At 47.6% G+C, this 288,358-nt stretch overlaps 2 protein-coding genes across 2 annotated transcripts; both read left to right on the top strand.

Annotated features, from left to right (window-relative positions):
* The first annotated feature begins 1,855 nt into the window (after positions 1-1,855).
* On the top strand, positions 1,856-135,857 carry SLC6A11 (solute carrier family 6 member 11). Its single transcript, XM_030307407.1, has 14 exons — positions 1,856-2,114; positions 5,083-5,217; positions 5,337-5,477; positions 8,761-8,851; positions 30,080-30,212; positions 64,796-64,930; positions 101,572-101,675; positions 106,872-106,996; positions 120,092-120,204; positions 123,269-123,406; positions 127,404-127,506; positions 128,362-128,462; positions 129,248-129,418; positions 133,381-135,857. The coding sequence occupies exons 1-14, from the start codon at positions 1,856-1,858 to the stop codon at positions 133,531-133,533; spliced, it is 1,902 nt and encodes a 633-aa protein (XP_030163267.1). The 3' UTR covers positions 133,534-135,857.
* Positions 135,858-183,270: 47,413 nt separating this feature from the next.
* SLC6A1 (solute carrier family 6 member 1) lies at positions 183,271-225,768 on the top strand. The gene is made up of 16 exons (XM_030307408.1): positions 183,271-183,292; positions 205,958-206,020; positions 207,591-207,920; positions 208,327-208,458; positions 209,264-209,364; positions 210,232-210,341; positions 212,039-212,171; positions 214,996-215,130; positions 215,350-215,453; positions 215,775-215,899; positions 217,273-217,385; positions 217,801-217,932; positions 219,436-219,538; positions 221,129-221,229; positions 222,073-222,240; positions 224,137-225,768. The coding sequence occupies exons 3-16, from the start codon at positions 207,683-207,685 to the stop codon at positions 224,239-224,241; spliced, it is 1,800 nt and encodes a 599-aa protein (XP_030163268.1). The 5' UTR covers positions 183,271-183,292; positions 205,958-206,020; positions 207,591-207,682; the 3' UTR covers positions 224,242-225,768.
* Positions 225,769-288,358: the final 62,590 nt, after the last annotated feature.

Here is a 288,358-nt window from a genome sequence, read left to right on the forward strand (position 1 = left end):
CCTGGAGATCAGGCAGGATGGGGACGGACTAAGGACTGTAAGATCTGCCAAAAGAAGAGGGACTTCACAGACAGCACTTTCAGAGGAATGGTGGGAGTGGGCGCCAGATTGCTATGGGCTGAGCAATGAGTGGGAGGTGAAGACAGGGCCAGCAGCATGTAAACTTACTCTTTCAAGAAACATGGTAGTGAGGGGGAGGGGAGGAAGGAGGCCTGAAATGGGAAGATGGAGGCAGGAAGGGTTTTCTAGGGGGTTGGAGGTGGGGAGAGACTCGAGCAGTTGTAAGCCAGAATGAAAGGAGAGGCTGAGGGCTACCAGATGGGGAGGTTCTTCCTGAGAGAGCACCAGAAGGAGCTCCAAGGGATGGATGGAGAGCACAGTGGGTGGCATTAGTAACAGCTCATGTGGTTGGGCTTCTCCAGGGCTGTGAAATGACAGAGGTGGATCTATCTCTGTGGCTCCTTGCCCACTAATTTTCTTTCCCCTTTCTCCTTCCTCCCTTTCTCCCTCTTTTGCCCTAAGTATTTACTGAACACCTACTATGTGCTAGGTCTTGTGCTAAGCTCTGTGGCTATTATAATGAATATATATACAGTGTATATAATTCTTAAACTTGAGTGGTGAGATGGATAGTAAACAAGAAGATGCACACATATGTACATTGTGTAACTACACATTGTATGATAATGCTAAAAAATGCTAATGTTCATTGAGCACTTCCAACGTACTAAGTACTTTATAAGCATTTTCTCATTAAGTACACACACACATACACAAACACACACACACACCCTAAGAAAGGCATTGTTGGTATTTCCTTTTGCAGATCAGGAAATTCAGGCACAGAGGTCAGATGACTTCACACAGCTCAGACAGGTGGAGTGTGAGATTCAACTTGTGTTTGCCTGTCATCAGACAGATGCCCTTAACTGCCACACTGTCCTGCCTCCTTGTGTTTAGAACAGTGAGCACGAGGATGAACAAGACATGAAGGTGTACCCATCCTATGGGAGCTCACAAACCTTGAGAAGTGGGAAGAAATTGAGTTCATTTACTCCCTGTTACCTTCAGGTGTGGTCTCCGGACCAGCAGCATCCACAGCACTTGGGTGCTTGTTAGAAACGCAGAAGCTCCAGCCCAGCCCAACCCCCTGGATCAGGATCTGCAGGGACCTGCAGGTGCTTGGTGTGCACCTTAAAGTTGGAAATGCCTGGTCTAGAGCCCACTTCTCTTATTAGAGATGGGCAACCGAGGCCCAAGCTCTTGGAGATTACAGTGAGTGGTGGAATTTGGGGGTTTGGCGTCAGCAGCCCAACCTAGGCCTGAATGGGCGCTTCCACTCTTGCGCTGAGGCCAGTAGGAAGGAGAACAGGAAGGGCGCGCAAGGTGCTCGGCGCGCGCAAGGTGCTCGGCGCGCGCAAGGTGCTCGGCGCGCGCAAGGTGCTCGGCGCGCGCAAGGTGCTCGGCGCGCGCAAGGTGCTCGGCGCGCGCAAGGTGCTCGGCGCGCGCAAGGTGCTCGGCGCGCGCAAGGTGCTCGGCGCGCGCAAGGTGCTCGGCGCGCGCAAGGTGCTCGGCGCGCGCAAGGTGCTCGGCGCGCGCAAGGTGCTCGGCGCGCGCAAGGTGCTCGGCGCGCGCAAGGTGCTCGCGGGCTCCCGGGCCCTGCCGGGCTGAGGCGGCGTGGGCGCCCTGAGGGCCGGGCCGCCGCGCCGCGTCCCGGTCCCCGCGCTGGCCGGCCCGGCCCCTCAGCTCCACCCCCTGCCTCCCCCCTCCCGCCCGCTCGCGCCTCCTGAAAAGCCAGCCCGCCCGGGGCGGCGGCGCAGAGCCGGGCCCGGCGCACGAGGCAGCCAGCGCGGCCATGACGGCGGAGAAGGCGCTGCCTCTGGGCAATGGGAAGGCTGCCGAGGAGGCGCGGGAGTCTGAGGCGCTGGGAGGCGGCGGCGGCTGCAGCGGGGGCGCGGCGCCCGCGCGCGACCCGCGCGACAAGCGCGACAAGGCGGTCCACGAGCGCGGCCACTGGAACAACAAGGTGGAGTTCGTGCTGAGCGTGGCTGGGGAGATCATCGGGCTGGGGAACGTGTGGCGCTTCCCTTACCTGTGCTACAAGAACGGAGGAGGTGAGGCGGCGCGCGCGGCGTGAGCGGGAATGAGGAGGGGAAAGCGGCCCGGTGGGGGCGGGGAGCAAGGGGGTGAGCGAGTGACCCTTCCCGCGCCTGCGTGTAGCGGGACCCTCGTGGGGAGTGCCTGCCTTGGGCCACCTGGCGCGTGAGCTCTCCCGGGGCTAGGCTCGCCTGTCCCAGGGCGCATGTGCACGTTTCTTCGCACCTGAATGTGCCGCCTGCCAGCACGCGAGGACGTGGTCGCCAGGTGTGTTCTGAGCCAGCGTCGGGTGGAGGCCCATGCTGGGAGCCCTTCCTTGCTTTTGAGACGTGCCTTAGCGTCTGGGGCAGGAGACAGCCCCTTGGAGCCTCAGCTTTCCCAACTGGAAACCAGTGTGAAGGAAAAGGACTCTGATCAGGATCCGTGTAGGCTGGGGTTCTGAGCACTTAGTGAAATGCCAGACTCAGCTTTCCCTCCATCATCTCATTTCATCCTTAAAGTCATCTCTGCAGGCAGTGGCAAACCCATTTTGCAGATGAGGATGCAAAGGGTCAGAGAAGTAACCCCATAAAGAGATCAAGATGGGATTCTGACACCAAGGCCTTGTTTTAAACTGGGGTTGGACTGACAACAGGGAGGACTTTTGGGCGAGGTGTTGATGTTCGATTGCCCGCCCCGTCTTTCATTTGCCCTTAAGGCCTTTACTAGGTCCTCTTTTCGGGCCTATCTGGCGGAAGCACTGGCACCAAGCGGTTTCTTTCACCGGTGTCAGAGACACGGACAAAGAGCAACGACACGGATTTAATGTTTAGGAGATGCTTCGAGAGTGTGGAGTGGGGGACAGGGAGAGGAAGGTGATGAGAGAGTTGTTCCTAGTGGCTTGTCCGAGTCAGTTTGGTGGAGATTCTGCAGTGAATCCTCAAATCTTTCAGCTGAAGGACTTTAGGAGCCTCCACCTGTCCTATCAGCAGGACAGATGGTAGGTGTGTGGCAAGGGACCTTGTGAAACCTTCGTGGGTGGCACAGTTTCTCCCAGGAAAAGCTTGTGTCCGTGTATTCCTCCCTCTTTGCTGTGCCCCTGCCCCTCTAGCAGATTCCCAAGACCCCAGTGGAGGTGGCTCAGAAGTTGGCTGGCAGGGACCACACTGTTAGGCCGCTCGGAGTAGGACTTCCTGTTCGAGCAGCTGCAGGGAGAGCGAGAAGGGTACTGCTTGGCCCAGGCCCTTTCTTTGGAGACATTCATCCTGAAAACCCAGGCTGCTCCAAGCCTGCTCTGCACTGGTAATGAAGTGGCCGCCGGTGTTGGTGGCTTGGCACTGGTGACAGAGGGAGTGGACTTGGAGACCCGGAACGTGCCCTGTGGCCTCAGCTGAGTTCTGCCTTTTTGCAGATTCAGCCTTTATTAGCTGCCATGTCTTCTTAGAAACCTGTGGAAACCCTGTTTAGGGTAGTCCCAGGCAAAAATCGTTTTAGCATCTTTTTTTTTTTAATACAGGAAATTGTTATACAAAACAATGCATTCCTAAAAGGAGGCGAGAGTAAATTGGGTTAATTACAAATTCTGCACAGATTAAAAGAAAAAAAAGTTGCAGTGAGTAAAATTTAAAAATTAGTAGGTTTTTTTTTTTTTAACTCGCCAAGAGTCCCCACTGGGTGCACAAATATCCTGATTTAATTGAGGTAGTTATCTTGAGTACTAGCTTTGCGAATACATGGGTTAGAAGTCTTTCAGAAAGTGCTGTTAGGTTCTAGAGGGTTCACAGCATATTAGCGAACCTGTTGTAGCTTCTTCTAACCACTTAGATTTATATTCAGCAAACAGACCGTCTTGTTCCTTTCACACACTTTTTGCCTTCTGCTATAGCTGGGGTATCTGATTATCCACTGCTTGCCTTTAAAAAAAAATCTATACAATTCTATTCATAGATCCCAGCACTAGTTTAAAGGATTTCTTTCCCAATGTGAAACTAAGAAAACGAAAACAGCAACAACAACAAAACAGTATCTTGCCCCAAAAAGCTTTTCAAAGACGCTTTCAAAATTTGATGGATGTGGTCCTACTATCAGGTTTGATCAAAATTGTTGCTATTAGTTCTAAGGCTGAAGAGACTTCATTTAGCAAAAAGCAATTTCAGTTAAAGCCTTCATTTGTTAGATTAGATCGTGAGGAATAGCATGTGTTTCCAAGCTTTGTTATTAAACAGGTGAGAGGGAATGAGGGATTTGGAAAATCCTTTTCTGGTTATAGTAGCTCATGCTCACCTGAGTTATTTCATTTGTTTCAAAGAAAGGCCCAGGCAGTGGGTATTGTGTACCAGGATAGGAGCGCTAAAGCTTATGGCGGTCTTTCTCAGATTGATTCAGAGTCAGCCTTCTGGGGAGATAGATACTTGTTGCAAACCCCTTATAAGTCAACTCCATAGCTGGGTCTCATGTACTGGGGCGCCATATTGCTAATAGCACATCTCCTTGAGAATGCTTTTCTTAATGAAAAGTATTTTCTTTTTTTTTTTGCAGATCACTTCCAAAGTAAATAGGAGGAAGGGGTCCCCTTCACCTAGCCTGTTGAGGTTACTTTAGGATAAAAAAGAAGAATGTAATGTTCAGGGAGAGAATGGATTTAACCTAGAGAGTGCTAGAGAGTGAAATATATACATTATAGAATTAAGCAAAGAGAACACTTCCTTTTTACATTATCATCTTAGATGCACAACATTTCTGTGAGATAAGTGGTACGGATGTTAAATATTAAAAGCCCTATTTTACAGATGAACAAGTTGAGGCTGGGAGGTGTGAGGTAGATGTGCAGAGAGCACAAACCCAGGGCCATGTTTTCTGACTGTGGTCGTCAAGGTGTGAACTTGACCTCAAGCTCAGCGAACATTACGTCTTGCACGTAGTAGGTGATTATTAAAGATTTCTTGTGCTGAACTCGAAATAGTAGAGGCAATTTTAACCTCATTCCCTTACTTTGCATCCTTGTAGGGGCGTTCCTGATTCCCTATGTGGTGTTTTTTATTTGCTGTGGAATTCCTGTTTTTTTCTTGGAAACAGCTCTGGGACAGTTCACGAGTGAAGGTGGCATTACATGTTGGAGGAAAGTTTGCCCTTTGTTTGAAGGTAAGCACTGAGTTCAAGAATGAAATGGTGCCTGGGTGATGATGTCAGGCTGTGAAAGGCAGCTGAAACTGTTTTAACAAGGTGGTAAGAGACCCACATCACTCCCTTTGTTCTTTCAGGCATTGGCTATGCAACACAGGTGATCGAGGCCCATCTAAACGTGTACTACATCATTATCCTGGCATGGGCCATTTTCTACCTGAGCAACTGCTTCACCACCGAGCTCCCCTGGGCTACCTGTGGGCATGAGTGGAACACAGGTATGGTCCCCAGGGAGGGTCTCTCTGCAGGTCCTGCTGGGGGACCAGGGATTGGGGGTATGCCCTTGTCCTGGACATCAATCCTGGCCTCTTGACATGAGTCCAGATTCCACTGAAACCGGAGATCAGTTCTGCACTGGGTCTGGTTGCCCTGGCTCAGTAATTGGCATGGGTAGAAGAATGGTGATGTTCTTTCCTTGCTTTGCTGAATACAGAGACTGAGCCCTTTGTGGGCAGAGAGGGGTTCAGGCTCTAGTTCCAGCCGGGCCCCTCTGGGTGTCAGATTTTCCTCTGTAAAATGAACGGGTTAGGCTAGATCAAGGGTTGCAAACCATGGGCCTATAGACCAGTTAGGCTTTAACTCAGTGATCAGTGAATTTCAAAAATGTGTTTGGTTGCCAAAATTTAAAAACCAGAAGACCTCGCATGAAAATCCAGATTTCCCGCTTCTCTTGAAAATAAATAAATAAATAAAAGATCTGGCAATAGCAGACCCACATTCTCACAGTCTTGCTTGACAGCAGCTGGGGCTGATAAGCAGTTGTCTTTGGATAAGGCATCTGTCCACAAGTTGGCCACAGTCTCCACTCAGCTCACATTGCTTATTTACTTTCCCAATCTAACCCAGGTAGAAATTTGAATGTACCACTCTCCCACTTCCTTGAATGGATAACTCTTTAGATTACTTTGGATTCTTATGTGCTGTTTGCTTTTCAATTTGTCCATCCTATCAAGATGGTGTCTTAAAATCCAGGGAAAGCAACAACATATTTATTCCCTATCTGTGATGGCTGTGCTCAGAGCAGACATCACTAATTGACTGTAGAACTCTATCCTTTTTGAGCCTAGTCTTGGCCTCAGAACCCTTCTCAGCAGTGCTCCAGGCAGCCACTGCCTTTTGACTGGAATGAACACACATGCTTTAAGCTGTTCACCATCTGTGTTATAACCTGTGGTTAGGTTGTCCTGAAGGGTCATTCATCCTGCAGGCTGAGGTACGGTAAGATTGGGTGGGATGTTGGTTATCAGCATAAGGAACGGGGAGTAGGGAGTAGTAGGTCTAGAAAGTGCTGTGATGTCACTTCCAGTGCTGTGATGACTGCCCTGCTCCCACTGTTGGATTGTGTGGAGGTCTCACTATCTCTCTTTAGGGCACTGGTTCCTAACCTTTCTTTGGGGACTTCATAGAGATGTTTATCAAATTAAAATTCAAGGATATATCCTTGGAGGCCAGCAAGTCCTCCATGATAATTTAACTGTGTGTGTTTATTTTGAGGGCACTCTAAAAATACGCACATGTTCTAGATTATCTGCACAACCACCTTCCACTGAGGACAGTCAGGAGACTTCAGTGCCCAGTGTTGTGCGTGTTTACAGTTTAAGATGGGTTCTTGATAAGTAGGGTGATGGTGGCCAATGGAGGAGAGCACAGAGATTTAATTTGTAAATGGTGCTTTGGTATTCATCAAAGTCCAGTTAGGAATGCCACAAACTGTAAGAATGAAGATACTGCGCAAGTGTGACCAGAGGAAAATGATAGTAGAATTGCTTCTCAAGTAGCCAGTGGAAGAATAGGCAAGCTGAACTCCACAGACCCTGCCTCCTCCCTTTGGCTCCACTCTCCTGTCAGGAAATCCATTTAATGTCACAAAATGGCATTGTCCTACACATACATTTTATGCTATCAGTTTGAATTGTGTTCCGTAGTTGGTATTTAATGTATAAATTTAATTCTGGTTTTATAGTCGTATGAGTACTATAATCACAAGGACTTTATAACTCATTTATTTGTACACAGATGTCATTTTAATAAAAATACCTTGTCAATGTTGGATGTCTGAGAAATTTGTTTACTCTAGGGAAAAAAAAAAGAGATGCACTGTTTTAGAGACTGATCAAAACTAAGGGCTCCCTTCCCTGGAAAAAAGCATGAGGGTTCCTATAATCTCAGGTTTTCAGACTCCTTTCAGGATGTCATGGCCCCCACAGACGCCCCCCCCCCCCCCGCTTTCAGAATATGGTTAGTCCTTGCCAGGAGGAGCAGGAAGAAGGCAGACGATTGGGGGACTTTTCCCCAGCAGACGGCAAACCTTTCTCCCACTGGTTTGCAGCCCCCTTTCTCTCCTAGCATGTGAACACTTGTGTTGTGTAAAAACGTCATGTGTGAGAGGTGCTTCCTGCTCCAGAGGCTACAGATGTAGTTGGAGGGTTTGTACCCATGCGAGGAGAGAGCAGTGCCAGAGCGAAGCAGACCACTGACTCCGTGCTGGGTGCAGGGGCTCCAGAGTGAACAGTGCAGCTGCCCTCGGGGAGTTCACAGTCTGGCGCAGAGCTCTGTAAACAGGGGTGCTGTCAAGAGGTGCAGGTCCCGTGGTGGGAAACAGACCTGGGTGATAATCACGAGATGGGGCACTGGCTGGAGTGGACTCCCAGTTCTGTCCCTAACTGACTTTATAGAGGAGGGAGTGGGTAGGGATATGGGTCCCTTGACTGTTCCTGAACCTTAGATTCTCCTGTTCAAAATTAAAGGGAGTTGGAGAAGGTGGTTCCTTGGAGGGTCTTTACATTCTGCTTTTCTTAGAATTCAGGGGAGGGAGATAGATGAAGTCTCCCTGGAGGAGGGGGTCAATCTGGGCCTTTAAGATCGAACAGTTGGATATTTTTACTGGAAATTCAACTCCCCCTTGGTCATCAAGTTTCATGAAATGAGACATTCAATAAATCCTTTCTTGGATTGACCAATCAAGTGAGGGAATGAGGAAGAAAGCAGAAATTCTTTACACCTACAGGCTCACGCCATTTCAATCCAGTTCCCACATCTTTATGAGGCAGTTGCGATATTAGTGTCTTCCTACGTGAAGGAAAATGGAGTCTCAAATGCATTACCGTCGTAGGGACACTGTGACCGACTCACTCTTTTAGACCCTCCACCCCTGCTGGGGCCACTGGGCAGGACAGATAAATGCCATGGAGAGGGCTTCTGTAGGGAAGTGGAAAAAGGGAAAGGAAATTCGGAACCGTGCAGGAGGAGAGTTTGATAGGGCATTTGGAGTGGAAGTGAGAGAAGGTGTCGTGCCCCCAAACCTTTCCCTCCTGTTCTAATCAGACCAGACCTCTCATTTAAACTGTAAGTGATCGATTTTCCTCCTCGGTGTTCTCTGAGGCATGTTTGCTTAGAGCGGCTAGTTAAAACCACCTGGTTGCACCATCAGCTTTGAATGTTTCCCAAGGTCCAGCCCTTGCAGAGGTTAATCTTCTCTTTCTTGTCTTGTTTCCACTGTAGAGAATTGTGTGGAGTTCCAGAAACTGAACGTGAGCAACCACAGTCATGTGTCCCTGCAGAATGCCACCTCTCCCGTCATGGAGTTTTGGGAGTAAGTGGAAAGTGACTCGTGTCCCTTGGCCTGTGGGGCCTCTGTCCTGGTTCTGCTGAGTTAACATTGCCCCCACCCTTGGAAAAAGTCTGACCCTTTCTTTCTCTGGCTTCGCACTTCCTGGTTTCTGGGGACGTTTGACTGCTTTGGAAGCCAGTGCAGAGATTTTACACGTTTCCTAAAGGAGCAGCTGAGAGGAATGTTTTCTTGTTCTTTGATGGCATGTCAGCATGCCTGGTTGCTTATTAGGTTAGGAAATGCTTGCTAAAAATGATAGTTTAAAAAAAAGGGTTTTAACAAAAGAGGAGACATAGCATGTTTGCTATAAGCTAAGTCAGAAGTGTATTTAGCCTGGAAAGCAGAAGTCTCCAGGGCAGAGAGGGCAGGTTAGCTTTCCTTCAGTACCTGAAGTGTCATGTGCAAAGGAAGCAGGTGAACTTGAATGGATAGAGGTTCTAAAGAGGCAAGTTTAAATGTGCTTAAGGAGAGGTTAGTTTCATAGCACGGTCTGCAAGTACTTCTGAAGGTTGTGAATCACCCAACCCTGAAAGTGTTTACCTGGTGGAGGGTCACTAAGCATTGTTGGGGAGGTGTCTGAATCCACTGACATTACAGGCAAGTAATTATTGAATGGGCATTTCCCCAGAGGTGGGCATTCTTCCTTACATCCCAAAGGGGTCTGTGACCTGGCAGTACAGGGCTGCCACGTATGGTTATAGAAGTCGTGCACTGCACAACCCTAGGGGGACCTCATTCATATTGTGAAATGTGTGCTCCAGAATTGTACAGTGGCCAACCTGCATAAACAGTACACAGCAGCCCTGACTTGGGATCTTCTGAGGTAGAAGGATCACCGTGTTTTGGGTATGGAAGAGATGTTTCCTCTGTGGGTCAGAGGTTGGGCTAATGTTTTCTAGAGACTATTCAATCTGAAAAAAGTATGGCTTTGTTCAGAACATTGCCTACCCTAATGCTGATTATAAGTAGGGTAGAGGGGCAGTGGTTTTATGAGTCATTTTAATTCTCTTCCCAGATACCATTCATCTCCTTCCCTCTCTAGAGGTCATGATGCTGAATTTAGACTTATCATTCTCATGTTTATAGTTGGTGTGTGTGTGTCATACATATATATACACATTCTATATTAATATGTAATTATAAACTTTAATAAGCTTTTTATAAAAATTATAAGCTTCATATAAAATTATAAAATTATAAAAATTTATAAGCTTTATATAAAATTATATATAAACTATTTGTATGTTAGCTATGTATATGCTATATATACATCTCCCAAATAGTACCTAGATCTTTGTGGCATACTTAAAAGTTTTTTATTGATGGTATCCATTACTTTTCTTACAACTTTGTTCTTTGCTCAGTTTTGGTTTTGAGATGTTCCCCTGTTGATACCAGCTTTGGTTCATTTATTTTTTCCTGCTGTATAGTATTTCAATGTATAAAAAGACTACATTGTATTTAGCCAGCTCCTCTTGATGGGCATTTAGACTTTCTCTGGTTTCCCAGTGTTACTAAGAACTCTGAATAAATGTCTTGCCCATGCTTCCCTGTGTGCGTGAAGGAAGGTTTCTAGGCCTGTACCTAAGAGTGGGATTGCTAATGGTAGCGTGCATGTTTATTATCAGTTTTATCAGATAATGTCCAATTGCTTTCTGAAAGGATTGTTCTAATTTACTTTCCAAACAGTAGTGTATGAGAATTCTACTGTTCCATATTCTAGACAGCATTTGGTCTGGTTAATTTTTAAGTTTTGCATCCGACTGTTCTAAATTTGCATTCCTCTAATGACTTGCAAGGTTGAGCACATTTCATGTGTTTTTCCCTATTTGGGTTCCTCATCTGTGAACTTCCCGTTCGTATTCTTTTCTCTTTGGATTGTGTGTCTTTCCTCATGGGTAGGAATTCTTGACACATTCTAGATATTAGTATCTTGACACATTCTAGATATAAATATGCTGCAAATTGCCTTCCCTAGTGTGTGGCTTTTCTTATTTATTTATGGCATTTGGAGTTTTAACTTTATTGAAGTCAAATTTGCCAGTCTGTTCTTTTTGGTTTGCACAGTTGGTATCTTATTTAAGATGTATTTCCCTACCCAAAGTTGGGGGAAAAAATCTTTTATATGTTCTTCTAAAAGTTTTAAAGTTTTGGGGTGCCTGGGTGGCTCACTCGGTTAAGCATCTGACTTCAGCTCAGGTCATGATGTCGCAGCCCGTGAGTTTGAACCCCGCATCAGGCTCTGTGCTGACAGCTCAATGCCTGGAGCCTGCTTCAGATACTGTGTCTCCCTCTCTCTGCCCCTCCCCCGCTCACTCTGTCTCTTAAAAATGAATAAATGTTAAAAATTTTAAAGTTTTAAAGTTTTGTGTTTTCATATTTAAGAATATAATCTACTTGGAATTTTATTTTTGTACATGGCATGATGTAGGAGTTCAGGGCTGTTGTTTTTTAATACAAATTATCAAATTTTCCAGCCATATTTACTGAATTATTCATCTTTTTCCTATGATTTATAATGCTATCTTCCATACATAGTTATCTTAAAAATACAGGTCTACTTTGGGGCTCTTGTTCTGTTCCATTTGTCTCTCTAGCTAATTGTGTGTTAATACTACACCCACATTTTTATTGTAAGCCTGGAGTTGGTAAGACATGTGGGGACTTGTCTTTGTTCTTTTCCAAAATTGCCTACCAAATGAATTTTAGACCCAGTTTGTCAGGTTAAACAACAATAAAGAACAAAATAACTTCGTGGGGATTTTGGTAGGAAGTATATTGAATGATTAGGTTAATTAGAAGAAAATTGATATCTTTGTGTTTGAGCCTCTCGGTCCATGAACATGGTATAGCCCTCCTTTATTAGGTTTTTTTAAAATTCCTGATACAATAGTGTTACTTAAATGTCTACAAAGTAGTGGCATTAGAATACCTGATTAGAAATTCAGGTTCTCCATTCCTCCCCAGACCTACTGAGTCATAGTGTCAAATACAGCATACATAAGACATGTGCTAGAGAGAGGATTACTGTGGTAGGTGGACTGGTGTGGCCTTTCCCAGCCCCATTGGGCTATGATTTCCCAGAGGCATATTACAGAGACTTATTTGTGACCTGCATATTTTGAGGGTCTGTAAAACAGGGTCTCTTTGCTCCCTTAGAGAATCGATCCTGAAACCCCACAATGGAGAAGATCTCTGTGTAACTTACATTGTTTCTCACCATTTATTTCCTTTGTGTCATATATAGAAAACCTCAATCATTTTTGTGTGTGAAATGTGTTTGTTTATTGTCTGTATTCACCAAAAGGTAGTCCTAAAGGAACACCTTGTCTGGCTTTACTTACTACTGCTGGTCTGTGGAAGATCCCCAAGGAATATTTACAGAATGCATAGATGCATGCGAGGAAGACAGGCAGGCAATATTTTCTTGGAAATACTACACGAAAACTCAGAGTGGGTTCTGGCAAGAATTCATCCTGTCACTAAGGTCCCTGGCCAACAGCATCGATTGCTTCCTGGATCCCTTTGCACTATCCATATCATCAACTTATTTGGACACAAAGTGATGGGAGGAGACAGCTAATCTGCATCCTCGTGTGTAACTGAACCTTGTGGCCCTACCGTGTGGCCATTCTAGATAAAGTCCATGGGAGAGAATGAACCCATGGTTCTAGTTTTCTATTAGATTGCATCTGTATCATCTGTTCAGTGTTGAATTCTACATCCTAAAAGTACTCAGATACCTGTGTGACAATCACCTTTTCATAACATGCTTTTGTCAGACAGTTCTTTTATGTATGTATGTATTTATTTTTAATTTTTTAAATGTTCATTTATTTTTGAGAGAGATAGCATGAGCAGGGGAGGGGCAGAGAGAGAGGGAGACACAGAATCGGAAGCAGGATCCAACCTCTGAGCTGTTAGCACAGAGCCTGATGCGAGGCTTGAACTCACGAGCTGTGAGATCATGATCTGAGCCGAAATCGGACGCATAACCAACTGAGCCACCCAGGCGCCCCTGTCAGGTGGTTCTAATTCATCTCTTCCCAGAGATGAGCTTGGAAAGGAGACTCTGTGAGATGTTCATAACATCCTATGAAAAGCCACTGGGGCCACATGCATTTGAGAAGTGTTGAAAACTGTGCCCTTTGGCAAGAACATCTTTTGTCTTTGATTAACTCAAATTGCCAAATGTATTTTCCTGTGGAATCATTTGGAGTCGTTCCTTTCTACCCCCACCCTACCCCCACTCCCTGAATGCTAGCCGTCCATGCAGCACAATTTGACGCATACTTTGCTGGGAGGGAGTTCTTCCTTAAATTCAGCTGACAGTTGACTTCTGGGGCTTTGGATGGAGCATGTCTAATTCCTTGCCAGTGTGACAGCTCTTCAAGTATTGTATCAGTTTCCTCAGAAGCGTTTCTTCTTGGTTCTTTGTCCTGTTTCCCTGTGTGGCTCGCTCACGGGTGCCCCACCTCAGGGTGCTCCTGGTACCTTTCCTTACTGCCTCTGACCTCATTCAGGCCCACACACTGCTTGGTCCAAATAGACTGCCTTGGCTGCCTGCTCGTTCACTCATTCCATAAATGTGTGAGTTCCTGGTATTCATAGGAAGGACACTGCACGTTTGGAGGAGGCAGAAATGTGGGATACAACTCTAGCCCTCTAGAAGCGGAGGTGAGACAAGCCCCTAAACGGCCATAAAATCAGGTACAAGGTGTTACTTCCCTGCACATGACTGGCCATAGCTTCACTTTGACCTTGAGCACCTGGCCCAACCCACCCCCTGTCTTACAGGTTCATTTCCCTTTTCAGGGTACAAGTTATTGGCTTAGCCAGTGAGAAAAGGTTGGGCCCTGGGTCAGTCTTGGACTGTGGCTCAAGCAAGGGGCCTATGGGGCAGGGGCAATTGTCTTTCTCATGTCAGATTTCAAAATTAGGCCGTTCTGGTTTTCTTAGTAACTCATTATGCTTCTGGCATCTGAGCATTATCTAAATATGTTTGCAGTCCTAAATTTTAAGCCTGTGTCCTCTGCTGGGATTGAGTACTGCCAAGAGTGTAACCACCGTCGTGGCATTAGGTGGGCTTTGGTCTGTCTTCACATCAGGCCTTGGATTCCATTAGTCCACGTGTCTCCAGCAAGTCCATATTTGCTGTGTGTACAATTAAAATATCGCTTTTGCGTGGTGTCCATTCAACCAGCATTTGTTGAGCACATACTGTGTGCTGGGCCTGAATTAAGCTCTAAGGGTTTTTCAGTTCTGTATCTTTGTTCAGAAGGATGTGGTCTTATCTTTCTGGTTGTGTCTTCACTGGACAAGGTTTTAAAATTTCATTATTTCTAAATCATGTGGCCACTTGATTTTCCTCTGGACACAAAATTTGGGAGGCAGGGGAGCTGGAGTGAAGCCCTGATTCCTGTGGACCCACGGCCCAGCCCTGCCTCCCTCTCAGACTCCTTCCCCTCCACCATCGCCCTCCTCCACCTGGCTTTCCTTCTGTCCTTTGTATGTACTTGACCCATGCTCAGTCACAGGTCTTTGTTGTTCCCTTTGTTTGGAAGATTCCTCACCAGATCCTTATGTGTCTGACTCCTTCTTACCATGAAATCTTCATGCAGATGTCATTTGGGAAGCCCTCTCTGACCATCCCAGCTATATCAGCACTCAGCCCCTCTCAACCCCATAGCTCTGTTTTATTGTCTACGTAGCCCTTACTGAAATCCCTGCATCTTTGCTTATTTTCTCCCTCACTCCATTAGAATGTAAGCCCCATGCCAGGAAGGGCTGCCCTCGTTTGTTCCCTGTTCTGCCAGCACATTCTAGGTGCTTAACAAATATTAGTTGAGATGGGTGAGTGGAAGGGTGAATAAATGAACAGATGTTTCTTTAAAAAAAATTTTTTTTAACATTTATTGAGAGACACAGACAGAGCATGAGCGGAGGATGGGTCAGGAAGAGAAGGAGATACAGAATCCCAAGCAGGTTCCAGGCTCTGAGCTGTCAGCACAGAGCCCGACGTGGGGCTCGAACTCACAAACCGCGAGATCAAGACCTGAGCGCAAGTCGGACACTTTACCAACTGAGCCACCCAGGCGCCCCTGAACAGATGTTTCTTAACTCCTCAAAGTTCATTGTCCTCATTTGTAAATTGGAAATGATCATGACAACACTCACCTGCAGGGCTGAGATGAGGATTGAATGGGTCCTCCCCTGTCTTGAGCCCGGTGTAGTTTAGACCCTTTGGAAAGGACTGAGTGTAGAAAGAGAATGTTTGTGATTGACTTTCCTATTTGTGAGTTGGAAATTAGTCACATTCCCTGCTTTGCCAGCCTCTCTGGATTTCTGTTGAGGATTAAAGGGGAGAACACATACTAACTTTGATGGGGTGTAAGTGGGGTGCCCAAGTTAGCTCCTGGTACTGAGGCTTGGTGCCCCACTTCGCCCCTGCCTCTACAGGTGTGGATTCATGGCTGATCCTCATGCAGCGTCAGCCTGTGTGTCTGAAGCAGCCATAGTGCCTCCTACTGCAGGTTCAGAAATGCCCCCCGACCCTTCCCTAAGTCAGAACCCAGCACTGCATGGCACCGTCTACTCCTGCTAGTTTGGAGTACTCCACTCCCAGTGTATTACCTCCTTGACATGCACAGTGTAGACTTGAGCGGCAAGTTCTAGAATCCAGTTTAAGTCATCGCTTCCTCTACCAGCCCAGTGCATGACCCCGGGCAGCTTACCCTCCTAAACCTCCATCTGCTTCTCTGAAGATGGGAGGGTCATAGGACCTAACTCTCAGGGTTTTCAGGAGTGTTAGAAGAGATGAGGCCTGTATGCTTTCCGGGTGGCAGGTGTTCAATATGTGGTAGCTAATTTTTACAAGGAAGATGTCATCCACATCTTTGAAAGTCTGCGTGGATTCTTTTAAACATTCTTAGAGAAGTCTCATCAGCCAGGTCTGTATGCCCCTCATGGTGGGCCTGGAGAACTCTCAGTGCATTTTCTTCACCTGGTTGTTCTTTTGACATTTTCTGAGAACCTACTAGGTGTTGGACACCTTATCAGTAGTCAGAAACATGAGGGGGCGGTGCTATCTGTCCCCAAAGAAGCACACAGCTTGGTGGGGGAAGCTGGAAAGTAAAGATGTGATAAAATAAAAGATTTTTTGAAATATAAAGCAACGGATATGTGTAGGATGGTTGCATAGGGCCAAGATGAGGAAGCCTGGGCTTTGGGGAAAGCTTCATGGAGTTGATGAGGCTTAGCTGTGTTTTGAAGGGTAAATAGAAGTTTATGCGTTTGCCAGCGGAGTGATTGAATAGCATGCCAGGTGGAGAAATAGCGTAAGCAAGAACCGAAGCAAGACCTGAAGCTAAATGTTGAGGCTTGTAGACTTTACCTGCCATACTACTGCATGTGGAGCCTGGGGAATGGTGGGGGCGTTGCTGAGGAAGTAGGCAGGAGCCAGAGCATCTGGTCAGTCACAAGTCTTTACTGAGTACCTACTATATGTCAGATAGCATTGTAGGTTCTGGGATACGGTATAAACAGAACAACATACTCTCCTGGTGGAGCTGGCTTCGCAGACAATCAAATACGCAGAAAGTATTAGGTTAAGTCAGGATCGTTCTGCTGAAGAAAAAGCAGGCAGGGAACAAGAGTGTCACAGGACCAAGGAGGGCCTCTTTAAGGAGGTGACATTTGAGCAGGTACCTGAGAGAAGTGAGGGAGGCAACCATGTGGATGTGGGGGATGAGGCCTCGGGCCGAAGGAGTAGCGGGGGCTGTGACCCTACAGCGGGAGAATGTTTGAGGTGTTGGGGGAAGAGCCGGCAGCCAGCAAGGCTGGAGCCGAGTGTGAAGGACCTTGGTGCCTTTCCAAAGGGTTTGAAATCATCCCATGGGCTGCCTCCAAAGGCCCCATCCATGGAATAATAGGAGTAAGACAGATCACCCATGCTGCCAGGTGGACGCAGGAGGCAGGGCTGGGGGGACACTTTCCTGGTCCAAGTGCATGAAATTGAGTTTTCTGCCTGAGAGAGGGCATGTGGGTGGGAAGGGATGGGCAGAAACAGTGTTGTGAGGATGATGGTAACTCTGCTTGGCCAATCTGTGCCCTGAGAAAGTAAGAACACGTCCCTATGATCTGTTAATGCCTCCCAGCTACCCGCTGGCATGCATCCGTGGTGGGCTTTTCCTCATGGGGGCAGGGGGGAGGCTCCAAATTGGCCTGGACTCTCTCACAGCTTTTACACGGCAGTGGAAGCCAACTTAGCAAAAACTCTCAGTGCTTGGGCAGTGTGTCAGCTTTGTCCCCAAAATTCCACTTCTGGAACTTTATCCTACTTGGGTGACCATTCTAGTTATGAACAGCATGCCAATGGCAACATCGTTTGTCATCGTTGGAAAAAAAAAAAGGGACACATGTAAAATGTGATACTGATTAGATACATTGTGGTATCGTCGCAAGAACTGCTAACAAGGAATGAACAGAAAATGTGTTGATATGGAAAAAAATCTCTAAGGTCAAATTAAGTGGAAAAGGCACAGTGCAGAAAGTTGTATATAATACCATAATTGTAAAAATATATGTACATGCCTTGTTTTTGTAGAATATTTCCGGAACCTTACACAGTAAGCTGTTAAACGTGGTGACCCGAGAGTGGGATGGGGGCACACAGGCGTGGAGAAAGAGAGTTTTGTTTGCTTTTTATTTTTTTTGTACTATTTGCGTTAAAAAATTAAAACCAGGAACATGATTATTTCATAATTAAAAAAAATAGGAGCTGAGAGGTTACAGAATACATTGTCATTTATTATAATGATCCCTCCTGAGTGACAAATCTTAATCACAGCCCTGGTAATGACTTACTAGTCATTATTTATTTATCGTATAAACCGTTTTTCTTAACATTATCTCATTTAATTTTTATATCAGCCCCATGAGATAGGCAGAAGAAAAACAATTCTGTTTTCCCGTTGAACAAACATGATCTTGGAGAAGCTGAGGGATTGCCCGGCTCATACACCAGAACTCAAAACTCCTGGGTCTGGCTGTCCCCAAGGCAGCCCTGGTTTCTCCAGAAGGCGCTGCTCTCCAGTGGGGTTGGGAGGGGCTGCCTCCCCCTACAGATGTTTCCTGTGGACCAGAGGAATTCACCTCCTTCTCTGCTCAATCCTCACCACCAGGGAGGCTCCTGGGGGCCTGAGTTAAGGAGAGCAGGGAGGAGATCACCAGCCCCCTTGCAAGGGAGCAGGCCTGGGCCGCCCTTCCTAGCTCTCAGGAGATGCACCAAAGCAAACCCAAACTGGCACTTTGTGTCCTTTTCCTTCTAATTATTTAATATTTAACTGGTTGCAGAAGTAGTGAATGTTGTAAGTGATTCAAACACAACAGCTACATAAATGAGATACATCTGTGCATCAGATATACATAATTTATAAATATGTGTTTTAGTCCATTTGGGCTGCTATAACAAACATACCACAGATTGGGTGGCTTCTACAACAATTTATTTCTCACAGTTCTGGAGGCTGGAGGTCCAAGATCAAGGTGCCGGTAGATCTGGTGTGTCGTGAAAGCTCATTCCTGGTTCATAGGTGGCCATCTTCTCGCTGTGCCTTCACGTGGTGGAAGGGGCAAGAGAACTCTCTGGCCACTCGTCCCGTTGGGAGGGCTCTACCCTCATGGCCTAATCACCTCCCAAAGGCCCTACCTCCTAATACCATCACCCTGGGGGTTAGGGTTTAACATATAATTTGGGGCGACACAAATTTTGAGGCTGTTGTTAACAATTCAGAATCTCTTCCTGTCAGTATTTCCCTATGCATTTAGCTCCATTCTTACCTTTCTTTTTGCTCTGTGTGTTGAAGAAAAGAAATTCCCAGGTTCAGGAATTTAATTCTGTAAAGGTCAGCTCCCTTTTACAGAAGTGGGTTCTCCAGTGGACACTCGATTTCCTTATTGGAAAAGTAGTCCATGTTTTTTTGCAGAAGATGTAGGAAGCATGTTTAAGTAAATAAAGGAAAAAAACAGCACACACAATAGCATTCCAATGTCCACAGTGCTGAAGCTGAGAGGGGTTACGTGTCAAAGCCCACTGTTGTGGCTTCCTTGTTTCCTCTAGATCTAGCCTGGTAACCACCCTCGAAGTCAGACCCAGGCCCCCGCTTTCAAGAAGCAGCATGCAGCACCTGTCCCCCACTGACAGTGATAGAGCCCCAAGGTGACGCTCCTGCTCTGCCCCCCCCCCAGTGGTAAGCTATCTGCCCTCAGTTGTCAGCACTGGGGTGCCCGCTCACCCAGAGCCCCTGCCCCAAGAAGGAGCGGTTAACCCTTCTTCTGCTGATGCAGTCTGAATACACCACTGAGCTGAGAGTAGAAGCACTGCTTGTACGCAGAATTACTGAAATGCTCTTTAAAAGAATGGTGATGCGGTATGGGGATGCAGAGACCTGGGCTTTGGGGCCCCAGGACAAGAATTTGAACCCTGTGGCTTCCACTTATGAGCTGTGTGTTCGTTACTTACACCTCCCGGCAACTCACTTTCTTTGCCCGCAGAATGGGAGGCGGAGGAGGAGTAATTCAGCTTATTAGGAAGTGCTGAAGAGCTATGATCTATTATCTTTTGTTCATTGGTGGAGTAAAGATATTTGTATATAGAATCAGCCACGAGTGTGTTTGTATTCACACACAAAAAAATGGTGGATGACTTACACTAAATAATGAGAGGTAGCAATTTAGTGAACCACAGGGCTTTGTCTGAGGTTTCTTTTATGTCTTGATGGTGCAGCAGGGGAAGGGGAAGCCCTGGCACTGTGCCCTGGCCCGGAGCATGCCCTCCAGCCACGCTTTTTCAATTCCAACCACCCACCCAGGGGATAAATGATGTAAAATCACTGTGGGGGTCCTCATCCCACACAGGGGATTCTGAGGCAGAGAGAGGTTAAGGGACTTGTCCAAATTGCCTCTCTTGTCAAGCCAGAGCCAGAACTGGGCTGAGAGAAGGACTCTCCACCCCACCCGCGTCCCTTTGCCCCTTCGCCCTTCCATGCTCCTCTTGCCTGTGTCTGAAATGCGGGCAGCTGCCTGTTTTATCCCATGGCAGAATCTGACCAGCATGTCCCTTCTCTTTGCAGGCTGCTGGACCTAGGTCCTTGAAGGAAGAGTTTTTTAGCAGATTGGGGAGAACATAATCGATGGAAGGAAGGAGAAATGAATGGGAATGGGTGAAGAGAAGGCTCTGGTGCCCAGCAAAAACAAAACAAAAGCACCTGTTGGGTTATGTCTTTGCTGGATTTCAAGAGGTGCCTTTAGGAAAATGGTTGAATCTTGATTTTGAAAGAATATTGTTGTTTTCAGCTGAGCCAGATGGTGCTTGTGACACTCAAAGACTCTGATCCACTGTGATGACAGATGTAAATTGATGCTGGCCTCCTGGTGTATAGCTTATGGCCCTGTAGCTGGTGGCACAGGTGTTAATGAATGACTTTAATTCAGGCTCAGGCACAGAATAATGCATAAGGGGCTGTTACCAAATTTCAGTGCATTAACTCTATTCTGGGTGATTTTTTTATGTTTATTTTTTGAGAGAGAGAGCGAGCGAGCAGGGGAGGGGCAGATAGAGAGAGGGAGACGCAGAATCCAAAGCAGGCTCCAGGCTCTGAGCTGTCAGCACAGAGCCCCCTGTGGGGCTCGAACCCACAAACTGTGAGCTCATGACCTGAGCTGAAGTTGGACGTTTAACCAACTGAGCCACCCAGGCATCCCTAGTCCAGATGATATTTAATGAAACCACAAGAAAGTATATGAAACTGTCAAGATGCCTGACACACATGTATCCTCACGTCTGCTCTAGACTGATGCTGGTAGACATCTTGATGGGGAAGAAGCACCAAAGCTGGGGAACCTGACCCTCCCACTTACTGGTGGGGTCCCTGGGCATGTGACTCGGAACCTCTGTTCCCTCGTTGGTGAAATGGTGTACCTGTCCCACCCTTCAAGGTGCTGTCAGTGTGAAGGGACAGTGGTGCATTGTGAGTAGCTGACCAATGGTAGCTCCTCTCACTTCTGCGTCCAGCCTGCACCCCTTCCCGGTTGGTAAGGTGACATTCAAAGGATGGAGGTCTCCTGGTGATAGACACCAGAGCTGGGAGTAGACCCCTCCTCCCCACTCTGGAGCTCCTTGTCCAGGGCTTTTCCAAATGGCACGTGTGCCTCTCCTGCGTGCTGTCCCTCCTTGGCAGACAGTAGCTCTTTGCTAGCCTTGGCACAGAACGTCTCAGAGGCACGAGGGGTGGCAAAGATGGACAGACTTCATCAGAGCTTTTGGTGGCTGGTGATGCAGAGGTGTGGTACTGTGAGGGCCCGTGGGGTGGGACTGGAAAGGCTTGGGCAGCACTTTTGGGCCATGCTGAGTCCTGGTGAGGAGGAGAAAGGGTCAGGAATTGGAGGGTCCTGGGACCCCAGCTGTGGGTGGTGAGATCCTCTCTGCTGCGTGGGACCTAGGTAATACACATGAGGATGTGCTATGTTACAAACCAGCGGGTTCCCCAAAGCCATGGCAGCCTCTCTGTTGCTTGGCCTGCCCCTTCTGCACTTTGCCTCCTGACCTGCAGTACCTCTGTTCACGTCTCCCCATGAGGCACAAGTTTTAGGGCTCTTCCCTGAGTTTTGATGCCATAAGAGTCCCTTCTTCTAGACTCATGCTCCTCACTGCCTCTTACTTTCCTGGATCTCACCCTCCAGCCAGGGGGGCACTGGAACAGAAAACTGGGGCGCAAGCCCCGTCTGTGACCCAAGGCAAGCTCAGTAATACATGGAGCTTCAGTTTCCCCTGAACAATGGGAGCAAAACAGGACTAACAGACGCAAGAGTGCCAGTGTGCTGTTCCTAAGTGTGTGTTCTGCGTAATGCCCTCGAGGAAGTATTGCTTTGGAAAGGCAGAAACATGGCACAGTACACTTCTTACTAACAACTTTAAAAAAAATTTTCTTTAAATGTTTATTTTTGAGAGAGACAGAGAAACAGTGTGAGCAGGGGAGGGGCAGAGAGAAAGAGAGACTCAGAATCTGAAGCAGGCTCCAGGCTCTGAGCTGTCAGCACAGAGCTCGATGAGGGGCTCGAACTCATGAACCACGAGATCATGACCTGAGCCAAAGTCGGCCACTTAATTGACTGAGCCACCCAGGCGCCCCCCTTCCTGACAACTTCTTAGTAACTGGGTTACAGTTTACATTCCATAAAGTGCTCCCCTTGTAGGTGCGCAAGTCAGTGATTTTGAATCACTGCCGATCGTGACATCATCACAATACAGGTTTGGAACATCTCCAACACGTCATAAGGGCTCTCAGTACCCATTTACACTTCATCTCTCCTCCAGCCTGCAGGCAACCACTCCTCCACTTTCTGTCTCCCTAAATTTGCCTAGTTGGGACTTGGCATATAAATGGAGTCATGCAAGGTCTCACTAACTTCCTTCATTTAGCATGTTTTCAAGGCTCACCCATGTTATCACATGTATCACTTCGTCATAAATAACATTCTTTGTGGCTAAATAACATTCCGTTGTATGGATACACCACCTTTTGTTGGTCAGTTAATGGACATTTGGGTGCTTTTCCGTTTTTGGCTATTAGGAATAACCTAGGGGTGGAATCTCTGAGTTGAATGTTTTTAACAGCTTTTTAAGAAACTGTCAAACCGTTTTCCATTGTGGCTAAACCATTTTTGCATTTCCACCAAAAATATATGATGTTCCATTTCTCCACATCCTAGGGGACACTTGTTATTTTGATTACTGCCATCCTGGTAGGTGTACCCAAGTGGATATGAAACAGTATCTCATTGTGGTTTTAGTTTGGCTTTAATGGGGAATACTTCTGAATAAATTTGGGAAACATTGGGTTAATCAGAGTATAAAAGTATCTTTACTGCAGGACTCCTTAGAACCTTTAATATTCTGATGATCATTGAGATTCTCAAAGGAGGGCTACAGTGTACTTCGTTTTCTCCACTGAGGTCCTGGTGAGAACTCTTGAGTGTCTGGAAGGATTGCTGTTCTTTGGAAAGCCTAGGACAGGGTTCTAGAGACCACTGGCCAAACCCCGTCTCCTGCCTGTTTTTGTAAATAAAGTTTTGTGGAAGACAGCCACACTTGTTTATAAATTGTGTATGGCTGCTTTCACACTGCAAAGATAGATAGTTGGGACAGTGACCATATGGCTTGCAGACCCTAAAATATTTACACACTGGCCCTTTAAAGAAGGTTTGTTGACCCCTGATCTAGGAGTGCCTGGTGCACAGTAGATGCTCGCTTAACCTTTAGATGAAAGGATGGACTAACCCTTATGATATGGGTAGGGACCAAGAATACACTTTGTGAGGCTTTGTGTTGTTTGAGCTGGTGCTTAAAGGACAGGTAGAATTTTTACAGCTTGGGAGAATGAGGAAGAATGAGGAAGAATTCCTTACAGGAATGAATCCTGTAAGGTGGAGAAGTCAAGGTGTGCTTGGGGGCTGATGGGGACTTCCTCATGGCCTAGGGGGATTTCTGCAGTAACGGAAGAAATTGGAGCAGTAGCTCCTGACTCCTCGTGCCAACCTAGGTCATTCTGTAAATGACACAGTTCTGTTCCATCTTCCCCATGACCAGACAGTGGCTCCAAGCTCTGCCTCTGAAGTCGAACAGGTGAGGCTTCGGATTCTGCCTCAGCCTTCCTGGGCATATTAATTTCCCTAAGCCACACTTTTCCCACTTGTAAAATGGGAACAACTGTTGTCTTTACCTTGGGAGTGAGCATGAGGAAATCCAGGCTATCATGGTCCTTGTTATTTTCTTCATACTCCTGGGTAGTAAGCTCTCCGACAACCTGAGGGGGTGCTCTCTCAGGGCACCCCTGCTTCACTCATCGTTGTGGCTTTAGTCCTTAGAGTACGCAGCATGGAGTTAGCACCTGATAACTATCTGCTGGAAGATGGCATGATGCAGAGGCCTCAGTTGCTTGACAAGGAGGGTCCTTGCCCTGTGCCTCCAGCGGCATTTAGGATCTCTGCTGGGGCTCATAGGAGCAAGTCAGAGCTGGGGGCCTGCACTTCTTTCTTCCCAGAGAAGTGAGAGCAGAACCCCAAAGGCAGAGAAACTCTGGAGGGGGCAGGGAAGGCACATTAGTTTTGGTGATGGGCCCTTTTTTGTTTGTTTGTTGCTTGGGGAGACCAGAAAGGAAGACCAGCAAGGCTATTTATAGCCCAGCCCCTCAGCGCCAGTTTTTAGGGCGGTCTGTGCGTCCCTGGCAACACTTACTCCGTGGCAGGTTAAAGAAAGGTGATGTGTTTGCCGGCTCCGTGCTGGACATCAAGATGAGGCCTCTCCGGCCGGCCAGCCACGCTGGGAGCTGTTCCCACATGGCCTCTCCCAGGCTCTCTGCCGGTGAAGGAGAGGGGCCTGGCTGCCTGCTCCTTCTCCGCTTTCTGGGGTCAGACCATGCCTGGCTCTGCAAGCTAGGGAAGCCCCAGGTGTGAGGCTGTTTCCTCCTCTCCAGACTCAGCCTCTCTGTGTATGAGACGCTGAGATGGAAATGAGGGTGATGTCTGGAGACTGGATTTGGGAACCCAGCCATTTTCCCTCAGACTGTGAAGGATGGGGGAGAAGCCTTGAGTGAGAGGCATCCTTTTGCTGGGGTCCATTTCTGGCGGGGCAGCAGTGGGGGAAAGGGTGTGGGCACCGGAAGAACCTGGTTTCAAGTCCTAATCTGGGTAAGTTCCTTTACCTCACTTGGCCTCAGTTTCCCCACCCATAAAATGGGTCTAATAATACCCTCACAGTGAACTGAATGTAATGAGCTATACAGCTTTCATGTGGCACCTGCCATAGTCCCCTCTGCTTCCAGCTCCTTCCAATTCTCTCCTGGCAGTCTCTTAATAACGACAGTTTGTGGGCGCCTGGGTGGCTCAGTGGGTTGAGTGCCAGACTTCGGCTCAGGTCGTGATCTCATGGTTCCTGAGTTCGAGCCCTGCATCTGTTGTCAGCGCAGAGCCCACTTTGGATCCTCTGTCCCCTCTGTCTGCCCCTCCCCTGCTCACGGGCATGTGCTTGCTGTCACTCTCTCAAAAATAAAAAAATAAAAAAATAATAAGGATGGTTTCCTTCCAAACTGGCCTCTTGATTTCCCCAACACATTCACCCCATTATAAGTAAAACAGCTCTTGTGTTCTGTGTGGCCCTTCAAGCTACCACAGTCTCTGACCCATAAGAGCCAAACTCACCAGGGCCCCACCAGCATCCCACTGCATGTCTGCTCCTCACTCACAGCTGCCTGAAGTCTGCCCCACGAGGATCTGTTCTCCCTGCCTCACTCCCACCTTCTGGTCCCAAATCCCCTGACACCCTCCGTCTTGCCAGGCTGCCCTGCAGCACGTGGCAGGTGGACTGCTTCCCCTTCTGGAATGTCCTCCGCCTCCAGGGATGCCGGCTTCCCCTGTTGCTCCCTGCTTTTCTGCTCACACTTGTCTCCCTCCTGCAAGGGCTCCTCCCTTCCTCTCCTGTCCTGTAAATGTTGGGGTTCTGGAGGCTCTGTGCACGTCCTCCCCCTGCCTCCTCCTCCTCCTCCAGCTCTCCCAAGGGAGCCTCATGTGCTCCCAGAACACCCTGATGGCTCAGGTCTGAATCTCCTCCTTGTGTCTCTTTTCTGAGCTTTACACCCAGAGACCCAGTTGCCTCTGGGCATTGCAGCTTCCTAGGTGTCCCACAGGCACCTCAAAATCATCTTGTCTAAAAGATTGATTCTTCACCTCTTCCTCCTCCAACCTTCTTGACAATTCACTCCTGCTCAGCTAATGCCCGCCATCCATCCAAGTATGAAGCTGGGTGTCACTTGGAAACCCCCTCTTCCCTCCTACCTGCCACCCCCAGCAGTCACCTTGTTCCTGTGCTTTTTTCAAGCCCACTTGTTCTCCTCTAGGGCCATTCCCCTACCTTGGTCCAGACCCTCACCAATTACTATGCAAACTAAGGCAGCCCTGCCCCATTCCACCCTTACTGCCCATTCTTCCCACTGCAGCCAAAGAGAGTCTTCCAGAATATGTATCTGATAGGGTCTCAGTCCTATTTAAGATTCAATGAGGCTCCTGTTGCCCTCAGGATGAAGACCTAGCCCCTCAGCAAGGCTCATAGTCCAGCTCTGTCCTCATCCCACTTCTCACCCTGGCTTCTGCCGCGCTTACCCAACGTGCCATGCCTTTCCCTGGTCTCACTGAACTTTTGTTCCAGCCTTTTGCACCTGGTGGCCTTTCTGCCCCAAGTGCTCCCCGCCCTTCTTTGCTGACTCCCTCCTACCCTCCAGGATCTCCTGGCTCACTCTGATCTCCACATCCTGGTATTGGCCAAATCCCCGATGATGGTCCCAATGATTTCTCTGTCTTGATCCTTTCTATGTCCAGTTCTATTTTCTTGTCTGCTTTCCCCATTAGAACATGAGCTCTTTCTGGACCACCGGTGTAACACTGGCACACTAAAGACATCTTACTAAGTGCTACTTGAATAAATTAATAAATTATGAAGGACATGTGCTGCGTACTACCTTTATGTTATATGCAAAAACACGTAAGATAGCTTTGGAGCATGCGTTTAATGACAGCTTTCATTAATGAAGAAGAGAAGAAGGCAATGATTTTAGTGTTACAGGGGAATCTCAGAGCTAGCATTGAGGCTGGAAGTGCGGGCTTTGGAGCCAGGATCCCTAGGTTCAAATCCCAGCTTTGTTGCTTGCTCCTGGTATGACTTTGGGTGAGTTACTGAACCGCTCACACCTCAGTTTCCCCATCTTTGAAATGATGGTGATTCTCTTTACCTCAAGGATTGTTGGGAGGGTTAAATGATGCTTGGAAACCTGTCAAAGGGAGGTATTGTCATTCCCATTTTACAGATGAGGAAGCTGAGACTCAGAGAAGCGATGTCCCTTCCCCAAGGTCATACAGCTGGTAAGGAACAGCGCCCAGTTTGAACCCAGTCCATCTCTACAGGTGCCAGGGGCTGGAGAAGCAGAGGCACCACACTGCCAAGCTCTGGGTAGCTATCTCCAGAACTATTCTACACGTGTGGTCTGAAAAAAGATACCTCGTGAAGGACCTGCTCCCATGCCTGGCTCATAGTAGGTGTTCAGAATAACTTGAGTAAATGCCTCCAAAGAGTTCTGTTTAGTCTTCAACATTTCCCGCTCCCTGGACAGTGTCAGGAGGTCTGTTCCTTGGTCCCCTTTTTTTTTTGCCAGGGTGTTGGCAGCAAACTCTTCCTTATTCAGACCTTTCTCCTCTCCAGCACTTCATGGGGAGGGTCATTAAGAAAGCTTTTTCCCAGGAAGAGCTGTGCCTTCTCCAAGTCTCCGGAGTTGAGTGCCCCAGCCCCTGGGCTCTCAAAGGCTGCCCTTGTGGGTTTCAAAACAACCCACAGCCCTGCAGGCTGAGAACCTGGCCCCTGAGCCTTCTATCTTTAGAAACCCGAGGTCCATTGCTAGTTAGAGTCAGTGCTGGTAAAACCTAAAGAAAATAGTTTGAGGATGTTTTCAAATAGTGTCTGGTGAAACAAAAGAGCAATTCATCCTGCGTAGCTTTTAGTAATCTGCTTCCCATTCTGGGAATTAGATTGTTCAATTAAGCGAGAGGGCGCCGAAGCAGGCTGCATGACTCAAAAGTTTGCGGCATCCAAAATGTGGAAGAGAGGGGACCTGAGCCAGCTCCCTCCTGGCTGCTCTGCCCCCTCTGCCGTCCCTCTGTCCCCATGCCGTTTCCAGTTTTCAAGTCCCAGTTCAGAAAACAACTACATCAACAAGAAGGCATATGTGTATGTGCACCCCTGCTAGCTGGGGACCTCATGTAAGTGCTTCTTTAATGAAAAATTCACAGCCTGGAGTGGAATGGGAAAAGCACACCATCTGCACTGGCCCACTTTCTCTCCTGAGCGGGCTTATTTCTTCTTGAATGAGAAGGAATGCCCACCTCATGGGCATTCAGGATGCTGTTGGGGGCAGTTTGTAAGGTGGTAGATATATGTAGGCTACGAGACTCTTAATCGAGAAACAAGGTCCTTGATGAACACTCTGAGGTTCCCTGCAGAATTTTGAGAGTGAGTGGGTGCATCACGGTATTTTGGGGGAGGAGAAAGTCCAGTCCTTCAGGAGCTTCTCAAAGGATATCAGACCCCATCTCTAGGTCCTCTTCAAAAATACTATTCAGGTGGGGTTTGTAGGTTATTCCTTCGTTGTCAGGAAACTCTACTTCTGTGGTGCTGAGGCCTTCCCATGCATAAGCAATCCTTGGACGGGTGTGGCAAAATGCAGCTTCGGGGGAGTCGTTCGGCAAAGATCTGGACTCAGTAGGTCTGGGACGAGATGCAGGAATTTTTTTTATTTTTAGCAAGCACTCCACAAGGACCGTGCTCTGAGGCCCACTATTCTGTTATGATAATAGATACTCTTGAAGGTTTCATTTAATGGCCTGTAGTTTTTAACGGAATTAAAGCCAGAGACTACTAAGCATAAGAAACAAAATTTTAAAAAAAATTGCTGTTACAATGATGTGGCTATCTTCTTCCTTAAAAACTTGGACTTTTTTTTTTTTTCTTTGGTCCAACTTATACTTGTAGAGGGCAAAAGCCATACATGCTTTTGTTTTAATTCACAGTTTTAATATAGTGCCTGGTCCATAGTAGGTGCTCAGTAAATGTGTATTTAAGTGGATGTTCGCACTTCTAGCGATAGGTCTGAAAGCTGGTTTACTTTCAAATAAATCCACACAGCCCAATTTTGTTTGAGGGCCTGCCTGATTTCTCCAGCAGGGGTTGGGGCTGGAGGGAGCCTGTAGACCAGTGCTAATTGGTGTCATTGAGTAATTAATGCAGAATCAGGCCCTGAGCAGATTCCCAGGGAGACAGACACTGAGGGAGGCTTTCATGCTTGGTGGGATGGGAGCTGCTTGCTCAAAGGATGTTCCCAGAGCGCTGAGACGACTGGCGTGGTCCGACGGGGGTGGTTTGGCAGCCAGAATGGGGTTCGTGGAGCGAGTTTGGAGGGGGTTTGTGTTAGTGCCACAGTTCTGCACAATATGGAGCGTGGCGAGTTTGACTTTAAAGAAACACAAACCCCAGGCGTAGGCTCTGGGAGCCAGGCCTGTGTCAACCCTGAAGGATTGATGGGTTCGAGGCATTGACTGTGGCTCGAGGTATTGACTCAGTGTAGCCCGGGGTCCTCCCCCTCCTGTGGCCTGGGCCTTCTGGGACATCCCTACTCTTGGCCTGCTATTCAAGGCTCCCAGGGATGCATCTCTGTTTACCTTTTCTGCGATTCCCTTATGACTCCTATGTTCCAGCATTCCCCAAGTATTCCATACTCTGTTTTCTGGCTTTTGCTTGTGCTATTCCCTCCATCTAAAACAATTTTAAGTCCCTTTCTCTCCTGGCTGAATCCCATCATCCTTCATGGTTTAGCTCAAATATCACTTCTTCCAGACTGCTTTCCCTAACCCCATGTATCAGTCAGGATTGGCTGGGTTTTGCTGCAATAACAAACATCTCCAAAGATCTCAGTAGCTTAAGGCTGCAAAGTTGCTTTCTTGCTCACACAACATCTTTGACAGAGGGTAGCAGGAGGGCTCATGTGTAGTCACTCAGGAAGTCAGGCTCCTAGGGGCTCCATCTTGACACATACTCTGTCATCACAGCAATAGTAGGAGAAGGCAACATGGTGAATCACCTCACCTGGCTCTGCAAGTGACATGGGTGCTATTGGCGAAAGCAAGTTCATTCGCTGCTGTTTAGTTCAGCAAGCCAGGGTTGTATAATTGCTCCCACTGAAATTCCCCACCTGGAATGTGTATGGACAGTCCTTCAGTCTCCTGGCAGTCGTCAGGTGGGCTAGATGCTTCTCAGTCTTTCCAGAACCCCTCTACTTCTTCCATTTTAGCCCTTGCCTCACTTACTGTAAACCATTCCTAACTGGCCTGTCTTTCCCCAATGAGTGAATCCACAAAGACAGAGGGCTGGGTCTTGTTAATCGCTGGGGTCCCAGCCCTGGGTTTGGCTCGGAGGAGATGCTTGGCAAATGGTGGTAGGGGAGGCAGGTGAATGATTGGGTGGCCCATTCCTGCTTCCCTATAGCACTAGTTTTGCCCCGGGTGGGGTCAGGGTGGGTCTCCAGCCCCTGTGACTCTCCCCTCTCCCCTCCACAGGCGCCGGGTCCTGGCCATCTCAGGTGGGATCGAGCACATTGGTAACCTCCGTTGGGAGCTGGCCTTGTGTCTCCTGGCAGCCTGGACCATCTGCTACTTCTGCATCTGGAAGGGGACCAAGTCCACAGGAAAGGTAAGAGGTGCATCTTCAAGCAACTAGCCACCAGCAGGGGAGGACATGAGCTGTCCTTGGATAAGATCACAGGTGACCCGGAGAGTACCCCGAGTTTGAATTATAAAAGTTAGCTCTTATGCTGGAAGGTAGGAGGAGCACTGGACTGGGAGTCCACTCAGGAGCTCAGAGCTAGAACCCAGTGCACCACTCACATGCCACACACCTCAGGGCTGGTCAGTTCTGCCTTTTGAGCCTCAGTTTGCTTGTCTGTGAAATAGCAAAGCCTGTCCTGTCTTACTGAGAGCTCTGCAAGGAAAGGGGAGGTAAAATGCTTTGAAAACTGGAAGTGCTGAAGTACAACCATGTAGTTTTTGTAATGAAGACATGGGCTTCAGGCATGTGCCAGGGCAGGAAATGCTGGCTGCCTGCACTGATAGGCCCCAGGATCTCACCCACTAAGAGTCTGTGGATGGAGGCCAGCTGCGTCCATCTTGTTGCCTTGCCGTGCCATCCATACTGTGTGGCCTCCGGGACCTGCATCTCCTCTCGGGGTGGGGGGGGGGGGGCGGGTCGGAGAAGTGGGAGGAAGCAGCCAGGTCTCAACAGCCCTGGCCAGGAAGTTAGCACGGCTCTCCCACTCACAGGCACCTGGCTGGAGCCTGAGGCATGGCCTCAGCTGCCTGCCAGGGAGGCTCAAGATGTAGGGGAACACGGGGGGAAGTGTAGTGAGCACAGCCATCTGTGCCATAAGAATCAATGCACATGTTGTACATGTAGCTCATGGACAAGTCCCGCCCACTCATGTGCTTTAAGGAAAAAAAAAAAAGTAGAGATGCCTGGGTGGCTCAGCTGGTTGCGCGGCCTACTCTGATTTCAGCTCAGGTCATGATCCCGGGGTTGTGGGATCTAGCCCCGTGTTGGGCGCCATGCTGTCAGTGGAGCCTGCTTGGGATTCTCTCTCTCCCCCCCTCTCTGCCTCTCCCTGCTGGTGTGTGCACAGGCGCACATGTGTGTGTGCTGTCTCTCAAATACATTAAAATAAAAGCATAGTTGCCAACACTTAAAAATCAGGAGATTTCATGTTGGAAAAGGAAGTATGATTCTGGTATCCTTTGGCAAGTTGAAAGGTTTGGCAGCACTGGGCCTGCATGCCTACACAGCAGCTGGGTTGGCGGAGCTGAGCAGTAGCCACCGCCTTCTAGGGATACTCTGGTTGGCCACAGTCCTCACCATTCCCTATTGCCCTGACGCTCTAGCTGAATGTCAGTGCCAGTAGTTTGCTCATTTGTGCTATTCCATTTTTTCTTGTGGAAAAGAGGACATGCAGCTTTTCTTATTCCAGTCACCCTGACCATCTCACTCCTTGCCTGCCTGTTTCCGGTAGGCATCACCTTTATTCTAAGCTGTTGGCTGGATCAGGGACTGGAGGTCAAACGTCTAAGGAGATGGGAACGTAACCACTCTGGGTCCTTTTACAAAAGGTGGTTCCCTCATTTCCCACAGTGGTAGGTATTGACTGGTGGGCAGACCTGCTGGGGGGAAATTAGGCGAGCAGAAAAGAGATATTGACAAGTTTCCATGCTGAGGGTGGTAAGGGAGCTAAGGAGGTACTAGAAAGTAATCATAAATTTGCCTGGTGCACCAGAGAAAGAACGGAGACTCATGTTCTGTCGGCCCAGATGATTTTGCTAATCTTTGCTTTCTCTAGTTTGCATCATGAAAACAATAGAATTTTTCTGTTTTTCCAAATCTAAAAATCAGTGCATTATTGATGTACTTCTTTAGACTACATACACGCTGCTCCTGTCCCCTTTTTTGCTGCCTCTTCTGGCTAAAAAGGAGGAGAATGACTTGGAGGAGTGAAGAACCAGAGTTTGGAATCAGGATTCACATCTGAGGTCTGTCACTCACTAGCTGTGACCTTGGTACATCACTTAACTTTTCTGAGCCTCAGTTTCCTCTTCTGCAAAATGGGGATTGATCATTAAGTTTGTCTCATGGGGTGATTGCCAGGATGAGATGCAAGGATGCATATTTAATGCTTAGCGGAGTGTGTGACTAATAGTAAGTGCTAAATAATGGTGATTCTTAAAAATCTTATTATAATGATAAAATTTACTCATATGAGAAGTTGTTTCTGGGTATCTACTCTCTGCCTAGCATTAGTCAATGGATATCTAAAGGTGAATGAAACACAGCCTCTACCCTACCCAGTTAATATATGTGAGAGTGCTTTGTGAAGTGCAAAGGGAAGGGACACTGCTTCCACCATGATTACCACTTTCTTGGGAGTCAATGCCAAGGCCAGCAGGCTTGGCTGGCTAGCAGTTGTGTGTGGTGGGGGCAAGGGCCATTGGATAAGGCATTTGTGCACGCGTGTGCTTGGGTTGTCCATGTGGGCACATGTAGCCTTGAGCTCTTGGGCCCAGAACATGGGCCACAGCAAAATTTGGTTCCATTTGGCTCTTAGGAGGAAGCTGAGTCCCACTATAGGGCCACTTGCCATTGGCTGGGCTGTTGAGCCTGTGTGTTGAGAATTCTAATGCAGGGACTGGGTTTCAAGGAAGGACTAGCAGGCTGCATTCTTGGAGATTTCAAAAGAGACATATGGGGAAGCATGGGAGAGAACATTCATCCACAGCCTTCTGTTCGCTGCACACTCTGCCAGGCATTTTTCATCCACATTAGCACATGAGATCCCGCAACCTGGGGAGATACTGCCTCAAGTTCATAGGTGGAGACCCAGAGGCTGAGAGATTGAGGAGCCTGGCCTGAGTTGGATGAAGACTGTGCCTCGGCACTGACCCTGTGCTCCTCCCATCTTGCCTGTCCTTGGACTCGATCAAATTTTAGAAGATTGTGATATTTTGAGTGATGTCCTTTCAAGCATTCTGCCTGAGCCTACTTTCTCTCATCACTAGTAGGCATGGTAATGAGGGCAGTAGTACTTGGTGATAGTAACGGGTGATGGTCATTGAGCGCCTCACATGCCCACTCCGTTTAGAACTTGAAACAAGCCCAGGAGACAGGGGCAGTCATTATCTCTGTTTCAGACGAGGAAACTGAGGCCTGGACGGAGTAAGTAACTTGCTTAAGGACCCTCAGGTAGGAAGCAGACCCCAAGCCTTGGTGGCCGCATAGCCTGGGCTTTGGATGAGAGTACTATCCTGCCTGCCCTCTGTGGTGTAGCGATAATGAGTTTTCTTATGGGCTGATTATAAAGAGGCAGTTGATGAGATAACATAGCACACAGTGGGGGCTCAGTGGTTGTTGGTTGCAGCTGTAATAAGATGGTGGTTTTAAGGGAAATGCTGAAATCCGATGAGCCAATTAAACATTTTCCTGAAGGCTGGGTTTCAGGGGCTCTTCCCCTGTTCCATGCTCAAGACCAGGGTTAGCATCAGGATGGAATGTGGTTTTCCAAAGCTGTTGTGATTTCTCAGAAACCATGTGCTTTACCCCCACCCCTGACATTTTATTAGTGAAGAAATTTAGGCTCAAAGAGCACAAGGGACTTGTCCAAGGCCACGCAGGGAGTAAGTGACAAGTGTCAGGTTAGGAACTAGGGCCTGGTGGCCCAGATCCTCAGCTCTTTATATATGATGAGGTTCTGACAGTTTAAGGAGACCAGGGGTCCCCCATCAGCACATGGTGTCTTCTCAGGAGAGGGTCTGTTGCTTTTCTTACTGTTTATTGTTCGCCTCACCTTGGACATAAGCCCAGGGTCCAAAGGTTTTTCAGGTTCTGTAGAAAAACAGCTAAAAATAAACACAGGTCATATGAGTCTTCCTGAGTGGGGAGCCACCGCTCCTGTCTCTTGCCTATGACCAGAGCCACTTTCATGAGGCTGTCCAAGGAAGGAGAACCCTGTTTTTCTGCTCTTGTCCAGGCCATGACTGAGTTCCAGCCCACTTCCCATACTCAGATTTCAGCAGAAAATTCTGAAATTTCATTAGCTTGAGAAAAGTTTCCTGGCCCAGGTTTAACTTAATTCATTGAACGTGTCTCTTGCTGCTGGAGGCATGCATTACAGACTCACCTGTTAGCAGATGACTGTCTAAATGGAGGTTTGGGATCAGGTCACAAATGAGTAGATCACAGATGAGTCTGTGACAAGGCCATAGAGGAAGGCCCAGCCACCCTCTCCAGTGGCTCAACAGGCAGTGTGTGGGCTCCTGATCTGTGTTGATATTAGCATACCCCCCACAGATGGTCTCCGCAAATGTCCTTCAGTGCCCTCCCCTCCTGCTCCCTGTTTGAGTGCTTTACGGTCTTCTGACATCACAGAGGCCAGCATTCAGGATGTCCCCAGGGTCAGAGTGAGCAGCATCTCCTGTCAGAAGAAGCTGCTGTGGGTTGGAGAGACACAAACTAGATTCAAACTTCAGTACGTAGCAAGGTGCCACCTAACTGTTCTTAATAAACATTTGTGGAATGGATGAATTTCACCTGTGCCTGGGGCTCCCTGCAAGGTGCTGGGATCCAGTAGAGAGGGTGGTGGGCCATCTTGTCCCCATAGAGTGTGCCTAGCAGGGCAGGCGCAGACAGATAATTTAGACATTGCAATTTAGTGTGTTAGTGCTAGCATTCACAATAGAACAGCTAGAGAATCAGATGCTGTGAATGTGGGGATTCTAATGGCTGCATACTGGCTCTGGAATATTGGAACATAGCATGTCAGAGCTGGGAGGCATCTTGGCTTTTAAGGTCAAACCCTATTGTACAAATAAGAGAGTAGAGGCCCAGAGAGGTTGCAAGGTTTGCTCAAGGCCACCCTGTTTGGAAGGAGCAGAGCCGGGATTCAAGCCTGGGTCTGTCTGCCTTCCCTAAGCCTCATCCTCCTCTGCTCTCATGCCCTCAGCTGGGAGTTCATGTGCAAGTTCAGCGTGAGCACATTGATCATAGTTCTAAGCACACAGTAGGTGTTTATTTCCCTACCCCAGGGCAACAGCTATGGTTTATTTCTGCATAGCTTTTTTTTTTTCTCTCTTTAGGCACAATTCAAAATTCTAGAAGTCTGAATTAGAAAAATAAATAAAAACCTTTCTCAATTGTTAATTAAATTCTGCCAAGATGTAGGATTCTAAGATACTTGATTTCTTCACGAGGAAACTTCCAGGCTGTTTGTAACTTGTCATCTTCTGCATGATAAACAGTTTTACTCCAGATAATTGAAATCAAGTGTTCACAACATGGAGACATCTTTGTGATTTTCATGTGTCCTTGGTTTTTGTAGTTTGTTTTCAAAGACTTTATTTTTAAGAGCAGTTTTAGGTTCATAGCAAAATTGAGCAGAAGGTACAGAGATTTCCCATGTATCCTCCTGCCCCCACACACGTGTCACCTCCCCCTTTATCGACACCGACCACTGGAGTTGGGCATTTGTTACAGTTGATGAACCTACCTCATCATCACCCAAAGGCCCTAGTTTACACGAGGTTTCAGTCTTGTTGTACATTCTGTGCATTTGGATAAGTGTATAATGACACATACCCGCCATTATAGTATCCTACAGAATAGTTTCACCACCCTAAAAATCTTCTGTGCCCCACCTTTTCCTCTCTCCTATCCCTAACCCCTGACAACCATTCATCCTTTTTTTTTTTTTTTTTTTTTTTACTGTCTCCATAGTTTCAACTTTTCCGGAATGTCATTATCATTGTAATCATACAGTATGTGGCCTTTTCAGATTGGTTTCCTTCACTTAGTAATATACATTTAAGGTTCCTCCATGTCTTTTGATGGCTTACAAGTTCATTTCTTTTTTTTTTTTATGCTTTTTTTATTTTGAGGGGCAAGGAGGGGCAGAGAGAGAACCCCAAGGAGGCCTCCAGGCTCAGCAGGAAGCTTGACATGGGGCTGGATCTCATGAACCATGAAATCATGATCTGAGGCGAAATCAAGAGTCGGACGCTTAACTGACTAAGGCCCAAGTGCCCCCCAAAGTTAATTTCTTTTTAGCACTGAATAATAGTCCATTGTCTGGATGTATCATGGTTTATCCATTCACCTTAATTTTTTTTCTTTGATAGCTGACACACAATGTTACATTCGTTTCAGGTGTCCAACATAGTGATTGGATATCTCTATATGTTATGCTGTGCACACCACATGTGGACTTACCATCTGTCACCATACAACACTATTATGATACCACTCATATGCTCCCTATGTCTTACCTTTCATTCCTGTGACTTACTCATTCCGGCCTGTGCCTCCAACGCCTCTTCACCCATTTTGCCTGTCCTCCCACCCCCTCCCCTCTGGAAATCATCACTTTGTTCTCTGTATTTATAGGTCTAATTCTGCTTTTTGTTAGTTTACTCGTTCGTTTTGTTTTTTAGATTCCATGTATGATTGAAGTCAAATGGTATTTGTCTTTCTCTGTCAGGCTTCTTTCATGTAGCATTATACCGTCTAGATCCATCCATGTTGCTGCAAATGGCAAGATTTCATTCTTTTAATAGCTGAGTAATATTCCATTGTGTATACATACCACATCTTTATCCATTCATCTGCTGATGGATACTTAGGGTGTGTCCATATCTTATCTATTATAAATAATACTGCAATTAACATAGGGTGCGTATCTATTCACCTACTGATAGACATTTTGGGTACTTCCAAGTTTGGCGATTATGAATGAAACTGTTATAAACATTTGTGTTCAGATTTTTGTGTGGACATCAGTTTTCAACTCTGGATAAATACCAAGGAGTGTGATTGCTGGATTGTATAGTGAGCGTTTTGTTCTATAAGAAGCTGCCACTCTGTCTTCCGTTTCGCATTCCCACCGGCAGTGAATTACAGTTAGTATTGCCCCATATCCTCGCTAACATCCAAGTGTTTTGGATTTTGGCCATTGTCTCATTATTTTAATTTTCATTTCTCTGATGACACATAATACAGAGCATTTTTCATATGCCTACTTGCCATCTGAGTATCTTCTTTCGTGAGGTGTTTGTTAAGGTCTTGGGCCCATTTTTTTTTCCTTAATGTTTATTTTTATTTTTGAGTGAGAGAGGCAGAGCATGAATGGGGGAGGGGCAGAGAGAGAGGGAGACACAGAATCTGAAGCAGGCTCCAGACCCTGAGCTATCAGCACAGAGCCTGACACGGGGCTTGAACCCATGAGCTATGAGATCATGATCTAAGCCCAAGTCAGATGCTGAACCGACTGAGCCACCCAGGTGCCCAGAGCCCATTTTATAACCAGGTTGCTTTCTTATTGTTGAGTTTTAAGTGTTGTGTGTGTGTGTGTGTGTGTGTGTGTGTGTATTTTGGATAACAATCCTCTATTAGATGTGTCTCTTGCAACTATTTAAAAAAATGTTTTTTAAATGTTTATTTATTTTGAGAATGAGAGACACAGCACAAGCAAGGGAAGGGCAGAGAGGAAGACACAGAATCGGAAGCAGGCTCCAGGCTCTGAGCTGTCCTCACAGAGCCCAACATGGGTCTCAAACCCATGAGCTGTGAGATCATGACCTGAGCCAAAGTAGGACAGATGCTCAACTGACTGAACCACCCAGGTGCCCCTCTTGCAACTATTTTTTGAGCTTATTGTTCTTTAAATCTTTTTTAATGTTTATTTTTGAGAGAGAGAGAGAGAGAGAGAGACTGAGACAGAGAGACAAAGTATAAGTGGGGAAGGGGCAGAAAGAGAGTGAAACACAGATTCCAAAGCAGGCTCCAGACTCTGAGCTGTCAGCACAGAGTCCATTCCATGGCTTGAACTCATGAACTGTGAGATCATGACCTGAGCCGAAGTCAGATGCTTAAGTGACTGAGTCACCCAGGTGCCCCTAAGCTTATTTTTTTTTTAAATCTTTCAACATTTATTTGCCCTTGAGAGGCAGACAGAGTGAGAGGGGGGAGGCAGAGAAAGGGAGACACAGAATCTGAAGCAGCCTCCAGGCTGTCAGCATAGAGCCTGACATGGGGCTCGAACCCACAAACTGTGAGATCATGACCTGAGCTGAAGCTGGACACTTAACCGACTGAGCCACCCAGGTGCCCCCCTAAGCTTATTTTTTAAAATAATCTCTGCAGCCAACATGGGGCTCCAACTCACGACCCTGAGATTAAGAGTCGTAGTCTCTACCTACTGAACCAGCCAGGCACCCCTCTTGCAACTATTTTCTCCTAGTCTTTGGTTTCTCTTCTTACTCTCTTGACATTATCTTTGGCAGAACAGAAGTTTTCATTTTAATGAAGTGTATCTTATCACCTGCTTCATGGATCCTGCCTTTGGTGTTGTGTCTAAAAAGTCATTGCTGTACCCAAAGCCACTTAGGCTTTCTCCAATTATCTTCTAGGAGCTTTATAGTTTTATGTTTTATATTTAGGTCTATGATCATTTCAATTTAATTTTTGTGAAGGATGTAACGTCTGTGTCTAGATTTATTTATTTTTTGCATGTGGATGTCCATTTGTTGAAAAGACTATCTTTGCTCTGTCCTTATTTTTTTGTTTTTATTCATCAACCAAATTCATCTTGACCATCCCTGCCACCCACTCCTCCCCTGGTCTCATAAGCCTGAAACCACCAGGGCATTTTTGACAACTTCTCCCTTTATGTCTCATGCAGTTATTGACCAACTCGCCTTTTGTAATTACCCTGGCAAACATCCTGTCCTCTCCATTTATTGTCCATCCATCTACTCACCCACACATGCAACAAATATTGAGCCCTCAGTAGCTCTTCAGTACCTCCAGAGTGAAAATTGCTCTTAGAATTTCCCATTTGTACAAACATATTGCTGACACACAGAATAATACAAATGAAATGCTGTATATTCTATGAAACAGCAATTTCAAATAACTTCTGTATGCTCCTGTCTTCATTCTATTTTATCAAATGACAGCATGTGAAGCAATGTTGTGGTTTTGCAATATTTTCCTGGTACCTCTATGCATATTTGTTGAAGATGGAAAAAACTGGCCATTACTGGTTGTCCTTCCTTTGTAGCTTTGCTAAACCTTAGTCTAACTCAGGGAGTAGCCAGATCTGGCCAAAGGCCTGTTTTTGTACATAAAGTTTTATTGGAACATAGCCACATCCCTTCCTGTAGGCATTGTAGGTGGCTGCTTTTGTGCTACTGTATAGCAGCAGACTTGAATGGTTGTGACCGAGACAATGTGACCCACAAAGCCTAAAATATTCACTCTCTGCTCCTTCACAGAAAAAGTTTGTGGATCTGTAATTTTTTTAAGTTTATTTATTCATGTTGGGGGGGGGGAGGGGAGGAGTGCAGAGGGAGAGAGAGAGAATCCCAAGCAGGCTCTGCACTGTCAGCACAGAGCCTGATGCAGAGCTCGAACTCACAAACTGTGAGATCATGACCTGAGTTGACATCAAGAGTCAGCCGCTTCACTGACTGAGCCACCCAGGCGCCCCAAGTGGGTCTGTAATCTGTGAAACTAATTCACGCAGACTCTCTGCCATCTAACAAGAAACTAATATAAACTGCTGTCACCCAAAACATGGATGGTTTCAAACACTGCAAAGCGTTAGTGATAGCTGCAGTGCAGAGGTTTTCTGAAAGGTCCTTAAAATCTCACCCCAGCCTTTGTAGCCTGCAGATGTGCTATTTCTTGTGTCCAAATGCTCACTTGCTATGGATGTTACTCATTCACTCATTAATTCATCCAGTAAGTGTTGCATACTTACTGTGTGCCAGGTACCAGGCTGGGGGTTCTCAGCGGTGGGTAATCCAGACCGTGGAGTTACGGCCTGCTGGGGGAGATGTAGAATGAATAAGTAACAGAAATACTATGGATGGAAGACAAGTGGGGCTGGGAGAGAAAAGAACAAGGGCGGGGGAACCCTTCACAGGGGTCAGGGAAGTGTTCCTTCAAGAGAGGTGTCCATCTGCGATGGGAAGGACGAGCAGGGCTTGGCCGGGTGAGCAGCACATGTGAAGTTTTCAAATGGGAAGGATCTGGTGAATGTGCAGCGAAGCAACTGGGAGTCCAGATAGAATCGGTGATGGCATGAGATGGGGCAGGGGAAGTCGGCAGGGGTCGGACCTTGCAGGTCATGGGGAAAGGGCAGGATTTTATTCTAAGTGTGATGGAGAGCCCCTGAACGTTTTTAAGCAGCATGATATGATGTTCATCCTTAAAAGCTGATTCTGGCTGCTCGTTGCAAGTGGATGGGTGAGAGACAGGCTGTGGGAACCCTGTTAGCAGGTGACCAAGGCAGAGGTAGCAGCGGAATGGAGAGAAGTGGTCGCATCAGTCGACTTTTGGCATGGCATCCTTGTTCTGTGGGGCCAGAAGGTGCACAGGGGTTCGAGACCTTAAAGTCCTTTGACTGTGGAATGGGGGTGGCTGGCCCAGCCTTGGTCCCGGACACTCTGCCCTCTGCATGCAGCCGTCCTGCCCACCAGATAGTCAGGGTGTCCCCTCATGCTGCCCCCCACTCCCTCCCCATCTGGCTCCTGGTTTTTCCTCTCTCCTCTGCCCAATTTCTTCCTCTGTCCTCCTCTTGGTGGATGATTTATGGATTTTTCCCCCTCATTTCCTGGTCTCCAGGAGCAGAGGTTGGGAGGGGAGGGCACTGCAAAAACAATTCTGGTCCCTTCCCCGCCTCCTACTATTGCCACTTTAAAGGAAGCTGCAGGATTAGCTGGGATTTTAAGAAGAATCCTGCCTTTTCACTGCTTTTGGGCTCTGTTTTTATTCTTTTCAGAGCTCTAGGACACCAAGGCAGGAGAAAAGAAAACACACACGCGAGCGCGCGCGCGCACACACACACACACACACACACACACACACACAGAAACAGCTGCAAATAGCCTTGAATTGATTTTTTTTCTTCCCCTTCCTTCATTCACCAACAAGTAGAAGAATTGGAGGTGGCACAGGACTCTTAAACAGCCCGTGTCGTCTGCATGATGTTAATAGTAAAGCAAATGGTTAAGTGGCACTTTGTTCCAGGCCCTGTTCTAAGGCTCTAATTACATTAACCTACTGAGTCCTCACAACAACCCTGTGAGAAAGGCGTGACAATTACCCCATTTTGCAGATGAGAAGACCAAAGTTCGTAGGGCTTAAGCTCTGTGCCCTAAGATCCTGGGGGGACCAGAGCCTGTTGGGATGGGGGAGGAACAAGGTGGGGCCCCTGGGCAGGTGAGGGCACCCACTCCAGGCTGTCTGCCCTAGAGCTGCCTCATGGACGCACAGCCCAGAGGGGCCCTGGGAGGCTCCTCCCCAGAGTGTGTGCCTTTTATCCCCCCGCCCCCCCACCACCAAGGCGGGTTAGAGCCGCCAGCAGGGAAACCACCAGGAGCCCCACACAGAAAATTTATTCTTCAGGAGCACCCTCTAAAGTGGCTAATGGATTCAATGAGGCATAAAGCAGGAGTAAAGGGGGCAGGGGAAATAAAAGGGAAAGATGTGTGAAAGGGAAGAGAACAGGCCCAGGGAAGGAACTGGGCAGCGCTGTCTCTAGGCCCTCAAGTGGCCTTTGTTGCAGCCTGAAGCAAGTGGGGACGGCCTTGGTGGCAGGGCTCTCCCAGTGGCCCGGCTGATGTCTGCATTCAGAGAGGAAACTAGAGCGCTCATGAGCTGCATGCAGAGAGCCCAGGCGGCCGGCGCAGGGAGGTCCCTGCCCTCGGGCCCCCAGAGCCCAAGGACACCCAGAGCCTGAGCCACTGCGAGGGGGTTTTTGTGCCCAGTTGGGAGTGCTTCTCCCACAATTGTGGTTTGGGGAGAGCTGTAGATTGTCACATTAAGTCAAAGGAGTTTAGCATCTTGATTCAACCCTTTCTTTGGCCTTGAATGACAGCGCGTCACCTTTAGCGGGAACCCTGGCAGCGAGGAAGGTTGGAAAGGAGGGAAGCTTTGCGACTCAGTAATACTGTCTTTATTAAAGCACAAAGGCCCCCCAAAGTCCCAGTGGTTGCTGGATGGGAGGGGCTCTGCAGGGCTGGCCGCCTCCTGAGAAGGCCCGTTGGAGCACTGCACGGGGGACCTGGCTGGGGGCAGCGGGCGCTGTTAACCCTCATGGAGTGGAGCACCTCTGGGGACCTGGCATGCTTGGAGCCCACCCGCATGCGTGGCCTCCCTGGGAATCAGGAGCCCACCCTTCCCTATGGCAGGCACGGAAGAGTCAAAGTGGCTTTGCTGTCAATGTGAGGCCAAGAGCAGTGCTTTTGGAAAACTAAACCAGAAGCAAGTGGGTACTTATTTTGTGCCTACTGAATGTCAGCACCGTACTAGGCATTCACAAAAGAATTGTGAGCTATGTATCCTGCCCACAAGAATCTGGCAAAGGAGATGAAGAGAGATAGCAATTAAGAGGAACAGAATAAGCCAGCGTTTGGGGTCCAGAGTCCCACCCCACTACTCACCAACTGTGTGATTCAGTGCGTGCCACCATGACCTTGTATGGCTGTTCATATCACTTCATCTCTCAGGGCCTCAGTTTCCTCTTCTGTCAAGATTAGCATGACAAGTGCAGCGACAAGTTGGTAGCTGTGCTGATGTCACTAATGACAGAACAGATGAGGCAGGGGGTCCTGGCAGCCAGAGCATGCTGGAGGGGGAGGAAGACAGGGAAGGGGTCAGCGTGTCTAGGAGGTTCTGGGTAGGGGTGAACGGGAAGGGTGATGAGCATAGGCCCAAAGGGGACTTCGGGGGAGCATTGAGAGGTCATGTGAGCCTGAGCAGACTGTGGAGTGGATGGCGAAGCAGGGGGCTGGCAAGTTACAGTGCACCTGCTTGCTCTTGGCTGGCAGCAGTTGGCTAGCTCAGTGTAGTGTAGCTGGAATTGACAGGGAGCCGCTGTCTTCCTCCAGAGCCCCTGCTAGATCCCTCCTTCCTCCCTATCCCTGTGTCAGTCAGGGATATTGCCACTGTGTCAGTCAGCATTCAGCCAGAGCAGCAGAACCAGTAGGCGATGTAGAGATTTTGTTCGAGGCACTGCTGATTGTGGGTGCTTGCCGGACAAGTGTAAGGTCCGTAGGGGAGGCTGCAACTCTTGAGCAAGAGCTAATACCGCTGCCCACAGGCACCACTTCTTCCTGAGGGAAACCTTGCTTCTGTTCCTGAGGCCTTGTAGCTGATGGAATCAGACCCACCCAGATCATTTGGGATAATCTCCCTTATCATCAGTCAGCTGCTGGTGGACCTTAATCACATCTACAAAACACCTTCACAGCAACACCTACATTGGTGACTGTAGCCTAGCTACCTTGCACACTAGAGTCCTTCTCGTGCCATCATCCAGAGGTGTCCTACCCACCTGGCTGATAGCACAGGGGCTACCCTCCGTGCCCCCTGCCCAGGCCCATTGTCCACCACTGCCAGGCTCAGCTTCCTTCACCATGGCTTTCATCGAATCACTTCTCTGAGAACTCTGGAGCAGCCCCCATTACCTGTAGCACCCACTCTGGTCTCTCAAAATCAGCCAACCAATATCGTAGCACTGAGTATTTTTGGGTTTTGTACAGTTCCTTTTCCCTGCAATCTCCTTTCTCCTCTGTCGTGGGGTAAATTAATAACCATGCAGCTTGGATGTCACTGCTTCCCTGGGATCATCCCTAGCACAGGGATGTTTCATAACTGCCTGTTTACTTGCCTGCTTACACTCCAGCCTCTAAACTTGTTTGGAGTTGCTATCTGCAGTCCCAGGCACAGGGCATGCTTAATAAATATTTGCCTCTCCGAGTAAGAAGTCTCCCTGAGCTCACAAGCCTGGCAGTCATGAGACAATGACAGGCAAACTTGGGCCGGCTGCATGCTGCTGGCAGGTGGCTGCCATCAAGGGCCACCAGAGGAGTTCAGAGAAGGCCCGGAAGGATGAGAGTGGAAGGGGTCTGGAAAGCTTCCTGGAGGAACAGGAGATATCAGGGTAGGGCATAAAAACAGCAAAAAGAGGAAGCAGGAGTGGGAAGAAGGCACGGTGCTGCCCGTCACCCTGCCAATGCCTGTTACTTGCCAGTGACACAGGGAGGACTGGCGGGGTGAGAGGCATAGAGGCAGGGAGGCAGGTTTGGGGGGAAAGCTAGCTTGCAGTGAGGGAGACTTAAATCTCCTCCATCCAATGTGAACATTCCCCAAATGCCGGGGAAGGATTCAAGCTGGACTTTCAAATGTGGGCCAGAATGTCAGGGCGGGAGGGAAGGCAACCAGACACGAGGGAAGAGCTGTTGGCGGGGAGTGTCTTGCTGGGGGAGGCGGGGAGTGGACCAAGGTTTTCTGGATGGATGAGGCTGGTGATTTTGGCAGAAATTTCATACTTTTTAACCTTCCTATCAAAATCACCTCCCATGGGGATGGGAAACCATATGAATAAAGTATTTCCTTCAGCATTTTCAATGGTGTAAAGAAAAAAAAAGGGATCCTAAGAGCCCAACAGTCATGGAATAGCTTATTATGTCATGGGATATTTACTCGGTGGAATTTAAAAATAGCTTTTGGCAAAATGGGGAGAACATGCTTTGCGAAGGACTGTTAAATGGAAAAGGTACATTATACAATATTGAATTACATCATGTTATGATTAAACAAGGTATAAACTCTGGTTATACGTGTATAAGGATCAGAAGGCAGCACAGGAACATTCTGGGGAAACTAGCCTTTCACTTTGAAATACTCAGTGCTATAATATTGGTTGGCTGATTTTGAGAGACCAGAGTGGGTGCTACAGGTAATGGGGGCTGCTCCAGAGTTCTCAGAGAAGTGATGCAATGAAAGCCATGGTGAAAGAAGCTGAGCCTGGCAGTGGTGGACAATGGTCCCGGGCAGGGGGCACGGCAGGGTAGCCCCTGTGCACTCAGCCGGGCGTGGGTAGGACACCTTTGGACGAGAGTGTAGGAAAGACTCTATAACGTGCAAGGTAGCTAGGCTACAGTCACGTGATTCAAACACCTGTGTTAATGTTGCTGCGAAGGGGTTTTGTGCTTGTGATTACGGTCCACCAGCAGCTGGCTTACATCCTTCCCCCCTCCCCCCCCCCGCTTTCCTCTCTTCTTTTTTCCTTCTCTCTTTTCCTCTTTCCCTTCCTCTTCCCTCCTCATTCAGTGAGTGAGCATCCATTGCTTATTGTCAGGGGCTCTTCTGCATTTCCTTATTTCTTGTTAGTTGATTCAATCAGCTGACAAGTATGTGTTGCCTGTCATGTGTTAGGACCCATTTCATTGATTGGGGTGAAAGTTCCAAAGCAATTTCCTGACAATCACACAACCAAGCCCTCTTCCTTCCACCTCCTCCCAACACCGGTGGCTAGGAAAACAGAGGGACAACCTATCTTGGGGGAGAGGAGTGAAAAATGAGGCAGAGTCCATAGGAATTGTGTGTGATCCCAAGTGTGCAGCTGTAGGTGTGATACCCTTACCTAAGGACCAGCAGAAAATGAGGGGTGATGGTAGGTCTGGGGAGGGGGATGCAGGATGATATGGAGGGTGTCACAGAAGCTATGGAGTCAGACTGACCCAGGTTCAAAGCTCAGGTCTTTGCCCTAAGCTGAGTAAACATTTACTGAGGGCTTACTGTGTGTCTGACATTGGGCTGGGCACTCTACTTTCATTATTGAACTTAACCTTCACAACAGACCGTCAGGTGAGTATTAGCAAACTCACTTTATAAATGAAGATACTGAGGCCCAGAGGTGAGTGATGTGCAGAGGGGCCACTTAGCTGTTTGAGGAGTCAGGATTTGAACCCAGGTCTGCCAAAGTGGATCTCGAAACTGGTGTTGTTCCCACCAGTGTATGCAGAGCCCTGAATACGTGTTGGCTGCCTTCCTGGCCTAGATGAATATTCACCAGCCCAAGTGCTTAATATGTGCTTGGCACCATAGGCAGGTGACCTGGAGGTAGACAGGCAGAAGAGAGCAGAGCCTGGTGGTCCTGAGTTTGAACCGAAGCTCTGCCCTGCAGGTCTGGGCATGGGCCTTTCTTTTGCCTCTGAGCTAATTCCTCAGCCTTCACTGGGGACAGTAAGAGTGCCCATGTCAGTGGTCTGAGGCACGTTAAGGTTTAAGTGGGGTGAGGCATGCAAATACTTGCCTGGTGCTTGTCACACAGGACACACACAGATCACTGTTGTTTTTATTTAATTGCTTGTGGTTTTTTATAAACTCATTCTCTAACTTAAAAAGGTTCTCAGTCTAGTGGAGAAGTAAGACTGGACTCCCTTTCTTGGAGATAATTAACACTATTTTGTAGTACAGATTAGTTGTCAAATAATGGCACTGTCATGCTGGTACAGAGCTTGGATAAGGAAGCTACTGTGGCCCAGAGTAGTCTGGAAAAGCCTTCTGGAAGAGGTGGGACCTGAGCTTCACTTTGAAGGACAGCCCAGGGGCAGGGGCTGAGCTGGGCCTTCCAGAGGATCAGGGGTATGGAAAGGGGGAGTCAGTTGTGGTCATGGAGATTGGGAAGCCATAGGCAAGGCCAGATTTCAGGGGAGGGGGGCACAAGTGCCAGACTAAGGTCACATGGACGGTCAGGATCCACTGAGGGTCCTTGACCAGGGATGTGTTTAGGGAAAGTGGAGGGGGCACAGATAGGCCTCGCACTGTGCATTGTGCCATGGCAGTAGCTATCTTCCTTCCTATTTGACAACCCCCCATGTGTAATGAACTCGAACCCCCGGTGAGAACATTGAAGCAGAAGATAATTCACTCTGCAGAAGCCAGACATGATTTTTATCCTGAATCGCAAGTATGTTGTGTCACAGTTAGGATGGACCCAGTATACTGACAATAGCAGTATCAACACCAGGAGGCAGGTGCTCAATCCATGCCAGCCCTAACTGCCCACCACCCCCCGGTGCCGCTTAAGCCACTCACAGACCCAGCACCCCTTCTTTATGGCAAAGATTTGCAATAATGCCTTTATCGCCCTGAAATGCAATTCATAAATAATCTACCTGCACAGATAAGTTCAAGAAAATTGATATAACACCCAGCTGTCTTTTATTTTTTTTTAATTTTTTTTAAACGTTTTATTTATTTTTGAGACAGGGAGAGACAGAGCATGAACAGGGGAGGGTCAGAGAGAGGGAGACACAGAATATGAAACAGGCTCCAGGCTCTGAGCTGTCAGCACAGAGCCCGATGCGGGGCTCGAACTCATGGACCGCGAGATCATGACCTGAGCCGAAGTCAGCCGCTTAACCGACTGAGCCACCCAGGCGCCCCATCACCCAGCTCTCTTTTAAAAGAGAAACAAAAAGGAAGCAACTTCTAATAAAATAGCATGTGTTTCAATATGTAAATGTTCCAGCATGCCACAAAGGTAATAGAGTCATCAGGTGCTGGCAGCAGCCTGGCACGAAAAAATCTGGATATAAGACAAGAGAGCCAAGTTTGGGGCGCTTGGGTGGCTCCGTCGGTTGAGCATCCGACTTTGACTCAGGTCATGATCTCGCCGTTTGTGAGTTTGAGCCCCGCGTTGGGCTCTCTGCTGATAGCTTGGAGCCTGGAGCTGGAGCCTGCTTTGGATTCTGTGTCTCCCCATCTTTCGGCCCCTCCCGTGCTCATGCTCTGTCTCTCTCTGTCTCTCAATAATAAATAAATGTTAAAAAAAATTTTTTTTTTTAAAAAGAGAGCTAAGTTTTCACAGAATATTGTCAGTGCTTTTTCTCTGGTTTACATCTTGAAATAAGAGCTAACCACATCTATTATGGAATCACCATGAATGCAGCAGCTACAAATGTGGGTAGACGGGTGTTTCATTGACCACTGGGCTCTATCTGTGGCGTTACCATCGGTGATAGGATTTTCTGAAATAATGAATGACATTAACGTTTGGTAAAGAACTGAATAAGAGAGTGTACAGTGTACCCTCAATTTACATGGTAATTCCATTTCTGGAAAATTCAGTTTATATTAAAATGAGGTAAAATATACTTTGAAGTTACTTGTAAAACAGATTCTAGGCTTGATAGTCAGAAACAGCTCCCCACCCCCATGAATGTCTAGTGGCACATTGGGAAAGCGTGTGAAACAGAGCAGTTTTTGTTATGTGGGGAGTGTCCCATGCGTTGCAGAATTACCAGCCCTCCTAGCCCTCGGTCGTTAAGTGCTGGGTCTCTATCTTTGTGATGACCTCAAATGGCCCGCGTGTCTCCAGGTCACCCCTTAGGCAACAGTACTACTTCGTTGACAAGCACCAATGTACGTTAAGCTGTTTAGCCTTGACAACAATCCTCTGAGTAGATATTTTCATTCCCACATTATGGGTGTGCACGTCGAGGCTTGGAGAGGTGTTGTCACCTGCTCATGATCACAGAGCTGGGACTGGACCCACTTCATTCATCTGCCTCACCACAGCGTTTAATACTGCGTTAGTGTTTTATGGAAGTGTATGTTTAAAGATGAATTCACGGGTGCCTTGGTGGCTCAGTCAGTTAATTATCTGACTCTTGACTTTGGCTCAGGTCACGATCTCGCAGTTCTTGGGGTTCAAGTCCTCTGTTGGGCTCTGCATTGACAGTGGGGAGCCTGCTTGGGATTCTCCCTCACTCTCTGCCCCTCCCCTGCTCTCTCTCTCTCTCTCTCTCTCTCTCTCTCTCTCTCTCTCTCTCTCTCTCAAATAAATAAACTTAAAATAAAGATGAATTCATCATGCATTTATTAAACACCTATTGGATCACAGGGACCGATAAGTCCTGTAGACACACAGGCAAATAACTAAGATGTGGTCCCCGTATAACACACGGGATGGTCCAGAGAGAGAGAGAAGGAGGGAACATGGCTCAGGAAAGGAAAAGAAAGAAAGGAATAGAAGGGATAGAAAGAGGGAACATGGCTCAGGAAAGGAATAGAAGGAAATCCACACTGTGGCCAATGTGCATTCCTCAAGAGGCAACGGAGAAAGGTAGGCTGGGTTGGTAGGCAGGGACCAGCTTAGGAGGGGTTTGTAGGCCAGCCTAGTAAGAAGATGAAAGGAATGGAGAGTCACTGGAAGGCTGAAAGCAGAGGGGTGACATGACCAGGGTTTCCTTATGAAAAGGCCCCTGTGACGGTGACATGGAGAGTGGGTCAACAGGAGCCAAGGCTGGGGCCCTCTTCTGCTGGTTCACCAGCACACGGTGGCAGCTTTGCAGTGGGGACAAGAGGACAGGTTTGAGAACCAACACAGGAGTGCAAATCAGCCCCCACCCACCCCCCCCCCGTGACTGAATGTAGAGGGTGAAAGGAACAGAGACGTCTGCAAGGAAACCCAGGTTCCTGGTTCAAGTGTGTGGTGCCTGGTGGCACTGCTGGCTGAGATGGGGGACCCGGCAGGAGGATAAGGCACGGCTAGAGCTGAGGGAGATCCCTGTTGCATTTGTGATGTCTGTAGCACTGTAAGTAGAGAGTGTCTGCACAGTGGTCTAGAGCCCAGGAGGGAGGGATGTCGGCAGGGGGGCACCAGCATATATGTTAGGGGTCCACGGATGCTTCAGGGAGCCCTTAAACCTCTTGGAATTGTGTAAAACTTTTGGGACCATGTGGATAACCACATTTTTCTAGGGTGATGGTTCACAGCTGTCCTCTCATTTTCAAAGAGGCTTGTGTCCCCCAAATGATGAGGAATTTCTGATAGTGTAATTTCATCTGATGTAAGTTACACCACTATTTTATATACCAGTACAAAATACTACCAATTGAGAAGGGTGTTTACCAGAAGCAAAAATACCTCTAATTCATCTGCTCTGTGTTCCCTGAACTTCACATGTGCCACATGAAATAACCACCCAAGACTCTAATGGACTCTCACTGTTTTGAAGTTTCTTTGGTGGATTCTCTTGTCTGCTGGCATATTGTTTGGATTTTAATAGCTATTGTTTGCATGTACTGCAGTAACAATATAATACAGCTTCATGTCCTGGAAGGTATTTTCTTAGATCCATAAAGTACAGTTGATGCTTGAGCCACATGGGGGTTAGGGCTGCACAGTTGAAAATCAATATATTAAGTTTTGACTCCCCAAAGACTTAACTAATAGCCTGCTGTTGACCAATAACATAAGCAGGTGACTAACACATATTTTGTATATGTATCATATATTGTAGTCTTACAGTCAAGTAAGCTAAAGAAAATGTTATTAAGAAAATTATAAGGGGGGTGCCTCAGTGGCTCAGTCGATTGAGCATCCGACTCTTGATTTTGGCTCAGGTCATGATCCCAGGGTCATGGGATCGAGCCACCACATCGGACTCCACGCTGAGCATTGGAGCCTACTTGAGATTCTGTCTCCCTCCCTCTCTCCTTCTACCACTCACCCCACTCATGCTCTTTCTCTTCTCTATAAAATAAAAAATCATAAGAGAAAATACATTTACAGCACTCTACTGGATTTATAATACAGTCCATATAAGAGGACCTGCAGAGTTCAAACCTATATTGTTCAAAGGTTAACTGTACTTGGTTGTTTCTTCATAAGAAAAGATAAAATTATGATTATTTTTCTAACGACTTATATTTGCTTTACAGTATCAATTTTCACCTCTTTTTGTGTGCCTGTCAGTGTAATCTTTTCAAAAGACCTTTTAAACACCAGAAATTGATTGAAATTAATTTAAACTATTTTTTTCAATGTTTATTTATTATTTGAGAGAGGGAGAGAGAGAGAGAGAGAGAGAGAGAGAGAGAGAGAGAGAGCATGAGCAGAGGAGGGGCACAGAGAGACACAGAATCTGAAGCAAGTTCCAGGCTCCGAGCTGTCATTACAGAGCCCAATGTGGGGCTCGAACTCACAACCCATGAGTTCATGACCTGAGCTGAAGTCAGACACTTAACCGACTGAGCCACCCAGGGGCCCCTAAACGATTTTAACCTACAAAGCCCCTCAACTGAAGCGATGATAATAGGGACAGCTCTGACCTAGGGCCCTTATACTCAGGGAGCAGTGGTGACCCTGCAGCTGCCACCTGAGGGGGGGCATCGTGACTTCAGAGATAATAAGGTGAACAGTGCGGAAAGCATGCATCTTCGAATTGGTGGAATTGAAACTGTGGGAACAGATGGGCTACCCAGGGAGAGAATGCAAGAGAAGGGAGGAGGGGTAAAGATAAGGGGTTTGGGGAGGCTGAGAGGTGGAGAAGGAACCTGAAAAGGAAGCTGAGTTCCCTGGGAAGTCGAGAAAAGCCAGGATTGAAAGGCCTGAGGAGGGAGTGAGGGAGGAGAGCCCACCGCATCTGTCCACGCGTGGTGAGAGCGCGTCCAGCTTCAGTGCACTGAAGGGGCTCTGGGGCAGTGGAGTCCAGCTGTGCATTTCTTAATTTATTCATGAAGAGGGGGGTGAGAGACAAAGGGTGACACCATTATCCAGCAAAGGGACACACAAGGAGGAACCTGTTTGGGGGAGAAAGTCGTGGTTTCGGTTTTGAGCATGTGGAATTATAGGTCAGAAATCCGGGTGGATGTACACATAAGGAACAAAAGGAGTTGAAAATGTGGGTCTTAAATTTGAGATACGGCTGGGCTGGTGAGAGAGACTGAAGGCCATCGGCACATCGGTGATGTGCTTAACTACTGGAGTAAGTAAGGCAAGTCAGGAGGGTGGGTAGAGAGCAAATAGAGGTTGGCTGAGGCCAGATTTTTGGGAATCAGCTTTGGAATCTACAGAGAGCAAGTGTAACTGTGAAACAGAGGGCGGGGCTCGCTCCCAATCTATCTTTGTATCCTCTATGCCTCCCACGGCATCTGGCACAGGACACATGCTCATCAAAGTTGGTCAACTGGCTGATAAATTGATGGAAAGAATGAGTGAAGAAATGAGTCTGTGAAAGAGACTAAAAAAAAAAAATCATGCGGAATGGAAACAGGAAACCAGAGGCATCATCTAATGAGGGAAAGTGAAAGCTGCAAAATTGGAGGACACGTGCTAAGAAATTACTGAGTTTGACCTAATAGGTGTGCCTGGTGTCTTCCGGGGTGGCTGCTGAGTGGAGAGGTGGCAGACAGAAGGTGGGTCTCCATCAACAGAGGCAAGTGTAGATTCTTCTTTCAAGTCATAAAGCTGTTTTGGAGGGAGCATTTTGCAGCCACAGGTGGCCTAGGTGGGATCCGTGTTGTTCAGGACTCCTAAGGCAGACCCAGCAGAACAGCAGGTGATTGGCCTGTGGGCTGATGGGAAGTGGTTTGTCTTAGAGAACAGGTGATGCAGGATCCAGGCAGCTCTTTCTGACTGAGACACAGTCCCTGAATGTTGGCTTTCCTCTCCACACCTCCATTGCCAAGAGGAAGCGTGTTAAAGACTATCGTAAGAGGATGTAGTGTGGTGCTTCTCGTCTGACAGCCTCCCCACAACCCCTGCCTGGGATTTAATGGTGTGCTTTAATGGTGCTCTTGGTCTCCATGGTGACACCAGCCTTCTAGTCCGAGAGAGATGGATGGGGTTTAAATCATTATTAGCCAAGGTACCAAGTGTGTTTTCCAGGCAGTAAATAATAGCTCCTAAAGCTCTTGTAAGCTTGGCTGGGCGCTGCATGGAATATTTATGTCATTTGAGCTTGTCTGGGGATTTGTTTTCATTTTTGTGGTCTTTATGGTGGAGCTATGTAAAAATCAATAGCATTGCCTCTCTAGTTAATCTTAACTCACCATGAAATAGGCTTAAACACTAGACTCCCCCATCCAGTGATTTTTAGATATCCTGTGGACAAAGATTTGAATCGGGCTCAACCGTCTTAATGAGCATGGTTGCTATTTAAGTACCTTGTCACCTCTGGGCCCCCAGCTTTTCTACTACCATGCAAAGCTGGTTTCTTTCCCTGGAGATGATGGTCCCAGGCTGAAGCACCCCACGTGTTCCATGTCCTGACAGTTCTTTCTTGCTCTGAGGAATGTATTCACACAGTACATTCTAGATCAGGACTCTTTAGAGCAATAGGGACAGTCTGTCTCCCTTCGCAGCCCAGGCCCATGAAGAGCTCTCTAGCTACACCACTGCCACCTGAGCTGCCTGCTCCCTCATCAGAGTGATGTGTTCCTGAGCTCCCGCTGCTACTACTGAATGGGTCCACCATTATGGCTGTCCATGTCTAGGGCTGGCTTGTATGCCCTTATAGGCAGGGGTCCGACTCATTCATCAGCATGCTTTCCAAAAACAGCAGAGGGCCTGACACACAGTGGGCTCAATAAATGGCTGGTGAATTGAATTAGAAAGCTCTTAATCCTCAGATGGAGAGGCTCAAAGTGAGAACTGTTTACATTTAAGGCCTGTTGCAGACACATGGGATTATATCCTGTTTTGTTCCATTTGTTCTTTCTGGATTATTGAGGTCATAATGTGTTCATTCACCCACTATTTAGTCTGTGTAGGCCTTTGTGAAAAGCATTCAGAGCCTGCAAAGATGAATAAGGCGTTTGCCCTTCAGTGAATCCCACTTTAGGAGAGGCAGGTGTACGAGAAGGTAGAATGATATCAGAGCTAAGTGAAAGAAGGCTGGGAGGCTGTTTGCTATGAGCCAATGTGTGAAGTTTCTGTGCCTGGTATTGTGTAGGCATTGGTTCATTTAATTCTCACCCTTAACCATAAGAGGTAGGAACTGTTATCCATATTCCATAGAGTTAAGAGCCCAAGGCTCAAAGGGATTGAGTTAATTGGCTGTATGATTATCCCATTTTATAGAAGAAAATATCAAGACCTAGAAAGACAATAACTTGCCAAAAGTAGGTCATGTACACAGAAAGTGCCAGAGGCGGGATTTGAGCTTGGTTATTCTGCTGTCAAGGTTGATCCCCCTATACTGCCCCCATGTGCTGTAGGCTAAGGAAGGAGGATTTCATCCTGTAGCCTAATGCTGATTCCTGAAAGACATGGTAATTGACCAGTCTTGAAGGTTGGCAAGATTTTGTTAACTAGAAAAGGGGGAAAGGACCTTCCAGGTGAAGAGAATGACAAAAGCAAAGGCTTACACCCATGAAAGTGCAGGGTTTGTTCGGGGACCACAGGGAAATGTGTGAGATGAAGCTGGTTGGATTGTAAGGCCACTTGAATTCACTATGGGACTATGTAGTGGTTGAGTGCTGGTTTTGGAGCCAGACAGATCTGAGCTTGAATCCTGTTTTTACTGTTTAACCATGGGCTAAATACTCAGCTTCTGGGTGCCTCACTGTCCACTTCTGTGAAAGGGGAAATGATAATGGTTTTTATCTTATAGAACTGGATAACATAAGAAGGAAGCATGTAGAACCAGCAATAAGTGTTAGTCCTGTCATTATTAGGGATCTCCTGATTTTCCATTTCTCCTGAACAGAGCACTTTTCCCTCTTAATCCCTCTGTTCCAACCAGCATACCCCTGATTGGTAAATAATAAAACCATGGGATCTCCAAGTTGGACTAGTCCATGGGTGTAGATGATCTTTATGGCCCCAACCATTAACAAGAAGAAAGAGTAACACCATTCCTAAGATGTTTGGTTCTGTGCCCACCATGCCCCAACCCCTGAAGATGCCTTATTGATCTAATCTTTCCTTCATAACCTATGAGGGCTGGCAGTGGCATTTTTGGGTCAGAATCTGAGAAGTCTTAGCAAATTTCCCCCCATAAACTGTACCTGATCCCCCAACAGCCACATACCCCTCAATGGGGAGCCCCCAGGCTCCTTTCTCACTGGGTTCCTGAAGCCTCATGAGGGTTGGCAATGCTTATTGTCCTTGGCTTCCCCCTGAAAGTCTGGCTCCCCCCTTTCACAGGGCAAGCTTTGTCCCTGTGATGACACAGCTGGGACCCATCCTTCCCTTCACTGCAGCCTTTCAGTCCCTTCTATTCTTTTAATTTGGAACTTGGTCTTAGGGGGTTTTATCCTGGTATAATTTCTCCTATTACATCTAAGAACTGTTTGCACCCTGCCCCCTTCAGTGACCATAGCTGTTGGCTGGAGTCAAGACTCCAGAGGATTCTCACCCATAATGGCCTCTTTGGCTTACTCCTACCTCTCTCTCTAGCTTCATTTCAGAGTCTGGCTGCTGCACCCCCTCACAGTGGCTATGTGCACTTCCCTTCTGTTCTGATGTTTTTCTTATCTCTGGTCCTCTTCACCTAGATTGTCCCAGCCAATGATTTAGTACCTCTTTACACCAGCCTTCTGCTTTCTGCTGCCCCAACAATGCTCTTCGCTCCCATTGTTAATGAGAGGATCCCATAAGGGTTTTCAAGAGCCACTCTCCTGCCCCCCCCCACCCTTACCGCCGAGACAGAGATGACTCCAGCCTCTTTGTTTACATTCTTGAACCCCCAGATATGTTGATTTCTACTGGCCAAAGCTACTCACTTACTGGGCTGGAGGGACATTGCTTATTGACCTAGTGATGCAAAGGCAGTCACAGTTTTTCCAATTATTGAGCAGTGTCTGTGTGGCAGTTGCCTTGCATGGTGATCTCAAATTCTCACATCAACCTTTGAAATAAGTGTTATCCTCATTTCACACATGAAGAGGACAGGGGCTCAGGAAGACCTCAGAGACCTTCTAACCCATGTATGCACCTTTCTACTTGATGATGGGATCCACACCAAATTTGGCTACTCACCCTGTCAGGCTCATTCTAAACTGTGACAGAGAAGGTTAAAACAGTGGTTTGTTAGAAATGGCGATCTCTTTGACAGGTCTGTTTTAACTGCTCTTTTAATTTTATGGACTGTACCTTTCTGAAGACTTCCTGACTGTATTTGTTGCCATTCCTGGTTGATTCCAGGTGTGGAAGGATGGTGGCTCTGAAGAGTGTACCTTCAGGATTCTCAGGTCATCCTTGGAATCTTCTTTTCATTCTGAGTAGAAAGGAATAAGGTGGATCATTTGGGCTAGTGCCTTCATTTAAGAAAAAATGATACAGACTTAGAGCAGGACAGGGCCTATCCAAGATCACAGAGGCAATCCATGGTTAGATATTTAGGTTACATGTTGGACTTCTTACAACGGAGACCTCAAAGAGCAGTAGTGGAAAGAACGTGTATTTCTCTCTCCCATAACAGTCCAGGTATAAGCTGCCTGCTGTTGGGGACCCAGGCTGTTTCTGTTCTGTTGCCATGTTTTTCTTCATTTCCTATTTCTGTTAGAATGGTTGCCCTCATTTCCATGGTCTAAGATTTCTCACAACTTGGTCTTCATTCCAGCCTGTGGGATGGGCAAGAGGAGAATAGGATACAGCTCTTCCCTTTAAAGATACAACCTGGAATTTGTACATAGTGTAGTCACATGGCCACACCTAGCTGCAAGAGGGTCTGGGAAATGTTGCCTTTATTCTAGAAAGCCATGGATCCAGTCAAAAATAGGCATTTTGTTACTGCAGAAAAAGGGAATGTGAATCTTGAAAGGGGGCCCATGTTCTCTGCCACTATGGTAAAATGGGGACTAGAGCTAGCTCATCCCACTCTGCTTGCTGCCTCCAGTTCTAACCCTGTCCCTCTCAACCCAGATCTAGGACAGTACCCTGAAACATGGGTCCCAAGGCTGGCTGGTGATTTTAGGCTCCACACATGGACTAACTTTTATAGATAAAGACACACCACAAATCACTGCATAAAAATTATAACTTCAGCTTCCCAAGGAAATATTTCTGCATTGCTGAAATGCTGTTATCTCCTTGAATAGTGAATATCTTTGCTATACTCTTGTGAAGACATGGCTCCATCCACCTATTTAGAATTTGATTGCTAGAACAGAATGTTTTTTTCTTCATTTCCTATTTCTGTTAGAATGGTCTAAGAATAATGTCTCTAAAAAGGGTGAAGAGGCCAGATGTGTTCATGGTGACATCCCTCCTTCAGATCCACATTCTCCTAGAACCTTGTTTTGAGAGATCAGTAACATCCTCTGGGAGATCATACCAGACTATTTAGTGCCTGCTATGGTGTCCCTACCTAGGAATTCAGGTAGTTTTCCCTCAAAAACTGGCACTGGGGAAAATCTGTTGATATTAAAAACATTGATTCTCTAAGGATTGCAATCATATGTAATGGGCATATGTACCCTACACACAGGGGCAAGCCCAGCTAGAATGGAAGGGGTGGGGGGAAGGCTAGACTAATACAATATTTCCCACACTGGGGTGGTAGGCTACGATGAGTTGCTGGCAAAAGTCAAGAAAACTGGACCTTTGAAGTTAAGGACAGACAGAGGGAGAAACAGGAGTTGAAAATAGGAAGGCATGTCTGGCCAGGTTTATGGCATGGAGCACAGCTTGTATGGTAGAAAGAGCTGACTTCTGATTACTTACCGTTCTGTGACTTGGCACAATCCACTTCTTTCTTTAATCCTCAAGTGTTTTTGTTTTTTGTTTGTTTGTTTGTTTTTGTCTACAAAATGGGGCCAGAACCTATTCGACTGGCATGAAGATCAGTCAGAGATAGTATACGACACATCTTTGGCACCCGGTGGTGCCTCAATTACCAACAGCATCTTCCAAGGCCCTAGGTAACTGGCTCTCAGAAGGTTCAGCCTAAATTAGAGTCAGGACCTTGGATAGCTCTACAAATCCTGGTCCTTTGAAAGGGTTGTGGTTAATCCTGGACTGTTCTAGAAAACATTGTGGTTGCTGGGCAGGACCCCAGCGATCATCCATGTGATCTATCCCACAAATATGGGAAGTGTTTTTTTCTACTGGCAGTCCACAGGATGATTTTAGTGATACATGAACCTGGATTAAAGAACATCCGATTACATAATGAGATAATATTCCCTTTCCATGTTGCTTAAGGCAAAAGGTACAGTTAACTGCTTCATCTTTTAGCACCTCCTTGACACTTGCTACTCTTGGTTTTGAACAGAGAACATAGCCCAGACTCTAACTGAGCCTTTGGCTATAATTTAATCATGCTTTGTTTTCATTGCATTTATTTTTGCATTTACCTTCTATATTTGTCATTAGAGGTAATGGTTTTCTGTTTATGGCGGTAATTCAGTTTTTCCATTACATATATTTATTGAACATAAGAGAGAATATTGAATTATAGAAAATATTAAGTAAATAATACAAAAGCATACATATATATGGCAAAAAAAATTGAGAAAATGGTATAAAGATGATTGAAGCTTGGATTAGTTCATCCCTGCCTCTTGTGGATGGTAAAGTGCCAGCCCAGAGAGGCAATGGAACTTGCTCAAGCCACTTATTATATTGGATCTTCTGACCCTGTGGTTCTATGTCTTTGCCCCCACACCAGCCTACTTTCCCAAAGCCTTTTGAACAAGGCTCAACTTTCCAATTGACCCCATTATCCTGGAAAACTTAGGGAGGGGCAGCCTTTCTGTAACTTTTGTCATGTTCTCAATGATCAGACAGTCTCCCTGCTATGAAATAAATAGCTGTGTCCTGGAAGTAGGGGGAAAATGCTCCACAATTCCAGTATTGGAATGCAAATGAGCAATTAGAGTCAATTAAAACAGGATACAGTATAATTACCACCAAGTGTGCTAACCTTTATATTCAAGAGGACTTGACCTGCTGAAAGGAAATTAAACAATAGTAAAAAACAAAACAAAACCTCTTCCTTAACCAAGGGGGATGTGCTTGGGGCAGGAGCCTCACTTCAGGGGCCTCTGAGGTCTGACAGATTAGACCCTCCTTCCCCCACACCCAACTCTCTGGGTCTGAGCTACCAGCCAGACTTGATGGTACCTTGTCAGTGACTTTTATGCCCATCACCAAACACTGCATATTTTAGCTAAATGCCCAAGCCCTGCTTGGCTCTTCCAGAGACTCCTGTAGCCTCGGGCATCTTGAAAGCCATGCTGAACTTTGCTGCAAAGTACCTTGTATCTGCACTTCCTTGACCTCTGCATCTGAACTGATCTGTCTTTTAAAGCCAGATCTCTTACTTCCTTATTTATAAACACTCCTCTGAAAATCCGATTCGATTTTCTGAATCCCATTTTATGCGGACCCAGCGTTTCCTACAGAGGAAGCACACGGTAGTGTTGTGAAACCCTGCAGTCTAACCTTGGGGTCCCAGACCTCAGCCTGCTTATTTGTTCATCCATCCACCAAATGTTTATTGAGCTTGTTTTATGTACCTTGTGCTGTCCTGGGCACTGTGGACATAGCAGGGAAAGTAAAAGACAAAACTCCCTTTCCTCAAGGAGCTCATATTTTAGAAATCTTACACTTACAAGGTGATAAAACAGCAGGTGGAGAGCAGCTAGAGGGGACCAGAGAGCACTGGAGTGACAGGGATGTGTGTGTGGTGGGGGAGGGAGTCAGGGAGGAAGTGGCACTCCAGCTGTCCGTAACAGGTGGGCAGATGGCATGGCTTATAGGTTTAGAGGGTGGATCCTGAGCTGATACTGAGGTACAGTAGTCCGGCCCCCCGCCCCTTATTCATGGTTTTGATCTCTGCGGTTTCAGTTCCTCCCTGGAAGCAGATGATCCTCCTCCTGATGTCAGAAGGTCAATAGTAGCCTAATGCTATGTCACAGTAGTCTAGGTCATTCACCTTGCTTCTCCTTACACAGGCACGTTATCATCTCACAGCATCACAAGAGGGATAAGTATAGTACAGTGAGGTATTTTGGGAGAGAGAGACCACATTCACTTAACTTTTATTGCAGTATATTGTTATAATTGTTCTAGTTTATTCTTAGTTAATGTTCATTAAAGTGTTTAATCTCTTACTGTGACTAATTTATTAATTAAACTTTATCATAGGTATGTACATACAGGAAAAAACATAGTATATATAGGGTTCAGTCCTACCTATCTGGATCTTGGAACATATCCCCCATGGATAAGGGTGAGTGGGGGCTTATAGTACTTCAGAAACACCATTCTGGGCTTCAGCTGCCTGATGTATAAAGTAGGTAGGACAATGGTATCACACCTGAATGGCAGGGTCCCTGACTTTGAGGAGTCCTCAGCCTTGTGGGGATTCAAACACACCCAGGAGGAACACCTGGGGCTGGATAGTACAAATAGAAGAAGGCACAAAAAGATAAGGAGGCCTTGAAGGAGCCTGGCATGCTTTCCAAGGGTGAGGAACCTGGTACAGCAGAGGACAAAGTAGTTGGGGGAAGGATAGAGACTGATCAAGTCACACAGCAAGCCAGGGAAGCCCAAGATTTGAACACGGGGTCATCTGACTCAAAGCCTAATCCTTTGCGCTATATCCCACGGCCTTCAATGTGCGGTTGGGGAGGGCAGATTCAGAGAAGCAGGAAGACACATGCTGAATTCATAGTTTTGAAACTTGCCTGCAGTGTGGACAGAGTGGGGCTGGTGCATGACTGAGAAGAAAGATAATGAAAGGCTTTGGTGGTGGGGCTGAAGAGAGGGTGTAATTTCAGAATATAGTTGGAGATCAAGTTGGTGGGTCTTAATACCACTGATTGAATGGGGACACAGCTCAGGAAAGAGGGGAGGCAGACTCCAGCTTGAACACCTGGAGGACAACCCAGGGGACAGTATTCTCAGCCCACTTCCACATTGTTGGCTAGTTCCACATCTTCCCTGCCTGACTCAGCCTCTCCCATTCCTGCTTATCCTTGGAGACCCAGCTGCAACTCCACTGTCGGCACCCAAAGGCCGAATCCATTCACAAAGAACCTTCCGGCCTGTCTCTCTAGCCTCCTTTTCCTGTTTCACACTGCTCCTTTGGGTGTCATGACCCCAGGAACCCCATTCAGGTATGCACATTCAGCAGGTCTTTCCTTAAGCACGAGATATGGGGCTTACCACTCTGGGCACAGGGACTAAGGACCTGCAGGAGACTGTGAAGGCATAAATGAAAAGTGGGCTAGATCAAGGGTAGAAGATAGTGGGTTTCTTCCCAGCTGATTATGGAGCTGCCTGGAGTACTGTGGAGGGTTCTGAGGCTGTGTCCATGCTTAGCTGCACAGAGTATTGTGATCGATTAGTGATGTCTGCCATGAACACAGGAGGGATAGGGCAGAGTAAATGCCATTTATGTACAATTTCTTAATGACAAGATCTGTATTGTATGGACAATCTACAGCTGTTCTCAGGAAAAATCAAAGATGATATCCCAATGACTGGTATAACTGAGGGCAGAAACAAATCAGAAGGGGGCTGTTAAGAGAACCAGGACCAGTGTCAGATACAGGCTGTCCTCAGCATTGCATTTCAACTTTCATACCACTCTCCACTTGTGTCCATTACATAATGATGCCCCTAAACCACCTTTTGTTCCCTGACTTGAGGCTCTCAAACCTCAGCTCACAAAGGGATTTTTCTAGCTAATGCCTGCCAGCCAGTGGTTTCGTTTTGGCAGCCTAAGTCATTGTCTGTACTGTGGTCTTTGAGCAGTTCATCTGAATATTTTATTTCCCTTATGGTTTTATTTTAAAAAACGTAAAAATGAAGGTGTGGATACCAGTGGAGGAAGGGTAGTTCTCCTCAATGTAATGTAGAAGCAGAACATGCATTTAGAACTTTAAACAATGGAATTACTTCAAAATAATTGTTATCTATTTAATAAATCATACTACTGTGGTCATTGAGGAGTAGTCTGCTATGTATGCTGCTGAGGGCATAGTGAGGGTGCATTTGGCCAGGTTATAAGTGACCCCTTAATGTTCACTCAAAAACAGACCAGGTGGAGGGGTTCCTGGGTGCTCAGTTGGTTGAGTATCCAACTCGTCTCCTGATTTTGACTCAGGTCATGATCCCAGGGTCCTAGGATCCAGCCCCACATCAGGCTTCATGCTCAGCCTAAGATTCTCTCTCTCCCTCTGCCCCTCTACCTTGCTTGCTCGTGTGTGCGCTCTCTCGCTCTCTCTCTCAAAAAAAAAAAAAAAAAAAAAAAAAAAAAAAAAAAGACCAGGTGGAGTATAACCAACAAGTTTAGTCACATCAAGGTGGTCCCACAGAGTAAAGATAAAGTCCTATGATTTTCACTTGTTCTATTTTATAGGATAACATTCTTTTCCTTACATTTTGTGAGCATTGGGGGTTAAGATAGATATGTCATCCTTTGGGGCCTGGGCATTCTGGATAATTAATCTTCTGCCATACCATAGAGACAAAAGTGGAAATTATGCAGTTAAAAGCAATAGATTTTAGCTTCCTCCTGTCTTTTCACAGACATAAGCCAGTTGACCACGGTGTGGGGGTTCATTCTGAAGGAAGATACTCAAGAATTTATATGAAATGCTGAAGATCCACGCAAGATTGTGTCTGTAAGGCTAAGAGAAATGGGAGCTTTTATACCACGATGAGCTGTCTGGGCAGGAACCGTCGGCCCTATTGACTGCTGGCCTCTCATTTTTGACTATTGATATCAGCTGTTGGCTCTGATTCTTATACATCTGACTTGCATTCACCTGGATTACAGTATATGTTACAGCAAGAGGTTGTTTGAAATAACTGACATGTCAGTAGAGCTGACTGTTGGTTTGGAAACAGGATGCTTAACTGGCTGGGGCAGGGCTGTGAATAAGCTGAGGATGCTGCCAGCACTGTGGGCCAAGGACAGTGTCTGGATGAAACAACCCAGTCCTCCAGATGTGAGCTCCAGGACCCAATGACACCACCCTCTGCTGGTTCTTATTTCTTGTTTTTGAGGACTGGGTTTAAATCCCTGCTTTGTCACCAACTGAATGACTTACATTTGCATTTATGTAAAGTATGGACTCTTTTTTGTTTGAAGGTTAAGTGCAAAGAAGCAATACCTTTTTTTGTTACTGCTTTACAATGTTCCTGTCCCCTTTAGTCCCTCTAATGCGTATATGACCATTCTTCAATGAAGTAATAGCCCAGTTAACACAAGGATCACTGTGTGTCCTGCCATAAATAGCATCTCTATTTCAGTTTTTCGAAGATGTTAATTTATATGAAAATAAAAAATAATACAAGGAAAAATTCAAGTTACATAAATGTAACTATTTCCATTGTCATGTGTAAAGTGGCTGGCATTTAGTAAGATTTTATTCTCTTCTTCCCTCTGTCCCCATTTCCCATGTCCTGAACTCCTTTATGGTCCAATACCTGGATCACCTCCTTGGAGAAGCCCTCCCTGACTGCCTCTGTAATTAGCTACTCTTTGGTCCTCCATCCTTTATATTCCGCTGATTACATAATGCATGAATTATCTACTTACCTACATGTCTGTCTTTTCTACCAGAGCGGGGCCTCTTGAGGCAGAAACTTCCATATCAAGACTTATTTGCATATTCCAGAGTCTAGCTCAGCACTTGGTGCATAGGAGTGTTTTTGGTGAGTGAGTGAGTAAGTAGGTGGATGAGTGAGTAAATGAATGAATGCAAAAACTGAGTGAGGGACTAGACCACTGGTAAAAGAAACCCTGAGCTGGGAAGGGTTTCAACTAGAAGAATTAAGACCGTAGGTCACACAGCACAAGTACTTTAGCAGGGAAGTCTGAGTCTCTGAACCATCCAAAAGCTGGTACACATATCTGTGTCTGTGCACCTTTGGGGGAAGAGAGGAGAGTCTGTAGCTGTCCTCAGATTCTCAGAGACATCCATGGCCCCCAAATGTTGACAAGTTGCTGATGTAAACAGATGGAACAGGCAGGCCCCACCAAGAGGGCACAACGAAGTGATTACAGAAGAGATGTGACAAAGGAGGAAAAATCAGACCTGGAGGAGGAGACACCAAGTCCTGCATGGACCTCAAGGAGAGGTTGTGGCCCAAGGACAGGATAGAGTCTTGAGGGTGTTGCTATTTGCTTATAAGCAGTGCTTGTGTGAGGAAACCCAGGGAAGATTCTGTTTCTTGTGCAGAATCTGTGGGCTGAAAAGGGCTGCTCAGTTTGCTGGTTCCAATCACTGGCCTCCAGGTACACCGAGCAGAAATGATCCCAGGCAAACACTGGGTCTTTCTTGCCCCAAATAGCTTCCCTCCCCCATTTCCCTGCACTTTACTCTTCTCTCTTCTCTTCTCTTCTCTTCTCTTCTCTTCTCTTCTCTCCTCTCCTCTCCTCTCCTCTCCTCTCCTCTCCTCTCCTCTCCTCTCCTCTCCTCTCCTCAGTATGTATGTATGTATGTATGTATTTATTTATTTAGAGAGGGCATGTGAGCAGGGGAGGGGCAGAGAGAGAGAGAGAGATAGGAAATCCCAAGCAGGCTCCACACTGTCAGCACAGAGCCCAAGGTGGGGCTTGATCTCTCAAACCCTGAGATCACGACCTGAGTCAAAGTCAAGAGTCAGACACTCAACCAACTGGGCCACCCAGGTGCCCCTCCCCTGCATCTTTCTATTCTATCCTTGGCTGTGAAAACTTGATTATCATTGAGAGCAGTCTTTTTCAAAAATGTGGGTCATGGCCCATTGGTGAATCGTGACGTAAATTTAGAGGGTCATGACCAGCCTTATGAAAACATGAAATAGAATATGATAGAAAATATTGAGTGCATCACACATGTAAGAGTGAGTATCATGTGGGACGTCCTGTTTCAGCTCAATATGTATGGGATTTTGATATCATATGTATTTCCTTTTGTGGGTTGTGGTCACAAATGATTGATAAGCACCGGTCTCAAGCATCATTGTAGGCATTCATGAGATACTCGCTGAAAGGCCAGGCCCCTGAGCGGACAGTGATGAGAGATGAGGTGGGAGAAGAAGCCACGTTGGGGTTCTACACTGGAAAGTCCTCTTCTCCTGGCCAGAAGTTAGGGCCCTGCCACATTGCCCACCACCATCACCCCTTCTTGATTCTTTCCTCTCCTCCCCTGGGCAGGTTGTATACGTCACTGCAACATTTCCCTATATCATGCTTCTGATCCTCCTGATCCGAGGGGTCACCTTGCCTGGGGCCTCCGAAGGCATCAAGTTCTACCTGTATCCTGACCTCTCCCGGCTCTCCGACCCACAGGTAAAGTTGCTTGCTTCGTGTCCAGTTGCCTGTCACCACTGGGACGCCCTCTGCCAGCCTCTGCTGCCAGCCACGGGGGCTTAGCAGCTGGCTGAGCATGTAGAAGTCCATGGACCCCTTCTCACAATAATCATTTTCCATGCATAAATTAAATGCCTAGGAAATCCAGTATATTGAAATACAACCATCAAAACATCAACAAAAGACAAATTTGTGGCGTGTAATAATATATGTGCTTGTTTATCAATACATTAAAGAGCAAGATCCAGCAACAGGTCCTATGATTTTTATGGTTTCAAAGTCATGGTGAGCATAAATGATGTGTGGAGATATCTATACTGTGATATGAAAGTATCTGGGATTTCTACTGCTGACAATTCTGCAGTTTGTTGTCTATATTCATAATTGAAGAAATGCTAAATTTGTTAGAGGTAAGTGTAAACATAAAGTTTTTCCTCTGCCTAAGATCACAGATCCCCCAGCCATGCATCTCAGTGAGACCAACTGGGTCTTTGTTGGTGATTGATTTTCCTTGTGGGTGCAGCTCGCAGAAAGAAAATAATTGGTGAAAACTGGCTCACCTCTTAATTGTGTCTGGTAAGGCGTTGGTTGTGCTGAATCTTGGATAGTGACTGTTTATACCTAAGCTTCTCTAAGTGGGCAGTGATGGTGTTCCCAGGTGTATGTTAGACAAGAGGTGAAAACAGACACCTTGCAGGCCCAGAAATGCTCAACCTCACTACTTGTTAGAAGCTCCTGGGACCTTTTGAAAAATCCCAATTCCCAGAGTGTAACCCAGACCAATTAAATTAAATTTTCTGGGGGTGGTTCCCAGGTATCAGTGTTTCCTAAAGGCCATCAGGTAAATCCAGGGTGTCAGACAATGTGCTCAAAGACATCTGATGGCCGAGGAGACATCCATGTTTGTTTAATTGAAATATAGTTGATATACAATGTTATATTAGTTTCAGCTGTACAACATAGTGATTCTGGCATTTTCATACATTGCAAAGTGATCACCCTGGTAAATCTAACTACCATCTGTCAGCATACACAGTTGTTATATATTATCAACTATATTCCATGTAGTGTACGTTGTATCCCTCTGACTTATTTATTTTATAACTGGAAGTTTGTACCTTTTAATCCCCTTCTGCTATTTTGCCTACCCCCATCCCAGCAACCACTAGATTGTTCTCTGTATCTTGGAGTCTGTTTCTGTTCTGTTTTGTTAATTTTTTTTGGATTCAACATATAAGCAAAATCATACAGTATTTGTCTTTCTCTGACTTATTTCACTTAACATAATATCCCCAGGTCCATCCATGTTGTTGCAAATGGCAAGATTGCATTCTCCTTTGTGACTGAATAGTATTCTGTTGTATGTATCTGTGTACCATATTTTCTTTATCCATTTGTCAATCAGTGGACACTTGGGCTGCTTTTATAATTTGGCTATTGTAAACAATGCCATGATGAACATAGAGGCACCCATATTTCTATTAAAATGAACATAGATACATCATGCATTAGAATGTAGAATCTGCATTCATAGTAGATGAGACTGCAGGAAACTCCGAGTCTGCAGTCTGTAGCTTCCAGCCACCCCCTGTTAGGAGAACTTGGGTGGAAAGGTTTATGGAGGGCGAGTTATTGCAGCTCAGGTGTAGCTCATTACACTGATTAAGGTCAATGGTGAAGTGGCAACGTGTGCTCGTTTCTTCTCAATTTGCTGTGCCTTGAGGGGCCCCTGAGGCTCGGGGCACCACCGGGCACCTGACGCAGCATCCTGAGTTGCAGGCAGAATCCCTAGGAAGAAGGAAATTAGCTCCTGACTGTTGGCCTCACCAACTCCAACCTCCGATGGCAAAGGCTCAGTTGGAGAGTGAGTTTTGGAAAACGTATTTCCAGAATCACTGGTCTGTGCCTTTTTGTCAGATCCACAAATTCTTGACCCAGTACAGATTTCCTGTTCTTTCCTCTGCTCACAGGTTTCCTTATCCTGTTCCTCAGGGTCTGTCAGGAAAGAGATCCTGGGCATCACCCACATTTTCCAAACCTAACTGATCATCGGAACACCTTGGAACATGTTAAGAATGCAGTTTTGGGGGTATGCGATGGCACCTGCCTATTTATATGATTAGGAAGCTGCCGAGTAGATTCTGATGATCAGAAAAGTTTGGGAAAAGCCAGCCAACACTTAGGACCGTAGAGCCCTATCTACACATATACACATGTACCACAAACGCACATATCCACACACAGGACAGAGGTGAAGCCAGGTGTTCACCATTCACACTGTCTGCCTCATCATCCCAGTTTCCTGCCATCTCCCTTCCTCTCAGGCTTCGGCTCCCAGGCCAGCACTCACTTGCAAGGCTGTTCTGAGGAATGGCCACTTGGAGTCGTGGTATGAACATTGGGCCAACAGTCAGGACCTGGCTTTCCTCGGGCTCTGCTGCTGATCCTAAGTGACCTTGGACAGGTTCCTTCTCTTTTTCTCCTTCTGGGCCTTCGTTTTCCCACGAAGGCAAGAAAAGGTTGATTTCATTCAGCAGGTTCAAAGTGGATTCTGAGATGCCTGCATTTTCCATGAACATGGGTTGACTGATAGACTTACAGGCCACCTTCAGCCCTCTGCCCATTTTTGTAAATAAAGTCTTATTGGAACACAGCCATGTTACTTATTTTTCCCCATATTGTTTGGCTGCTCAAAGGCATAACTCAGAGGCAAAGATGAGTAGCTGAGACAGAAACCATATAACCCCTATGCCCCGGCCCCTGCCACATTGAGTGACTCACTAGGGCTCAAAGGACTCAGAGCAGTCATACTGTTTAATACAGCTTATTTCCAGCATCAGCGAGAGAAAAGGACACATCACATCAAGTGGGGAGGAATCCATGCCATAGGCTTCCCACAGTCACCTGCCAGGAGGAGCCACACAGAATGTGTTCCTTCTTGCAGCATCAAAATGCAGCAGCATGTGGGCAGTATTTCTCCCCAGAGGAGATTGGTCAGGACTCGGGTTTTTAATGGGGAAGTTTTATTAAGTGCGCAGGTACTTTGTGGCCATGTGATCGATCACACGGTCTCCAGAAGGAAAGCAGGTACTCACTGTAAGTTGCATTGCTTGTACAAATAGTCCAGGCAAGCTGGCACAGCAGAATTCAGTGCCCCTGGCATACAAAATGACGGTGTGACTTAGTACCAGGGGAATATCTTAGCTAAGTTCCCAGATATCAGCCAAGAGCCAATCCTGCCAGCAGGCCCTTTGGGACAAGAACATCAAGTCTGCTGTGGTAACTCTTTGCTGCACACTGGCAAAACGTAAAATATTTACTATTTGGGCTATTCTAGAAAAAAGTGCTAATTTTGAGCTGCAGAACCCTCAAATGCCTCTGATCTCTGCTTGACTCCCTCACTCTACCCATGTTGCTCTCTGCCTCGGCTGCCACCAGCCTGGTCCAGACACCACCATCTCCCCCTTGACAGTAGCCTCCTAACTGGTCTTCCAGAAATGTCCCTTAACCCCTTGGTCCTGTGGGCCACTCTCATTCAGCAGCAGAGTGATCTTTTTGAAATCTAAATCTGACAGGCATCTCTTGGCTTAAATCCCTTCTGGGGTTCCCTGTGGTCTTTGGTAGGGCCTCCAAGGGCTTCCTTGAGCTGTCTCCTTGCTGCATCCCCATCATTTCTCCCCCTCTCTCAGTTCATGCCAGATACTGGCCTTCTTTCTGCCTCAGGACCTTTGCACATGTTACTTCTCTGCTAAGAATGCTCCCTCTTTCCTCCCCAGACCCTCCTTCTGCACCTTGCCCAACATCCACTCATCCTTTAGGACTCAGTTTAAACATCACTTTTTCAGGCAAGTCTTTCCAAACTGCTAACCATGCACCCTCTAGTATTTCATACTTCTTTTCCAAAGTGCTTACCATGTTTGCAGGGAAATATTTATATATGTATATACATGTATGTATGTATTACATGTGTGATTTGTTTAATGTCCATTCATTTGCTTGACAGATACTTACTAAGTGCCTGTTCTGTATCAGAGATTATTATAGGTATCAGGGATATATAGCAGTGGACATTGAACAAAATAATGATCCCTTCCCCAAGAAGTTTATATGCCAGTCAAAGAAGAAAGCAGTGAACAGAATAAAAAATAAAATATGCAGTCCATTAAATGGCGACAAGACCCAAAGAGGCCAAGGATGGAGTGGCAAGGGGAGTGCTTAAGAGAGGGTGGATACAAAGTTCCTCCCAGAGAAGACAGCTTGGAAGCAAGGTCTGTATCTGTTTTTCCCACCATTGTATCTCCAATCCCTAGCTAGCTCAGTGCGTGGGACATAATAGGTGCTCAATAAATGTTTGCTGAATGACTGTAAGAGCCAAAGCTATTTTGAGATTTTTGAAGAAAGATTCTGTTGCTTTAGCCAAAAATTTAAAAACCTCCAGCTCACCAGATCTGTGAGTTGTAATTTTTTTTGATTCTCCTTGTGTGAGCATGCCCACCAAAAGGAACAGAGATAGTTAATTGGGATAGAGGTAAGGATAGTGACCGCAAGAGGGAAGGGTAAACAAAATTCCATGTAACTGGTATCTTTGGAAGCTGGAGTGTGTTGCGGGAAGGGCCCAACATGGCTGAGAAGAGAGGTGGGGGTAGCCCTGAGTCTGCTTTTTGTCTGCTCCGGGGGCTGAAGGGCTGGTGTTGGGGTGTATAGTAACCTGGAATCTGTGGAGGGGTCTTGATAACTCCTCGAACTTTGGAGGCTAGCACATCACACAGATTCGTTTCGGCGTGCTGAGGGAAGGCAGCCTGTGTGTGGGTCAGTAGAATCACAGTACCCCAGCTAGAATGTCCACTCAGTAGATAGATCCAGGTCAGAGAGGCTGAGCTACTTGTCTGTGGCCACACAGCAGCTCAGTGGCCCAATTAGGACTTAGAGCCCAGGGTTTCTGGGCTCTGAATGAAGGAAGGTAAGATCTAAAGAAGAAAATGACAGATCCACACCAAGAAGTTCTAAGTGTTCCCATTTGTGCACACCCCAGGCATGAACCATCGGGAAGGCCCAGGCTGGAAATCCTGCTCTCCCATTACAGTTCCTGTGGCCTCTAGCAAGGCTCCTCCCTCTGTGGGACCTGGTCATCTCTTCCCTAGAATGAGGGTCACAGGTTGTAGTCGCCTGCCCCATCAGATGGCTGTGAAGGTGAAGTGCAATGACCCAGTTTGTGGAGGAATGTTTTTTCTTTTTGCAGTTACGTGTTTTAATGTGCATTAGAAAAAAAAAAAAACCTGGGACATCCATCAACCATATCAGAACCGTGACTTCATAGTTATTGCTGGAGTGAAGCTGTATCTATATACACTTTACACACACACACACACACACACACACACTACACATTTACATACATGTATGTGGTAAGGAGCAAGGTTAATTTACAAGCAGCTATCAAATAAATACTAGAATGAACATGGACTTGGCAAAAGTAGTACAGGGTGAAGACGGTGTGCTGGGGTTTGGGACACGGTGGGGCTGGGGAATCATCCTGAAGTAGCATTAGGACTTCAGGTAGCCACATGGTCCCGCTCAAGACAACTGAGGCATGGCTCTCAGAAGTAGAGAAAGTAGGTCAGGAGAGCTGTCAGCCAGAAATACTTAATCAGGAGATCAGAAAATGGCTCAGCCTCTTGGTGGTTTTCTCCTTTTATCAAGTCCTTGTTGTGACTAATGAACCTGACTTAGTTTCCCATTTGTGCTTCAGAACGCACCAGGAAGAAAGACTCCCAGAAAGGCCTGGCCGCTTGGCTTGTCTACGAGTGTGAACACCCTTGTTTCTTTGGGGTGATCTAGAAGTTGCAGTGGTCAGGCTTCCCGCAGCTACAAGGGACTAAAAGGTTGATGCTGGACCTATCAGAGTGTCTCTTGTGTGTGAACCAATGGGAAGGATAGGTGATGGGGGTGGTGAGCCGGGGAGTCGGGCTGGTCAGAGGGGAGGCTGCTGGCCACATTCAGACCTCCAGCCTCAGAGACTCATTGGGTCCCTGCACTGCTCCAGCCATTCCCAGAGTGTGGGCATGGTCTCAGAGGGACTGGGGGCCACTAGGGGGTGAAATAAGCCCTTACTGGGAGTCCTCCCCAGGCTGCTAACTCCATGAGGAAAGGGATCGCGACTGTCCTGTGTACCACTCACCTGTCACCAGAGCCCAGCAAAGCTGTTCTGTATCTTATCCCACGGATATTTATAGCATGCCTACTTCTGCCAGGCAGTCAGTATATAAGTGAGTAAGAGCACTCTGTGACTGGGTGGGCTTCCCTCCCTGGAAGAAGGAAGAGGGTTGGAAGAGATCGGAGCTTTGCATCCTTCCTTTGGTCTGTTGAGAAGAACATGCACCTTGTTCTTGGTGATGGTCCTCATGCCAAAGCCTGTGAATAACTCCTGCCTTTTAAATACTAGGGCAGATCTAAAGGGGCTGCATCCATGCCATCACTCTCCGTCTTGTGCTTCCTGGGGGCTTATATGGGTGGGGACTTCACAGGAGGGCTGATAGCTGTTGCTCTGGGTGCTAAATGGAACCCCCAGCTTGCCTTCTCTCTCCTGCAGCTGGAAAAGCCAGCCCTGTCCCAGTGCTCCAGGAATAGCTATGGGGCTCACATGTTATCATCACAGCTTTACCTCCCTGAAGCCATGTTTGGAATTTGGTGAAGTTGGGGGCCTGGGGTGGGAGGGCTTGCCTGTACAGGTCAGCAGAGGGAGGACAGGCAATGACCCACCTGAGGAAAACAACCCTCAGGGTGCCTTCTACCCCATAGGAAACTCTTGCTTCCTGGATCCCATATCCTGGCTGGAGTGATAGCAAGGTGGGGCCTCTCCATGATCCAGGATCTCCATTAATTCCAGACCCGGGCTCCAGCCCCCCTTCCCTGCTGCTTATAAGGGGTTCAGACATGCATGTGTGCTGTGTCATTTACGTTTCTAAAGGGGCACCGGTTCCTGACTGATGCAACGCTCTGGACCCCAGCTCCCAGGGCCTTAAGGGAAAAATCCTTTTGAGGGGTGCTCCTGAGCCCTCTGGGCTTGTGTGGCATTCTGCATGAAGACTAAGTCTTGATCTGGACAAGCAGATGCATTCACAGCGGCCCCCTCCTTCTATCTCCCCAGCCAGCGAGGCAGGAGAACTCCAAAAAGCATGTAAAGAGAACTCAGTTGTAGGGAGCCTGGGAGCCAAGAACACCTTCCTCACAGGGTAACTGTGAAGTCCAGAGAGAGAGCCATGGAAGTTATTTTAAGGTCTAAAGGGCTGTGCGCCCTACTGTTGTAGTCTCCGTGAGGGCTTCCTGACCACCTTGTATAAAATCATGCTCTCCACCCTGCACATCCTGTCTACATACCCACCCCCCCAGCTTTGGTTTTCACCATGACACTTGCCAACATCTAAGACACCTTTCATTTTGTGTCACCATACTCCACTCACTAGAATGTTAGCTCCAGGAGGGCAGAGGATTGATCTGTTGCATTCACTGTTAGATGTCCTGCCCCTGGAAACAGAGCCTGCCAACATTAAGAGCTCAGTAAATACTTTTAGGCAGGCAGGCAGGAAGAGAGGGGGGAGGGAAGGAAGGAAGGAAGGAATTGAAGGAAGGAAAAAAGGAAGGACGGACAGTTTCAGGAGAAGCCTATGTGACTCTGTTACAATGACCTAGCACGGACTGCAGTTGTGGGTAAGCTCTCCAGAGACAGGATTTTTAGTGCATTGGAATCTGGTATCTAGGAAAGGAAATTTGAGTCACTCTGTTGCCATTGACCAGCTTGGTGGCCTTCAGGCTGTCTCTTTACCTCTCAGAGCTCAGGGTTCTCACCTGTCTGTTGGGGTTAGAATATCCACCACACGGAGCATTTGTGGAGCAGGTTTGCATGTGAATGCAAAAGCACTTCTATTTCTCATTTTCAGTGCCCAGCCCAGGGTCTGGCATGCTGTAGGGCTCCAGGGACACCAGTGATGTTCTTCATTTGCCTCCGTGTCACTGGGCTCTGGGCAGGATGAGTCAGAGCTCCACAGGCCTAGAGGGAGGCTTTGAACTCAGAACCGAGTGCCTTCATTGTGAATCCAGTAAATTAAGTTTCTCATCAAGAACTTGAAGCAACACAGCTCGCCTTCTTTGTCCTCTGGCAATTTGCATTCCGTGGTCTCTTATAACTTTCTAAACATCTATTTGCCTTCACTGTCAGCCCTGTGTTCTCTCCGAAGTGTGAAGTGCTTCCACTCCATTTTTCCCCCCCAAATTTTTATTTTCTGTCTTTTCAGTCTTTGGGGAATGGAGGGCCGCTTTCAGGAAATCACATTTTCCCTGCCCCAGATTCCTGCCACTCTCACTCTTCATTGTGTTTCGAGTGTGTGTGTTTCAGGGCAAGAACAGAAAGGCCTGTCACGGATCCAAATTGCGGGGTCTGCTTTCCCAGGGTGTGCACACGTTCCCCAAGTCAGCCTCTTCTATGGAGGGAACTGGAACTGGCAGCTAAGGTGTCCCAAGTCCTGGAGGTGGGGTAGAAGGATGCCCAAAGAGTGAGCACCTCAGAACACTGGAAATCTCCTCCACCTGCCCTCACCCCATAAGGACAAATCAGGGAAAACAAGATCCTCATTTAAAACCTCACCTGATGAACCTTGTGGACACGCCCATGGAATCGCTGCCACCTGGTGGCAATGTACTTTGGCTCCAGACAGGGACCCAAGGAAACATGAGTGTCTTTACTGCTGGACTTCCCGACTGAAATGGAAATAATGATACTGACTTGTAGACATTGGATATGTTTTTGAAAATATTGCAAACCTCCCTGGACACGAGGGCTACTCCCTGGGACTGAAAATCAACCAAGGTTTCCTTTTGGTATATTTAGTTTGGGGCTAGGGTCACTGTTCTACCAGCATTCATCTGTTGTCTACTCAGCACCAGGTACTGCGGATGCAGAATCAGATGATGCGTGATTCTTGTCTTCAAGGAGACGATAGTCTCTTGGGAGACACACATAATTAGGTCAGTGTTAACAGTAGTGAAGGAGGGGGTACTAGGGTTGGAGTTCACCTGACCCAGGTATGCTTCCCGTCACTGGGTGAATGCCTCCAGAATTAGAGACACATTACTGATCTAACACACACACTGAAAGGAAGGTAGTGAGCATTTCTTCTTTCTTGACTGCTTAAAATTCCTCAAGAGTTGCTGGTCTGTGGAATCAGAATTCCTGTATATTCCACTGAGATTCTGTGCGTCGCTGGGGTTCCTCATTAAATTCTTTCAGCCATAGGCTTACTCAGGGGGAAGTGTTGTGAATTTTAGTTCTCAGCTGTTTCAGTAGCCCCTTATTAATCTGCAGTCTCAGTGGTTAAAGAGCTGCTTGGGTACACATATGAGTAGTGATACTAGTTATTGTTTCTTTTTCTAATGTTTGTTTATTTTTGAGAGAGAGAGCGAGAGAGCGAGAGAGCGAGAGAGAGAGAGCGCAAACAGGGGAGGAGCAGACAGAGAGGGAGACAGAGAATCCCAAACAGGTTCTGCACCATCAGCTCAGAGCCTGATGTGGGGCTCGAACTCACACCCTGTGAGATCATGACCTGAGCAGCAATCAAGAGTCAGACACTTGGGGCACCTGGGTGGCTCAGTCGGTTGAGCCTCCGACTTCAGCTCAGGTCATGGTCTCGCAGTTTGTGAGTTCCAAGCCCGCATCAGGCTCTGTGCTAACAAACAGCTCAGAGTCTAGAATCTGCTTCGGATTCTGTATCTCTCTCTCTCTCTCTCTCTCTCTCTCTCTCTCTCTCTCTCTCCCTCCCTCCCTCCCTCCCTCCCCCTCCCTTTCCACCCCCCCCCCATGCTCTGCCTCTGTCTCTCAAAAATAAATAAATGTTAAAAAAAAAAAAAAAAGTCAGACACTCAACTGACTGAGCCACCCAGGCATCCCATTAGTTATCGTTTCTTGATGGCTGATTTTATGACAGGTATTATACTTCACCAACTTGTCATTTAATTTATCCTATTCACTCAATCAGCAAGTAGTTATTGATAATTATTATTTTCTAGACCCAGGCACTAAATGCTATGTATAAGTACCTTAAATTTTTATGACCTGTAAGACAGGACCTATGGTCCTATTACCATATGAAAGGTTCTCTCCTATGGGTCATGAGAGTTTTAAAACCTATGTCCTAAAGGTTTTTCAGATGAGGGGACTGAGACTCCAAGAGGTTAAACTACTTGCCTTGTGCTTACAGAGATAGCCCTTGAACCCAGGTGAGTCTGACTTGGGCAACTAAAGGATGCAATGCTGAAACCCTTTGTCATATCTGATTTTTCTGGCCTTGTTCTTACTCTGCAGCCCTGGGCTAGCAATTCTGGCTCTGGTGTCTTTGAGCATCCCAGACCTGCATGACTACCTTGCAAGAATCCTAGAATCTCAGCGTCAGGTGGGTTTAGTCCCCACCCAGTGCAGGAATCTCCTCTGTAGTAACCTGGTCAGTTTCTGATTGGCCCCCCTGTGACAAGGAAACCCTTCAACTCCACTTGGGAACACTCCTTGCTCACCTGGTTCCCAATGTTGACATTCATTCATTCTTTGTTTCATTTGCTTGTTCTTTCTTGATTCATCTACCCTAATTTGTACCCCACTTTGAGAGAATCTACCAGGGTTCAACATGCTAATATAAGTGCAGCTTAAACAAATGAGGTACAGACCAACCTCCTGTGGGCTAAGAGCCTCCAAGATGGGCTCCCTGCCCCTTACCACGATCTCCTTCCTCACCCAACAGACTGAGGGAGCTTTGAAAAAGGAATCCTGGATTATGTAACTTCCTAGAATTGTTCTTTAAATGTGTTTTGCTTTAATTCTTTGCGTATGTTTATTCTAACATCTTTTTTCCCCAGTTCATGGATCATATTTTCCTGTTTCTGTGCATATCTGTTAGTTTTTGATTGAATACTGTGGGTTGTAGTTAAATATTATGGATACGATATTATAGAGGCTCTGAATTCTGTTATCTTCCTCTGAAGAGTGTTGGGTTTTTTTTGAATAGGTATTTCAAATACTGATTGACACCTTAAACTTATGTAGACTCAACTTCATGTTTTCTTGCTGCAGGCATGTGGAAATCCCAAGCTGTTTCTTAAGACCCTCTAACTTAATAGGACTCAGTGGGCCTTCATTGGTTCTAAGCTCTGTCTCCTCTGTAGAGCTTGTCAGGGCTCTGTTTAGGCTTTGTTAGGATGGGTCTAGAAGAGTTCTTACTCTAGAGCATTGGTGCTCAACTAGGGAAATTTTGCATCCCAGGAGACATAAGTCAATGTCTGGAAACCGTGTTAATGTCATTAGTGACAATCTAGTGAGTAAAGGCCAGGGATGCTGCTAAACATCCTACATTGCACAGGACAGCCCCCCAAACAAAGAGCTATGGGGCCCAAAATACCCGTAATGCCATGGTGGAGAAACCTTACCTGGAGGCCTGGTTCTTGCTCCTAAGGGGAGGTCCTTCTGTGTCTCAGCCAGGTGCCAAGGGTGAATACTTGGTGTTGACCGATCTGTCATGCTTGTAGGCAGTCCCCCGGCCGTGCTCTTCCCCCAGTAGTGTCCGACCTCTAGCATATCTGTTCCACTCTCAACCCCTGGCAGCACTATCTGGCCTTGGGTGGGCTCACGCTGGACGTTTACAGCTCAGCCCTCAGCCACAGTCTCCCAGGTGACCTCCACATGGATATCTGGGGCCCTGTTCTGTATAGCTCCCCCTTTCTGGTGCCCCACACTATAGATTATAACTCTTTCAGCTGTCCTGCACTCTGGCCCTGCCTCCTTGGCCCGGTGAGACTATGTATTCTGCCCAGATTCTAGCCCTGTCTGCTGTGGTCAAGAAACTGTCCCCAGGTAGAGGGCTGGGGAAAACCCCCTTGGAGGCTGCCATCTCTCAGAGATAACAATCTTGCCCTGCATATTATCCACTGCCTGAAAGGGTCACCTCCTCTATTGTGACTGCTTTGATAGCTACTTATGGCAGGAGGGCTAGTCTGATACCACTCATTCATGACCAGAAACAGAGGTCAACCCCCCAGCAGCTTCCCCTCGCACTAGGATTAAAATCGAGACTGCTTACCATGGCCCTCTGTGGCCTGGTCCCATGTCCCACATGGCCTTGGGCATCCTAGACTCCTTCCTACCATAAACCCTGCCTGTCTAGATCACTGTTCCCTCAGATAATCCTGTGGCCTGCTCCTTCTTGTCCTGTAAGTCTTAGCTCCAAAGTCAGGTCGCCTCTGACCAGCCGAGCTCAAACCTTCACTAAACCCCGTGACTTTAATGAAACCCCTGTTTTCTTTTATTCACGGCACTGATGGCTGTCTGAAGCAATCTCATGTGTTTGTTGATTAGTCTCCCCAGTTAATGCAGCTCTATGTAAGCAAAGAACTGGTTTGTCTTGTGCACTGTAGTCTCCCTGGCACCTGTCATACAGCCTGGCACATGTTAGACTCTCAGTCAATACTGGATGGGTGGGTGGGTGGATACCATATGGTGGTTTAGATAAAGGACTGCACACAGAGGAGAACAAAACTATTTCCAGTTGCACATCCTTTGGAAAACTTTTTGAAACAGGTAGCCTTTGATTTTATCTTTGAAGGATAGGGAAAAGAAGGCTGTTTGGAGATAAGCAAACACCAGAACTAGGAAAGTCTGCATATATGAAGGGAATGGTCAGTAACTCAGTGTGGCTATAGAACAGGTTTTGTTACAGGGAGTCATAGCAAGTAAGAGTGAGACAGCAGACTGAGGCCCTGTCACTGGAAACCTTTGGTACCAGCCCAAAGAGTTTAAGACTCCAGTCAGTGGTCAGGAGGCTGCTGTTGAAAGTTTCTGGGCAAGAAGTTGATTGGCATAACAAAGCTGTAACTTCGAAGATTGCTCAGACTGGAGGGACTCAGTAGACATTGGCAGCAGAGTTTTAGAGTCAGACAGAACTGCATTTGAATGCCTGCCTCTTGCTTACCCCACTGTGTGACCTCAGGCAGGCACTCACCCTCTCTGAACCTCAGTTTCCTCTCTTACAAGCCTCAACATACCATCTTTTACTAATATGCACCCCTTGTAGACGTGGTGAGGTTAGATGAAACAGTAATGTGTAAACTTCTCTAGGGACAGAAAAAGAGAAAGAGAAGAGAGTAAGTTTGGAGGTGAGTAAAGAAGTGGACACACGTATCAAATGACCTTGATTTTGGAGCCGGGGGGCAGGGGGCGGTGGGGGAGGACAGTGTAAAGCAAGGAAGAAGTCTTCTTCCCAGGACAGTGGAGACTTTGCAATGTCATAGGGAACACGAGAAGCAGCCCCCCAGTTGTGACATTGTGGGTTTATGGGCACATGGACCTAGGGTTAGTGCCGTTGTTTGAATTCATGTGGCTACTTCTGGAAGCCCAAGAGGCTCCTCAGAGAAAAGAGACATGGGGCTCATTCTGAAAAGATGTCAGCAAACCCTGAAGATATGCCTGCTGCCTGCCAGGTCTGACCATATGTTCGTAGTATGAGGGGTGAACTGGGCAGTGCTGTTGTCCTTGAGGATTTTGTATTCTCATAGGGAGAAAGAGAGATGTCACCAAGAGTGGTCACAGTGTGGGTTGATGGGGACCATGGACAGTCGTGACTCCAGCTGTACCAGCACAGGAGACTGACCGTGAGACTTCTCTAAGAATCTCCAGGGCTTCTTAGGCTGTTTCTGTTTTGTTTTGTTTTGTTTTTAGAATTCCAGCCTTATATTTTTTCATATAGCAAGTACTATTGAACACCTACTGTGTGCCATGTGCTGGCTACGCCTTTGCCTTTTAGATGAATCAACAGACATGTACAAAGTATCTACTCTTGCTAGACATTTGCTGCTTCTCTGTGGGAGCGGGTGGAGTATGTGGATGAGTGGTGTTTTCTAGGACGGGAGTTTTTAACTGGGGAGGGGTTTTGCCCACCCCCCACCCCACAGTTAGACATAAAATTGTGTGCACTAAGCATGTTCTTTTTTTTTTTTAATTAATAGGATTTCTAAAAACAGTTTTAGCTTTACAGAAAAATTAAGCAGAGAATTCCCATACACCTCCTCACCCTGCTCTCATTTCCCCTATTATTTACATTTTATGAGTGTGGCACATTTGTTGCAATTGATGAGGCAATCTTGAGATTATTACTAGCCAGAGTTTACATTCAGTTTCACTCTTTGTGTTGTGCACTTGATGGGTTTTAACAAGTGCATAATGTCATGTATCTGCCATGACACACAGAATAGCTTCAGTGTCCTAAACATCCTGTGCTCTGCCCATTCATCCTTCCTTCCTCCCCAAGCCCCTGGCAACCACTGATCTTGTTCCTGTCTCCATAGTTTTGCCTTTTCCAGAGTGTCCTACAGCGTGTAGCCTTTTCAGATTGGCGTCCTTCACCTAGTCATAAGCATTTTAGGTTTATGCATGTCTTTCTGTGGCTTAGAAGCTCGTTTCTTTTTATCACTGAATAATTGTCTGTCCTCAAGATGTACCGTAGTTTGTTTATCCTTTCATTTATTGATGGACGTCTTGGGTACTTCCAAGTTGGGCAATTATGAATAAAGCTGCTAGGAACATTTGTGTGCAGATACCTCATTAAGCATGTTTTTCTGTAAAGGAGTCCATCCACTGCCAACAATCAAGATCCCTGGACTTGAGCTTTCCATCAGAGCTCTGGTATAGTGTGGGGTTTCCCATCAGATTGCTTGGATTTGAATCATGGCTCATCCACTTACTAACTGTAACCTCAGGCAATTACTGAGCTCTCTGGGCCTTCATTGGTTTTGTTGTTGTTGTTTTTCTTTTTTTTTTTTTTTAACGTTTATTCATTTTTGAGAGACACAGAACAGAGCCTGACATGGAGCTCAAACTCACCAACCGTGAGATCGTGACCTGAGTTGATGTCGGATGTGACGCTTAACTGACTGAGCCACCCAGGCACCCCTGGTTTTTTTTTTAATCTATAAAAAGGGTTGTTGAGAGGATCAAATGAGATCATCCTCATTCATGATGTGCGTAACATCATATCCAGTGCATAGTAAATGCTCAATGAACGTTGGCTCTTGTTTTCTTTAAGAGATGAATACGCCTTTAATTCTATGTTCTTGACTAACACTTCAGGGTTTTTTGGCAGCTCTGTTCAGCATGAGCTGATTTGACCTATCCTGTTCTCATAGAGTTTGCTTTTAAAACCCCATGGAAAACAGGTATGGCAAAAACAGAAGATACAAATATTAATGGGAGCTGATATGATGCCAGCTGTCATGGTGCCTACAGGCAGAGTGACGTGACATTTCAAGACAACTGTCCTAAAACTGTCTTGCTCAAAGTGTGGTCCCCAGACCACCAGCAGCAGCAACAGCCTCATTTGCCAGCTTGTTGAAAAATGCAGACTTGCAGGCTCCATCCCAAACATATTCATCAGAGTCTGCATTTTAACAACAGCTGTCTCTGGTTTGTGTACACAGGCAGGTTTGAGGCGTGCTGGTCTGAGAGAGCACGCAGGGCGGGCTGAGGCTGCCAGACGAGCATGAGGGTTGTGGTCAGGGGAAGGAGAGGGGTGGGGGCCGAGTGTTGGGGCCACCCACCTGCCCTCACGCACACACCAGAGCAGAGGGAGGGTGAGCTCACTTCAGAGATTCCTGTAGAGGCAGGGCACTGTCTCTCAAGAATCATTTGGGGGTAGAATGGATCCCTTCAGGGATGTCCACCCTTTAGAATTATGCAGTCAGTTAAGGTAGCCACAAGCCATAACTCACTATTAAAACTTAAGGTAATCAAAATTAAATAAAAGTTAAGGTTCAGTTTCCTCAGTTTCATTCGGCAAATACCTGGTGCTCAATAGCCACATGTGGCCAGGGGCTACCATACTGTACAGAGCAGATATAGAACATTTCTATCATTGCAGATAGAATTCTATTGGCCAGTAGTGCTCTGGAGGGAAAAGGGCCCAGGAACCAGGGATGGGGGTGTCTGTGGAAACTGAAACTCAAATTACTCCAGAAACTTGGAAATGGAGCAGTGACCCCTGACTCTTCGAAGGCATGCTATCAGTATTCTGGGGTTCCTTACTGTACACCGTAGGGCCCAGGTTATTTCCAGAAGAGTTCAGAGCATGCCCATTAAAGAATCAGCACCAGAACTGTGGCCACAGTTGTCTTGGGCAGAAAGCACGGCAACTGGAGGGCCGCCCTGTGAAGTGCTGAGAAGGAGGTGGTAGCTGCCCATGTGGCAGTTCCCAGCTGGGAAGAAAGAGTCTCTCTTGGGGTACACTGGAAAGACAAAAGATGCTGAGTTAATCAGAGTGGCTGTTAACCAGCCTTGTCCTTTTTCTGAACAAGAAAATAACAAAGATGCAAAATTCCCTCCAAATTCCACATGCACACCCTCACCCTTGTTATGGTTATTTACTACTTTTTAAAATATTGCCTTGTTACTTTCTAGAGTTGATTCTTGGATTTTATAATATGTTTACCAATTTCTTTGCTCCCCATTTCTTTCACTTCTTTCTACTGAATTAAATTTCCTTTGTATTGCAGTGCATCCTTTAATATTTCTTTAAGCAGCCCCATGGGAACTAGTCTGTTTATGTCTGAAAAGATATTTATTTCACTGTCATTCTTGAATGGTAGTTTTGCTGGGTATGGAATTCTAGGATGGTGATTTTCAAGTTGCAGTTTAAGCTTGGGTGCCTACTTTACAGGAGCCATGTGTGGTCATATCCATACCTAGAAGTTCCATGTTGAGTACTGGGCTAAGGGGCAGAATTTTCTAATACCACATTCATCATAGGACAGTCCTTTTCTAGCTCCTCACTTTTTGCAGTAAGCCCACTCAGCTTTTGGTCATGCTCAGGGGCTGTAATCTTAATTCTATCCTTGAAAAGGAACTTAAACCTCAGCCTCTTGGGCTTCTATCTGGTTGGATATCCCCATGGGTTGCTAAGTCTCTTCCTCCTCCTTCTCTTTCAGCTTTGACTTCTCTCATTCTGGCATCTGGGAGAATTTTATATCTTCCTTTCAAGCCAGGCTATGAATTTTTAAATGGTTATGATATTTTATAATTATGTGTTTTCTGTATCTCCCATAAAAATATGTTTAACCCTCAGGTATTTGCTTCTCTTCATCTACTAGTCTTGAATATGACACACTGAATGTTCAGGTAGCACATTTAAGAGAATTATCCCTTAGTCATTCATGCTTAATTCAGCAGCTCAATTTTATCCATAAAGTCATATGTTTATGGTGATTTCATATTTCATACTACCCACTGAATATATTTTCTGACAATAAGTATACTTCCAGCACATTCAGTAAAAATCATATTCATCAAGATAAAAAGCCCCATGGAGCCCATTTATTTGCTATTTTAACAAGTTTGAAAGTCAATATCTAGGCCTTCTTTCTTCTTTTGTGGATGAGTGGCTGAATCCTAGAGAGAGGACCTGACTTACCCAAGACCTCAGCTGGCAGAGAACTGGACTGGAATGCAGAACTTCCTGTTGAAACATCTGTCATCTTTCTACCCCTTTGAGCTTGTTTTCCCATCTGTGAAGTTAAGGAGTTAGGCTAGACATAGAATCAGCTCCTGACTCCCTAGCTTTGTGACCTTGGGCAGATCACTTAACCTCTCTGGGCTTCCATTTTAATAAGGCCTCCTATCTGTACCTCAGATGACTGCCGAGAGTAACAAACAGGTTGATGTGCACAACAGAGCCCTGAGAAACACAAGGGTTGCAGAGAGGTGCATGCAGTTCTTATAATTAAGATGCTGTGACTGCCTCCTGCAACCCCTCCTTAGTTAAGAAGTCTGCTTTGCAAATGCAATGTGTCCTGATGATTTCTGACCCAGCACATATTGGAACAAGGAAAGCAAGGATCTCTTCTGTCTGTAAGCAGCAAGATGACAAGGCTTTGATACATCTTAGTTTGCTGGGATTGTGACATTTGATGTTCTTCTCTGTGAAAACTCACTGGTGTGTGAATCTCATGTTCCGCTTCCCTCACTTCTCATATGCAAACCAAGCACTGGAAAGCCCTGCAGGGCAAGCACTGAGTCCTGCATAATGTTCACAAAGAGGTCAAACATAGCTCTGTCTCCTTGATTAGAGCCTTAGAGATGTTCCAAATACTAGGGGCTGGTGGGCAAAGCTCAGCCTCCGATGTTGTAAGTGCCTTGGTCCTTGCATTTCCCACCCTCCCCTGCCCCAAGGAGGCAGTGTCACATAGTGGGTAACTCCCAGACTTAGAATCAGGGTACCCAGTTCCATCACTGACCTTGAAAAGACATTGTCCTTCCTTGTGCCACACTGTTCCCTCAACCATAAAATTAGAGCATCAAGTAAAATCACTTGTTTTCAAGCTTTTCATTACCGTAGCCCTTTGCTTTTCTTTTCTCCCTTATGACCCATTCCTGTGGGCTACTTCATACCCATGGGAGGTGCTTATTAGCAGTTGTATGTGTCTGATTAATAAAAGGTGTCAGCCCAGGAATTATTCTTTAAAATGTCCTTTGTGAAAATGAGACTCAGAGATATGAGATGATATATCTGCAGTCATGTGAGTATTTTTATATTATAAATCATCCACATGCCTCCAAGATAATGGATGATAGTGCATTAAGATTTCTCAAGGCCATAAGACTGAGGGAAAGGGTCAGATGAACAGCATTCTAAGCGAGTATGTGGTTAACTTCCTTGTGGAGATAATCCAAACTACACTTGATCATTGCCCAAGACTACCCTTCCAGAACCTGGACAACATCTTATTCAACTATACCTCTCCCATGGTGGAGGCTTGCACATGGCTCAGCACATAGGAAGTACTCACTAAGTGCTTGTGTAGAATATGGTCATCATTTCAGTGTTTTGATCATGCCTGGGACAGTGGGTGCCGTGATAACTGTTTATACGTCAGAATTGGTGACAAAGTGGAGAAGAAACAGTGGAAAAGAAAGAAAGGGTTCTAAGAAAGACGGGAAGATAAATTATGGGCATGGGCTTCTTTCTGAGTGCCCAAGAACCAAATATAAAATGAATCCATACAGTCTCAAGGGCAACTGGGGACTGCTACGTTCTGGTCCATTGTTCCTCCTTCTCCCGTAAGCCCTGGAAGGCTGATCTACCTCATCCAGAAGACAATTGTGGCTGAAAATGAGCTTTAAAAACTCGGATAAAACCATGAATTTCAGTTGGATGATTTAAGGAATTCAGAAGTGTTTTTAATCAATGAGGTGATGTCAAGGATAATAAACTGCCAGGTTTTCTGGTTGGGAGCTGACACTGAGTGTGGCTTCTGACTGTCACCTGGACAGCAGAGGGATTACCTAAGTTTACCCCTCAGTGATTTGATCGTGAGTTACTGGTCACAAAGCCTAGGTATTCTCACTGATGCATCCCTGGGAAGCATTTCCCTCCCCAGTTTGCGTATATGATTCATCTCATTGAGCCCACCAGTTCCCACTGCTGGCATGGGAGCATCCTTTGTGTCATCTTGTTGGTTCTGCCTGCACAGGGAACACCCACATACCCACCACCTCGATTCTGCCATCGATGTTTTGCTGTGTCTGCTTCATCGCAGGCCTCTCCAAGCCTTCTATCCATCCATCCGTTTAATTTATTTTTTGATACATTTCAGAGTAAGTTGCAGACATCAGCACACTTTACCCGCTAAACACTTCAGCATTCATGCCTTGATTTATTTTTAAAATGATCATTCTTGGTTTTGTTCCTCAAGCCAATGCCCGCAGAACTTGCTAAGGGAGGGCATGAGGAATGAGGTCAGCCCCTCAGTCATGACCGCTTTGCCCAGAGCAGAGGCCACACCTCGGCATCATTTGGGAGGACATGTTGTGGCAACCGTCAGTGTCTCCCATTAGTCTGTCTGTGAGGTTAGCCATCCCTCCTGGGTTCTGGCCCCTCTAAGACGTTGTGGTGCTCAGGCAGCTGGTGTCAGAGTCTGCGGGTACTGCTGTGGTGGCTCACTCAGTCCATCACTTGAACCTGCTTCTGTCATCTGCCCTGCATGCTCTGGGTGCCATGATTCCCAAGGATCTGCTGGTGTTTAAAGCTGTCACCTCTCCATTCAGATGAGCAGGGGAGAGGCAGTGCGGGTCAGGTAGCCATGGGGCCATGCAGTTTGACAAGGATGCAGGGAGGTGGAAGGAAACAGTATGTGAGTGGATGTGGGCAGGCCACTACATGTTATCCAGATCCATCTGGACTTTGGGCCTATGAGGCTGGTCACCCTGGGTACTCTCTTCTTGGTTGACACAGTGGCAGTCTCCTGGCTTTGGAATCAGACACATAGGGTTTGAATCTTCCACTTACTGGTTGGGTGATCAAAGGCCACGTCCATGACCTCTCTGGGCCTCAGCTTCCTTATCCATAAATAGAGATAATAATAGTACCAGGGCGCCTCAGTGGCTCTGTTGGTTAAGTGGCTGACTTCAGCTCAGGTCACAATCTCACGGTTGGTGAGTTCGAGCCCTGTATCAGGCTCTGTGCTGACAGCTCAGAGCCTGGAGCCTGCTTCAGATTCTGTGTCTCCCTCTCTCTCTCTGCCCCTCCCCCATTCATACTCTGTCTCCCTGTTTCTCTCAAATAAGCATTAAAAAAAATAATAGTACCTAGCTCAAAGCATTTTTGGAAGGACTGAGGTAATAGCCTTTTTAGGCCTCCAGAAAAGAGAGTGAGGTGCATGAGGATTTGAGGGCCTGGGTTTCTGCTGCTGAGATGATAGAACACACTCACCTTTTTCAGGAGCAAGCTGGTGTCTGCATTCTCAGGTGGTACTCAGGTGAGCAGCATGCATAATTCCTTGAAGGCCCATATGGAGGTGGTGGGTTTCCCCTCTGTTCTCACTCCTGACGCTGCCCAAAAGTGAGGTCCCAGGGAGAGGAAGTGAAGCCTGAAGAGCTCAGCTCCCTGGGGTTTGTCTGCTGGACCTGGGAGAGGAGGCATGAGCTTCGTGGCCCTCATGGGAGCACTCACCCTGGGGTGGAGACAAGGCCAGGGCTCTGGGAATAGCTGACTGTTCTTTTGCTTCTCCTCCTGGGACACATCTGCTTGGCTTTTCAGACTCCTCAGACTCTTCCTCAAGCCAGAAGTAATGACCCCTCTGGCCACTCGGCCCTTCCCACTGGATGCAGCTTTTAACATGAGCCAGGGGCCAGTGTGTGCTCTACATGTGTTGTCTTGTGTCCAGAACAATGCCAGCACCTTGGAGCTGTTGTTATCCCCACAGTACCCCTGAAGAAACTGAGGTTCAAAAAAGTGCCCCCTCCATGTCACCCAGCAGAGCAGGCACTCAAGATCTGTCTGATACTGTGGACCGGGGAAGGTCTTGTTTGACTTCCTTTCCCCTCATTCACTTGCTAGATTACAAGCTTCTGAGCAGGGACTAGGGGTCTTATTATTTGTGTATTCTCTACACCTGGCAGATAGGTGATGCTCAGAAAGTGTTGTTGGGGGGACTTGACCCCCTGATTGTTAAGTTTGTTAACAGCAGAAAACCTCTGAGATTTCTGCCCTAACTTCCAATGCAGTGCAAGAATTTCCTCACTGCACCCCCAACTACTTAGCAAGAGGGAGCTCATCCTGGGGCTGGAGCTCTCAGCTGGGGACAAAGCTCTTTTGCTGCTGTGACTGTCCCCATACCCTCACCTCCATGGAACCCCTCAAGGAGGCTCTTCCAGGCAGGAATTTGAGTTCCCTTCCCTTTCACTCTCAGAATTCTGTTTCCCATGGAAGTGAGTAGCATCTTCCTGCCTCGTCCCTATGACTACCACAGGCGTTTTCCAACTCAAAGTAAGAGCAACTTCCAGCCAAACATATAGTGATGAATGAAATGCCAGCTCTGTAAATCCATGCAGTTCAGGAAGGCACGTTCTATCCCCACTCGACATCCTTTGCTTAGCTTGGAAGCATTTCTGCTGGGCAACTTCACATAGATCTTTCTTTCCCCTGCCTCTAGGCCTTTCTTTGCTGATACCACTTGCACCCCTAGAATATCCCTCCTCTTCCTTTCAGCCTTCCAGGCCAGGACAAGTGCTACAAACCTATTGAAAATGTATATTTCCATGAATGTTGCATCCTCCTCCTCTTCCCTTTATAAAGACTCTCTTCTCCTTGCGTTTGAGTTGAAGTTTGCTCCTGGGAAGGGGCAGGAGCTTAAACTCTGTGGTGTCACAGTGTCTTCCTGGGCTTTCAAGAGTAGAAGGTCAAAACACCTCAAGGAAAGTGAGTCTCCACTGACCCCAAAACATATCCTTGCTATATAAGCCTGGTGTCCAGGGCTAGAAGACCATCTTTCACGGGTTTCAACTCACTTACCAACTCTGACTGATGGAGGAATTCTACCATAGCTGGGCAGAGGGGAGGGCAAGAGAGTGTTGTGAATGATTAACAATATCTGCCGTGAGAGGAAAGGTAGGGAAGGGGAGGCTTGATTAACAGTGTTTACCATGGGCAGGAATATGAATGGGATTGATTAGCAATGTCTGCCATGGATGGGAAGAAATGGGGGTTAAATTCATTAGCAATGTCTTCCATGGGCAGGAATTGGAGGGGGACTGATTAACAATGTCTGCCATGGATGGGAAGAAACGGAGTGAAATTGATTAGCAATGTCTGCCATGGGCAGGAATTGGAGTGGGATTGATTAACAATGTCTGCCATGGATGGAAAGAAATGGAGTGAAATTGATTAGCAATGTCTGCCATGGGCAGGAATTGGAGTGGGATTGATTAACAATGTCTGCCATGGATGGGGAAAAAAATGGAGTGAAATTGATTAGCAATGTCTGCCATGGGCAGGAATTGGAGTGGGATTGATTAACAATGTCTGCCATGGATGGAAAGAAATGGAGTGAAATTGACTAGCAATGTCTGCCATGGGCAGGAATTGGAGGGGGATGTGCTTGCCACATATTTGTCATTGCCATTACAACCCAGTTTCCTCATTTTACAGATTAGAAAACTGAGGCCAGGAGAAAGAATTTGAGGGAGAACACCCAGGAACTATCAGGGCAACCTGGAATTGGAAACAGGGGTCCTAACCTTGTCAGTCCAGCACATTCTCCACTTAGCCTGGTAGCTAGAACTCTGCATGAGCCTTGAATGTTCCCTTCCTATGTCCTGGAGACTCCAAGCAGCTGTGGGCTTTCAGAACATGTTGTTGAGTATTTACCATGTGCTAGGCAGTGTGCGAAGTGCCAGAGATGCATCAGTGAACAAACAAATGAAAGGCCCTGCTCATTGAGTCTCTGTTCTAGGTGGAAGAGACAGACCATAAGCAATGAATATGATGATGGGATTAAATGTATTTACTCTTTTGTCTCTGGGCAAATGCAGAGGTGGCTGCCTTCACCAACTGTGGCTGCTTTCTTTTTCATTTTCCTCTCAAGGGAGTCCTTTCTGTAGACAGGACTGCATGTGGCCACTTGGCTCTCCCAGGGCATGGAGCATCCTGGCGTGCCCTCTCTTTCCTTGGCTCTCTGCCTTGAACCAGCTCAGTGATTATGAGAGGAGAGAAGTGGTTATGGCAGAAGCTGATGAGGCTTCATCTTGGCTGCTTGTTCAGCTGACGTGGGAGAATGTGCCAGTTTGGGGCTTGGTTGGGAGCTCAGGTCTCATTTGGCCAAGAAGTCCCTGGCCCTGTGCTCCCAGAGATGGGATGTGGGCTCTGCAGCCCCACCACTGATGCCAGCTCAGATTCCTCGTGCCTCAGTGGTTCTCAACCAGGGCTAGATAGGACCACTGTCCAAGGATCACTTAGAAACACATGGAAGCCTAGTTCCGGTTTCTGTGCTGACTGTGGCTACTTCTAGTATTTAGAGAGTAGAAGCCAGTGATGTTACACCCCTGCAGTGAAGAGGACATCTTGCACAGTGAATTGTCCTGTCCAGAGTGCCAGTTGTGTCCCCCCAGAGGAACACTTTTGGCCTAAAGTGCAACCCCTTGAGGGTGCATGGGCAGTCCTGGGAAAAGCTCAGGGCAGGGAACATGCTATCTGTGGGCCTTGCTCACGCTTCCTACTCTCAGAACCTCCTCTGTTTAGCCATTTGGAAAGATGGGACTCCGTTGTCTCATGTGATGGATTAGGGGGTAGGCATGCAGAGGCCTCAGGATTCCGCCACAGAAGGCACGAGGTCATTGCCATCAGCTCAGTGCCAACAACACCCATACACTCCCTCAGCTCTCTGTGACTGGGACATGGCTGTCCAGCCTCTGGGCAAAGACCCAGCCACAGTGACCCCGCTCCCTGCTCCACACAAAAGGGCCACCAGGGTTAGCCTACACGCCCAGGCTCCCCCCACCCCTGCAGAACTGAACAGCTCCTCACCGCCCGCAGTGCAACCCTTCAGCCCAATGACACTTTACTGGCAGGGCCTTTGGCAGGGCCCCAGTCCAGCCCCCAGGGCTGGCTGCCCAGGGAAGTGCTTGGCTCCAGAGCCAGAGGCTGTAGAACATATTTCCAGTGGGGCTTCCAGGCCAAGAGCTTCTGCCCCTTCCCACCACTGTTCCCACTGGCCCTGCCCGCCTGCCCAGTGCATTAGCATTTAAATATATCCAGAGTGGACTCCCCCAAAGCCCTCTCCCCACCATTGAATCCATCAGGGAGGGAGCATTTGAATCCTTCTCTCTCCCAACTCCCTTTCCTCATAATGGCCATACTGTATTCATCAGCTTCTGTATGTGGCATTAGCAGAAAGAAGGAGAGAGGGCGCCTAGCAACCCAGAGGGGGCTGAGAAAGAGGTGGGAAGGAAGTGATTTTCATGTAATTATTCACTTCTACAAAAGCCGTTGTCAGGTACACACTGGAAACACAGCTGTTGTATTATTCTCCTAACCTACTTTTAATCTTTTGAGAATCTTTACCAATATAAAAGGAGAAAAGAAAGAGCTTAACTCAGCCATTTTCTGCCGGGCCATATAAGTTATGTTTTAGCCTCAGTCGAAGGCTCCGCTTACAAAAGTTGTGTTGTGTATGTGTGTTTGTGTGTCTTTGTGTGGTGGTCTGTATAAAAGAAAATGTTAAAGAGACAAAAGCCTGTAGGTTGTGAGCCCCAGGAGGGCCACCAAGCCCTGTTCTGGCTACTTGGACCCAAAAGCCAAATGCTGCATGTGCTGTTGGGTCTGGCAGTTTTCACGCATCTTCTTGGCCAGGCATTCGGACGGCAAGGAGCCTGGGAGTGGTGAGACACTGGCTCCTTCCACCCCTCACTGGCGTACCCATGTTCCAGGCTCCAGAAGTAAGTGGGTCTGCGTTAGTGATGGGCAGCTGCAGTGTTTGGTGCTACTCAGACATCTGATTTGTTCACCTGGTCTGAAGAGGCCGTGATGGGGGAAAAGAAGCAAGAGCTTGTTTTCATGGTACAGTTGAGAAGTGTTAGCCCCCAAAAGAAAGCACATTAAGGAAATCTTACCAGGTATCCCACTGTGTACCTTACACTCGCCATATCTTTCACGGACAAAGAAGTCCAAGTTCAGAGAGGTGAAGTAACTTGCCTAGGGTTACACAGCAGGTAAGTGGACAAGCTGGGCTCCTGCCTGACCCCAAAGCTCACATCCTTCCATTAAGCCATAGCAAGGCTTGGAATCAGGCACCTGACAGAAGCCACGTGATTTAATTTAGTCCCCCTTAGCATGGTCTCCCAGAGGGCAGGCCACATGCCAAAGGGCAGTTCCAGAGGCTCATTTGTCCCTAAGGCTGATTCCTCACACAGTGGCCAGGGTGTCTGTCTGTCCAAAGCTAAAGAGACAAGTGACTTCACTCCTGTGGGCACTAGTTTTTCATCTATAAAAGGGGGATAATAATAGCACTGACTTCAACAGTGAGTCTGACGCTTGGAACACAGCCCCTGCCATGTCATAGGCACTAACAGAGGTGAGCTGGTGTCATGATCATTGGCATCACTGTCCTCACTCCCCTCCTTTCACTGAGGGCAGGATGGGCTAATGCTGCATTTGTCAGGGACCTCGAAGGGTCAGTGCCACAAATCCCACCCACTCCAGGACACAGATAGGGGCATACCGGGCCCGCCCACTGGCCTCCGCTTTGGTGATGCGCAGAGGAACTGCCCTTCTGCTCTGATGGTCAGCTCTGTTTGTGGACCTGAAAGCACGTTTCTAGGGAAGTGTCTTCCTGTCCCCCATGCTGTGCCAGACACCACAGAAAATGAGACCTTTGGCTCCAGTTCCCTCTCAGCCTCCAGAGACAGCAGCGGCACCTTCACTGCCTCGAAACCTCGTCTCCCATATAGTCCCTGCTTGCTCCTGTCCACCAGGTGTTGTATCGCCTCTTCTCTGCTTTGGTGTGTGGTCTGTCTCTTCTGCTAGAATGGAAGCTCCCTGAGGGCGGGAGATGCTGGTACTGTGCCTGGCACATGGTAGACTCCCAGTGCATGTTTACTGTAGGGAAAAGAAGGGAAGAGGTTTTTGGTTTGTTTTTTTTTCTAGATTTTTCAATACTGGCGTATCTGAGGAGGGATTGATATTGATTAAACACCTACTCTTAGAGCTCATGGCTGGGTTTCTGAGCACTTCCTCAGTGCCCTCCAAGAGCTAGCCACTGTGTCGAATATCTCTTTCACACACATTGTCTTATTGAACCTTTTGCTTGTGAGAGAAAAAGAGGGAGGTGCTAACCACCTAGGCACAATAACCCTCTCCTTGATCCCTGCTGAGTAGAAGTCTCGCTCCAAGAGGTGAGAAAAAGACACTAAGCTTTCGTTCCCAAACTTCTAAGGGATAAGACATTCTACATATATGGTCAAGGTAGAAATGTGGGGAGAGGGAAAGCATGTTTCTGCCCCTCCCCACAGCTGTCTCTAACCTGGGGATAATCATGTCCACCTCAGGGCGGCCTGTGGGTCACAGAACATAAGCAGGTGCTTTGCAAACTGTAAAGTGTTCTTCATGTGGACTGGGGCAGCAAATACTGAGCGTCTGTCATGAAAAACATAGCTTCTGAGTGTGGGTAGGGAAGAATTTGTCCTTGTCCATCCACCGTTCTTTGTTCCTCCTGGCTAATATCATCAAGGACCTACTACTCTGTGCAGCCCTGTGCTGGGCCCTGTGGGTCTCATTGGGAAGTGGGGTTACACTCTGATCCTTTGCTTTCTGTACCTACTGTGCACCAGCGCTCACTGGAACCAACTGTCCCGAAAGATGTGAGGTTACCCCAGAGCTAGAGGGCGGAACCACCTCTCTTCTAAAAGGGGCTCTGCTCCCCTGTTCCCATGCAAATCTGTTCTCCAAACCTCTGAATGTGGACCGCCTACGTTCATGCTGCCAGAACGCCCCCCATTCATTGCTGTAGAACATGGGGAGTGATCCGTTTCTCAGCTACTTACCCAGCTTCCTTAGGGTTTGTTTTGTGGAGACTATTTTCCCTTCAAATTGTGTTGAGAAATAGGAAGCCCTTTCTCCACTGAGCTTCCCCCTTTGTAGCATCCTGGGAGATGCTGGTCAATTGCCTGGTCTTCCTTTCATTAAGGTGGGGTTGCCTTTGTCCTATTTGACTGGACAGCCACAGAGCTGTTTGTATCCTAGTGGAGACTCCAGGCCTACTCAGCACACCAGGAGGCCCGAGCTTTTCTCTGAAACATGGAGCCAGAGTACTTTGGGTTCAAACCTGACTCTCTCCTTGATTAGCTGTTTGACTTTGTATGGACTCATTTCCTCTTCTATAAAAATGGAGATAGGAGTACTTGCCTTAGTGGGATGGTTATGTAAATGATGACATTGTGTCTGTGAAAACCTCTAGTACAAGGCAGGTTTTCAACAGTTAACTCATGTTTCCCACTTTTTTTAAAAAATGTATTTATTTATTTTCGAGAGACAGAGAGAGATGGAGCCCGAGCAGGGGAGGAACAGGGAGAGAGGGAGACACAGAATTTGAAGCAGGCTCCAGGCTCTGAGCTGTCAGCACAGAGCCCGACGCGGGGCTTGAACTCACAACCGCGAGTTCATGACCTGAGCTGAATTCAGACACTTAACCAACTGAGCCACCCAGGCGCTCCTGAAGTTTCCCACTTCTTAAGGCATCACCTTAAGATTGGTGGAAGGGTTCATAAATGTTATTAGTCTGTTTTATTAGCCTCTCTTTCTCTTTTTATCTTCTATAGAGTCATTCCAGGAGCCACCATAATCTTGTTTGATCTCTGGGTATTTGTGGAATTCCTAGTTGAAGTAAGAAGTAGGGGAAATAGACTTGGGATAATGCCTATAGCAGAGATAATACTGTGTGTTTACCAACCAGTTCTCACTTCCTTTTTTCTTCCTGCAAAAGTAGGAAGAGTACATTTCCCAGACTCCCTTGCTTTTAGGTTGGGGCCATGCAACCTGGTTCTGGTTAGTGATATGTGGGCAGAATTGATTTAATCAACCCCTGGGTCTAACTCTTAAAACTTCCCAAGCAGACCTCCAATTCTATGCTGCTTTGCCTCAGAGGGTGCGTTGATGTAGAAGTATGAAGATAAGATAGAAGGGCTTGTATTGCTAAGTCAATGGGTTGAAGAGAGCCCCTTCATAATCTGTGTTTGGCTTTTTGTGGGAAAACAAACGAAAAACGATAAACTTATGTTGTCCTAAGCCATTGAGATTTGGGAGTTTATTGTTTATTCTTGCGTAGCCCAGCAGTAATTATCTTAACAAATATAGCAGCTCCCTCATAAGTTAACTATTTCCTTCCCTGATGAGGAGGAAGGCTGACAACTGGGACCTTATTGCATTTTTGCAATGACAGGCAGATGTTTAAGAACATAGACACACCTCACTTAGGCAAGTCTGTTAAGGAGGCTTCATGTGAAGATATATCATGCTTCTTCATGAGATACTTTCATGAAGTCTAACCCTGAAGATTCTTGGTTCTTGAATGCCCAATGAGCATGTGTCTAAGCAGAGTTTTATCAACCTGAGTTTTACAAATGTGGAAAATGGAAAAAGCCAGTGGAGAAAGGTTTGGATCTGGAGTCAAGGGGATGTAAAGTTACTGCTAAAATTGTGATGACTCCTAAATGTGTGTCTCCAGCCCAGGCTGTGATATTTAGCCCTTGACTATCCCCCTGCCTCCTGCACATCTCAGTTCGATGTCTCAAACTTGCCTTGTCCAAAACCATACTTCCCCATTTCCCCACTTTATACTTCCACCCTCCCTTTAAAAAACTAGCTCATCTTCTGTTATCCTCTGTCTACTAAATTGCTCAACCCTGGGTATTCTGTCATCTCCAGTTGAGGCCAATCTTGTTTCATCTCCCCCCTGATCATTTCTTGGGAACCAAGGAGACAAGATGGCAGCAGAAAAAGAAAAAAAAAAAACAAAAAAAAAAACAACCTTAAAATTTTCCAGACTCTCTCCACCCAAAGAGAAAACCCAGGATAGTAAAACAAAAAAACCTACAGACAACATCTTCACAATAATTACTCCATGAACTAGAGCTCATGACTCCAAGAACCACAAAATGTGACCAAGTGGAGCGAAATGCTGATAACAGTAACATTTGCATGATGTCAACTTTGTGAGAGAAGATGAATATGAAGGCAAAGGCCAAAGGAATTCAGAAGCCTGAGAGCCAGGAAAACCAGAACTCTCTAAAACATGTTCACCCCTGGAAGGAGAGGACTCTAGGAGGGGAAGCTTGGAAAGTCTATCTTAGAAGGTCAGCCAATTTTTTCCTCTGGGACTTTGATGGCTTCCTGTCTTACATTTAGGTTTTTCATCCATTTTGAGTTTATTTTTCTGTGTGGTGTAAGAAAGTGGTCCAGGTTCATCCTTCTGCATGTCGCTGTCCAGTTTTCCCAGCACCACTTGCTGAGGGACTGTCTTTATTCCATTGGATATTCTTTCCTGCATTGTCAACAATTAGTTGGCCATACATTTGTGGTTCTACTTCTGGGTTCTCTATTTTGTTCCACTAATCAAAATCCTAGAAGAGAAAACAGGCAACAACCTCGTTGACCTTGAGTGCAGCAACTTCTTAGTTGTCTCTGGAGGCAAGGGAAACAAAAGCAAAAATGAACTATTGGGACCTCATCAACATAAAAAGCTTCTGCACAGCAAAAAAACAATCAGCAAAACTAAAAGGCAACCAATGGAGTGGGAGAAGATATTTGCAAATGATATATCAGATAAAGGGTTAATATCCAAGACCTATAAAAACTTATCAAACTCAACACCCCAAAAAACAAATAATCCAGTGAAGAAATGGGCAAAAGACATGAATAGACAACTTTTCCAAAGACATCCAGATGGCTAACAGACACATGAAAAAATGCTCAACATTACTCATCATCAGGAAAATGCAAATCAAAGCCACAACGAGATACTACCTCACACCTGTCAGAATGGCTAGAACCAACAACTCAGGCAACAACAGATATTGGCAAGGGTGCGGGGAAAGGGGAACCCTTTTGCACTGTTGGTGGGAATGCAAACTGGTGTAGCCACTCTGGAAAACAGCATGGAGGTTCTTCAAAAAAATTAAAAATAGAACTACCCTATGACTCAGCAATCGCACTACTTGGTATTATCCAAAGGATACAGGGTGCTGATTCAAAGGCACACATGCACCCCGATGTTTATGGCAATACTATTGACAGTAGCCAAAGTATGGAAAGAGCCCAAATGTCCATCAAGTGATGAATGGATAAAGAAAATGTGGTATATATATTCAATGGAATATTACTCAGCATTCAAAGAGAATGAAATCTTGCCATTTGCAACAACGTGGATGGAACTGGAGTGTATTATACTAAGAGAGGTAAGTCAGAAAAAGGCAAATATCATATGACTTCACTCATATGTGGAATTTAAGATACAAAACAGATGAACATGAGGGAAGGGAAGCAAAACTAATATAAAAACAGAGAGGGATACAAACCATAAGAGACAAAAACAGAGAACAAACTGAGGGTTGCTGGTGGGATGTTGGGTGGGGGAATGAGCTAAATGGGCAAGGGATATTAAGGAGGACACTTGTTGGAATGAGCACTGGGTATTGTATGTAAGTGATGAATCACTAAATTCTGTTCCTGAAATCATTATTACCCTATATGTTAACTAACTTGGATTTAAACTAAAAAATAAATAAAAAATAGAGAAGAAGGTCAGCCAAAACTAGAGGAATATATGTGGGCCCCAAGCTATAGGTGAATGTGGTAAGGCTTTGGGAAGCTCGAGCATGAGGTCTGGGCCCTGGGAACTCTAAGGACCAAGCAGCTGAGGCTCCATAGCCAGAGAGAACACCACCCTGGGGAGAAACCACTAGAAGCAGAATCCAAATTGAGCAGATCAGTGACACTATAGGAAACAAAAAGAGAAATTTGGGATAAGAGTAGGGGAAGGGAACAGAGAACAGTAATTTCAGAATGTACTGTCTGCACAGTCATAGTTTTCAAGACTGTTTGATAATAACAGAAGAGGTAACTATGAGGCTAGAAAATCTACCCTGGATCATCTATCCCCCCATTCCTCTACACAAGAAAATCTCCTCCTAAGAGGACAAGAAAATGTGTCTGCCCTACACATGAACAACAGAAAAGAATCATGTCAAATCCCATACAAAGCTATTATAAGAAAAAGAATTGTGAACATAATAGTATTCCTATAGATAATGTATGCATTCCACAGACAAGCCCACAAAACAGCCGAATGCTAAAACTTAATATTTCAAAACAAGCTGAAAGAAATGAAGAACCAACAGGTGTGATAAAACAACAGCATAGGTGAAATTGTGAGACAAAAAGAACATTTGAAAATAAGGCTGACAGGAAGTACTGCTTAAGAAAGGCAAAACATTTTGGGAGGAATAACTAAATAGAAGGACTAAAGAGGTGAATAGACATCATGGGTAATATCATAAGGTAAATAGGGGATGGAAAAGAGGAAAGTAAAAAAAAATAAAGTCAGAAATGAAGAGATAATTTAAAGAATAAAAGAAAAAGTGATATAAAAAAAAGATCCAACGTATACATGAGTATGCCAAGAAGAAACCCAAAGCAGTGGAAGAAAAATAAATACTAAAAACAATAATTCAGGGATTCTTTTTTCCTGAAATAAAAGAGAAGACTTGAACTTTATCTTGAAAAAGTACACCAGAAGCCTAGGAAAATCAACCCAGACTAGTCAACGTTAAGACCTATTCTAATAAAAATGACTGAACATTAAAGAGAGAGAAAAAAAAAAAAAAAAACACCTGAATGTCGGTCATTCAAACAAAAAGAGTAAGTGAGAAGAATGGATTCAGGCTTTTCTACATTTCACTCTGTGCCAGGGGAAAACTATGCAATGTATTTAAGATTCTCTGGAAAAGAAAAAGAGAACCAAGGATATTATATGCAGCCATACAGACGTTCAAGTATGAAAGCCATCAGCCAACTATTACGAATATACAAGAAGCCAGGAAATGTTACTTTTCATGAGCCTTGCCTGAGGGACTTACTAGAGAACAGGCTACCAGCAACCAAACTGACAGGAGAGGTATTATCATAAGGGCTGGAGTAAGCATTAAATTAATAGTCACCTGTAGAGCTCACACTGAATCGTGGCTGTCACGGAGACAATATAATATGTAATGGCTGTACATTGTGATCATGCTCTTACGGAACAAAATTTAAAGTTGGGAAACGGTGGAGTATGTATATGGAAGATAGGATAAGTTCACATGTTGCTTTTACCTATCAACTGGAAACCAGTGAATATTTCTTCTATTTAGTTGCTAGAGGAAAGGGAAAAAAAATAAACTGAGACTACTGGCTAATTTCAATATTTCTCATAGTTGGGAAGCAACACACAGTGTCACAAAGAGGGGGGAACTAAGGGAATTGTATAGAGGCATGAATTTGATGGTAACCACCAGAATAACAATGACAGGCATTTTACCTTGGAGATAGGGGAGCAAGAAGGAAAAGTTGTTTGAGAAAACATCCCCCTGTCACATGAACTTCCAGACCCAAAATGTCCTCCTGCATCTTTCTTGTCTTTAAAGGTGTGCCTTTAAGCACACCTTCTCTGATTGCCCTAGCACGTTAATTATCCTTCCCCCACCCTCACCACCATCAGCCACTCCTAGGTACTGGCTACCTTGTGCTCTGAATGTTTCAGCTTCTCTCATCTGCAGACAAAGATGAAATGCTATATGTAACTGTACAGTATTTCTTTCAGGTTCTGGCACAGGGTTCTGCATACAGAAGGCACTCAGTAAATGCTGGTTTACCAGTAATTCAGGATTGATTGAAGGATTTGGGCTTATATCCCCTGGGCTTTTCTAAGCACTTAATGTTGCTACTAGTCAGAATTCTTTGAGTTTGAAGTGACAGCAATCCAGTTCAAGTTGACTTAAGGAAAAGAGGAATTTGGGGCACCTAGATGGATGGCTCATTTGGTTGAACGTCTGATTTCGGCTCAGGTCATGATCTCACAGTTCGTGGGTTTGAGCCCTGTGTCAGGCTGTGTGCTGACAGCTCAGAGTCTGGAGCCTGCTTCAGATTCTGTCTCCCTCTCTCTCTCTCTCTGCCCCTCCCCTGCTTGTGTGCTCTCTCTCTTTCTTTGTCTCTCAAAAATAAATAAGTAAACATTTTTAAAAAGAGAGGAATTTATAGGCCTCTGAAAGTGCAATGTTCTAGGGTAGGCCTCCATTTCAGGCATAACTGGATCCAGGTACTCAAGTCATATCATCAATATCAGTCTTTCTTTGCTCTAAACTCTGCTTTCCTCTGCGTTGGTTTTATTCTCGGGCAGGCTGTTCCCTCATGCTCAGTGATGACCCCCAGGAATTACAAGCTTAGCATCTCTAGGAGAAAAGAAGGTATCCCATTTGCAGTAGCTTCAGTAAAAGTCCCAGGATTGAGTTTAATTGTCTTGGCTTGCATCATATGCTCATCTCTGAATCAATCACTGTGGTCAAGAGAAATGCTTTGATTGGCCAGGCCTGGGTCATGTGACCATCTCTGAAGCTACCTCCCAGTAGAGAAGAGGTGGTTTCCCAAAGGAAAACTGGGGAGCTGTTACCTGAAAGGGGGAGATGGATGCTGGGTGGGCAAAACCAGCAGATGTCTGTTTTAGTGCTGACGTGCTCAATGCACAGACTGCAAGGAAAATTCCCCATAAGTGAAAGTCATTCTTTGGGGGTTACATCTTCAGGGTGTGTGGATAGAAAGCTCTCCGGTGTTTTCAAAGTCACAGAGAGCTTGTTTACCATGTTCTGGGTGGAGAGGAACCAGTGGCCATGGAGCTCAGTCATGATGGACAAACTAGATTTCCCACAAGTCTGGCAGTTTTTCTCAAGCAGTTCTGTACAGTCTGCCAGAGGACAGGAAAGGGGCTGGGTACAGGGACATCTAATTTGCAGAGGCATTACAGGCAAGAGTGAGGTACCAGAGGAGCTGTGCTTGATAGAGTGCCAGGAGTCCCACTGGGTAGCTCCTGTGATCTGGTCTTCGGTTTCCTGGGGCAGCAGCTGTTCTGTGTTTTACCCCTCTGTATGATTTACTACTGGTCTTAGAGATTCAGAGAAAGCACCCCTGCCCTTAGACCCTAGAACTCTCCCTCCTCCAGGCAAAATACCTCTCTTTCCTTCTTGGGGATTTGATGACTCAGTAAGGTCACTACCCTGGATTTGGGTAAAGAAAATCCACTGACGTAGCAAATAGGGGAACTGAGGCAGAGCGGGAGGACTTAAAAATGCATCCATTTCTCTCCTAAATCTTTAACATTTGTGTCTGCACTGGACCCTCCCTATCAACATTTAAGCATCCTTGAGTTTCTACCATTAAAAAAAAAAATTCTCCCTCAATTCCCCTTCCACTACCTATCTCCCAACTCCCTTTGGAGGCAAAATTTCTTGAAAAAGCTCTTGTTATATTCACTCTTTCCATTTCCTCTTCCCCATGTCTCAGTCCATTCTGTTATACTGGCACCCCTGCTCTCCACACACACACACACACACACACACACACACACACACACACTTCATGAAAAGGGCTCTCCTTGAGATGCTCATTTAGCTCCAGGACACTCCAGTGAGGGAAAAAATGTATTCATTTCTTAGGTTGAGAAGCAGCCTAAGATTAAGATCTTTAATTTTAATAAGTTTTTGCTGAATGATTAACACACTCCAGCAAATCCAGGGTAGAGTGACCTGTACTGTTGTAATCAAATCCCTGAGAGGAGAAATAAGAGATTTTGCCTGGAGAAGGACGAGATCTAGGATCCAAGGGGCACTGGTGCTTTCTCCAAATCTCTAAAGTGCTACTGCATAGAAGAGGAAGGTGTGGTCTGGATGGCTCCAGAACTAGGAACCTTCAGGAAGGGGGACTTCCTCTCATTTTAAGAAATGTTCTCATGGTCATAACTCTCTAAAGAAGAAAGGGCCACGTCAGGATATAGTGAGTTTCCTGTCACTAGCAGTAATCAAACAGAGACTATTCTAATAGTCAGGAGTACTCAGAAGAGAGTCTTGGGTGGGAGATTATCCCAGAGGACTTCTGAAATTCTGGGATTGGTTAAGTATGTATCTCTAGAGGTGGGTCTCCACAGACTTGCCTCTGCCATTCCCAGCTGTGTGGTCTTGAATAAATTGCTCAACTTCTCTGTTCCTCACTTTCCTCAGCTATAAATAATAGCACTTACCACGTAGGGATGCTGTGAATATTCAAATGCCCTAATGCTCAAAGGGCTCAGCCCCGGTGCCCAGCACATAACAAGTGCTCAGTAAATGTAGCTAGTATTTGTATTTAGTGCAAAGCCTTGTTCTCTAGATGGCACCCTATTCTCAACCATCAGCATTATCGGCTGCATTTGGCTTTTAGCTCTGGATTTTCCTTGGAGCTGGGCTCACAGAGAGCCTGGGGAAACATGTTAGAAAAGCCATTGTAACTCCTGGTGTGCGTCTCATGCTGTCAACAGCAGTTTTTGGCAGAGAGGAGCCTGGAAACTAAGAAAGTAGTTTCCATTAAGTACCACAGAGGAAGCCTAAAATGCATCTGTTTTGAAAGGTGAAAGATACAGGTGGGCCTCCCCCTTCTCCTACCCCTTCCCTGCCACCTCTTATGCTCAGATCAGCTATGCAAATATTTTCTCATGGGCAGAATCCTGTGACAGTTTTCTCATGGTAATCTTAATCACAAAGATAAGAAGTCACTCAATTTGGCTTAAATATGACTTGCCTTATGAGCTGGGTCCCAGGAGCTTCCATTCCGTATCACACAAATCCTCTTGACAATCCTAAGAGGGAAGTTCATTCCCCACTTCGCGGATGAGGAGACTAAGCCTCAGAGAGGTTAAGTAGCTTTTCCAAGGTCACACAAGCTGGAGCAGGGACCTAAACATCCAAATTCTTGCTGTTCAGCGAACTGTTACCCATAACCTCTGGAAGATTCTGGAATTAATTAAGGACATGTATATTTAATGAAGCAGTCCCCAATAACAGAACTTCTAAAACACGTTCCTGAGAAGTTTAGGAAGTTCGTTTATTTCTCCGTCTAGACTTTTTGGATGATAAGGTGTGGGTGGGGGATTTCAGAGAACAGGGCCATCACTCATCTGACTTCTCTTTATGCTGACCTCTTTGTGCCTTCCTGCAGGTCTGGGTAGATGCTGGGACACAGATCTTTTTCTCCTATGCCATCTGCCTGGGTTGCCTGACTGCTCTGGGAAGTTATAACAATTATAACAACAACTGCTACAGGTGAGCATTTTGTGGCCCTGCCAAACCCCAAACCTCCACCAGACCCCAAGAGCTCCACACTGTCAGGCTAGGTCACATTCGTCTTCCCACCTTGCAGGGCCAGGACAAGACAGGCAGTCTGTTTCTCGTCCTCTCCCTGCCCCAGGATCAAAGAGCGGGCCACTTGAGGAGCTAGGAAAATAACGAATGTGATCAGAGTGTGTTGCAGACTGAATGTGAATCCACCCCAGGAGTCTTATTCAGGCCCCCATCCCACCCTGTGTGGCAAAGATTTATCCCAGGGCAGGTAAGTGACTTGCCCAAGGTCACATCTCTAGTAAGCGGCAAAACTGGGACTTTAACTCAGGTCTTCTGACAGTGAGGGCTTTGTTCTTCTGCCTTCTGTTCAGAACCCTGCTTCTTGCCCCTTCTCACTTGATTTTAGGGTCCTCTCCTATCCCATCTGGAATGACTAGTGCCCCATCTTACCCCTCGGCCTCCCTGCCTGGCCTCCTGCATGTGCCCACACCCAGAACTGGGAAGGGAATTGCCCAGGTTGGGAGGTGAGCCTGAGACTGTCTGACCCTGGCTGCCTGGCTTCTCATGCCTGCAGCCTGATTTCTACTGTGAGGCTGAGACCCACTGAGGGCCAGGAACCCACTCAAGGTCACCAAGTAGTGCATGGCAGAAGGGAAATTGGCACTCTGGATTCTAGCCAGTGGTCTGTTTGCTGAGATCTCTGTACCCCTGAATTCAACTCCTGGTCATAGTAGGTGGCTCTTCAGGAGACTTGTATTTAATAACCACGCAATTTGGTTGCTATGTGGCTCAAGGGAGATCGTGCATTTGAAAGAACTTTTGGCATGATAAAAGTCCCTCCCATGTTATCCCCATCTTTGAGATGGGGAAAGAGAGGCTCACGGAAGTGACCCCCCTCAGCTGTACACAGTAGAGCCTGGACTCTGCCTGAGGTCTCCCATTTTTCCATCCCAGGGCCCTGCCACATCTCTCTGAAAGCTAGCTTTGTGATTGCTTTATTAACCCATTCGTTAAAACCATGTGCATTGCGTGTCTGCTGAGTGCAAGACACCAGCATTGGTACCTTAGGAGATAACACACAGGAATGGCACAGCCTCGGTCTACAGATTTTGTAAGTTGGGGAAACAGAGGCACTGAGGAAGTGAAAGTGGCCAGGTCCAGCATGCTGTAAGGAAAAGCCATTGTGGAATCCAGTATGCCATTAGGCAGCAAGTTCTGTTGTTCCTGGGGGCCCTTGGGCAGAGAGGTATTGGGTATGGCTGGGCAGAAGGATGCTGGAGAGGCAGAAGACCATGCCAGGTTGTCCATATGATCCTTTCTACCTTCCAGGCGTTCGTGGGGAGGTGGGTGTTGGGGGTGAGAGGCAAAGCACTCTGTCAGCCACAATGCAAAACAGTAACCACGGACAGGAAGAGAAAGGCATGGGGCAGGGAGAACAGCATGGCAGTCCTCTGGTCGGGGTTGAGTGTGAGCCACTTGGGATGTTGAAGAATGCTGTCTGCACACAGCTGTCACCACACCAGCGTGACTGCTGACTTAAACCAGCCTTCTGTGCAGGACACTGCAGAAATCACTTGGCCACTGCCTGGCTGTCAGCTCCATGAGGACACAAGCTAGTTCTTGTTGGCCACCATCCCTTGAGCCTACTACAGTGCTGCCCAGTGTGTCAGGAAGCAGGGAAGGAGCCATCTGTTACACAGATGAGGAAACTGAGGCCCCCAAATAAGTCACTTGCTCATGTTCATTATTACCAGTGGTGGAACATGGCTTTGAACTCAGGGCTTTCTAGTTCCTGCACCGCTATTCCTCAGCAACAGGGATGGCCAGTTCTTTCCCAACATCTGTAGCTGACAAGGATTTGGCCAAGACTGCCCTGTCTTCGGGCCGTGTCCTACAACCGTCTCCCCCACGGAGCGTGTGGATAAGATATGCTGGCCACCACAGATCTCTTCTGCTGTCCCATCCAAGAGGCAGCAGAAGAAAGAAAATCCCCCAGGGGATGTTGCAACATCTGAAGGCCCATTTTATTTCCATTTCTCTGCGAACAGGTCTTCCCAACTCAGAGGGAGTAAATTAGTACCCTCCCTTCTGACAGCCTAATAGCTTCTGGAGGTCTTCAAAGCCCAGCTCAGTTCCTGCCAACTTTAAAGCGCTTGTTATATAAGCTTTTCACCTAGAAGGTGCCCTGCAGGAAGGAATTAGAGGGATGGGAAATGCAGCAAACCAGGCGGGGAAAATCCTCACTTCAGAACAGGCTGCTAAGCTCCTTCTGCTTAAAAGGTGTGAGTGCTCTGAGGGCCAAGGGGTGGGATGCAGGGCTGGAAGGGACCTCAGGTCTGCTTAGTGCTTCTCTGTCCTTCTGTGGTATGAGGAACTCACTCAAGAGGCCCCTGGGGACAGATGGGGAGTTTGCAATAAGGGATATTTGTTTTTCAACAACCACATGAGTGCCCACAGATAACTGTCCACAAGTCAGGATCTGAAAGTCTTAATTCTTAGGGGGCATTGTTTTTGTGTAGCTCCTGGAAAAAGCATGGGTTTTAGCATCTGAGACAAATGGACACACATCCCAACCTCATCCCAAGATGCCCCTGAGACCTTGAGTAGGTGATTCTCCTCCCTGAGCCTCAAGATTCAGTGACACAATGTTCAAGAAACCATAGCACAGGACTAGGTACATTGCAGATTCAAATTATACAGGAGATTTCCAGAATAGAGAGGATATAGAGAAAGTGCTTTCCTCAGGACACCCTTATTTCCCACTGTTTGATAAGGCAGGGTCAGGAAATAGGCATGAAGAGCAGCTTTACCCCAACCGTAGAGATAAATCTCCCCTTACCTTGACTGAGCTGCATTTCCTTTTAAGAGGAGAGAAATCTGGGATGCCCGGGTGGCTCAGTCAGTTGAGCATCTGACTTCAGCTCAGGTCATGATCTAACGGTTCGGTTCATGGGTTTGAGTCCCACATCAGGCTCTCTGCTGTCAGTGCAGAGCCCACTTGGAATCTTCTGTCTCCCTCTCTCTCTGCCCCTCCTTATCTCTCTGTCTCTCTCTCTGTCTCTCTCTCATAAATAAATAAACAAAAAAACAGGCATTTAAAAAAAAAGAGGAGAGATATCAGGCTTGCAGATAGTCTTCAGGTCTGCCAGCCCAGCCTACATCCACAGTGCCAGAAGAGTTATTTAAAGAGACCTGTAATCAGTCACTGACTGCTACAGTAATGCTGTGTAACAAACATCCCCATGAACTCAGTGGTTTAACATGACAAGCATTTGCTTTTATTACTCTCAAGTCTCCTGGACAACTGGGCAAGCTCTCCCGCAGGCTGTGAATTGGTTGGATTCAGCCCCAGGACCCAGGGCAGGCTCAAGTCTGCTTCATGTGTGTACATCGTGGGGTGCAGACTATGAGGACAGCAGCTCCCCTGGGGCAGTTCCTCTCATGGCAAGTCACAGAAGGCATAAAGGGAAAGTTCAATCACCTAAGTGTTACCTGAAGCCTCTGTTTGTATCACATCTGCTAATATCCTGTGACCAAAGAAAGTCATGTGGCTAAGCCCAAAGTCAGTGGGGAAGCATACTTGAACCCAGGAAGAAGGTAGGGGGAGATGACTACTTGCTGGAAAATTACATAATTTGTCATAAGGCCCAAGAAACCCTGTTCTTAAGCACTTTGTCCCATGGGGAGGTCAGGTCCAGAGAGAAGATTCTGCAGGGGGAAGTAGGGCCCACGTCTCCTGACCCCCAGGGTAATGCCTACTCCAATGTGCCCTTGATTCTCAGAGTCATTGCAAGGCAGCTGGGTGTCACAAGTCACCAACATTAGTGTAGCCCTTGGTTACATTACAAAAGGCAGGCTGTCCGGAGAAGAGGAGGTGAGAGCCCTGCTGTGTTCTTGAGTCGAGCACTCAGTCCTGGATAGGGCATTTGAAGAGGGGCTGGGTCAGCTGGAGTGGATTCCAGATCACAAGCCAGATGAACAACTGGTAAAGGAACTGGGGCAGTTAACTGAGGGAACCGAAAACCCAAAGGGGATATCGGGCCACTATCTTCAGATCTGCCAAAGCTGAAGGAGCTGCAGGCTGTTAGGGAGGGCAGAACTAAAACTCACCAGAGAAGGCTGGTTTTGGTCGAACACACACGAGGAAGTTCTTACTGCTGTAGGCAGCACTAGCTGGACGGCCATGGGAAAGCACCATGGGACGAGGGGACTAGGCCTGCTAGGGTGTGACCAGAGGAAGCCCACCAGCACCACCACAGGGACGCCCCCGGCGCATCATACCCCAGACAAATGGCTGGACAGGCCACTTGGGAGCTCCTCCCTGTAAAATGGGGCATCGCGCGTGTCGTAAGCCTAACTTCCTGGCGCATGCTGGCAGCAGCTGAGATCCAGGGAGGCCGATTCCCTGAGTTGGCCCCGTGAGAATGCAGTGCCTGAGGTAGGAGAGGCCGGGACTTGAGGGTTCTGTTTTCATCTTGACAAAACCCAGTCGTTTGTACTCCGATTTCTCCTGGTTGCAGCTTTATGCTGGTGCTTCTTTGCTGGTAAGCCCCTCCCAAGGGCAAGAGACAGTCACTGCTCCCGTAATCCCTCCATGCGGGATCCAACCTGGGAGGGGCTGCTGCCTCATAGGGACTTCAGTGAGGCCAGTGAGGCTCTGCTCCAGTAAACAGCCTGGCAAGAAGCTTGACCTTTGGGAGGGTGTTTCCTCCTGAAGCTGCTGGGAGCTGCCGGTGTAAAGTCTGTGGATGCTCCCCTGAGAAGGAGCCATTTCTCAGAGGCCTCTCCGGCCCTCCTTGGGCTCCCAGGAAATCACTCCTCTGTCATTTCCCTGGTTTTGTTTCCTTCTGGGGATTTGGAGGAGTGTTGCTTTGTCTCCAACTATCTTCTCACTAGTGCATTTTCTCACTTGCCAGCCTTTCTTCCTTCCCATCCCTCTTCCATGCGACTGGTCCATGACCCACCTTATCTTCTAAAAATGCAGGAGCAGCTGTGTGACCGTGAGCCAGCCACCTAACCTCTCTGAACCACCAGGGCTTCATCAGGCAAATGGGGCTGTCTGTGCCCACCGTGCCCTGCCTGCCCCACAGGATTGGCGGTGGTGCTCACACAGAATGTTCAAGCAGGGCACCTGTTCCGCCCACTCTGACCTCAGCCCCTCTCGCTGCTTCCCCACAGGGACTGCATCATGCTGTGTTGCCTGAACAGTGGCACCAGCTTTGTGGCTGGCTTTGCCATCTTCTCAGTCCTGGGCTTCATGGCATACGAGCAGGGGGTGCCCATTGCCGAGGTGGCAGAGTCAGGTAAGTTCGCCAAAGGCGAGGGAGGCCTCGGGTGATTGAAGGTCATAGCACAAGTGTGATCTGCCTCCTCAGCTCATTCTCCTCCTGGGTTCAGGTCTTAGGAGGTGGCCCGCCATCCATCCTCAAACCAGGATCACGGGAGAAAAACCTTGACACCTCCTCATTTCCATATCCAAGACGTCCTCAGGTTGTATAGCTTCCGCCTCCTCAGTATTGCTCCACTTCATGTACTTTCCCCCAGCTACACTGTCTCCCCACCAGCCCAGACCACCATCACCGCTCACCTGGATGATCGCAGGAACCTTCCACGGGCCTCCTAGCCTCCACTGTTGCCCCTTCTGTTCCATGTGTAGATTGATTTCTTTCAAAATGCAGATCTGAGTATGTCCATCTCTGGTGAAAAGCTCTTCTTTACTTCTCATAGTAGTGGATTCTAAGCATGACCCCAAGGCCCCGTGTTGCCCAGCCTTTGTAGCCTCACCCCCAACATCATCCCCCCCGTGCTCATGCTGCCCCACTGCAGTGATCTGCTTTTGCAACGTCACTTGCTCCCTCCCACCACAGGGTCTTTGCACATACCGTTCTCTCTGCCTAGAGAACCTCTCTCCCTTTCCCTCTTTTAGATATAAAATCACTGAGTGTGACATTCTTAAGTATAGATTGATGTGTTTGTATCAAACACACTACAGGCAGAGTTATTGTTGCTGAGGCGATGACACAAAATGGTGAATTTACATGGTTGTGATTCACAATCTACATGGTGTTTGAATTCTAGGAAAATGTGTGTTAAAAAGTATGAAAATAGTTTGTGTTCTCATGACAAATGGTTAGGTTCTAAACTCAGTTAAGTCTAAATAAGTTTTTCACCTACAAGAATGTGTAGTAGAATAGTTTGTCAAGACCAGCACAGGTTGCTTAGCCTTTCGGGCCTCCATCTACTCAGTGCAAGTCATGCCCCCATTTATTGTGACCACCCCCAAGCACTTGTGGGAGCCACACTGCCTCTGTGGAAAATGTTGGTCCACAGTATCCATATCCTTTTTTATGTGGCACACATAGATCAGGAAGCACCCCTCTAACCCACCAGGAAGCACCCCTCTAACCCACCAAGCTGGGCAAGGTGGTGGATATGGACATCAGAGCAGGAACGTGGTTGCAAAGCTTTGCTCCGTGACCACTCAGGGTCTACCTTCCTCTGGATAATGTATGTCAGAGAGAGAGAGAGAGAGAGAGAGAGAGAGAGAGAGAGAGAGACCGTCCCTGCTGAAATCAGGATGCCAGAGCTAGCCTAGAGGATATTAATCTGACCAAAACTCTCACTCATCAAGTGCTTACTCTGTAAAGAAGCTACCCCTGTTTTACAGATAAGGAAGCTGAGGCTCAGAGAGGTGAAGTCACTCAACCAAGATTACATAAGCTGGAAGGGACAGGGCTGGGATTTAATACAGGCCCTCTGGCTCCAGAGCCCATGCTCTGACCATGCCATCCTACTGCCCACTGTGGGCACCTGACACTTGACCAGACACCCATGCTCCTTCCTGGCATCAAACCACAGACAGCCCTGTAAGGAAAGAGTGTTACCTTCTATATGGGAGCACTGCCCACTCCAAGAATTCATTTCCTCCTCTATAAAATGAATGTCCTAATTTCTGCCTTAGGTGTGCAGTGGGATAAGATATCTGCAGCATTATGTTTTCTCTTTTTATCATTATTTCCATTTTATAGATGGAGTTCAGAGAGGATTCATAGAAAGGAAAAGAGCCAACTAAAAATAAATTTTATTTTTTTTTTTCTAATTTCAAATTGAAAGCATATTCATGTTAGAAAAATGTGGAAATCTTAACAAAGGAAAAACGCTGCACTCCAAATCAGACAACATTTTGGGTTTTTCCTGTCATGGCATTTTCCATGCCTACATATCCATATGTGTGTTGATGGAAATCAGATCAAATTACCCCTGGTATTCAGTAGACTACATTTCCCCCTTCACAATAAAGCATGAGGAACTTTGTGCCTCAGTAAACAGAGATCTCAATCAAGAGTTTTCATGGCTCTGTGGTATTCCACTGGATGGATGGACCATAATGGATTTACTGTGTCTCGTTTGTCAGGCTCTGGGGTGGTTGTATTTCATAGTCTACCTCACGAAATTCTCACAGCACCTCTGCAGGGTAGGCTTTGTCCGGGCTTCCACTCGTGGCTGTGCAGAATAAGCTCTGCACAACTGCAGGGGGCACTGTTCACATAAACAGCACTAGGTTTTACCATGCCCATTGAGATATGGACCCCATACCTCAGAGCCTCAAGTGGTTCACCCAAGGTCACACAGCTCATAGGTGTTACAACCTGGCTCTAGCCTTTTCTGGCTCACCTTCCTGTGTTGCTCCTGGTATCCAGCCGGTAAATCTGCTCTGTGCCCTTGGTTGGGCATATGGGTCAGGCTAAGATTCTCCTTGGGAACATCTGCCATATGGAGAAATTGCAAGTTTTAAGTGAGTGTGTGGCCACCTCACCTTGCTTGGAAGGACCTGGGCTTGCTTTCTGATGAGTGATTTTTGGAAAATACCTAATTAGATGGCAGAATGCTCAATGGGATGTCCCAGAATACCTGGAAACTGAGCCAGAAAGGCAACGTATACTTCTCACAGGACTCAGATTTTGTCATGCTATGATCCCAAGCCCTTACCCACATGTCCCTTGGTCTGTTTCTGTGATACTTTCTGTGAGATACCCTCTCCTGGAGGTTGAGATTTTAGACAGCTTATAATTGGGTCTTGCTTTTTTATTCAGTCTGATTATCTATGTCTTTTAATTAGAGTATCTGTCTCTTTTCATTTCATAATTATTGATGTGGTTAAGTCCTGAATTCTGTTTTGAGACAGAAAATGTCAGAATGATCATCAGAAGTGGAAAGAGTCAGATGTGTGGTGGCAGGATTAAGTAATATGTTGCTAACTCCAAATAGACTTTAATGAGTTATGGGTGCATATTGTTGGCTAACTGCTTAGAAAATAATAATAGGAGGTAGAGCTACAAAGCTTAGATGAAATACAATTGGACATTTCAAAATATTGATCAGCCCAAAAGAAGGCAATAAAAACACAACAGAGTAAACAAAAAAACAAAACCTCCATAATTCAGAAGGGACAAAAGTAAAACAAATATGAAATGGTAAAATTACACCCAACTATATCAATAATTATATTAAGTGCAAATGAGCCAAATACTCCAAGTAAAAGGCAGAGATTATCAGACTGAGTAAAAGAGCAAGACTCAACTATAAGCTTTCGACAAGAGATGCTTTAAATTTAAAGACACAGATAACGTGTAACACAGAGTGAAAAGATAATACCATGTAAACAACAAGCATAAGAAAAGTGGCTTTGCTATGTTAATATTAGAGTAGACTTCAAGTCAAAGAGTATTACTAGAGATAATGGGGAGCACACTTCATAATGTTTATAAAAGGAGCAGTTCATTTATAAGATAGCTAATCCTTAATGTGTTGGTACCTAATGCCAGGGATTTTAAAAACATGAAGCAGTGGTGCCTGGGTGGCTCAGTTGGTTGAGTGTATGACTCTTGATTTTGGCTCAGGTCATGATCTCACAGTTCGTGGGTCTGCACCCTGCATCAGGCTCCATGATGACATGGAGAATCCCTGCCTGGGATTCTCCCTTTCTTTGTGCCCCCCTCCCCATCTCTCAAAATAAATAAATAAACTTTTAAAAATAAAATACATGAAGCAAAAACTGAGAAACTAAAAGTAAAAATAGACAAACTCACAATCATAGTGGGAGATTTTAACACCCCTTGTTCATTAATGTTAAAACAACTATACAAAATATTAATAAAGACATAGGGATCTGAATACTGTCAAACAACTTAGCTTAATTGACATCTATAAAACACTGCAAGGAACAACCGCAAAGTACAGTTCTTTTCAAATGAACATGAAATATTCACCAAGATAGGATATAAATTGGGCCATAAATTAAATCTCAATAGGCTTCAAAAGATTGAAATTACAAGGTATATTCTCTGACTACCACTGAATTAAATTATGAATCCATAATGAAAATATACCTAGAAAATCCTTAAGTATGTGTAAATTAAGCAACATGTTTCTAAATTTCCCATGAGCTGAAGAAGACAGTATTTCAAACTGAATGGTAGTGAAAACATATCAAAACTTGTGGGATACAGTTAAAGTACTTACAGGGAAATTTATAACTTTAAAGCCTAATTAGAAAGAAGGATTTAAAGTAAAAAATTAAAGTTTCTATCTGAAGAAGCTGACAAAAAGAAGTATAAATTAAAACCAAAGTAAGTATAAACAAAGAAATAATAAAGGGAAGACATACCCACAATAAAATTCCAAAGCCAAATTCGGTATTAAACAACAAAATTTATAATCCCCTAGTAAGACTAATCAAGGAAAAAAAATGAGAGAAAACACAAATTACTAATATCAGGAATGAAAGAAGGGGGATGAAGTTCTACAGACATTAAAAATGAGAATAGGAAATATTATGAACAACTTCAAGCTAATATATTTGATAATGTAGATTAAATGGAAAATTCCTTTAAAAATATAATTTACTCAAAGTGACTCAAGAAGAAATAGAAACACTGAATAGCTCTATACTTTTTAGAAGACATTGGATTCATATCAAAAACCTTTCTACCAAGAAAACTTGAAGCCCTGATGGTTTCACTGGTGAAACATGTAAGAAAAAAGTAATATCAATCTTGGTCTTTTAAAAGTTAGAGTATGTTAGACCTCTGAGTATCTGAGGACTATGAGAGCTGTATAGCTACTTGTATCCTAATTTCCTTCCCAAACAAGAAAAAAACAAGAAGGGAAAATATATTTTGTACAAAACCATGCCCCTGCATAACTCAAAGACAGAAAATATTAAAGCTACAGATAACAGTAACAAAAAGAAAAAATACCAATCTCAGTTTATAATCCCTTCTGCTACCACCTGCACCCTCACAGCTGGTAAGGCTTTGTGATGAACAAAAGCAAACTGAGAAAAACTATGGGGGAAACAGAAGACAGGCTGGTGAAGGGACCTAAGAGTGATTTGGAGCAATCCCCAGAAAGATTAAATTCACTGTAAGTCTGAAAAACCTGGAAAAGATCCAGACAGATCCCTGAGCAGGGACAACAGAGAAGGGATTCAATGTGTAATTCAAGGAACAGGGGCCATTTAAAGGAACCAGCACAATTTAAAGGAGACACCACTTGAAACACAGAACTTCTGGGAGAGAAAAAGGCAAAAAGAAAAGGAGAAGCACCCTTTGACGATTATATGGTGAAGGGAAAACCAAAAAAAAAGGAGATAAGATAAAGTCCTGAAAAACCAAAGAGAACCATTAAATCAGGGTGTAGGAAGGGGAGATCACCCTTCCCCACCCTCAAAACAAAAAGCTGCTAGAGTACCTGGACTTTGCCATACTGACAAAAGAGGGCACTATTAAGTTGGGAATATTATAAAATACCCACAAACATAAACATGAGAAAAGTCAAGTCCATACAGAGCTACTGCAGAAAATCAGGAATAGAAACTCCCCACATATCAATGACCATGAAACCAACCATGACATAGAGGAAAATTGTAAGTCAACACTCCAGACAGAATTAAATATATCCAAAGAAGCATCTGAGGATGTGAGAAAAACAAACAAAAACCTTGAACCTGGAATTTTAAAACTACCAGATAGGAGAAGAGGGCACAGGAATGAATGAAGAGAAAGTTAATTGAACTCAGGGGGGAAGAAATGAGAAAAAAGATAAGGCCAAGTTATCTCAGAAATGAAGAATAAATTACAAATGTCCACTGGAGAATGGTCTCAATAAAGGGGCATTTTATTATTTTTTTGTTAAAAATTTTTAAATGTTTATTTATTTTTGAGAGAGAGAGAGAGACAAAGTGTGAGTGGGCGACGGGCAGAGAGGATGGGAGACACAGAATCCGAAGCAGGCTCCAGGCTCCGAGCCACCAGCACAGAACCTGACACGGGGCTCGAACTCACAAACCCGGAGATCATGACCTGAGCTGAAGTCAGATGCTTAACCGACTGAGCTACTCAGGCGAATAAAGGGACATTTTAAAAAGGAAGGAAAACAACCAGATGAATGAAAATGACATAAAGAAGTAAAAACGATCCCACCAAAAACTAGAAATGGAAGACCAGCAGAGAAGAAGATATTCACATTATAGGGTCCCTGAAGAAGAAAAATAAAACAATGGAACAGTGGTAATATTTAAAGCTATAATCCAAGAAGACTCTTCAGAAACAGAAAAAGAGCTCAATCTACACATTGAAATGACTTCTCAGGTACTAATGAAAATTAACCCAGGTTGATCAACTCCAAGACATCATGGTAAAGATATTAGCTTTCAAAGATAAAGATAAAATCCTCAAGGCTTCCAGGCAAAAAAGATTAAATAACTTAAAAGGGCAAAAGACTTAAACTGGTATCATACTTTTCAAAACCAACATACAAAGAAAGGCAACTGTGAAGCAGTATCTTTTTTTTTTTTTTTTTAATTTACAAAAAGAAGTGTGAATCAAGGCTATGGAAAATGTGGAGGTTATAGGAAAACCATATTAAGCAGAACTTTGAGACTTCTACACTCATAAGTCCTTTGGAGGAATCTACTATTGGGTGAGCTTCATCCAACCCAGGAATAACTAGGAAAACTTAGAAAAAAGACTGATGGTAAGCATTCAAAAATATGTAAGTACACATCTAAGACCAAAACGAAGGTAGGGAAGAAGATAGACGAGTAATGTAGAAATATGCTGTGTACTGTTAACAGAGTTGAAATCATCAACCTAAAAGATGGAGAGAGAAGGCAAAAGGAAAACAGAAAAGCTCATTGTTGTGTAGACCATAAATGGTGTCAAATGATATGGGGGGTGGGGTGGGGTGGGGTGGGGGCAGACCTGGAAAGCCAGGCAGTAAAGGTTTAAATAAAATATAAGGGTCTAAGGGCATTTTTAAAAGATGTAATAAGTATAAAGATAACCACTAGAACAAAAACATAAACCTTCCTAAATACCAAAAAACATTTATAAACAAAAGAACAAAGAATACATGACTCCTAGAGAAACATAACAAATATTTAAAAATACACATAACCACCAAGTATTTTGTCAAAATTAAGACTGATCATATCAATAGATGTGAGTGGGCTTAATTCATCCATTAAAAGAAAAAGACTTTCGGGGCACCTGGGTGGCTCAGTCAGTTAGGCGTCTAACTTTGGCTCAGGTCATGCTATCACAGCTTGTGGGTTCAAGCCCCATTTTGGGCTCTGTGCTGACAGCTTAGAGCCTGGAGCCTGCTTTGGATTCTGTGTCTCTCCCTCTTTTTCTGCCCCTCCCTTCTATCTCTCTCTCTCTCTCTCTCTCTCTCTCTCTCTCTCTCTCAAAAAAAAATAAATAAACATTAAAAAAGAAAAGAAAAAGATTTTCAATTTGGCTCACAAAACATGACCTATATATATGCTGTATATAAGAGATACACCTAAAACAAAGTGATTCATAAAAGCTAAAAATAAGGGAATAGACAATGACAGCAATATCAGGGAAAGTAGAATTCAAGCCCCAAAGCACTAAGCATTACAAAGGACATTTTTTAAATGGTAAAAACTATAATTCATAATAAAGATACAGCACACATAAAAATATATGCACCAAATAATACAGCAATAACCTTTATGAAGCAAAACTGCAGGAGGTACAAGGAGACACAGATAGAAATAAACTGATAATAAGAGAAAACTATACTAAAAACACATCGATAAAAGTGAAAGAATGAAAATTAATTACATTAAGAAGAACAACAGCAAAGTGAACTAAAAGAAAGCACAGGAAAGGAAATAATAAAGATAAAAGCAGGAAGGAGTGAAATAATTATAGATAATTACAAACAGTAGATCTAATTAAAATTCTGGGTTTTTAAAAATATACAAGTTACCAAACAGCCAAGAATAAAAGAACTTACCAAGAGTGAAATAAGAAATGATAAAGGGGAAATAACCATTGAAGTGGAAGACATTTATATGGTAAGCAAAATAAGTCAGAGAAAGATAAATATATGATTTCACTCATTGGTGGAATTTAAGAAGCAAAACAGATGAACATAGGGGAAAGGAAGGAAAAATAAGGTAAAAAGAGAGAGGGAGGTAAACCATAAGGGGACTCTTCAATACAGAGAACACATTTGAGTTGCTGGAGGAGAGGTGGGGGGGGGGATGGGCTAAATGGGTGATGGACATTAAGGAGGGCACTTGTTGGGATGAGCCCTATATGTAAGTGATGAATCACTAAATTCTCCTGAAATCATTATTACACTATATGTTAACTAACTTGGATTTAAATAAAATTTAAAAATTAAAAAAAAAATCACAAGAGCCTGCTTTGTAGTCTTCTCAACACATAAATTTGAAAAATTAGATAAAATGAATATTTTCCTGGGAAAAAACAGATTGCCACAATTGACCACATTTGATTTAGAAAACCTAAGCCAATTTCCATAGAAGGAAACAAGTTATTAACTACCCTACCAACAAAACAAAACAAAACAAAAAGCAACACTAGGCCCAGATGGCTTCTCAGATAATGCTATCAAACTTTCAAGTATCCAGGGCACCTGGTTGGCTCAGTTGGTTAAGTGTCCGACTGTTGATTTTGGTTCAGGTCATGATCTCACAGTTCATGAGATCAAGCCCCATGTAAGGCTCTGTGCTGACAGTGCAGGGACTGCTTGGAGTTCTCTCTCTCTCCCTTCCTTTCTTCCCCTCCCCCACTCACACTCCCCCCTCCCTCTCTGTCTCTAAATAAATAAATAAATAAACACAACAACAACAAAAACTTCAAGCACCAGATAATCCCAGTGCTCTATAAATTATTCCAGAGGGAAAGGAAAGGAACATTTATATGAAGCATGAATAACATTGATACCTACACCAAATAGACAATGCAAAGAAACAAAGTATCACTCATGCATAGTGATGTAAAAATAGTAAATACAGTATTAGCAAATCCAAATCCAAACCATTAGAATCCAAAATCACATTAAAAAGGTAATATACCTAAACAATAAAAAAAATGTAAAAAAAATAAATAAAGCGGGGGGCGCCTGGGTGGCTCAGCTGGTTGGGCAGCCGACTACAGCTCAGATCATGATCTTGCAGTTTGTGAGGTCGAGCCCTGCATCGGGCTCTGTCCTAGGAGCTCAGAGCCTGGAGCCTGCTTCCGATTCTGTGGCTCCCTCTCTCTCTGCCCCTTCCCTGCTTGTTCACTCTCTGTCTTTCTTTCTCTCAAAAATAATAATTAAAAAAAATTTAAAAAAAGAAGGTAATCCAAGTAGGATTTGCTCCAGGAATAATGCAAGGTTGGTGTAATGCTAGGAAATCCAGTAATATCATACATCCTATTAATAGCCCAAATGAAATAAATTATAAAATTATCTTCATATATACTAAAAAAGTCTTTGAAAAAATACAATAGTCATTCACAATATAAAAATAATTGAGTAAATGGAAATTTATGAGTATTTTTTAAAGGATAAATGTGTGTGTGTAAGTTTAAAAAGCAAATATCTATAGTATCCTACCCATTGTAGAAGAAAGAAGGAGATGTAAGAAAGTATGTCTGCTCATTTGTGCAAAAGAAATATGGAAAGGATAAACTAAAAAATGAAGAGAATGGTTACCTATAGGGCATGAGTGGACAAGGAATAGAAAGAAGGGTGGAATTAAGTAAAGATGAAAAGGAAAAAATACTTCTTAGTATATTTCTATTCTGATTCTTAGAGAACCACGGTAACAGTAACATTTCACATAGCACCCAAAATAAACGGTTCCTTTTTTTGAGTGGAATTAAAATGGAATACAAACAGTAAAAAATGAACCTAACTGCATTACAAATAAAAAATGTAACCATACTGAAGAGAATGGGAAAGAAAAGACCAAATCTAAGTAAATTTCTGGACACAGTATTTTGACTGGACACTATAAGGCTAAAAACAAAAATCACTGTACTGTTCTCTTGTTAGTACAGGAGTATGGGTTTGCAATTCTGTAACTATTGTATGTGTATGTGGGGACTGAACAAACAAGTCAATAGGGATCATTAGAGACAGAATTTTCACTGAGGAAGAAGTTACACATGAAGAAAATGGAGAAGCTACAGTGATCTGTATTAGAATTGGAGGTATCAGGATGGACTCGTGGGTTTAAAATATATGCAGTTAGATATAGAAACATATGTGTGTGTGTATGTGTAGATAGACGTACATATGTCTCCTAGCTTTGTGTGCTGAGAGGGCCTGCAAGAAATGATATTCCAGTAGCAACGAACATACCCAGAAGCCAGATCTTGATTTCTGAACACCATTTTTCAATTAAAGGAACTCAGGCTTTTTGGAGAAACAGTTGATTCTAGTGCTGGAGCAAGACATGATAAGCTGAAACATTTAGTAGTGCCAGAAAGTAAGGAAGTACTCAGAAAAAGGACAGAGGCATGTCATAAGGACACAGGGAACCAAACTGAAGAAGCTAATAATGATAGTATTGGATTGTAATCTGTAGAATAAACTGAATACCCGGGAGTCCACATTGAAATAAATAAAAATTGAATAAATGTGTGTGAAGGAGCAGTCTTTCTTACAGAAGAATTCTAATTGATAAATGTAGAAGGAATGAAGAAAAGAAACCCACTAGGCAAACCTCAAAGGAGTTATTGTTGCAAGCAAGATCTACCAATGGATACTAAAATCAGTGGGTAAAAGTTTTACTTGAAACAGGATAGTTTCATAATCTCAAAGTATCCTCACCAAGATATTTATCAGTTATAAAGGGAAACACAGTAACTTTACACTGGAGAAAACTGGCATTCACCAACCTAACCAAGTAATCAGTGTAAACATTACCAGTACTAAAGTTTACAGATATCATGTGCCCCTTTAACCTGATGCACTGAGAAGGACACAGCATCACTTCTGTGATGTTCTTGCCAAAAAAAAAAAAAAAATGCATAACCTTAAAAAAAATTGTGTAACCTCTGTTTAATAATGAGAAAACATCAGACAAACCCATACAGAGGAACATTCCACAAAAGAATAACCAGTACTCGTTGAAATGTCAAGGTCATGAAAGAGAAGATTGGGAAACTATTGCAAATTTGGAGGAGAGTAAAGAAATACAATCATGAAGTATGGTGTGGAATCCTGAATTGGATACTAGAATAGGAAAAAAGGACATAAGGAGAAAAACTGGTAGATAAAAAAAAAAAAAAAAAAAAAAAAAGGTCTGTGGTTAGTGCACAAATGTTAATTTCCTCGCCATTAAATATTGAATGCTTGCCCCTAAAATCAGAAATAAAGCAAGGCTGTATGCTGTTTCTTCTTTTATGCCATATGGTACTAGAATTTCTAGACAGTGCAATAAAGCAAGAAAAATAAATAAAAATAATTAAGATTGGAAAGGAAGGATCAAAATTGTATTTACTTATAAACAGCATGATTGACCACATAGAAAATTGTAAGAAAGCCACACACAAAAATTAATAAGTGAACTTAGTATTGCCATGGGATAAAAGGACAATAAACAAAAACCTATTGTATTTTTAATATGCTAGCAACAAACAAGTGGAAATTTTAAAACTTCTGTTCTTCACAAGATACCATTAAGAAAATGACAAGGCAAGCCACAGAGTAGGAGGAAATATTAATCATCCTTCTCTGATAAAGGATTTATATCCCAAATATATCAGGAATTCTCACAACTCAAGAAAAGGGAGACAACCCAGTAAAAAAAATGGGCAAAATCAACAAGGACTTCACAAAAGAAGGCGTTTGAGCAGACAACAAAGCTACGTGAAGATACTCCACATCTGATAACATCAGGTGTTGCCAAGGTTGTGGAGCCACTGGAACCCTCCAACATTACTGGTAGAAATATAAAATGACAGCTACTTTGGAAATCTGTTTGGCATTTCTTAGAAAGTTAAAGATATGTTACCATACGACCCAGCAATTCCACTCCTAAATAGGATGGGCAAAGCTAATATAAGGTGGAAAAAAAATCAGATCAATGGTTGCCTGGAGCTAAGACAGAGAATGGGGATAGACCACAGAGGGGCCCAATGGGGCAATAGAAATGTTCTCCATCTTGAATGCAGTTATCTGGGTATATACACTTCACAACTCACTGAAGTTGTACAATTAAAATGAGTGCTTATTATAGGTAAATTAGACTTTAATAATGTTGCTTTTAAGAACAAATATAATAATCAGTTAATGTTTACTGAGTATTTATTTTAAGTGCTTTCCATATTCTGCATCATCTTATTGAATTTTCAAAACCATTTCATTAGGTAGGACTTTATCATCCCCATTTTTCAGCTGAGGAGACAGATACAGATCACAATAAAGAATAAGCATTTGAACCCAGGCCATCTGCCTGTAGAACCTGTGCCCTTGACCACTGTGCTACAGGGCTAGAATATCAGGTATCTCTCCCTCGATATTAATAAAGTTCATCCTCAGGACGTGCTAACCAAGCTCTTTATTTGGAGCAGCCAAAATAAGTGAGTATAGACACAGGAAATGAAGGGAAGAAGCAAAGGAAGGGGCAGCCTGGGGTAGGCTGTTCCTGCTACCCATTTGGAATCACCTGGTGCCTGGTCCTTGCCCCACCCTAGACTGACCCAATTAGAATCTGTGAGGTGGGCCTGGGAACCCGCATTTTAATAAGCCACCATCCCCACGTCTGCCCCAGTGAGAACAGTAGAGACAGGTCTATGCAGGGGAAGTCTGTGTGTCAGACCAACCTGGGTTTGAATCCTGACCCCTTGCGTACCTTTCTATGCCTCAGCTTGCTCATCCCTGCAATGGGCATCAAAATAGTACCAACAGCTTAGGAGGGTGGCTGGGAAATTTACCTGATTTGAGGGAGAATGAGGCATAGTACCCAGCACAAAGGGGGCACTCAATATATGACGGCTTCAAATAACAACTGAATGAGGGACCAAGCTCCACCCAGCACCTTTCTCTCTCTCCTTCCTCTCTAGGCCCCGGCCTGGCCTTTATTGCTTACCCCAAGGCTGTCACCATGATGCCTCTCTCCCCACTGTGGGCTGCCTTGTTCTTCATGATGCTGATCTTCTTGGGCCTGGACAGCCAGGTAAGGGGGAAAACTCAGGCTGGGAGGGCAGGGAGGCCAGACACTGCACTTGGGAGCAGCTCAGGGGCCTGATTGCCACCTCTAGGTGCTGCTTGTCAGGGCCCTGCTTGCTGTCCCCATGTGGTCTCCTCTCAGCAACCCCTTCCAGGCGGTCTCCTCGGTCACCCCCAGATGCACCTGTATGGGTCCCTCCACGTCTTCCCAAACATACTTTTCCTTACCCAGAATTCCCACTCCCAATAAAAATTTTTTTTAAAATTGTTAAATACTTCCATTTGGTGAAAATATTTCTGCCTAGTAGCACCACTTAGCAAGCGGGAAGAAATTCTCAGAGAGAGGCTTATAGTTAATGGCATATCTGAGGGCTCTGTCCCAGTCAAATCGTGGGGGACACAGGAACACAGAAAAGTACCTTCTTCCATCCTTCTTCTCGGTGTTACGGCCCCCAAGGCACTCCAGGATGCCACAAGGGTCCTCAGTACCACCACCAGCTCCCACTCACCCCACATCCCACCCATCTGCTCTCTTCTCATTGTTGCTAATAGGGCTCCCCCCACCCACCCTGCACTTGGCAGCCTGCCTTCCTCAGTGAAGGGTGTATAGTTAGAACTAGCAATTTATCTGTGCACGTTTTCCGTTTTCTCCTCACGAAGGCATGCATTTAATCTCACCCTGTAAAACTCACCCCAGCCTGCACTCCCAGCCCTCCTCCAGTCCTCTCCTCGGCTTTCCAGCCAGACCCCCATGGCCTCCAGTCACTCTCCACTCGACGAAATCCACCCTTTTGCCTGCTGTTCCAGCACAGCGGGCTTTCCTGTGAGCCCCAGTGAACATCTTCTACCCAAGTCTGGAGGCTGTGCTGTCAGCCTCTGTGGCAAGGTGCTACGCCCCACCCATGACCTTGTGCAAGTCACTTAGCACCCTGACCTCATGGCCGGTGTGTCTGTCAACCCGGCCAAGTCCGATCTCCCCCCCCCCCCGGATGATTTCTCAGAAACTGCAAAGCTGAGCTGCTGAAGCACCGGGTGTTCCTGCTGATAATCTTCCCTTCTATTGTTGAGGGCCAAGGCCTCGGGAGGGATTGGCAGCTTGTGCGTGACAGTGACTGTCCTGCAGTGGGAGGTGGGGGATGGGGGCCTCGGCTCTGTGAGTCCCTGGGGGTGTTGAGCGGAGCCAGCACTTGGGCTGAGACACTGTGCTAGCAAGGGAGACCCGGGGGCCCAGCGGGCAGGTGATGATCTGCTCACCCCCGTGTGTGCTGTGCTATGCTAGGACCACATCCTCTGTTCTTTGTCACAATAACCACATGGACCGAGGGCCCTTGTGTCATCCCCATTTTGCAGATGAAGAAACTGAGGCCGTGTGACCAGCTGGGACATGCACCCAGGTTTTTGTGCCTCTTAGCTACCGCATGCTCTGATGTCTCTTCAGTTTGGGTCCTGGATAAACAGCCTTCCCTGAATTGCATCTCCTTCCTTCCCTGGGGACCCCGGAGAAAGGATGAGTGCAGCCAGCCTTACTGTAGAGACAGGGTAGCCTGGAGGCTAGGAGCCTGGGCTTTGGGGTCAAACAGGGCTGGGTGTGAGTCCCAGCTCCATGACTTTCACTAGCTGTGTTCCTCTGGGCTAGTCACTTCACCTCTCTGTGCTTCAGTCCCCTGCACAGTGAAGTTGGAAATACCTTTTCTGAGGGGGTAGAAATGAAAAGTAGAAAGGATATGGGTCCAACAAATGGCCCCAGGGAAGGGGGTATCTCAACATGGTGACCAGTAAAAGAATTCTTTACTCTTTTTGCTGCCCTCCCTCTTGGCAGTCCAGCACAGTGGTTAAAGCCCAGTCTGTAGAACAAGATTCCCTGCTTCCTACCCAGGCTGTATCACTGAATACCTCTGTGACCTCAGGCAGGTGGCCTACCCCCTATACTTACACGTCCTCACTTATGAAACAGGGATAATAATAGTACCATAGAGATTAAATAAATTAGTATCTGTTAAATGCTTAGAATAGAGCCTGGCTCACCATAAGTACCATGCATTTGCCATTATTTATTATTATTATGAATTTATCAACCTTTTCTGAGGCCTTTCCTCTGTGCCACTGGAAAGAGATGAAAATCCAGGGTCCCACCTTGTAAGGGACAGATATAAGCAAGCACGGGACCCATGAGGTGAAGCAGAGGTGGGGGTGCTGGGGTAGAGGAGAGGAAAGGTCTGTTCTGCCCAAGTTGGGGGCAAGAAGGAGCAGTCAGGAAAAGGCTTATGCAGGAGATCTGCCCATGGTCTGGAAGAACCCAGGGAGGAGGGTGACTGTGTGTTGGGATATTTGGGCTGGGTGTTGATGGTTGAGTAGGAATAGAAGTGACACCGTGCGTCTGGCCCTGTCTCAGCATGGTGGGATACAGACAGGGGCTCCAGCTGTGTTGTCTTGAGCCTGCCCGGTCTGGCCGGGCCCAGAGTCTCCCACAGCACAAACACAAGAGCTGGGAGTTGGCTCGCCTCTGATTGCTCTCCATGCATCAGAGGGGTGCTTGCCCAGCAGAAGCAAAGGACAGGGGAAGTGTCACAGTCCTAGAGAATGAGGAAATCAAGCTCTGCCTGCAGACACTGACCAGAGCCTGCCACTACCAGAGCACTCACTCTCAGGATAGGTACAGAGGCGCCTATCTTGCCTCCCATACAGCATCTCACTTAAGTAGTCGACCCCAGAACAGGGCCCAGCACGTAGGCTCCTGATAGGAAATATGGGGGAGAAGGAGTACTAGCTTTGGAGTCAGAGACCCCAGTTCAAGTCCTGACTCTGCCGCTTCCTTGCTGAGTGACCTTAGGCAGGTTACTTCCCCTTCTCGGAGTTTCAGGGTCTCCATCTTTTTCATGCACTTGCTGAAGTTCTATTAAGTGCTGGGATTGTTGTTATTCTCGGGTCCTCTGTCAGTGTGAGTGTGGGAAGGAAGGTAAGGCCAGCGGGTGAGAAGCCCAGGGGTTAGACGTGTTGCACTTGTCCAGAGCCAGGGCCGCTGAGAACCAGCTTTCTCCTGGACTTGACACCATCCTCTCTGCCCCGTCCAGTTTGTGTGCGTGGAAAGCCTCGTGACCGCTGTGGTGGACATGTACCCCAAGGTCTTTCGGAGGGGCTACCGGCGGGAGCTGCTCATCCTGGCTCTATCAGTCGTCTCCTATTTCCTGGGCCTTGTGATGCTAACGGAGGTGAGCCATGTGGACGCAAGTAAGCAATGTGAACACGGTAACGTGATGGTTAAGTGCCTCGGCTCTGGCTTAGGCAGGTCTGAGGTCAAAGCCCAGCTCTGGAATTGGCCCTATGACCCTGGGCAGATCTAGTACAGGTCTAGGACTCAGTTTCTCCTCTTTGTAATGGGTTGTTGTGCAAATCATTCGAAGTTCTCCTTGAGCCCCTAGCATAATGTCTTACACGTGTGAAGGCTCAGCTAAAGGTCACCGTGGTCGCTACCAGACAGGAGTGAAACTCGGAAAGGGAGATACTGGGTTTATCTGTAGTCATGAGCCTCTGGATGCCCGGACCACTCTCACTGTAACTTCTGGGTGAAAGGGACAGTGTTAGCTATGCACCCTTCAACCAGGTACTGCTCTTGGACTAACGTTCAGAGCAGGCTTTTCTGGGACATCACTGAGAATGACACACATGAGGATGTATGGCACCTTCAGGCACTGTGTGTCTGAGCCCCAGAACCCCTTATGTATCCCTCTTCTTGCCTCTGCTGGGCCTGTGGGTGAGGAGGGGTTCACCATTAACCCCTCAAATTAAGACTCTCTTGGGGCACCTGGGGGGGGCACCTCGGTTAAACATTAGACTTCAGCTCAGGTCATGATCTCACGGTTTGTGGGTTTGAGCCCCATGTCAGGCTCTGTGCTGACAGCTCAGAGCCTGGAGAGCCTGCTTTGGATTCTTTGTCCTCCTCTTTCTCTGCCCCTCCCCAACTCTGTCTCTCTCTCTGTCTCAAAAATAAATAAACATTAAAAAAAAAAAAAGACTCATAATACCATGTTTCTCCTGCAACCATCCTGTCCAATAAATACTTTCTCAAGTACCTTGAGGTGGTGACATTAGGTATCTTTACCCCCATACTCACAAAATTAGTTAGTTTAAAAAGAAAAAAAAACACAGAAAACTGTTGCTGGGAGACAAGAAGAGGTTTTGTAAGAAACGTGGAAAGAGAGGAGGGAATTCCAGATCCATCCAAGCGGCTGAAGTGATACTGAGGTCGGTCTGGGGAATCTTCCGCATCCTCTGCTTCTCAGCTCAGAGGCTGCCTCCTGGAAGCCTCCTCTGCTTTCCTTCCTCCAAGCACTTTGTTCCAGGCTCAGCCCAGCCTTTCTCCCACCTTAGAATGACCCTCCAAGCACCTGTCTCTCCCCTACCAGGCTCTGAGGTCCTTGAAAACAGGAGCTGGCCTTGCGGGAGGGGGAGGGCTCTCTTCCCTTGGGGCCTCATAGGGGGCAGGCACTCAGGGCGTGGTGGCTGGTGTTATTAGTGTTCCTAGTCATTGTCACATTAATGGAAGTGATAATCAGCTTTGTGCAAATGAATGGTGTGGCATTCTATCTCTCCTCTTCCCACTGGGGAAACCAGCCAGCAGGGCTTCATTAAGTGCTGATTCATTACACAAAGTAGAGTCTTTTGTCACCTACGTACAAATTGGGGGGTTAATGTGATGAGTTAAAGGGGGCTGGTGGGGACTGGGCTGCAAGAAGATAAGCGGGGCCGTGGGCGTGGATGTCACTGGCCTGGAGCAGGCGGACAGAGGACCTTGCTGGACCTCCGGTGCTGGGAGCCCCGGGCCTCCCAGAGCCTGCTTGCCCACCCTTCAACCTGAGGGCGTGGATCTGCCCAGGGGTGCCTCCTGGCCCCCAGGGAGGAGCTGACCATTCATCAGCAGACGCGTGGGCTTCACATGCCAACCTTCTGCCTCCCCGCAGGAAGATCCGTGAGTGAGCGCAGCAGGAAGTTCAGATGGCCAAATGGGCCATGTCCGCCCCAGCCTCCACAGTAATTGCCGGCGAGATCCTCTCCCTTAAGTATACACATTTAATGTTCGGCTCTGGGGAAGAAATAGGCCACAGATTTCTTGTCTTCCACGAAGGCAGTGTGGTGGAGGGTTAAGAGCACAGGCTGTGCGGCAGTCGGCCTAGGTTGAGTCCTCAGCCCAGTGACTGGCTAAAGCCGGATGACTCTGTGCCTTGGTTTCCCCCATGAACGCCGAGGACAGCAGTCGTGCCTGCCTCGTAATTAATTACACACACTGCAAGGACCAACCAGACTGAGACCCGGCACGCAGTTCACTCAGAGCCTGGTGCTTGGAGAGCGCTGCATACGCATGTATGGTGTTCATGGAAGGAGACGCTCAGGAGAGCCCTTGGGAGTGTGGTCTCTGCTTTTAACTCAGAAAGCCACGCCCACTGCTGGTCGCAGAGGAGCCTCTGGTTGGCTCCTTACTCTCACAGACCTGAATATCCACCACGTCCGGCACCGATGGGAGGCCCCAGACCAGATACGGCCCAGAGATCCCCTTTGTTTCACCCCCAATGTGTTTTTAAGAACGTGAAGAGGTTGCCAACTATTCAGGAGAAAAAGATTTCTCAGGAAAGCCTGGATTTCTGGCATCTTCTAGAAAATCTGCATATCTGGCCACACTCAGACCTGCCTCCCCCAGCGACTCAACCAGACTTGTGTGTGGCCAAATAGCACTAGTCCCCACCATTTCCTGCCAACTGGGCCAATGTCTCTCCCTTGTGTTACCTGTCTGGCCCTGTAGGCACTGAGATGTTGCCCCTGATGCAGCTGAAGAGATGTGTGGAAATAGTCCCAGCCTGTGTGTGGAAATAGTCCCAGCCCAGTCCAGATGTGAGGAAATAGTCCCTCAGGAGGAGGCCTTGGGGGCTGTGGGAGCACAGACCAGAAGCTTAATTCCAATTACGTCCCTGTGGCAGACACACAGGAGGCTGTCCAGGCTTTGTCCTGGCCTCTTACCCTCCTGTCCTGGCATTCACAGTGCCTCCCCCAACCAGACCCTCCTTCCCTTTTCGACTTTTATTTCTCCTGCTGTTGGTTGTGTTCCCCTAAGGGCAGTCACGTATTATAAAGATTTTCTGTAAGGATTCCAACCCTTCCCACACCTGTAGCTGGCCTCCCCGCCTCCCCCAGCCCAGATGCCATCCCTCCTTTTTAGGAACCTTCCCAGATCACCTTGGCCACCTGAGCTTATACCTCCCAGGCCTTTCCCTGAAGTCCATCATCACAGATGTATATACCACAGAGCTGGCCCACGCCAATCCTGCATTCCACAAAGATTGCACACCTAGTCTGTGCCAAGGCCTTGACCAGAAATGGACACAGCTGTGGACAAGCCATTCAGAGTCCCTCCCCCACGGGGCTCTCACTCCACACAATTCAACTTGCAACTATCGGGGACCTACTTCGAGCCAGGCCCTGCGCTGGCAGGAGACAAAACTGGTGTGGGGGCCTCCCCAGCAGAAGCCCAGAGCTAATAGAGCAGCTGATGGGAAAACTTGTTTTAAAAACTGTGAATCCAGAAAATGTGCTACAGAGGCTTTCAGGGAGGGCTTCCTAGATGAGGTAACATTTGAGCTGAGCTTTGAAAGAACTTACCAAGCAAAAGGGAACAGCACAGAGGCAGGACGATCCCTTGGTCTGTCGGGGGGAAGCGTGTTGAAGTCGGCTGGTAGGAAGGCAGACAAGGCCGAGTGAGAGGGGAGCTGTGACTGTCAGGCTGCCTGAAGCCAAGGGGTAACGTTAAGCTGTGGAGGCACATGGTTGGATTTGCGTGTTATAAAGGTCCTGGTGAAAGCTGATGTGCCCAACATCTAGAGAGAGGGAGACCTGTGGGGAGGCTGTTAGAGCCATCAGGGAGAGGGGCTGAGGCCACCTCTGGTTTTCCATGTTGTCTTTGGCATGTGGGGAACAGAGACAAGACAAACGATTGCAATCTGAGCAGCCCCAGAGGGTGGAATCTTATGGGGTGCCCAGGTGCAGAAGGGATATCGTTTGGGGAGGATAGGGAGAAGCAGTCTGCCCTGGTGGAAGTGACTCCTGGCCGATGGTAGCCCCAGGGCACAGCAGAGGCCTTTCCGAGGCCAGCTGGCCAACCCTGCTCTCCCATGTGTGTTTGCGTCCCTCTGTCCATGTATCTGTCCTCCTGCTCTGCAGGGTGGCATGTACATCTTCCAGCTCTTCGACTCCTATGCTGCCAGCGGGATGTGCCTTCTCTTTGTGGCCATCTTTGAGTGTATCTGCATCGGCTGGGTGTATGGTGAGTAGAGGCCGGGCCCACCCACACCCCAGCAGCCTGCCGTGGTGCCCAGCATATGGACGCCTGGGGCCCGGGAGGGCTCAGGTTCTCCGTGGCTTGTCTCCATCTGTGTCCACCTCTTCTTCCTTTCCTCAGGGGCTCGGCCTTTCATACTTGTCAAGAGAGTTTCTTACTCTTACACCCCTGCAGCACAGGGAGGGGTTCCAGACTCAGGCACTGTGACCTTGGGCCTGTGCTTCTCTGCCCCTGAGCCTCAATTTTCCCATCTGTAAAATGGAGTAGCCCTCACCATGTCTACAAGTAGGAGATAGTGTGGGCAAAACAACAAGCACAGTGCCTGGCCCTCAGTCAGCAGCTGCCTTGTGGTCCTCCTGTTTCCTCCTATATCCTATGAGTGGATGAGGATCTGGACTCATTGGTGATGGACACCCCCACTGGGAGCATAGCTTGGCAACAGGGCCCCCTGTGGGCTGCCCTACTCATTAACAGTCCAGCCAAGCAGTCGCCTTCAGAGCCCTGCCCCAGCCCCCACGCATGTCAGCCAGGCCCAGGGTCTGCCTCTCAAAGGGACCACCTTCTACTTTGTTCCCAGAAATGTTTCCTCTTTACTGTTTCCTGGGCCTCACTGCCCAAGGTCAGTGGTGTTCCCAGTATCAGACCAGAATTCCTCCTACTGCAGTATATTCTGAAACCTCACATACATAACATCTTGGTAGCTGTTCAGTGGTAAATAAGGTCCCTGCCATCATTTGTCTGTCTTGGGCTGGGAAAAGCAAACACTTCTAGCCTTCTGTCTGAGTCTTGTACAAAAATTCTCTGGGATGTGTGTGTGGCTGTCTGTTTTATCCTGGACAGGAAGCAATCGCTTCTACGATAACATCGAAGACATGATTGGCTACCGGCCACTGTCGCTCATTAAATGGTGCTGGAAGGTTGTGACCCCCGGGATCTGTGCGGTAAGGGCCCTGCCAGAAGCTGCCTCCAGCCCGCCCACCCGCTTTTCCACTCTAGCGCCATAAGCCTGGCCGAGGCTGAAACTGAGGAGGTGACGGCCCCCTGGGTGACCCTCTGTGAATTCAGAGTCCACGGCACCCAACAGCTTTCTAAGTTGGAGTCATGGGGTCAGTTTCTGGGCTCGGCCAGGGAGGGGCCTCCCTGGGATCCCAGCTCTGCCACCAGCTTGCTGGGTGACCACAAGTAAGTCTTCTCCCTTCTCGAAGCCTTGGATTCTATACCCACAAGCTAAGTGTCCGGGGCCTGTCTCCGTGGTGCCCAAGGATTGTACCACGGACAATGTTTAGCTGTGCAGTTAACTGAGAAAGCCACAGAATTGAGGGTAAAGTTGGAACTCATGCTCTGCCCCTCAGGCCAGACCCTGGAGGGGACTTTGTGAATGGATGTTTGATAAAAACTGCAGCCCCGCTGCTCTTTACCAGGTGCTTGGCATGTGAAGCATCTCAGAGCATCTTCACAAACCATCATGGTTTTGAAAGGCAACTTTGAAAGCAACGCCAAGAAGTAGCTAGGGAAAAATGAAAATCCCTGATTGGGCAGAGGCGGCGGATGGAGCTCCTGGGGGGGGGGGGGGAAGGAGCTCCGAGCCCCGAGGAGGCACTGGGCCCTGTGGGCATCCCTTCCCTGTGCCCGCGGTGCTGGCGATCCTGTGCAGCGCCTCCCCTGTCCAAGACCATCACACAGGCCTGCAGCCGGGCCCCCAGGGACCTCTCCTGTCTCTCCACAGGGCATCTTCATCTTCTTCCTGGTCAAGTACAAGCCTCTCAAGTACAACAACATGTATACCTACCCCACCTGGGGCTACGGAATTGGCTGGCTCATGGCACTCTCGTCCATGCTGTGCATCCCACTCTGGGTCTTCATCAAGGTGTGGAAGACAGAGGGGACGCTGCCTGAGGTGAGACAGCCCCGGGCAGGAGGCCGGCTGGCAAGGGCAGCTCTGAGGGGGGGCTGAGGCACATGCGGGGACTGGCTCTGCCTCGGGTGGGCCAAAGAGCAGGAGCAAGTCCATGGGTCTTACCTGAGCAGGGAGTGTGTTAAGAATGAGCCCTCGCATGTCTCTCAGGGAAGCCACTGCCAGCCCCTCCCTGGCAGGTGTTCATTGTTTCCATTATATGAGGTCATCTATATGAGGCCTTGAGGTTGGGCCAGGTTCTCTGAGTTTCCTCATCTGTAAAATGGGGACAACAGCAGTTCCTGACTTACAGAGGATTTTGTAAGGACTTGGTGAGTTCATACAGGGAAAAGCACTCAGACCAGGACCTGGAACAGAGACTGACCAAGTGGTAGCTTTTACTGTCCTGTTAATTCATGAAGGACCCCATACCTGGGGCGAAGGGAGGGGGAACACCTATCCCGTGTCATCACCGTGCCAGACTCTGTACGTGCTGTATCTCCTTTAGTCCTCAGAGCAAAGCAAATGCTGGCCTCATTTTCTGCATTCAATAGGTAGAGAAACTGAAGCTCGGAGAAGTTAAATCATTCAACCCAAAGTGAGCATCACACAGCCAAAGCTTAGCAAACCAATTTTTTTTGAGATATGATTGACATATAGCATTAGTTTTAGGTAACAACATAATGATCTAACATTTGTATGTGTTGTGAAGTGATCACCACAGTTAAGTCTAGTTAACATCTATCACCCCGCAGTTCCAAATGTTTTTCTTGTGATGAGAACTTTTAAGATCTATTATCTTAACAACTTTCAAATATATAGTACTGTATTATCAACCATAGTCACCATGTTGTGCATTATGTCTCTGACTTCTTTATTATGTCTCCATGAAGTTTGTACATGTGGACCCCCTTCACCCATTTCCCCACCCACCCCCACCTCTGGCAACCACCAGTCTGTTCTCTGTATCTTTGAGCTCTGTTAGGTGTTGTTTGTTTGTGTGTTAGGTTTTTGTTTGTTTTTCAGTTTTTGGGTTTTTTTAGGTTCCACATATAAGTGATGCCATCGGTATTTGTCCTTCTCTGATTCATCTCACTTAGCACGATACCCTCAACATCCATCCATGTTGTCACAAACAGGATTTCCCTTTCTATGGCTGGGTAATATTCCAGTGTGTGTGTGTGTGTGTGTATGTGTGTGTGTATACACATACACATACATACATATATATGCATGCCACATCTTCTTTATACATTCGTCCACGGATGGACAGTTAGGTTGTTTCCATGTCCTGGCTGCTGTAAATAATGCTGCAGTGATCATGGAGGCATACATACCTTTTCAAGTTAGTATTTTCCTTTCCTTCAGATAAATACCAGAAGTGAAATTGCTGGATCATATGGTAGGTTCTATTTTTAACTGTTTGAGGAAACTTCAGAATGCTTTCCATGGTGGAAAACAAATTTTTTAAAAACAATCTTGTTACAGTATGTTTTATATATCCTAAAATTCACATGTCAGGTGTACCATTCAGTGATTTTTGTAGTAATTTTCTGTGTGTGAGAATCATCACCAGGAGTCAGCTTTAAAACCTGTCCACCACCCTAAGAAGACCCCTCATGCCCTTTCACGGTTTTCCCCATTCCCACCCCAGACACCACGCATCTCCCGTCTCTGTGTATTTGCCTGCTCGGGGCACTTCCTGTCAGCGGCATCGCACCATATGTGGTCCCTTGGTGGCAGGCAGAGTTACAAACACACCGTGGTACTCCAGAGCATCCGCTGGTTCTTTACTCTACTTTCCCACCTGCTGGCACATCAGATGGTTTGAGTCACTTTCTCACTCATTTAGGGAACTGCTACGTGCCAGACGCTGTTCTGTTTACAAACACTGCACCATCGAATTCTCATAGTAGTCCCCTGCAGTGGAGGCTCTTCCTGCCCCCGCTTCGCAGAGGAGAAAGCTGAAGCACAGAGAAGTGAAGCAGCTTGTCCAAGAGCACACAGCCTCAGAGTGACAGAGCAGAAACTCTGAAGTCTGGGCTCTCATTGCCTGAGTTTTGCGGCCTCCTACATCTGCTAGCCTGGCCACACTCCACTGCCAGACTCTGTCTCTGCCCCAGTGCCACATGATAGGGATCTCAGGGGTTGACCTTTCTCTCTCCAGGACAAGGCCAAAGGGAAATGGGAGTAGTTGTGTGTGCAGACACCCAAATGCAGCTCAGAGCCGGCTTCAACCAGCCTGCCTGCCCACTGAAGGGCCTAAGCTCCAGAAAAAAGCTCCACATATCCAGCCAGAAGGAGCAAGCCGAGAGGGAAAGCCCCTTTCTCAGACCTGCTCATGCCCCCAAAGAAAGTTTCCTTGGCTCCTGCAGGGAATATAGGTCAAGGGCAGTTGGTGAATTTTGATCTGGAACCAAACCATGTCTGTGGTCCTTGCCGGCCCCTGTCCAAACTTCTGTGGCCTTTGGTATTCAGGAATGCTCTATGTCGCCTTACAAATCCTCCAGAGATCAGCTCAGGCCTGGCAAGGAGGGAGCGAGGGAGGGCTGGGGAAGGAGAGGCTAGTTTCCTGAGCTTCTTCCACGTCCCTAAGCTCCCATACCTGCCTCCACAGAGAGCAAGGTTCGTTAAAGACAGCAGAACTGGTTTCCAGGCCATCCCTGAAGGTTCTACCAGCTGACAGGAAGGATCTGGAAGGAATAATGGGGTCAATGGTACTTACCCCTCTGAGAACTGCTGTGAGGATAGATATCTGTGCTAGTCTGTGACAAGCTCAACTAAACTGGACCTCATGTTAATCCTAGGAGACAGGTGCCCTTGTTCTCCCCCTTTGACAAATGAGGACACTGAGACGCAGAGAGGTTAAGTTTCTTGCCCCAGTTCAGTGGCAGAGCTGTGATTCAAACCCAAGCGCCTGGCTCTGGAGCCAGTAGTCTTTGCCCCTGTCCTGTGTTAAGAGCTTAGTGCAGTGCCTGGCACACAGGAGGCGTTCAGCACGGGGGAATCGGGCTGCTTATCCCACCTGGACAACGTAGGTTCAGCCTCTTAGGCATGGCAGTATCTGCAAGAGAAGACGGAACCTTGATCATGAAAAAACAGGCCTCCCAAGTCTTTGCGGCTTCCCTGGGGGAAAGGGTTTATGCCCAGCAAGGACATCCCAAATCCTGGTATAGTGTCTTCTCCTGATGGAATGTGTGGGGTACATGTGAAGCTGAGGTGTGGGACCCCAGGCAGCATTGTGGCAGCAGACGTGTGTCAGGAGTCTGCCTGTGTCCTCTGCTCCCTCACTGGTACAGTCAGGATGAGAGTCATGCCATCTGTGCCCAGCCCAGTGCTGGCCACTTTCCAAGTGGAATGGGGCTGTGGCTGTGACAATGTTCCCATCTTCAAGCATGGCCAGAGGAGCACATGGCACACACCACGTGTTCCCCTGGACAGTGGCAATGTGATGACATCCCTTTTGTGGGAAATATACCCATTTATCCAGCAATCATGTAAACAGCCCTAGAGTGAGCCTTAGCTCCCTCATACAACACCCCTTGCAGGCAAGTACTATTATCCCATTTCACAGAACAGGAAAGCGCAGCTCATAGAGGTTAGGTAACTTCCCCAACACAGCTAGTGAGTGGCTGAGCAGAGATTCAAAGCCCAGCTGCTCTTCTCCACCACAGGGAGGGACGAGGTGGTCAGCCCCCGATTACACCCAGTAGGCCAGGTACAAGGCTAAGCACTTGTACAAGCCATCTCCTTACTCCTCATTGTCCCCATTTTCCAGAGGAGGAAACTGAGACCCATGAAGGTCAGTTCATCAGAACAGAGCTCTAAGTGGCAGCGCTAAGGCCCAGATCTTGGTCTGATGGCTCTGTGGCCCCGTGGTGTCCACCCATGCAGGTGGGAGAGGCCGAGGCAGGTGCCGGGACCCCGGCAATCCCTCTCAGACAGCTCTTCTCCTCTCCACGTAGAAATTCCGGAAGTTGACCATCCCCAGCGCTGATCTGAAAATGCGGGGCAAGCTTGGGGGAGGCCCACGGACGGTGATGGTTAATGACTGTGACGCCAAACTCAAGGGCGATGGGACCATTGCAGCCATCACAGAGAAGGAGACACACTTCTGAGCAACACCTCCACCTCGGATGCCTCTCCTTCCTTTCCTCCCCCCACCCCATGTGTGTAAATGAATACCTGAAACATGTATTTCACCTAATGATAGAGGCTTGCTCGTTTTGCACAGGATTTATTAACAAGTTAATTTTAAGGTGGCCGTGTACACTCTGGAAAGTCGCATTCCCCTCCTTGCCCCCAGTTATCATGTAAGTAACATTACAAAGAGATAATACTGTACAGGGACTAGCAGAATCTTCTGTGCTAGGATGGTGTTAACCAATGTTTTCTAGGGGGTAGGGAGAAGTTGTATCATATGGTCAAACTTTTATACTTGGGCTGTGGGGCAGGTGGGGTGGGAGTGATGCCTGTTCTCCGTCAGCCTTTTAGCTGACCAGACCGCATCCCACGCTCGTCCCTGATGAGCTGCCTGTCCTCCATGCCCCCAGGAAGCCTTTGCCTTCAAATCCTGCCTTTGCCATCCCCGATCCCTTAGTAGTGGGTTTGCAGACAGCAAGGCTATGTCAGAGGAGAGAAAGTCCCACCAGACTCAGGACTCCTGGGTTATAGCCCACCCCCAACCCCACCTCCGCCCTGATCCCTCTAAGTGACCTTGGGCGCTCCCATCACCTCCCTGGGCCTCAGTTTCCCCATTTCTCAAATGGGGAGGGCTGGATCCGGTGATCTCTGAGGTCCTTCCTGGCCCTGCCACATCTCTTGGGGGTTCTCTCAGTGTGCCTCACTGGCTGGCAGGCCTGACCTTGATCTCGGATTATTCTGAAGACTCACTCCCAAGCTATCATCCCTGCATTGCACCTCCTGCTTATTTAAAATCAAGTTTGTTGCGAAAATGATGTGGTGTTTCCCCGTAAAACTCTAGTTTGATGCGTCTGTGAGTGGCTCCATTCTCTGGAGTCCTTCCAGGTCCTCGGCCCCCATGACAGGGCTCCTCCTGTCCTATCCATCTGCTCTCCCCCCTCATCTCTGCCTCTCCATTCTCATGGGGCTCGCTGGCATCTCCTGGGCGCTAATATTTGGGGTCAGGAAGCAGCCGCTATTCCCTTGTGGCTGTTTGTCCTGCTGCTGCTCCAGCAGGGATCTGTGTCTAGAACCTTCCACCAGCCTCCCAGGGGAAGGAGCCATAGTAGGGCCTGAGCCCTGGTTTTCTCCTCTGACCCCTTCTCCATCTGCCTGTCACCTCTTCTCCTTCTTGCTGTCCTCTGCCCTCCTCTCTCTCCCCCTGTCCTACTTCCTCTCAGTCCTCCCCATCTTCTTTCCTATCACCAGCAGACCCTCCTCTCAGAGGCTTCTTCCCCACCCTGTTTTTGGGAGCCATCCTACCTGCCTCTCTCACCAGGTGGCTGAGAAGCCTTGGCACTTATACTGGAGGGGAGAACTTGGCTCCCACCCCTCCCTCTGTGCAGGCCTGGGGTTGCTGGGGGGTGCGGCCAGTGCTGCCTCAGACCCCTCTGCCTGACCTCTCTTCTTTAACTGGATTTCATCAACCCTCTCTCTTGGATTCTGAGTTATTTGGGGACAGGGAAGGTGCATTCTTTATCCTTTTCCTGTATGTTGCCGGTTTTATTTGATGGAAACAGGAGCTTTCTCCAAACTAAGACTTGAGTTTCCCATAGGGAACCCACCTGTTTGATTCACCCAAAACTTTCCAAACTGACAGCTTCTCTGCTCTGGCCAGCCCCCACCTGAAGCCCAAGTTTGCTAGAAGGGATGCCCAGTGCCCACCCCCGAGGCAGGTTGGGACGCCTGGTTCTGGGCCCCCTTTTGCACACACTGCCCAGGCCTGCCTGGCTCTCCCTACACTGTCTGACCTGGTGGCCCCAGAAGTGGACCGAGGAAGATTGGGCCTTGTGCTGAGCCCTCTGCTTGTGTCTGTCCTCGGCTACTCTTCTTCTCCCACCAGGTCCCGGGGAAGGAGACTCCCCCCTGCTGCTGCTACCGATTCTCCACCTACAGCTCTGAGGTCTTGCTGGGGACACACTGCATTGTACCTGTGGCACTTAACATTTCACTCACTTAACACTACTCATGGGGCAGGGCGGAGGGAGGGCTTTTGCTCTTTGTTTTTTGTAATTTCCTACTAGTATTTGGGCAACTTGGGGTGGGGCGGGGAGGGAAGTGTGGGGGCAGGGGAAATGTCATTGTGGTGACTTTTTTGATATTCATTAGAAACAATACATCCTTTCTGAGATATTTACAGAATTATTAAAAAATGAAAAAGGTTGTACTGTTTTACATAATGAACGTTTTTATTGGGTATTCAAAGGACACACGATTGTCTGCTTACTCATTTTTAAAAATTAAAGGAATGAACACACTATATGTGGCTGTTCCCAGCAGAGTGGTATTCATTGAGTTGCTCTTCCTGTACTGTATTACCTCCACAATATACCTGCAAAACCACCTTGGTTCCATACTTGGAGGTTGCCATTTTAACTCAGGATTACAAATTAGAAGCACCCGAGGGTGTTGTAGGAACCCACACTTCCTTTCCTTCCTCGCCATACATTGAACATCTCCTTGTGCTAGGTCCTCTACAAAAGTTGTCTCTTTACTCCTTCAAAATAGTCCGATAACAGAGGCTCCTCCCACGTATTACATCCCCCACTTTACAGATAGGGGAAATTGAGACACAGAGAAGTCAGGTCTGTCTGAACTCAAAACCCAGTCTTGAATCACTGTGCCTTACTGTCTCCATGCTGGCAGACCTGCATGTCTGAGGCAGACAAGGTAGGGTGGAAAGACATGATGATTTGAAACATGCAGCCCTGGTTTGGGCTCCAGGATAGTCCACAGAACAGTGAGATCATCCATATACAGTGTCTGCTCATTCCTGTGTGGTTGACTCTTCTGTTTAAAATCCCCGATCTCAGGATCCACCCAAACCTGTCTTGGCCTCTCACCCTCTCTTAGGCAGTAGCATCCACTCACAAGGAAAGCATCCCCACAGAGTTCCAGGTTCAGAAAATCTCTGATGGCCAGAGGGTCCTTGAGAACTTAATAATTTCATAGAGCCACAGGGATTGGTACAGTCACCTATCTGCCACCATTCCCTCCTCGTGTCTGAAAGTGTATTAAGCAGTTGGTGCAAAGCATTTAAGACACAAAGAGACTGGGTCACAGAAATGTGGGTCTCCCTCATCCCCAGGAAATCTGATTTGCAGACACTTAAGCTTACAGAATTGTAAACTATGGCATTATTTTACCCAGTAGACCCTGTAGCCTGCAGTGTGTGTTAGTGACCCCTGCTGGCCAAATGTGACCCTGCAGCCTAGCTCTGTTAGGCACTGCAAATAACCAGAGCACAGAGGAGGTTTGGAAGTGAAGTCAAAGTCTACTCAGACCTAGGAGATTTTCCTCTGGTTTTGGGAAAGGGGGCAGGGGAGGGAATCAGGCACTGAGGAGCTGATACTTTCTGCTGAGGGCTGCAGATTTTAGAAATTGGGTCATGTATTCAGCAGGCTTTTACTGAGTACCCGTCATGTTTCCTGCCTGGACCTAGAACTGGGGATATTAAGACAAATGGAAAAATCCCCTTTCCTTGAATGTTTCTGCTCTTTCAGGTCAAGAGGACAGGTGTCCACACTCCCCTGGACAGGGGTAAGTACATGGAGAAGCTGTTCTTGCTTCCTATCCCCAGCCTTCTCCAGCTAGTTTGAGCTCTGCACTGCATCCCTGGGCAAGTCTGCCCACTTTTCTGGACTTCAGCTTAGCCGTTGGGAGAAAGGTGAAGAAAATGAAATGCAGAGAGGAAACAGCTGGCTTAAGAGTCCCCTAGAGACCCTCTGCACCGTCTCAGACTGTTAAAAATCAAATGGATCATTGACCCAGGCAGCTTGTTAGCCATTAGGGAGCAAAGTCCATCTGTTGCCAACTCTTGGCCTTCTCTGCCTCTCAGGTTTGAATAAGATCACTTTACGGGGGGGGGGGGGGGGCGGGGGGGAATGCAAATGTACTGTTCGAGAAACTACAGGGTGGAATGTGCCAGGGACCAAGTGCTCTGGGAGTGCCAAGCATGGGGAAAGAACTCTTTACTGAGCACCTACTGTGTTCCAAGTGTCATTCCTGCATTACTTCACCAGAGCATCACAACAAATCTAAGAAGTGTTATTAATCCCATTTTCATATGGAGGAACTAAAATTATGGAGATGGTAAAAAAATTTCCCCCCCACCTACCCAAATGATACCAGATATACCTCCTGGAAGATGAAGAAGCTGGGCTGGGCCAAGGCTTGTTGGGTCTAAATAGAGCCCATGTGCCCAACCTCTTAACCAAGGATGTGGGACTTGAGCTGCACCTTGAGGGATGTGAAGATTTCACCAGCAAGAAGAACATTTGAGATGAGGGAACAGCCCAAGCCAAAGTAGAGGTAGTGTACTGTCTTTGGGGGAACATGGTGGAAAAGAAAGTCCTCCCCATCCCTGGTATACTCTTACAACTCCTTGTACAACCTCACCAGCTGTGAGGGTGGCCCCTCCTCATTCTCTCAGAGCTCCTTTGGGATGGCACTGTGCAAGTCCTGGCACAGAGTGGGTGCTCCACGGGACAGGGCCTCCAACGAACAAATGCTTGGCTTGCCATAGAGTGGGGAACCATGGGAAAGGGAATCAAAAGGCACTGAAGACCCACTCGGTGCTGAAACCATGCTGGGATCCTTCATATGTATCACCTTGCCCTCAATCCCCTTGTGGATTGCCATGGTGTTCATTTTCTACCAATGAGGAAACAGGCTCAGAGAAGTAGAGTAGGCAGCCCAAGGTCCCAGAGCTGGATAGTTGCAGGGCTGCTGTAACAGCCCCATGGGATTCTGGCTCCAAGGCTCATGCACTTTCCACAGACCACTTTTGGGAGCCATTGAGTGCCATCACAGCCATCAGCACTGAAGAATCATTAAAGGCCATGGAGAAACGGATGATGGAGGCCAGGTGGGGAAGGTTGGAAAGTCTCTAGGAGCCTTGAAATATCTTTTGGACACAAGAGACTTCTGGAAGCCTCCATAGTTTCTCAGAAATGATAGAAGGTCACTGAGGTTCAGTGAGATGGACAAAGGGATGTTTGGGGCTAATGAGAGGCACTGAGAGTGGAAGGGACCATTGGAACCCTGGAGACCTGCAGGAGAGGTTGAGAGGTACTGAATGAGGAGCTAGAATTATGTGGAATCAGTGAGAGATGGAGCCTTTAGGAGTTAAGAGGGGTTGAGCATACTGGAGGGTGGGTATGGGAGTTCTTAGGGGACCGCTGGAAAAAATGAAGGCTTTTGGGGGGCACTTCAGAGTTGCTAGGGGCCATAAGGAGCTGTAAAAAAGTATCAGAGCCCTTGGTCATTACTGGGGGACACTAGAGCCATGCAGAGTTCTGGGGCCACTTAGGGTCCCTGTGGGAAGTAAGTCTCTGAGGGGTACCCTGTAGGATGCAGCCTTGAGGGAAGTGAAGGAGGGGAGGAGGAGAGCTTGGAAATGCTCCTAGAGGCGGGGCATAGACGTTAGAGCTAAGGTGACTGAATGAGGACAGGGAGGGCCTACCTGGCAGTGATGGGGAGGCCCAGCCAGAACTGCAAACATCAGGAGGCAGTGGGCAAGTTGTGCCTGGGCCCAGGACTCCATGAACTTGACCTCAGAAGAGTGGAGCAGGCTTGATTCTTCTGGAGATCCCCCACCTGGGTGTACCAATTAGCCAACACTTGGCTTTTCTTATTCTCCACGGAATTTTCTCTGCCTGCCTTTTGAGTATCTCTCCAAAGCCAACCATTTCTGGAAGGAGCAGCCTCTGGTAGTCTGAGCAGGAGCTTGGCCCCAATAGGGAAGTCTGGGATTTTTCTGTGGGAGCCCCTGGTCAGAGGGAGAGAGGGGACAGAGGAAAGAGTAGAGCACAGGCCAGTACCATTGACCACCTGAAGTACCATTTATTCAGCACCTACCATGCACCTGGGATAGGTTCACGTATTTTCCATAAGCTGGAAAACAACCACTTCAAGTGTGATTCATTCCCATTTTACAGATATGGAAACAGGCCCAGAGAGGTAGGGGAAGAACTTACCCGATGTCACATAGACTGAGCTGGAATTCAAAGCCAGGTGTATCAAACCCGGAGTCCTTAGTTTTTTCTCTATACCAGGTGACTATTGGGTTGGCCTGAGTCTCTTGCAGAAAAGACTGGGCCTTGGGCCTCCCTCTCCTTCCTCATCACCTCTCTCCCACCCAGAGTCCTGGGCTCAGGCGGGCGCTGGTGACAGCAAATCAGCCACCAGGTGGCGCTGCTGCTAAACCCAAGCCCCCTCCCCATGGTCCAGGCTCTGACTAGTAAGGTCAGAATTGGACCTAGGGCTGCAGGGTCCAGAGGCTTCATTCTGGGTGCCCAGATGAGGGACCAAGAGGCTGCCCTTGACAAAAGGATGCAATTCACCCTTCTCACCTCGCCCTATCCCTTGCTTCTGTTGGAAGCATTACCCCAACAGCTAGACACACATGCTTTCAGCTCTCAGCTTTCCCATAATGGCTGGTGGCCTTAGGCAAGTGGCTTCACTCTGACTTCAGTTTCCTCATCTGTGCAAATGGACAGAATAGGGCTTTTCTGGCAGGGCCGTTGAGAGAATTAAATGAGATAATAGTGTGCGCCAAGTGTCTGGCAAATAGAATGTTATTCTTCTCGGTACCTGGATAGCTCAGTGAGTTAAGTGTCCAACTCGATTTTGGCTCAAGTCATGATCTCACAGTTTTGTCAGTTTGAGTCCCACATTGGGCTCTATGCACTGACTTAGTGGAGCCTACTTGGGATTCTCTCTCTCTCTCTCTCTCTCTCTCTGCCCCTTCCCTGCTCACATTCTGTCTCTCTCTAAATAAACTAAAAAAAAAAAAAGTTATTCTCACATGTCACCGTTCTCAGGATGACATTCAGAAGGGCCCCAACCCATGTCAAGAGACCCATGTCCTAGTTCTGAACTGTTTGTATGCCTTGGACAAAATCACTGTGCCTCCCTGGGCCTCAGGTCCCTCATCTGTAAAATGGGGCCAAGCACAGGAACTCTCTGATTTGGTTATTCTGTGAATTAGGTGACATAGTGGCTCTATGTCATTTATTTTATAGAGCTCCAAATAAACAGGAAAAATGATTATTGAAAATATTAAAAGTTTCCAGGAGGTTGTAGTTAGGTGAATATGCAGAAGGTGATAAGGTATGAGGAGGGCAGGCCAGCCCCTCACGGTCTGACCAGGAGTATGGGCCGGACTGTGGGTTTTGCCCTGACCATGTACCCACAATCACACAGGCCCTATCCTCCAGACCCTGCCTTGGTATCTGCCCAGCCTCCCCCTAGTCCTTACCTTCCTTTATCTTCCCTCAAGTCCTGCCCCCAACACATTTGGACACAAAAATATAGAACAGAGATGAGAAAGCTACACACTGAAATATACACGGTGGTTATCTCTCAGTGATAAGGTTTGGGCTGATTTTTATTTACTCCCTTTTTTTGGTACCGTCTAATTTTTCTTCGACAAAGAACATCTATTGCTTATATTCCAAAAAAATAAAAAACAAAATCAATAAAGCTATTTTAAAAAATCCTCTCCTCACCACTTAGAGGTTGGTTACAAATGAAGAGTCGGGGAATGAAGAATGATTCTGATATGGTTGGAAGAAATGGCGAGCGGGAAAAGGGAGGAGGGTGCTGCCACTACAAACATTCCTTCAGTCCTCAGGCTCCAGCCTCCCCTGGGGGATCCTGAGCCTCAGGATGTGGGAGAAGCAAATGGAGCAGGATCTCTCCTCTGGGCCACGTATTTGCACAGCATGTCTGGGCGGTCCCACGTTCCAACATCTTCAAGTGTTGCAGGGAGTTCACTGCAACTGTTTGAGGAGAGAAGGAAGCAGACATGCAAGGCAAGGCTGCCTTGCTTTGTTGAGGGCTGACTGTGTGCTAATTACTGCCACTCCTTTTATCTCATCAGACTCCCCCCCACCCTATCCACACATACCCAATGAGGGAGCTAGGATTATTAGCCCAATTTTCAGAGGAGGAAACCAAGGTATGAACTTGTATATCTGACTGCCTTCTGGGTATCTCCTTTTGGGTGTCTGTTGGGACATCTCCAACTCAGTTTTCCCAATTAAATTCATCTCTAACCCCCATCTCCCCCAGTCTGTCCCTCCTAGTCTCAATAAATGACACAATCATTCAACAACTTCCTTCATTCAGCAAATATGGTTTAGCACTTGCTGTGGCCCTGCCCTCATGGAGCTTTTATTCTAGTGGGAAGACAAGACAATGAGCATTTTTTTAAAAGTAAAGATATATACTATAGCAGAAGATAAGAAATAATCTGGATAAAAATAAAGTGAGGCAGAGGTATAGGGAGGACCAGGGAGTATGGGTTGGGGTTGGATTTTTAAATTGGATGGTGAGGGGTGCCTGGGTCGGTTAAGCATCCAACTCTCTTGGTTTCAGCTCAGGTCATGATCTCGCAGTTTGTGAGATCAAGCCCCCATTGGGAACCTGCTTGGGATTCTCTATCTCCCTCTCTCTCTGCCCCTCCCTGTGCTTGCTTTCCCTCTCTCTCTCTCTCTCTCTCTAATAATAAATAAGTAAACATTTTTAAAAATTTAAATAGAGGGGCACCTGGGTGGCTCAGTTGAGTGTCCAGCTTCAGCTCAGGTCATGATCTCACCGTTGGTGAGTTTGAACCCTGCATCAGGCTCTGTGCTGACAGCTCGGAGCCTGGAGCCTGCTTTGGATTCTGGTCCCCCTCTCTCTCCACCCAACCCTGCTGGTGCTCTGTCTCTCTCTGTCTTTCAAAAATGAATAAACATTTAAAAAATTAAAAAAAAAATTAGAATGGTGAGGGAATGCCTCACTGAGAAGGTGAGGGACAGAGCCTGTGGCTGTCTAGGGAAGAGCTTCCAGACCAAGCTAGCAGCATGTGCAAAGGCCCTGGGGTGAGACCTTCTCTGCAGTGTTCCCAGGGAAGCTAGGAAACCATGGTGACCGAAGCAAAGTGAGCAAGGGGAAAGTATAGAAAGTGAGATGAGAGAGTTGTTGGGAAGATCACAAAGGACCTGGGAGGCTGTCCTAGATGTGAGATGAGGGTTTTGAGCAGCAGACAGACATAATTTGATTTCTGTTCTGGTAAGTTCCCTCTGGCTGCAGTGGTGGGCTTGGGTGGAAGCAAGGAGACCAGTGAGGAGGCTGTTGTAATCCAGTAGAAAGGTGATGGTGACTGGACTGGTGGAGACAGAGAAGGGCAGACATGATCAGATTCTGGACATATTTTAAAGGTAAAGTAACAGGATTTCCTAGGGGATTAGATGTGGGGTATGAGAGGAATCAAGTGTGACTGTTGTGTAGGGCCAAATGGTCAAGTGGAAAATCCTCCCTCCTCACATTCAAGCAATTGGTGAATTTCCTTGGTTCTTTTTCCTCGAAATCTCTCAAATGCACCCGCTTTCCTCTGACTCAGCCACTGCCCTGGACCATCCGCCATCACCTGGACCACTGCTGTGGCCTCCTGCCTGCACACCCCTAGTACAATCTCTTCTGATGATAAAGCACTTCACTTATTGTGCTCCTGGCTGGGTATACCTGAGCCAGGGCACTTCCCACCTCAGTCACAGCCTCTGGCAGGAAGATTTCCTTCTGCCTGAGAGTTACCATCCCAAAACAAATCAGGGGAGCACTGGCACCAAGAGAAGAGGGGAAGTTGCTGGGTCGCCAAAAACCCCACGAAGTCTGCCTTCCAGCCATACCCACCCAGTTCCGTGGTAACCAAGCAGCAATCAAAGGGGAGGGAACAGTGGCCCCAGAGATAACAGGGAAGGCTTCCTAGAGGAAGGGCAGGGGGTGGGTCTTTGAAGAAGCTCGGAGCTTAGTGATTTCAAGTGGTGGGCTTTGGCACTTCACAGATGTGGGTTTGAATCCTGGTTCCACCACTCACACACCATCTGGGTGACCCTGAACTTGTCCCTTCACATCTGTGAACCTCAATTTGCCTCATTGGCAAATTGGAACCAATAATCCTCAAGTCTAGAGACTTTTGCAAGACCTAGGAATTCCATTAAGGGTGTTGGCTTACCCTAGGATAACATCTCCTGGGCCTGATGGTGCCCCCCCATAAAAGAAATAGGTCCAAGCTTTGGAGTCAGACAGACTTAATTCCCACCCCAGCTCTGCCACTTACGAGCCCAGTGACCTAGGGCAAAGCACTGTCATCTCTGAGCCTCCAATCCTTCCCCTGCAGAATGGAAGCAGGGTTGCAGCGGTGGGGGTGGGGGGTGGGGAATGGAAACTGTCCATGCACCCAGCACATAGTAGGTGCCCAGCCAAGGTGCTGAAGAGTTTGGACTTCACCCTGGAGGCAGCTGGACCCACTGCATGAACGCTCCCCTTCCTGGGCCAAGGCAGCTGCAGCCCCTGTGTGGTGTTTTTTGTCTCCAAGCTGCAGTGGGCTCTGAAGAAGAGCTCGGCAGAGTCCCTGGACAAAGGGCTGTTTTTCCCGCGGATCTAAAATTGCCTCCCTCTGATTGCCGCTATACAAACCCAGGCGGCTGCTCGCTTCCCCCATCCAGTTGGGTCTATTTCAAGAACACGCTGATTAACGTTGATTGCGCCTTGATTATGGAGAGCGCATTGCTCAGCCCCCTCCCCAGGCTCTGTGGGGAGTACATGCTCCCACACCCACCGACCACCTCCCCGCTGGCACCCAGGGGTACCCAGTAAGTGGTGCAGCATCCCTGGGTTAGGATCCTTATTCTGCCTCTACCACCCATGGGACTTTGGGCAGGCCACTTTCCCTCTCCCTGGCCCCTGTTTACTCCACTGCAAAATTCTCCTGTGCTCAAAAAGGCGCCAAACAAAATTGTGCCCAGGGAAATGTGACTTTAATGGTGGGCTTTTAGACATTGTGATAGGTCACAAGGGGGAAGGACATGGTTTTGGCCAGGGGAAGCAACTCTTCAAGACACCCCATCACACATACATGCATGTACACACATGCAAACATGTGCACGCACTTGCACACACACACACACACACACACACACACACTGCTTCTGCCTCTGCCTGTACTTGAGGCTGCCCTTGGTAGGGTGGGATTGAGCTTAAATATCAGAGTTTCCCTTTACTGAGCACATCCCAGGTGCCTTGGGCACAATATCAAGTACAAATGCCACAACGATTTTTTGAGGCACATATTTTGTGCCTGTGTGCAGGCGACGACCCCGAGACTAACACAAGTGATGTGAATTGCCCAACTAGAGAATGGTGAAGTCAGAATTTGAACCAAGGTCAGTGTGAAGGCAGAGCCTGTGTTTCTCCCCATCCCACAGCATGCTCTGGATTCTTCGCCAGGTTGAAGGGAAACCACAAATGGGTATTGTGTATCAGAAGCCTCTTGCTAGTTATTTCTACCATGCTAGTCCTGTGTGGTCCTGGAAAAGTATTTTCCCCTCCCAGGACCTGTTTTTTCCTCTGTAGAAAGGGGAATGGACTCAGAGTGGCCCAAACTCTAGACTGTTGCCTGGGGCAGGTGGACTGATTCTTGAAATAACCCAGAAGTGCATTTTTAAGATGCAGGTTCTGGACCTCATCCTTAGAGATCTGAAATCAATAATCCTGGAATGGGCCCAGAAGTCAGTATTTTAAAACACTATCCAGTGAGGGTCAGTGGTTCTGACATCAGTCAATTCTGCCCCAAACTTTCTCTCCCAACCAGCCCCATCCATACACAAGACCTGTCTGTTCTACTCTCTAATGGGTCTACAATCTGGCTGGTTCTCCACACCCCTGTTGACCCTGCCTTCAGCCCAACCTCCCATCATCTCATACCCAGACCACTGCAGCAGCCTCCTCCCTGGACTCCCTGCTACCTCTCTGGTCCTCTTTGGTCCATTTTTTTATACAACAGATTGAAGGATGGTCTTGTGCAAATCTAAATACCAACACCACCACCACCAGCCAATCCTCCCTGCCCCTGGCTTCAACCACCAATGGTTCCCTATTGCTTCAGGGATAAAGACTAAATCCTATACTTTGCCTACTAGACCCTGCAGGGACTGTCCCCTCCCCCCCCTCCAGCCTCATTTTACATGACCAAACTTCCCCTTGCAGTCCCCTGGTGTTCTTTCATATTTCAGATCTCAACCCATAGTGTGACTATCCACCAGAGAGGGCCTTTGCATCACTGTCCCTTCTTCTTGGAGCACATTTTCTCCCTTCTTCTTGTTCATGCCGGCCCATCCATTATACAGAGCTCAAACCTCACTTCCGAGAGGAATCCTGGGGAGGATTGGGCCACCATGGGGGACATAAGCTCCCCGTGCAGGGAGACATACAAGAAGATTCTGCTTATCTACTTGGAAGGAGATCGTGGAGAGGATCTCTGGTTTGGGTCTGAGTCCTAGATCCTTCCCCCTACCTAGGAGAGACTGTGGTTCTCTGGAACAAGGGAGCCCTGCCCTCCTGGGGTGTGGGGAGCTGGGGTGGACAGTGGAAACCTGGCCCTGGTCCCTAGAACCCCAAGCGGCCTATGCCTAGGGTGATTGGCAGCAGCGGGGTCTCCGGAGCTCTGGCAACGAGACCGGAATTCTCATTAGATTGTCCACTTGGCCCCTGACTCCTGGCCGGCGAGTGCTGGCAGCTGCAAGGGGTTTTTGAGGATCAGGTCAACTCTTCCTCCTCACCTGTCTACTACTCTGAGAACTTGTCTCTCTCTGGCAGCCCCTGTCCTTTTCCCCACCCCCTTTCTCTTCCACATCTCCTCTCCCCTCTCCCCAAATCCCCCTCTGAATGCCATCTCTTCTTCCTCCCCCCACTCTCACAGGTGGCTCTCCCCTCTGCAAACCCCTACTGCCTCCTCTGCCCTTCCAATCTTTTTGCACCCTTCCCTGTCTCACTACTTGGTCCCTGTTTGTCTCCCTCTCTGCAGCACCCCCCCCCCCATACACACACACACACACACACACTCCCACCTGTTTGCCAGACTGAGGACCTCTGTTCACCTGGGCGAGGGTGCCAGGGAGGGCTGCAAGTGTCAGGCCAGAGCAGGATGTTTCTACAAATAGCCTGAGGAATGGCCTCCCTGTGGACAGGCCGGGCAGGAAACTTGACCTTTTGCTGTTCTCCCTGGACTTCAAAGCCCCCCTACACCACTGTTAGGGGATGGGCTCCAAAGTCTTGATCTTTAAAAGCCCTTCCCTAATGTCCTCCTGCAGAGCAGAGGGGCCTTGTGGGCAGAGAGGAGGCCTCGCTGGTAGGAGGACCTAGAACAAAGGGGAGTCTAGGGGAGGGCTTGTCAGGTTGGGTTTTAAGAACCTAAGCTCTGGATTCACACAGGCTTGGATTCAGATCCTGACTTTGCCACTCCGCCGCTTCCTGGCTGTGTGATACTGGGCTAGTGACCCGACCTCTCTGAGCCTCAGTTTCTCCATCTGTGAGATGGGGATAAAGCTAGTTCCCGCCTGCCACGGTTGTTGTCAGGATTCCATAAGCTAATATATGCAAATGTAGCACCAGGCACGACACACAGTGTGTGCTCTTAATAGGTGACTAGGGACAGATCATGGTCTCAGGCTTGACTGGGGTGGGAGATGGACATCTGAGCCAGCCTCTGAGTTTTTAGATGAGCCCTCTGAGGGAGGAGGCAGGTTCCAGGGTTGGAGTGGCTTTTCTCCAGTGTTCTACATGAAGGAACTGCGAGGGTGCCCAGGGTGCCCTAAGTCTTTCAGCATGTCTCCCATGGCCAGGGCTTGAACTCAGCTCTGAGGACTCTCGGTGGGCCGACATGGAATGTTCGAGACCCGTGCCTGGGCTGTGGAAGATAAGCGGGATGTGTGCCCAGATTCTGGGATTCTGCAGACCCCTCCAATTCCCCCCACCCGTCCCCCGTTGCCAGGCAACAGCTGCTCATTGCTGAGGGTACAAGCAGAGGGAAGCCGAGCAGCCAGCTTTGTCCTTTGCAGAAACGCCAGTGGAAGCTGTTCCCAGGTCAAGCCTAGTGAGGATCCGTGTCTCGGGGACGTGCAAGGACTTGTCCAAGGCCACTACAGTTACAGGTTAAGATCCCAGCGCCAAAATACCCAAGCTGGTCGGATACTCAGAAAGTCAGCTCTCACACAGCACATGCACTGTCACCCCTCGGTTCCTGAGGCAGGGCAGCCAGTGCCATTCGGGGACCATGCTTCTTCCACTGAGCCCAGCCTTAGCCCCACAATTCTCAACAGAGTGGTTGGGCAAGTCTAACAATGGGTCAGAGCTGGCGTGCAAGATAAATCTTTTTATTATCTCTTATCTGTTCCTACGATCTCGTTTTACAGATATGGAGGCCCTGAGAAATATGGTGGAACAGAGTTCACCTGGGGCCTGAGAGTCAGAACCTCAGGACCTAGCTCTGCGCTGTCCTCTGTGTGACTGCAGGTGAGCTGCTGTGCCTCTCTGAACCTCAGACTCTACTGTACGTAGAATGGGTTTGATGAAAGCAAGCCTTCCCTGTAAAAATTAAGTGGGGGAGTGGTCGCAAGCACCCCCCCCCCCAGAGTGTCAGACACAGAAGCGGCGCTCAAGGAATTTTTGACCCCGTCCTTCCTTTCTTGTCTGTCTCCTCTGGGACTTGGCGGTAGCCAAGCTGAAACCCCAGCACCCTCCATCCCCAGGACACACCGTGCTCAGTCCCAGCTTTGCCAGCAGCTCCGTTCCTGGAAAGGCAGATGTCGGCCCAACAAATGGGTTTCGCCGAGGGGCGCTGGGGGACGGGATCAGAACCGGAGCTCACCAGGTCCCTGGTTAGCGGGCGAGGGAAGGAAAAGATGGTGGCCCGCGAGGACGGGGTGCAGGTGTCAGGCTGCCAAGTGGAATGGTTGCTTGGCAACTGTTGGGCTTCACCTGAGCGCCTCACTGGCTTAAGGTGGGTTTGACTCTGCAAGCTTCTCTCTCTCCCTCCAGCGTCCTCTCTCCCATTCCCTAGACTCAGACCCCATCCGCTCGTTCCGCCTCCTCATGGCTGCTGGAGGGGGACCTAGCAGGCTCCCCCTCCACCTGCCCCACGCATGTCACACACATGCCATGCACACACCACACACATCACTTACCACACACATCTTAAGTGAGCTCATTCAACCCCACGACACAGGGAGAGTCGCTGAGCCCAGAGCCAGGCACTTACCACTGGACCACTGGGTCTCAGCTCCTCTGACCCATGCAGGGCACACAGGACACGGGTCCACAAACAACCCAAGGCCTTGCAATCCCTTCCCCAGTCACCCTCACGGGGAAGACTGAGCCCCTTACGCGGGTGCTCATCAAACCCATGGTCATCCCACTCTCCCAGCCAGGGTTCCCTGAAGGCAGGGTCTTGACTTGGGGAGAGGGTAGCCCTATTCACCCAGAGCACACAGCAGGTGGTTTTATAGATGTACAGAGTGTCAATGAGCATGTGCTGGACTGTCACCTTCCCGGAAGCAGGGCCGCGTGCTAGCTTAAGCACCAAACTGAGAGTCAGAAGGTGGCTCTGTCCCTGGCATGCCCCTGACAACTACACGACCTTGGGCGAGTCCCTCCCCTGCCCAGCCTCCGTTTTCTCCTCTGCCAATTGAGGAGTCACAACAGATGCTCAGGCTCTGCAACTCAGAACACGCATGGACGTGGTTTATAACCCGCAAGACCTGTTCCAAGGAATACAGGTGGATTAGGAGGCAGCTGACACGGGAGACGGGAGGGAGAGAGCCTTCCCCTCCCCAGTGGGTCTGCTTGGGATCATCCTTTGCCAGGGACAGGCACCCTGTCCAGGTCAGAAGGACGTGGTATATTTTCTGCCACCGTGGAGCGGAGGTGAGGGCTGGGGAGGGAGTTTTTGGATAAGAATCGTGCTGGAAGGAGCTTCCTGTGAAGATTCTCTAAACACAAGGGTGGGACTTGAGAACATCTGAGGGAGATGTGCACTCCCCCCGCACGTGCATACGTGTGCACATACATGCATACATATCACAACACTCTCCACACACATGTGCAAGCACACACATGCTGTTTTTCCTGTGGAGCTGGGGTTTCTTCTCTCCCTGAAATGTTTCCATGGTCTCCTTGATCTTCTCATCTCAAATAGGATCATTCATGACCCAGCCAAGAAACACAGGAGGTTCTGATGTTGGGCGACAAAGAGCAGGGCCACCAGTAAGGGAGGGGGGGGGGGGCTATGACACCAGGTGGCTAAAAGAGGTGAACAAGCTGTGTCCCCCTCCCCCACTCCATGGTCAGTTCTGCCTGGGAGCCCAGGGCACGGTGGCCTATCCCGTGTGCAGGGGGCAGCCCTGGACCTAACCTGGCCCTGCCTAGCAGCCCTCTCTGCCCAGCCCCTCACTCTGACCACACTGGTTCTAACTGCACCTAATTTTTCTTTACATTTTGTTAAAGTCATCTTTTCACTATGATTATGTGAGGGCCTTTTGTCTTGTTTTCAAAAGATCCCAGAAGTGGCAGGGAGCCAAGAGCAGGAGCCAAGACATCTAGTCAGAAGCCCGAGTTTGAGATTGTTTGTTAATCATTCATTAACTCACTAGATAAAATTGTATTGAGCACCTACTATGAACCAACCACTAGCTTGATGCATGTTTCTTGCCCCGTGGAGAAGACATACTAATACACTGAACCATAAAAAAAGAAGATGATGATAATGATGTGGGCTAGGAGGAGGTCAAGGGCCCAAGACAGTGAATGTTAAGGCCAGGGATGGGTTGCTCCTGAGGGGGTGCTCAGGAAAGGCCCCTCTGAAGGTGACACTCAAGGGGAGAAGGAGCAAGCCCGGCAGAGTGGAGGCATTACAGGGAAGAGAAAATAGCAAATGCAAATCCCCAGGCACGAGAGTGTGCACAGTACAGACAGGAGGCCAGAAGAACTGGCAGCTGGTGGGGGCAGACGGTGCCACAGAGGTTAGACAGGTAGGCCGGACCTAGTGTTGGGTCTGGTGTGGCGGGCAGAGAGCAGGGCCATGGGGGAGAGAACAGAATCGAGGATGAGTCGATTTCTGCTTTGGGCGACTGGAGGCTGTAGCTGTGATGTGTTGAGGGCCTGCCACATGCCAGATCCTTGTGCTTCATTGAGCTGACGTGTGGTCCGTCACTGCCTCCCCCAACAGCCCTGCCCCAGGATTGAGTCCGCCGGCCAGGCAGGGCCTCAGTCAGAGGTCAGGGCAGCAGCTGCAAACACATCTTCCTTTGCTGCCTTCCCCTGACCCACAGCAGTTCCGGGCATGTGGGCCCCAGGCAGGGGCTCTCATCTGAGCCCCACCTGCTGGGGTTGAAACCGGAGAGCACACAGGAGGCCTGGTGCTCAGAGAACAAATTCCCTCCAATTCTAGGAATCTCTGCCATTTTGTTCCCTAGTTGTCCAATCCAGGGGGACTCAACCCAGGTAAAGACGGATAGACGCTTAGTCCCTGGCTACTAAGACCCGCGCCTAGAATGTAACTTGCACTTTCAGATTGGGCATCTCCTTAAATTAGGGCTCCCAATCCCACCAAAACTTCTAAAAAAAAATCCAGTTTCCCAGGACCCATCTCTGACTTGCAGTTCAGAATCTCCCAGGGAATTCTGGATTTTTCATAAGTTTCTCTGTGACTGGGAACCACTGCTCTAGAATAGAGAACTGGCAAGGCTGAGCATAGGATAGAGGGAAAAGCTAGAGGCTCTGGAAACAGAAAGCCCTGGGCTTAAATCCCAGCAGACCTACTGTGTGATCCTGGGCAAGTAGCTAAACCTCTCTGAGCCTCCCTTCCTCATCTAGAGTGGGGCGGTTGAACATGACTCCAGTCCCTCCACCCATTGAGAGCACTCTTTGCAAGATATGTCAAGTTCTTGGCACATAGTGGGTGCTGAATCAATGGCGGCAGCTTTCACAGTTGTCTTTGAGGGATGTCCTTTTTGTGGATGTTCAGATTAGAAACCGCCGACTTGTAACAACTCTCCAAACGATTCCCAGGGCCCGCCAAGCTGGCCCCTTGTTCCTGCTCAGATGGGCATGCTGAAATCTCCCAGGCAAGTCTCCTTGATGCTGAGGGTGCCAGGCGTGTGCTTACCCCGGCAAAGGCAAAGAGGGAAAGATCTTTCTAGTGTCCCCAGTTGCCCTGTGGATGGGGGGCAACCCCGCTCACCCAGTCCGGATGGGCAGAGAAGGAGGGGCCTGAGGAAGGCTTAGAGAGAGGAAACAAACCCCAAAGTGGGTCAGCGCTGCCCTGGACACTAACCCATTTCCACTCCCTCCTGCCCACAGGCCCGCCGGCCACGGGACTGTCATCTTGCATTCACTCCTCTCCTGCCGGAGACTTTGACCCCATTTTCTACCTCTTGGTAGCACAGGGAGAGAGAGCTTTGAACAACCTGAGCACAGATCATGGGGGCTGCAGGGACGGGTTTACGGTGCATGCTGGATGTTCTAGGAGGATTTGTCACCCACATATCCCGACTTTATTTGGAGTGGGGATTATTGGGGGATCTGGGGACACTATGCTAGTCAAAATAATATAGGCTTTAGGGCAGCCAGATGTGGGTTCTGAACCCAACTCCCCTATTTCTGAACCCTGGGGTCTCGTGCAACTGGCTTCATTTCTTCTGAGCCTGTTTCCTCATCCATTCAATGGGCTGTTGCAAAGGTTAAATGAGACAGTATCTACAAAAATCCTTGCTGGGGCCTTGCTCACGGGAATACTCTGTCAACAGTAGCTAGTAGCTGCAGTGCTGATTTAGCATAACAGAGGCTAAGAGGCCAGACCTGGGAGTCAGCCAGACCCAGACTAGGATCCCTGTTTTGTCCCAACTAGCAGTGTGAAGGGGGATAAGCGGCTCAACCTTTCTCAGCGTCCATTTCTTAATCTGCAAAATGGAGATGCTCACCTCCCAGGCCTTTGCAGATCACATGCGGTGATGTTTGTAACAGAGCCTTGTGCAGAGGCAACTCTCAGCCAGCGATCACCATTAATAATAATAATAATAATAATAATAATCGGGAATTGTATGTGAATCTATTCATTACATGTTCATTAAGCACTTGCCTGCTTGTGTGACAATGGCATCTAGCAGGGAAGAAGATATACAGGCCCCAGAGACACAGCTTACTGACTAGTGGATGCATGGTCCCAATGTAGATCACGACCCTACTCCATCCTCTATAACCCCGAGTGGGGAAACCTGGTTTATCCCCATCCCTTTGTTGTCCAGAGGGATCCTAGGGAGGGTGAGGGACACCAAGGTGCCCAGCTGGGGAGGGAGCCAGGTGCCCCAGTACATCGTACTGCCCGCCACCACTGCATATGCCCCCTTGGTGAGCCTTGACCCCTGCCCAAGTGAACAGAGAGGAGCAGGCCTTGAGCTTCCAAGAAGTCATGCACTCAGAAGCAATCAGCTGGCACTTGTGGCCTGGCTGGCTTCCCAGCTATCAATGACCTGGCAACTCAGATGCCACAGCGGCTGGAAAGCAAGCTGCAGAGGCCACTTGAGCTGGGTGTCTGTTTCTCAGCAGCCCTTATGCCTGCACCTCTAGGATGTGAGACAAGGTTCTGCTGAGACCCAGGCCCGGATGGGCGGCCAGAGGCAGAGGAAAAAGCCTAGAGAAGTCTGCAAAGAGCAGTCTCACTCAAGCCCTACAGGGGTTAAAAGAGACACCCCCAGGCTATGAGGGTCAGGGGACCCCTATTCTCTGGGTGCTGCCCAAACTCACATTCATCCCTCCCCAGGAACTGACCTGAGCTACCTGTTGGCCACATGCTGCTGAGATAGAAATCTCTCAGAGCTCCTTCTGGGGGTCCGGTTACCTAGAATTTGGGGCATCATAGGAATGGAACTAGAGACTCAGACTTTGGACCCACGTTTGTACCCAACCTTTGCCACTTACTAGCTATGCCTCCATTTTTTCTACTGTAAAATGGAAACAATAATAATAGCACTGACCTCGCAGGGTGGTTGGGAGGTTTAAATGAGTTCCTATATGTAAAGTGAGGAGAACAGGGCTTGGCACATGGCAAAGGCTTAGTGAGTGTTATCGGGTCTTATTATTATTCAGAGTGAGTGATCCTGCCAGGGGCAGGGGCACAAATAGGTGAATTGTCAAGGAGTTACCCAAAGAAAGCCGATGTATTTGGCAGATGCGTTTGGTGCCCAGAATACATCTGACACCTCTGATTTTGACTCACATGCTCTTGACCCTTCTGATTTCTGTCATGGCTATCTATGCCATCTCCTTCTCACTTTGTTCAAGGACATGCCAGAGCCTTTGCCTAAATGTGGTGTCCATGGAGCTCATTAGGACCTCATGCACATGCAGCTCAGAAGTAAGGGGAATCAGCACCCCTGTCCCAGGCAACCCTTGACAAATGGGGGCCTGAACCTAATGGATAATTCTGGAAGACTTCTATATACTCTGCAGAAGGTTCTGGCAGATTTGAGGTCTTGTTGCCACGACGGCAACGTGGATCATACACCCCTGCATTAACGTTCCCTTCGCAGTCTTCCTGCTCCCCCATTTCTATGCCTTACATCACCTTTCACACAAACCACCTCAAACAAGTCCTTGCCTCAGATCCAGAGTTCAGGAAAGTCTGAGCCTGGCTGAGGAGCTTGGGGTCTTCCTGACTCTGCCATCTACACATGGTATGACCTTGCACAGGGCGATGCCCACTCTGAGTCTTGGTTTATTCATCTGCTACATGGATTGGTTGGATCTCTGAAACTGTGACATGTGGCCATGAATGGTGTGGGTATTGGAGGGAAGTCTGGGTGTTCCCTGGGTGACCTCACCCTCCACTTGTTCCTCTCCTCCCTGCAAACGTTGGAGCCTGTCCTCAGGCTAAATCCCTCCTTCATCTGCTGTGGAATTCTCCCACCATCTGGCCTTCTGTCTCACCCAGCACTGTGTATTATGGCTCAGGGGAAAATGTCTGTCCATATGCAGGGTCATAAACACATGTTCACACACACACACACACACACACACACACACGTGTGTGTGTGTGTGTGTTCAAGTCCTGCACCCATATGAACACCACATGTGCAAGTACACATATGAAGATGTGCTAGCCCACAGTGCATGTGCATGCATAAATGTGCACACTTTCTCAATATCCGCAATTGTGGCCTAGGAACTCTCATACAATCCAGCCACAGCTACCCATAGGCAGAGTAGGCTGAAGGTGCACACAGCCTGAGAAGGAGCCCCACAGGTCATCTGTCTGCAATACAGACCAGTCAGCCCCAGGGAGAATGGGGGGAGAGGCGTGAGGCGTCAGAAGTATTGGGAGGGGGGTAGATTAAGGAGGAAAAGGAAGAAAGGAACTTAGTGACTGGCACCAAGTGCTTCACAGACATCATCCCCTCTTACCCCACAACCGTTGGGTAAGGATTATAAACTCAGTTTATAGGCCAGGTAAAGTGGCAGAGGAGAGGAGACTCATATAGACTCTGAAGTTCAAATCCTGGACTCAGCACTCACAAGCTTTGAGAAAGGGCCTTGACATCTTTGAATCTCAGTATCCTCATCTGTAAAATGGGGCTAATGATTCCTACCTCTCAACATTCTAGTGGATGTCAGAGGGAAAAGGAATTACACGCAAAGTGCTTTTACCCCAGTACCTGGCATAGAGATAATGGTTATAAATAGGGGTTGTGATTATAACTAGAATGACATAGATGGGGGCCAGAGACCCTGGTTCAGACTTTCATCCTGTGCTCAAGATCCTCTTCTTCCTCATTAGTGGCCCTTTGGTGGTATTGGTCAGCTCCTTGTCCTTGGCTCCCTAAGGTGGAAGACAGCATTTGTGGGAGGCATCATCCTTGTCCCCGCCAAGTGCACCCACTACTCAGAAGCAGAGCCTTGGAGAAGGCAGTTAAGGTCACGAGAGCCCCCGTCCCAGCCTCCCAGAGACAAAAATAAAGTATGGAACTGTCAGAACCGTTATGGAACTGTCAAAGGTATATGAAATCGCTCCCGTGAATTATTAATAAGTCACGGGCCTAATTATTCAGTGACAGTATAAAAAGAGACAAAATGTTTATCAAGAGATAAAGAATTTAAAGAACCAAAGAAAAGATGTGAGCTATGGGAATAGGTGGCCATGACTTTCCGGAACCAGGAGCCAGGAGTTCGGAGAAGCCAGGAGTTCCCGTGCACAGTGATTCAGGACCATGGAAAGCGGTGTGGATGGGAGAAAGGCGGCCTCTTGCTGCTCTGGCTCCTCTGACCAGGGAAAGCAGCCCCAGCTGTCTGGATCTTCACTCCTGTGACGTCTCCTCCAACTGCAATTGCTTTTGCCTAAACCAGAGTCAGAGCTGGCACCTCGGCGGCTGCGACTTCATCTCCCTAGATTCCTGCTCACTGTAGAAGTCATGGAGCCCAGTGCTCCCATCATGGCAGGAGAGGCTGGGGGTGCATCCTGAGGATAATTATCTTTCTCTGAGCAACTCGAGGTAACTAATCAGCACCATGATGCTGGCAGCTGTGACTGCTAATGGGGTTAGAAACTGTCAAACTGAAGGTAATAATTGTCTCCTTAAAAAAAAAAAAAACTACTTAATTAGCATAATCAGGGCATACATGGGCCAATATTCCTAACCCAAAGTGGGAGGTGAATATGAATTTTGGTGCCTTCAGTGGCTCCAGTAGAGACACCGACACCAGCCAGGAGTTGGGGTCACCAGTTCAGAGGGGAGAGAAGAGGGCAGGAAATATGTGTGCTCTGGGCTGTTGCTGTGTGAGTGTCCACAGGAGATGTTATTTTATGTAAAACGCACCCTTGTTTTCAAGGCATCGATGTTCATTTGGCATTTTTCCAATCCATACTTTGATGTGTATTTACTGAGCACCTGCTGGGAAGGCAGCCAGGATTCATTCTTGGCAAAAAAAAAAAAAAAAAAAAAAAAGAAAATTAAGTTCATAGAATATGCTCCCCATCCTCATCCCCCTTCTCACTCCCAAAGAGATTTGCTGTCTGTTGTGGGCTAAGGTGAGAGCTCACTCTGAGTTATATGTCTGGTAAGGGTCCATAGGGGGCACTGAGAATTGCAAAAAATCATCTCTCGTGTCTCTCAAAGTCTTCTCTCAAATCATGGCAGGTAATGGCTCCCTGAGCTATGTGCCCTTCAGATGGGTATGACTAGGAAGAATGGAGACAGGCATGGCATGGTCCTAGTAAAGCAAACACTTATACAGCACTTCCTTGTTCTGGGCACTGACTAAGAATATGCATACATTCATGTTCCTCCCCACAACACTATAAAGTAGATACCATTATTATCCCCTTTTTATGGAGGAAGAAACTGAAGCACAAAACAGGTAAAGGACTTGCCCACAGTCACCCTGCCAGTGAGTTCCAGAGCCAGGATTTGAATGCAGCCTAACTCCAGAATTCATCTTCTGAAATCTCAATCTAAAAAGGGGGAAGTATGCTTACTGCAGCCAAATATCCAGAATAAAAGCCAGTGAGGGGGGAGCAGAAAGGAAGCAGCATATACTGAGCATCTAGTATATGGGAGGCACTGAGCTGGGTTCTGAGGCCACCAAGGGAACTGAGACCTCATTCCTGTAACCAAGGCACCTGCGGGTTGGAGCTGAGAGTGACCAGCACACACAGTACTGGGCTCTTGGACAGTCACTCCATGTGCTCTGGGTTCAAATCCTATCTCTTTCATTTACCAGATAGGTGTCTTTGGGTAATGGTCTGAGTCTGAGTTTCCCCAGGAGCTCACCTTGAAACAAGGATTTAAGTTTAAATAGTTTGTTTGGGAGGTGAATATAGGAAACATCAGTAGTGAAGTGAGAAAGTGTATTAGTTATCTACTGTCAAAACAAATTAACCCAACGCTTAGCAGTGTGAAACAACAAATGCCTATTATCTAAGAGTTGCTGAGGGTCAGGAATCTGGAAGTGGTTTAGCTTGGCACTTCTAGCTCAGAGCCTCTCATGAGGTTTCAGTTAAGCTGTCAGCCAGGGCTGTGGTCATTTGAAGACTCAACTGAGGCTGAAAGATTCACTCCCAAGTTCACTCTCAGGGTTGTTGGCAGACCTGGATTCCTCACCAGCTGCTGGCCAGGGGTTTTTCAGTTCCTTGCAATGTGGGTCTCTCCACAGGGCTGCCCCATGACATGGAAGCAGGCTACCCCTCAGAGTGAGTGATGGGGGATGTGGTGGGGTGGGGGGGAGTAGATAGATCAAGAGAGAAGCCATGGTGTATTTTATAACTTAATCTCAGATACAATATACCATCACTTTTGCATATTTTATTGGCCACACACACTAAACCCTGATAGAGCTATAAGGGTGTGAATACCAGGAGTTGGTGATCATGGGAGCCATCTTAGAGGCTCTCTGTGACAGAAAATGAGACAGGGAGAATCAATGGAAGCCAAGAGAGGACCTGTCAAGCCAGGTCCCATGGGTGACTAGAGCTTAACCCCCACAGGAGGGGGGGTCCTTGAGGACAGCATAGAACATGCCTCAGAGTCACCTCATGACTCAGAGCATGAGGACTCTGGGATATTTTCCCATCCAATCCTTACCCATCACTGGTTGAGAGCTATCTCCATGGGCATTAACTCCAGCATTCTCAGCTTGCTCTGTGCAGTGGGTAAGCATGATGGGGGGTAAGCACTGATAGAATCTACTGCAGTAGTGACTCTCTTTGACCAGGATTCCCTAGGTGAGGGTGCTAAGAGCACTTACATGCTAGAGTAACTGTGCACTGGATGTGCCTGGTAAGTGTTCAGTAAAGCATGTGATGTAGCTAAGGCAGTCATTCTGATGGATGATTGTAAGGATGAATGAGATAATGTCAACACCGGTCTAGTGAAATCCGATTTTCCTGACTCCCATTCCTGCACTCTTTCCAGCTCAGCACATCATTTCCCAAACTCCAGGCAATAACACTTCAGGAATCAGTGCTCTGAAGCTTAGAGGAACTCCGAGGCAAACTGAGGGTGGGAGCACATTATTTCAAAAGTTGCTGCCGACCTCAGCATCCATGATGTGCACAGGACTCAAGGAACCCCATATGGAATCACCTCTGACAGCTCCCAAAGACATGGTCCTGGCACAAACCCCCTCAACCTGATTTTATCCCCTCCTTGTTAACAATGCCTCTGAAGTAGTAATGTGTCTTGAGGCACTCCTGTATGCCACTTAAGTAGTTTGTCTGAAGCCTCACACCTAGAAAGGCACAGAGCCAGGACCCAAGTCCAAGTGTAACTATCTTGGATAAGGTGTCAGATCTCTCTGCCTCCAGTTTGCTCATGTGAAACAAGGGAACAAGGTTGGCTTGTCATGGGCAGATGACCTGGCTTAGTTCTCTCTCATCACTGTTTTGAAGTTCTTAATAATTTTTAACAAGAATATTGGCATTTTCATTTTTGCACGAGGCCCTAAAAATCCCTTAGCCAGTCCTGTGTGAGAATGATGATTATAGCACCTCCCTCAGCTGGACATGTTCTGTTCCCCACTCCAGGTCTACTCTCCAGCCCTTTGCACCTTGCCCTATGGCCCAGAAGGCTGGCCTATAATGACTACACCATCAAGCTCCCAGGTCCTCTGACACACAGGTGTATTCAGCCAATGGGAGGCCCTGGCAGGAGATGAGAGGGCAAGGAGAGGGTGCACACTCAAGTCCAAGGGCATGCTACCCATCCCACAGTGGGATGTTTTCCCCAGGGCTCCCTCCTTGCTGAGTCACTTCAGATTGGCTGCGTTCCTCTGTTGAAGACACAACTTCTGTCAGGCAGCCCTGCCAAGAGCTGTGGCCATGCTCATCGTTTTCCAGTAACATCTCCTTCCCTTGGTCCATTTGGACCCATAGTTGCTGACCTCAGATGGTTCATTACCTTTTGTTGGTTTCCCTGTACCTTTTGCGAAACGCTCTTGGACTTCCCCATGTGTGTGCACCTTCTCTTTCACTCCAGGACCTGCCTGTTACATTGTCCCATTGGATTTCTGCGAAGGCTAAGAAAACCCCGCATGGAACACACTCGGCATGGCCACAGGTACACCATAAGCACTGAGTAAAAGTTCACTTTTGCCACTATTGGTTATGCAGCTCCAAAGGCCAAAAGGTTTTAGTCGTTACCCTGACCAGCCACAACACTCCCAACATGCGCGCAAATGCACACAGACATACATACCACCCCCCTGAAAAACAGTTCACCTGGTGGTGTGTAAATAACCAGAGAGTGCTTTCTAGAGGTTTCTAGCTTTGGGAATGAAGCTTGGAATATAAATTACCCCAGGAACCTCTCATTTCCAGCCCATGGGCTCTAAGCTGTTCTATGATTCTCATCTTGAGAATTTCTCTTTCTCGGTCTTTCACCCTTTCTTTCCCCTCATTCTCTCTAAGAAATCCAGCTGACCAGCTGGTCTGTGAAGGCTTTATTACCCACCCCAAGGCTTGGTTCTCTGCAGTTTTGATGTTCTTCTAAGTCACATGAGCTCTGCCTGGAAAGACAGAAGGCAGGACTTGGTTTCTCTCTCTATTGGGATGAACCAATCACCTCTAAGCCCCTTTCCAACAGTAACTGGGAGAACTTGCAAGGCCAGAGGGTATAAAAAGACCTCTACAATATGGCCAAGAAGGTGCCAGCACCACCAACCATGGGTGCAAATTAACTGATCACTGCTATTTCCCAAAGCAGTGCTAGGGACCCTCAGAGGGCAAGTTCAGCTCCCTTCACTGGAGACCAAATCCACCAGACTCCCAATAACACAGATCCCCAAAGTCTGAAGCTACCACATCCCTAAAATGGCCTTGTTGTCCCAGAGCCATATCTGTCTTGTCTTCCACTGCATCACTGGATCCTGACACATGGGGTGGGGTCTCCATAAATGTATGCTGAGGACATGAGTGAATGAACAGTTGAGTCCACAAGCTGGTACAGGAGCCAGCTGAACTCTTCCTGTATTTTAGGACCAACCTATTTCAGACAAGTTCTCCCTTTATGTATGGCCTGAGGATGTCCTAGAAGAATTCCCCCCACAAGGCATTTTCCTCCCAGTGACCTTTTGACTCAACCAAATATACTCTTCTTTGACCTGTGGCAACTCTAGTTGGAGGGAAGAAAATCCTCAACTACCTTAAGTAGTTCTTCCTCTCATGCAGCCCAGGTGCTGACCAGGAGCTCCATTGTGGGAACAGGTGGAACTTCAAAGGCAAGTTCCAAGGCCACTTTTGAGAAAACCACAGAGACAACTCTTGGGATGGAGAGTCCTGGCCAGTTTGGTAAAGAAAAGATGGCAAATGTTCCCCATGAAGACCTCCCCCCTTCAAAAATCCACCTGTCTTGAGTTGACTCCCCCCAGAAACAGACCCTGTGACAAGGATTTGAATGCAAGCAGCTTATTTAGGAGATGACCCCAGGAAGCACTGATAGAGGAATGGAGAAGGTGGAGAGGGGAAGGAGTATACAAGTGACTCACTACTGAGTAGGTTACTCTTGTGAGTAACTGGAGACAATCCCCCCAGCATAGAGCACAGCCAAGTGCCATCCTATGGAGGGGCAGGAAGCTGGGTATCCATTCTACACCTGCCATCACTCATTGGCCAACATGTGCTTCTAGGAGCAAGAAGTTCTAGCATGTCCAGCCTGCCCCGAATGACCAAGAGAAAGCACTTGGCTGGAGAGGTGCAGGGCCTTGTATTGGGAACTACCCACACCACCATCACCCGAAATGCATCATCACTCACCCCACAACAGGACAGAGCCCCCTGTGACATGTGTCCAGTTCACTACTGGGTCCATGGGTCTGTATCACTACCCAGTACAGAGCTTTGCCCCTTACACACCCACGACTCCAGTCTTCAAACAACACTGTCAGGTTGCAGGTATAATCGTCTGCACTTTACAGATGGGGAAACTGAGGCATAGGGATTACATCACTTTCTCAAGGTCTTTCAGCCAGTATGTGAACAAAATAAATGAAAACTCCTGCCCTGACATTGCTTAAATTCGTGGAAAAGAAGACAGACAATAAGCAAGTAGATAAGTGGAATGTATAGGGGTTTTAAAGACGACAACTCTGTGTGTGTGTATGGAGGAAATAAAGGAACTATATATAAAATACAGGAGCTATATATAAAATACAGGGGATTGGGAATACTGGGGGAGCAGTACAAAATGAAATAGGCGATCAGAGAAAGTTTCCCTGAAACCACAGCCTTATGCCAAAATTTGCAGAAGGAATCCAAGGGAGGGAACCAAGTTCTAGGTGGAGGGAAGGGAAATACAACCCCCTGAGGCAAGAGTCTGCCTGAGTGTGGAGACAGGAGCCCTCAGGAGGTTAATGTGGGTTCCCTGACCGGGGAGTGGGCTTCCCAGGGGATGGGGCTGTGAGGCAAGGTCACGCAAGGCCTCACAGGCCATGGCAGCGATTTTTATTTCCACTCTGAGGAAGGTGGCTTCTGAGCAGAGGAGGGGCCCGGTCTGACATAACACTCACCAGGATCCCTCTGGGGACAGGCTTGAGAAGAGAATAAAGTAATATGTGAATGAATGAATGAATGAATGAATGAGTGAGTGAATGAATGCATGAGTATCCGTGCACCTTTTCACAGATTGGTCCTGCCTGCTTACTTTATGGAGAGACAGGAGGCAAGAAAGACTGAGAAGCTGTTGGAAGCCCCTGCCACATGAGGAGTCTGGAATGCAGGCCCTGCAGACAGGCAGCTGGGCCTGGCAGGAAGCTGATGGTCTTTGCTGTGTCCCCAGCTGCCTCTGCCATCCCTGTGTTCTTCCCGCCAGTACAACCTCAGGGAGCTAGTGTGATCATGGACATGAAAGTGAGTCCCACGCAGAGAAGATAATCCCACGTCTTGTGACAGCTGTTTTCCCTCAGAGTGCTGCTTCCAAGAGGCCCCAGGCCATCCCTCACAGCCCTTCTCATCCTCCTCCAGCCCCAGGCTGGTGGCCTCAGGCAGCAGCCAATAGGAGAAAGCTCTCACAGCTGCCCATGAAGCATTCCTTACGGGTGCCGGTTAGAGATGGGGCCATAGCTGCCGGAAAGCCCCCCAACAGAGCATTAGCTCCTTTGAATGAGACATTGTCTCTTCTTTCTCTCTCCTCTCTTTCTCTCTCATTCTCTTTCTGCCTTTAATTGTCACTGGGAAGTTTGAGAGAGAGCAGAAGGAAGACAAGGAGCTGAAGCTGAAAGGGGAAAGGATGAGGGAAGGAAGAGACAGAACAGAAAGGAAGAAAGGGACGAATTCCCCCAATTCTGGGCAGACACATTGCCGGAGGCTTCCTATCCATTATTTCATTTAGTCCACACAACAGCTCTAGGAGGTAGGTCTCATCGCTGTGCCTATTTCACAGATGTGGAAAGTGGAGCCCCAAGAGGTCAGAGCTAGGGTTCTGTGTCCTACCACTGACCCTGACTGCATACCACAGTCTGATGTACAGCATATACTGAGCCTGGCTCCTTGGCAGGGTCTGAACTGGTCAATAGCCCAGGGAGTGGTGGAGCCTAAGAGAGAGAAGGATGTTAGGTGAAGGGCTAGAGTCCAGACACCAGGTCTCACTCAGCTCCAAGCACCCTGGTTTTCCCTCTCAACCATCACCCATGGGCTGGACTATGCTGAGGTCTCTGAGAGGACTCTGACATCATGGGGGTCATGGGGCTCATGGGGCTATCACTTCTGAGACACACATGACCAAAACCCGAGGCAGAGGTTTTCAACTTCTCCCTAAGGACCTCCTTTGATCTTCAACAGGACTTGACTAATTCTATTCACCTCCCCACCCCCATTCCCTGAGTAGCTCTCCATGATAGGCTCTGCGCCTGATCCTGGGGCTACCGTGGTGAATAAGATGAGGTCTCTGCCCTCAAGGAGCTCCCAGCCAGTCTACAGGGGAGGCACATATGTATACAAAGAGATCCAGTGAAAGATTGCAAATGCCTATACGGCCATCTTTCCTGAACTGAGTGGAAACCCATAAAGGGCTGATTGGAGAAACTAGAGTGGACTTTGATACATGATTGGGAGTTTTCTCAGAACAATAAGAGAGGCCTAGGCATTCTAGAAGGAGGGAACAGCTTGAGCAAAGGCCCAAGTATATGAAAGGTCATGGTGAGAGTTTTCAGGAGGCTAACACAAAAGGAACAACTTTTAAGGTGTGCCCCACGTCTCTTCCTTTCTCTTCTTACCACATAGTCTTTAAAAGTCCTCTCTCCTGCTAGAGCAAATCCACTCTGCCCTCAATTTGCATTGCTCAACTGGTCATTTGTTCAATATTCCCATCGGGGATCTCACTTCCAATCCCCAAAATAGTATACAAGTATTCATCAAAATAAAACACCTGTCTTCCTAGGGAGAAAATGCACTTCTGAGAGTATATTATTTTCTGCACATTGTTACCCAAGAGACGGGAAAGTGTTATTTCATTCCACTGGAGGACAACAGTAGAGGAAGAGGCCATCATTCCAGCTGGGGAGGCTGAGTGATTTAGCATATTATGGGAGTTTATTAGGGCACAGGGAGAAGTGATGGATGGAAAGGAGAGAGGGGCCGGGTCCCAGATTAGGAACGGCAAGAACGCAGGCTGAGCTGCTGACGTGCTGCTGAGGGCAGGGGGTGCCGTGGACAGCTAGGCCGGCCTTGGCCCTGGGTGGCTCAGCCAGCAGCCACCCCAGGCTTGCTCCGGGTGAGCACAGAGTTGGCATTCAAAGCTGTCAGAAGTGATTAATTCATCAACAGCACTGCCCACTGGACAACTGGCTCTGACTCAATGGCTCATTAATACTCAGATTCTGATCGGGCCACAGATGCTAATTTAAGCCACTCTGAATAAAGGGCCGCCTCCTGAGAGGTCTGGCATTAACCTCTCCCTCACTTCCCCTGGCAGGGCACACACTCAGGGCCTGGAGGAGGTGAGCACGGGCGTGGGCCCTGGCTGCTGGTAGCACTCCAGTGTGAGAACAGACTCGTGCTTGGCAACTCTTGAGAGACAGAGCCCTGTAGCACTTAGAGATGGTCAGGCCCTACCCCTGCCATTTTGCAGATGGAGAAACTAAGGCTCAGGGAGGTGCAGGGACTTGGCTGAGGCTATGAAAGTAGCAGAGCTTGGACGTGACTCCTGAGCCCTTCCTACTCTGTCCCTCTGTCTCCCAGACCCCGATTCACATCTATGTGCCAGTTACCACTCCAGGCAGTTGGAAAGAAAAGAGCACAGCGCCAGGCCTCAGCCTGACTACAGGCAAATAGAGGAGACATTTCCGGGAGGGCACCAATCTCATCTTATTCAACTCCACATCATAGCCCCCAGCCCAAGGCCTGGGACGGTGAAGATTCTCGCTCAATAAAATGTAGAACAAATTCATGAATGATTGAGCTCTGTCATGCCAGAATGTGAAGAGGTGTACAAACTGCTCCGTAAGTTTGGAAGAAGAAGAGATCAAGAAAGGCTTCCTGGAGGTGGGAGCATCAGAAGTGGGCCTTCAAGCAAAGACACATAGACTGGCCATGCCTGGGTCTTCCCGAGCATCTTCTCATTTTATTCTCACAACAACAACCCAGTGATAAGTATAGCAATGATTATACCCATTTTGCAGATGAGGACATTGAGGCCTGATCAGGGTAAGTCCTATACCCAAAATTCCACAGCCAGGCAGCAAAGGAGTTGGGACTTGTTGTCGAAGCCCATGCTCTCACCAGCATCTGGAGGCTCAGCTCAAACACCCTTGCCAAAGGAAGTCTTCCCAAACTCCTTCAGGATATGGCCACTCGCTCCTTGGGACCCCTATATCACTCCTTCCCTGGATCAAACTTGCCTTCTTCTTCTGCAGGTTCCAGTCAGCTGTGCCCACACCCGGCCTGGGGCGCTGGCAGCCACCCGCTCACGTTTGCCAAGGGGACTTTAATCTGGTGAAACCTGAGATCACAGAGCTCTGCTGTGAGGATTCCATGAGCAGACACTTGCAAAAAGACTGGCTTGGCTGGGCACACAGTAAGTACTTAGCACAGGGAAGGCCACTGCTGGGCTGCTTACTGTTATTCAGATTCAACCAACACCCCTTCCTGGATTCAAAGCAATTCCTGCCCCCAGAGAGGGCCAGACCGGAGAAGATCACACAGTCACATGAGGCTCAAAGCCAAGTTGCCTAACTCCCAATTCCCCAGCAAGTGCTCCTTGATCCTCAGAAACCTCGCCATCCAGGCATGGTCTAGTGCCGCATCCTTTGATAACATAAAAGCCTCTTCTAATGAAATAATTCCACCACAACCCTATCATGGAAGCACACACCTGCTCCTGTCTCATCCTCTCCGCATCCTGTCCCTGCACATCAGACCAGCCTGGAGTGTGCTAGGGAATGTGTGAGCCCAGGGGAGCGTGCATGCACGCGCGCACGTGTGTGTGTGTGTGTGTGTGTGCGTGTGTGTGAGCCCATCAGGAGTGTGTGCGTAGCTGTGTTTTCAGTCAGCCAAGACTGTGCTGCACTGCTGTAACAAAAGCCCCTAGACCTCCGTAGTTCACAGCAGCAGGGGCATCTTTTTCAGCACCTACCAGTTATTCACGGGTCATCTGCTCCCTGCCAACTGCACCCTGAGCCCAGAGTAAATGGGCAGCCTCCACCTGGGTTGCCGTGGGCTGCTACGGCAGAGGGCACGGAAAACACGAGGAACTGCGAACTGGCTCTCAGCGCTCCTGCCCTGACATGACGCGTGGCTCTCCCGCCCCTGTTTCATGGCCATGTGAGCGAGCCCGACTTCAACAGGAGGGGAAGCGGACCCCTCCTTCAGGGAGAGCTAGGAAATCTGTGAACAGAGAGACAGCCGACCCCACCGTGACTCCCAATGTGTGAGACGCCGGTTCAAATGGGCTTTTGTGTCTTAATGGGTGTTGGTTTGTGTGAGAAAATACAAGGGTGCAAATCTACCTGTTGGGGGGCCTGAGCTCTGGGTGTAGATGGGGTAGGTTGGCATTTCCAGATGTGAAAAGCACGTGAGAGGTGTGTACAAGAGCCTGTGGGTGAAGGGACAACTGTGAGTGTGTGTGTAGTGGGAAGAATGTGGCTCAGGGGCGTGTAAGCATGTGGGTGTGCAAGCATGGGTGTCAGCACGTGTGCGTGTGTGCATATGTGTATGCAAGCGCCTGGGCACGCATGCAGGTGAGAGCATGCATGTGAGCGTGTATGTATGTAAGCATGCAAGTGTACCCACACGTGTGTGTGCACGCATGCCCTAGCCACAGCGCTTGTCTGAGTGCGTGCATACGTCCGCTGAACGCCCCCCATGTGCACACCTAAACATATGCTCCCTTCCACGGGGAAGAGGCTCTCGCAGATGGGAGGTGAGATGCTCAATTTCCCAGCTGATGATTTAGCAGGTTCATTCACCCCTCATTTGTGGCCATCTGTCACCTTCCACATGGTGGCTGTCTCTACCTGGCCTGTGAGCTGTGGCTACAAAGGAATGCTGGTAGGACCGGAAGGCGGGCATTTTGCCCTCAGCTACCAGTTCCAGAGAATAAGGTCCCTCTCCTGGTCCAGGACTGGCTCTCTTGGAGCTGCCCTGGGGGACGGGAGCCCAGTAGGGGACAGCCCTGAGCAGTCCCCAAGGATAGAAGGGATTTGGGCATCTTCAAGATAACTTGGACTCCCCTGAGACTCCAGCAACCCTTTCCATTTCCCAGCTCGTTCCCCCACCCCTGTAGGGACCTCCAGCCAAAGCAAAGCAGACCCTAATAATTGCTGAGAGAGTCTCCACTCCTCCGGTGTTGATCCTATGGCAGGCTGTGTGCTAAGTGCTTTACATGCGCAGTCTCCCTTACTCCTCGCAAAACCCGACAGACAGGTGCTAGTGTTCTCCCTGTTTGACAGGTAAGGAAACTGAGGCACAGAGAGATATCCAAGCTTCCACGGCCCACTTGTAACAAAACTGGGTCTTGTGCTAACATCTCCCTGTTCAGCCCTTCTGGGTGAGCAGCTAGGGCTGCTCCAGGTCACCTTCTCCAGGAAGCTGTCCCAATTCATAGCCTGGAGGGGTCTGGCCTGGGACTGTAGCTGGATGGCAACCCCGAGCGTAGATGCTAGGGGAAGGAGGTGGAGCAGAGAGTCTAGGACACCCCATCTTCTTCTCTTCCACCCCACTCCTTTCCAGGGGAGAAACCCTCCCCCTGGACAGGCCCCTCCCCTTGGCACTGCCTTCTTATTCTAGCACATCCTTGAAATGAGTCTTCTAATCCCATGGTTGATTTTGTCACGTCCCTGCTAAACCACTGCTTAGGGGCCCCACCACCCTCTGGATGAAGTCCAGTCCCTCCAAAACACTGTACCAGGCCTGCTTGTCCAAATCTATCTCCCCATGCTCACTTCCTCTCTTACTTTGAGTTCCTCACTGACACAACATAATCTTTGATTCTTTGCATACACGGGGGACTTCTGGCTGAGGAATCAATAAGTGCAAAGGCCCTGGAGTAGGAGTAAGTTTGGCATGTTTGGGTTATGCCCAGGTAGCTGGAGTATAGAGAGCTGGGGAAGGGGAGGGTTCAGAGAGGTAGCAAAGCGTTTCCTGAACGTTTAAAAAATTTGTCTTTGAATGCTCTAGACAGCCTCTTCCAGAAAACCTTCTCTGGGTGCCCACCCCTTGTGCCTATGAACTCTCTCAGTCCCTACCCCTCATGACCTGAATCAGCTCTTGGTCCCTTTAAGATGGAGGAGTCTCTAAACCCCTGTGTCATCTTATTCAAAGGATGGTAAAAGCATTTTACAGCTGGGCCTTCCTCTGGTCCTGGGTCCCAGGGCCAGCAGAGCATCTGTGGGAATTAGATAGAGTCCCAAACAGGACAGTTGTCCTCCGTATCAGCTCCAGCTCCAGTTAGCATGTCTCTAGAGGAGGCAGGCTGGACTGGCTGGGATGTGAGCCTTGGTTATTTATGGATTTCAATTTCCCTGGTTCCCTGTGACTCCCAGGAGCATCCCAGGGAAGCTGCAGAAAGGTATTTGTCTCGGCCTAGGAGAAAGATTCACCTGTCAAATGAATCAAACATCCTCAGAAGGACCCATGGACATTTCAATGTCTGAGGGACCGAGACAGACAATTCAAAGGGTTCTGGATGGCAGTCAGAAAACCTAAGCTCTGACTCTGGACCTGCCCCAATTTTAGGTTAGCCTTACTCTGGGCCCCAGTTTCTACCTTAATAAGAGGTAAGAGAGATTGAGCTGGGTCAGGGCTTGGCAAACATTTCGTAAAAGGTTCTGTGGGCCATAGCAGGGCTTGGCAAACATTTCGTAAAAAGTCCATATAGTAAATATTTAAGGTTCTGTGGGCCATAGGGTCTGTGTCATAAGAGCTGAACTCTGCCCTTGTAGTGCAAAACAGCCATAGATCGTATGTAAGCAAATGGGCATGGCTATGTTCTAATAAAATTTTATTTATAAGAAAGAGGTGGTAGGCCCAAACTTGGCCCATGGACTATAGATTGCTTACCCCTAACCCAGGTGAACCTTCTGGTGTATCAGTCAGGACAAGTTGGGTTGCAGGCAACAGAATCCCAATGTATACTGGCTTAAGTTAAACATTGTCTGAGGGAGGAGGGATTATTGTGTCATATAAGAGAAAAGTCCTGGGGACTTCAGGCATGGCTGGATGCCATGGATGGCTGACTTCAGGCATGGCTGGATGCCATGGATGGCTTCATGCATGGCTGGGGCCTGGATGATATCTTTAGGACTCATTGTGACCGAGTTTGCTCCTTTGACATCTTTTGTCGAGAGTTGAGGGTTCTTTGTGGGGAACTTACATTCAGGGCTTCTCCTCAAAATGTCGTCATCATTTCTCCTTGGATAACCTCTTAATCTCCACCCACTTTCTCCCCATCCAACCCACAGCATACACCACCACCAGGTTAATCTTCCCATAGTTGCCAAATCACGCCCCTGCTCAAGAACCTTCCTTGGCTCCCAGTTGCCATCAGGACAAGATCTTCATGCCTCAGCCTGATGCTCAAGGCCCCCAAGGTCTCACCCTACTTCTCCTTCTAAGCTTTGTCTCTTCCAATCTTCTAGGCTTGACTAAGAGTCCAAGACTTGGGTTAGTACCACTGTTCTAGTGAACAGTGACCTTATGTGACCTTGAACAAATTACTGTCTCTCTGGGCCCTAATCTGTAAATTGGGGCTAACAATAGATAGGTCTTGGAAAAAAAATGAGTCATATATTCTACAAATAAAAAGAATTATACCTTGAGTTGTCCTTGAGCTCCTCAGCTTATGGATTCAAATGTGGCCCTGGAAACAGTCCTAACTCATACTTCATTGGTTCTACATCCCCCCACCCAATAGGTCCTATGACGTCTCCCCCATGCTCACCAACCAGCCCATCAGCGTCAGTCACCTGCAGCGTCTACTGTGCTCTTCCTTTCTAGCAGCCACACTGGCTATTGCCAGCAAGGCTGTCCCTAGCTATCCTTGCTGATGACTAGGCCCAAGGTGCTATACCCAAGTGTGTCTCAAGCTGCTGGATAGGTGCTCCAGGCAAGGCATAAATGGGACAAGAAAGTACCTTCTCTCCTCTGTCCACCTGCCACCGGGCCTGGACAGAGCTGCATGGGTCCAGAGCCTCATGGGGACTCCCATGGAAGGGACCCTTCCAGCTTCCATGGTAGCCCCTTCCTTCTGGTCTATAGACCGTGGTGCAGAGAACTCAAGGCATCCGTAAACTTGCATGGGGAAAGCGTCGTAACTTTATGTTCATTAATTCCCTTCCACTCTGAATGAAAGTAACAAACCACAGTCATGCTGGCTATACCTGTGCCTATGTGCAACCAACAGAAATCATGTAAGTGGCTCACAAAAATTAACACAAAATGGATCATAGACCCAAATGTAAAATGCAAAACCATAAAACTCCTAGAAGATAGGAGAAAATCTATATAACTTTGGGGATAGAAATGACTTTTTAGATACAATGCCAAAGGCGTGATATAAGATGCCTTCAGTAAGTGAATGGACAAATAAACTGTGGGAAATCCAGACGATGGAATGTTATTCTGCACTAAAAAGAAATGAGCTAGCAAGCCGAGGAAAGACATGGAAGAATCTTAACCGCAAACTATGTGAAAGAAACCATTCTGGAAAGGCTACATACTATATGATTCTGACTGTATGGGATTCTGGAAAAGGCAAAACTATGGGGAGAATGAAAAGATCAGTGGCTGACAGGGCTGGGAGAATGGGGAGGGATGAAAAAGTGGAGCACAGGGGATTTTTAGGGCAATGAAAATGATGGATACGGTATGATACTATAATGATGGATACGTGTCATTATACATTTGTGGAAACTCATATAATGTACAACACTGAGTGAGCCCTGATGTAACCTGTGGACTTTGGATGCGGCAGTGTAGGTTCATGGATTCTAACTCGTGTACCCTCAGGTGGGGGAGGGTACCCTCTGGTTGATAACAGGGGAGGCTGTGCACGTGTGGGGGCAGGGAGAATGTGAGAATCCACTATACCTTCTTCTCAATTTTGCTGTGAGCCTAGATCTACTCTACAGAAAAGTCTTTTTTAAAAAAAGCAAGTGGCAGAATGATAACTAGAGTACGATGCTATATTTAGAATATAAGCGCACGCACAGAAAACCATTGTTAGATGTTTTCTAGGTATATATAGATGTATGCCACTGGAAAGGGAAAAGTCTGGAAGGACATGCAGTACACCCTTCATGTTTTCTCTGGGAAGGGAGGAGTAAATGAAGATTAAGCAGTGGATCAAAAGGTCTTAGTTTTTTTTTAAATTTTTGTTTATTTTTGAAACAGAGAGACAGAGCACAAGTGGGGGAGGGGCAGAAAGAGAAGGAGACAGAATCTGAAGTAGGCTCCAGGCTCCCAGCTGGCAGCACAGAGCCTGAAGTGGGGCCCGAACTCACAAACTGCAAGATCGTGTGAGCCCCAGTCAGATGCCTAACCGACTGAGTCACCCAGGTGCCCGGATCAAAAGGTCTTAAGATTGTCACAGTTTACAAAGAGTACATATCAGAAATATTGTGTCATTAATATATTTTTTAAGAGGAAAAATGAAGGAGAACAAAATAAGGAAAGAAAGGAGGGAGAGGGAGGAAGAGAGACAAGGGAGGTAAAAGGGCAGAGGGAGGGTTAGGGAGGAAGTGAGGGAGGGGAGGAAGCAGGGGTGGGGAAGCAGGCTGCAGAAACCCCTTGCAGCCCCCTCCCTCTGCACCCGCCAAGATCTCTCCAGCCCCATCAGCCCGGGGCAGACAAGCTGAAATCCCAGGGCTCTGCTGTGTTCTCTCCCATTAAGATGTCAACTCCACTCCTGGCTCCCGCCTGCCCCTAGCCCTGGCCTCCTGCAGAGGCCTTTATTCCTCTTATCAGAGAAGACCAGAAAGGACCACATGGCTGGCCCCACGCCTGGCCCACTGATTGCAAATTGTTTCTGAAGGAGTGTTTAGCAATGGGTTTTCCCTCTCCCAGGACTATTCTAGGAATGTCAATAGCTTCTGTTTGGAATAAAAATGCTGAATCCATTTTTCTCATAAATACCGATATTGTGATTAGCTGCCATTCTGATGGCAGATAATGAAAGTAGAGCATGCATTTGCTGCTTCTAGATCTCCTAAGATAGAGATGTGTGGGTGCCACAGGCCCTGTTGGGGCATCTGCTCCGTGCCAGGCTCTGAGTCCACACACTGTTTCCACCTCTCCTGGGCAGTCGTGGCTGTGTCTACATGACAGAGGAGTAAACTGTGACCCGCTGATGTCATCCACCTACAGAATCCTAGAATGGGGGCTCCCTGGGTGGCTCAGTCAGGTCAGCATCCAACTCTTGACTTGGGCTCAGGTCATGATCTCACGGTTTATGAGTTCAAGCCCCATGTTGGGCTCTGCATTGACAGTGCAGAGCCTGCTTGAGATTTTCTCTTTCTCTCCTTCTCCCTCTCTCTCTCAAAATAAATAAATAAACTTAAAAAAATACTTAAAAAAAACCCAACAACGAAGACCTAGAATGAACTGAGGACTTCTCTCTCCAAGATCAGGATTCGCATGTCTACACCCCAGCTGCCCATTACTCTTGGAAAGCAGAAATTCCAGAAGACAAATGGACTCAGGGTAGTGCTCACCCCTATCAGGCATCATCAGCCCACCCCTTCCCCAGTGGAGAGACACAGCGTATGACCCATAACCCTGGACCTGACTTTTCCTAGGGAGTCTGGCTGACCTCCCACTCAGTCACCAGCATCTCTGCCTGGGCACTTCCCCACGACCCCTAGAAGACTGCTCCGCCAAATCCTCACTAGTCCAGAGGTGCCAGGAACTTAGCACCCTTGGAGCAGGTGCTCCCTCGACCAACGGCTGGCAGGAGTTGGTATGTAGATACCCCAGTGCCCTCTCCTTTCAGGTGGGGTGATTCTGAGGCTCATGTGCTACACCCTCTCCTAGAGGTTCCCCCTGGAATTGAGCGCCAGTTGCCCACAGGCTGACAGGCTGGATCACGCACTCCATACCGGCCGCCTTCCTTTCCCAATCCCACATCCCACTTCCCTACTGTGTTCCCCGTGCCTCCCAAACAGACCACTTGCACTCAAGTCTGTCTCGGGGTGGGCCTCTGGGGGAACCCAATCAAAGAGCACCTTGGAAGCAACGATCTAGATACACTCCAACAAAAACTTCAGTCACCAGCAGTAAATCTCCCAGAAGGAACTTCCTAAGACTCAGGTCTGGTCACATCCTTCAAGGCTCCCTAAGTTAAGTTCAACTTTTTTCTTTGTTTTTGGCTTTGGTTTTGTTTTTGATTGAGGTACAATTGCCATATAGCATTACATTAGCTTCAGGTACAATGTAATGATTTGATATACGTGCTTATTGTGAAACGATCACCATAATTGATCTAGTTAACATCTGTCACTACACGTAGTTACGAACTTTTTTCTTTGATGAGGATGTTTAAAATTTACTTTCTTAGCAACTTGCAAATATGCGTTACAATACTATGAACTATAGTCACCAGGCTGTGCACTTCACCCCCGTGAGCTAGTTACTTGCTAACTGGAAGTTTACTTTTAGACTCCCTTCACCCACCTGCACTCTCCACCCCTGGCAACCTCGGGTTCAAACTCCTTAAGGTGGTATTTGGACGTTTAGAGGTTTTGCCTGTTTGGCAACCCTTGTCTCTGGTCTGGTTGCAATCCCTCAATTTGGGGAGTGGGGGGATTACTTCTCCAAACTTAGTCCAAACAGAAATCGGATAGATAGCACCCTTGACAAGATCATGGCTAAGAGTGTATGGATTTGAATCCTGTCTGGTAATGTGAGCAAGTACTTCACGGAGCCTCTATTCTTTAGGTGTGTTCTTTACGTGATAGGCAACAAGGAGAGAACCTCGCACATAGGTCTTGTGTGGATTAGATGAGCTCATACACGCACAGGGTTCAGTACAGTGCCTGGCACATGGTTCAGGTGGATTGTTTCCACCGAGGCTCCATGAAGATGGGGTACCTATGACTCAGGCTTAGAGCCCTAAAGAGCATCAAACACCTCTGACCGTAGTGGCTGGCTTAGGAATGGGCCCAAGCTAGTTAAACGAATGTCAACTCCAGGAAGTTTCTGGGGATGCTGGGAAAAAGAGGGTTTTTCCTGATAAGAAAATGGAGATGTTTGTCTGGAGCTCTTGGGAGCCATACTGTCAACACATGGGAGACAGGCTGCCAGCCCTGAGAAAGGAGGACTAAGAAAGGGAGAGGAGAGACGGAGAGACAGAAAGACAAATACAGACAGAGAAACAGAGAGACAGAGAGACAGAATAGAACCAGCTACACCAACTGGATATACCCTTGACATTTTGGCTGTGCAAGCCAGTAAATTCCATTTGGTATTTTGGGTGGTTTGAGCTCAGATTCCATCTCCTGCAACCAAGAGAATTTGGAATGGAAGCTTGCTCAAGAACTAAATAGAATGAGCCAGACAGCCATTTAAGATTTTAAAGCCAATGACTTCTTTTATCTTTAGCTGCGCAAAAATTATATCAAACAAAATCCTAAGTAGAAGCCCAGATAATAAAAGTGGATCTGTTCTGGTTGAATCAGACATGTGGGTCCTTGAGATCCCCACTCCCCAACCACCACTCACATGTTACTGACCCGCAGAGGCACCTCCACAGGAAGGTCCAGGGACCAACAGGACCTCAAACCACTGCCCAGTCCCAGCTGAGGAGTCAGGAAACTCATGGGCACACGAAAGCTTCAGAGGCACTACACTGTGGCAGAATCTCCCTTCATGTCAGATGTCTACCACTGGGGGGTTGGAGGGGTTCCAGGTAGTATCTGGGTATGGCATTAAACACCCACAAACATGGAAAGTGACTTCCTCTTCAATTCACTCCCAATCTTTCTGTTCACCTCAAAAGGAAATGTTAACACTAAAGAAGGTGTGCTCTTGGGCAAATCACCTCCTGTGACTTGCCCAAGGTCACACATTCAGAGCCATAAATGGAATCCAGGTGAGCCCCTGGGCTTCTGAAGTTTCAGCCATTCACATGCCACATTGATTTTTTTTTTTCAACATTCACACCCCAGTTTAGGAATTTTGCCAGATCTGGGCAGTACTCAGATCTCTCTTTAAAGCAACTCTCCTTTAAATGACAGTAAATTTATTGAAAAGGAAACATTTCACCACTGCAAATGGAAAGCTAATATTCCTTGCCAAAATAGAAAGCAACTAAAAATAATTACAATAACAATAATAAGCAAAGAGCAATGCTATTAAATTCTACATTGCAGGAGGGAGTCTAAAGCTGGCTCTTTGTTAAAAAGAGAGATTAGCAAGTATTGGCAAGGTGTTAAAGGCATGGTGGCACTAATCTGAAACTTTCTTTTTGATGTGACAGCCAGGAGCCAGGCTGAAGGAAGCCAAGGAGATAAATCCACCCGTCGTCTTTGCCACCCCTCCCCAGTTAAGGCTGGAATCTAAAACTTTTTGGTTTTTAACAAATATAAATAAAGGAGATTGTATAGAATGCAGCATGGACAAAAATCACATCAAATGGTTAAATATTTTGATGGGGTGAGGAGCATAGCTGTCAGATGAAGGAATTAATTAGCCCTTGAACCTTCTGAGTCAAAGACGTTGGTGCACACCCTCCATTTGGCACCAGGGGTTTGAAAGCAGAGCCCTGCACACATCATCTTCAGCCTCCCCAAGGCTCGGTGGGGAACTTCGACATGAGTCCATTTCAAGGGTTCCTTCTTTCCTGTCAAAAGAGGAAGATCTGGGTTCTTTCCACCAAGGATCAAGAGCTCTTAAGTGGGCTACCAAACTTACATACCTACCAAACTTAAACACCTATGACCAGTAATCCCATTCCAGAGACTGGAAAGACAAATCTGCAAGTGAGTCTTGGCTTAAAAATATGTGGCATTTTGGGGTGCCTGGGTGGCTCAGTCAGTTAAGCGCCCGACTTCAGCTCAGGTCATGATCTCGCGGTTCGTGAGTACGAGCCCCATGTGGGGCTCTGTGCTGACAGCTCAGAGCCTGGAGCCTGCTTTGGATTCTATGTCTCCCTCTCTCTCTGCCCCTCCCTTGCCTGCACCCTTTTGAGGGGCTCTCTCTCTCTCTCTCTGACAAATAAATGAACATTAAAAAATTTTTAAAAATATGTGGCATTTTATCAGCAAATAAAAGAAGACCACCAACCAGAAATGCATTCACATGTGCACATAAGGGCATATATAAAATATTCCCAGGAGCAGCATCTATAATTGCTCCAAATGGAAAACAATGTAAGTCTTCATAATAGGAAAATACATAAAGAAATCATAGCATAGTCATATAATGGAGTACTACACTGCCCTGATAAAGAATAAATTAATTCCTGCACCCAATAGAATGGATGAATCTTACAGACATGACACTGAGTGAAAAAAGCCAGACACGTAAGAAAACAATTCTACTTATATGAAGTTCAAGATCAGAACTAATTCATGATGCTAGAAGTCAGAAGAGTCGTTCCTTCTTCGGGTGATGTATTGAGTGGGAATCTCTGGAAAGCTCAAAATGCTCTATCTTGCACATGAAGGTGTGCACATGTAAAATTTCACTGAGCCATCCACACAAGGTGAGTACTTTCTGTACACATAATTTTTAAAAAATTTTTCATTGCAGTTTAGTTATCTATAATATTATGTTGATGTGTACAACATAGTGATTATGTACATTACGAAGCGCTCGCCCTAACTGTAATTACAATCCGTCACTACACAAAGTTGTTACAATTTTATTGACACTTTAAGGCGAATATGTTATACCTCAATTTGAAAACTGTATATAGGCTGCTGGCTGAGCCAACAGGTAAGGTGGGTTGGCTGCTATGGGTGAGGGAGTGAGGCTGGGAAGATCAGGCTGCTGGTGGCTTTGGTCACCAGTTCTGGGCAAGAATGGAATCAGAGAGGCACCCAAGGGAATGGCAGTGGGGGAACGACTCTCCCTCCTTTCTCTTAGAAGTGCCCATTTCTCACAGACGCTTATCTCAAAAGCCGCCCGAAGATGCCATGATTTTTAAGGCCACAAAAGCCCTCTCCTGGGGCTGCCACTGCACAAACTGCTACCTTGGCTGGGCACGAGATACTTGGTAGTCATGACTTACTGACCCCAGACCACCAGCCAAGGAGCAGGGACACAGCAGCGAGTTTGAGCAGCTTGCCTGAGATCGTCCGGCTGGGAAGGGGTGATCTGGTTTTTAGCCCTTTTGTAACTAACTCTAGAGCTCACACCTGCATCACATATGAATGCTCTATAGATATATAGAGTCTGTCCCCCCAAATTCCTTACATAGATGTGATGAGAGGATGTGAGGTGGATGACATAGGCGTTGTGACACAGTGTGAGGCTACTATTTGACCTTTGGATGATTCCTCGGGGGGGGGGGGATTATCTGCCTCCCAAGTGTCATTGACCCTGGGTAATTGACCCAGAGGAAAGCAAAGCAAAACCATGGTCCAGGGGACAACTGTATGCAGCCTGAATACACGAGGGAACTGGCCCAAACCAGAAGGGCAAGGGCTGATCTGCTGGCGTCCAAGCTGAAGCCTGCCGACCAAAGAAGGGTCCATCAGGAAAGGAGGATAAGGGAACAGCATTCCTGGCAGCCAGAATGTAATATGTAAAGGTCCAGGGGTGGGAACCTTTTGAGGGGCACTGAAACTAGCCCTATGGCTGAATGTAGGTAATGAGTGTGGAAGGAATCCGAGAGTCCTGGGAGACGATATGAGTCAACAAATACTGAGCCCCTATTGCATGCAGGGCTCCAAGGGACAATGGTCCCTGAATCCACCAAAGGGAGAGTGTAAGTACCTAACGGGAGGCAGGAACAAGACCCATGTGGGGATTTGAGGAAGAAGAAATCACAAACAGCTGGGCCAAAATCCACCAGGCTTCCTGGAGGAATTTGAGACTTATTTCAGCCCTCGACTAGGATCTTGTCGACTGGGAGGCAAAAGCAAGGAGATTGCTCATGAATGGCACCTGAATAATGAAAGTATGTCGAGCATTTACCAGGCATCAGAGCATTATCTGGCTTTTTCCTAGCAATGTTGTCAGGTAGATGCCATTATGAGTCTCATCTTACGGATGAGGAAACTGAGGCCCAGAAAGTGAGGTCACTTGTCCACGGTCTGTTTAGCTGCAAAGCCCGCACGTCATCCACAGTGGAGGGAGGTTTACTGGGCCAGTTCCTCAGGGACAGGCTCAGGCCCTGCTGAGCACAGGCTGCTCTCCGCCCATGCCCATTCGGGGAGTTGCTTCTTTGGAAGTGGAGTTCTGTTGAAGAGTTCGAGCACAGATCCCAGCACAGTATGACACACACAAATATTTGAACATTCCGCAGCCAGGCCACTGTCAGGGAGCTGCCCCAGTGTGACTCACGGACAGGATAACAAAATGATCTTATGTCCTATTATCCCCCGTGAGGTTTATTGTGGCTTTTCGAGTGATTACACACATTACAGCTGCGGCTCTCTTGCTAATGGGGGAATTTCTGGCATGGAGGGGGGTGTGGTTAAGATAACAGCATCCCTTCAGGAAACAAAACACCACGAAGCTCTGTTTCCCCACAGTGGATGTTTTCTTAGGTGGAAGGGACGCGTCTCAGATTTACTATAATTTTGGAGAAACTGGAAGAGGGAATTCTGTTGTCCGTGGAGACAGTCTGCTACAAACAGCAGACAGGGGTTCAGGGTAGGAGGCCTGGGAAAGGCAGTGGGGAGCAGACTCGGATGTGGCCTTCCCCCTAAGCCCCTCCCCCAGCAGCCTGGTGACTGGGGATGGCAGAAGGGAAGTGCCATCTTTTTAATTTACAGGTGAGGAAATTGGGGCTCAGAGAGGGAAAGGGACTTGCCCAAGGTGACACAGAGGGTTGGTGACAGATCTCAGCATCCTGACCCCCAGCATCACCTGTGGCCAGATGGGAGGCTCACTGGGATGGCAGAAACTGCACCCCCCAACCTTTCCATCCCCGCCCCCCCCCGCCCAGGGGCAAGATTAATGAGCTTGACGGCCCAGAGTGCTGGCTTTGAGGTGATCCAGCTTGAACTGGGATCTCAGCTCTGCTCCTCTCCTGCTGTGTGACTTTGGGCCACTGACTCTCTGGGCCTCTTGTTTCCCTACATGTCAGTACTTATCATACAGCAAGCGCTGCTCCAGAAACTAGCAGGTAGCCTTCGTCTTTCTTGCTCAGCCATCACACAGCAAGGTGCTGGCAGGCAAGTTACTGCCTCTCTCTGGGCCTTGATTTACCCATTTGTAAAATCAAAGGATTAGACTAGGTAAAGCAAGGGCCAGTTCCAGTCTGAAGCCCTGTAATTCTGACTTCATGAATTACTTCACGTCAAGGAAGGGCAAGGACTACAGCAATAATATTAACAATAATCGTTTCAATCATTTATTGGGTGTCTACTGTGGGCTGGGATTTCTGCTAGGTGCTAGCCTACCTCCTATCACACCTACACTGCTATAACAGCTCCGTGCTGGTTTCCTGGCTTCCAGTCTTCTCCCCTTCCATCCACCTTGCATACCTGGCCAGTCTCAGCTTTCTTAAACCTTACCTTCCTCTTTTTCTCCAGCACAGTCGCTGGTTCCTCAGTGCCCTCCAAGGTCAAGTCCAATTCTTTAATGTGGTGGTTAAGCCTTCCATGCTCAGGCCATGCCCTCTCTAATGGAATTTCTTATCAACTCTATGGTCTCTTTGTCTGGTCCTCTCCTCTGGTCCTGTGCCTGGTACTCAGAGGTGCTTAATAAACATTCCTTAAATGAATGAACACGTGGGTGTAATGTTTCTCTAAATTAGGCTACTCAAACTTTAGTCATTTGCAAACCACTTATAAGAGTTTTCTGAAATCTGTGCACCGTGTCTATTTTTATTTACTTAAATATTTTTCTTTTTTAGATTAAATAAATGTATCCCAAAAGGAAACTGTACATCATGCTATAACTAGAAGACCAGTATTGCTTGCCAGAAATAGGTCTCCATTAAAAGAAATGCAAGGACAAATGAGCAATGCATTCAGTTCTAACTAGATACTGCTGTCTACCAAGGCTGGAGTCCGAGGCTTCTCTCTCTTAGCTAAAATGGGATTGGTCAGCACTTTGGGGAAGTGTTAAAGACAGATGAGCACCAACCTGAGACTTACCCATGGACAGAAATAGAATGTCACAGGGAGATGGACACAGAAGAGCATTTGCCCTTCAGGTTATTCTGCTGCAGTGACAATTATCCTAGCTACCACCTGTGGTTGCCAAGCCACACTTTGGGAACACTGCTTAATGGAACCCACCACTGTAGCCCATGGGAGACGCCTGTGAGTTCTCTGGAAGGATTTAACTGGGGACGTAGGAAGGACATAGAGGTCCTGTATACACCGAACTCAGCCTTATGGCGTAGTGACTCTTACCCAAACCTCAAGGCCCAGGAGACCGTTCTCAGAACTGCACTGAGATAAGAGTTTGTTGTTTGAAAACATCTGCATGGTGGAATAAGGAGCTCCCATCCTTGGAGATGTGCAGATAGATGCTAGACAGTCATGGGGATGGAGGGGGTGGGGGACGGAGCAGGGAATGTCGTGAAGATAATTCAAGCATCAGATGGCAGCCTATGAAACTGACCTGACAGCCAGACTTTGCTTTGGTATGTAGGCAAAACACGTACAGCAATGAAAACAGCGGAGAATTAACTTCTGATCAGGAATCTAGAAAAAAGAGAGTAAGTTGCAAGCGAGGTTATCCAGGAGACATGAAGGAAGAAAGGTGGAGGGAAGTGGTGATGATTACTCCTTTATATAGGTAATGTTTCATATTTCTCAATCCAGCTCTTGATTCATCGGGACAATTTTGGCTTTAAGCAACATAAACTGAGTTCAAAATTTTAATCATTGACAAAAAAAAGGAATTTAATGGAATTTCAAATAACTAAACAGCCTTCAGGCATGGCTAGATTCAGAGACTCAAACATTTTTCATTAGGACTCGGTCCACTCTCCATCTCGCAGCTCTGCCGTGGTCTCTGCTGGCTTCATTTTCAGGTAGGGTCTGACAAAAATGGTGTGACAAAAAAGGCTGCTGGCATCTCCAGGCTTAAGAACTGTGATGGAGATCAAGCTTCTGTTTGACAATAGTTTTAGCAAAACTCAGGGAGAGCTCTCATCGAGCCAGCCTACGTTACATGTTCCCTTACCCCCACCATTGAGGTCAGGGTGATGTGCTCTGGCTGTGCTTGGGCCACATATCCACCTCTGGAAGGAGGGAACCCCACCTAGCCATAGCAATGTGAATGGAGGAAGAGAAGTTCCCCAAATCAAAACTGAGGTGCTATTACCTGAAGAAGTAGAAATGAATTTCAGGCAAGCAAAAATAGCTTCCATATTTTGCTACCCTCATATCCTTGCTCAAAGCTGTGCCCCACATCTCCATCCAGGCAGCTCCTAATCATCCCCTGACTCTCAGTTCAAATGGCACTTCCTTGAGGAAACCGTCCTCAATCATCCCGAGCTGGCCTGAGATTCCACTGAAATGTATGCTCCTGGCAGAACTTGTCACTCTGGGTTTATTTGACTACTGGACAGAAGCCTATCTCCCATGCTGGACCAAGACCATCTTGAGGTTTGTCTTGTCTACCACTGTGTCCCCAGAGCCTAAGACTATGCTTGGCGAGTAGAAGGAGCTCAGTAAATACTTATTTGAAGCACCACTGGAGGTTAAAAGCATATGGGAGCTAGTGGCCAGTGAAGAGGGGAGGGATGGATGGAAAATATCAAGGAAGATATAGAGGAAAGTATCAGGATTCCATGCTTGTGAGTGAGTGTGGGGAAAGAACCAGGAGAAGTCAGGGTGGCCTTGGGGAGCACTGTGTTGTGGGACCCTAGGATGGATGACCAGAGTGGGGGCAAGTTAGGGTAGAGGATGGCAAGTTAATCAGGAAATGCCAGCCCTGGGGAAAGAGAGAGGATGGTGAAGAGCAGGTCACTCTATGAGTCCTTGAGGGACCCAGAGGGAAGGGCAGCTGTGGCCCCATTCCCAGGAGGCTTTGTGAAAGTGAAGGGGGGGGGGCGATGTCAGGACTTGGCAAAGGGAAGGGAGGGAGTCCTCAGGCATTGGGCTGGGATTGGCTAGGAGAGAGGCTTCTCTGGGACAATCTCTTAAACCTCAAAAACTGGAAGTAGGATGTCTTGGGGGTTCTGCCACCATCCCTTGGGTGTTCTTCCAGGCTGTTTCCCTTTTTAGTCATCTGTTTATCCAACTGTCCTTGCACACACATAGCCACTAGTGTCTCCAAGACCAACTCCTGGTAGCAACCCACCCCTCCCTGCCTACCGCAGGCACGCCCCCAGCCTGGCACCAACAGCATTAGTGAGCTCTAGGTCAGAAGTTGTGGTCCCCTCCTAACAGCGCGGGAGGCTGCCCTGAGGGGAGAGCAGAGGAGGGGTAGGAGTCCACCATCACCGCCACCCACAATGGCCGGGCCTTATGACCTACAGAGAGAAGTGGGTGCCAGAGAAAAACAAAAAGGACAGACCAACAGAAGCAGACTGTAAGGCTGGAAAGAGAAAAGCCAAGAGGGAAATACGTTGAAAGGGACTGGGAAACAGAGACCAACACAGGCAGGCTGAGGACCCCAGGCCAAGGCAGGGAAGAGGCCAACAGACCTAAAGAGAAGGAGGGAAGGAATGGGAGGAGGAGGAGGGGGAGAAGGGAGCGGGAGGCGGGGGGGCGGGGGGGGGGCGGGAGACGGGAGGGGGGGGGCTGGCAGGGGGGGGGAGGGAGGGAGGAGGGAGAGAAGGAAAGGAGACGGGGAGAAGGAGAGGGGAGAACTGGAAGGCGGGATGGAGAGAGAACGGGGCAGAGGAGGGGAAGGCAGAGAGAGTGGCGAAGGCCAGCGGTAGAAGCTGCCGGCGGGGAGGCCGCGGGGCGGCGGCCGCGTGGGGAGCGCGCGGCGCGGGCCGGGGGTAGCGCGGGCGGGGGGCGGGCGGCGGGCGGCGCCCCTCCCCGGGCTGGGCGGGCTCCCGGAGCAGCGCCCCGCCCCCCCCCCCCCGCCCGCGCGCGCTCCCGCCCTTCTTCCCTCGCTCCCTCGCTCCCCCGCCCTGCCCCTTCCCCGCGTCCCTCCGCCCGCCCTCGGAAGACCGAGCGAGGTTGCGGGCGAGCCGCGCCGAGCGGAGGAGCCGAGGAGCGGAGGAGCCGGGAGCGCAGCGCGGCCCGAGCCCGGAGCGCACCGGAGCGGCCGAGCTGCCCGCGCGGCGCCCGCTGAGGGCGGCGCAGCCCGGGCCGCAGGTAGGAACGGGCGGCCGGCGTCGGGGCGCGGGGCACAGAGCCCCGGACGGCCCGGGCAGGTCGGGCTGGGCGGGGTGGGGGCCGACACCCAGATGCCAACCCCGGCGCCTCGCCTCACCTCAGGGCCGCGCGGAGGAGCCCGGGACGCCGTTCCGACCGCCGACGTGAGCCCGGGCCATGCCTCTGGGACGCGCGGGGGCAGGGGGACTCGCGCGAAGGGCGCGAGGGGCGCGAGAGTCTCGTGCCCCTTCCCGGTCGTGGGGCCCCTTGGATCCCCTAACTGGCGCTGGATTCTGTTCGAGCCGTCGAAGCGCCGCGTTCATTCCCTAGGGGACGGCGGGACTCCGGGAGTGAATAATACGAAGAGCGTTTGGGGGGCAGTGCGCCACTTTTCCGTGTCGGGGTCAGCTGCGCCGAGGTAGAGCCGTGCGCCTTATTTATTCTCCAAGGGCTCTGGGCGAGCAACTTGGGCATGGGGCACCTCCGTCCCATCCTGGGGCAGCTCAAGCTCTCAAGAGATGTTGGCTAAAAAGCATACTACAGCCTGGGCCGAGCGCACAGGAGCTCGCGCCGCGCTCTCCACTCCTTTCCTCCGAGCAATGTAGGGTGAGGGGAGTCCCCCAGAGGACTGGAAGACAGTGTCCCCATGTCGCCGCGGAAACTGTTTTCACCTTCTTGTATCCCTCATTTATTCTCTGGGGATGGGTAAAGGGAAACTGCCTGCCACGGTTACCCCAGGGCAATGGCCATAGGGTCTCCATGCTCCGTCCCTTTGTGCCCACCATCCCCACGGGTGGTGCCCACAGATGCCCTGTTCTAGCTTGGCTTGGTCTTCAGATGAGGAACTTAGACCAGGCAGCTCACTACTAAGGCTCTTAGCTAATCTTTTTGCAAAATAGACATGGACCCCAAGGGGAAAATTGGGTTTTAAAAAGCCAAATGATACAGCCCTGTTTCTTCTTCCTGATATGGGTCTGGAGCACTCGCTCCCTCTCCCAGAAACCCCAACCTCATCCCCCATGAACTGGGGTGGAGGGGGAAAGCGCTGAGCAAAATGGCCCCTGAGCTTTGGTGACACCCTCAAAATCCGTGGACTTTGGAGTCGACCTTCATTTTTCTGTGACACACGAAGTGGGTTTTTGGCAAGAGAGGAGGTGGTTGGTGAGAGGGGGTGTTGGGTGCTGGATATTGTTCAGATTTTTCTCTCTCTTTGGGAACTTTGGGGAAAATGTATACATAAGGGAGTCTGAAAAGCCTGCCCAACTCCCAAATTCCAGAACAAAGGAGATCAGTGGGAACTACAGGCAACTTGCACCCTCTGTCTGTCTGTCTCTCTTTCTCTCTCTCTCTCTCTGGAGCACTCTCTCAGGGAAGGGTTGACCCAGCCTCTGCTCTGGTTCTGGTTGGAGCGGTCTCAGACCCTCCCCCCAGGCAAAGGAGGAAGAGGAGACATTGCCCTTAGAGGTGCAAGTCCTTGGAGGAGTGGGAGGGACTTCCCCCAGAGCATCCAGGGCAAAATGGCTGAGCCTCTCTTGAGTCTCAGAAATAAATTGTCAGGCAAGCAGCAAACAAAGAAAGCGCGCTCTCTCTCTCCAGCCAAGGGCTGGCTCAGTGGCCAGGGCTTGGAGGACAAACAGTGAGTCCCAGGCAGGGGCACACAGCCGGGCTTGTCTGGCAGAGCATCTGGAGAGTGGGGCGATTCCTAAGAACCACAACAGGAGAGAGGCAGCTGCTGTGGAGAGAAAGCAGGGACCATCTCTCTTGTGTGCAGCCCTTCCAGAGCCTGGAGATTTGGTGAGAAGTGGCCCACCCAAGAGCTGAGAGAGGCATCTGGAGGCCCAGGAGGAAGCACCTCAGAGGGTAAAGACGGAGGAAAGAGCAAGTCCATCAGAGCTAAAAGAAGCACAATTGCTCTGTCTCCCAGATTTCACATGCCTAGAGATCAGGAACTCCAAACGTTGTAATTTGTTTACGCCTGGTCCAGCTTCATAGCAGGCACTCGGCAAGTGTCTTAGAATAAAGCCTGCATGGATGGAAGGCAATGATGGGCCTGGCGTGGACCGACCTGTGATATCTGTGTCATGGAGCCAGGGAGGCTATGAAACATGGACTCTGAGACCAGAACCAGCCCTGAGTTGGCCTTAAGCTAGGGTACTGCCATTATCTGGCCAGGTGACCTTGGGTAAGTTCTCATCCCCACTGGAAGCAAAGAATGGAGTACTGAAAGCTTCCAGCGTGCCCGGCTCATAAGGCCTCTAATAACCTTGTGCAGCAGGTAGTATTCTAATCCCCACTGCAGAGGTAAGGAAACTGCAGTACAGAGAAGGGAACTGACTTGCCCAAGGTCACCCAGCTAGGAAGAGGCAGGGCAGGGATTTGAACCCTGCTCCTCTGATTTCCTGGCCAACAGTTTGCTCCACAGCTGGGTCTCTGGGCCTCAGTTATCACCTCTATAGAGTGAGGTGGAAGGGTAATGGTGAGGATTTAATGATTGACGGTGAGGCCTCTGGGTCTGCTGTCTGAGCAGTGGCTGCTTCTCTACCTTCCCAGCATATGCTAAGAGCTTAAATAAAACACAAATGTCAGGTGGCTTCTGGCCATCACATAAAGATACTGTTCCTAGGCTTGGCTGTGAGCTCGGCAGCTGAGAAAGAGATGTCCCAAGCCACCTGGAATTCAGAGACGTCTTTTTCCCTCCTCCCTTAGCCTGCATATGCATGACAGGCCAGTGCCAACCAGTAAGCCTTGCCTGCCACCTCTAGCCCCCTGCATCCCAAGTCCATCCCCTTCGTCCATGGGAGCAGATGGGATGCCCGAGCCCTTCCCTGTCACCTGGCCCCAGGTGTACCCAGCTTCCACCCCAGCAGCCTTGTCCCTCAGCTGCACCTACAATGCCAAACCCAATTAGAGCCCCTCAATCGCCTTGTTCCCCGAAAGGAAACGGAGATGTGAGTGTCAGCTGGCCTGTTTATCCCGCATCGGAACTGCCCCTTCAATTTCCCTGTGCAGAGTCCCCTGAGCTTCTCTGTGCCCAGAGAACAGTGGACAGAGCACAGTCCCTGCCGTGATGAAAACAACCTTGAATTGACTCCAATTGCAAAGAGCAGCAGGGCCCCTCTGAGCGAGGAGAACAGGAGAACACCAGCCGGGCCGCTGCTCCATCGCATTCCTTGGCACCAGCTCCTCAAATGGGCCCAGCACTGTGCTTCTTTCTGTCACCTTTTTGCCCCATTCTCTGAAGGTTGCTGGGAGGTGGAGGGAGAGAGTGTGGAGGGGGGCAGATAGGGGCAAACGGCTGGGAGGACAGAGATAGACCCCAAAATAGGGCTTCTCAGGCAATGTGCCTCTGTGAGCTTTGTGAACATCCAGCATCTCTGCTCGGAGCTCACCTGCAGACCTCAGAGCCAGGGGGAAGGGGCGTGAGAATTAGTGGGAAGCCTAGCTAATAGCGGAGATAAGGGCTGCCTGGCAGAGACGATAGGTGCGAACACAAGCTGTGATATTTCAGCACAGACTTGGATTCAGTCACAAACAGAAAACAAAGCAAAACAACGCACTAAATGTTGTTCCAATGGTAATGTCATCAATAACAATAATAAGTAACAGTTATTGCAAGTCGATGATCTGCCAGGGAACGTGCTGTGTGCTTTACTTACACGATTGCATTTAATTTTCACAAAACCCTGTGGGGTACACGGAATTGTCCCTTTGCAGATGAGGAAACTGAGAAGAGAGCTGAGGGCCCTTGCTGTGGGATTGCTAGGCTAGTAGGTGACCCTGGAGCCCAAGCTCTGCCGTACTGTGCTGACATTCCTGCCACGGAAGAGCCACCCCCCCCCATCCTCCCCCCAGGGTGGTTCGCTTGGCAAGGACCACACTCCCCATTTAAGGAGCTGCACAGTTAGAAAGCACTTCCCCGCTTTGTTTTCCAAGGATTGAGCTTTGAGCTTTGCTGCAGCTGGGGGAGTGGGGGTGGGGGTCGGTGGTGTTCTTTAGGGGAAGCCGAGGCATGGAGAGAGGAGTTTGTGCCCAAGGTCCCTGAGCTGCTAAGGTGCAGAACTGGGATTCGCACTCAAGTGCCCTGCTTCTTAAATACTTCTTTTTTTTTTTTTAACATTTATTTATTATTGAGAGACAGAGCATGAACAGGGGAGGGGCAGAGAGAGAGGGAGACACAGAATCGGAAGCAGGCTCCAGGCTCTGAGCTGTCAGCACAGAGCCTGACACAGGGCTCGAACTCACAGACCGCAAGATCGTGACCTGAGCCGAAGTCGGACGCAAGTGCCCTACTTCTTACAGCAGATTTCTGACCTAGAGTTCAAATTCATTTAAAGCTGTTTTGAGTGTTGTGCACCCAGCCACCTTTCGCTAACTCTTAGGTATCTCCCAGTTTGTCAGCACCCTCTCACTGCTCTGGAAGCCATTGAGAGTGGCCGACGAAGTCATCAGCTCCGTTTACCGTGATCTGACATGACACGAAAGTGGCATCCAATTTGATGCGAGCTGCCTGCATCGAATGGCCTTCTATTTTTACATTTGTCACAAATTGGAAATTACAAGGAGGCCAGGTCTTGCAGAGGGATTGGCTGTGGCTCCCTGAAAGCCCAGGGTGTGCAGCCAGGTGGAACGGGCCACATTAGGGTACCTGGGACCCTCTTGGATGGGGCCGGATGGGATCCTGGCATATAGAACAGGCCAGAGAATGCAGGAGTTAGTGGCCGCCTCGGACGGTAACCTGCAGCACTCTGCCCACCTGTCAGCTGCATGGTGTCTGCAGGATCAGCATTGCATGCCAGCTCCCGAGACGACTGAGCCCTGGCCAGAGGGACATTCAAGGTCAAAGACGCCCCGAAAGACACTGACAGCAGGTTGTTTTCATGGCCTTATTGTTTGGTAAGGAGGTTGTGTACATGGAGAGGGCAGCAGCCACGGGAGGTGAACATTTGGTGTCGGTATTGCAGTTTGCTGGAACTGACTGCTGATCGTACGCTGGGTCATCAGAAGAGTACTTTGCAGTTGCAGAAAAATGTTCTTGAAGCTGTTCTGCCTTTTGATCCTGTGTGAAGTATTCCAGAGGAAGAAAATATGGTCCTTGATATCCCAGAGAAGAATCCTCTGTCGAACAAAAAGAGACATTTTTTTAAAAGCTTGTTTTCTCGTAAAGCCCAAGTCAGAATGACCTTGACTCCAATGAGGTCTCTTTGTACACGTGTGAGTACACACACGCTTAATAGGTAGAATTTGATAGTCCGAGTGCTTTTTCCACTGAAGTTTGCGACAGCCCTAGGAGATCCGTGTGAAGATATTATTATTACCATTATTGTCTCTGTCCTTTGGATGGGGAAACTGAGGCTCAGCAAGCCCTGAACACACTTAACCTTAACCTCTGGATTCCCAGCTGGTGGTATTCACCTCTACTAAACCCAAGTCCAAATTCACCAGGTTGCCCCTTGAGAAGAAGTCCAGGCAAGCCCAATCTGCAGCAGACAGAACACCAAGCATAGGGGACTGATTGCAGGATACTGTGGGAAGGCATCACCATGCAGTTTGGGAGAACAGGGCTCTGGCAGCGTTTAAGCCTTAGTTCCAGTTCTGAGCTCTGGCCAGAAGCTAACATGTCCTCAGTTATGCCCAGAGTTTGTGAAGTCTGACGTGTGCTCATTTGGCTAGGGGGCCCCCAGTGGTGGCCAGATTTGGAGGGGGGGGTGGTGCTGGGGAAGAGGGAATGATTGATTACTCTCAGACACCCGCATGAACACAAGGATGCTTCTCTAGATGGATTTGGGTGGAAACAAATAAACCAGGAGCCCCATGAAGTTGTCTAGAAGGATCTCAGGGCCTTGGTAACCAGGAAGCGTGTGGGGAAGTATTCATAGGTGCGCCTTGGGTTGTCTGGGACCTACTGGAGGAGCAGACTGGGTGGTTCTGAGTCGTTCCCAGCCAAGAGGGTAGGAAAGGGGAGGGAGTCCATCACTCATTCTGGCCATTACCTTATACCCTGGAGATTATGAAAAATCACAAGTTCTGGGAGCTTCCTTCTGGGGTTGGGGAGGGGGCAGGGACACCTGACAGTTTGACTCGTCCTCTTGCTGGTGGCCAGCCAGTCCCCAACCACTGAGTATGGAGTGCCCCCTGGGCACCAGTCCTGGGCCATCTGAGGTTTGTGAGAAGGATGCTAGGGATTGGTGGGGGGGTAGGTGCTACTGTCCCCATCAGTCAGAGGAGGACCTGGAAGCTGAAGGAGGTGGAGTCACTTACCCTGCTTTGCACAGCAGAGTTTCAACCCAAGCCTTGCTGATGCCGACCCCCATGTACCTTTTTCTGTTGCCCACTTCCTCTGGAAAGCACATGAGTGGAGGTCATAGTAGAAGAGACAGGGGCTCTGACTCACTGAGGCACAGTGTAAGCTATATTAAACAAGCAACCAAAGCCAAAGGCTTCTGTGCCCTTGATTCTGAGGTCCAGCTCCCCTGCTGCGTGAACCCCTTTGCCCCTTTGCTCCCATGTCAGATGTTTTTGGAGCTTGGGATCAAGGTCTCACCCATGATTTTTGTTTTTTAAAGTCGTTTTGGGAACAGGGAAGAAGTTATCATACTGAAGAGTATTATGTGAAGATGGAGTTGAAATGTATACATTTTTAACAGGTTGGTAGCAAATGATCAGATACCGACAAGCCCTGATTTTGAACTCTGACTGTGATCCAGGCACTGAGCTGAGCAATTGACAAGCAGTGTTCTAGGATCCTCAGTAAGGAAACTGAGGCCCAGGGAGCTCACGTGGTTGCCCAGGCTCTCTTTGCTGACACGCTGCAGAGTTGCGACTCAGATCTGGGTCTACCGGATCCCTGAGGCTTGGGCTTGCAGTCCGGGCAGGCCTCAAGCCTGCAGGGGACAAAGGGTAGGGTCCTTCCCCTCTCTGGACTTTGCTTTCTCAGCCCATAAAGGCAAGAGGTTTGGACTGGACTGGACCATGGGCTGCTCCCCAAGCCCGGCGCCAGCTCTCCAGGCAGGGGAAGGGTGACTGCACACCCCGCTTCCTCCTCCATTTCCCCCATAATAGCCTCCTGAGACTAATGACTGGGGAAGATAAGAGCCCTTTCTCCAAATGGCAGTGAATGCCACTAATGACAGAGCAGATGCAGCACTGTTAATTATGCCGCGGGTATTAAATGAAAATGCCAACCCCGGAGGAGTTTAATAGCGCCGCTGGGCTGGCAGTGGCCATGCCTAAAAGCGGTGCCATGGACCTGGGCCAAGGCAGAACGGCCCCCTCCCCAACTGTGGGGCCAGACAGGAGCCACAAAGCTTGTCTACACGGGTCCCCCTCCCCAGCGTGGGGTCCGCAGTGGCTCCTTGGAGCCGGGGATGTCGGTGGCTGCTCTGGGACATTTTTGCAGAGGCCTCTGGGGGCCTGGATGAGTTGCCTTCAGGGGCAGATGTGGGCAGACAACTGGGCCAGATAAAATTTTGAGCGCCTTCTGTATGCCAGGTCCTAGTTGGGTTGTGCAGACAAATCAGGTATTGTTTCTGGCCTTTGACGAGCTACTCACAGTCAAAATGTATGTTCCCTGTAAATAGAAATGCCATGTCTTCGGGAGTCTCTGGGGCCCAGCATAGTGGGACACGTAGTAGGTACTTACCTCTTGCTTTCTGTTGTCTACAAGGCTTCTTCAGTGAGAGCCAGAGGCCACACGTGTGGGGGCCAGAGCACGATCAGCTGTGTGCTGAATGAGGCCCAACAGGCAGGCGGACTGGCTCTCTAGGCACACCAACCTAGCCTTCCTGGACAGCTGGACTTGCCACCTGTGGGGTGACCATGGACAACATTTTTGCCCTCTGAACTTCAGTTTACACATCTGTAAAATGGGGAGAGTCGGGGCTATGATAGCTGCAGGCAAACTTGTGTCTTTTAAGCATCCCCAGCTCTGAACCCACAGGGTCACAGAGATTGCATAAGCATCTGAAAAGTGACATTTTGGTGGGCAGTTCAGCAGAAGGAGAGACTTCGGTCACCAAAGGTAGCTTCTGGTTCTTTCCTGTGGACTTAAGACGTCACTCAGACCTCTGTCTGATCTCCAGTAGCTCCAGACCCCTGCCTCCTGCTTCCTGGACCTGGAAAATTGTTTCTTAGGTTTTTCTAGGCCAGAGAAAGTCACAAAACCTACCCATTTCCGACACCCTTGCATTACAGATGGGTAAACTGAGGCCCAGAGAGGAGGACCCCTAGGGCCGCAGGTGCTAGGACCCAGAACTTCTAACCCCTAACCCAGTGCTCTTTCCCCTTCCCCAAGCCAGCCCAGCTCCACTCTTGAGAAATTATTAAATAGAGTTGGTGGAAGGACTCTGGTTGCCGTGACAACGGAGCCTGTGTCCTCGGGAGATAATGGCGTTGCACAGGCAGAGTGATGTGTGTTGAATGCTGATTCGGGACCTGCTAGAGTGAGTGAGCAAGAGTGCAGAGGGGACAGTGTCTGGGGTTTGAGCTCCCCAAGAAGGAGGCTTGGGCTGAGTAGGTGGGGACAGCTGTGGGGACACTTGCCTTGCCTAGTTCCATCGCTCCCACAACCTCACACAGAGGGGTAATTACCTCCCCTTCGTGGAGGCACGAAGTAGGGCCAGGGGAGGTGAAGTGACTCTTCACCCAATCACACAGCCAGGGGAGAGGTGGAGCTGGGATTTAAATCTCAGGCTGGTGCCGGAAGTCTAGGCCCCAGAGAGTGCCTGGAGAGGGCACCCAGAGGGGGCAGACAGGTTGGTGGGACAGGGAACCAGAATGGACCCCACTCTGAACCCTGCCCTCTGGGCACCTCAACCCCTCTGAAGACTGCTGAAGAGAGTGCTCACAGAGATCCTGATGGGCCAGGGGTGACAATCCCAGCCCAAGAGGAATGGGTAAACAGTATGGCAAGGTGGCTACCCCTATCAGCTTTGGAGCCAAAGTCAAACCCCGCCCTGCCGCTTCCTAGCTGCGTGACCCTGGACAAGTCACCGTACCTCTCTGAGTCCCCGTGTCCTCATCTGCAAAAACGGAGACAAAATAACGGACTGAGCTCATAGGATTGTTCTCAGACCAAATAAGGTAAGGGAGTTAGAGCGTCAAACCCTGCTTGTGAGCGTAGCTCAATCAACAGGAGCTATAATTATTGACCAAAGAGGAGAGGCCAGGAGAAGAGCCCGCTCCCAGCCATGTATCAGCTTGTAATTTGGAAGAGTGGAACTGGCTAAAATGAGTGTGAAAGTGATAAATAACAGAGCTCTTCGTTCCAGGCTAGTGGGTATCAGTAGAACAAATGAACAGCCCCCATCACCAAAAATATACATAAATATTTTGCATTTGGAAAGCATGATTGATGTACCTCACTGCAGTGCACTGTCCCTAAAAGCCCATGTGCAAACCACGATGGGGGAAATTGCCTTTTCTCTCTGCCAGCTATCTAAATGACCCCATGCTGTAAACCCTTTTGGAAAGTGAATACTCTCACCCACGCTCGTCATTTCTCCCTCTCACACAGCTGGTGCAAAATATTGACTCCCCTAATAGGGGATTGGAGAGCATGGGGTTAACACCCTGAGAAACCCCAAAGTGCATCATTTGCATGCTGGCAAAGATGTGATGGAGCTGGCAGACAACCCCACTCCTTTTGGGAAGCAGAAAGAGGGTGCTGGATTCAGGCATTTAGCTGTTTTAAAAGCAGTGGTGAGAGCTGGGATCCTGATTACTTGGACGCAAGCAACCATTTTGTTTGTTTCCGCAAACCTGTCTGAGGAGATCCACCCCCGGGGATAGCAAGCAACCTGCTTCTGGATACCCAGAGAGGGAGGGTCATTTGTTCGCTGCTGATCCTGGGGCTGGGTGACAGGGTGTGAAGCAATGAGCCTGAAGACCTTGGATTCCCACTCCTCCAACTTGGCCAGGCAGGAGAGGGGTCAGGGAGACTCATTCAGTGGACAAATGAAGACAGCTGACATTTAACCAGGATTGGAACGAACGTGCTAATTGCAGGAAAGGTACACATGTCCACTTCAGGAGTTGTGTTTAATGAACAGTTTGCTCTGAGAATTTGATTTGATCAGCACTTCCCAGTGGTTTGCACCGCTCTCTTCTATTGATTGCCTATAGGTTAAGATAACGGTGGCATTCTGCCCAGGACTTTTTCCCACAGCTATCAAAAACAAAACAAAACAAATAATACTAGCCCTAATCAAGTGATTTATTATATCTGCCAGGTAGCAAGCATTTACTCTGTACCAGGTTCTGTGTTAACCACTTTACATATTAGCTCATTTAATCCTCATAGTAGCTAAAAGTAGATACCATCGCCTCTGTCTGAGAGAGGTTGGGTGACTAACTTGGGTCACACAGCATCTGAGCTGAGACTCAAAACCCAGATTTTCTTGCCCTCAGGGCCAGTGCCCTTAACCACTACCCTGTTCTGCCTGCCCCTATCACAGCTGACAGATCAATCTCTGAAGACCTTTGACCTGTTCAGCAGAAGTTATTCATGACTTCCTTCATTGTCCATGGACTTCGGAAAACTTGCTCAATAAAAATCCCGTTTTCCCAAGTGGGTAGGTTTTTCTTGCTGCATGTGATTTTTCACTTTACAAAGAAAGGGAGATCTGTACTGTAAAGATTCCTTTAGAAACCTAAGTGCATGAATCAAGAACAGATGCATTGGCCAAAGTGAGCATTCATGTGAGTCTTTTAAAAATAAAATCAGCTTTCTCTTGTGGGAAATATTTGAGACCCAGGAATCTGACCCTTAATCAACTCTGAAAATACACACCCTCCTCATTCTCGCAAAACATTCTAAAGCAGAGTCTCTCAACATTTTTTTAAAAAAAAATCCAACTGAGCTTGTATTAAGAGAACAATAGGATTTGTTGTTTCCCAAATATAAAATTACAATACTGAATGTGCCTTTTTGATGCTCCCATCCCAGTGAGTTTTGCGTATCTCCGCTAGGGAAGGGGAAAGAGTAACTTTGTCCTTCTACCGCTTAGGAGAAGAGCTTTCTGGAGTGACTAGATTGCACCATGTATGTTAGGATTGCAAACTCAAGGTGCAGTGAAGGCTGGGCAGGTCAAAGAAATGAGTAAAGAGGTCAGGGATGAGATAATTATCATGGCGGGACTTACAGTAAACTGGGAAACACATCACTGCTCCCTCCCCCCAGTCCCTGCAAACTGAAGTTTTAAAATTCTGATACTGCTGAACCAAACACTTACAGGGGACCCGTTCGGCCCCGCAAGCCATTAGTTTGAGATCCCTGCTGGTTCTTATTGTGACTTTGTATGATCTTGATCCAGACGGTATATCTTTGGGGCTTCAGTGTGTTCATCTCTAGAATGGAAGCAAGAAAGCCTGCAGAGTGGAAACAGCGCCCCAGGTGTGGATGCTCGATAACGAACTGTGGAAATGCCCAGAAGTGCCATTCTGTGAAGCGGAGTCAGCTCTCCATCTAGGCTGCGCGTCTGCGTGTGACTTATTACAGATTATCACTTAGTTCAGCCAGTCCCAGCAGTACTGTGTTTTCTTTTTTCCCAAATCTGAGTTTTTTAAGGGCGTTTATCCTAATGCCCTTCAGAGTCCTTCACATCATGCACAGGAGAGAATGCTTATTTAACCCCCTGGTTTTCTCACAAGTGTGTCTTAAAAGGCAAGGAGTGATGTAAAAGAACGCCAGGTGGTCAGCATGTGACTCTTATTTCCTGATCTGAATTAATCTTTTCTGACCGGTTGAGCTGGGGGGGGGGGGGAGGTCTTTTCAGAAGAAGCCCCCGGAGTTCAATGCTGCAGAATTCCACCTCACCAAGCAAGGAGCCAAGAACGGTAGGAGGAAAACCGCAGCCGGGAACAGCCGGGAACAGGACTGAGAGGGCCCCGAGGCTGAGAACCTTGACCTGTTCCGCTGTGGGCTCCCCTTGTGCCTGGCACAGGGTACTTCCCAGTAGGTGCCTTGAGCCCTCCTGAGGACACTGACTGATGGTCACCGACAGTGAATCCAGCGAAACCAAATGGAGGAAGCCAGTCAGGCAGGTCCGGAAGCCTGCGTTCCAGTCAGAGCTCCTTAACCACTGGAGACCGCAGGCTCTGCCAACCAGCTCTTCCTGCTGAAATATAGGCCCCCTCTTTCCTTGGGTTCTCTGGAGGCTACAGTGAGATCACAGAGTAGAGCCTAGTGCAGTGTCCGGTTCAGGAACAGCACCCTGACTCCCCTCCCTCTGCTGTCCTTACTTTTTTTTCCTCCCGTCTTCCTCCTGTGGCCCTGTTCCCACCACTCTGTACTGGCCTCTCGCTCCGGTTTTCTTCACTCTCCTTTCCCCTCCTCCTTCCTGCCCTCCTCTCTGCATCCCTCCCCACTCCTAAACACCCAAGGAGGGCTGGACCCTGGACCCCAGGCACCTGCAGGAGCAGCGGGCGGCCTCCCCTCCAGGGCCAGCCGAGGAGGCTATGTCCAGGCTCTCCTTGCAGGAAGCACTCAAGACCCCACTCCTGGGGTGTACTCGTCTCCTCCGGGTCATGTGACCTCATGGTGGCACCCTGAACCGGCTGCAGTGGAAGCATTTACGCCATGGAAATCAACCTTCTGTTTGCCCTCCTGAGGGCCCGTTGGTGAACTCCGGCACACTGCTGCTTTGGAGACCAGTGTCACCTTCTCCTACGCAGACATTTCTTGAGGACTTAATAATAACAACGTCCCCTGTCACAGAGAGGGACATGGGATAGAGGGGGACAGAGGGTGGAACTCAGTGCAACACATTTGCATCTATCACTGAAGTGCTATGGGGGAAACAGGGCAAGTGGAAGACCTGGGTTCCATTCGTACAGAGGTGACAATGTCGCTGGGGGGATGAGACTGGATAGAAGTCAAGGTATGTGTAGCGACAGGGCCTTCGCCTTCACCCCCACCGTGAACCCAGCTCAGATGCTACCCTCCGTCCCCCTTCTACTGCCCCCCTCCCCAGGTGCCAGACTCTGGCCAAGTCATCAGACCAAATCCCCCCACCTTAAAAGGCTCTGGTGACCCCCAAGTTTCCCCCGGTATCCAAGGTGGGGAAGGGCAGTTAGAAGCAGAGGCTTCGGAATCAAACTGCTGCCTCCTGGATCTGGGACCACAGGCAAGGCGCTTTCCTGCTTTGAGCCTCAGTTTCCACATCTGTGCAGTGAGAGGTCAACATGATCATCTGTGAAATGCACTAAACATATTAAGCACTCGATAAATGTTCAGTTTGGTCACTGCTCTTACTACAGGACATGGTGCACCCCCTTTTCCTACATTTGAAACCCCTTATTGCTGCTTTTCCCCTGTCTAGCCACACACCCTGAATAACCCCAGCTTCTAGCCAGCCATACCAGGCTCCTCACTGTCCCTAAAATACATTATGCGTCTTCACCCTGTTCTATCTGCCTAGAATAGATCAGCAGCCAGGCTTGGGGTAAGGCAAGGATTCCGGTCCTGCTTTTCTAGCTGTGATTATAAAGAGAACGTCCCCACTTCTGTCCCCATCTGTCAGGGGGACAGAGTGCCATCCTCTCCCAGTTGCCTGCTGAGGGGGCCATCCCTCCTCTGGGCTGAGGAAGAACTTATCACAGGGATGCTGGTTACCTGTGGCCCATCCCCCAGCTTTCCCAAGAGCTCAGTGGCAGGCAGGGCCAGACTCCAGCTGGTATCTTTGTCCCCCTGCACCCAGTGTGGGACCTGCTCCCCAGAGGCACACAGTCCATGCGGACAGGATTGGATTGAATACTGCCTTGACAAGAGGAGGTGCTCCGTCGGGCTTTGCAGACATTTAGGGGCCAGGGCACATGTTAGCAAACCACTGATTGAGCTAGACAAGCAGGGTGAGAGGAGAATAAGGATGCAGATCAGAAGTGTCTTTGGAAGGCGCTGTCTGCCTCCTCTCCTTGCACTCGGAGGAGAACCAAGGCACAGAGAGCGGAAGGGACTGCTAGAGATCACACAGCTAGTAATGTGTGGAGTAGATTCCCACAGGGGCCTGCGACTCCAAAGTCTCCAGCTAGCCACGCTCTCTCCTTGCCCTGCAGACGTGGCCCCGAGGGCCAGCTCCTTGCTGCTGCACACAGGGCACATGTGTGCAGCTGGAGGAGAGCTGGGGACCCCCGGAGGGGATCACAGCCCCTTGGGGCTGGCTGCCTCCCCAAAGGACTCTAATTAGACCCCTGGGGCCTGGCAAGAGCTGCTCAGCCTGGATCCCATGTGGTTGCTTGTTGGCCCCTGGGATACCGGCGGGTTTGCCCAATACGACCGTGGGGACCAGTTAGCCTCTTACGGAGCCAGACCTCAGCAGCCTCTTGGGTTTCTTAAAAAGAGCGACAGGCCTTGTCCTTGTGGGGGTTTTCCCTGGAGGGAGTTGCTTGCTGGAGATGGGCACTCTTACACACCCCAAAGGTGGCATGTGGGGGTTCCACAAGCATCCCACTAGAGACAGCAGAATAGAGTGCTTAAGAGCGTGGACACAGGAGCCCAGCTTCCTGGGTTCAATAGTTAATACATATAAATCATTTACAGCAGGCCTTGGGCATGTTAGTAAGGGCTTAACTCACTTCCTTCCCCCACTCTGAGCTCTTTTTCTTTCTATCTTTGTTAATGAAAAGTTGTTTTTGTTGTTTTTGCTGCGTGCAACCCAAAGAAAGAGAGCCTTAACTCCTGGAATTTATTTCACTGTTAAATGGGTCTGTTAAGCCTCTAGCAGTTATAAAGCTGACTTTTTTTTCTCACTCTGGTTGTTGGGGCAGGGGAGGGGTGTGTTCTCTGGCCTTCTCCTATATTCTGGTTTGGAGGGCACCCCGGAAAACTGGACCTGCAGGCTCTCAGAGGCTGCAAACAGAGGGGAAGGGCTTGAGCCTGGGTTTTCTCATCTGCATGGGGCTGTGAGTCTGGGGGAACTCATCTATGTGAGTCACATCTCTTCTCCTCAGAATCCAGCAGGCAGGCATGAATAGTAGTAAGGCTACATATAAAGGCTTCAGAGAATTTCACACAAGCCCGTGTCTGGGAGGCACCTGCTAGGTGAGCTGACACCACCAGACTGTGAGTCAGCGGGCCTGGGTTAAATCCTGTGTGACCTTGAACAGGTCATTTGACCTCTCTGAGCCTCGGTACCATCATCTGCGAAATGGGAGCTAGTAATCATTGTAGCTTCAATGTATTTAGCACTTGCTGGGCCTGGCACAGCACTAGAAAATTCTAATCCAGTCCTCACGCTTTGTGAAGTGGTTACTGTTGGCCCCATTTCCTGAAGAGGAAACAAACACTTGGAGAAAATAAGTAACGTACTTGAAAATCACAACAGGATGCTGTGAGGCGTAGGCATTCAATAGATGCTCTTGAGAAATGCACCCGGGTCTGTAAATGACCTCTCGGGTATGTTGAGGCAAGTCAGGAGTGTGCACCAGCACAGACCTGCTTTCTTTCATCTCTTAAGTATGAATGTGTAATGAGCTGGGGGGTCTGAAAGAATCATACCGTTTGTGTCCCGTGTGACCTTGGGCCGGCCACCAGCCTTCTCTGGGCCTTGTTCTTCATCTGTAGACTGCTGGGGTAGACCAGGTGTACCAGTGTGGCAGAGACTAAGTCTCAAACAGGAAGGAAGCTGCATAGGCCCTAAACCCCGCTGGCTGAGGGTCCAAGGAAAAGGGCTAGCCGTCTAGACCTGAGGTCGTCTATTTTGCCTGCAGCTCTCACCCTGGCAAAGACTGACTTGTTGCCCACTCCCACCCGACTCAGGGGAGGCCTCGTAGGCCCTCTCCAGCTGCCCCCTCTCCATCCGAGCACCTTCTTCGGGGAACCTTCCCTGGCCTTCAGGGCAGTCGGTGTCAAAGGCTGACCACGACACCGGCATCCATCTGCACGCGTCCAACCTCCTTCTGACCTTCTGCACATGATGATCAGCTATTAATTGGTCCTCGTATTTGTGCCACAATTTTCAATTACAAAGCACTTCCCCGGCCATTCATCTCTTTGAATAGCGATCCGAGCTGCTATTTACTGAGCACTTCCTGTGCGCCAGGCCCTCTGTTTTCACCAGCCTCTCTCCACGCATCATCTTGATTCAGAGTTTCACAACAATCCTGTGAGGTATAGGAGTCCACATTTACAGATGAGGAAACTGGTACTCCAGCACGCTTACATATCTGGCCCCTGGTCATACAGGGATTTGAACCAAGCTCTGTGGAAGAATCAGGGTCATCCCTAACCTAGAGCTTCCAAAGCTGCCCTGGGCACCTGAATGACTGGGTCCTTGTTAAAACGCAGCTTCTGATCCTGTGGGTCTGGAGTGGAGCCCAAGGTTCGTTCGTTCGTTCGTTCTTTCTTTCTTTCTTTCTTTCTTTTTCTTTGTTTTTAATGTTTATTTATTTTTGAGAAAGAGAGAGAGTGTATGTGAGCAGGAGAGGGACAGAGAGCGAGGGAGACACAGAATCCAAAGCAGGCTCCAGGCTCTGAGCTATCAGCACAGAGACCAATGTAGGACTCAAACTCACGATCTGAACCATGAGATCATGACCTGAGCCCAAGTTGGACGCAAAACCGATTGAGCCATCCAGGCGCCCCATAAGAGAATCACACTGGATAACGATGCCCCGGGTCAGTGAACAATCTGAGACTGCTGTACAGTAGCCCCAGGCTGGCAAGCCTCAGTTTCCCTGTCTGTCAGATGGATGAAATAGCTTTTGGCTTATGGAGATGGAATGGGGACTGGATGATATAACACCTGTGAAATGCCTGGCACACAATAGGTGCTCAATAAATGCTGGCTCTTCTCCCTTGATAGGAGCTGGCATGGGTCTGGATACACAACAGATGCTCAATAAATCTAATGAGCCCAGCATTTTCCCCCAAAGCAGAGAATAAACTGCATTATGTTTCCCTTTGGAATGAAGCCAAACCCAATATTAATTTTTTTCTTGAACCGCAGAGTTCCAAAAAGAAATAAAAGCAAGTAGAGTGATTGCAGTATGAAGCAAGCCTCTGTAATTTCTGTAATTACAGAATGGGAGCAAGACAAAGCAGGAGTATGCACAGCGTCATGGGAGGGAGCGGGGGCCCCTACTCTCAGGCCTGCTGCTCCCCCCCCCTTGCCTTCCTGGCTCTTCATGGTGCCCCACTCGCTCTGAGTGGGTTCTGGGCCCACCCCTGGACCTGGACAATGGCAGCCCTGAGACACTGGCCTTGACCTTTTGGCCTCTGCCCAAGTCTCCACCCCATGCAGCCACCAGTCCCTCTGATGCAGTGGGACAGAGGGAGGATTGTCCAAGGAGGCTGCCACACACTCCCCTCCCCCCAGCCTGCCATCTGTGCAGGGGGCTGCTGACAGCCAGTCTGCTAGCAAGGCCTGTAAGCCCCACCTCCAAAAGAGAAACCCGGTCAACTCCTCACCACCTCTGCCTTAGCTGCCACCATTCAAGTCACTGTCCTCTCTCCCTGGACTCTCAGCCTCTTAATGCCCCTCCCTTGCTTCCCCCCCCCCCACCCTTCTGCAGCCTCTTCTGGGCAGAGTGAGACTTTTAAATGTAAGTCAGATTTCCCCCACCACTTAAACCCTCTACTCTCTTCCATCCCGTTTAGAAGAAAATGTGAACTCCTTGCTGTGGTCTCTGAGACCTTGTGTGATCTGGCCCTTGCCAGCCTCTGACTAGTTCTGTTCCCTCCTGTACTGGACTGCAGCCAGCCCAGCCTCCATGCTGACTCTCAAACATGCCAAGCTTATTCCTGCCTCAGGGCCTTTGCACTTGCTGTTCCCCCTGTTTGAAATAATGTATCCTAGAGAGTCATATTTCTGGCTTCTAATGCAAACTGAAAACAATTTTTGTTCAGGCCAAATAAAACAAGCCCAAGGGCCAACTTTGACCCATTTTGCCAGTTCTGATCTAGAGCTTCCAAACTACATATTTTTTTTTCTTATAAAGCATTTCCTCACTCAGGGGTTGGCAGAGGTATTCTTTCTGCTTGGTTTGGCCCTGTTTTTAACGATGGCTTTGGGACTTGGTCTCAACGTGCACATCGAGGAAGGAACATTTTCATGGGAACATGTTCATGGAAACATTTTCACCACTTTGCTGCCTTGAGTCTCTTTCTTTAACTCCTTCCCAGAGCCTCCCTGTGTGAGTCTTCTTCTCTAATACTAATCTGATCATATTATCACCCCTGTTGCAACCCTGCAACTGGCCCCTAAGTTCCTTAGCCTGGCTTTCAAGGTCCTTCACAAACTGACCTTCCTATCTTCAAACCTCCCTACTTCTGTTTCTCCACCTGGGATGCCCTTCCCTCTTTCTGACCCTGATGAACACCTATTCAGCCTTCAAAACCCAGTTCCAATGTCCCCTCATCTGGGATGCCTTCTCTGGTTGAATTAAATCATTCCTTCTAGGCCTACGGTGTCTTGTTCGTACACTCTTGCTGCACGTATCATAAGGTATTATGATTGGCTGTAGACAGAGATATTTCTCCTTCTAGGCTGTGACCTTGTCAAGGTCAAGGACCTGGTCTTGTTAATGTTTGCAACCCAAGTGTCCGGCCCAGCTCCGTGTACACGTTAGACCCTAGTAAACATTTACAACATGGAATCTTTCTGCTGGTCCCTGTTAGTTCACGGATTCAAACTCCGGTTCAAAATGCAAAGTGCTAGAAATGATTGTCCCATCACTGTGTCAGCACCCAGCATATGCTGAGTAAGTACTTACTGAAGAAAGGAAGGAGTGAATGAGTTGGTGAGCGAAAGTGGAAAATGGGTCACTTGCGGTCACACATTAACCGTGCCTTTTAGAATGTTAACTTCGGTGGAATTCAGCTAACATGGGAAAGTATTAAGGAGGAACACGTAGCCAGATTCTTGGTCTGCGGAATATCATCACCTGATGGGGAAGATCCAGAAGGCTCTGGAAGTGGGCCTTGGAAAAATGTCCCAAATCACGAGGTGGTGAGAGGCATTCCTATTACCCATTGCGTCAGCAGGTGGAGGAGGGCTGCAGAATGGCACTGTACAGGCTGGTGAAGAAATGCCTGGTCTCATGGCGGTGGGTCCACAGAGCCATCTCAACACTGAGCAGCCCCTGGCGGCAAAGCGCAGGAACCTGTTTCGGGAAAGGGGAAATAGCAACTGGCTAGAAGGTTGGCTCCTGCTTCAGAGAGCATTACGTTTCTAGAAAGACAGCCAGATTCCTCTGCTGTGAACTTGAACATGCCTGTGCTTTCCATGTGCCGTTTTTCAGAGAAAGGGAGCGACAGGTTAACCAGCTGGTGTCAGGAATGAAAATTGGCAAGAAGCTATTCTTGGGGGGTATTAGCGAGGCCGCTTCTGAATGTGCTGTCTGTAAGCATCGGGCCCTAGGCTTTTTAATGAACAGGGGCCCTTTGATCATTTTCCTGCCATCTACTAGATGCTTTGGACTGTCTTTTTCTTGCCAGACTTGACTTATTACAGAACAGTTCTTTATTTTATTAACTGACCACACAAACGTACCACTCCCAGCTTCGACTGGCCCAAGGTGATCAGCTAGACCACTCCTAAGTTGGTATACAGAGAACCCAAAGCATGGAGATTTGAAATTTTCATTAGCTAGTTTCCCCCCTGGAGGCTAAGAGGACTATTTCCATCGGTCTGAAAATGCTGAAAGTCTGTGAAGGACCGGATGATATGCCCTCAATAAATGTTAGCTGCTCTTAGTAGTGGTATTGCCATCGTCACTACCACGATGGCCTTCTGGGAAGCTGTGACACCTAGATTTGGAACCACAATCCGCACACATACAGAAATAATCACAGTGATGATGAGGGCTGAGATTTCCTAAGCACTCACTCTGAGCTAGGTATTCCTTCCCCTGCTCTACATGCATGATCTCATGTAACCCTTCACCGCCCCATTTTACAGATGAGGATCAAAAAGGGGGTGGAACTTGCCCAGCGTTAGTAAACGTGAAGGGGAGCCGAGGTCTCTGATGTAGCCCCGGGGCCGTCTGTCCCACTGCCTTGCAAGCCAGAGGGCCTTCTCCATGGGGATCCCCAAAGAAGCACCAGTTACATCAGTTCGTGGCCTTATATTGTTACCTTCACATTTTGCACGTCTTCTTTTTAAAAAAATTTTTTTTTCAACGTTTATTTATTTTTGGGACAGAGAGAGACAGAGCATGAACGGGGGAGGGGCAGAGAGAGAGGGAGACACAGAATCGGAAACAGGCTCCAGGCTCTGAGCCATCAGCCCAGAGCCTGACGCGGGGCTCGAACTCCCGGACCACGAGATCGTGACCTGGCTGAAGTCGGACGCTTAACCGACTGCGCCACCCAGGCGCCCCAACACGTCTTCTAAAAGGAAGGCTGTACACGCGGAGACGTGGCTCTTCAGAGGGCAGTTACAGGCATCTGGCTAAATCTTTCTCATATTCTGAAGATAGCATGTATGCCTCTCTCACGCTGAGCTCTTCAAGCAGCCATGGACTCTGATCTCTCTGGCCTTTGCACGAGGTGATGCTAAATGTACTCATGGAGAGGGTGGTGGAATAAACCGCCCGGTGAACCAGAACTCTGCTTCCTCCCGACCTTCCACCTTTCCTATGTGTCGATGTTGAATGATTTCTTCAAAGGACATACACACCGTGTTTCCCCCTTAAACACACTCTGCCATCTCCCCTGCTTCCTGGGAGTAGGCCAGAGGGGCACCTGTCTGCCTGCCTGCCTGCCTGCCTGTCACTCTGTCTGTCTCTCTCCCTGAGTGGTGTGGGGCAATCTGAGGCCCCAGTGCACAGCACCGTAAATTTTAGTTTGGTTTGACTCTCTGTGGATAATCAACAAATGTATCCAGAGTGGAGGCCAGAAGTTGTTGTTCCCGTAGACTACAGAGAACTTGGTCAAGTGGTAAGGGAGCAGAGATTCAAGACTTTAGCAGGAATCCTCTGAGTCAATGGGAGCAATCAGGAAATTTATGTTACCGCTATGGGGATGCTTTCTTTGTAACCTCTAAACACAGGTATGTAACCCAGCCTTAAGAAAGCCTGGAATGGCAGACACAAATGCTTCCAAGATTCTCTCTCCATCTTTTTTTTTTTTTTTAGTTTATTTCTTTATTTTTAGAGCGAGAATGGGTGGGGGAGGGGCAGAGAGAGAGATCGAGAATCCCCAGCAGGTCTGCGCTGTCAGTACAGAGCCTGACGTAGGACTCGAGCCCACGAATTGTGAGATCATGACCTGAGCCCAAGTCAAGAGTCAGACACTTAACCGACTGAGCCACGCAGGTACTCCTCTCTCTCCGTCTTTGGACCTCTGATTTCCTTACTTCTCAGCAGATAGATGGGAGAGGCTGGTCTTCTTTCTCAGTCTCATGCCAAATTCCCAGGCAAGGAGCTTTGATTGACTAGCCAGAGTCAGGTGATCAGCCCTCGTCCAAGGTGATTGGATCCTTTTGGACAAACATGGTGGCTGGAGCCCATAAGGGTAGGTCATGGGGACAGTAAAGGGCATCACTGCTTTGATAGTGAATGGCTAACTGCCCCCCCCACAAAAGGGGTTCCATTCTAGCCTCCCCTTTTCCTGATGCTGCTCTCTCTCTTGCATATCCCAAGACTTCCTGGTAGACTACAGAATGAGCTACCATCCCTGACAATGGGAGGTCACCCTACCTGAGTCTGGAGTTCCTTCTGATGGTACCAGGCCCAAGTCAGGAGCTAGATTGGCATCTGAGACAAGGCTGTGGGTCATCCTTGAGAACAAGAAACAGGGTTGGCAGTAAAGTTTCGATGGCCTGAAGGTGAACTCTGGTTCACCTCTGGTTTTCTGTGAACTCTAGGAAGAGACAATGGGGTTTGGTAATGAGGACTGCACGTGAGGGGCCGTCAGGTGGGTGCACAGCCCCCAGGGTCCCCCCAGCGGGGCAGCGCTGAGGGAGGAGGCCGCACATTGCTTTGGCTCCCCTCCTACATCTCAGACCTCAGACCAGTGCTTCACACATTCCTGTGAGCCCTAGGATTCCATACATTTATTCTGCATGATTTTATTAATTTAAAAATGTCTTATAGAAACTTAGAAATGTAATTTTTTGCAGAAATTTAGAAATAATTCTAAAAATCCAGAAAAGCACACACACACACAAAAAGGAAATAAAAATGACTCTTATAAACTAATCACTGTGAATACCTTAGGATATATCCCTTGGGTTTTGGAGGGTTTTTTTAATGAACCGATTTGGGGGTGGGGAGTGGGCAAAATTAGGATCATACCAAATGAACTATTTTGAGGTCTGCTTTTTTCACTCCATAAAACAAGGTACCGTCTCTCGTGTTCTTAAGGTGGTCTTTTACAACATTTCTGCATATTTGGTTGGAGGATGGAGAAAAATCTCAGCTGGGTTCGCTGGCTCCCAGTTGGGCCCTGAGGAGCTGCGTCCTCTCTGTCGCCTTCTCTTTTCCTTCTCATAAAATGATGGAGTGACATCCTTGCCTTGCCCTCAAGGCAAGGTCCTGAGAGGGCAGCAGGCCCCTTCCAGCATGTTCCCAGTGCCCCGTGGCCAGCACCACACTGCATGGACTCACGTGGTCACCCGGCGGGGGCGCTCAGAGAGAGGCTTCCCACACCCCTGCCGCTCTCCCCCCAGGGCTGCCCATTAGCCATTGCCTGCCAGCTCACCAGGGTCCCTCCTCATGTCTGCTTTTCAGGATCCCACCCAGGGGCTGCAGAGGGCACTGCTCTGGAGCTGACGCACCACTGAAAATCATCAGGTAACATCTGTAACCAAAATCATTACAACCATTTGTGGAGTTCTCTCTGTAAACCAGTCAGGTGAAAAGTACTCTTACAGCTATTAAAGCTTAGTTTTGCCACCCTTCTACAGGCTAGATAAGATTACTCCCATTATATAGATGAAGAAACTGAGGCTAGAGCAATAAAAAACAGTGCTTAGGGTCACTCAGCTTGTAAAAGGCAGACTGGAGATTTGAATCCAGGACGGGACCGAGCCCAACGTCATACACCGTCCTCTACCCCACGCTGCCTCTGGAACTAAAGAGGTAAGGAGAGTGCAGGGTGTAGGTGGGATATATCTTGGGTCAGAGAGGTCATGTAAACTAGTGGTCCTTCTTCAACTGATGGCTGGGACTGGCTCCCAGCATAAGAAGCTCCTTTTGCAGAATTTGTTAAATGTATGGATTCAGGATGCATCTCCTTGAGATTCTGATGTGGGACATCTGGCACGTGACCTGGGAATCTGCATCGTTACAGAGTTTTGCAAAGAACTTGGAAGCGTGGCCAGGCTTGGGGTTGCTGAGAAAATAGTAACAAGTCCCCACCATTTGCCAGGCGCAGGGTCCTCATTGAATAAGCAAAGAACAACCGCCCAATGAGGGACATACTATTATCATAACTCAATTTTTAAATATATTTTTAAATTTATTTTTTAACTTACATCCAAGTTAGTTAGCATATAGTGCAACAATGATTTCAGGAGTAGATTCCTTAATGCCCCTTACCCATTTAGCCCCTGCCCCCTCCCACAACCCCTCCAGTAACCCTCAGTTTGTTCTGTGTATTTAAGAGTCTCTTATGTTTTTGTCCCCCTCCCTGTTTTTATATTATTTTTGCTTCCCTTCTCTTATGTTCATCTGTTTTGTATCATAAAGTCCTCATATGAGTGAAGTCATAGGGTATTTGTCTTTCTCTGACTAATTTCACTTAGCATAATACTCTCCAGTTCCATCCACGTAGTTGCAAATGGCAAGATTTCATTCTTTTTGATTGCCGAGTAATACTCCATTGTGTGTGTTCTTTATTTATTCACTTATCTTCTTTATCCATTTATCCGTAGATGGACATTTGGGCTCTTTCCATACTTTGGCTATTGTTGATGGTACTACTATAAACACTGGGGTGCACAAGGGGTGTACCGCCTTCACTCACCATCTGTAGCTGGGTCACCTCCCTGTTCCAGCCCACGGTTAAGCCCCACCATTGCTCACATTGGTCATGGTTACTATGACCTCCGGGAATGAGAAATCTAGTTGTACCCCACGAGGCAAAGATGAGGAACACTTAATATTTCTGTCTGAATATTTGGTCTCCTCGGTTTGACAGATGCAGGTTTGACGTTAGCTCAGGAGCTATGAAGACACCACATCCCCACACACAAGTCTAGAAACAAAGGGTACTGCCCTTCCTCTCGGAGAAAGAGGGCTTATGAGAGAGCCTTCTCCAGCTCCTAGGTTGTTTGGGGTTATTTTATTTTTGTAATTTTGGGGCAACTCCAGGATCTTGCCACCCTTCTGTGCCTATCACCCCACCTCTCTCTTCTCCCAGGGTGACCTTGAGCCGCAAAACTGCTGTCCGCGTGGACCGGGGCCGACATCGCACGTCCATCTGCCAGGACCTCTGTGTCCAAACTCCGAGACATGGCGACCAATGGCAGCAAGGTGGCCGACGGGCAGATCTCCACGGAGGTCAGCGAGGCCCCTGTGGCCAATGACAAGCCCAAAACTCTGGTGGTCAAGGTGCAGAAGAAGGCAGCGGACCTTCCAGACCGGGACACGTGGAAGGGCCGCTTCGACTTCCTCATGTCCTGTGTGGGCTATGCCATCGGCCTGGGCAACGTCTGGAGATTCCCCTATCTCTGCGGCAAAAACGGAGGTGGTAGGTGCTGGCCTGGCAACCTCCCAGCCGGGCCTGGACCCCTTGGAGAGTGTCACACTTGGGCGTTTTCTGGGGCAAACTCAGGGGAAGGGGTCCCCTAAAGACTCCAAAGGGAGTACCAGGCCCCATTTCCTGTTTCTTGTCCCTTAACCAAAAGATTCCCAAAAGGACAAGTGTCCTTTGCTAACACCACCAAAAAGTTCACCTCTTCATTTTGCAAAGAACGGGGGACATAGTTTGAGCAAAGGACATCCTTGGACCTCAGTTTGGCTGTGGGTGCTGCTTTTGAGGCAGAGGGTAAGGATATCATGGCCGGGACCCGAAAACGCCCTGCCGTGATGCTCCCTCTGACCGGGGCTTCTCCAAAGCCTTGGGGTCATGAGCGTCTCTCTTCTCAACCCCACAGGGGCCTTCCTGATCCCCTACTTCCTGACTCTTATCTTTGCGGGGGTCCCTCTCTTCCTGCTGGAGTGCTCCCTGGGCCAGTACACATCCATCGGGGGCCTGGGGGTGTGGAAGCTGGCCCCCATGTTCAAGGGTAAGTCTGCAGAGTGGGGGGCCATGTGCTGGTGCCCCTGCCCACAGAACTATGGTGAAACCAGGCCCTTCCTGGCACTTCCATCCCCACTGGAGAGGGGACCTGCTCGGTTCGCTTCTGAGCAGAGTGGAGCCCTCACAAGGAGCCAGGTGATAGATGGTGGCATTGACTATAATCTGGGGTGAGGGAGGTGGACAGGAGTGCCCAGTGCAGAGGCCCTCCCCACACACACACACCAGCCTGCTGTCCTGTGAACTTACTTCCCTAGCCAGGGCTGGTGCAATTTTCTTTGCTTCCTTACTCAGTGCCTGACACTCAGATAGATATGTGGAGAAGCATTCTTGTCTGGCAAGCTCAGACTCCTGCCCCACCTGCAACCAGCCAGTGCTGGGCTGCAGACCCAAGTCCCCACTTGCCAGATGTGTATGACCTTACCTAAGTTCCTGCCTCTCTCTTAGCCTCAGTACCTCAATAACACCTGTCTCCAAGGGCCAGTGAGCTGGTGGGCATCATGGAAAATGATAAGAATGGCACTCACTGGAGTGTTATAATTTTTTTTAATGTTTATTTATTTTTGAGAGAGACAGAGACAGAATGCAAGTGGGTTAGGGGCAGAGAGAGGGAGACACAGAGTCCGAAGCAGGCCCCAGGCTCTGAGCCGGCAGCACAGAACCTGATGCAGGGTTTAAACTCACAGACCGTGAGATCATGACCTGAGCCGAAGTCGGACGCTCAACCGACTGAGCCACCCAGGCGCCCCATGTAATTATTCTATGAAATGTCATGCTGCCGTGTCCACTCCCAGGTGTGGGCCTTGCCGCCGCTGTGTTGTCATTCTGGCTGAACATCTACTACATCGTGATCATCTCCTGGGCCATCTACTACCTGTACAATTCCTTCACCACAGTGAGTGGACCCTTGCACCACCCCCTCCAGAAGGAGCCAGACCCAGAGCCTGCTCTCTGTCTACTGGGACTACCTTTCTGTTCACAGTGCTATTCCTTGGGTGGAGGGTGTGGTTTGTGTTCAGTGGTCCCTGTCTCCCTGCAAGTTGTAGCACCATGAACCAACAGCTGCTCTGGGCCAGCCACTGAGCCAGGTGCTTCATGGGGGCTAACATCTACTCCTCTTGACACCCTCCTTAAGGTGGCTTTTGTTAGCTCATTTCATATGGACCCAGACTTCCTTGGTTCCAATCCTGATCCCAGGATATACCAGCTGTGCAACTTCGAGAAAGAAACTTAACCTCTCTGAGCCACAGTGCTCATTTATACAATGAAGGTAGAAAGGAAACCTGCCTCATAGAGTTGTTGTGAGGATTAAGGAGTGAATATGTGCAAAAGGCTTAGGATTGTACCTCACAAAGAACAAGTACCGTAAAGTGTTCACTGTTAACATCAGTGTGCAGAGGGTCAAACAGGCAAGATCTCTTACTCAAGGTCACATAGCTAGGAAGCGGCCCCCAGATGAACACACAAGATATTGTGGTGCCGCTCAGAAAGCTGGTTTTCAGAGGGATATGATCAAGGTTCAAGTTTCAGCTCTGACATTTAGGAGCTGTGCGATCTCGAACAAGTTGCTGCCCCTCTCTGATCTCTAAAATGGGGATCTCAACATGACCTGCACCTGAGAGCTGTTGGAGAGGGGAGGCGAGGTAATGGATGGCTATGAGGAGGCTCGGGGGACTGTGAGGATGGACGAGGTGCGCTGGGACCACTGTTGCCATCCCCTGGGGGCTCAATTGTGTTTGTCCGTGCCCCTGTGCCTTTGCAGACACTGCCGTGGAAACAGTGTGACAACCCCTGGAACACAGACCGTTGCTTCTCCAACTACAGCGTCGTCAACACCACCAACATGACCAGCGCCGTGGTAGAGTTCTGGGAGTAAGTGTGGGGCCATCAGTGGTGGGGGTGCCTATCAGCCAGGGCCAGCAGGAGACAGAGGCACCCTCAAAAGGGTGATGGGAGCTGATGATGTGCGCAGGGCCGAGGGGGAAGCGAGGGAGAGTGAAGTCTCTTCCTCCTAGAGAGCTGGGCCATGGAAAGGGCCACTAGTTACAAACTAGGGAGAATGAATTGCTTCAGTACAGAGAATGAATTCCTGCCTTCTCTCTCCTCCTGACCAGTGGCTCCTGCCATTGGTCAAACCTAGCTAGAAGCCAGAGGACAAGGGAGCCAGCTATATAGGCATAGCAGCCAGCCTCCTGGGGCACAGAACAGAATGGACAAAGGTGAAGAGTGAGCCCCCGGGAGGGAGTAACCAGCACAGGACAAGGAGAATTGCCAGGAGAGGCCAACAAAATCCCAGCTCATCCTGAAAACCAGTCCAGTCTACTTAGAATCCCAGAGTTGTTTGGACTAAAGGCACACATGCACACACACACACATGCATACACACACACACACACACACACACACACACACACACACACTGTACATACTGAAGGCCGTGCTGATTGTATCTTCAGGAGAGCACATCATAGATTGTGTGTTGGGATATTGATTTTACTAAAAGGGGCCTTGGGATCCAAATCTCTTTGGCATGAAGGAGACATTTTTGTTGCGTAGCTTGAAAGGGTCTGGGAGCACTCTGGAAGGTTCCACAGCACCTTAGATAAGCTGCCAGGAGGAACTGTTCTCAGGAGGTGTCAGAACACGTGATGCTAGTCTTTGTGCAGAAATGTCCTTGGCTAGGTTGGTCTCCTTACAAATAAAATTAGATTCTTTGGCTTCTGCTTCTTTCCAGCATCTGCCACATACAAGTCTCTCACACCCATTCCGGACTGCATTTAGCCATTTATTCAGTAAACATTTCTTGAGTGCTCACTGTGTGCAGTGTGGTTAGAGGCATGGCAAACATAAGCAAACAGGCAGTCGTAACACCAGATGAGCAAGGCTAAGAGTGGGGGGATGCACGGGAGGCTAGAGGTGCCCCAAGTTGGTACCTGGACCAGCCCAGGTGAGGAGTGACATCTAAGGATGAAAACCACATAGGAAGGACAGGTGTCAGCAGGAGGAAGAGAATGCATGAAGGCTTGGAGGCAGGTGAGCGCAAGCCAGGCACAGGTGAGGGGATGGGAGTCGTCCAGGCTGATGAGCATTTGAGGGGCTTCAGGGGGGGCTGAGACTGGAGAGAAAAGTAGGGCCAGCCCAGAAGGGCCTTGCAAGGTCAGCCTGGGGAGGCTGGGCTTCATGCTGAGGAAGTAAAGAGCTATTCACTGTAGGGTTTTAAGCAGGCGAGTGATACGATCAGACGTACCACTTAGAAGGGCCTCTGGGGCTAGAAGGGAGTGGGGACAGAGCAAAAATGAAGGTGAGGGTCTAGCTAGGAGGGCACTGCAGCCAAACAGGTGAGCAATAAGGGTGGCCAGACTAAGGTTCCGGCAGGTCCCTTGAGCAAATAGCACACTCTCTGCCGATTAGTATAATGGACCCCACGGTCTCCAGCCAGCTCCTGGATCTCAGTGACCACAGATGTCAGCACAGTCCCAGTGGAGGATGTCATCTGTGTTCAGTCCCTGGGTACCCCCAGGTCACTCCAGCTCCCACGTGACTTTCTGTTCTCTCCACTGTTCCACCAGGCGGAATATGCATCAGATGACAGACGGGCTAGATAAGCCAGGTCAGATCCGCTGGCCTCTGGCCATCACCCTGGCCATCGCCTGGATCCTTGTGTATTTCTGTATCTGGAAGGGTGTTGGCTGGACTGGAAAGGTAAGGCCTGTGCACAGTGGGGACCAGAAGGGGACAGATCTACAAGGGGATTTCTGCTCTGGGCAAGGAGTCTGCACCTCGAGGAATCCCGTCGAACCTGGAGTGAAGCAGTTCTCTTCATCTCCCTCTGCCTTGGTTTCCTTTCCTGTAAAATGGGAATAATAACACTACCTACCTTCTGGGCAGCTCTGACTTACATACCACAATGCAAGTCAGACAGTTACACAGAGCCATGACAAAACATGTGGTAAACTTTGCTCAAGGACCATTGAACAAACTGTCCCCGCACATCTCCACTGAGCCAGGCCTTGTAGGGTGATCCAGAGATGAATATTCCACATCCCAGCCTTTGAGGAGCATCAGAAATGGATCAATGAATGGTTAAATACTCAGGCCCTGTTCTGGAACAGTCCTGAGTTTAGATCCCAACTTCCCTGTTTACCTGGCTAGGTGACCTTAGACAGGTCACTGCTCTGAAACTCCATTTCCTTCTTTAAAAAATGGGGCTCATCTGTTGGTTTGTCATGAAAATCAAATGGGGTGATGATTTTGTAAAGCTCTCAGCAGCTAGCAAGAGGAATTGTACTTGTTTTGTTTTTATTATTGGCAAGGGCAGAGCAGGTCAAGCTTGGAGGGGCGGGGAGGTCCATCCTGGGGACATCTGGGGAGCTCGCCAATCAAGTTAGGGGTAAGGGGACTGGCCTCACTCCCATTCCTTTCCCCTTAAAGCCCCACCCCAGGAGTCCAGGGTCAGAAGATGGCTCAGCCTGTCACTGGCCCTAGCCTGAAGGGAACTTAGAGACCTGTCTGAGTTCTTATAGCAAGTAAGGGAGAGAAGGGATTTGAACTGAATCAGGCAAGAGCAGGGAGGTCCAGACTACCTAAGCTGATGTAAGCAAAACAGAACCTTAACAAACATGCTTGGGCATGAGTGCGGGTGATGAAAAACTCACCAATTCCAGTCTGGTGGGACCTTTGGACCTACCAGGTTCTCAGTTCCAAATCCAGTGTCAAAACCTCTCGAATGTGTCCTTAGACTAGGCAGTCAGGAGGAGGGCACAGGTGTCTCCCATCCCGATTTTAAGAAACAGAAGAATGTAGGGGCTAAAGGCACTGGAAGAAATAGAGCTCAGCTTGAATCTCAGGCCCCTGATTCCTAGCTGTGTGTGCTCGGGCAATCTATTTCACCTCTCTGTGCCTCAGTCTCCTCATCTGTTAAGTGGATACAATAATAGTACCTTACAGGGTTGTCATAAAGACTGAGGAGAATAATCTATGCAGAATATGTAGCATATGCCTAGCCACCATATACCATATACTATGTAGACAATCACATGATATCAGTTATCTTTTGAGTGAGTCATCCAATCCAACAGTAAACACTTATTAAGCACCTAGTGTATACCTGACTCCATTCTGAACATGGAAGACAGATTAAAGTGTAAGACCTAGGCAATATATATTAAGCATGTTGTATGTCCTGAGTAGGCAGGTTGATTGTATCCATTTTCCAGACAAGAAAGTGCATGGTTCAGAGAGGATGAGAAATTGATCCAACGTCACACAGCTTATAGGTGCTGCAGGTGTTTCAAATTCCTTTTTCCTAATTCCGAGTACAGTGGTGTTTCTAGTGGATTATGGCTGCCTTTGCTAACCCTGAAGAATCTCAGATCCATTGAGGGAAATGAAACTATGAAATACAAGGGTTATTGAATTTGAAAACTGCTCTTTCACAACAGTGGACAAAGAAGTGTAATCTCAGACAATGACATCAGTCTTTTGATTATCAATTTGGCAAAAAAAAAACACCCCACGTACTTTTTAATGATTATACTCAGTGCTGGCACCTTTGTGGGGAAGGTGCACTCTGAAATGCTGGACAAAGTTCGGTTTCTGGAAGGTAATTGAGCAATATGGATCACAAGCCATTGAGAAATTTATCCCTTTTTAGTCATTAATTCTACTTCTACAAAATTTTCCCAAGAGTGGTATAATAATTTTCTGGACAGAGTTTTATATATAGGGGTGTCCAATGTTGTATTAGTGACATTCATATAAAATGCATAAAAAAGTTAGTGAAATTCACATAAATGGATAACAGTAGGGGAAACTTTAAAAAGGATGGTAGAGCCTTCTGAGGGACTATTTTGCATAATTAAATATCACATTTTTAAGAGACAATAAAACAATTTTTAGTAAACAAATAAAGTTGTATGTACTGTGTTTTTGAATTTTAAACATGTTAAATGAAGATGCAAGTACATAATTTGAGCATCACTTTGTAAGAAAATGTGATCATATATGCAAAGCAAATTCTCAAAAAGGAACATTAAAATGTTCACCCCCATGCTTTTATGTACTAGGCATTTATTGAGTGTCTCTTATATACCATGGGCCGTTCTAGGCACTGGGAAAACAGAACTGAACAAGACGAGCCCTCTCCTTCATGTAACTTAAATTCTAGGAGCTGTTGAAGGGAACTTTGTGTGTGTGTGTGTGTGTGTGTGTGTGTGTGTGTGTGTGTGTGTAAAATTTTCCTGACACCATATTGTACTTGAACAATTTAGACAAAAGTCAAAAAATAAAGGAGAGGTTGAGGGAAGGAAACTCCAGGTGCTGAGCTGGTTGGTTCATACTCCAAGGAGAGGCTTCAGAAAAGTGGGTAAACACAGCCAGTTAGGAATCCAGGAAGGCTTCCTGGAGGAAGATGAACTGGAAGTAAGCCCAGGGCCACAGGAGATACTGATGTAGGTGAAGTGGGGGGAGGGGAAGAATGGGCGCGCTGGAGTGGGGGTGACGACCTTGTTGCCAACTCTTCTCCCAGGTGGTTTACTTCTCCGCCACCTATCCATACATCATGCTGATCATCCTGTTCTTCCGTGGAGTTACGCTGCCCGGGGCCAAGGAGGGCATCCTCTTCTACATCACGCCCAACTTCCGCAAGCTGTCCGACTCTGAGGTGAGTGCCTTCCCTGGGACCCCGCCCCTCTGGCCGGGTGAAGGGCCCACCTGAGTCCTGAGCCACCGTTTACCAGCTTTAGGAAAAGTTCCTGTACCTCTCTATCCCTCATGGAAACCAAGATGGTTGCCAGGTAGAGCTGGTTACCACGTGTAAAAGGCCATGGGGCACTGTGGCAATGATTATAATTTTGACTAGTTCTTGATCATCCACTTACAGGTGTGGCTGGATGCGGCAACCCAGATCTTCTTCTCCTATGGACTGGGCCTGGGATCCCTGATCGCTCTCGGGAGCTATAACTCGTTCCACAACAATGTCTACAGGTGCGGGAGCCCAAGAGCCCCTTCCTTTCCGGCCCCGCCTCTCTAAGGTCAAGCCTGCACGTGACCACGCCCCCGTACAGACCACGCCCCCTGGCCTTTCTCTACTTTCAGCTCCACTCCTCTCTAAGCCTATTCCTTTGTGGCCACTCCTTCCTCTTCCACCCCTTCCCTGGGATGGGGTGGGGGCACCTGCCCTGTGGCCCTTCTCCCAGGCATCCTTTTCTGCCCCTGCCCCTCATCCCTCACCCCTCCTAACCACTGCTCCTAGATCGCCTCCTGACCAGCCCCATCCTCACTGACTCCGCCCTTTCCTCTCTGCAGGGACTCCATCATTGTCTGCTGTATCAATTCGTGCACCAGCATGTTCGCAGGATTTGTCATCTTTTCCATCGTGGGCTTCATGGCCCATGTCACCAAGAGGTCCATTGCTGACGTGGCGGCCTCAGGTTCGGGCCGCACATTGGAGGGCACGGGCTCCTGGGGTGGGAGGGGATAACGCGCGGCATCTGTGGCCATCGTCAACATCACCAGCAGCAGCCTGGGGACAAGCCTGCGGGCAGAGGGAAGAGCCAGTACACAGGCCTGGAGACAGGGATGAGTGTGGTGTGTGGGCTCCCTGGCATTGAGCATCACTATGTGCCAGGCAGGGCACGGAGCATTTTAGTTGGAAAGCATCTCTGAAACTTTCCAGCACGATGGAGCGGACGCTTTTGTTATCCCATTTACCAGGTGAGGAAACTGAGGCTCATGGATCACGTTCTCCAAGCTAGAAAAGTGGTGGAATTGGAATTGAGCATTGACCTAGCCGATCAAGAAGCCTGGGCTCTTACTCCCGTGACCATACTGGCTCTTCCAAGCACAATGCTGCCTTTTGCAGGGAGGAGACAGACTCTTTCTTGCCCCCTGGGATATAAACCTTGTTCCAACTCAGACATGCTCACCACCCTGACACAAAGTGCCTGAATCTTTGCTTTTGTCCCACTGCCAAACATGTCCTCATCAAGCAGGCTGTACCCACTCTGTTCACCACACAGTCATCAGTGGTGCAGGGTCCCAGGAGAACCCCAGGCAACCCTCACCTCCCTACTCACCCAAGAAAGCAGTGAGATGAGGGCCCCACTGTGTACACAGCAGAGGCCCTGAGGCTCAGGGAGGCATCTTCTCCATCATGGAGAACTGGGCCGGTCATGTGGAAAGGAACTTTCTCCACTGATGTCATCTTCCCTCCAATGGCCAGCTCATTTCTCTGGGACTCCCTAGCCGCCACCCCCCTTTCCTGAGCCAGACCCAGGGAGGATACAGTTTCTTTCCTTCTCCTTGTAAGGTTTCCCCTGATCTCTTGACTACCCCCTACCCAGATGCTCAAACGCAATATTGATCTCTTTAAGCCTTCTCCTTCCCTGTGCTCCCCAAAGGTACCACCGTCCAGGAGCCAGGACAGCCCCAGCATCATTCTAGACCCTTCCTTCACCTTCACTCCACAAACCAGCCAATACCAGGACCTGCCCTTTCCACCTCCTCACTATCTCTCCATTGGGTCATCTCTCTGCACCCGCACTGTCCCCACTGCTGGTCAAGCCACCAAAGTCCCTCATTTCATCTCACTGGCACCCTGGCCTCCAGACATAACCCTACTCCCTCCCCTGCCCACACGCACTCTGTATCGTCATCTAGGAAAAGGGGGGGGCTGATGACACTCACCCAAAAGGTTACTCTGAAGATGAAATGCAATAAAACTTAGAAAGTGGGTAGTGTGCTGGGTATGCTGTAGGGGCTCAGTACCTTTTTTTTGTTTTCTTTTTTACCCTTCGCTCCACAGGCCCTGGCTTGGCATTCCTGGCATACCCGGAGGCAGTGACCCAGCTGCCCATCTCTCCCCTCTGGGCCGTCCTCTTCTTCTCAATGCTGCTGATGCTGGGCATTGACAGCCAGGTGAGGATGGCCTCCCTGGCACTTTGAAGAGCCCCCAGCCAGCTTTGTGGGTCTGGGAATAAGCAGGGAGAGGAGGCCATTGTCTCAGGCCCCCAGGAAGATGGTCAAGAGTTTCAGACCCCTAGCCTGTTCCACCACATGAGACTTCAGGGATCAGCTCATCCACTTTCCCCATTTTCCAGATGGGGAAACTGATGTCCAGAGGGAAAGGACCCCGGCGAGTTCCCTGGACTGATGTCCAGAGGGAAGGGTCACAAAGAGAGGCAGAGGCAGAATCAGGCCGGGATCCTGGGGCCCTCCTAGCCCTGCTATCCCGACATTGCCGGACCCCTTGGGTCTTGCCCCAGAGAGTCAGGCTTTGGGTGGGTTGGGGCTGGGGTCCGCTGCATGTGGCTGACCTTTGACCCCCTTGAAGTTCTGCACCGTGGAGGGCTTTATCACGGCCCTGGTGGACGAGTATCCCAGACTTCTCCGCAACCGCAGGGAGCTCTTCATTGCTGCCGTCTGCATCGTGTCCTACCTGATGGGCCTCTCTAACATCACCCAGGTGAGCTCACTGGGCACGTGGCTCGCCTCTGGTGCAGCCACTTCCAGGTCCTCTCCACCCCAGCCTTGTACTGTGTCACCCTTCGTCTTTTCGTTGAGCACCATCTCTGTTCCAAGCCCTGTACACACAGCAGTGGGTCAGACAGGGTCCCGGCCCTTAGGGTGGGATGGTGGGAAACACACACACTGAGTTAGAAATGATAAGACACAGCTAGAGAATACAGCCCCTACCCCAGCCAGGGGCACCCAGGACTACTTCCTGGAGGAAGGGATACAGGGACTGTGTTTTTAAAAACTCATAAAAATTAACTGGAGAGTCGAGCTGGAGTTGAGCCTTTGACATCAATACTGTCTCTTCTTCTTGTTCCCACTTTGCTTTTTTCTATCGATATTAATGAGCACTCCTGTCTGCATTCAAGGCCTTCCTGGTCTAGTCAGAAGGCATACATATAGCTGATGAATTGTACAATAAATATAAATGACCCTAAAGCCATGAGCTCAGCCCTGTGGTCTGCTTTATGATCGGCAAAACTACCCCTGGATTCAAATATAGCTCATTCCCATAATATTGTTCATTTATTCCTTTATTCCTCCATAGTTGTTAAACACTCACCATGGGCCTAGCATTACACTGGAGATTCAACAGTTAACGTGACAGACACAGTATCTGCTCTCTTGGGGCTTACACTTGGGTGGGCAAGACTGACATACAAATTAGATCGTTTCAGAGAGTGTTCAGTGCCCCCCCCCCCCAAAAAAAAGAGCAGTGGGACAGGGAATGACCAGTGAGAGTGGGAAGGATGCTACCTCAGACAGAGTAGTCAGGAGAGGGCCCTTTGAGGAAGTGGCAGTTGAACTGAAACTCAAATGATAAGGAAGAGACAGCCAGGGGAAGATCGAGCTGGGGGAATAAAGCATAGCAGGTGCTAAGGTCCTGAGGTGGGCATGGGCTTGGTAAATTTGAGGAGCAGAGGGAGTGAGGGGACAGAGGTTGGGGGTGCAGAACCACATTATGCATGACCTTGCTGGCCAAAGCCATTTGTATTTTGTATTGTACTGCATTGCATTGCAATATATTGTATTGTATTGTATTGTATTGTATTGTATTGTATTGTATTGTATTTTAATCTCTCAACTTTTGATGTGTTATATTTATGTCTTGTGTAATCCATGGGAGGTTTTAAGCAGGGAAGAGACACAACTGATTTAACTTTGTGGAGAGCTGGCTCTAATGACCAGCTCCTCTCTCAGTCCTCCAGCATTCCCAGGAATGGGATGTTTTTCTTCCCCAGACATTTTCTTCCCAATTCCCAGGGAGGCAGTGATCACCTCCTCTCATAGTCACTAGGCCCTCGATGCTTCTTTCAATCTTCCCTTAAGCCTTCTCCTTGCAGCATCGTCTAACACTTACCTGGCCAGACTGCAAAGGCCATGTGGTCTGTGAACTGCGTGTCCTGGGCACTGGCCGGAAGTGGACCCCCTCTTACTGCTTTTCCTCTTTTAGGGAGGCATTTATGTCTTCAAACTGTTTGATTACTACTCTGCCAGCGGTATGAGCCTACTCTTCCTTGTGTTCTTCGAATGTGTCTCCATTTCCTGGTTTTATGGTGAGTGTCAACTCTCCTTCCTCCTACCCTCCCTCATTCATTCATTCAGTCAGTCAGTCATTCCTTTCTTCAGTTATCATTCAACAAAGACAACTTGAATACCAAGCCCTTTCTATACATTAGTTTACAACTGACCCTTGAACAACCCGGGTTGGAATGGCACAGTCTGCTTATTCTGCATGTAAATATAGTGCAGTGTTTTTTCTGATACTTTTTTCAGTATAGTACGGTGCTATAAATGTATTTTCTCTTCCTTCAGATTTTCTTAATCACATTTGTTTTCTCTAGCTTACTTCATTGTAAAAACACGGTACATAATGCATAGAACATACCAAATGTGTATTAGTCAACTGTTATTGGTAAGGCTTCTACTCAGTAGTAAGTTATTGGTGGTTACGTTTGTGGAGAGTCAGAAGTTATATGCAGATTTTTGGCTGCATGTTGGGGATCAGCGCCCCTCGCTGCTACATTGCTCAAAGGTCAACTGTCGTTAGTCCTTACAACAATCTGATAGAGTTAGCACAGGAGATTCTATGCTTAGAAGATAGTATAAAGGCGGGTTAAATACATTCGTTGGAAATGGGAGCCAAAGTTTCTTCATAAATTTTGGGATAAGAGCGTTTGAGATTTTATCTAGAAAAGTAAAACCAGGGGTTCCTGGGTGGTTCAGTTTGTCAGGCGTCTGATTCTTGATCTCAGCTCAGGTCTTGATCTCAGGGTCGTGAATTCAAAGCCCCACGTTGGGCTCCACAATGGGCATGAAGCCTACTTAAAACAAACAAACAAACTACAAAAAAAAGTTCTGAAGTTAAATATGTAACAAAAATGGGGCTATAATTAAAGGTATGCACTACCTTAGAACAAAGAATGGAGTAAACAGTGATTTTATGTGTGTGTGTGTTTTTTTTTATGGCCTAAGTTTCCAGACCCTGCTACGTGATAGTCCAAAGTAATCCTCCCCTGCACTTTGATTATCACAGCAAGACGATTTTGAACCATTTTCCTGGGTCCCTCTTAGTCCTTGATAGCCACTGTTCCTTCTTCACCTCCTCCTCCTCCTTGTCATCTCCCGCCTCACTCCCAACTGGCCTAACACTGTCAGTTCCTCACTGGTCAGTGGCTCTGCTTAGAATTCGGGCAATGCCCAACGTCAGTCTTGGGAACTTCATGACACCTGTGATTTTCTGCCAGCTTTGTGGTTCTTCTTTGCAGTCTGTCCCCGGTTGCTTATAGCATCAGATCATCAGGGGAAAACGCCCTGTCCAGCAGAGCCTTGAAGGAATGTCTAGGCTAGCTGTTGGGTGGGAGGGACATTGAGAGAGGCGGGGACATCTTTATGAGCATATCCTTTTGTTGGTGGGTATCTTCATGTGAAGGTGCCTGGCTTTCCCACACAATCCACATGCTGGGGGGTTTGGTTATTGAATGCTTAGATCGCGAGGACCCCAGGGAGCATTAGCCCCCTGTTACAGACAAAGAAGCGGAAGCTCCGAGAGGTCAGGTGACTTACCCGTGGTCATACTGCAAGAAAGTGGCAGATTGGGGCTTCGAGCTCATTCATCCCTGCTGCTCTTGCTCCAAATGTCACAGGTGTCAACCGATTCTATGACAACATCCAAGAGATGGTTGGCTCCAGGCCCTGCATCTGGTGGAAACTCTGCTGGTCCTTCTTCACCCCAATCATTGTAGCGGTAAGGACAAGGCTTGACCAGCCCTGTTAGTGTGAGGCCAGACCAGGCCCTGGGGCCACTCAGGTCCAGAGAGAAACTTCTGGAAGCAAAGGCGCCCATTCCGTAATAATACTACTGCCTCCCGTTTGCTGAGCGTCTGCTTTGTGCCCTGCATGGTACTATGGTACATTACACCATCCTCACAAACCTCGGCAAAATAGGCATTCTTGTCCCTGCTTTACCGCTGAGGGACCCAGGCTCAGCCTGCCAGCATCACCCAGCTAGTTGGTACTGCGTTCAAACCAGGCGGGCCCGATTCGGAAGCTCAAACCACGGGAGGCCTCTTATTCTCAGCATCCTTCATTGCCTTAGGCAGGAGGAAGCTGAGGCATGAGCAGGCCTAGGAGGGCTGCCCCAGTCCTTGGGGTGGGGGCTAGGCCACTCTGTATGTTGTGTCCTGCACAAAGACACTTGGCTGATGGCCGGCCAGAGGCTGATTTCCAGTCCTCATTCTGCTTGCCAAGCTGCTTATCTTGGAGGAAGGGTCCTCCCAGAGAGGGCACCAACTTCAAACTGGTCCTCCTGGAAGGACTGCCATTTTCTGCTGGTTCTCACAGAGAGGGAACCTTTGGCTATTGGTCCTTCCCGAAGTGGGTGCCTTTTTATATTCTATACAAAGATGTCTTATGTACCAGCAGTGGCCTTGGGTGCAGGATTCCCAAGATACTGGGCCCTTATGAGGGTCAACCTCACGGCGAAGGAGGTGGTCAATGGACCTATCAGCTTCAGGGTCTAGAAAGAGGCCTTGATTGTCCAATCTGGGTGACTGACTGTGCACCATCCCCTCTCCTCCACCCTCCGCAGGGCGTGTTCATTTTCAGCGCTGTGCAGATGACTCCTCTCACCATGGGGAACTACGTTTTCCCCAAGTGGGGCCAGGGCGTGGGCTGGCTCATGGCTCTGTCTTCCATGGTCCTCATCCCTGGTTACATGGCCTACATGTTCCTCACCTTAAAGGGCTCTCTGAAGCAGGTAAGCCCCTTCTGCACCCTTTAGATTGCTAGTCCCCTTACCCTGCTGTGCTGGGCACAGCCCCCTACCCTTGCAGAGCTCACAGTCTAGTTAGGATACAGACAGGCCAATATCCAATGACAATAGGGTGTTAGAAGTACCATGATTTGGGTAAATCAAGGAGGTGGGTTAGCCCTGCCTGGGCTGGGGAGGGTTAAGAAAGGCTTCTTGAAAGAGGAGATAGCTAAGAAGGTGCCTAAGGATGAGCCAGCGGTAAAAGTAGAAGCACAGAAAGAATGTTTCTAGAAGGGGATGGAAAGGAAACATTTGCAAAGGCCTAGGGGTATAAACTGCATATGGTGAACTGAAGGCAGAGCACTGTGACTGAATGGTAGAGAGGGGTGCAGAGGGGATGATAAGAGATGAGGTTGGGCATGTAAGAAGGTCAGGCTCATGAAGGGCTTTGAAAATTAGGACAAGAACTTTGGATTTTATCCTGAGGGCAGAGGGGAGCCTCAAAGGTTTGAAACAGGTGAAGGGTAGGGTCGGATGTATTGAGGGCTTACTCTAGACCTCTTTTGTGGGCTTGATAAAGACAAAACATGGTCTTACCCTCGAGGAAAGATAATGTAAAGCATGCTGCCCTCAGCAGGGGCCTACTAGCACATTCTAGGCCCATACCAGCTCTTTGTTAAATTATATGGACTTCTCAAGTGAAACAAGGCCATGTTGCAAGTACCCAAGTGCTAGAGACATTGATGGAGTAACTGCACGCTGAGATTTCACTGAGGAGAGGTGGATAATCAGAATGTGGAGGGCCTGGGATCAGTGGTTCTCAACCTTATTTCTACCAAGATGGACCTTCCAGACCAATCAGAGCCAGAAGAGGGAGCTCTATGGTCTGCGGCCTAAGGAGGACAAGGTGGAGGTTTGTGTGTAGCCCCTGGGCCAGGCTCCTCCTTTCACAGAGGGAGAAACTGAGATCAGGTGGGATAAAATACTTACCCACCCCTTGCAGTAAGTCATTAAGTCATTAGAGGAGCTGAGGCTTACAGCCCCTTCTTCCAACTCCAGGCCCAATGCTTTCATTTTCCATAATCCTCTGCTGAGTGCCCAAAGGCGGCCAGGTCTTGGAGTGGCAGAGAGGCAAAGGCAGTGCATTTGAGGAGGGGAGCTCAGCCTGTGTGCAGAGGCCCAGAGGTGGGCATCTCTGAAGACAGTGCGTTATCTGAAGGGACAGGATTTCGGGGAATATGTGTAGAGAAGGTAGTGGGACATCCATTCAGGAAATACATATTGAACACCTACTATGTGACAGTATTATCAGTGCTAGAGACACATTTTGCCATGAGAAAAATAGGCAAAAATCCCACCCTCCTGGGGCTTACATTCTAGTAGAAGAAGACCAACAATTAACAAAATAAAAATGTGTTAGATGAGGATGAGTACTGTGGAGAAAAATAAAGTAGAAAGGGGTTTTAGGGAGTGCTGAGCAAGGCCTTGCTGAGAAGGTAACACTGAGCCAAGACCTAAGGAGGTAGAGATTGAGCTGTCTAATTATCTGAGAGGAAGGATGTATCAGACAGGGCGAGTGCAAAGGCCCTGAGGCAGGTGTATGTTTGGCGTGCCTGAGGAGCAGTGAGGAGGCCAGTGTGGCTGGAGTGGAGTAAGTGGTGGGGAGGGCAGGAGCGGCAGGGAGAGGGTCAGCCGGGAGCTATTACAATAACCCAAATGTGACAGATGCCACTCGGCCCAGGTAGGAACATGGGAGAGTATGGAGGATGTGGGGGTGAGGCTGGAGTCTGGGGGCACTCTGAAGGCAGAACAGGCAGGCAGGACAGAACTGAAAGGGGGGTGGGGGAAGGGAGCTGCCGGTCTTCCTCCCCCCACAGCCCAAATTCTCTCCGGCGCCCGCAGCGCATCCAGGTCATGATCCAGCCCAGCGAAGACATCGTCCGCCCCGAGAACGGCCCGGAGCAGCCCCAGGCCAGCGGCTCAGCCAGCAAAGAGGCCTACATCTAGGGGCGTCTGGCGGCTCCCCGACCCGACACTCTCACCCCCCGACCTGGCTGAACGTGACCACCGCTTGCTGTCTGAAGATACCGTCTGTCTCAACCTACCTCGAGTGACGGCGAGTCCAGACATCATCACCATGCAGAGAGAGGGGAGGTGGGGGACAGTCACACCCCCGGTGGGCCCCGCCAGGGGCAGAGATACCCCACGGCTCCAGCACCTGTAGGCTGGTGACCTTTTTAATCGGGCCCCATAAGCATCAAGCAATCAGCCTTTGTGACTGTGTGGTAAATCCTTTTCATCCTGCCCAAGAGTGTGGTGTGGTGTGGCCACCCACCTCGAGGCTCTTAGTCATGTTCCTGACTGTTCTCTTACTGCCGAAACCCACGACTCTTATCTCGGACTTCGCAGGAGTTCGGTTCCGTCAGAACGCTGCTCTGTACACACGAAAAGGGCATTTCGTATAATGGGGATTTCCAGGGAGAGCTCACTCGTACGAAGCAGGGAGCCTGCGGAGCTCTTACTTTCATTTTTTTGTCTATCCTTCCCGAGGCAGCTGGACAAAACAACCCCCCCCCCAACCCGAGGACCTCCATCCTTGTTCCCTGAGCTGCATCTCCAGCAATCTGTGGAGCGTCCTTCCCTGCCCCCTTCCCGCCAGGCCATTCTGATTGCACCTGGCCCAACAGCCATCATTCCAGACGGCCCAGCTCTCCCTCGCTCCCTCCTTGGAAAACTGCCACAAGCACAATTGATTGTTTTATTGCCATTCTGGGGGCCTGAGGTCCCTCTGGGGAAATTCCCTAATCAGGAGCCCCAGTTTCTCTGAGGCTGCCCCATTTTACGGAACGCAGATCAGGTGCGGAGGAATCAAGGCGAAGGTTCGTCTGTCCTTGAGTCAAAATGGATGCGGTTCTCTTTCTGGCTCCCCTTTCTGCTGTGTCCTCACTGCCGCCCCTAGTCAAAATGCTGCCTTCTTCATTCATATTCCTCAGCGGGAATCCCCTCACTGCCAGGAAAAGCTCCCCAGCCCACTAACTGAGGAGCTAGTGTTAACCCAGACCACCCCCATCCGCCCCCCCCCCCCCCCCAAAGTGCTTCCAAGATTAAACTACTTCGTCGAGAAGTACTATTTGTTTCTTTCCGGAACTGGGCTCCGTGTTGGTGGTGGTGGTGCTGGTGCTGGTGGACAGCAAATCTGGCAAAGACACTTTCTTGCAAGTTCCGGTGACTCAGCGTTTCTCATTTGCCAGGAAGATGGGTTCCCATGTAGCAAACTGTATGTTGTGCCCCGTAGCTCCTTAGCTAGTTAGCTCACAAATCGTGTTTTACGACTAATCCTTAATAATTATGGTGAATTAACTGTGACCGTGGGTTTTTTAATCTCTTGTCATTCTCATCCGACAGTGACCAGCATACCAATTCTCGCAATAAGGTATGACCCTCAGAATATTAAGCACATCCTTGTAGAGAAAACAAAAAGTACGTGTACACGTAGAAAGGCACACACCTATACGTTCATCCTCGCGCGTGGTATATAGGGTCTTACTTGGTAACGTGTAGGGAATCTCAGACCTTTTCCTGAGGTCATCTGTAAAATAGTCTCATTGCTAAGGCATCCCACATGCCAACTGGTGAATCCATGATCAAGATGCTTACGTGTTGTTACATTGTAGGGTTTAGGATGAAAGGAACCCTTCACTGTGTCTCATGGTCCCACCTCCCCAGCCTGTGTGAATTCCTTTAGAATAAGGGCAGGAAGACTTCTGACATTCTCTTTGTCCTTCAATGTGAAACTAAGACCAAGTCTTTCCAAGATAAATGCAGTGTACTTAATGTTTGTAAGCAAATCTAATTGAGATGTTTGGCAAGAAATCCCCTAACTGATTTCCATCCAAACCAACTTATATAGCACAATATTCCGTGTCGTACAATTTCTGTGAGAACTGTGAATATGTGTACCTTTTTTTAGTATTTGCCCTGGGGGAGAAGATATTGTATTATCATATATGCTTTTTTTGCAATAAGGATTTATTCTCAGAACATCAAGTAAATCTATCTCTATATAAAAAAATATATGTAATATATACATATTCAAACTATATACAGAGCCTGTTTTAAAAAAAATTACACTATTATTTAGAAAAATTATCTGTTCTATGGACCAAATGTAAAATATTTATAAATGAAGATGCATTTTAAATGTCTATAAATGGTGTCATAACTAGAGCACGGGCGTTATGTACGTTTCTAAGAATTTAGAGGAAAAATAATAAAGGTTCTATGATATACGATGGCAGACCTTCAGTTCTTTGGGTTGCGGATACAAGAGCCTTGTTCACTGGAACAGCAACACATACACACAAAACTTTTTTTCCCCAACAGGGAGAGAGATGTGGGCTCAAAACTCTGGAAAGATACAGCTGGGCTTCCCAAAACCCTGGAATGAGTGAATAAAAAGTGACTCTGAGCTACATAAGGGAGGTTTTTTCACTCGTAAGCAGGGCTCTGAGAGGCCACAACTCTCTGTTAAACTGCAAGCTGCCTCCCACCCAGAAGGAAGACAGCAGGGCTCTAGGAAACACTCAGCATCCCATCATATGCTTCCTTACTTCAGTCACTTCCTCATATGAGCCAACCGCTCGCCCTGAAAACGATGGCATGGAAGGGAAGGGAAAGATACGGCACCCCATTCTTTCCCCAATCAGAAAGCAGAAGTTGGGGGTATGGGCAGCATGTGAAAACCTCAGGAAGTGAAATCGAAACACCTCTGTTTTGTGTCAGTTTCTCCTGTTCTGGAAAGAATGAAATGCACGTGCGCGTACCAGTTCTGAAATACGTAGTCTGTAATTCACATAGAAGTTACGTGCTCTTTCATTGGCATTTGCAGAGTATGAAGATGAACAGTAGATTGTCTGCTGAAGATTTAGATTTTGAATTTTCCTTTACTTAGAAGGATATAAAGTAGCAAATTCTAAAACACCACGACTAGTCAAGAGAAAGACCACGGAAGGAAGGAAAAGCCTTATATTCTAGTACCTTTATTGGCTTTTTTCCAGTTCGTTGAACACAGGGGCCCTGCGTTTGCCTTCTTCCCTGGAACCTGCGGGTAAAGTACTGCCCTGGGGAAGGCCAGTGCCTCCACAGAGCTTCCAGCTCTGGATGTGTGATGGACAGCCTCATGCCGCTGGTCAGCAGGGCCCAGGCCAAGGGACAGCAAGGATAAGCCAGCTCCCTCCAGCTCTTCCGTGAGCACTTCCAGCTCTCACAGCCTCTGACTCTGGAGGCCTTCAGAGAAGTGATGGCTCCCGCTCCACTCCTGCCTTCTAAATCTTGGCAAATGTTGCTTCTAACCAGTTCTTACTCTGAACCATATGTGGAAGGGGATTTGGGGAAACGTGGTTTTAGCTTAAGCAAGTAGAGCATATAATACGGCCTCCCTTAATTTTTCTCTCTCTCTCCCTCTCATACGCACACACACACACACACACACACACATCATAATCAGAATCATACAATGATGATTGTGCTAAGCCGTTTGAGAGTGAACTGTGGACAGTTGGACCCTATTTGTCTTTAAACACAATCATGTCTCCTCTGAAAAAGGACAGCCCCTTACATAATCACAATACGTTTATCAAGTTCGAGAAATTTCACACTGTTGCAATACGATTACCTCACCTACAGTCCATATCCAATTTCTGCAATAGTGCCCTTTATGGCAATTCCTGTCTGATCCAGGATCACGCGTGGCATTTAATTGTTGTGTCTCTTGGCTAACGTTTATGAGCGCCTACTACCTGCCAAGCCCACAGGACACCGCCAGCCTCACCTCCCCATCCCCCAAACCTCCCCCTCCTCCCCCCACGCCGGTCTCTGAAGGAGGTAGGAGAAGGCCCCTCTGCTTTCCCAAAAAACAACAGCCGGGATTTTGTTCCGGGCATCACAAAAAAGAATGTGTCTCTCCCTCAGGAGAGCAGATGGAGGGTTCCGTTAAGGAAGTCACTTCCCTCCCAGGGCTGCGTCCCAGCTGCTCTCATCATTTCTTTCTCTGGCTACTTCTCCTGCCCACTCTCCTTTCCATGCCCTTCCTGGCCCTGCATCCCTTAGCCCTAAGCATTTAAAGCACAAACAGAAGAAAAGAAAATCCAAAATGTGAACGTCACCAGTCAAATACGGCCACAGTGATTTTTTTGCACCGCCCCTTCTGCCCCCACACAGGGGTGCTTCCTCCTCAGCTGCTCTGTCATCAGCTCAGAGGGAAGACAGAAACAGGTCAGAGGGCCCAGGACCGGGCAGAATCTTAAAGGTCACCTGGTTCTACTGACGTTTGGACTGCTTTCGGGGACTTGTTTCTCTGACTGCAATGTGCATACAAATCACCTAGGAGACCCTGTCAAAATGCAGGTGCTGATTCCATAGGTCTGGGGTAAGGCCGGACTCTGCATTTCCAAGAAACCCTCAGGTATTGTTGATGGACCCCTCCCACCCTTTACGTAGCAAGTATCCAAAGAAAAGCCACACGGCCTCTTCTTAAATACTCAGAGCTTTTACAACCTCCTTAGGAAACTGACACTCAAATTGTCTTAGGCATAAAAGAGAATTTGTTGACTCATAAAAATTTCCAGGGGCTCTTGCTTCAGGCACAGCTGGATCCAGGTGCTCAAAGGATGGCATCGGGAATCCATGTCTCCACCTGTCTGCTTTTCTCTGCCCAAGCTTTACCTTCCGACTGTTCCTGTTGCTAATGGGGGAGTGAGAAAAGGCTTCCAGAAGCTTCAGGCTAACATCCTACCAAATTGGCGACCACACTATGAAGTGAGATTCTCATCCCCAAAACTTCTGTCACAGTCCTGGGACTGAGTCCCGTTGAGCCTAGATTGCAGGCCTGTCTCCTAATCGATCAGTGTGGCCGATGATGGAAGGGACTGACTGGTGGTGGGCTTGGGTCACCCCGGCCACCTCTCGAGCTGGGGGATGGATGAGTTGTGCCCAAGCATGTGAACTGAGAATGGGGGAGGAGGGAAGTGGGTCCCTAATGGAAGAAGGTGGGAATAGATGCTGGGCAGACAAACATGACAAAGCCCCCCCCCCCCCACCCCAACCCCAGAGAAAGCCACTATCTCTTCAAATAACCCTCTGAGGTCCTTCCCTGACACGAGTCTCTGAACAGTCGTGCCCATTTGGTCCGTTTCTAGTGCAAGTCCTTTGTGCTGTGGTGCGATAAGGAGAGCAGAGGAACTAGAGGTGTCTGGGACAAGGTGGGACAGTCCAGGGTGGGGCTACTGTTAGACAGACCCAGGGGTAGAAATCAGGAATGCTGCCTCCACTCAGCCCAGATCATCACCATCGCCCAGCTGGACCACCGCAACAGATTCCCAACTTGTCTCCTGCCCCTCGTCTCCTCGCCGTCACTCGCTCTACAAGTGCACTCTGTAGCCAGAGTGATCTCCAGAAATTATAAATCCTGTCATCTCCTTGCTTGAAACTCTCCAATAGCTTCTCCTACTGCATTTGGAAGGATGTTCCACCTCCCTGCTCTGACCTGTAATGCTGTGACCTGATGACCACTATCTACCTTTCTAGTTTCAGTGTGGACCATTCACCCCTTCATTCAGAGCATTTGGCCATCTCTGTCCCCTGAGCTCTGCAACTTTGTTTCTGCCACAGGACCTTGGCCCTTGCCATTCCCTGTGCTTGGAATATGCTCGGGGAGTTGTGGGGTCACCAAAGAGGCAGGCTGGAAGGACTGATTCATCCTGGAAGGACAAGGATGGCTCGCTGAGGAAGGAGCCACTTAAGCTGGGAACCTAAGAATGACTTAGCCATGGAACTTTGGTCCAGCTATGGTCCCAAGCCTGCTCAAAGATGAGAGATGACAAAGACTTAGCAAGAGGGACAGAGGAGGCAGAGTAAACGAAGACCCAGGGCCTTGGAACACAGAGGCAGAAATCTTTCACGGTTCTGTATGGGGGGGAGGGGCTCTGCTCTGCTCGTCCTCTAAATATCTTTAAGTCTTCCTTCCTTCATTCAGGTCTCTGCTCAAATGTCACCTCCTCCCAGAAGCCTTCTCTGACCATGCTAGCTAAAACAACATCCTCCCTTGTCTCTCTCTGTCCCCTAACCCTGCTTTATTTTTCTTATTCTCAACACTCATATGCTTGTTAACTTGTCTGTCTTCTTCTACTCTAAAGGAAACTCTGGGAAGACAGGGATTTTTTTTTTTTCTGTTCACTGCTGTGTCCTAAATGTCCAGAACAGTGTCTGACAGTAAGAGCTCAAAGAACATGAGAATAAATGAATGAATGAATGAATATGAATGGACAGGGAATGGCGGCATAACAACCCTCAAGGTCACAGGCTTTGAGATCAGATGGCCTTCGATGTGCATTTTGGCTCTGCCACTCAATCTCCATGGGACTCTGAACTTATTATTTACATCTCTTTGTGCCTCGGTTTCCTCACAAAATTGTAGTAACGTGAAGTGAGTTAAAACAAGGAAAGCACAGAGGGCAGTGCCTGGCCCACAATGAGCGTGCACAAAATAGCCAGTGTTGTCACAGCGATGGTTCGGAGATGCTCCCCTAGAAAGACTGCTTTCATCAGCATCCACTCCCCACCCATAGCCCCAGGTTTTGAAGGATGTGTCTCCTGAACTGTTGCTTAATAAGCAAGGCCTCCTTTTGATGAATCAGATGTGGCTGCTAATTAGAGCTCCTGATTAGCATGGGGTAGCCAGGGCGACAGCACTGAGCTGATAACAGTCTAGACAAAAGCAGAGCAATGTGGCATTTTGGGTACGCGGCTCACCCTGATGGTGGATTATTATGTGATTTCCTCTGGGCTCCTTGTAACGTGGAGAAATCGCTTCCAGATGCCCCGTTGGTCTCTCCGGGGACCCTCGCAGGTCCGGGGCCTCAGGTGGGGTCTGCGTCTCCATTAGTTCACCAAACATTTGGCTGCAGACTTTGTGTTTCCCCTCTTTAAAATCAAAGCCACGCAGGTTGCTTTGAGGAACGAGCCTCTATGTGGGGTGGCCGCAGCCCTGGCTCAAGCAAATCGAAAGCCTCAGGAAAACAGCTCATGGCCTTGAAGTCCCACGTGTGGGAATCCTCTTTTTTCTTCAGAAAAACTTGCACCCGCAGGACTCACAAGTCCGTTTTTAAGGCCTGCGTGCTTTCTTTTTTTCTGTTTAATTGAAGTATAGTTGAAATATAATATTCGATTCATTTCAGGTGTACGATATACGAATTCAGCCATTATATACATTAAGAAATGCTCAGCGTCAGTGTATTACAGTATTATTGACTATATTCCCTATGGTGTACTTTTTATCCCTGTGACTTATTTATTTTATAATTGGAAGTTTGTATCTCTTAATCCCCTTCACCTATTTCACCCCTCCCCCCACCCATTCATATCTAGTGCTAAATTACCTTCTGGGAAAATCGTGTCTGTTTTAATTCCCCCCAAATTAAGAAGTGACAGTCCTCCCACACTCTTCCCCAAAGCAGGCTTTGTTATTTTCAAAAATCATTTGCAGTTTCATAGCCAAAGATATCTGAATATTTGAGTTTATATGTGTTTGACTGTCACTGATGCTTGTCTTTTTTTCATGTGTTTTCTGGCCTTTTATATTTGTTTTGTAAATTTACAGTTCATAGACATGTTGTTTTTGTAGCTGATTTTTGTGGTAGGGGTTTTTTTTAAATCCATTGAGAACATTAACACCTTATCTGATGAAGTTTTGGGGTGATGGTGGGGTAGTCCGGAGCCAACGACCAAGAAGGAATTCTTGAAGATGTGTTTGGTGCAAAAAGGTAGTTTTATTAAAGCACAGGGACAGAACCCATGGGCAGAAAGAGCTGCACTGGGGTTGTGATGAGTAACTGATTATATACCCTTAGGTTGGGAGGAGGTCAGGGATAGAGTAAGTGTCTAAGGAATTTTGGAAGCAAGGTTTCCAGGACCTTGAGGGGCTAGCTGTTGCTAAGGAAACACCATTTACTACCATTTAATAAAACCTCAGTCGTGAGACCCTTCAGATATATATCAGGGGCCATAAGCTTGGAGTGTGATTGCCAGCATATATGTTGGGGCAGTTGAGATACAAGAAATAGACTTACGGGGTCCTCAAGGTTGGAATCATGTTAAGCTAAAGTTCTCTTGTGCCCCCTGAAAAGTGTCATCCTTGAGGCAGCTGAGCTCTTAGAGGGAGGACACTCTGATGGTCTCAAGGACTTGTCAAATCGACTGAAGGCAGTAGGGGAATTTAATTTTCCATTTGCCTTAGTTTCCCACATCGCCATGGCAAACACTTATACCCCTTTCCTTTGTTCTTGGGTAGCCAGGAGTGTCTGAGGAATATCACACAGCTCCTACCGAGGCAGGGGGTGGAGGGTAAGTGTGCCGGCCTGTATTTTGTCCTCAGCTTGCCCCACGCTCCCTCATCGTTATCTATGTTAAAAGTACACATTAAATCTTGGGCAGCTAAATCACAACACACAGATGTAGATGCATGGGTGTAGATGTATACGTTTGGTGTAGGTGTAGATGTTCAGGTACAGATGCAGACGTAGATGTATAGGTATAGATGTGTGGGTATAGATGTGCAGGTGTCGACGTAGATGTGTAGGTGTATTCGTGTAGGTGCAGGTGTAGATGTGTAGGTGTAGGTATCTTCTCCCAAAGAAGTCTTCTTCTTGATTGCCTGTGTTCCAGTTCCTGGCTTCTCCAGCTTCAGCTCTTTTATAGTTTGACATGAGTGTTGAGTTAAAATCAAAAAACCATTTCCAGGCACCCCCTCTTCCCATTCTGGGCTGGTCTAAGCCCTCACTCAGGTGGGAATGTGGGAGCTGCACCTTCCTCACAGAGTTGAGGATTAATGACTTACTGCATGTCAAGTACTTAGAGCAGCACCTGGAACCTATCCACGTGCAGATCACGTCATTCTGACGACTGGCTCTCCGAGACCCCACAGTAGTGCCAGTGGGGTATTCCTTCCCTGTCCCCACAAACCGTTCCTTTCACGAACCTCGTAGAACCTTCCCTGGGACACCCCTCAGGCTCACTGAGCTGTGGCAAGGCCACCTGAGATGCTGCCGGATCGGGTGTTGGTGCCCTGGTGGTCGCACAGCAGTGACGATGATCATGAGTGCTAAGTACGAGGTCCTGTGCCCACAGCCTCCCAAGCACTTTCTCATTTAACCTCAGGACACCCCATGAAGCGCCCCAGCCTTGGGGTCCCTTCCCCATTTTCACTCTGCGTACCTGTGCCTTCCCTCCCGTATGTGGCACCTCCAGTCTGTACTGCAGACGCGGTCGTCACTTTTTATAATAGCAAATACATAATAAACTGTATTTTTTTTTTCAACGTTTATTTATTTTTGGGACAGAGAGAGACAGAGCATGAACGGGGGAGGGGCAGAGAGAGAGGGAGACACAGAATCGGAAACAGGCTCCAGGCTCTGAGCCATCAGCCCAGAGCCTGACGCGGGGCTCAAACTCACGGACTGCGAGATCGTGACCTGGCTGAAGTCGGACGCTTAACCGACTGCGCCACCCAGGCGCCCCGAAACTGTATTTTTTTTTAATCACAAAGCCACATGGGCTTGCTAATGTGGAGGAGGACAGTTTACTGACAAGAACGTCTCATTATGATGCACATACAATTAAGGACGATGCATATGGTCTCAGAGGAAAGTCTTCTTGTATGAAAAAAATGCTACCGGGTACATGGGTGAGCAGCTCAAGCACAATGGAGAGTTCTAATAATATCAGAACACCGTCTAAGAAGAAACCGGGGGCTCCAGCGACGTGATCACCGGAGGTTTCTTTCGCCTGATGTTTTCAAGAGGATTTGTTGGTGTTTTCCTTGAGGTCTGGGTCAATTCAGGTCTGAAAAGAAGCAGACGCCAAGACAGAATTAGAAGTGCAAGAGATTTGCAGGGATAAATGCCTTTGAATGACACAGGGGAGGAAGGGCAGGAGCAGGTGGGGACACTCAGGCCACGATGTCGGCACCTGTGCAAGAAGGGAGAGCAAAGGGGGCCCCGGTAGGAAGAGCCTCAGGCAGTGGGGCTGCACGGAGACGGTGTTGGCCGAGCCTGGAAGAGCCCCAGGTCAGCGGCTGTCATTAGAGGAGTCCCACTGGAGCATCGTCCAGGCACCAGCACCTCCACCATGCTCAGTCCCTGACTGCGGCTTGCCAGGGGGACTGTGGACACGTTCAAAGGTGCTGTGGCTGGAGGCCATGCCGACTATACTCTCCACTGTAGTTCCACGAAATGCAGAAATTTAGGGACAAGAAAAGGTAGCCACGTTTCCTGCAAATGTTCTACCTGCCCAGCACTTTCTCAAGGGATGCGGTTTCCTCCCCACTGCCACACTGCAAAAAGGCACAGGTCATTCTTTCCATTTGTAGATGAGTAGTATCCTGAGGCTCAGACAGGGATAGCAATTTCCCCAGAGCCACACAACTAACTACAAGTCATGGGGCTGGACACCATCGTGGCTTCCTTGGGCAGAGACACCAAGCAAAGGTCTAAGACCAGGTAGAGTTAAGGCCAGAGGGTGATCAGGAAAAATCCATGGCAGGAACATCAAGGGCTTCTGACTCTTTTCTGTTGGAGCCTCAGGGATTAGCCCCACCTCTTGTGCCAGCCCCTCTGGATGTAAAGACCCGCACTGACCCAGGGCGCCCAGGGAGCTCCACTGTAGACATGCACAGTAGAGTTTACAAGGACCATGCCAGGTAGCACCGGCCTGGAGGCCTCGAGCACAGAGAACCTTAACTGCGTCTCCAGAAGGAGAAAGCTTTAAACCAGCGGTGCACAAGAGAATCAGGGAGGGTGCCAGAGCAAAAGCTGACATCCAGTCCCATTTCAAACATTCTGATGCAAGAAGTCTGGGCTGGGGCCTAGCAATGGCCTGCCTTTTAGCAGCCCAAGCTCTTCTGATGGAGCAAAATGGCGGCCAATCACAGCCAGAAACGCTGTTTAAAACAATCCAGGAACCCAGACTGAGGGACATTTTTCAAAACAACTGGCCTATGCTCTTGAAAAATGTCAAGGTCTTAAAAAACAAAGGTGGTAGACTTTTTCAGTTTAAGAAATGCCAACTGAATGTAACAGGGGATCCCGAATTACATTCTGGATCGGAAAAAAAAAAAACGTGTTTTTCTTTTGCGAGAAAGAGCGTTAGTGGGACAATGGGTGAAATTTGAATAAGAAATGTAGATTAGATAATGATATTGTATCACTGTTAATTTCCTGATTTTGATCGATGCTTTGTGGTTATGTAAGAGAATATCCTTGTTTAAGGAAATGCATGCCGAAGTACTCAGGGGTAAACAGATAACGTGTACAATTTATTCTCAAATGATTGAGAGAAGTGTTAATATAATATACCCATATGTGTGCATGTGTGTAGGATGAAGCAGGAAACGGGGGAGAAAACCCTTGAGGAACCTGGGTGAACGCTATATAAAAACTCCTTACACAAGTTTTGCAACTTCTAAGTCTGAAGTTATTTAAGCAGATGACCAAGGAAGAGTCTGGGTGTCACCTGCATTTGATGAGAACGGTCCAGGGTGGTGGGCCTGGGGGTTCCTGCGGGGGCACAGCAGGCCCGGCCATGGACACACAGGTTTAGTTTAGAGCAGACTCACTCGTCCCTCACACTCGCCCATTCTGGAATTGCCCCCTTCTTCTGGACAACAACCCCCTCAGGTCTTGGGTGAGAAGTCACCTCCTTGCAGCCTCTCAGGAGCAACAGCTCCCAGGCTATGCTAGATGCCCCCGTCGTGCTCCCTGGCGGGTGCTCCTCTCCCCTCTTGCTCACTGGTCTCTCCCACTGGCCCACTGGCCCACAGTCCACTGGGAGTGGACTGTGCGTCATTTGTCTTTGCGTCCCCAGACCCGGCATATTTGCCACAGACCTATGCTCGAAAGTCTGCTTTTGGTTTCTTAAGGCTGAAATCCAGCATATACACTCGCTAACTTACCCGTAGGGTAGGTCTGATTACCAATACACTCGCTAACTAACCAGCTAACCTGTAAGATAGGTCTGATTACTCCTGTCTGATGGATGAAAAAATGATGCTTAGGAAAATGAAGTGACTTTCTTGAAAACAAAATGAATGAATAAGTAAATAAGGCAGAAGGTGCAGTGTTCTGTGACCCCAGAGAGGCTGAAGGCATGTGTATTTGGGGTACGAGGAGGGCCCAGGAGATAAACTCCAATTCTACTGAAGGAAGCACATTCTCACGTTCAGGACTATCCTATAATACAACAAGCTGCCTTGGTAGTGAGTGAGCTCCCCGTCCCTGGAGCTGGGCAAGCAGGGGGCCCCACCTGGACAGAGATGAGGGGCCCGTTCTATGAGGGGCTGATTCTTCCGGCAGCTTATGGTTTCTGAGCTGAGGCAGTGGGAGAAGGGATTTGGGACCCCCGATACCTGAAGATAAGTCTTTATTCTCCGTCATCACCCCCGGGTCCAAGAATGGCATTTCCCTGAGGGCATGTGGCCAAGTCCTGGCCCATTAAAACACTAATTAAAAAAACTGGCCCTTGCACCTAGACTATTTTTAAGCTGAGGCTTTGTGACAAAACAATGGCCTCATTAGACTTTATTTGAAACAAGGAAGCCAACCCCCAAAACAGACAAACAGTGGTCACGTGGGGCCTGCAGCTGGCCTCATCTGGGGCTTGAGAGCCAACTGGGACGCTCACAATCGCCTCTTCTCGGCCTCAGCCAGAACCCTGCTCCCGGCACCCATCCCCACCCGGCTCTCCACTCCAGGTCCCCATGAGCCCTCGATGTGGGACGTTCACCTGGGGCTAGCCCCTCCACATACATCTCACCTCGGGTCTTCCCTGTCCCCCGTCTAGCCCATGCCCTGCTTCACCTGGCAGCTGCAGGGGCCTCCTCGCTGGACTCTGTCTTCCAGTGTTCACCCTCCAACCCATTCTCCACCCACGGCCACAGAGCTCTTTCTAAAGCTTAAGGCAGGTGGTGAGACTCTCCTGCTGAAAACCCTCCAAGATCTTCCCACTGTGCTGAAAAGTTCAAACTCTGGGCTGTGCTCAGCAAGGCCCTGTCTGACCTGCTCTCATAACCTCAGCCACATCCAGCCGCCCCTTGTCCTCCGCACACTCACCTAAGTTGTTCATCCCTCTGGCTTTGCTAGTGCCTGCCCTCCACCTGTTGTGCCCTGTGCTCCCTCTGCTCTGCCTTGGAAACTCCTATTCATACTTCAAAAGCCCTCCGGGGCACCTTCTCCCTGCAGAACCCTTCCCTGAGCCAGCCACCCCACCCCGTGCTCTGGAGGTGACCGGACCTGCCCTGCTGTGCACGATACACACTGTGTTGGTACCATCTCTTCCACACTCCTTCTTCGGCTAGACTGTCAGTCTTGTGAGGACAAGGGCCATGTTGTTCAGCATTATTTCCCCGGCACCGAGTGTATGTCCGCCACATCATAAAGGCTCAGTAACTATGTGTTGGCTGAAATGGGCAAATGGATGAATTTGTGAGAATACCAGAGGACAGATTAGATGGGGAATACCATTCCATCGTGTTCTGCACAGGAGCAAACTAGCAAATATAAACACACAAACATGAACACAAATGAATGCTCACATGCATGAATGCTTAAATGTAAGTAAACAAGTAAGTGACAGCACACTCCCCCCAAAACGTTTAAAGCAATGGTGCTCAACCCTGGCTTCCTGCTAGAACCACATGGGAGCTTTGACAGTAGACCGGCCCAGGCCCAGCCTGGATCAATTAACTCAGAATCTTTAGCCACGAGGCCAAGTGATTGTAACACACAGCCAGGGTTGAGTGGTTCTCAAATTGTGGTCCCGAGACCAACAGCATCGGCGTCCCTGGGAATATCAGTGTTTCTGCAACTTAGCCTGGCATTTTCCCGATTCCTGAGCTCTGTGGTGGGTCCTGGGCCTCCGCTTGTCTGACAAGTTCCCAGATGCTGCTTGTGCTGCTGGTCGGGGGTGACACTTGAAAGCCCAGGGCTCTAGAGGCACTCTGTCTCTCCTTCCTTAACAGAAAAAAAGAGAAGGATGGAAGGGGTGACAGATAATGCTTGCTGTTCTGGGAGCAAGAAGCCATGTAAGGGGGTGGGAGGTGGGGACAGAGATTGTTCTATCAATTTTTTTTTTCCTTTTCTTTACTTTCCCATTTTTGTAGATGAGGAATCTGAAGCCTGGGGAGGAGCACTAATTTGCCCAAAGGCTGGAATCAAATCTTTTTTTTTTTTTTAATGATGTAACAGAATATTTATTGAGTCCTTGCTAAGTACCACGTATGGCTCTGAACTGGGGCATCAGGCCTCTTAACTCAGTCCTACCCCCTTCGGAGCCGACACCAGCACCCCAAGGGCAGAGCGTAGCGATGGGAGATTTCTGGTGGGGCCTCAGCTCCAAATTACCTGGGCCAGGCCTCCTGCTCCCCCCATACCCCGGTAGAGAAAGTAGATTTATCCTCCGCTTCCTAAGCCTCCGGGGTCTGCCAAGTCACAAGGGGAAAATAACGAGGAGCCAATGAGGCAAGGCAGCCAACTGGAGGCTACCCGCTGGCTGTCACATAGGATGCTCCCTTCCTTGGGGGATGTTCGGCTTCTGCACGGCCCATTTTCCTGTCTGCCAAGGGGGTCTCTGGAGACAGGGTGAAAGACACAGCTGGCAGGGGAAGCAACAGCCACTCCCCCACTTCTCCCTCAGGATGAAACCCTGATCTCGTTCAGGTATCAGGCAGCCTAGGTCTACAGGAGAGGCGGGGCTCTGCCCCTGCTCCAGAAAGTAAATCTTCATTGGTCTATGTCAATTCTGCGATTCTATTCTCCTGGGCAGTGATTGGTGGAGTCCTGGGCACGGGAGCAATTATGGCCAATGGAGTGTAAGGAGCCGACTGGGGGGGAGGGGCGAGGGAGGTTTTTTTGTTGGTTTTTGGTTTTTGTGGGTTTTCTTTTTTTTTTGGCTCTTTTTTTGGCTTTTTGTTTTGTTTTGGCTTTTTTTTTTTTTTGGTTTTTTTTTTTTGCTCTGGAAAATGGATACTGAAAAAGATGAGGGGACCGCATTTGCCCAACACACAGCTGGGTGGTCCAGGGCCTCTTATTATGCATCCCAGGGCCCTAATGTCAAGGCTGAAAGCCGCCTTCTCTTCTGTGCACCTACTTCCGTGTAGTATCCAGCACCCACGTTATTCTCATTCGTTGACCAGCCCACCTCCTCCTGCCCAGTCTGGGATCTCCTGAGGGCAGGGTGGGATGGCGTAGGTGCTCAGTGAATCTTGATTAACCAGAACAAGTGTGGGGCTCACCATAAGGGTTACGCACCCATAACCATTCCTCCCTTCTTCCATGTTGATGGACCTCAGTTGTATTTGGGCAGCGATGGGTCCCATCACGGAGAACAGACCACTACTGGCCTAGTCTAGTGGTTCTCAACTCTGACCATACATCAGAATCATCTGAGGATATGTATATGTATCTTAGAGAGACAGCATGAGCAAATAGGGGAGAGGAGCAGAAGGAGAGGGAGAATCTTTAAGCAGGCTCCATGCTCAGTATGGAGCTGGACACAGGGATTCATCCATGACCCCGGGATCATGACCTGAGCAGAAATCAAGCATCCGATGCTCCCATGCCTGAGCCACCCAGGAGTCCCCATCTGAGAAGATTTTTTAAAAACACCAGTCTGTGCCTCACACTGAAAGATTCAGGCTGGTTTAGTTGGGTATTCAAGCGTCAGTATTTTCTGAAAGCTCTTCAGATTACACTAAGGGGCAACTACTGGTCTAAGCCTATCATGGTAAACCCATCCACCTTTGCCAGATGCTCATTTTCCCAGTCTCTCATAGCTCCAGGGGTGCTCATGGCACAGCTGTGTTCAATGAGCAATGAGGATATATCTGGGAGGAGGAGGGAAAAGGAGTTTCGGAGACAGAGTTTCCTCCCTGAGAAAAAGACAACAGAGAGCTCCTGGCTTGCTTCCTGCTTTGAAAACAGTTGCAAGGAGTGTGATGTTTGAAGATGTGGCAGCCCTCTTGTGATCAGGAGGTAAGAAGACAAAAAGCAAAGGACACCTGTGCTTGATGACATCATTAAGCTATTGGGTCACATCTGCCTCCTGCATTCTTATTATGGAAGATAATTATTTATCCTATTGGGGTCTCTGTTATTTAGGTTTTCTGTAACTTGCAGTTGTATACATCCCAACCCATACCAAACAATAGGAGAATGGATGAACAAATGAGTGTTTCTTCCTATTATCCCCCTTCCAGAACCTTCTACCCAGCCAGAAACATCTCTCCTCTCATATCTCCTCTCTGCACCCATATATTTGCCCCAAAGTTCCTCCTGTCATTCTTGGAGCTCTTCTGCATAGCACCGTGCCAACCCCACATGGGTTCAACTTTTGGTTCTGCCACCTACTTCTCTGAGGGAAACAGGACTCACCCTGAGTCTCCATTCCTTCATCTGGACCTACTGGTAGAGAAGCTGTGAGAAATAAACAGGGAGCCGTCTGTAAAATTCAGCATTCAACACCCAGCAAGTGCCCAGGAATGAGCTATTGCTATTATTCTTGGATAAGACACATCCCCCAGAGATTGCTCCCATACACCCTTTCTTCATCTCTCCTGGGCCCCTCCCTCAATGTCTCCAACCTCCCTTCACATAATAATATTCGTGTAACAATCAGTAATAACTACAATTCATGGCCCACATACTCTGGTAGGCAGTTTTCTGAGCCCCTAACACACAAGATCTATCAAATCCTCCCTCAGACCATAAGAGGTGGGGCCTGTCATCATTCCTGTTTTATCCCCCAGGATGCTGAGGCCTGCAGAAAAAGCTTAGAAAGTCCCCACACCGCTGTGATGTTTATGCTCCAGTTTTCTCAGGGCAGGATGCGGTGCCAATGCAAACAAATTCAACAATAGATGTTACATGCAGGGCAGAGCAGAGACAGCTCCGTGGAGGGGGGCTGGATGGACCCCTGCGGGCTGGGGTGTCTGGGAACCCTTTCCTCGCAAGTCACATTGAAGAGGCTCCTGTCTCTTCTCTCACCCTTCACTGTCCCCCCACACTCTGGGGACACCGAGGTCCCCAACCCCGGAGGCCCTTCTACATTTGCCCTTTGTACATGCTGTTTGCTCTCCCTGGAGCTCCCTCCTCCTTTCGTCCAGCTGGCTAACTCCATCTCCTCCTTCAAGTCTTGGCTTAGGTGCCCTTCTTCCAAGAAGACTTCCCGGACTGCCCATGCATCTCTTTGGAATCTGAACTCCATCAAGCAAGAAGAGAGGCAGTAAACCCTTACATGTGTCCAGATCTCTGAGAGGCAAGTCCACATTCAGTACCTCCAACAGCTTTCCATGGCAGGCAAGACAGGCTTTCTTAGCCCCATCTGACAGATTAAGCCATGAGGACCAGAGAGGACATGAGACCTATGCAAAATTACACAGCATACTTTCTATCAGAAGACAGATCCTGGCCCATGTCTATGGATTTAGCAACAACAGCAACAAAGGTAATAATGCATGCCGAGGGTTATTTGGCATTTATTGGGAAGGGCGCTAAAGGCTTTATATGTATTAGCTCATTTAATCTTAACAACAACCCTATGAGATAGATACTGTTATTATCCTCAATTTCTAGGTAAGGAACCAGATGTGCAAAGAGATGAGAAACTCGCTCTCTCAACTATCAAATAGTCATCAAGTTCCAAAGTATTCCCTTTTCACCCAGTAACTAAAGCAACTAGAGAGATCTTCCTCATCCATTAAATCCACAAAACCTAAAAAAAAATCATTGATGGCGGTATCAGCAAGGAAAAGAAACACTCATGCCTGTTGGACAGATACATAAATTAATTTTTAAAAATCTTTTTGGATATAGTTTGCTAATAATATGGTATAAAATGTGGCACCCGGAGCCCCGAAACATGAATCAGCCATCAAAGATGATGTTATAAAAGAGAAGTAGACGTCGTTTTTTTAAAAAAAATTCTTATGTTTCATTTTATATTTGAGAGAGAGAGAGAGAGAGAGAGAGAGACAGAGTATAAGCGCGAAGGGGCAGAGAGAGAGGGAGACACGGACTCTGAAACAGGCTCCAGGCTCTGAGCTGTCGGCACAGAGCCTGCTGCGGGGCTCGAACTCACGAACCGTGAGATCATGACCTGAGCTGAAGTCGGGTGCTTAACCAATTGAGCCACCCAGATACCCCAAAAAGTAGATGTCTTTTTTTAAAAAATGTCCAAAATTCAGCTATGAGTAAAAATAAGTAGGATGCAAAATTATGTATACATGGTATCATTCATACTGTGTTGTGCGGTGTCATTATAGGCTTGGAAGGAAACCTCCCCAAGGGTTGAGACTGTGTGTAGCATACTGGATAAATTTATTGAACAGACTGGACAGGATACATAATGATGTCATTCCTCCTCATAACAGCCTGAAGATAGCCACTGCTGTATTGTATCCCATTCCATAGATGGGACCAGTGAGGCACAGGAAATTAAGTTCCTCCTCAAGGCCAGAACTGTCCAACTCCAGTGCCCACACCTAGGCCCACACCTTCTATCCCCTCCTTCTCTATACACAGTCTCTTGGTATGACCCTATAGGTAGATGGTTAAAACTTTTTCTATGCTTTTAAAACTTTTTTCTAAGCTGTTCACAATAAACATCTATCACTTATATAATCAAGGGGGGAAAGGCAATAAAACCGTTTGTGTATGCAAAGTGTCCAGAAAGTTCCAGAAGGTTGTTCACACTCAGGTGTTAACCATGATTACCTCCAGCTGGCGGGAGGACTGAGCTCTTCATTTTACTCTATTTTGTTATTTCTCTGTAGCAAGTGAGCCCATGAGTTGTTTAGAAGTCAGATGTGTTTGGCATCTGGAGCTCGGATGGGGTCTGCAGCGGCTGGGAGGGGGCCTGCCCTGATGCGGGGGTGGGGGGGGCACTCCGGACCCCTGCCCACCAGCCTGGGGCACGGCTGCTCCCTCCCACAGGAAACGCGGGGAGCCAGCACCAGCTTGTGCCTCTCCTCACTCCCTCCCAAGAGGGCCATGTCCTTGCTCATCTGTAACTTTCAATTAACCAGGCACCAGGCTCCGGCTCAGAGGCTGAGCAAATGTTCTGAGGAGGAAAAGGAAAAACGGCCCAACAACTCCAGGAGGACGTTTCCTTTTAATTAAAGTGAGGATCCAGGCGGCTCTAAAATCCCTTTCTGATGAAAGTGAAGTTGGCCAGGAGGGCAGAGCGGGCAGGGGCGGGTGCCAGAGGGAGCAGGAGTGTGGAGGCGGGGAGCCACCCTCCTGTCCCTGCAACTCTTTCCCGGTCCCTTGCAATACTGGGGTCTTCTTGCCACAGTGAAGAAGGGTGGCCAGCCGATCTCAGAACCTGGGACCCCCTGAGAGAGACATTATTGCTGGCGCTCTGAGGAGCCGTGGGGAAGGCGGGGACGAGGTGGACGCAAACCACACAGGAGAACGGGGCTCTGGGCTTGGCCCACAGAGAGCTCTGGGTCTCCAGGCCTCCTTGCTCCCTCTCTCACTTGCTGGGCCACTGGCTTCTCAGGTTTTCTGTTCAGACAGAGGGAAGGGGAGGAAGGACGCTGCTTGCGGTTGTCACGTCTCCTGAGCCAGCTTCCCAGAGGCCTGTGAGCCCAGCTGGACATGCACAGGAGGGTGGGGGGTGCGTGCCAACACCCAACATTTATTGCAGTCAACGTTTACTGAATGTAATGACTGCCCCTGGAGGGGCACCCATAGGAGCACAGACTTTGGGGCTCAGCCTGTGTGGGTTTGAATCCTGCCTCTGCTACTTCCTAGCTGTGTGGCTGAGGACAACTTAATTCACCTCTCTGGACCTCAGTTTTCCCATCTGTAAAATAGGGATAATAGTGAGGCCTGTGTCATAGAGAATAAAATTAGTAAATACGTGTCTCGTGTAAGAACAGTGCCTGGCACATGGCCCACACTCCATAAACGATAGTTGTTATTAAAACACCACATTTATGCGGGTTAACTCATTGATGCATCCCTGTATCCCATGTGGTCATTTTCATGATCTCTCCTGGTAGACGCAAACACAGAGGCACAGAGAGGCTAAGTAACTTGCCCAAGCTCACACACCTCACCTAGTAAGGAGAGGAGCAGGATACGGACCCAGGCCCTTACGGGCATCATCTTGTTCTGCCTCTCAGTGCGGATGTGGAAACGTGGGTGTGAATAGTGCTGAGCTGCAGTTGTTTTTAAAAGACGAGGAACAGAGTGGCTGTCAAGGTTGCAGGGCAGGGGCTCAGGGCCCAGGCAGACTTGCAATCAAGCCTCGGTGCGGCTGCTTTCTAGGCGCTTGCCTTTGGGCAAGTCACCCTGAGCCTCCACCTCCTCGTCCGCACAACGGGACCCCTGTCCCCTCGCAGGGCTGCAGTAGAGTGAGACGTGGTGCAAGAACAGTCCCTGGGAAGGGTTGCTGGGAGAGGTGGGAGGGCAGGGGCACCAGGAGCAGAGCCTGTCCCCCATAGGTCCTGGACCCCTGCCCTGGAAGGGGCTCCTCCCCTCTCCCTCACTTCCTGTCCCTCGCAGCAGCCCAAGACCCCATCGTCCGGAGCCGGGACTACCACCATGGCTCTTCCCCACCGCCTCCTTCAGGCCCGCTCCCTCCAATCCAGCCTCCACGCTGCCGCAGAGGGGTCTGTCTAAATGTGGGTCTGATCTGATCTTGTCACTCTGTTGTCAAAACTCTCCAAGGTTCCCCACTGCCGTCTGCATCATGTCCAAACTCTTTACCGTGACCCTGAAGCCCCTTTCCTGTGGTCTGGCCCTTCCATCCTCTCCGACCACTGCCCTTCCCACTTCACTGGCTAGACTCAGCCACTCCTGAGCATTCCTTCATGCCATGCTCTCTCACCTCTGCATTTGACCATGGAGTTCCCTCTGCAAGAAGCTCCCCTCCTGCCCCTTCCCTTCACCGCCCCACCAAAACTGCTACACTTATACACTGCTTCCTTGAGGAAACTTCCCAACACTCCCGAAGTCCACTGCTGAAGGTTTCCGCAAACTTCTAAGCTTCCCTCATTGAGCATTCACCGTACTGTGTTGTAATTACTTTAGAAGTGTGTCTTCTCCATTGGATTTAGGGAACTTCGAGGATAGAGACTAGGCTGGAGTGGCTTATTACTGAAATAATGGTACCTGGGACAGAGACAATGTCAAAGGGTCTGCTGCATGGATGGATGGATGAATGGATAGGTGGATGGGTGGATGGATGGATGGATGGATGGTTTGTTGATTGCCTAGATGGGTAGATGAGTACATAAATGAGTGGATGGATGGATGGTTGGATGCATAGATAATAGAGGAATGGAGAGAAGGAATGATACATCGGTAGATTAATACTAGAAGGATAGATCGATTAATAAATCAATAGTGGGTGAGTGGGTGAGTGATTGTGTAGATGAACTATTGGAAGGTGAGTGGACACAGATGGATGGATGCTGGCCCTTCTCTATCATTAGAGGGAGAAAAACTCCAGACTTCAATATCAAGGTTTGGAAGGTCTCTGTGCCTGCCCCAGCTCTTTTTTTCAGTGGTCACAACAATCATAACATATTCTTAAACCAGGCTTCTTTTTATTTAATTGAGGTCAAATTCATATGACATAAAATTAACTATTTTATTTTTTTATTAATAATTTATTTATTTTTAAAATTTGCATCCAAGTTAGTTAGCATATAGTGCAACAATGATTTCAGGAGTAGATTCCTTAATACCCCTTCCCCATTTAGCCCATCCCCCCTCCCACAACCCCTCCAGCAACCCTCAGTTTGTTCTCCATATTTTCGAGTCTGTTTTGTCCCCCTCCCTGTTTTTATATTATTTTTGCTTCCCTTCCCTTATGTTCATCTGTTTTGTCTCTTAAAGTCCTCATACGAGTGAAGTCCTATGATATTTGTCTTTCTCTAATTTCACTTAGCATAATACTTTCTAGTTCCATCCACATAGTTGCAAATGGCAAGATTTCATTCTTTTTGATTGCCAAGTAATACTCCATTGTATATATATATACCACATCTTCTTTATCCATTCATCCATCGATGGACATTTGGGCTCTTTCCATACTTTGGCTATTGTCAATAGTGCTGCTATAAACATGGGGGTGCATGTATCCCTTCAAAACAGCACACCTGTATCCTGTGGATAAATGCCTAGTAGTGCAATTGCTGGGTTATAGGGTAGTTCCATTTTGAATAAAATTAACCATTTTATTTTTTTAATGTTTATTTATTTTTGAGAGAGAGAGAGAGAGAGTGAGCAGGGGAGGGGCAGAGAGAGAGGGAGACACAGAATTCAAAGCAGGCTCCGGGATCTGAGCTGTCATCACAGAGCCCGACACAGAGCTTGAACCCACAAACCCTGATATCATGACCTGAGCCAAAGTCAGACGCTTAACCAACTGAGCCACCCAGATGCTCCTAAAATTAACCATTTTAAAGTGAACAGTTCAGTGGTGTTTAGTACAGTCATAATGGTGTGCAACCACCACCTCTATCTGATTCTAAAATATTTTCACCCCAAAATAACCCCCCATTAAGCAGTTTCTCACCATCCTCCGCCCCCCCCACCAAGTAGGCAATCTCTAACCTACTTTCTGTCTCTATGGTTTTACCTTTTCTGGACCTTTCATATAAATGGAATCAACAGTATGTGACTTTTTGTGTCTGGCTTCTCAAATCAGACTTCTTATGGGCAACAAAACCTAGTTTCCGAGGTTGGGGAGGAATCTGTGAAATAGAAACGGAACAACCCCTGCCTGGCCACTCCCAGTGGGAAGACAAAAGAACTCCTGGAATCAGCTGGGGCTTAGAAGGAGGCAGAAGGATTCCAGGGCTCCAGGCTATGAAGTGGGTTTGGAGAAGAGCCCACTTCTCGCAGTTTGCCAACACCTGGCTTAGGGTCTGGCAGGCAGTGACTCCTTGGTAAGTAGGAATTGGAGTACCCTTTATTCAACGGCATGAGGAGGAATAAAGATTGTCCTCACCTCCTGGTTCTGTAGCAGTCACAGAGAGGACCTCTCTCCTCCGTGTCAGTAAACACCAATAAATGCCAATAAACATGGAGCACTTGCTGTGTGCCAGCAGCTCTAGAATGCCCTTTCACTCACTCAGGGTCCCGACAACCCTGCAGAGAGTCTATCAGAAGACCCATTTTACAGATTTGGAAGGGCAAGCTCAGAGAGGTAAAGACACACACCCAGTGCCACACAGCAGAAAAGCACATGAGCTGGGCTGGATCCCACGTTTATCCAGAGCCAACCAGCTGCTCTTACCTCTGCAACATGTTGCCCCTTCCTGTCCTCCTCCTTGTTCGGAGCTTTGCTTTCTGTTCGGGATTCAAACTCTAAAGGATATAGAACCTCCTTAATTTCTTCGGGCTGCTGGTGGAATCCCAGACAGGCTCCCGCTCCCCAAGGCATCCCACGGCTCCACGCCAAGGCAGCAAAGGCTCCTGTATGGCACGATGCTGCCACCTGGTGTCCATGCAGAGTACAGCAGCCACAGAGGCACTGGAGGCAGCAGTCCCAGTTCCCTGCCCAGGGTCCCCGCAGCCTGAAGAGCATGCGGGGGACCTGGCCAATTTTATGTGGCCTCTTCCTCTGTGACTGGCCCTGTTCTAGGTGCTTCGCCTGCACTGATATCACTCAATACTTACTTTAGCACTATAAGAGCTACTCCCTGTGTACGTAGTGGGGGCTCAAGAAATACTTATGGCAAAAAGATAAATGCCATATGATTCCACTTCTGTGAGGTCCCTAGAGGAGTCAAGTTCCAAGAGACAGAAAGTAGGGTGGTGGGGCTGGGGGGAGGGGGATGGGGAGCTCGTGTTTAATGGGGACAAAGTTTCCATTTGGGAAGATGAGAAAGTTCTACAGATCGATGGTGGTGACCGTTGTACAACACAGTGAATGGACTTAACACGTTAGAACTGCACACTTTAAAACGGTAAAAGTGGCAAATTGTATGTCCCGTGTATTTGGCCACGATAAAAAAGCGTATGTGAATGAATAGACTAAGAGATGAGCGAATGAACACACGAATTCATAATCACAACAACGGTAATATTTCCTGAGCACTCAGCATGTACCAGTCCTCGTGCGCCATGTTCTTCGCCCTCACAGGTAGTTTTTTTAGGATGTGGCCAGCGGTACCGGAGGCTTTGGCCGTACAGCAGTGAGCAAAGCCCCTACCGCGATAGACCCGGCATTTTGTGGGGCAGATAGTAAACAAGGAATATGAAAATGTCAAATGGTTCTGTGTGCTGAAAAAGTCAATTTGTATATTGGGACCCTCAATATGGAGACTGCCCCGGTGGCCTGGCCCACGTGGCAAATATAAATCTCAGTTGGGCTGCACTTACAGGAAACACCTGTCAAGGAAGCTTAACCTAGGCCAATCAAATCCTCCAACTCAGCTTTAGCTAGCTTGCCTTACCCCGGAAAACTGTGCCAGCCTTATGAGGAAATCCCACATCTCCTGGTCAGTCATGCCCTGTTTCTGCCTTGCCCCTTCCAAAGTTCTGTAAAACTCACACTTGGCCCAAATCCCCCTGGAACACTGCTCCCCTGCTTGGGAGACACGGAACTCCCCCAATCGATGGATCGTTTTCCCTTAAAATAAAGGTCATCAAGCCTGTTATTAAATTGTTTCCTTTTTGTCATTTGACAGTGCTATAAAGAAAAGTAAATAAGGCAACGTGAAAGGCTGAAGAGTGCCTTGGCTGGAGATGGGGGAGCTCTTTCAGACCGACGTAACCTGGGAAGGGCTCTCTGAGGAGGCCGTAATTTGGGCGTCCTGGCTTGATCTTTGCCACACCCCTATGGGGTAGGTACTGTAATTATACCCATTTTGTAGATGAGGCAACTGAGTCTCGGGGTGTGGGGTGCTCAGGGTTGCCCAGCTCAGGAAGTGGCCCAGGCAGGAATTGAGTCCAGGTGTGTTGGTGCCTAGCCCTGGGACTCTTAACCACACCGTGAGTAAGTAAGGACCTTGTTGAACTTCTCAGTTCACACCCTGCAGGCAAATCCTTCAACTGTTTGAGGGCCTCAAGGCTAGGCCCAGGTGTGAGCCTGGGGCGTCCCTCCCGGCCCTCAGAGGTGGCAAGAGGAGGCGCAGATGGCTGCGGGTGTCCAGCAGGTGGCGCTGCTGCCCGACTCAGAGACGCCAGCCCGCAGCGCCAGCCCGCAAAGGGAGCCTGCCGGCCGGCCCCTCAAAGGTGGGGGGACCCAGGGCAGAGGATCCGCCTGAAGTGAGACTAGGCGGGACGCTTCAGACGCAGATGAAAGGCCTCCTGCAGTGTTGCCCGTATGCCAGGTAGGTCACTTACAGCTGATGCTGGGTCTCTACTTCCTCCTCTGCGGGTGGGCTCACAATCCCTCACTGGAAGATTCAAGGAGCTGGTGTATTCACACATTCGAATGAATTGCCTCCTCAATGTCGGGCCCCTGGGATTCAGCAGGGATCAAAGCTGACAAGAATCTCTGCCCTAGGGGAGACCCTATTCCAGTGGGGAGACAGACAGCAAACAAGAGAAATAAGGCAAACATTACATCAGGGGAAGTGATCAGGAGGCAAAAATTATAAAGCAGAGAAGGCAGGTGGGAAATGTGTGTTCAGGGGGTCAAACATAGAGACAGAGTTGGGTGCTGAGGAACACCTTGCTGAAAAAGTGACATCTGAGTAAAGGAGGTGAGGTGGCCCTAAGGAAACACAGGGGCATCGCGTTCGGCGCAGAAGGAATAATATCAAGGGCAAAGGCCCTGGGCAGGGAGCATGTGTGGCGTGCTGGAGGAAGAGCGAGAAGGCGGCCAGGACTGGAGTGGAGTAAGCTGGGAGGGGAGTCAGGAGAGGAGGTCCAAGCAGGGCACCAGGAAATGAAGAGCTCTCTGGGTCAGAGTGGAAGGGATTGGGCTTTCGCTGTGAATGAGAAATGAGGAAGCCAAGAACATTTGTGACAGTGGAGTGCCATGACTCTTACATGGCAACAGTGCTCTTCTGGCTGTACGGCTAGAGCCTGGCTCATAGTAGATGCTCAGTAAATGGTGGCTTTTGTATACCAGTCAGAATAGCCTAGGTTAGGCCGGGTAAGGAATAGCACCATGTCCCAGCAGCTTGAAGCAACAAAGATACATTTCTTGCTCACAGTACATGTCCAAAAATGAGTTGGCTGGGTTGGGTTGGGGTATCCTTCACTTAGGGATCCAGCTGACTTCACTGCCACCAATCAATGATGCTGATGCTTTGACATAAGCCTTCAGGGTTCACCAAGCCAGGGGAAGGGCATGGTGAAAAGTTGAACAGCAGCAGGTAGCAACTAGGTGCTTCTGACTAGAAATCACATACGTCACTGCCTCTCATGTTTCAGTGGTCAGAATTAGACTCATGCCTGGCTTCAGGGGTTTATTAGTCAGGATTTTTCAGAGAAACAGAACCAACAGGGGATAGAGAGATATCTCTATCTGTCTATATTTCCATTTATTATATGTCTATGTCTATGTGTGTATTCCTAAAGAGATTTATTATGGGAATTGGCTCATGCAGTTATGGAGGCTGAGAAGTCCCACAGTCTGCTGTCTGCACGCTGGAGACCCAGGGGGGCTGGTGGTGGTGTCGTTCTAGTCTGAGTCGGGATGCCTGCCAACTGGAAGAACTGATGGTGGGAGTCCCAGTCTGAGGGCAGAAGAAGAACAATGTCCCAGCTCAACAGTGAGAGAGAGAGAGAGAGAGAGAGAGAGAATTCTCTCTTCTCCTGCCTTTTTGTTCTAGTCAAGCCTTTAACAGATTGGGTGATGCCCACCTGCATTGGTGAGTGAGAGCTTTATGCAGTCTGTCAATTCAGATGCTAACCTCTTCTGGAAACACCCTCACAGACATGCCCAGAAATAATATTTAGCCAGGTATCCGGGCACCCCATGGCCCAGTCAAGCTCATACAGTCCAGTAACCATCCTGGGGGGGGGGGGGCGGGGCAGAGTGTAACCCTCCAGATCCTCGGAATAGGGGAAGTTAGACTGGCAATGGACATCACAATCCTATTACTGTTTTCTACTATCGTAATATTTGAAAATATTATAAAGTTATAGAATCTCTTCTCCCACTGGAGGGCTGAGTAACTACCTCGACTTCCCAAGGAGAGAGCCTGTGATAACATTAGGTGGAGACCCTTAAAAAGAGCAGAATTGAGGGGCCCTATTTGAGTCAATGGCCTCCCCAGCCACCCAGCTTCTCACATCAGGAACCCAGGCATCGTTGTGGACTCTTCCAAATGCCCCCTTCCAAGGCGCAATCATCATCCTTATCTCCCAGCCCCAACCATAGACCTCCTCCTGGCTCCTGTTACAACAGTCTCTCACCACATAATAGCCAGTCTCCCTCTGGTTTCCCTGCCCAGGTCTTGGCCAGCGTGGCCTCTCTAAATGGCCACTCTGATGACATTACTTCCGTGACTTCTCTCCAGTGGCCCCCCATGGTATCATAATAAAACCCAAGTGCTTTTCCTGGAATTCAGGCCCTTTGGGATCCAGCCTGACCTCATACCATTTCCAGCCACACCTTCCATGCTCTGGACTCCCTGGTAGTGTGGCTCTTCTCTCCACTTTTCTATGCCTCTGTGCTTTGGGGCACACTATTCCCTCTACCTGTATGTAATCCCTTTCCTCTTTCTTTAGTGAAAAAAAATTCCTGCTCATGGTTCAACACCCAGCCCAGATGTCACCTTTTGTGTGAGACCTCCCCAGTGTCGTCCTGGCAGAGGGACTGAGCTCTGCTGGACCCCCCCAGCACGTCTGGCCATGGCCCCCACCTGCGGTGTTGGCATTTGTTTCCACAGCCCCCACCCCCACCAGAAAATACATTTCACATCAAAATCCAATACCCACATTCACACGCACGCTGGGTGCAAAAGTTTCTCAAACACCATTTTCCCTTGCTACCTGCTATGCACGCTGATATTTTCAATTACGGTCTATTCTGTTTCACGTTGTAAGACGTGCTAGTTAAGCCATTACATTCATTTCGCTACAGTCTGTAAAACACTGCCCTAGCACCTCCTGCCAGGCTGCAGGGACCGTGTCTTTAATTATCTCTCCATCTCCCAGCACTTAAGACGTTTATACATGTTCGTTTAAATAAATAAGCCGATAAATGAGGGAATGGTTTTTTAGGCGTGAGTGGATGAATGAATAATTGAATGAAGGAGTAAACTGGTGAGTGGGTAAGTGAATTGATGAATCAGTGAATGAATGAATGAAGTGACCGGCTCTGTTGTGGGAGTCAGCAGCAGAAGCCAGCGTGGGCTGCCCTGGGTCCTGCACTAAGGGTGCAGGGTTTCTCCAGCTGCGGTTCCTGGGGAGCATATTAAAAATGCAGGTGCCCAGTGCTCTTTAGAGCCAATGAATCAGACTTTCTGGGACAGGGCACGGGAGTGGGCATTTGTGACAGTGCATTTTGCCCAGGTGGTTTTGAGGTGTGCTCAAGTTTGAAGCAAAGGCACCAAAGGCAGATAGCCACCTCCCTGCATCCTTCCCTGTCCTGCATCCTTAGGAAGGCACTTCCGGGGAGCCTGGCCGGCATGAGGGGGCGACAGAGCCCCAGCCCACACTGCTGACAGAAGTGCAGGAAGCAAGCAGTGGTTGCCATGGTAACACATTAAAAGCCACCTCCAGTTTCTGTGTCTGGAAAGGGTCAAGCCTTTGGAACATGGAGTGGGAAAGAAAGCCACTCCCCCAGGGTCTTTATAACGAACAAAGCTGTGGCACAGTGCCTGCTACAAAGCCCTTTCACAAGCATTACCTTGTGGGGTTCTCCCAAGGAAACTAGCGGATGGCGTTCCCATTTTACAGATCAGAAAACTGGAGGTGGAGTCACTTGCCAAGCCAGTCGGTGGCAGAGCTGGTATTTGAATCCAGCCTTCGGAATTCCAAAGCCTGTGACCTTGTCCTTCTTTGGAAGTGACAGACAAGGACACAGAGACTCCAGAATCCCATTGGCATTGGGGTTTGGGGCGGTAGGGTCACGTGCATTGCCCTCGTGCCATCTACACCCCGCCATGCTTGGTACCTATCTAGGAAAGCTCACATTTGCACAGACACATAAGCAGAAAAGCTTCCAAAACATGCCCATGCATGCATGTAGCACATGTATTCACACTCAGAGAAAGTACACACACAGCAGCCTCACATGCACACACACTTATGCCTGAACATGCTTATATTCACATATAAATGCACAGATACCTGTAAACGTATAACACCTGCTGACGTTCTGTGGCTGTTTGCTGTGTGTACACACATCTATTATACCAGTAGATAATCGATTCATATGTATACCACCAAGGAACTTGTCATGTTGGTGCATTGGTCCTTAAAAGGTCCTAGGAGGGGCCCCTGGCAATGTGTTTACCTAGTCATATGCTTTTCTAAAATCTGCAAAAGTAATGTTCTCTTTAATGTTTTGCAATTTGTTTTCAACGTTTATTTATTTTTGAGAGACACAGAGTAAGTGAGGGAGGGGTAGAGAGAGAGGGAGACGCAGAATTTGAAGCAGGCTCCAGGCTCTGAGCCATCAGCACGGAGCCTGACACGAGGCTTGAACTCACAAGCCATGAGATCATGGCCTGAGCCAAAGTCACACGCTTAAAATGTGAGCCACCATGCACCCCTGTAATATTATTTTTTAAATAATAGCTTGAGATATAATTCACATACCATAAGACTTAAACACTTAAAGTGTACAATTGTGGGTGGTTTTTTTTTTTAGCATATTCACAGAGTTGTACAACCATAACTACTATCTTATTCCAGAACTTTGTCATCACCCCAAAAAGAAACTCTGTACCCATTAGCTGTCACTCCCCATTCCCCTGCCTCCAACCCCCAGGCAACCACTCATCTACTTTCTGACTCTATAGATTTGCCTCTTCTGGGGAGTTCATATAAATGGAATCAGACAATATGTGTGTCTTTGTGTGTCTTCCTTCTTTCATGTACCACAGTATATTCAGGGTCCATCCATCTTATAGCATGTATCTGTTCTTCATTCCTTTTATGACTGGATAATATCCCATTGTGTGGATGTGCCACATTTGGTTTATCTATTTGTCAGTTGATGGACATTCAGAAAAAGTAACACATTCTAACCACAGTTGGTTAAAACTACTAGCTCCTTCTTCACTAACCCCCTCGGTCACATGACAGGTAGCATTTGGGGGAAGTTGAGTTGGGGACACTTTTAATTTGGGACCAGTGGGGTATATGCATGTGGTTCACCTTCCCCTCCAGAGACAGTTTATTATTAGCCATGCTGGTATAGTGATGGCTTCCAGAAATCGTGCTGCTGCCCTGAGGCCACCTGCCTTGGTTCATGACACGAAGGAGTAGGGCCTGTGGTCGTGCAGAAAGATCAGCATGTGCCCTGGTGCCTACCATGCTGGAAATATGCGGGTAACAAGAGAAACACGGTTGGAAAGGGACAGAGCTGGAAATTAGTCTTGGAAATGGGCGCGGAAACTTCTTCTCATCATCAGACATGTAGTATCATAATTGAATTCCATTCTCATCGACACCCGGTCAAAAATGAAGAGCCAATCTGGGGTTATACAGCCAAAAAAAGAAAAAAAAAAGTAGGAAATACATTTCAGAAAGTACCAGGAAGTCCATTAATACATGTTGTTTTCCTAGGTTTTGTGATGTTTCTGGTATTTGTAGGTTTTTAGAAATTTGCGACGTTGTGATTTCTTCCTTAATTCCAAATAAATATTCACATGGGTACCTACGTTTGTATTGATAATTTTGAAATCTTTTGCTTAAACAGGGTCCCCCAAGTTATACAAAATGTAAATCCCCTCCCCCCATGAAACATGTGGATCCTTCCTTGTTACACACCAGTGCACGGGACCCTGCATGTGTGCGCATGTGTGCCTAAGCAGGTGCTGGTCAGGGTCAGGGATGGAGGAGGAATCACAGCTCTATTCATAGGAGGCAAGTGAACCCTCAGTCACATATATGATCCCACCTGGCACGCTTTTCTGTAAAGGGCCAGAGAGTATGTTAACGTTCTGTGGGCCAGATACAGTTGTTGCCACAACCCAGCTCTGCCATTGGGTGAAAGCAGCCATAAACAACTCAAATGAATGAGCACAGCAGTATTACAAAGAAACTTTGCTCACAAGCCTGTGCAGTGGGTCAGGGTGGGCCCGAGGGCTGCCGTGTGCTGACCCTGCTCTATACTCTAAGCTCCGTGAGGGTGGGGCGTGATTTGGTGTTCACCACTAAATCCTAGGGGCCTCCCAGCATGGCTGGCTTGGAGTGAGATCTCAACACCTATTAGTTGGCCCTGACCCTCTGTGTCTCTGTGCTGCTTTGTTTCCTGCTCCTCTGACTCCCTGTAGCCATGAGAACTCACTGGGCCTCAGCCTTTCAGAATCACAGCCACCTGATCCCACATGAGCCAGGCAAGGACGAGCACCTTCCGCCCTGGCAATCTGCCGATGGGCACAGCTCCACCAAGCACTCAGGCGGCGGAGGGAGCTGGGCACTTCATTCAGCCTCTCTCAAGGCTCACCACCGACCTGGGAGAGGCGTTAAGATGAGGGGCCAAGGAAACCTCAGGGATGGGCAGAGCTGGCATCTCTCCAGCCACAAACCTCTTTCTCCTTTTCTGCTACTCATTTATGCGCTTATTCAGGATTTCCTGAGGGCCAACACTGTGCTAGGCACAGGGGGTGCAGCTTATGGTCTCTAGCCGGGGAGACAGAAAATGAACACTAACACAGTCACAGGCACGTGGAAAATAGCCAAAAAGTTGGTAGGGAACAAATGGATGATCAGTGGAACGGAAGAATGGAAGTAAGGATTGGTTCCACCAGTGAAAAACAGGAACGTTTTCCTCAGGATAAGCATAGTACAACTGGGGCCTCAGGATGAGCAAGTATCATCTCTCCACAAAGGGAGGCCTAACTAGGGGGCAGGACCGGTTTGCCAAAACGAAAGGCATTAACAAAAAACGTGATTTTAAAAAAATAGGCAGGGGATCTGAACAGACGTTTTTCCAAAGAAGTCATACAGATGGCCAAAAGATGCATGAAAAGGTGCTCAATGTCCTAGTCATCAGGGAAATGTAAATCGAAACCACAATGAGATATCACCTCCCACCTGTTAGCATGGCTATTTTCAAATGACAAGAGATAACAAGTGTCGGTGAAGATATGCAGACAAGGAAGCCCTGGGGCGCTGTTGGTGGGCATGTGAACTGGTGCAGCCACTGTGGAAAGTAGGAAGGTTCCTCAAAACATTACAAATAGAATTAGCATATGATCCTGCAGTTCCACTTATGGGTATTTATCTGAAGGAAATGAAAACCCTAACTCGAAACTAAACTATAACACCCCCATGTTCACAGCAGAATTATTTACAACAGCCAAGATATGGAGGCAACCTCAGTGTCTATTAACGGACAAGTGGATAAAGAAAATGTGGCACATGTATACAATGGAATACTAGTCAGCCATAAAAAGGAAGGAAATCTTGCCATTTGTGACAACATAGATGGATCTCGAGGGCATTATGTTCCATGAAAGAAATCAGACTGAGAAAGATAAATACCATATGATCTCCCTTATATGTGGAATATAAAATAAAAATGAAAACAAAACAGAGTCATAGGGTCAAAAGGTACAAACGTCCAGTTATAGGATAAGCACGTCTTGGGGGTATGATGAACAGCATGGCGACTGTAGTTAATAATACTTGATTCTATATTTGAAAGTTACTAAGAGAGTGAATTTTTAAAATTCTCATCACAGGAAAAGAATTTGTAACTATGAATGGTGATGGATGTTCACTAGACTTATTGTGGTGATCATTTCATATATATATGAATCATTATGTTGTACATTTGGAACTAATATGTTATAGGTCACTTGTATCTATGAAAAAAAAAGGCATTGGAAAATGATCAGTCTTGTCCACAGGGAGCTTGGAACAGCCTCCCCAAGACTCCGCCTTCAGAGAGGAGTTTGTGCCAAGGGCATGGGGCACCAGTTATTTTAGAGATGGGGACACTGAAGCCCAGTGGCTATGGGAAGATTACCACCACTATGTTGGAAGTTAAATGAAACACTTCAAGGAAGATAATGTGATATAAGCCTGTGATGCTGTTCAAGCTACAATTCCACGGGAGTTGTCCGTTGCTTATTCTGGAATTCACAGTCCAGGGGTGGCCAGCTGGCATCCTCTCCAGGAAGGCCTACTGGCTCCAGAAGGCACTAGCACAAAAGGCTCGTTTATCCTTGATGTTGATCAACACTAGAGGTTTTGCTGATTAGCATAATGACTGTTAAAAATAAATGGGTTTTCAGAGGTGAAATCAGTGGCTTGTTAGTCAGCTTAATGGATGCTAGAAACAGGCACTTGTTGATGAAATTGATGGGATTCAGAAGGTAGAGCTTGTAGAGATGCTCCGTCGCTGGCCCGGACAAGGTGGAAGGGTCCTGCAAACCCTCAGGAGGGCACTCCCGGCTGGTCCTTGTGGATCTCATCCAGCCATTGGTGTAGGGTGATTCCAGTTGTTTGACATGGATTCTAACAGTCACAGAATGTGGCTCTGGAATATTTTTAGGTCTGCCTCAGATTTATTGAACTTAATAATATGTTGTATGCACTGTTTGGGGCCTATTTGCTCATAATAGTTGCTTAATAAATGTCATTGTGGGCGTAGAATTCCACCCACTGGTTGCTTCATTATAGTCTGGTAGCAAGCCTGTGGGGAAGCAGCAAACCGTGACTCGATCCTAATTGTTGGCCATTGCTGCCATCCACCAAAAACAACCTCAATTGTGCATTTCAGGTCGGATTAGGTCTTTTTGCAATAATGGCCCAAAAGAGTCAGTGACTCTGGAACTAGGCAGGGTTAACTCCCAGGCCATTGCTCTGCCACTGTCAGTTGGGAGGGGACTAGGTGTCACTCTGCCACTTGCTTGAAGACATCTTTCCTCCAGCCCCACACTGGCCTCTGGCCAGAAGCCATTTGCTTAGCAAATGGGATGGCTGGAGGAGAGCAAGGCAAGGGTGGAAAATACCTCGGACTTCCTGAGTTCCATTAGAGATAGTTGTGCTTGAGATCCATCTTTTTTGTGCTTCTGTGGTCATCAAAGAATGACCCCTCCATGACCCTGTGGAAATTAATGAAAGAAAATTTAGAATGGAGTGGGGAGGCCAGCAGGGGGAGCTCTCACACCCTACCACTCCTTGTCAATAGCAGATCCAACAGGAAGAGAGGGACCTTGCATGTGGACACTACCATCCCAGCAGGAGGAAGAAAGGCTTTCCTCCTCCCTTGGCAACAGCTCAGCCAATGAGTGGCAGTCATGACTCAGCCAATGAAAAGCCATGATACTTCAGCACTCAGTTTACTCCAATGGAGGTTTTGTTTATAACAGCTCTCGAGCCCTCCCCCTTTCCTCTATAAAAGAGCCTTTCTCTGTTCTGCAGTTTTGCCTATGATTTTGTTGCAGGTTGCTTGTCCTGGGTCACAGTTTTCTGCTGTTCCCGAATAAACCCATTTTTGCTGGTAAAATAACTGGCAATTTTATTTTCAAGGTTAACAACCCAAACCACAGGCACAGGCTGCCCTCTATTATTCACAGCTTGTCCGGGAAATTCCTTCTTTCCAAAGTCTTTGAGAGTCCAGGAGGCAAGAGGTCCAGAGAGGAGGAGAAGGAAACAAATCTACTTCTCACCAGTGTACCCTGTGCCCACCTGGACCAGTAGCAGAGGCACTGGGTGGAGAAAGTGTCCTGTTGGACACAGTGAGACATGTAGCTTTGGATGGGTGTCTGGAAAGAGTCTGGGGCTTTGGGAAGATGTACTGCTCCAGAAAATACTTTTCTAGGACTCAGAGGAACCAGCAGAAATCCTGGGGACTTGCGCGATGGCACATGAGCCACCCCTCTGACAGGCTGCTGAATTTGGAGCTGTCCCTCCACCTGGCATACTCCCCCAGACCCTCTGAAGCTACATGGAAAATGTCACCTCCTGTACCTGACTATTCTGGGTCAAAACTCTGATTCAGCCTGGGCTGGGCTGGGCCGGACAGCTGCCCTCGGGCTCCTCCCATGGATGGGACACTGGGGAAGATGGCTGGGCCTTCTACAGAGAGTATCTCCCTCCTCCCTTTGGAGGCTTACTGCCAGGAAGCTCTCTGCCCCCTATTCAAGTGGTCTCAGGAGTTGCCCCAGTAATGACCTTGATAACATAATTTTATATGTTGGTTTTTCTCCTGCCCTGGCCCACTACCCTTCGCCCTCCTTGCTGCTCCCCAGGGCACTTCCCTACTGCAAATAAACCCCTTGAAACCAAGTCCCTGCCTCAGGCTCCACTCTTGCAGGTCCGAGGCTGAGACCCTCTTCATGGAGGCCTTTTCTGACCCCTCACAGGAGCCTGGGTCATCCCTATACACTCTGGAAACTCCCTGTACTTCCCATTCATAGCTTTTATCACCCTTGCATCTGAGAAACTTTTATGCAGTTATGTATTCATGCCTCTCTCCTAGCTAGACTATACACTCCACAGGCCAAGATGAGGGTGTCCTGTTAACCACTTTATGCCCAGAACACGTCATAGGTGTTAAATAAATAGGTTGAGTGAATGAATGATGGATGGGCAGTAGATCGAGTGGATTTGGTTACTACCACATACCAGCTCTGCCGTGTTGATGAAGCTACTAAGAGCCTCCTGCTGAGTTTCCTCCCCTGCGTGGGAACAAGGTCCCAAGGGGCTGTCCCAGGGGCTGAAGGAGACTTCCAGCCCTTTGACATTGTAAAGGGTTGAGAAGAAGGAGATAAGGACCATAGTACCCAGAGAAGTGCTGGGCCCTCCAGTTTACCTGTGAGAGGTTACAGGAGGGGGAATTACCATTTGTAGAGCATCTACTATGTGCCAAGCTCTTGGTTGACATTACTAAATGTACATGTATATGTCCTATCACGCTCCCCAGAGCCCATGAAGAGCTGTGAAGGAGAAGGCCTGCCTCTGCCCACCCTGGAGAGTTCACCTTCCGATCACCATACAGCAGGCCCTTATTGATCTTCAACAACAACAGGAGAAGATGCCACTCACTCCTCGCAGGCAGGGTGGCTCAATAGCCCTTCCAGGTAAGGTCCATGGTTATCCCCATTTCACACGATCTGAGCAATGAAGTCACTTATGCAAGGGCGTGCAGTTTAAAATGAACAAGACAGATGCCAGATCTGTCTGACATCAAAGCGCAGACACTTCGCCTCTCCCTGGAGAAGGCCTCATTAACCATGTTTCCACACGGGCAGAGGAAGGCACAGGAGCCAGGAATCCAGATGGTTTCCTGGAACCTTGGGGTGTGCCTTTCTTTGCCGTCTTGTCCGTGTGCCGAAGGCAGGCGTAGAGGGTACAGGGGGAGAGCCTGAGGACAATAAACAAATACCAACATTCCGTTAATGGCAGGGAGTCATCTTGATGCCCTTGAGCTAAACTTATACTACCATGACAACTATAACACAAAGACAAGCAGGAAACCCTCCTCTGGGAAGCTGATCCTGGGCCAGAGGGCGGGTGGGGGCTTGGACCCCAAATGTGTCATCTCACCCTCAGGGGAACCAGCAAGGTGGGCATACTCACCCCCGTTTTGCAGAGGAGGAAAAAAGGGTTCAGAGAGGGGAAGCGTTTGCCCAGTTTCCTGTGGCTGGTAGGTGACTGAATCAGGATTCAACACTCAGTCTGAACCCAATGTCCCCATTCTTTCCAATTACCACCTTGCCCCTGTTAAAAAACATAAATTCAGCTGTGTAAATTTAAAGAACAAATTGGCTTTATTCAGTGCTTCATGCATCAGGCAGCATCCCAGCTAGCAGTAGAAAGGAGCTCTGCTAAGCAGTTAGAGAAAGAAAGGTCTTGAGGGGCGCCTGGGTGGGTCAGTCGGTTGAGCGTCCGACTTCAGCTCAGGTCACGATCTTGCGGTCTGTGAGTTCGAGCCCCGTGTCAGGCTCTGGGCTAATGGCCCAGAGCCTGGAGCCTGCTTGCGATTCTGTGTCTCCCTCTCTCTCTGCCCCTCCCCGTTCATGCTCTGTCTCTCTCTGTCTCAAAAATAAATAAATGTTAAAAAAAAAAAAAAGAAAGGTCTTGAAAGGTGAGAGGGGGGACAGAAGAGGAAATGATTCCCCAAGAATGTATTGTTTTGGGCAAGGTCGCCCTCCTGAAGGGAGCAGAAGGGATCTTTCTGGCAGATTGCCTCACTGGTGCTGACCAGATAATTCCAGGATGACTGGTTCAAGTTTGCATTTCTGGGGGCTTAAAACTGGTTAGGTGAGGTATTAAGTCTTGGTTTGCTGAGTCAGGGTTTAGCACCCATGACTCCCTTTTGAGCTTGCTGCCTTTGTAACAGTTTTCCCCTTTGGATCAGACTCTCAGCTTAACTGAGAGAGGTCGTCAAAACTTAAAGCTTTAGTGCCATTGCCAACTACTACTCTGTCGTTCTAGAAGCTTTTCTTAATCCTTTTCGTGGTAGTCACGGGTCATGACAGTTTTGTCATGATAGTTTAATCTTCGTGATATTCACAAGACATGACCTTAGGTTCACAATTCTTAAGTTGTTCTTTTCATTCCTTTCTCGACATGCCAGCCTTCAGGAGATTTGTTTTGCTTGGTGGTTAGCGGCTGCAAACACACATTTACATCTTTGGGGAGAATACCAGGCACCGGGGAGGTTATTATGATTATTATAGGCAGGATACTTCCCAATGTCTGGACTGTGCTTCAGAGCTGTGGCCGCCAAGACCCAAACCAATCAAAATCAAATAAGTCAAAGAAAAACCTATTGGAGGGAATCACCTTTTTAAGCCAAGTGGTTTGCTCAGTGATCTTACATAACTGAGTCTCAACTTCCCCAGAAGTGTTAACCCAGGTATAGCAGGTAGTGTTGGCCACAGCACAGACACCTCCTTGCTCAGCTAAAAGGTAATCGAGCTGATAACAAGACAACTTTGACCAGAGTCTAAGGATTTTTGTTGGGCAGCAATTGTTTTCACAGTGGATTCTGTAACACTGTCAAGAGTTAAGGAGAGATTCCTGATCATGGTCTCATTTACACTTACCTCTAATCAGGCAAGTATTGCCCTACCAGAGCAAGTGAATCCTGAGTTATGAATGCCTCCTGTAATTCCTAACTCGTTGGTGTAAATCCAGGGGAGTTGACCAATCAGCTGTGTCAGTTTGTTTGTGGGCAATTAGGGACACAGTTAAACAACCTAAGAGGCATTGCCTAGTTAAATACCTGCCATCCAGGCATTCATAGGTCCAAGGATAACAATAACTTCAGCAGACAAAGCCAATCCCTGTTGGGGCATAAACCACTTCCTGCTAAGAGGGGCACGGTTAATGGACAGACGAGGTTTTGATGACAAATCCAGCAGTCCAAGAAGTAAAGACTACCCGTCTTAGCAGTGGCCTGGGAGAGATACATGAGGGTGTTATCCATCCAGGCCCGTGCCAGAGTAAAGGAGAGAAAGGGAGGAAGAGAGAATTTCATGTTTAAAGTATGAAGTCTTTATCTGGCATCTTGAGAGGAGGCAGTCTACCTCCACATCAGCTACTTCTTCTGGTCAGTTGCATTTGGAGATGCCCAGTGTTTGCACAGGACAGAGCCTTCTTCAAGTGGAGCCTTCTTCAGCTGTGAGATGTGGACTCAAGGCTCAAGCCCCTCAAGTGTGGCTGCCATCTGGGTAGCAAGGAGGACCTTGTACATCCCCTTCAAGGAGATTCAAGGGCCATCTTTGTTCTTAGTGATTCCAAATCAGAAGGGTGAGAGAAAGTTGGAAACGTTAGTTTGATGAGTCACAGCCAGATGTTTGAAGAAATTAGAATTCAGAATCTAGTCCAGCTTAAAGATATGTAACAAAACTAGCAGACAATTAACAGTACTAGAATCTAATAGCTACAAAGGTACAAACATAATTTTCCTTCCTATAACTATCTCCAAATTTTAAAAAAGACATTTACAGTAATACGTCTGTCTGCATTAAACTGGGCCTGATCGTTTACATAAGTGCAGCGAGACTAGTGATTGACCCTAAAAGCTCTTTTTTAAGACTGTTTTGCTGGAACCTTGTGAGCAAGGTATCAGGTCAATTTTTCCAAAAGGTTTTATTGGCTCCATAAAGTAAATCTTAAAATGGGGACCATGGACTGGAACTGAGGAATTTTGGACCAAACCAAAAACCACGGACTGGGGTTCCAGATTGAACTGTCTGCCAGCATGTTTCTGGACCGGAAAGTCAATTTGATTGGGAGTACGGTGCAAAGAGAGGAGAGCTCAAAACCAAGAGGGGTTCACTCAAGGCCCTCAGAAATGGCGAGAAAAGCAGCAATCTCAAAAGGGTTTGCAGGGTACCATGGCTGTGTGTCTTGCTGTCCCCAGATGCCATCAGGAGATGACTTTGGATCCCACAGCTACCAACCAAATCTGTTAAAACACAGATTCAACTGAATACATTTCAAGATGAAATTGGCTTTATTCAATGGTTCATGAATCAGACAGCATCTTATCTATCAGTAGAAAGAAGTTCCACCTGGGGCGCCTAGGTGACTCAGTCAGTTAAACATCCGACTCTTGATATTGGCTCAGGCCATGATCTCAGGGTTCATGGATTCCAGCCCTGCATCAAACTCTGCACTGACAGCATGGAGCCTGCTTGGGATTCTCTCTCTTTTGCCCTCTCTTTCTGTCCCTCCCCTGATCGTATATTCTCTCTCTCTCTCTCAAAATAAATAAACATTCAAAAGGGAGGGTGAGGGGCGCCTGGGTGGCTCAGTCAGTTAAGTGTCTGACTTCATGAGTTTGAGCCCCAAGTTGGGCTCTCTAACTGTCAACAAGGAGCCTGCTTTGGATCCTCTGTCTCCCTCTCTCTCTGCCCCTCCCCCCCTCTGAAAAATAAATATTAAAAAATTAAAAATAAGTAAATAAATATAAAATAGAAAATAAAAGGAAAGAAAGAAGCTTCACCAAAGCTGTAGAAAAGGAAAGGTCTTTAATGGCAGAAGGGGAGTGGACAGAGAGAATTATTAGCAGAAAATGCATTGTTTCAGGCAAGGTCACCCTCCTAAGGGGAATGGAAAGGATCTATCAGATGGACGTTGTCACTTGTGCAGACCAGGTAATTCCATGTTGACTGGTTAAAGGTTACATTTGCGGGGCCGGGGGGGGGGGGGGGGTGTTGAAACAGCAGTTAGGTCAGGTATTAAGTCTTGGTTTAATGAAGCGGGGTTAAGCATGAGTGACCCCCTTTTGGGCCTGTTTGTCTCCCCCTCTAGAAAAGAGAATAATCTTTTTTTTTCAATATATGAAATTTATTGTCAAATTGGTTTCCGTACAACACCCAGTGCTCATCCCAAAAGGTGCCCTCCTCAATACCCATCACCCACCCTCCCCTCCCTCCCACCCCCCATCAACCCTCAGTTTGTTCTCAGTTTTTAACAGTCGAAAAGAGAATAATCTTAAAAATAAAAAAAGGGCTGCCATAGCAGTACAGAATTCAGTTAATTATATTGCTATAACTTATTACAACTCAATTATATTGCTATGATTGGTAGACAGGGAGATTAAGGAATGATGAATCCTTAACCCATTGTCACCCCACCCAGATGCTGTCTGTCCTACCATCAGAGAACTTCAGTCAGCTTTTAATCGCTGTATTTGTTTCACATCTGTGACTTATTGGTGCTGCTCAACCACTGTGTGAAATGGGTTCTAGTCATCCCCCCAATTTACAGATGAGGAAATGGAGGCCCAAAGGACTTAAGCAGGTTTTCCGAGGTTCACACAGCTAGGAAGTGGTGGGGACAGGGTTTAAGCCCAGCTTGAATCGCACCCCCATTCTTTTATCCACTGCACATCCCCTGGCTCTGTGTTACGTGCTTTGCAATCATGGCTTCATTTAATCCTCATGATGATCTTGCAATATCAGGGGAGTTATTTAATCCCATTTTACAGTGAAAGTACCAGAAACTGGGAGAGAGGGAGTCACATGGCGAGCAGCATCTGACCATCAAGAAAACCCCAAGACCTACCTTTGCTTCCCACGAAGAACGGGAAGCATGTCCTTCCGTCATGGGTGCTGGGCTTGTCTCCTTGTCCTGGAGACAGGCAGATGTGAACTGTGGCGATGCCCGTGGAAGCTGCCGGGCTGAGCCTGGATCTGGGATGGGGGGTGGGGGCGGGCATCAGTAACTTCACAGCTCAGCTAGTTGGTGTGGCCTGGAGACTGATCCACCATCAAGTAGGAAAAGACAAAGGAATTCAACCTGACCCATCAGCTTTCTCCTGTTGTCAGGTCATTGGATCCTCCTGTCCGTCCCAATGGAATGGCTCCCCTACCTCACAGATGAAGAAACTGAGGCCCACGGAGGGGAAAATGACTCACCCAGAGCCACGCGGCTTACTGAGCCGGGATCCCAACACAGGATTGTCCAGCAAGCTCCAGATACTCCAACTCTTGAGGCTAGCCCTGTTCATGGGGGTCTCCCAAGGCCCTGAAGAGTTGAAAAAAAGAAAATCAGAGTTGCCTACTTGGGGCCCTTCTCTTCTTCTTGTCTTGCTGCTCAACCTTCCCCAGGCTCAGTGCCAGGCTGGAGCTTCACACCAAGGCTGTCTTTGCCCAGCCCTGTGCCCTCCAGATTACACAAGCCCTTGCCCTTTTCCCGGCCTCCCTTTCTAAGATGCAACCCTGCAGAGAGCAAAGCAGATAGACAAGGTCAGGTGCCAGAGGCCTGAAAATATTTCAGCTCTTGCCAAGGAAAACGTCAAACTTTATAAGGAGAAAATGGTCTCTCACACACTCCAGACCAAATCCCCACTTCCCTGCCACTGACATGCCTAAAAGAATGTGTCCTTTTAGGAAGGAAAGAATTAATTTTTCCACATTTTTAAAAAATGTATGGTCAGATAGGAGAGGAATAAAGAGCCTTGACTGGCCAGACAAGTGGAAGATTTGGTTTGGATCTTAGTTCTGGTCGGGACCTCGGGGTACTCACTTTCCTTCTCTGGGCCTCATGTGAAAAATAAGTTGAAAGAGATGATCCCAAGGGCTCCTTCCATTCAGCCCTGACATTCTGTTCACTGAAATTCAACATGTCCTGTGTCTGCTTTGCTTTAAAATAAGTCGGCTGTTTCAATATATGAAATTTATTGTCAAATTGGTTTAAAAAATAAATAAAAATAATAAAAAAATAAAATAATAAAATAAATAAATAAATAAACATTTAAAAATTTTTTTAAAAAGAGGAAAAATATGATTCAAGCAAAGGGGCTTCATCACAGGACAATTGATGCTTAACTTTGTACCAAGTGTCATTTACAGACTGGGTGATAGCATATGGGAGCCTTCAGAAGGGTAAGCAATGTTCTGTACCTTGCTCTAAGTAGTAGGTATGCAATGTTCATGGAAAAACAAAATTGATTATGCATTAAGATTTAAGCATTTTACTGTATATTTAATTATATTGGTATAAAGTAAATAAAAACAAAACAAAAACTAAAGTATAAAAAATAAAATAAAATAAAATAAAATAAAATAAAATAAAATAAAGTAAGTCGGCTGTTACCCATCCACCGGACACTGGATACACAGAGGTATAGTGATACAATGGAATACTATTCAGCAATAATAATAATAATAATAAAGAATGGCTACAAATCAATGCAACAACGTGAATGAATCTTAGAAGGGTATTGAATGAAAGAAACCAGGCACAAAGGACTATGGATTATGTGAGCTTATACAAAGTTCAGAACTTCAGTGATGCCAGTTACATAGGGAGTGGGGAGGGTGGTTACTGAATACAGAGGAACAAGGGGAAGTTGTTCCTCTTGTTGACAAGAGGATGACGCTATATTCTATAGCTTGATCAGCGTGGGAGTTACAACAATCGAAAAGGGTGCAAATTCATCGAGCTATGTACCTAAGACGTATGCGTTTTCCTGTACTTTAATAATAACTCAACATATGTAATTATATAAACTGCAGTATATAAACATTTATATATCAAAATATAAAAGTCGGGGCGTGTTGCTTCTAGAACTATACAAAATAAAAACCACTAGAAGTGTCCAAATGCCAAGTTTTCACAAAACAATTGACAAAGTATACCCATGGGTGTGATCATGTCCTCAAAGGAAGAAAAATGATCTGATCCTGCTTGATAAAAATTTCTTGGTGTGACCAAGCTTTGGAAAATGACACTGTGTCCAAGAAGTGGGAGAAAAAAAAAACCAAAAAAACAAAAAACTTCGGGTTTGAGGAAGTCTGTTTAAGGCCCAGGGCAGCCAAATCAATGCCACGTGATCCAAGAGCAGTTTTCCAGACGCGACAGAATCACCACCGAGCCCTGCCCTTCTCGATACAGCAGGAGGTCTCTGGGAAGTCGACGTGTCTGGCCTCAGGCCTCATCCAGCTGCAGGCCTTTGAGCCCTTCTGGGGGGCCATCTGCCCATCACCCCCAGACTGAGTTCTCGCCTGAAAAGCCACAGCAGCTGCCTTGGCCTTGTTGTATCCACCTGCTTGGGCAGCCGTCTGTAACAGCAGCACAGATCGGCTGGCTTTAAAACACCAGAAATGTGTCTTCACGTGGTTCTGGAGGCTGGACATCCAAGATCAGGGTGTCAGCAGGGTTGATTTCTTTTGAGGCTTCTCTCCTCGGTTTGCAGCTGGCCATCTTCCCGCTGTCTGTCTTCTGTCCCAATTTCATCTTTTTATAAAAACACCAGACATCTTGTGTTAGGGCCCATCCACGTGACCTTATTTTACCTTACTTACCTCTTATTCATTCATTCATTCATTCATTCCTTTGCCCTTTGAAAGGCCCTATCTTCAAATGCAGTCACATTCTGAATTTCTAGGGTTCCAACTTCAGCATATGAATTTGGGAGTAGGGCATGATTCAGCCCATAATACCCATCAAGAACACTTTCTGCTCAGTCACCAAAGGGAGCTTTCTAAAACACAAATGGGATTGTGTTGCCTCCCACTCAAGGTATGTTTCCCTGCCATCCTCAGGATACTTTTCAAGCCTCTCATCTGGCACAAGGCCCCCCTCTGGTCTGGCCCCTGCCCACTATCCCAGCCTCTTCTCTCACCACTCTCCCCTTGTTCTCTCTGCCCACCCCTGCCTCCTTGTGGTTCCCCTCCTGCCCCCTTTGCACAGCAGGTCCTTCTGTCTAACATGTGTGTGGCAAAGTCATTGGAGAACTCATCTGTGATTAATTCTGACTCCTGCAGGCGATTCAGAAAAGTTACAAGCCTTTATCAATTCCTCCTTTCTCTTCCAAATCCCTTTATAGTTCTGAGTGTGGAGTCTGATACTTCCAGGAGCTTTTGTGTGTCAGAGCCTTAAATGGAACGCGCCAGGCCTCTGGAAAGGCCCTCACCTGCACCAGACTTCAGCCAGGGAGGGAAGTCTATGGTAGGAGCCTGGGGTGGGGGCTGAGCTCTGACCTGGGAGGAACAGGCAGGAAAGGAAATGGAAGGATTCTTAGGGTGGTTGTTTTTGCAAGTAGGGAAGAGAGGTAGTGTCCTTGCCATTGCAGAATGCCTGGGGAGATGGCCTTGAGATAGATCTTAAGTTCACTCAAGATGGAAACTGATGTTTCCACAGCCAGGCATGTGGCTGGTGGTGAAAGGAAACTTTGGAGCCAATAGGGGCTGATGGAGCAGAGAAACAGGTCAAACAGCTGCCTTGGGGAGCAGAGGGAGAAATTGCCACAGTATCCTTCACATGTACTACAGAGCAAGCCTCAAGGATGCCCTCAGCCTTGATTTTTGTTGGAGCCTAAAAAGGGGTAGCCTGAAAAAACATAGTTGAGACTGAAGTGCTTGAAAATCTGATGAGTGTGAAGAGAGGGACACTCTTAAGTGGCTGAGACAAAATAGTGTGATTTTTCATATGTCTGTATGTTGTGAAGTAAACTGGTACCCACCTATAATGGTCAGTTTTATGTGTCAGTTTAGCTGGACCACAGTGCCCAGACATCTGGTAAGACATTGTTCTGGAAGTTTCTGTGAAGGGGCACTTTGATTGAGATCAAAATTTAAATGGGTGGGCTTTGAGTAAAGCAGAATGCCCTCCATAATGGGGAGGTGGGCCTCATCTAATCAGGTGAAGGCTTTAATAGAATAAAGACTACTTTTCCTTGAGCAAGAAGAAATTCTGCTTGCAGGTGACCTTTGAACTCAAACTGCAACTCTTCCCTGGGTATCCAGCCTACTGGTTTACTCTGCAGATTTTGGATTTACCACACACTTCCACAGTCGTGTGAACCAATTCCTTAAAATAAGTCTCTAGGTCAATATTTACATGTTCTGTTGGTTCCGTTTCTCTGAGAACTCTGACTAATACACCACCATACACTTTTTAGATCTCCCCAGGGAAGACTGCTCATATTCTCGTGAATTCTTCTCGTCCTTCCTAGTCTCTGCTTAGATGGCACTTCCTACAGGAAGTCTTCCCTGGGCACCATCAGTCTCGCCCCCCAAGCTGCGTCAGGTGTCCCCTTGGTGTTCCCATAGCAACATTTAAATTTCCCATTTTACAGCTTTAATTTTTGCATTCCAGAGCTTTTCAAACTGAGTATAATTTTCTGTATCCCCAAGTAGATTATAAGCAGGGATGAAATAGATTTTACTAACAGGGCCTGATACATAGTTGCCAAATGATGAATGAATGAAAAGAATACGTAAATGTGCAAATGCTTGTCTGAGTTCATGTCACTGTTGTTAACAAATTACCACAAACTCCATGGCTAAAAACAACATAAATTGATTATCTTACAGTTCTGGAAGTTAGGAGGCTTGACACGGGTCTCTCTGGGCTCAAATCAAGTGTTGGCAAGGCTATGTTGCTTTCTGTAAGATCTAGGGAGAATCCATTTCTTTACCTTTTCCAGCTTCTTAGAAGCTGCCACATTCCTTGGCTTTAGGCCCCCTTTATCCATCTTCAAAGCCAACAACATTGCATCTCTGACCTGATTCTTGGATTCTTTTTAAGGACTTGCCTGGTCAGGTTGGACCCATCTATATATTCTAGGAGGATCTCAAAATCCTTAATTTAATCACATCTGCTAAAATTCTTTTACCATATAGTGTAACTTATTCACAGGCTTTGGGGATTAGGATGGGAACATTTTGGGAAGGAGGCACGTTGTTCTTCCTACCCGAATGCTCCCCTCTTACTTTAACAGACTGCCCAGATTTCCCGTCTATGGTCTCCACCTCTGTTAAGAAGCATTGGGATACATCTGACAAATGAGAAAACAGGCCCTGGAGAAAGGGGCATTTATTGAGTGCCTACTGTGTGTCAGGCACTGTGCTAGGAGCCTCTCATGGCTTGTCTTCAAACAACCAAAGGGGGGATGTATTATTGTTGTATATATGATACAGAAGAAGGAATCTTCAGTTGCAAAGGACAGAAAGTCCAACACAAACTGGCTTTAGCAAAAAAAAAAAAAAAAAACAAAAAAAAACAAAGCAAAGAAACAGTGATTAAAAATTCTGAAGAGATGTTCAGGTCCAGCTGGATCCAGGTGTTCAAAGGATGTTTTCAGGAAACTTCCACTCCATCCTATGGCTTTGTGTTGTCTCTTTTCTCAGTCAGGTTCTCCTTTTGTGGAAGCAAAATGACCTTGAGCAGCCCTGAGTACAACCCCCCCCCCCAGAGATCTCTGAAACCCCTATGGAAAGAGAGCTGTTTCTCAACATTTCCAACAGAAGTCCTGGAATTGAGTTTCATTGAGCCTTCAGGGGTCCAGCGTCCATCTCTGAACAACCAGGGAGGGCATAAGGATGGAATGAATGTGCTTTTTGTCCAGGGCTGAAATACCTGCCCCATTTGAAGGCCAGCCTTTCCCAAGCACAGGGCCTGGGAGTGCAGGAGCTGCTCTCCAGGAGAAGCAGGTGCTACTACCAGATGGGACAATGCCTGTGTGTACAGGAGGAAGACCCCCCACTCTCAGAAAAAAAATGCTGATTATTATTATCCCTTTTATAGGAGTGGCAACGGAGGCACAAAGAGGTTTGGTAAAGTGCCCTAGGTCACATAGCTGGTGACTGGCCATGCCAGGACTCAAGCCCAGGTTCCCCCCCCCACCTGCCCCCCGTGAGTGGTGGTTCTAGAACTCAGGGCAAGGCACCTGCACACTTGGATTTCTCTCGCCGTGTCTGAACTCCCAGACTGAATCAAGAGACACACTTCACTTGTTAGCTACCTTCCTGGACCTCAAGGTCAGGCTGGGATCGTGCTGTCTGAGCCCTGACATTTATGATCCGTAAGTGCCTTCTCTCCTGCAAAAGCTCCTCTAAGAAAGGGAGGAAATAGGCACTGACCACAAGCCCCTTTGAAGTCACATGTGATGGCAGATTCCACGTGGTTCTTCATACCATCTTATCAGGATTCCTAACAACGGACGCAGTTTACTGGCAAAGGGGCCACCTCGGCCCAAACCATCTTTCCAAGGAAAGGGAGGCCGGATGGAGGAGACAATGAGGGTGCTCATAAAAGAGGTGAGTCTTCTGGGACGTGTAAGAAATAGCTGGAGGAAAATAACTGGGCCTTTGTGGGGCGGTTCCTGAAATTGGGGCCAGAGACCGAAAGGACAAGGGTCCCCTCCCAGAGGGTCAAGAAGTTCATTGGGGTAAACCCCCTAATGCAGGTGATGAATCCACCTGCAAACGTTTATCAAGGGCTTACTGTGTGCTAAGCACATTGCATGGTGAGGCTCACTCCTCCCAGTCACCATTTGGAGCAGGCATGTTAATTTAGCCTTTTTCTTTATTCCCACAGAGAGGGAAGCTGAGGCTCAGGGAGGTAAGGCAACTCCCTCAAGAGTACACAGCCAAGAAATGGCAGAGCTGGATTCAAAACCAGGTCTGTTTGATTCCAAAGTCAATGTTCTTTGCTCCCTTGATGTACATACTGTAGTTTATTAGAGAAAATGTAGACCTCCCAAGAACACTTTAAACTCACTGTTTCTGGAAAGCCTCATCAAAAGCAGAGTCCTAGGTTGAACGTATCAGATGATGCTCAATGATCAGTTCTCAACTTCTTAGAAGCACGTAATAGAGAAATGTCAGGGGGAGGAGTGGGGACAGGGGACTGGAGGCTCCCCTGTCTCCAGGAGGTGTGCATAAAGATCATCCGAGTGCATGCCAGAGTGATGTGGCAAGCTGGTAAGTCCAGATGATCGGTAGCCACTGCCCCAGTTTCCTAAAGGGCTGGCTCCCCACCAGTCCCCCAGCCACTGTCCTCAGGAGCCCCAACCTTTCCTATGATCCAGAAACTAAAGGAGACCTCCAGGACCCAGATGTTCTGCCAGCTACTTTCTGGCTATTGAGTATTTTTGATATTACTCTTGCTCAGGTGCATAGACTTTGGATTCTCACCCTACCCTGGTCCCCAAAAGTGTTGAATTCACAGTAGGAAGGGCACGCACATTTATAGTACCGGGTGCCAGTTCACTGCCTATTGTGTGAACTCACAGAAGCCCTGGGCAAATGTGTATGTTGCCTCTTTAACATGTGCTGCTGGGGCCCCAGTCAGGTCTCCATAACCAGGCCAGCAAGCCTACCCACCAGTGTTGGCTGCCTAAAGCTCACAGCTGCCCGCCTTCTCTGGAGAATTGCCCTTGGTTGATGGGAGCCTCACCAGTTGGTTATAACCCTCCAAGAGCATCCTACAGTCAGTAGGATGCTGGCAAGGGGGTGCAAAACGCTGGCTCCCTGTCTCATCTGGGGCTATGAACAACTTTGGAGTGTGATTGACCCCACAGCCCCCAGTGGACCAGGCTGAGGCTGGACCTTACCTGGGGTCACTTTCCCCCTTGGCTCCTCCCCCTTCCCTATCCTGTTTCCTTCACCCCTTACAGGCTTTTTCCTCAGGGCACTTTCTCAATGAATCACATGCACCCAAAGCCCTAAAACATCCCTACCCCATTTTATAGAAAAAGAAACTAAGCTTACATAGGAGGACCCCAACTCAGTCTGTCCCCAAAGTTCAAACCTTTTCTGCTCCTTTCATCCTGCCTGGACAGATTGGACAGCAGACAGGTCAGGAGTGGAAACGGAAACCCCGAGTCCCCACAGGGATGGGCAGCTTTTCCTCCCCCAGCAGCAGCCCTGGCCGCCTTGGCAGCAGCATGGCTCCTGTCCCCTCCCCCACACTGAGTCATCGCCCATGCAGAGCGGTGATAAATCCTAGAGCTGGCACTTAAAATGAGATTTCTCAGAAGCCTCGTCCTGCTCAGCTCGGGAAAGCTGGGGTTGGGGAGGGCCCCGGGTGGTGGGGGGAGTCGTCACTCCTGGCTCACCCAGGGCTGGGGACTGGAGGCCCAGGGGCTGCTCTGCCTCCAGCTGAGTGTCTCTTCAGGGACAAGCTCTCCAAGGTGTTTCAGGAAGGATGGGGCAGATAGCAAAGCCCAGGTCCTAGGAGCTAAGCTGACTCAGCCACCAAAGCTGTACAGCAGGGTAACAGGAGACCGACAACGTCCCCGGAACGCAGCAAAGGCTGAGCCACACACCCCTGCTTAGACACCTCCCAGGGCCCCAGGGCCCCCAGAACAGCAGAGGCAAACTCTTTATGCTCAAATTCTGACCTCTTTCAATTTGGCCCCAGACACCTCCCCTCCTGTCTCTTGCCTTTTTTACTTCTTTTAATTGAATGTAAATTTGCATACACTGAAATGCACAGATCTTGGGTATACCAATAAACAGATTTGGATAAATGTATACACCTGTGTAATCAACATGATTCTCAGAATATAGAACTTTCCCATCACCCCAGAAAGTGTTCTCATGTTCCTTTCCAATTAACCCCCTTAGACAACAATCACTGTTCTGATTACTGTCACCATGAATTAGATGAACTTGTTCTTGAAAAATCGTATACATGGAATCACACAGTATGTACTTTTGGGGGCCTGACTTCTTTCATTCAACAGCATGTCTGTGAAATCCGCCCATGTTGGACAGCTGTGCGTTCCTTTCCATTTCTAAGTGGCATTCCGTTGTATGAATACACCACAATTTGTTTATCTGTTCTCCCGTTGATGGCCATTTGGGTTGTTTCTACTTTTTGGCTTATGAATAGGCTGCTATGAATATTCTTGAACAAGTCTTTCTGAAGGCGTTTGTTTTCATTTCTCGTGGAATAATTACTAGGAGTGGGATGGGTGGGTTGTGGGGTATATTGTTTAACTTGTAAGAAACGAACAAACTGTTCTCCAAAGTGGGTGTACCATTTATACTGCCACTGGCAATGTTTGACATCTGGACCCGCTTTTTGTCCTCACAAACACTTGGTGTTTCAGCGCGGTTAATTTTAGAAGTGCCATTTTTCTGATGACTTATGAAGTCACCTTCTCACGTGCTCATTGGCCATTAGAATGTATTATTCCGTGAAGAATCTGTTCAAGTCTTTGGCCTGTTTTTAAAAAAGCTTTTTTTTATTATTCATTTTTATTTATAAATAGAAAAGAAATACTCTACGACTCATCCTGTCTTGGAAATAATTAGAAATTGATTCATTGGTGCTGTGATACGCATAACATGTTCCCAGGTTGGGGTTCTCTCTATTCTGCAGCTAAGGTCTCTTCTAGGGGATGTTCAGTTATTAGAAGATGGAACCTCTCTGAAGAACCTCTAGCAGTGAGGATGGAGGTCGTGATGTATCCTTGGTTGGCACTATTACTTGTTAAGTCTCCATGGAGAACACTGGCTTTCACATTGTCCATGTACTTCTTTCCAGCTCATTGACTGAATATTTTAATACTTGGTAATCTAATTTATAAAAGTTGAATCAATCATCTGTTGAGGTAACTTAACTATTGGCTTCCCATCCAACATCTATTTCCCCCTTCCTTCCTAGTTTTTACTTTGTTTAGTATCCATTCCTTCCCCATTCAGCCAGTTGCTGCAGAGAAGGTTGACAGCACCCCAAAATCCAGGCTGGGCCTCAGTGGTTTGAAAGTAATGCTGTTCCTGATTTTGGCAACTGGCTTAGGATGGGCACATGAGCTACTTCTGGCCATGAGATGTAAGGGCATGACTGTTGAGGGCTTTTGGGAAAAGTTTCCTCTTTATTGAGAGAAAAACCTCAAGAAGATGAGCTCTCTTTGCTGCTTTGGGACATTTCTTTGTCCAGATGTGATGCCTGGGGTCACTTGAAATAGCTTACTACCAGTCTGAAAAAATAATCTGACACTGAGGACTTCCAAGCAGAGAGAAGTACAAAAATCTTGGAGTCCTTGACACCAACATTCAGCCACCGAAGCATTCAGTCTAGAGGGCTCCTTCTGCCTCTGGAATGCAAGCTTCCTGAGTCAGTAAATTTTCTTACTGATTAAACTAGTTACCTGCAGCTAAAAGCCTCCTAACACAAATGCTGTGTGTATTGCTATTTATTTTATTATTTTATTAAACTATATAACAAAGTATATAGTTCAATGTTCTTAATATATTCATAAGGTTGTGCAACCACCTCCACTATTTAATTCCAGAACATTTTCATCACCCAAAAGGGAATCCTATACCTATTAGCAGCCACTCCCAATTCCCCTCCCCCAGCAGCACCTGGCAACCCTTAATCTACTGACAGTCTGACTCTATGAATTTTCCCATTCTGGAAATTTTATGTATATGGAATCATACAATATATGGCCTTATAAGTTTAGCTTCTTTTACTTGGCATAATGTTTTCAATATTCATCCATGTTTATATCTCCATTCCTTTTTATGGCTGAATAATATTCCATTGTATGGATAGACCACATTTATTTATCCATTCACCAGTTGGTGGATATTTGGATTCTTTCTACCGCTTGGCTCTTATGCATAACGTTGCTCTGAATATTTGTGCACAATTTTTTGTGTGAACACATGTTTTCCAGTTCTCCTGGGCATATACCTGGGGGTGATATTGTTGGGCCATATAGTAAGTCTATGTTTAACTTTTGTAGGAACTGCCAACCTGTTTTCTACAGCAGCTTATACCATTTTACATTCCCACTAGCAGTATATAAGGGTTACAGGGTCTCTACATCCTTGCCAACACTTGTTATTGCTGGGTTTTTTTTTTTCATTCTGGTCATCATAGTGTGATGTGAAATCTTCATAGATGTGAAGTGGCACCTTGTTGTGATTTTGATCTGCATTTCCTAAATGACTGCGATATGAGTTTCATGTGCTTATTGGCACTTGTACATCTTCTTTGGAGAAATGTCTTTTCAAATCCTTTGTTTTTAAATTGGGTTGTCTTTTTTATTGTTGAGTTATAAGGGTTCTTTATATATTCTGAACATTAGATCTTTGTCAGAGATATGGTTTGCAAATATTTTCTTCCATTCTGTGGGTTGTCTTTTTCATTTCATTGATGGTGTCCTTTAAAGCACAAAAGTGTTTAATTTTGATGAAGTCCAATTTGATTTTTTGCTTATGTTTTTCATGTCTAAGAAACTATCATCTTTTTTTTTAAGTTTACATATTTATTTTGGGAGAGAGTGTGCATGTGAGTGAGGGAGGGGAAGAGAGAGAGAGGGAGAGAGAATCCCAAGCAGGGATTCTAACAGCACTAACAGCCCACAGCCTAATTTGGGACAGGATCTCAGGAACCATGAGATCATGACCTGAACTGAAATCAAGAGTCAGACGCTTAACCGACTGAGCCACCCAGTCATCCCTAAGAAACCATTGTCTAATCCAGCTAAAACTAACACCTATGTTTCCTCCAAGAGTTCTGCAGCTTTGGCTCTTACTGTATGATCTCTGATTCAGTTTGTATGTGGATATCCAGTTCTCCTAGAACCTTTTGTTGAAAAGATAATTCTGTCATGGTACTCTGTCAGAAGCCCAGTCATAAATGCAGGGGCTTCTTTCTGGACTCTCTATTCCAGATATATTATATATATATATAATTCTATTCCATATATATATACATATGTGTATACATATACATACACACACACACACACATACACACACACACACACACACACACACTCATGCTAGTACCATAGTCTTGACTCCTGTAGGTTTGAAATAAGTTTTGAAATTAGGAAGTATGATTTTTCCAACTTTGTTGTTAATTTTGAAGATTGTTTTAGCTATTCTGGCTCTCTCTCTGGCATTTCCATATGAATTTTAGGATCAGCTTATCAAAAAAAAAGGATCAGCTTATCAATTTCTGCCCAAAAAAGGGACAACTATTTTAATAGAGAATGCATTGAATCTGTAGATAAATGTGGACAGTATTACCCTCTTAACAATATTAAGTCTTACCCATGAACACAAATGTCTTTCTAGTCTTTTTAAGTTTATTTATTTTGAGAAAGAGAGACAGATGTCCCCTGGGGAAGGGACAGAGAGAGGGAGAAACAGAATCCCAAGCAGACTCCATGCTGTTAGCGCAGAGCCTGATGCGGGGCTCAAATCTGTGAACTGTGAGATCATGACCTGAGCCGAGATCAAGAGTTGGATACTTAACTGACTGAGCCTCTCAGGTGCCTCAACACACAAGTCCTTCCATTCAGTTAGGTCTTTTTTTAGTTATTTTCAAAGGACTTTGTAGTTTTCAGTGTAAAAGTCTCTCACCTCTTTTGTTTAAATTGCTAAGAATTTTCATCTTTTGATTGTAAACGGAATTGTTTTGTTGTTTGCTTGTTTTTTTAAAAATGTATTTATTGTCTAATTTACATCCAAGTTAGTTAGCATATGGTGCAATGATTTCAGAAGTAGATTCGTTAAGCCCCTTACCAATTTAGCCCATCCACCCTCCCACAATCCCTCTAGTAACCTTCTGTTTGTTCTCCATATTTATGAGTCTTTTATGTTTTGTCCCCCTCCCTGTTTTTGCATTATTTTTGCTTCCCTTCCCTTATGTTCATCTGTTTTGTATCTTAAAGTCCTCATATGAGTGAAGTCCTATGATACTTGTCTTTCTCTGACTAATTTCTCTGAGCATAATACCCTCTAGTTCCATCCACATAGTTGCAAATGGCAAGATTTCATTCTTTTTGATTGCCGAGTAATACTCCATTGTGTGTGTGTGTGTGTGTGTGTGTGTGTGTGTGTGTGTATGCGCCACATCTTCTTTATCCAGTCATCTGCCAATGGAAATTTGGGCTCTTTCCATACTTTGGCTATTGTTGACAGTGCTGCTATAAACATTGGGGTGCATGTGCCCCTTCGCACACCTGTATCCCTTGGATGAATATCTAGTATTTCAGTTGCTGGGTCATTGGGTAGTTCTATTTTCAGTTTTTTGAGGAACCTCCATACTGTTTTCCAAAGTGGCTGCACCAGTTTGCATTCCCACCAGCAATGCAAAAGAGTTCCTCTTTCTCTGCATCCTTGCCAACGTCTGTCGTTGCCTGAGTTGTTAATGTTAGCCTTTCTGACAGGTGTGAGGTAACATCTCATTGTAGTTTTGATTTGTATTTCTCTGATTATGAGTGATGTTGAACATTTTTTCATGTGTCTGCCATCTGGATGTCTTCTTTTTGGAAGTGTCTATTCATGTCTTTTGCCCATTTCTTCACTGGATTATTTGGTTTTGGGTGTTGAGTTTGGTAAGTTCTTTATAGATTTTGGATACTAACCCTTTATCTGATATGTCATTTGAAAATATCTTCTCCCATTCTGTCTGTTGCCTTTTAGTTTTGCTGAGTGTTTCCTTCGCTGTGCAGAAGCTTTTTATTTTGATGAGGTCCCACTAGTTCATTTTCTCTTTTGTTTCCCTTGCCTCCAGAGATATGTTGAATAAGAAGTTGCTGTGGCTGAGGTGAAAGAGGTTTCTGCCTGCTTTCTCCTCTAGAATTTCGATGGCTTCCCATCTTAAATTTAGGTCTTTCATCCATTTTGAGTTTATTTTTGTGTTTGGTGTAAGAAATTTGTCCAGGTTCATTTTTCTGGATGTTGCTGTCCAGTTTTCCCAGCCCCACTTGCTGAAGAGACTGTCTTTATTCCGTTGGGTATTCTTTCCTCCTTTGTCATAGATTAGTTGGCCATACATTTGTGGGTCCATTTCTGGGTTCTCGATTCTGTTCCATTGATCTGTCTGTTTTTGTTCCAGTATCATGCTATCTTGATGACTACAGCTTTGTGATACATCTTGAAGTCTGGAAGTGTGATGCCTCCAGCTTCAGTTTTCTCTTTCAAGATTGCTTTGGTTATCCAGGGTCTTTTCAGGTTCCATACAAATTTTAGGATTGTTTTTTCTAGCTCTGTGAAGAATGCTGGTGTTATTTTGATAGGGATTGTATTGAATATGTAGATTGCTCTGGGTAGTATTGATATTTTAACAATGTTTGTTCTTCCATTCCAGGAGCATGGAATATTTTTCCATTTTTTGGTTTCTTCTTCAATTTCTTTCAAATAGTTTTCAGTGTATAGATTTTTCACCTCCTTGATTAGATTTATTCCTAGGTATTTTATGGGTTTTGGTGCAATGTAAATGGGATCAATTCCTTCATTTCTCTTACTGTTGCTTCCTTATTGGTGTAGAGTGCAACCTATTTCTGTGCATTGGTTTTATATCCTGCATCTTTTCTGAAATGATGGATCAGTTCTAGCAGTTTTTTGGTTCAATCTTTTGGGTTTTCCATATAAAGTATCATGTCATCTATGAAGAGTGAAAGTTTGACTTCCTTCTGGCCAATTTGGATGCCTTTTATTCTTTTGTGTTGTCTGATTGCTGAGGCTAAGACTGCCAGCACTATGTTGAATAACAGTGGACATCCCTGTCGTGTTCCTGACCTTAGGGGGAAAGCTCTTAGCTTTTCCCCGTTGAGGATGATGTTATCAGTGAGACTTTCATATATGGCTTTTATGATCTTGAGGTATGATCCTTCAATCCCTACTTTCTTGAGGGTTTTTATCAAGAAAGGAAGCTATATTTTGTCAAATGCTTTCTCTGCATCTATTGAGAGGATCATGTGGTTCTTGTCCTTTCTTTTATTGATGTGATGTATCACACTTATTGATTTGTGGATATTGAACCAGCCCTGCATCCCAGGTATAAATCCCACTGGGTCATGGTGAATAATTCTTTTAATGTATTGTTGGATCAGGTTGGCTAATATCTTCTTGAGGATTTTCGCATCCATGTTTATCAGGGAAATTGGTCTATACTTCTCTTTTTTAGTGGGGTCTTTGTCTGGTTTTGGAATCAAGGTAATGCTGGATTCATAGAAAAAGTTTGGAAGTTTTCCTTCCATTTCTATTTTTTTGGAACAGCTTCAAAAGCATAGGTGTTAACTCTTCTTTAAATGTTTGGTAGAATTCCTTGGAAAGCCATCCGGCCCTGGACTCTTGCTTTTTGGGAGATTTTTGATTACTAATTTGATTTCTTTACTAGTTATGGGTCTGTTCAAATTTTCTATTTCTTCCTATTTCAGTTTTGTTAGTTTATATGTCTCTAGGAATTTGTCCATTTCTTCCAGATTGCCCATTTTAGTGGCTTATAATTGCTCATAATATTCTCTTATTATTGTTCGTATTTCTGCAGCGTTGGTTGTGATCTCTCCTCTTTCATTCTTGATTTTATTTATTTGGGTCCTTCCCTTTTTCTTTTTGATCAAAGTGGCTAGAGGTGTATCAATTTTGTTAATTCTTTCAAAGAACCAGCCTCTGGTTTCATTGATCTGTTCTACTGTTGGGTTTTGGGGTTTTTGGGTTTTTTTTGTTTTGTTTTGTTTTGTTTTTGTTTGTTTTTTGGGTTTTTTTTTTTTTTTTTTTTTTTTTTTTGGTTTTGATAGCATTGATTTCTGCTCTAATCTTTATTATTTCCAGTCTTCTGCTGGCTTTGGATTTTATTTGCTGTTCTTTTTGCAGCTCTTTGAGGTGTAAGGTTAAGTTGTATATCTTTCTTCCTTCTTTAGAAGGCTCGGATTGCTATGTACTTCCCTCTTATCCTCGCCTTTGCTGCATCCCAAAGGTTTTGGGCTGTGGTGTTGTCATTTTCATTGGCTTCCATGTACTTTTTAATTCCCTCTTTAATTTCTTGGTTAGTCCATTCATTCTTTAGTAGGATGTTGTTCAGTCTCCAAGTATTTGTTATCTTTCCAAATTTTTTCTTGTGGTTAATTTAGACTTTCATAGCGTTGTGGTCTGAAAACATGCACAGTATGATCTCGATCTTTTTGTACTTGTTGAGAGCTGATTTGTGTCCCAGCATGTGGTCTATTCTGGAGAATGTTCCATGTGCACTCGAGAAGAATGTGTATTCTGCTGCTTTAGGATGAAATGTTCTGAATATATCTGTTAAGTCCATCTGGTCCAGTGTGTCATTCAAAGCCATTGTTTCCTTGTTGCTTTTCTGTTTAGACAACCTGTCCATTGCTGTGAGTGGGGTGTTGAAGTCCCCTACTATTATGGTATTAGTATCAATGAGTTTCTTTATATTTGTGATTAATTGATTTTTATATTTGGGTGTTCCACGTTTGGAACACAAATGTTTATAATTGTTAGGTCTTCTTGGTGGATAGACCCTTTAATTATGATATAATTCCCTTTTTTATCTCTTGTTATAGTCTTTATTTTAAAATCTAGACTGTCTGATATAAGTATGGCTACTCCAGCTTTCTTTTGGAGACCATTAGCAAGATAGATGGTTCTCCATCCCTTTACTTTCAATCTGAAGGTGTCTTTAGGTCTAAAGTGGGTCTCTTGTAAACAGCATATAGATGGATCTTGTTTTCTTATCCATTCTGTTACCGTATGTCTTGACTGGAACATTTAGACCATTGACATTTATAGTGAGTACTGAAAGATATGAGTTTATTGCCATTATGTCGCCTGTAGAGTCAGAGTTTCTGGTAGTGTTCTCTGGTCCTTTCTAGTATTTGTTGCTTTTGGTCTTTTGGTTTTTGTTGTTTTTGTTGTTGTTGTTGTTGTTGTTGTTTTTCTGTCTTTTCTCCCCTCAGAGATTCCCCCTTAAAATTTCTTGCAGGACTTGTTTAGTGGTCACAGACTCCTTTGATTTTTGTTTGTCTGTGAAACTTTTTGTCTCTTCTTCTATTTTGAATGACAGCCTTGCTGGGTAAAGAATTCTTGGCTGCATATTTTTCTGATTCAGCACACTGAATATATCCTGCCACTCCTTTCTGGCCTGCCAAGTTTCTGTGGATAGTCTGCTGCAAACCTGATCTGTCTTCCCTTGTAGGTTAGGGACTTTTTTCCCCTTGCTGCTTTCATGATTCTCTCCTTGCCTGAGTACCCTGTGAATTTGACTATGACATGCCATGTTGATGGTAAATTTTTGTTGAATTTAATTGGAGTCCTCTGGTCTTCCTAGGTTTTGATGTCTGTGTCTTTCCCCAGGTTAGGAAAGTTTTCCACTATGATTTGCTCACATAAATTTCTACCCCTTTTTCTCTCTCTTCATCTTCTGGGATCCCTATGATTCTGATGTTATTCCATTTTAATGAGTCACTGAGTTCTCTAATTTTCATTTTGTGCTCTTTTGCCTTAGTTTCCCTCTTTTTTTCTGCTTCATTATTCTCCATAAACTTGTCCTCTATGTCACTGATTCGCTGCTCTGCCTCATCCATCCTTGCCTCCATGGCATCCATTCTAAATTGCAGCTCAGTTATAGCATTTTTTATTTCATCATGACTAGGTTTTACTTCTTTTATCTCCACAGAAAGAGATTCTAATCTATTTTCAACCCCAGCTAGTATTATTATTATTGTGGTTCTAAATTCTGGTTCAGACATCTTGCTTGTATCTGTGTTGATTAAGCCCCTGCTGTCATTTCTTCCTGTTCTTTCTTTTGGGCTGAATTCCTTCATTTAGTCATTTTGGAGGAAGAAAGGGAATTCATAACATTAAAAAATTTAAAATTAAAAACAACACAAAGAAATCAAATAAAGGATGCTGGATCCTAGGTATGTTTTGGTCTGGTTGTTGAAAGAAGCTTGATAGATTAGAGAAAAAAGGGAAAGATAAGAAAAGAAAAAAAGGAACAAAAAGGAAAATGTTTGAAAATTTGAAAAAAATGAATGCAATAAAATAGAATAAAATGTAGTGATGAAAGTAAAAGAGAATTTTTAAAATTTACAAAACTAAACAATATAGTAGAAAAAATTAAAGAAAAATATTTTTAATAAAAATGAAAAACAAAAACAGAGTTTTCTTTCTGTATTCAAGAATAAGAAAAGAAAAGAAAAAGAAAAAAATTGAATAAAAGGACCAGTGAACACAATGAAGTATGACTGAAGTTACATCTGGTTTCCCATTGACGTCATGCTATGAAGCACTTTATACTCTGTAAACTAAGCAGGCAGAGACATGTGTTGGTCAAGAGCGCTGTTGGCCCATTTGGGTGGGGTTTAGTGTGATGGCTCTGTTCTCCACTAGATGGTGCTGCTTAGCTTCCTTGGGTGGATTGACATGGTTCGCGTAGGCATGTATGCGCATGCGCAGGAGGGGTGAAAGTGGCCTCACCCAGCTACCCACTCTCTAGTATCGGAACTCTGTGTTCTCACTGACCAGCAATCAAGCAACTCTCCTTTGTCTCTGACTTCTCTCCACTCCCTGCTTCTACACCGTCTGTGACCAAACTGTCAGGATGCCAGGTGGCACCTCCATCCTGAGTTTTATCTCAAATGGGGCTGTGTTTCCCAACCACTTTGACATCTCAGAAAGGCTACACCTTAAGAGTAAAGATCAAGCAGCTTTCACCCGCTAAGACCTTCTGGGGAGGGTCTTGCTGAGGAATGGCCTGGTGCCCACCCACCCCCAAGAATGTTCTGGAGACCACGTTGCTGCCGATGCCCAGAGACTGTGGCTGGGTGCCAGCCTGCCCCAGAAAAAGTTCAGGAGATTGTGCAGCTGCAGGTTTCAGGGATTATGGAAAATCACAACACACATCTGGAGCCAGGCTTCCCCTTTAATGTCCTTGTTCCAGAACCAGTGAATGTGGTTGTTCTCCAGGGTCTGCTGGAACCGCCTCTCCCCTGTGGCCCGAGGATCCCCAGACCTCACTCTGCTCTTGGGGATTTGCCCTTCCCACCAGAGCACCACCAGGTATCAAGCTGTGGAGTTTCAGATTCTGTGCTCCCCCTCTTTATAGAGTCATAATGGAATTTAAACCCTCTTCTTTCTCCTTTCTCCCTTTTTAGTTCAGTCCCCATGGCTGTTTCCACTTTTCAACTTTCTCTCCAGCTCCTTTTGGGGGTTGCTTTTCCCATACTCTCCCCCCCATCTGTGTCCTCTCTCCACAAGCCAAAACAGCTCCCTGCCCTCCACGGCTTCTCTCTCCCCCGGTTCACCTCTCCACATGGCATACCTGCTGAGTTCTGTGGTTCAGGTTGTGCAGATTGTTGTGTTAATCTTCAAATCAGTTTTCTAGGTGTGCAAGATGGTTTAGTGTTGATCTGGCTGCATTTCAGGGATGAGAGACACAAAAAAACTTCCATGCTGTTCCGCCATGGTGGCCTCTGCCTCAGAATTGTTTTTTTAATCTCATTTTTTGGATTATGCATTGCTAGTACATAGAAATAGAATTGATTTTTGTACATTTATCTTGTGCCCTGCAATCTTCCTATACTCAGTTATTAGCACAATAGTTCCTTTCTTCTTTCTTTCCTTTCTCCCTTCTTTCTTTATTTGTAATTTCTTTTTCTTTCTCCTCTTCCTCTTCTTCTCCTTCTTCTCCTTCTCCTCCTTCTTTCTGGTGTTCATTTCTTAGGATTTTCCATATTCATGATTATGTCTTCTGAAAATAGAGACAGTTTCTATCTTTCCAATGTGGAGACTTTTCTTTTTCTTGCCTGATTTTCCTGGCTATAACCTACATTATAATAGTGAATAGAAGTGATGAGAATAGATACCCTTGTCTCATTCATTATCTTAGAGAGAAAGCTTTCAGTCTTTCACTAGTAAGTAGCAGTAATTTTTTCATAGATATCTTTCATCAAATTGAGAATGTTATATATTTCTGTTCCTAGTGGGTTGAGATTTTTTTTATCATGCAAAGGTATTGGGTTTTGTCAAATGCTCTTTTCTACAACTATTGAGATTACCATGTGATTTTTGTTTATTGTTCTATTGATATGATTACTTGATTTTTGGATGATGAACGAACCTTGCTTTTCTGGGATAAATCTGATTTTGTCATAGTGCATAATCCTTCCTATAGGTTGGTAGATTCAGTTTACTAGGATTTTGTTGAGGACTTTGCATCTATATTTACAAAGGATATTGTCTATATATAATTGTCCATATATAACAAAGCATGTTGGTCAGTGGTTTTCTTATGCCTTTTTCCTGGTTTAGGTATCAAGGTAACTTTGGCCCTTTATAATTTTTATTTCTGTAAGGTTGGTAATAATGTCCCCTCTTTTATTTCTGATTTTAGTAATTTGAGTCTTCTCTCTTCTGTTCCTGGTGATCTGGTCAAATGTTTGCAATTTTGTTTATCTTTTCAAACAAACAACTTTTGGTTGTATTAATTTTCTGTATTGTTTTTCTGTACTCTCTCATTCATTTCTACCATAATCCTTATTATTTATTTCCTTTTGCTCACTTTTAGTTCAATTTGCTCCTCTTTCTCTAGTTTCTTAGAGGTATTAATTAAAGATAGGTTATCGATTTGACATTTTTCTCCTTTTTTTAAAGTTTATTTATTTATTTTGAGAGAGAGCAAGCGTGTGAGCACACTTGTGGGGAAGGGGCAGAGAGCAAGAGAGAGAGAGAATCCCAAGCAGGCTACGTGCTGTCAGCGTGGAGTCAGATTTGGTCAGTCTGATAGTTCTCCTTGTCCTAAAGTCAGTTTTGTCTGATATTTACACAATAACACCAGCTTTCTTTAGCTTACCATTTGTGTGGTGTATCTTTTTCTGTCTTTTGTACTAGTGCATAGCCCTAATGCTTGATCTTTACTCTTAAGGTGTAGCCTTTCTGAGATGTCAAATGAATGTCCAAGATACTCAGTGTGGTCTGTCCACTGTGACTGCTATGGAACTCCATCAGGTGACCACCAGTGTCTTCATTCAGCCCTTAGTGACAGCATTTACTCTCTGCTGGGCCTTGCAGAGTCTCCCTGTACATGTGCACCACAGCCCCTGGCCAAGAACCTATCAGAAACTCCCACATGGACTTCTCCCCCTATCATCCTCCCCTGCATAACTCCCTTCCCTCTGGTACTTTGCCCTGCTAGTATAAACGACTTCAGCAGATTCAAACTCTGCTCTCTGCCACCATCCTACACTGTGATCTGGAAAGCACCTCTAGGCTGAACATCAGGGTGAACATGATGCTTCACTTGTGTGTGTCCCTTCTTTCCCTCTGGCTATTGCATTTTTTATGGATGAAAGTGAAATTCCCATTATTAATTTTTTTAATTTCATAAGTTAAAATGAACACCATAAAAAATTAAAAGTGTATAGGAAGTTATATGGTAAAGGGTAAGTATCTCCACCATCTTGACTCTAAATATCCCAGTTTCCCTCCCCAGAGGCAACCAATGTCACCCACCAGCATCTTAGCTATCCTTTCAGAGCTATTCTATAGCCATTCCTTTTTAAAAGCAAGAACTACAGTTTATCACAAACTAACAGGCACTCTGATGTCCTGGCCATACTCTGTGTATTTGCTGTACACACTGACTCTGCTTCCAACTCCAAGCACCTGAGTTTTCTTGCCTACAGGTTTCTTTCGGTCACAGGAGTCCTCTAGCATGCTCCAGGGCAGAGTACTGTAGTGCCAGGAACTTAATCCCTCCCTCTAAGAATTGACATCAACCAATGAGTAGCAGGCGTCCATATATAAGCATGCCATCTTCTTGCCTCTCTATTGAGATCACTGAAGTGTGTTCAACATTGTCTCCCAGAGCTCCCCAGAGGGATTGAGGCTCAGTTACTGAAAAATTAATTTGCTCAGTAGCACACCCTTTGTTGACTCCTCCCCCTTTCTCATCTCACTTCCCTCTCCCCTACCAATGCTTCCTGGGATAAACTATTTATATCCACTTTTCTGTCTCAAGGTCTGCTTCTGGGGAAATGTGACCCAAGACACTGTATCTTAAAGTTTGATTTGTTTGTCTAGCAATAGATGTCTGAGATCACTCCACACTGATTCCAGCATCCAACCACTTGTCGACACTACCATGTGGCTCAGGCCACCATTGCCTCTCCTCTGGATTACTCTGCAGTGACATCCGAAAAGTTTTTCATGCTTTTGCTGTTGTCTCCCATTCCCAGCCCATCTTCAACACAACACCGGGAGTCCTGCTAACTCTTTCAGGACCTGTTCCTGCTAACTCTCCTCTGCTCAGAGCCCTCTACTAGCTCCCTATCACAGAGAAATACTGAAGTCCTTGATGGCCATTAGGACCCTACATGAACTGACTTCACTTATTCTCTCCCCCTTACTTTGTTCCAACCACTCTGGTCTCCTATATTTCTGGAATATACCAGGTACTCTTCCACTCACCTGGGCACTCTTGAGCCTTTGCTCTGGCTGTTGCCTCTGCCTGGGGAACTCTTCTTCAGGTATCTCTAGAGCTAGCTCAGTCACTTCATTAAAAAAAATTTTTTTTAATTTATTTATTTTTGAGAGACAGAGAGAGACAGAGCATGAACAGGGGAGGGGCAGAGAGAGAGAGGGAGACACAGAATCCAAAGCAGGCTCTAGGCTCTGAGCTGTCAGCACAGAGCCCGACACGGGGCTTGAACCCACGAACCATAAGATCATGACCCGAGCCGAAGTCGGACGTTCAACCAACTGAGCCACCCAGGCACCCCTAGCTCTGTCACTTCTTTCAGGACTTCATTCACACACCTTCTGTGTGAGGCCTTCTACAGAAACAGCCTAAATTTTAACACTACTCCTGCACCATTCCTATCTTCTTTCCCTGTCTTATTTTTTCTCTTTATCACTTCTCACCAACATGCAATGCCCTTGTTCTTCTTTGAATGTCTGTTATCTTCTCACTAGCCAAATGTGAAAACAATCTCAATATAGTGTATTATTATTACCACC

This window comes from Lynx canadensis, chromosome A2 (genome assembly GCF_007474595.2).
Source record: "Lynx canadensis isolate LIC74 chromosome A2, mLynCan4.pri.v2, whole genome shotgun sequence".
NCBI classification, from domain to species: domain Eukaryota; kingdom Metazoa; phylum Chordata; class Mammalia; order Carnivora; family Felidae; genus Lynx; species Lynx canadensis.

Excerpts from the sequence above, each read along its gene's own strand:
- SLC6A11 (XM_030307407.1), top strand. The coding sequence starts at position 1,856 with ATGACGGCGGAGAAGGCGCTGCCTCTGGGCAATGGGAAGGCTGCCGAG. Across the intron at positions 5,478-8,760 it reads TGGGCATGAGTGGAACACAG|AGAATTGTGTGGAGTTCCAG; the intron begins GTATGGTCCCCA and ends TTTCCACTGTAG. Across the intron at positions 123,407-127,403 it reads GCCTTGTGATGCTAACGGAG|GGTGGCATGTACATCTTCCA; the intron begins GTGAGCCATGTG and ends CCTGCTCTGCAG.
- SLC6A1 (XM_030307408.1), top strand. The coding sequence starts at position 207,683 with ATGGCGACCAATGGCAGCAAGGTGGCCGACGGGCAGATCTCCACGGAG. Across the intron at positions 208,459-209,263 it reads GCTGGCCCCCATGTTCAAGG|GTGTGGGCCTTGCCGCCGCT; the intron begins GTAAGTCTGCAG and ends GTCCACTCCCAG. Across the intron at positions 222,241-224,136 it reads TAAAGGGCTCTCTGAAGCAG|CGCATCCAGGTCATGATCCA; the intron begins GTAAGCCCCTTC and ends CGGCGCCCGCAG.